Below are 288,358 nucleotides of genomic sequence, written 5' to 3'. Positions count from 1 at the left end.
ACTTGCACTGGTGTGCTTTTGAACTGCCAGGTTGGCAGGAGCTGGGACAGAGCAACGGGAGCTCACCCTATCACAGGGATTCGAACTGCCGACCTCCCAATCAGCAAGCCCAAGAGTCTCAGTGGTTTAGACCACAGTGCCACCCGCTCCCCAGAGTTTGCTATTAGTACTGTATATACTGAATAAGGGTAAGTACTGGATAAGATGGCAAATGTAGAATTGAAATAACTATGCAGGGATCTCAGAGTCCTTCAGTCCTATTATAATATGCTCTTGGGATTTGGGGTCCATTTCCAGAGCAAAGGGGAAACAGAATCCATAAAGGTTTTGGGTTGAACTTGGGGTGCTCTTTCATGATAGCTTCAAGGACTAACAGAGTGATCATTTCCCCCCCCCCACCTCACCCCAGATATCACCAAGTCCTCAGAAATCTTCGCACATTATGTAGACAGCTAACTGGCAATGCTCATTTGTTGATAAGACTTAGTTCTTGTTTAGTGTCAGTTGAGTTTTACCCTTTAAGTAAATCTATCAGGTTAATAAGTCAGGAAGCATCTTGTTCTAAACAAATGGAACAAATAATGAGGAAAGAAACTTCCATCTCATTTCCTCCACTGGCGCTTAACTTGATTCTCCATTTAATTTGATCAAATCTAAGGAACTAAATTATTTGTACCAAAGGTAACACAACTCACACTCCCCATCTCTTAATCTTAATCAATTTTAATGGCTTTAAGTAGCTACAGGAGAAACCATGCTGATAAGAAGGCAACATTTCTTAATTGCGTTATTCAGATATTATGGGGTCGATATTTTATAAAGGACAGATTTGGGGAGATGCATGTGTTCTAAACGGCATAGAGTGTGTTACTTACTGTTTCCATGAACAACGCAAATGTAGACTGTGTGTCTTAAATTTGCCCACTCTTCTGCCTCCAGTATTGCAGTCCCCTGGAGAAATGTGAAAAGGGATGCACTGATCAACTGTCATTGCCCCACAGCAGGCAGAGAAAAGGAATTTGTAAGAGATGATTTAACCTTTCCTAAACAGGATAAGCACCACAGTGCCCTATTCATTCCAGTAGGATGGTTTTTACAGCTACCTGCCCCTTACCTCTCACCCTCTCCATCTGCAAGGGCTCTACTGCTAGAGCGGTGACAAACCCGTTTTTCACACCATTACTCCTAAATTCTACTCCTATTATAACCTGGGCAGAAAGAGGGGGCATAGCTCATAACGGAACATATGCTAGACACATAGAAAGTCTTAAGTTCAGTTCCAGGCATGTTCTGTCAAAAGCAAACCCCCCAAGTGGCCATATTTTCCAGCAACAGTCCTGGATTTAAAGAAGCTGTCTCGGTTTATGATTTAATCCTGGAATGCCCCACTTTTCCTTAGGATGTTCCTATTTTCATTGGAGAAATGCTGGAGAGTATGCAGTTATGCGACCTCTCCCCCCCCAAGCCAATCAGATATGGAACTATACAACCTTTAGAAGACATCTGAAGGCAGCCCTGTATAGGGAAGGTTTTTATGTTTAGTGTGTGTGTGTGTGTGTGTGTGTGTGTGTGTAGCCAGCCAGAGTGGCTGGGGCAACCCAATCAGAATGGTGGGGTATTTATTATTATTATTATTAGTAGTAGTAGTAGTACAGTGGTACCTCGGGTTACATATGCTTCAGGTTACATATGCTTCAGGTTACAGACTCCGCTAACCCAGAAATATTACCTCGGGTTAAGAACTTTGCTTCAGGATGAGAACAGAAATCGTGCTCCAGCGGTACGGCGGCAGCGGGAGGCCCCATTAGCTAAAGCGGTGCTTCAGGTTAAGAACAGTTTCAGGTTAAGAATGGACCTCTGGAATGAATTAAGTACTTAACCCGAGGTACCACTGTAGTAGTAGTAAAAAAGACATCCCTATTTTTATTGGAGAAATGTTGGAGGGTATGCAAAAGGACATCAGATAATGGGACTGGGAAAGATATCAATCTATTGAACAGCCATTGTCAGAGTATAAGGTTGAATAAACCTATGCTTTGATTTATCAAAAGTCAGGTTCTTTTTGTTCATATTTTCAACCACAGAAGGCAGTGTCCAATAGCACAAGTCCCTGGCTAAAATGTTCCAGTGGAAACTTGCCCTCAACAGCCACAAAAATGATAATCTTAATGCCAAGCAGAATAGACAACATTACCCACAGGAGTAGAGCAGGTTATGAAAGTTTATTGGCTTAATCTTATCTCCACCCAGTACTCCTGGGCACCACAGTTCAAGAAGGACACTGACAAACTGGAACGTGTCCAGAGGAGGGCAACCAAAATGGTCAAAGGCCTGGAAACGATGCCTTATGAGGAACGGCTAAGGGAGCTGGGCATGTTTGGCCTGGAGAAGAGGAGGTTAAGGGGTGATATGATAGCCATGTTCAAATATATAAAAGGATGTCACATAGAGGAGGGAGAAAGGTTGTTTTCTGCTGCTCCAGAGAAGCGGACACGGAGCAATGGATCCAAACTACAAGAAAGAAGATTCCACCTAAACATTAGGAAGAACTTCCTGACAGTAAGAGCTGTTCGACAGTGGAATTTGCTGCCAAGGAGTGTGGTGGAGTCTCCTTCTTTGGAGGTCTTTAAGCAGAGGCTTGACAACCATATGTCAGGAGTACTCTGATGGTGTTTCCTGCTTGGCAGGGGGTTGGACTCGATGGCCCTTGTGGTCTCTTCCAACTCTATGATTCTATGATTCTATGATTCTATGATTCTCCTTCCCCCCCCCCCAGAAAAAAAGGTGTTGGAACTCACCATGAACACCACCCTTGTACTCTTATAAGGGCAACAGTGCCCACATGAGAGGTGCTGGAACTAAGTTCTGGCGAGTTCCAGCTGAAAAATAGCCCTGACTCCACCATTTGTCTCCCAGTCCACATGCATGCAGAAGGTCCCAGGTGCATCCTCAATGTCTTCAGGTAGGACAGTGCAAGTTTCCCTGTCTGAAACCTGGAGAACCTCTGCAAGTCAGTGCAGACACTACTGGGCAAGACACTACTGGACCAATAGATTGACTCAGTATAAGGTAGTCTCCTATAAGGGAGCGGGTGGCGCTGTGGTCTAAACCACTGAGCCTCTTGGGCTTGCTGATCAGAAGGTTGGTGGTTCGAATCCACGTGATGGGGTGAGCTCCCATTGCTCTGTCCCAGCTTCTACCAACCTAGCAGTTCAAAAGCACACCAGCACAAGTAGATGAATAGGTACCGCTGCAGCGGGAAGGTAAACGGTGTTTCCATGCGCTGTGACTTCCATCATGGTCCTCCGTGTTCCAGTAGCAGTTTAGTCATGCTGTCCACATGACCCAGAAAGCTGTTGTGGATAAACACCAGTTCCCTTGGCCTGAAAGCGAGATGAGCACCACACCCCATCATCGCCTTTGACTGGACTTAACTGCCCAGGGGTCCTTTACCATTTACTTAGTCTCCTATATTCCTATAGGCGGGGAGAAGACATGGATGCAGTATTCTCATCTCTTTATTGCATATTTCTTTTGAACAACCCTGCAATAGCTGCTTGGGTAATATCCTGCACTTTTAAATGCTGCCTGCAGGAGATATGAACCTTTACTACTTCTATTGGTATGGTTTTTAAGATATTCGTGGTTTCATGGGCATGGAAAAAACAGAATATTTCAAAGGATAGCCCTTGGCCCATTGCTGAATCCAATACATAGAAACTCTTCTCCTTTTCAGTGACACGTTAAGCAGTCAAACAGGCACAGCTAAATAAATAGACACTTTAAATAATGAATCAATGGGTGGGGAAGAGGGAATGAAAAAAGTGCACATTTCCCCCCACCCCCTTTGTGGGTTTTGTACGCATTAGTTAGCTAGCATTACAAATAAGTAATTTAACTTTTATTATTCTTCATTTACTTTGCCTGTCAAAGAATTTCACTGGGGATATCCATGTAACAATGGGTAAGATATACCCTTTATTAATGTATAAAGAGAGATGCAGCTCTTTGGAGATACCTGCCCCCATGTGATGATGTAAGAGATGGCAAAGTAATGTTTGAGTGAAGCATAATGATGAAGCCCAATCTAAGACGAGACGGGTGAATTTTACAGACACACAATATGTATGTCAAAGATAATTCAATTATCTGCATTACTTAGCAGCGTTATGCTTTTTGCATTGATCTTGCTTCAGGAGCCTTAAGGGGCTGAGAATTAACTGAGATGTATTTTTTACTCGTACTGATGTAGAAACATTTAAAAGGCTGTAAAAGTCATTTGGGTATTGTTTTAGGGGAACCATAATATCTTGGATGGAAACATATCTTCAGAGATATGGCAAGGCAGGGGTGGAGAGAGAGAAAATGGTACACAAGGGACGGCCAGAGCATAGCTGTCAACGTTTCCCTTTTCTTGCGAGGAATCCTATTCAGAATAAGGGAATTTCCCTTTAAAAAAGGGAAACGTTGACAGCTATGGGCCAGAGAAGCTTCCAAAGTGAGATGGAATGGGAATGTGGGTCCTCCATAGTCCAACACAGTACATTCTCACTAAAAATGAGTAGAAAGTTCTCAACCCCTCTCCTACCTTTGACTGAATTGGAGGGGGAGTAAAGGAAGCTAATTTTCAATGGCAGTCACCAGTGTGGGCCACGATCCCCCTCCATCAGAATGCTCCCCAAAGTGATGCTATGTCTTGGTATTGCATCGTTTGGAACATTCTGAGGAAAGCAAAATGGCAGCCACCAGGCACGCCGAGTTGCGCCTAACATTGGGGGGGGCACATCACATGTGCATGATGCCACATGCAGGACACCCCTCTCCAACTCAGCCAGACTCACTGAGCCCACCATCTACCGGGTGCATTTTCTGGAGGGGGTGACCAGGGACCCCACCAACAGGCTCCCATCGGAGCCTGGCTCCGGCATATGAAGGAACTGCCAAGGGAACTTCCTCAGAGTGGAGAGCTGGCAGCAGAGAGCTGCTGTCCCTCTCCTCAACTGGCCTGCACCATGTGCAGCTCCTCCACTGCAGAAAGAGGCTGCTAACCATGGCAGCTCTGTCCACAGGTCAAGTCTGATCCAAGGGGCAGAGAGAGGCTGCGGCGCACGAGGAATGTGGTGCATGGAGGGTGAAGTTCATGCTCACAGGTCCCGCCTGACTGCCGAGCACTCGCCTGGTGGTGGGGTGGGGGAATGGGGCCCAATGATGGGGCTGACAGCCCCCTCAATATTGGGGGAGGGCTGAGCCCCTTGCCCCAAATTATTGAGGGGGCCCCTTCCACCCAATATAATCGGCGCTGCTGGCAGTCACCAGCCAAAGGAGCAAGGAGAAATGTCCCCGACCCCCTTGAAATTTGCTTTTTGTTCCATAATGTTTGCCCAAAGACCTTCTCACTTTCATGAATGGGGCTATTTTAGGCTAGCACCATGAAGCAAGGCAATTTTCAGGGATATTATGGGAAAGTGTGCTAGTTAGAACAAAACGTACAGAGTTGCCACTTAATTTAATCCAGTTTCTGGCAGGGCTTTATGTACATTCACAAGCTCCTTTCAGAACTTTATACTAAAGTCTCCAACTCACTTTAGCCCTTAAGTGTCTAGCATAAATTCTGGCAGAGGTCTATTATCTCAAGTGGGTATGGGAGTGGTTAGCACATAATTAAATACTTTCCGCCTATTTTCCCAGGACAGAAGTTCAGCCAGCTGGCCCAAAATTTCCAAAATCTCACCCCTCAATGATCTCTTTTTAAAAATTGGTTTTATGTTGGCTAATTTCCCAGCCAATGATGAAGTTCTAATTTCTTAAAACTTCATCTCTTGCCCCTACTAGTAGGCCCAGAATGTCATTTCCCTTCTTTATTTTGGGATGTGGGAACATTACTCAAAAAATAATGACACCCTGGTATTAACAACATATTATCAATGTATGATTGTTTTAGCAGGTATTTATTTTTAAAATCTGGAGGTACAAAAAAGGAAACATCATTAATGAATAAAATGGAGGATTAGTCCCTTTTAATGTGCTGCAGTTGGAATCTGGAACATAATAGATATCTTCTGTTGTAGAACTCCTGTAGAGCTGTAGAAGTCAATGCAAATTTATTACATCAACAAGGCGCAGACCAGCAATGCAGCCTGGGATGAAAACACAATGTAAGTAGTATTGATAGATCAGCAAACCATTTTATTTTTTTTACTGATAGAACATGATCCCATACACTAAGCATTTACAGGAACTTCAGCATAGGAACAGGTTCTGAAGGAAACATATCTCATAAAATGCCGTGATTGCCATATAGCAAAGTATAGATTTTATTAGGAGCAGGATACAACTAATCAAAGCTAATGAGAGGTTTGAATTCATGCCAGATACTAGACTTTTGCTCGTCTCAACAAGGCAAGCCATAATGGAGATGGGATCTGTGCCAGGATATAAGGAGTCAATACCAGACTCTGAGAACAATAGGATGGCGACAGAGCACATCTTGCAATTGACATCTATAAATATAAAACTTCACTTACATTGGCTTCACTTGCATTGGTGGAACTCATTCGATTTTGTCTGTGGTGGATTTACATTGCTCAAACTGAAGTCAGGTGAGACATGTGGGTAGTGTTTTCCTTATTTAAGAGTGATTTAGAAATGGATGTGTCACAATTTCTAGGGACGTGTTGTTTTGCTGCTAAGCGTCTATTTGCAATGTGCTAATTTGATTCAGTCTTCTGCTTTGCTTGCATCTTTATTTTTCTAGCTTCTTTGTAGTCCTGTTTTCAGATTAAGTTGAGATTATTATCTTAAAAAATGAACTATGACTGAGTGGTTCTTAGTCTACAGCTGGAGTGGGGAAACTATGGCCCTCCATATGTTGTTTGAATCCAATTCCCATCAGCCCTAGCAACCACAACCAATGGCCAGGAATGATGGGAGTTGGAGACAAGCAATCTCTGGAGGGCCACAGATACCCTACACCTTGCTATGACTGCCTCTCAATCTCTTCTGGAGTTACAGAAAAGCATAAGGAAAAAAGTTATTTATTCTTCTTCTTTGGTGATCACTTGTAGCTGAGTAAGATTGTCTTCCATGAATATGGTCTTAGTGGTGTGTCCGTAAGTGACTGCAGAGGCCAATTCTGGATCCACACATCCTTCCACAGTGGGGACATAGGTTTCCTGGTGGGAGTTTATCACGGTGAGGTTTCCCAAGCATGCCTTCCTCTTAGCATGGTTTCCCCTTTCGTCCTGAGTTTGAGCATCTTCAAAGCCCATGACACCTTTGGTGAAGACTGTTCTCCAACTGGAGCGCTCGCAGGCCAGTGTTTTCCAGTTGTCGGTGTTTATACTACATTTTTTTAGATTTGCCTTGAGACAGTCTTTAAACCTCTTTTGTTGACCACCAGCATTACGCTTTCCATTTTTAAGTTCGGAATAGAGTAGTTGCTTTGGAAGACGATAACCAGGCATCCAAACAACATGACCAGTCCAACAAAGTTGATGTTGAAGAATCATTGCTTCAACACTGGTGATCTTTGCTTCTTCCAGTACCCTGGCATTAGTTCGCCTGTCTTCCCAAGTGATGTGTAAATTTTTTCAGAGACACCGTTGATGGAATATTTCGAGGAGTTGGAGGTGGCAAATACTAACATACAGGCAATATTTTTATTTCCTCCCCCCTCTCCAAACAGTGTGAGTTTAACAATAGGGTGAGCTGCCTTACATTTGGAATTTGGGGAAATGTACCAAGATGTGCACTCCTGCTGAAGAAAAGTTCTGCTTGTAGGTTTCTAATAGGCATCTGGTGGGAACAAGATGCTGGACTAGCCAGCCCTTTGGTCAACGGGACTTTTCTTACATGCTTGCTATCTATCTATCTATCTATCTATCTATCTATCTATCTATCATCTATCTATCATCTATCATCTATCTATCTATATCTATCTATCTATCATCTATCTATCTATCTATCTATCTATCTATCTATCTATCTATCTATCTGTCTATCATCTATCTATCTATCTATATTACATCATCTTAAGTTCTGGCCTCTAACTGAGTGTCTATTGTTGCAGATATTAAATACTGTGCAGTTTGAAGCAACTGGAAGCATAAAAACTGACTCCTTTGGAAATGAAACATTGTCCAGGTCCATGGAACTACCATTAAAGCTTTTACCAGCAGACCTTTCTTCAAAACAGAATTAAAACATCAAAAATATCCACACAATGTCTTGTGCTGTCTTGTGCACCTTAGAAAGTATGAAATAATTTAAACAGACCTATAAGCAAAGGTCTCTCTCTCTAGCCTGCTCTCCAGCCTCCAGGCTGTTTGCTCTTCCTTCAGGAGAGTCATTTACTTGCATTGTTCTTCCTGTAACATCCAGAGAGATGCCTCCATTTGCATCTTCACTCCAGTGAGGTTTGGGAGGCAAAGACTCAAAGGAAACTCCTTTCAAAATTGAGATTGCAACCCATTACCCATAACATGATCCCAGGTTTACAATCCTCACATTTTAGCTACCAGAGAACAACAGTTAGTTAGTCACTAACTCTGCAAGGAGCTCAGAGTCCTTTAGAAAAACTCTTGTGGAAAAATTCCAGGGTTGGCATTACATGTATCCATTTTCCATTTAAAACCATCATTAATACATATACTTTTTTATTTCTGTGTGAATTAAAACATTGTGCTTATCAATAATAATAATAATAATAATAATAATAATAATAATAATTATACCCCACCCATCTGGCTGGGTTTCCCAGCCACTCTGGGCAGCTTCCAACAAAGTACAATAATAAAATACAAATACAATAAAACAGAATACAATACAAATACAAATACAAAATAACATAATATTAAAATACAATAAAACACCAGACATTAAAAAATTCCCTAAACAGGGTTGCCTTCAGATGTCTTGTAAAAGTCAGATAGTTGTTTATTTCCTTGACATCTGATGGGAGGGCGTTCCACAGGGCAGGTGCCACTACCGAGAAGGCCCTCTGCCAGGTTCCCTGTAACTTCGCATCTCACAGTGAGGAAATCGCAGAAGAACCTGGGGGTGAACGATGGAGACACTCATTCAGATATACTGGGCCAAGGCTGTTTATCTATGTCATATTCTAGGTATAGCATAACCCTTATGCAGATTCCCCACCACCACCTCATTATTCTATTCAGTACCCTCATGCTCACATTTGGTTATACCTTGTCTAAACACTAGGATTGTGCATAGAAAATAAAATGGCTCTGGAACCCTCTTTGGATGGTGGGTTCAGTATTATGACTTTATCCGAAACAGATGCTCACTCCTTTTGAACAAGGCAGCAACAAAGATTGGGTCAGTAGGCTCAGCATCAGTTGAAATATGTTCTGTAACACAATCACTGCATTGTAAATAATATTAATGTAGATTTAAATACTGCAATTTGTATATCCTCTTTTTTCTGGATTATAAATGGCTTTACTGCATATATTTGCCTAATGGAGGTCTGTCACCTTGATGTGTTTGGTCAGATCCAAGCTGCTAACAAACTGCATATATTATTTCAGAGCACTGAGTGACTTAGAGTGATAAAAATTAAGGCTTGTGCAAGAGGAAAAATAACGCTGTATTTACACATTTTCCTCCCTAATAGAAATACTGGTTCTATTAATGTGATAATTTATATTGTAATTAATTCAAGGGTGTTTAGCCATCTGCAAGGATCATATTATCACCAGAGACAGGAACAGAAAATAAATTACATCAAATATCCCTAATGGCCAGTTTAATGAATGAAATCCCCAAATTCTTAGATTTAAGGCATATTGTTTTGTGACACAGTCTAGCCTCCAGCATCTCTGGGAAATGAGAGAAGAGCCAGCTTCTCTATAATTTTTCTTTGAACATGCAAATCAAACTTGTATATTCAACTTTTTTATATAAAAAAGATGAATAATTTGAGGGACTGGTTGATTTGGTGTCTTTTATTAGAACAAAAAAAGTCCTGAAAAATATCTACTGGAAATCAAGCAGAGAAGTATATTTTTTACATTAATGGAAAAATCTTTTCCAAATCATTCATCAGTGGTTAAAGGTTCTTACACATTACTCTTTCTTATATTCAATCTAACTTTTAAAAAGATACCAAGAGTGTATATTAATCTTAGCCCTTCCAACTACCATCAAATACATCATATAATCAGATATTATCCTGCCATCCTTTATAAAATGAAAGCCATTAGTTCTCAGAAAACCGCTAGAATCAAAATCTATATCACAGTGAGGAACTCAAGGTTGTCTTGCAGATGTGGTCTTAGACCACTTACTGGTTGGAAAAAAATCCATCCCCGCCAGTGAGAAGAGACTTGAAAATTTGAAGCAATTTTTTTTTTCAGGGGCAGCTTGTTGCCACAAAACCCTTGCAATTGTTGGGATTTGGTTTTATTCTGTTCTCTGTCTGGCATCCACAGTTATGGAGCCAGGCAGTTACAGGGAATAGAAGGCCTGTTCCTCTTTTCCCATCTAGCTTCCTACCTTTGAGATATATGATTGGCGATGTGGAATTTTACTAGTTGGGAGGTGGGGGGAGACACAAATGATCTAAAGAAACAAATGTGCGACAAACTGCCCCCACGTAGTGAACATTCGGTACAAAAATGTGGAAATAGAAGCTGTAAATCAGGGTCTTGTCCCAAACTTCAGCCGCTGCCCCAAAGGTCCAACATGCCAGGAGTCAGCTGCATGTAAGCTAATTTCCATGGTTGTGGGGCACGGGCTGTACATCACCATGCCAGCTTCACTATTGGCAACATTCAAGGCCAAGTGGAAAGATATATAAGGGCCAAAAAAGACACTTGGCTTGGTACACTCTCTCCGAGGCAGGGGAATGAGCTGGTCACAGTAATGAAGGGAACAGGGGAGCAAAACAAGGAAGTCCATCCAAGCAAAAACCATTTTAATTATAAAAAAAAAATCCTTCCAGTAGCACCTTAAGGTAAAGGGACCCCTGATCATTAGGTCCAGTCGTGACCGACTCTGGGGTTGCGGCGCTCATCTCGCTCTATAGGCCGAGGGAGCCAGTATTTGTCCGCAGACAGCTTCCGGGTCATGTGGCCAGCATGACTAAGCCGCTTCTGGTGAACCAGAGCAGCACACAGAAACGCCGTTTACCTTCCCGCCAGAGCCGTACCTATTTATCTACTTGCACTTTGACGTGCTTTCGAACTGCTAGGTGGGCAGGAGCTGGGACCGAGCAACGGGAGCTCACCCTGTGGCGGGGATTTGAACCGCCAACCTTCTGATCAGCAAGTCCTAGGCTCTGTGGTTTAACCCACAGCGCCAGACAAACTAAGTTTGTTATTGGCATGAGCTTTCATGCACACTTCTTCAGAAAACTCATACCAATAACAAACTTACTTGGTCTCTAAGGTGCTACTGGAAGGAATTTTGTTGTTTTTTTTGTTTCGACTACTGCAGACCAACACGGCTACCTACCTGTAACATTTTAATTATTTTATCTCTTGTGAGAAGAGACAGACGAATCTAACCATTTCAGTTTCTCATCCCACCCCCAATTTCAGTCCTCCACATCCCCACACCAGCATTCTTTCTTTCTTTTTCTGAAGGTTATCATGAAAATCCACTTTATTTTTTAAATCTGTTGTACAGGTAGAAGAAAGCTGCTGAATCAAATTTCTTTTCCATAACCTCAAGAAGACAGTAGTGTTAAGAGGCTTACCTCCCTTATAAGTAGCATTTATTGTGAATTTCTCCTAATATGCACTTGTGTTTTTTTTTTGAAAAGCAACTTTCCTCATATAATTTGTTTATTTTTATTTGTTAAAATTATACATCACCATCTGTTGATCTCACAGTGGTTCACAACATAAATTATTATTATGATGATTATTATTCATTGAATTTATATACCACCCTATACCTGGAGGTCTCAGGGTATAGAACAAAATCTAAATATAAAACCACAAAGTATATAATCAAATTAAAAAACAACAAACCAATACCCCCCCCACACACATTATGCATTTTATTTTTTTTACACTACCCATTGAAGTCGTTCCACTAGCACAGGGACTTTGGGCTGTGCAAAAGAACTCCTCCTCCCTCTCATCTCCTCCCACATGCCACTAAACTCTGTTCTGGATCCCCCTCCTGCAAAATTCAGTTTTGCAAGTGGAAATCCTTGTACTGTTGAGAGTCTTCATTGGATACTGCCCCCACAGTTGGAGAATCCACAGTCTTTGAATTTCTAAATTTGCTCTCTATTAAATGGTTATTGATACACTTTTATAAAACAGAATGAATATAGGATTGCCCAACTCTTAAAACTATAATACATACCCAGACTACAGATACTGCAAGTGGTATTATCTAGTAACCTACAGTGTTAAGGTTTTTATTTATTTATTTAAGAGATTATGCGTTTACTCAGCTCTTCCTTGTTTTTCTTAAACCACCTCATGATAGCATTTTAAATAACTAAAGGCAATTTTCTGAAATCACTGTTAGGCAGGTGAGGTGAAAATAAGGGCAGCCACACATCTAACAAGCTAGCATGTATTTCCAGCATTCTTTCCACTATGTAATAATAGTAATTTATATCAGACGGAACGGTTTTTAATTGAAAATCTTTCAAGCTGCTGTATTTGCCATGGTTTGGATTAATGTTAGTAAATTCAGGCAGCTTAAAGCTCGGTTTTCAGAGCATGCAATAACTTCCTGTTGGATCAACATGCCAGAGTGAAGCTTAAAGCATATTTGGAATATTTACATATTCATTTTAGAATTGTTACCGTGCAGTTGCTGCAATGTGACATTGCAGAGGCACAGCATAGGAAGACATAAAAAATGTGATCATAATAAGTTGATGCTCATAGCAGCTATTGCTTTTTTCATCTGTCTGAATTCAGACAGCAGTTCAGGTCAAAAGTGAATGCTGGAGTTACTAAATTTTATAAGAAAGCCTCTCTAATTCCTGGGATTAACCAAATGTCATTTCAAAGTTTCCATCCAGATCCTTAATTCCCCAAAGTTTACAACATGTATTCAGTAGATACTTTATTCTTTTTTGCCATGCTGAACTGAGACAATACAAAATGCAGGGAGCATATTATCTAGGACAGTATTCTTCAACCTTTGGGCCCTTAAATATAGGTGAACTACAACTACCTTCATCTCCAGCAAGGTGAGCCAATGGCCAGGGATTATGGGAGTTATAGTCCAACAACAGCAGTCACGAAATTAAAAGATGCCTGCTCCTTGGGAGAAAGGCGATGGCAAACCTTGACAGCATCTTAAAAAGCAGAGACATCACCTTGCCAACAAAGGTCCGTATAGTTAAAGCCATGGTTTTCCCAGTAGTGATGTATGGAAGTGAGAGCTGGACCATAAAGAAGGCTGATCGCCGAAGAATTGATGCTTTTGAATTATGGTGCTGGAGGAGACTCTTGAGAGTCCCATGCACTGCAAGAAGATCAAACGCATCCATTCTTAAGGAAATTAGCCCTGAGTGCTCACTGGAAGGACAGATCCTGAAGCTGAGGCTCCAATACTTTGGCCACCTCATGAGAAGAGAAGACTCCCTGGAGAAGACACTGATGTTGGGAAAGATGGAGGGCACAAGGAGAAGGGGACGACAGAGGATGAGATGGTTGGACAGTGTTCTCGAAGCTACAAACATGAGTCTGACCAAACTGCGGGAGGCAGTGGAAGACAGGAGTGCCTGGTGTGCTCTGGTCCATGGGGTCACGAAGAGTCGGACACGACTAAACGACTAAACAACAACAAAAGTCCAACAACAACTGGGGATCCAAAGTTGGAGGGCACCGATCTAGAGAAAATACATGGTAGAGATGCACTGTAAAATGTAAACCACTCTTCTTCATGATTGATGTGCAATCCCATAGGTGGTCCGTGTACCTATGCACAACAAAGTCTGCAGCCTTCTAGAGCTGGAGAATAAAGCTTTTTGAGGATGGAGCCATCTGACAGAAATAAATCAGGATGGCAGCCACCGCAGCCACTTTGCCCAGCCTTCTCCTCCCTGTGTCAGTCTCAGCACAGCAATGACCCATTTTTAATGGGGATGCTGGTGCTGTGTGTCAGCCACAGTAAGTTCCCCAGCATCCATGCACTCCACAATTCCCCCTGCACATGTCAAGGGGCTGTCAGGGGAATGCAGGTCACCCACAGGTCAGGAAAGGACTTTTGCCGCAAAAAAGTAAAAGCATGACAGAGATCCTGTGCCCCAGTCTGTCAGGAACTAGACTGAAGAGGAATGGTGGGGACCCCCACCCCTCTTCCTGAACCTTCCTGAGAAGAGGAGGACAGTATAGATTTAGAACAGTGGTTTGCAGAAGGTCATAGTTCAGAGGCTGCAGAGGGGAGAAGCTGGGAAGAAGACGCACCAGGGGAGAGATAGCTGACGGACAGTGTCTTTGGAGAGCATTCCTGAACCCCCTCTCCCAGGACCAGGCAAGCATTGAGGGTTGAAGAACAGAAAGCTCAGAGGCAGAAAGTGCAGATTAGCCATCACAAGGGTGACACAGAATAGGGGAGACATAGGAGGGTGAGACTTTACTTGTAGCAACGCCATTATCTGAGAGGCAGCACCATCCGTCTCTCTCTGTGAATATTGAATAAAGAATCATGGTAAGAACATCTTGTTTTCCCATTTCTGGCTGCCAGCCATGAGGGTGGAGGGTCGGATTCTCTGAAGCCTGACACCATCTCACTTAGTTGAAGATGTTGATGGAACTGGTGTCTGGTCCATCCTTTCCTCTCTAGCCCTCTCAGTCTCGACTCCTCCCAAGCAGCTGTAAACTGCGGTGAGGGGTAGGGCTTCCCCTTTGGGTCTGGCCCATTGCTCATCATAATCATCATCAATATATTCCCATCCATCTCCATCAATTCTCACACTTTCATTTCCCAATCATTTCACTTTTGGCGCCCCACAGGGTGGCATTGGAGGGCAGTGCTGGTAACCAGATGTAGAGTCATGTGTCATTTCATAATGCCATACAGCTGGAGGGGGGCCTTTTAGGTATATGCCATTATGTCGTCATTATCTGTTGTGTGTGGTTTTGTTTTATATAACAAATTATAAAATGGCCTTTCTGTCAGTCGCCAGTACAAAAGTGGCACCAACTTACACCCTATGAATGACTGAAATCCTTTACAACTGTGGGTATCTATCCATAGTTTGTTGGATCCCCAAGAAGTCTATTTCAATAGTTATGAGTGAGTTCACATTTCATAGAATCATAGAATTGTAGAGTTGGAATTTCATATCAGATATGCTCATGCTAGACAACCATTCCAGTTTCTCAAGAAACTGTATTGTTCGTCTCAGCAAAGTCCCAAATCTTTCAGTAATATTCTCTCTCTCTCTATGTGTGTGTGTGTGTGTGTGTGTGTCTATATATTCATATATTCTGCATAAAATTTCTTTTGACATCTTCCAAGAAGGTGCTAATGCACTCCGGAGCAATAGAAGCCTATTCTAAACAAATTCCAGGCCAGTACTTATTTAAACAAAATATTTCCATTCTCTCTCAACTAAAAAAATAAGAATATTCCACACTGACCCTGCTTTATATCTGTTGATTTTTTCAAATTGACACAAGTGATAGACAACAACTTATTGTGTTTTGGGATTCCTGCTGAAGGCTCTATACAGAAATATAATGTGAAGAATAAAGAGAACAAGAAAAAAAGAGGATGCAAATAACCCGATAAATATTTTAGAAGTGACCTGCCTATCTGTATTCATATTTCTCAAAGTTCTTTCCAAGTCTCTTTGATGTCTTTTCTCCTAATATGCAAGCCCTAAACTGCAGTATATATATCAGGCTAGCAAATGAATATGCCAAAGTCTGATTAACGTGTGGTATTGTGATCAGATCAAATTACATCAGAACAGACATGACCTAGTGCCAAATAATTCAAGTGTAACCTAATATGAAGCTCTGAAGTTCACTTCAGGTCCGGAGCTTGAACCTTCGAAACCAAAATAAATTTATTTTAACCGTTCGCCCCCTTTCCTATTAACACAGTTGTTCAGATCCTGCAGGATGACTGGCAAACCAAGAAAAAATGTGAATACAGTGGTACCTTGGTTTAAGAAGAGCTTAGTTTATGAACAACTTGGATTAAGAACGCTGCAAACCCAGAAGTAGGTGTTTTGGTTTGTGAACATTGCCTTGGAAGCAGAACATGTTCCATTTCCTGTTGAGTGTGTTCCTTTTGTAAATTGAGTCCGCCACTGCTATGGGAAAGCACACCTTGGTTTAAGAACACTTTGGTTTAAGAATGGACTTCCAGAATGTATTAAGTTTGTAAACCAAGGTACCACTGTATAGAAGTCCAGGGCAGGAAATGGTGGTGGGAACTCATTTGATATTAATTGATAAAAGCATCAATTGGGGGGGTGGCGGTGTTAGTATCGCCCTACTCTCGTGTAGGACCCTGGCAGAGACACGTGCCCAACTGGCATGTTCTCTCCCTCCTGGTCAATCATTTGGGAGCTTCAAAATCTTTCTTCAGCCTGAACATCACAGCAGCTGATACCAAGAAGCATCAGCACACTTAGGGATCCGCAGTTTCTGTAACAGAACTCAGTAGCACAGCATTTTGGCTAATCTACGATTATTTACATATGATACACCCAGAGCATTCTGCTTTAGCTCCTTCCTCTTTCTCATCAGACAGCAAAAAGAGAAAGAACAAAGGACAATAGTCCCACTTCACGAACACATTAATACCAAAACATCCTATCTCCGTCACTTCCGACACTGTGGAATGAAAACATACACCGTCATGTGATAGACCACAATCTCATGACTGCAAACACAGAGCAAGAATCCTAACAGGGGGGTGGGAATGACCTCACTTCATAATACTTCATAATAGCAGAGTTTAAAATGATTCCTTTGGGTGTAACCTAGGAAGTGAAAGAACTGCATGCATTTGTAGATGTGTGGCTTTGAGTGCAATAGCTTGTTGTCACTCTTTGTTCTCTGTTCACTCTGTTCACGTGGTTCACACCTCAGCAAGTGCTCTATATTACAGTGGAACCTCGGTTTTCAAACGTAATCCGTTCTGGAAGTCCATTCGACTTCCAAAACATTTAAAAACTGAAGATCAAAGGGCTGTCAGCAAGTTCAATGGGGAAAATTGAGAAACGCGCCTCAGAAGCCCTTCGACTTCTGAGGCGTGTTAGAAAACGGAAGCATTCACTTCTGGGTTTTCAGTGTTCGGGTTCCAAAACGTTCAGCAGCTAAGACATTGGAAAACCAAGGTTTGACTGTACAGTGGTACCTCGGGTTACATATGCTTCAGGTTACATACGCTTCAGGTTACAGACTCTGCTAACCCAGAAATAGTGCTTCAGGTTAAGAACTTTGCTTCAGGATGAGAACAGAAATCGTGCTCCGGCGGCACAGCAGCAGCAGGAGGCCCCATTAGCTAAAGTGGTGCTTCAGGTTAAGAACAGTTTCAGGTTAAGAACAGACATCCAGAACGAATTAAGTACTTAACCCGAGGTACCACTGTATTATGTAATGATTTTAAAAATATTTTATTGCATTAGCCAAATGCCATGGCAACGTCCAAAGAAGGAAGAAAAAACCAAACCAAACAAAACAGCAGTTGCTACGAATGAAAACTTGGTACAGCATACTTATTTGTATAACATTATTCTTGTTTATAAAACCCAGTAAACAACAACAACAACATACATAGTAAAACCATGGTCAAATCCTCCAAAATTTCATATTACACAGAATAAAAAGTAATTCTCAAATAAAATGTGCAGGTTAATTCTTGGAGTCCCTTTTGCAATTGACCGCTAGCCCAACCAGTTCTTTCTTCCTAATCTTCCTAGCTGCCAGGGCATAGAGAACCGCCATATAAGTCAGAGAGTCATCAGTATTACTCAGCAGCCATTTCACCCTCTTTGCCCTGGTTAGATATGCAAACCTGGAGTTATTTCAGACTGTTGCTTTTTCCATATATATATATATATATATATATATATATATATATATATACATACACATACACACAGTGGTACCTCGCAAGACGAATGCCTCGCAAGACGGAAAACTCGCAAGAAGAAAGAGTTTTCTGTTTTTCGAGGTGCTTCGCCAGACGAATTTCCCTATGGGCTTGCTTCGCAAGAAGAAAGCCCATAGGGAAATCTCCGGGGACCTCTTTTAAAATGCTGGCGGTCGGGAGCAAAGACTTTTGCCCACCGCCGGCCTTCAGAAGAGGTGAAGACCTCTTCTGAAGGCCGGCGGGGGGCAAAAGTCTTTGCTCCCGACCGCCTGCCTTCCCGGGATAGCGGAGAAGTGCAGCGCGTTTCTCCGCTATCCCGACGGCTTTTGAAGGCAGGCGGGGGGGGGGGGGAGCAAAGACTTTCGCCCACCGCCGGCCTTCAGAAGAGGTGCTGTTAATGCTATCAATTTTTGTATCTTTATTTTAGATCTTATTATATATGTAGAAGTTGTTTAATTTGGTTGTGTACTTTTTGATGTTTTATTTATTGATTATGGCTACGCTTGTTATGTTTTTTAATTATGCAATTTATTTCATGTTGTAAGCAGTCTTCATAATGGTTTTCTATGGAAAGGCGGCATACAAATAAATTGATGGATGGATTGACAGATGATGGAAATTCAGTTCTCCAAATTTTGCAGCAAATTAAGATTTAAAAAAAAATCCTCATGAAACCGGTAGGCATTTTAGTGTAAAATTTCTCCTAATTTTATATGCAGTTTTGACTGTACAGATTTTTACACAGTTTTCCCTACTGTATGTGATTTTCACCAATACCTTCATTTTTACGTACACTTTCCCCTACTATGTGCCTTTTAAAATCACCATGGGTTGGAAAACTGCACCACAAAATTCGGATAAGTGCAAATTTCAAAGAATAGTTTGTATACTGTTTTCGAAAGTGCTGATTTGATAGATTTGGCTTTATGTGAGTAATGAATCAAATGTCCCCTTGATACCTACCTTAAGCCTGTTGATATCTCTTGCATATATATGGTTTATACTGCTTTGACTACATAAGAGCAGGCATTCAAATAACAAATTCTCTCTCTGTACATGTGTAGATAGAGAAATAGATCCCCATCTTTCCAGCGAGTTTTGCCCATCTCTAAGAAAACAACAAGCCAGCAACAATTTTTGTTGTGACATTCATATTTAACATTAAAATCTAGGTTAATATGTTCTTCTTCCATCCTTGCACAAACGCTCCATCAGTATGACTAGTATTTGTAGAGGTGGACTCTCGCCAAATTCATTGGCATATTTAAAATTCACACGAAAGGGGACTCTTGGGGTGATTGTTGTTTTATTACCAGATTGCAATGGAGCACTGTTGTTGCCCTCTTACATTTTCATACCATTGCATGTCACTTCCAAGATTTCCAGAGTGTTCTGCATTGCCTGTGCAGGTATGTTTGCATGCTCTCGCGCGCGTGCGTACAGGAGCCTTGTTCCTTTGACTCTAACAAGCGTTGCAAAGCTTAATCCCTGTGCATTGCTCTGAAAATTTAGGAGCAGATGTCATGTAGCAAGGAGTGAGAAATAGCTGTCACATTGCTTAAGGAAATTTCATCAGTGCTGGAGGTGGTGACAACGCTAAATGTCTGTGGAGAGGATGACATTCTCTTTGCTTCTCTCTCTATTTTTATTTTTGTTTTGGTTACAGCTGCTATCAATTTGACAGGGCCATACCGTATACTATCTTTTGACATGTATTTTCACTGGGACCCAAAATATTGTTTACTTATGCATCTCTCATGGGTGCCACTTGACCCCCGTTCTTGTTTTTTATTATTATTATTATAAGAAAACAAGCAAGGTTAATTGGAGCCAGTCCACTGCTAATGTCTAGTCCAATATTTTTTCCAGTTGTGTTCTGATGCACCCTAGGGTGGCTTGCAGAAAATCAGGAATAGCTCAGTAAAAAGATCAGTAATAGCAGACAACCTTCCCTGAAATAACCAGGAATGTCCAAAGTCCATTTTGGGGGCCTAATCTAGCCCCCATGACAGTATATCTCCTGGGGTAAAATCCTAAGGAAAGCTCAATGACTTTGAGGTAAAATGGTAAAAAAACTCGTTCAGCCCTCATGCATGTTTACTTCATCAAATTCAGCCCTCTTTGGAAAAAGTATGGGCACCCCTGAAAATCCTACCTTTCTTAGTGAAGATTGCCTTTCATGGGGAAGGGCCAGAGCTCAGTGGTGTGGCACAAGCTTTTCATGCAAAGAGCTCGGCACCAGGGGGATGGAGAGCAGGTGGGGGCATGGCTGGCATGCGTCCTGGAGGGTTGGTGCATGTCCCGGGAGCATGGTGTGCCGCCCGCAGGGGTGTGGCACACATCCTGGGGGCGTGGTGCGCTGCCTGCGGGGGCATGGTGCCCAGCATGGGTGGGGCAGCCGCGATGGCATCCCACTGGGATCGTGGTGCTGGGGGCGGTGCTCTCCCCCACTCCCCTCTTCCTCCACCAGTGTCCCTGGGATGGCCCACAATCTATTAGCAGCTGTCCATGGAGGTGCAAGTCAATTCTGTGTCCAGGGGAGCTGTCTACCAGCTCCATCTGGTACACAGGCTGAGACCCTACCTGCCTGCGGACTGTCTCGCTAGAGTGGTGCATGCTCTGGTTATCTCCTGCTTGGATTACTGCAATGTGCTCTTCATGGGGCTACCTTTGAAGTTGACCCAGAAACTACAACTAAGACTGGTGACTGGGAGTGGCCGCCGAGACCATATTACACTGGTCCTTAAAGACCTACATTAGCTCCCAGTACGTTTCTGGGCACAATTCAAAGTGTTGGTGCTGACCTTTAAAGCGCTAAACAGCTTCGGTCCAGTATACCTGAAGGAGTGTCTCCACCCCCATCATTCTGCCCGGACACTGAGATCCAGCACTGAGGGCCTTCTGGTGGTTCCCTCACTGCGAGAAGCAAAGTTACAGGGAACCAGGCAGAGGGCCTTCTCAGTAGTGGCGCCTGCCCTGTGGAATGCCCTCCCTTCAGATGTCAAAGAAATAAACTACTATCAGACTTTTAGAAGACATCTAAAGGCAGCCCTGTTTGGGGAAGCTTTTAATATTTGATGAATCATTGTATTTTAATATTCTGCTGGAAGCCACCCAGAGTGGCTGGGGAAACCCAGCCAGATGGGCGGGGTAATAATAATAATAATAATAATAATAATAATAATAATAATACAATCTTATTTGCATTGCTATTTGCATCCTATATTCTCTTTACTCTGGACATACAGAATTCAATGATTCCCATGTGTTCCACATTTTATTCCTGTAATATTTTGCTCCAGGTGAGCCTATTTCCTGTTTAATAGAAGATATAACAGTGTGTGAGCGTGGGGTGGGGAGCTAATTTTATTTGTGTATATTGATTGCTACTGATCTGCCAACCCTATTATCCATATGCCTAAAATTATACACAGTGGGTGGGGGATAACATTCTATAATTTCATTGAAATCCCTAGTAATACCTTAAGCAGTAATGACCAAGGCACAGGCTTTTTCCTCACAATTAACGCCTAGTTGGGAAGGAAAGAAAGAAAGAAAGAAAGAAAGAAAGAAAGAAAGAAAGAAAGAAAGAAAGAAAGAAAGCCCAAGATACTACGGAGACCTCTTAGACTTAGTAAGCCATTTTCCAGAAAAAATAGAGCTGCAAAATAGAAACAGAAAAAAGATCCTGCTGATTTGTAAGGAATTTAATATTTGTACAATAGGTACAATGTTGGAATAATGGCATTCTATTTATTTTAAATGCTATGCTTTGGTTAGCTACTAGTTGATTAAAGAAAATTGTTGTTTTCTACTTAAAGATCCTTTGAAAAGGGTAGCTTGAATGCTTGATGTTATCTGTACAGAGGCTGTTGCAACAGAGGAGGGAGGAAAACACTCCCTCTAAATGAAATGTGAACTATTTATCTTTAATCTGACACCGTTTCCTATTCCTCTTTCTCATACAATACAGACAAGCATCACTGGATTGAAGAGCTTCTATGATAACTTTTTAATCAAAAATCCGAGACAGCTGAGAGGTAACTTTTTCTTTTCTTTCCACTCTGTTATGCAAAATTCCAATCAATTTATTTTGATAAGGCATCTTTGGTATGCCATAGCTCAAAATTTTATACAGAGAAAGGTAAAATAACGAGATGGAATGTGTAAAGGCAATTGCAGCTAGAACATATGGAATTTAAATCCTCTGACTAGATTGTGTGTGTGAACTAGGGTTGAACCCAATAGTCAGAAGATATCCACATCACCATCTGTAGGTGTGGATGAATAAATATATTAACTTTGACTTCTCTTTCTTTCTCCCAGTCTTAAATGCAACACACATCTCTCTCTCTCTCTCTCTCTCTCTCTCTCTCTCTCTCACACACACACACACACATTTGCATACAAATTTCCTACCATAACTCATTTTTGTAAGACATTTTGTATTCAATTACTACTACTGTTGTTGATGATGAAGAAGATGATGATGCTACATTTATTACCTGCTTTTTACCAGCAAGTCCCAGCAGGGCCAGCTCAGTCATTAGGCAGACTGAGGTGGCTGCTTCAGGTGGCAAAAGTCCCCAAGGCAGCGATCCCACAGGTATCATGCCTGCCCTGTTGCCTCCACCAAAAGTAGAAGTAGCACCAGTATCAATGCCTATCTTGGTCAAAATGGTGTCACATAAGATCTCACCAAAATGGACAGTTCCCATTTTACCTCATGTGAAATGGGACACACCACCCCTGGGTGCCATGAAAAATTCAGTCTTAAAAACAGTTAAAGCAAATTACAGTCACTGGAACATAGTGGATCCTGGAAACTTGCATATAAGATGTCAGAGACCAGAATAACTTTTGTGCTTTTTTGGGGGGGGGGCAGGGGCACAAAATTTGGACATGTGTGAATTTCGAAAAACAGCTGTGTTTTGGTCCATGTATTGTTTCAGAAAATGCAGATTACATTAGGTTGATTCCCAGTGAAATACATATTGAAACAAAATTCTCCATCCCCACTCCTAGACAACAAAATAATCCTAATTCTATCAAGTCCTGGGTAGGCCGAGATGAAACTGATGGGTAATTCTCATCATGGCGAGCCACCAGTTTTTCAGGCTTCTTTACACAACAGTAGGTGAAATGACTGGGTGATTTAAAAAAAAACAACATGTACTAATTCATATTCCGTTACTAAGGAAGTGACCACCAATAAGGATTTGCTCCTTTCGAAAAGACTTAACAATATGCCAGAATGCGAAAGTTGAGGCATATGCCCCTCTGCTCCTCCTTTTTATGCCTGTGTACTTGAAATATATTCTGTGTTATGTATGCACAGTGACAGTATAAAATACCACCATGATTATAAACAGGGAAGAGTCCTGCAGTTAAAAAGCATGGCTTCCTTCATGCCACTTTTTGTGGTTCATTGAACACATTCACACTTCTCATATGGTTCCTTGGAAGAGTTACAAAATAAAGGGTGCATGTGAATTCTTTAACAGGCCTTGCTTTTAAAAGGCTTCGCTGATTGATAGTAACTGACAGCCAGGTACTAAAAGGAAACTTAAATTGATTCACTGTAATAGCCATGTCTCGAGATCCATGTCCTTGGTGAAGCCAGCCAGCCGCTGTCCCTAACCCTTGCAATAAATCATGAATAAAATACGTTGATTAATTTTGCATCACGTTGAACAAAGCAACAATTACAGCCTGTGACTTGAAAAAAGAGAGCAAAATGACGTCAGCCGAGTATCAAAATGTGTGCAGTATCTACAGCCTTTGGCTTAGCCCTCTAATTCCCAAGTTCCATGTAATTAAACATGGTGAGACAACAGCACATTACTTTCCTGGACTGTAACCTGTTCATGGCAGAGACTTGTCCTCTTTAAAGTATTCCTTATACTGATAAATAAATCTGGTACTCTGCAAGCTTGGGCATCCTCTAGTGGGCAATCTAGAGTCATTAGATTCGACTCTGGGGGTTTTCAGTGAGAAGAACAATAGCAATGATGGACTGGATTCTCTGAAAGACTGCTGGTCCAGCACTATCTCTTCTTCATTGCAATGTAAAGCCATAGAAAAAATGTTAGTTGCACAGAGGTGCATCCCCAGACAGTTTAGCCAATGGTCAGGGAAGATGGGAGTTGTATTCTAACCTCATCTGGGGACCCAAGGTTGAAGGACACTGGTTTACATTGACTGCCAGTGGTGACCTGCTCTATTTTCAAAAGAGGTTTAAAGACTCTCTCAAGACAAATCTTAAAAATGTAGTATAAACACTGACAACTGGGAAACACTGGCCTGCGAGCGCTCCAATTGGAGAACAGCCTTTACCAAAGGTGTCATGGGATTTGAAGACACTTGAACTCAGGATGAAAGGGAGAAACGTGCTAAGAGGAAGGCATTCTTGGCAAACCCTCAACATGATCAACTCCCGCCCAGAAACCTATGTCCTCACTGTGGAAGGACATGTGGATCCAGAATTGGCCTCCACAGTCATTGTTAAAACCATGTTCATGGAAGACAATATTACTCGGCTACAAGTGATAGAAGAAGAAGAAGAAGAAGAAGAAGAAGAAGAAGAAGAAGAGGAGGAGGAGGAGGAGGAGGAGGAGGAGGAGTTTGGATTTGATATTGTGCTTTATCACTACCCAAAGGAGTCTCAAAGCGGCTAACATTCTCCTTTCCCTTCCTCCCCCACAACAAACACTCTGTGAGGTGAGTGGGGCTGAGAAACTTCAGAGAAGTGTGACTAGCCCAAGGTCACCCAGCAGCTGCATGTGGAGGAGTGGAGACGCGAACCCGGTTCCCCAGATTACGAGACTACTGCTCCTAACCACTACACCACACGAAGAAGAAGAAGAAGAAGAAGAAGAAGAAGAGAAGTAGAGAAAGAAGAAGAAGAAGAAGAAGAAGAAGAAGAAGACGAAGAAGAAGAAGAAGAAGAAGAAGAAGAAAAACAAGCTGTATTTTCAAATGCCAGAGGTTGCGCTGGACAAGGTAAGGTACTTCTTCTCATCGTGCACATGTTAAGAATGCACGTTATCGGACTCCTGGCATGAAGTTTGCAAAGATGCATTTAAATGCCTGGCTTTAAAAACAGTTGTGAAATTAAAAGCTCGTTGTTGTGTGCTAATGAACATTAAAAGACCTTTAAAAAGAATAGTTGCTCATTGTGGTGTGCTAATCTGAATTACAAGACTTTTTAAGCCCTGTTGCTGTATGCTGAAACATAATTGAATATGTATGTATGCATGTATGTACGTATGTATGTATAGACAGGGCTGTGTTCTTGCCCCAATTCTCTTTGGCACATTCTTCTCCCTGTTGCTATCATATGCCTTCAGCGTGCCTGAAGAAAGCATCAAAGAGAAATGGGGGTCTGTTCAAACTGGCATGTCTCCTAGCCAAGTCAAAAGTGTGGTGGGTTCTTACGCAAGAGATGTTGTTTGCAGATGATGCAGCCTTGACAGTGCACTCTGACAAAGCTCTGTGGAGACTCATCCACCATTTTTTCCAAGCATGCAGAAGATTGACCTTCCCATCAGCCTGACGAAGGCCAACATCCTGGGTCAAGACATCTCCAGCACTCCACTTGACGTGGTAGACAATTTTGTCTGCCTGGGCTCCACCTCATTCAGCAACCTCTCCATCGACCCTGAGCTGGACAAGCATATTGGAAAGGCAGCTATGACAATGGCTTGCCTCTCCAAAGGGGTATGAGAGAATGCGATGCTAATAACCAATACCAAAATAAAGGTCTACCAGGCTTTCAAGTTGAGCTTTTTGGTAGTGACTTGTGGGCAACTTATACCTACCAAGAAAGATGCTTTAATGCATGGGTAGGCAAACTAAGGCCCGGGGGCCAGATGTGGCCCAATCACCTTCTATGTCGGGCCTACAGATGGTTTTTACATGAGTAGAATGTGTCCTTTTATTTAAAATGCATCTCTGGGTTAATTGTCGGGCATAGGAATTCGTTCATTATTTTTTTTCAAAATATAGTCCAGCCCCCCACAAGGTCTGAAGGACAGTGGAGCGGCCCCCTGCTGAAAAAGTTTGCTGACCTCTGCTTTAATGTCTTCCACATGTGCATCATCAGGAATATTTTGCTCTTCACATGACAAGACAGAGTCTCAAACAAAGATGCGCTCTCCCAAGCCCATATTCCCAGCATGTTCACACCCCTGTCTCAGTGATGTTATCAATGGCTTGGTCATGTCCACAGAATGGAAAATGGTAGGATCTCCAAGGATTTGCTGTACAGGGAGCTGGCTTCAGGAACTAGGCCTTTTGGCAAACCAACTCTGCGTTCCAGATATGTCTGCAAACATGACATGAAGGCTGGCAACATTAACATGTGGGAATTCCTTGCAGCATCTGGAGACAATCAGGTCGTGTATCTACAGCTGTGACTAGAGGAGGGATGACCACTGGGAGGAGCACAGAAAGAAGAAACAGCATAGTACACCTGCGCCAGCATAACTGGAAGCCTTCATTTCCCCCAGCTATAACAAAAAGAAGTCTCTCACATATTGGTCTCTACAGCTACAGCAGGTGTGTTACTCTCCGACCGTTTGACTTCACCCTAAAGACACACACTTCCATTGTCTCCTGAGACAGACAGATGCAAACAATATACATACTGCAGGCATGGCCAAACTTGGCCCTCCAGATGTTTTGGGACTACAGTTCCCATCATCCCTGACCACTGGTCCTGTTAGCTAGGGATGATGGGAGTTGTAGTCCCAAAACATCTGGAGGGCCAAGTTTGGCAATGCCTCACATACTGTATACATTTCCTGGAATTCCCCGCCATCCCCAGCAAATATATTCCTACTGCAAAAAAATGTGGAAGGGTGCTGTTCATGGGATGAAAATAACATATTTGCAGATCTTGCCACTTGGTTCACTTCAACACCTGACTTCGCCCCTGAGCATACCCCAAAAACTTTTTGCAATGCGCAGGAGTTCATCAGCCCACAAATCTTTGTGGGCAGGGTTCCTCAAAGATAGGAGGCTTGGGAACCACTGCTGCAGCCAATTTTACACATAATACCAGCTCTGAATATTTCTGCAGTCACTTAAAGGGATCTAAAAGCAAGCATGCCTTTACACTTAAATCAATTTTTATGAGAGATACTACAACGCATCCATTGAAAATTACTTTCAGGTTAGAGTCAAAGTGCTGCTGTGTTTGCAGATTGCTTTGACCGGGACATTTTCTCTAACTAGCACAATAAGGCACCCTTTCATTCTAATGAACATTAGTGCAGAGAGCATTTACAGAACAGAAAATATGATTCAAGCTGCATTAAAGTGGATTCAGTATTTTTCCAAAGTAAACATTCACACAATAGCACTCAGATATGCACTGCAGCTTGATGTGGTACTTCAAAGGCCACACAAAAAAAAAAAGTAATAGAAGCCCTGTTGTAAATTTCTCTCCTTCACAAAACTGGTCAACATTTTTGCTCCATCTCTTTCTCCCCATCCCCCTCAATTTCTCTAAGGAATAAAAAAATACAGCTTCCTCTTCCATTATAGGAAAACCAAGAAACGTATTTTTAATTCAAAAGTGAACCAGACATAGTAGTGTTTCAGCTTTAAGCATGGCTTTGTCTTCTGCAAAAAACAGTGTCACATTTTGAATATTTGAGCTGGTCTGAAAAGCAAAGTTCACCCCATTAAGGTCTTGTTGGCATTCTATCATAGGTCAGTTCTGTCCTGTTTCCATGACTTTCTGTTCAAATTGAAAAAGAGCAATGGATTAGGATTTGGGAGACATCCCCATATACATCTGCCTCACCTAGTATTAAAGAGATAGTGTCAAAAATAATGCAAAAAATGGTATCTTACTCCAGTTAAACTTTCATAAATTCACAAAAAAATATGTTGGCAAGGCAGCAATGATAGGGGCAGTTATGGCCATATGTGGTGATCATGCCTCAAAATGTCAGCATTCTGGGAACATATAATTAAAGAAATTGGCAAAATTGCATGCCATCAAATTATGAAAGCCCCATGGACCTCATGGGCAGTCCTGCCTTGCCTATATAATTGTCAAGGAGCTGTTAAGCAAGCCCAGGTCAGCCATAAGGCAGGGAGGCACAGGAGGCATGGAATGCAATTAGCTTCTTATTAAATTGGGTCCTCCCTTAAAGAGGGCACGTGTTGCGGCGAGACCTGGAAAACCGACACCCTGTATTGTGGGTGGATAAGATTGGATAGCCACAACACCCGATTGGTAGGTCTCTTGATGCAGGCTTGAATCAGGCCAATGGGACGCAGGCTAAACGGATCAAGGGACCTATATATACCTATGCACGTGACCCAGAGCTTCCTCTTTTGGTGTGTGCATCAGAACACCCGTCCACCTCTCCCTACTTTTAGGGCTTGTGTGCTTGACCTTGCTATGCCATCTTGTGTTATCTGTCGTTGGGACAGGAGCACGGCAGGAATTTTCCCCACTTGGCTGATTGGCTGGTGCCATTTGGGTTTCGCCTGCCGCGTAGCAAATCATCACAACTTGTAAGGTTGCGAATAAGCTCTGGTTCAGGTGATAGGGATAGGAGAACGCTCTTGCCATCCCTATGTGAAGGGTATTCCGTTAAAGGAATCCAGGGACTTGATGGTTTGGTCAACCCCTGTGAGGGGGTTGTGCCCATGCCTGAGTCCAGGGGGGCATTTGGGTGGTGGAGATAGCCTGTTCCCGGCTTTCCGCTTATCCAGGTGTTCACCCTAGGCTGACCTATGCTGGTGCCCTGGGTCAGTGCTACCTGCAACAGTGCAGGGAGCTAGTCAAACCAGAGCCTATGCAACCACTTACTTGCTGTAATCCATAAAGCTGTGGCCTAAATTATGCCAAAAACCAAATCAAAATTTGAGTCTTGTCTGAATTTATTTAAGGGGGAGGTTTAAAGGTCTGAACACGCAACAGAAAATAACAACACAGCACAGTCCTCTGGTTTGTCTTAATCCAGCTGAGATGTTGCTGAAACTGACCACTAGCCCAACCCTTCCCCTTCCAGCCTCTTACTCTGGATCCCTCCCAAGCAGACGAAGAATGAATCAAGGGAGTGAGCACCTCCTCTGGGCCTGTCTGGTCCAATGCTCAGCAACATGCAGGACTCTCCTCATGAGGGGGAGGAGAGCCAGCAGGACTGGGACTGGCCTGCTGCTGGGTCACAAAGGCAGCCTATCACCCCTCTCTGTCTGAGTCTCCGCTCACACTGGGACTCTCAGCTTGGAAGGCCCTCCTTTACCTGGCTCCCTCTCTTGATCTCCAAACCCCACTGTTTTTAACCCCCCCAGCTCTTCCCTTCCCCAGACTGCTCTTCTGTCTCCCAGCCCCACTAGCTGGGATCTACGTCTTCATCTTCTGTGTCCACCCTGGGGGGCTCTTGGACGAGCAGCTGCCAACACTCTTCCTCATCTAGCCAGTCCCTGACAATGATGCTAATATATGGCTGTTTATTTTATATATTAATTGAAATGGCTGCCCTTATTGTGTGGGGATTATGATTACAAGCGTGGACATAAAAACAAAGAATAACGTAAATACATCTATCCAAAGCAACAGGCGATTTTTTACATATGTAGGCTCTCTTCACAGGTTTGGATGAAAGTATGTGTGGGCTGGATGGAGCCAACAGGTGCAATTCCACTTTCCCAATCTGCCCATTCATATCTCCATATACAATATGTGAAATATTTCATGCTTCCCCTGGCTTGTTACTGTGTATCTTGTCTGGCCGTGGCAGTCCAGGATCCCAGGCTAGGCCTTTTCCACCTGGGTATACAACATCTTTTAAAGTGGAGGTGCCAAGGATTGAAACTGGGGACCTTCTGCATGTAAAAGATGTGTTCTATCACTGATCCGTTGCCCCTAAAAATAGAAGAATCTCAAAGGCTGCCCTCACCATTCTTGCTGCTTGGAAGACAGCTTTGGGGCTTGAATACATTTTGGCCATAGCTGTGTGTTAACGTTGTGTTAGGTTAGAGCACTTCCTTTAGGAACTGGTGGAATGAATTTTTATAAAGCTATTTGCAGACTCACGCTGCAAATGGGCAAGAGTGCTCAAACGAACAGAGTGCTGACTTCATCCCAGAGCAGTAAACCTTGCTAGATGCTTTTAAAATAATTAATAATCTGAGTAAGTTCATTATCATTTAAGATCTATTTTAGCTCCACACTTTAATATTCTGTTTTTGTTGCACAGCTATTTAGATAACTTCCATTCATTGATAATAAGTCATTTATTCCTCATTAACTCTTAGGATGGATGTAGATATTCATTACTGCAAGACAACAGAGTCATTTAGCTGCATACAGTACTTGATTATGCACTTTGAGCATTGGCTTGAATGCAAATTTTATTCCACATAGGTCTCATTTTGCTTGTTACCCTCTCCAGCAGCTAAGTTATCCATGCCATTATCTGCTGTGTTATTCCACTGATCTATTGACATTAGAGGTTTGCTGAATCTGCAGGTCATGAAAAAGCTGTTTCCATACCTAAAGAATGCACATTGTGTATTTTTGATGTAGTCATGACAATACAATCTTATAAATGATGATTTTAGGCCAGTGATGGCCAAACTTGGCCCTCTAGCTGTTATGGGACTACAATTCCCATCGTCCCTGAACACTGGTCCTGTTAGCTAGGGATGATAGGAGTTGTAGTCCCAAAACAGCTGGAGGGCCAAGTTTGGCCATCAGTGATTTAGGGGAACGTGACAGGTTTGGTCACACTGGGCACAGAGCCTTGGGGGTGCCCTAGGAGACTCCACATTTATGATTTAGAATGGAGCAAGGATGTGTGTGCCAAATTTTGGCATCATACAGAGCACCACTGAAAGTTGAGACCACAAAGAATGCATAAGTGAGCCTATGCATTCTTCTCAGAAGTAAGCCCTATTGAATTGAGTGTTGCATACTCTAAGGTAACTGTCTACAAGAGTGCAGTCTTTAGCCATTCAAATGGTACGTTGATCAACAAAATCTTTTGTTAATGAATTAATGGGGTCCAATATTTAAATCCAGAAGGGTGTGGAAACAGGATGGAACTGGTTTATGAATGAAGAGAACCAGAGAAGCGAATTAAATTCTGCACGTTGCCAAGGCATGCACACACACACACACACACACACACACACACACACGGAACATCTGTGGAATAAAAAGCTATGGGTTTCTGCAGAAAAAAGCTATGGACCACACATTGATTGCTACAGATGTCATGTAAGCAACCAGAAAGTTTGGGGGCACAAATCATCCTGAACGTAAGGTGCACATATGACCATCCTGGTACCGTGAAGAACACAAATTATTCTGAATGCACACTAAAAGACCCACATAGAGGGGCTCTCATATGCTGAGATATGCAGTGCTATTTTTTCTAAATAAATAAATAAATTAGGGGTACTTTCATTTTCCTATTCATATTGAAATACTGCCCCTCAACAAGGCCAAACTTAGATTCACAAAATGTTTAGGGGTATGCGTCCCCCTGTGTTTCCCCAGAAAAAAAGCACTGGAGATATGTAACTGTAATAATATGCCATCACACTGAAATTCTCATTAAAGGGATTACCTGGATCAACCTATTATTGCCCATATGTTATTTTGCAAACTCTTTGTTCATAGGAATGTGCTAAACAGGTTTTTTTTGTTTTTTAAAAATAATTAGACCTTGTGTGTTTCATTTCAAATGTTTACATACTGTGTGTGTGTCTTTTTTAAAAAACCAGCATTTATTTCCTATAATGCCTGGGATTGCAAAGCAAGGAAATTACAATGATTGAAAGGAAACTTAAGCTTCGACACTCATGCCAAAACAGAGCATCTAATTGAAATAGCTTAATCTGTGCTAGATAACCTCAAATAAAAGCTAGAAGCCTCAGAAATATAATAATGGCTTTGACTTATGATAAAACAGCATAACTTGGATGAAAACTAGTTTGAACTTATCAGTCATATTTCATTTTCTTTGAATGATGATCTTTTCTTTTTTTTTGCTGACAAGAAAAAATATGCTTGCTTCAAACATTAAAGAACGTATTTTATTTATAGCCATGCAGGCTTGAAATTCTTCATCTTAAATCCACACTGAACTTTAGGGAAACCTTTAAAACTCAATTACATTTAGGAGAGCTGTTGCTCCTGCCTTTGGGGCCCAAACATTCTCATACTGTGGAATAAGAAACACTTGTTCTGAGAGCCTTATTATCCATTCTAAACCGATGCTTTCCCTTGGTTACTCAACGTTTACATGAGTCTCCTCATTTTCTGTCACAGCAAGTACCTGCTCTATTTCTCACAGAAGCATGGATAAAATTCCAGATCCACACCACCACTACACACAGGATGTGTGGTGTGATCCAACACCTGGACACAGACATCTATTCACACGCAAGCTCTACCCAAGCAGGCAGATATTCCAAGTGCCTCGATTTTCCAGAGACAGTCTTGGATTTACAGAAGCCATCCTGGTTTTTGATTTGATCCCAGAATGTCCCACTTAAGATGTCCCCATTTTGTTGGAGGGCATGGAGCTATGTGACCTCCCAGCCATCTAAATGCTGTATAAGGAAGTTATTGAATGTTTGATGTTTTATTATGTTTTTAATTGTATTGGAAGCCTCCCAGAGTGGCTGGGGCAACCAAGTCAGATGGGTGGGGTATAAATAGTACAATTATTATTATTATTATTATTATTGAAAAAGAGATGCCGGAACTCACCAAGGGTACCTCCCTTGTTCTCTTATAATAGCAATGGTGCCCTTAGAGGTACAGGAACTGAGTTCTGGTGTGTTCCAGCTGAAAAAAGCACTGATTATTATCATTGAATGGGATGTCTCTGTTTTCATCACAGAAATGTTGGATGATATGAGCAGGTATTCATGGAGTGCAGGGAAGTCAGGCTCCAGGTCTGAGAGGGTCTTTGTAAAATGGATCCTGTCTTTTTTGGTGGGTCGCCACTTTAAATGCCCTGCATTGCTTCAGAGCACTAACTGTAGCGTCTCTACAGGGCATTGTTGAATATTCAGAATGAGCGGGCACCCCGTCAAATCAGCCACTTGCTCCTCCTCCTAGTGGAGGAGAGGTGGAAGCCAATTGGCCCTACTAAGTGTCCTGGCAACCGCTGAAGGATACTGAGTACTGGAATCAGTCATGACAACCTGAGTCCTGTTCATTCTCTCACTTAATTGGCCAAAAGGAAAGATACTTTAAATTGCTTTGTCTGCAGCACAGGGTGCACTGGATCAGCACCTATGTCATTCTGTCAGGAGTCCAGTCCCCAGCTTGATAACACGGTGAGCGTAGTTAATTAAAAAGGATGGTTTATTGTCAAAACAAACGGATAGCTCCGGGCGGCTTAACACAGCCTCCACCATCATCAATCAAGATGACCCTTCTGAGGACTCCTTCCGGTTACAGAATATATTGAACTTTCTCACTTTGTGCCTCTTGCTTTGTTTCCAGTCTAACAACCCTCCCCTTAGCCTACTCTTAGGAGGGATTGTCTCAGCTCCAATCTTTTCCAATTCTGAGAAACTGCTTCCTTCTCTGTTCGCACCAATTGGCACATCCTGAGAGCATTGGCTGGGGTCCGGCTGGCTCTATGCCATTCCCTTTTCAGCCAAGAAATTACACAAAACAAAATAATTGCCGTGAAAATCCCTGAAACGAGAAGTAATCGACTATAGAGTTAAATTAAAAAACAAAAAAAATCAAAAAGTTTAAGGAAAAATTAACCTAGAATTAAACAAAGACTTAACGAGATGCCAGCTACAAAACTCGTTTCACTGAACTAATCAGTTTCCTCAGAAGGAAATAAAGAAATTATAAACCTTAAATGATTTTAAGTGCTATCAAACAAACTCAAGAGCAGGGTTGAAACGCTTCCTTGAGTTTACAAAAAAGGTATGAAAACCTCAATGACAATTTTTAAACATAGCCCTATTTAAGAGAACCAAGCAGTAGTAATAAGAAATTAAGGACTCAGTTGTAAAAACTTTAGTATTGCCTTTACAAAAAGGTTTTAATAAAAACTTACAAAGGAATGCGAGATAGGCTGTTTAGGTTTCAAACAAACTCAAAAACAGGGCAGAAACTTTTCAGCCGGCATTCCAAGGTGTGGTGGAGTTGGCACTAGCCGATGCTGCATGGCAGTTAACCCTCTCTGTTCCTGGCTGCTTTCTTCAGTTTGCTGTCAACCTTCCCTGGGAGCTGGCTGCAAATCTTCCCTGGGAACTGGCTCATTCTTTGTGAATGGAATTGGTTGATAGTTGGGTACAAGTAACATGGGACGCGGGTGGCGCTGTGGGTTAAACCACAGAGCCTAGGGCTTGCTGATCAGAAGGTCAGCGGTTCAAATCCCTGCGATGGGGTGAGCTCCCGTTGCTTGGTCCCAGCTCCTGCCCACCTAGCAGTTCAAAAGCACATCAAAGTGCCAGTAGATAAGTAGGTACCGCTCTGGCGGGAAGGTAAATGGTGTTTCCGTGTGCTGCTCTGGTTCGCCAGAAGCAGCTTAGTCATGCTGGCCACATGACCCGGAAGCTGTACGCCGGTTCCCTCGGCCAATAAAGCGAGATGAGCGCCGCAACCCCAGAGTCGGTCATGACTGGACCTAATGGTCAGGGGTCCCTTTACCTTTACCTTTACAAGTAACATGGAATGGTTGCTTCAGCTGCATGACTGTTGCAGAAACTCTATCTGTCTGTTCCAGTCAAGAAACAAATCTGGGATTTAGGTACACCCATCTCCCACTGACAGCCACCCAAGGTGGTTGTGAAGCCTGAACTAACCATGACATAGGATACCATATCATATCCATATTGTCAAAATAATGTATCTATTAAGGGTGTGCTTCTTAACAGTGGGAATTTTCCAGCAATTTTGGTGCCAGGGTGAACACAGAAAACCCTTGAAACAACACCTTAAACCAAACAGGTTTTTTGTTAATTAAATTTGGAGAAGGTTCTAGTGCAACACACTGATCAAGCAAACTTGAAAATGAAAATGAGAAACTCAATGGAAAAGGGGGGGAGGCAGGATTATTAATAAGAAACAGCACACTATTTATAACTGTAAGATGTCACATACAATTTATATTTTGTCTGTTGACTGGGTAGTTTCGTAAGTGAAAAATAAATAAAATATAAAGAATCTGAAGAAAGTATCAAAGGTGGTTCTGAAAAAGGCTTCTTCTTATGCCGATGGACCACAATCAGTTTGGTTAGTTGTGTAGGCCTTCTTTTGGAAATGAATAAAGGCATTTTATATTGAGGAAGACACACAAAATCACACATTAGCCAGAGGTATGAAATATATGACAGAACCACCGTTGTAACCATGCTATTATAGAAGGCCGCGGGCAAACGCTGTTGTATTTCACCCATTTTCCTCATAAAATACACATTTTTTAAAGATTGCCTTGAGGAACTGGGAAATATGACAATCAGGGGATAACTAAGTTCTGACCTGTACTCAAGTCAAGGAGGTCATGATCAGGTCATTTTGTATCTCAATTCCTAGCTTGGAACACCATAAATGCAGGGTGAGTCCCACCGTTTTACATTTTACCTGCCTTCTGCCTATGCTCAATAATACAGCATTCTTTCCCCCCCGTTAGGTCTCTCTCAATGAGTTTTTACAGTACTCATAAAACAGCACCTGCCATTGTGACTGAACAAACCTCTAGGCTGTATTATGAAATCCGTTGAGTATTCTCCTAAGTAATAGCAACCACAAACTCACAAGTTCATTTTATGCTCTCCATAAAAAATCTTTCAGATATCTTGGATATGAATCTGACAAATTGAATAATAAAGAAGGACACAAACAGATCACTTGGTAATAACACAAATCTCATGAGTAAATGGTGATTGTTGCCGTATTAGAATGAGAATATAAAACAAAAGAATTCACTTATTAGTCTGTTTTAAGTTTAAAAGATTATGTTAAGAGAAGGATTAGATAGGGAAGGGAATAAAAAGAAGAATACTGCCAAGCAGTGGTTTCAGGCCTTCCTGGTATATGTTTTAATAAGTGGTAGACTCAAATCATGCACAGGTCCCACTTATGATGATGCAATTTAGCAGGAACCATATGTCTCAAAAGAGCATGTAGCTTGGGCCTATGGATAAAAGTTTCGTGGACTTCCCACTGTGTGAGTGGGAGATGGGAATCATACTTGGCCACCCTAAAACAAGCTGTCTTCCGATCTGACCCATATTCAATAACCTTCTAAACTTCCAAAATTATCTGCAGACATACGCACACAAGCAGGGAATTTTCCCCAATCTAGATCTGAGCTATATCAAAGTACAGACTGTAGGTAATTGAACTTCTGCTGCTGGGCGGGCTTCCATTACCTTCCATTTCCTAACAATTGGCCTCCTCTTTGATGTTATGGGTGAGCTAGCTGGTATTATTTGATCTATAGAAGAGTTTAAAGGAAAGCACCTAGGGAAGAGTTTAAAGGAAAGAGATGTGGGTAACTCCTCTTTCCACACTAATATACTCTCAAATGCACTATATTGGATTTGTCTAGGGACCTGCAACTAGAGTGTAATGGTTCATGCTGATTATGAAAGGCACAGGCAAGAGATTAGGTGCTCTGCTCACTCCCAAAGCATACAGAATATATGTAATCCTAATGCCATCTCTCTCTGTGTTGCATTTTTTTTCCAATTCGAAATAAACAGATTAAATGATTTTTTAAAAATAAAATGCAGAATCACTGCTCTTTGTTCAATGTGAAATTTTAAGACTCCTCTGGATGACCTATTTATTGAGCATTCACCCTGACATGCTTGGACAAAGCTTACATGGAGGCTAGATTGTTCTTGATTTTATTGCAGGGAGGTAATGCAGCCATGAACATTCATCCTGGTTTGCTTAAGGACTGTTTATACATCTTCCACACATTTAATGCATTTCTCTATTACAGTGGTACCTCAGGTTAAGTACTTAATTTGTTCCGGAGGTCCATTCTTAACGTGAAACTGTTCTTAACCTGAAGCACCACTTTAGTTAATGGGGCCTCCTGCTGCTGCCACACCGCCAGAGCACGATTTCTGTTCTCATCCTGAAGCAAAATTCTTAACCCGAGGTACTATTTCTGGGTTAGCAGAGTTTGTAACCTGAAGCATATGTAACCTGAAGTGTATGTAACCCGAGGTACCACTGTACTTTATATACTGCAAGAGTACATTCTCACTTTTTTTTAAGTGAATATATTGTCCCAGGGTGACACAGCATTTTAATTATAGGTAGGTAGCCATGCTGGTCTGCTGTAGTAGAAACAAAATTAAAAAAATCCTTCCAGTAGCACCTAAGAGACCAACTAAATTAACTTAGTTGGTCTCTAAGGTGCTACTGGAAGGATTTTTTTTATTTTGTTTAGAGCATTTTAATCCACTTATACAAACCTAAATTCCCTGGCATGAGCTTGTATCCCTCCTGCACCATTGTTCTGAAAGTACGTTGCAACAATGCAACAAAATGTCCTTCAATCCATGCCACCCAACTGTCCTGTTTTGAGCAGGACATCCCGGATTATCAGAAGCTGCCCCGGCTTCCGCCCCCAATCCTGGGTGTCCTGTTTTGGTTACCTCTTCTGCCTCTTCTGTGGGCTCCTTTGTGGCTTCTGCTGCAGTTGCTGACAATGATGCTGTACTTCCAGACGCCTGTGCCACACTCCCGGAAGTACAGAACAGAGTGTCCAGAAGTACATTGTAGCAGTGACCAGGCGGGCAGTGAGGGGGGAGGTGTGTGGCAGTAGGATGGTGCAGGATGGGTGTCCCAATTTCTCCTACTGAGATGTTGGAGGTTATGCAAATCCATCAGGGTTTCTTGGGAGGGGGGGATTGAAACCATCGTTCAGCCCGGACACTGAGATCCAGTGCCGAGGGCCTTCTGGCGGTTCCCTCATTGCGAGAAGTGAGGTTACAGGGAACCAGACAGAGGGCCTTCTCAGTAGTGGCGCCCACCCTGTGGAACACCCTCCCTTCAGATGTGAAGGAAATAAGCAGCTATCCTATCTTTAAAAGACATCTGAAGGCAGCCCTGTTCAGGGAAGTTTTTAATATTTAATGCTGTACTGTTTTTAACATTTGATTGGGAGCCACCCAGAGTGGCTGGGGAAACTCAGCCAGATGGGTGGGGTATAAGTAATAATAATAATAATAATAATAATAATAACAACAACAACAACAACAACAACAACAACAACAACAACCTGCAGCAGGATGAGGGATGTGCACAAGACAGATTCAGCCGGGGCATCACCTCTCTACCTTGACCACGGAAAGGAACTGTTAGAGACCAGCCTATCAGCATGGAAATGTTAGACCAGAGCAATTCAAGACCACAAACGCTCTTGCTTTTTTCTTGCACCCCACTTAAAAGGAACCAGATTCAACAGGGGACAATTGCTAAGGAATGGTGCCTGAGAATGTCACAGAAGTGAAATGGTTAAAGGAAAATTAAAAACTTGCTGCAATTGAGGGTGAGTTTGTGGTATTTTTTCCAGAGTGAATAGTGTTCTATTAGTATGATAGAACTGATGATCCACTTCAAATAGATATATAGGTATCTATTTCTGATAGATATACATCCAAAATGTCTCACTCGTAGGCATATTTCATATTTTGGTTGTCTAAGAAGTAAACAGTTAATTAAATATACTTCTGAAAATATATTTTGGCATTGACAACATCTTGGTAATATGCATCAGTCATATTGAATGACAACATAAATGCTATGCCAAGAATCTTATAATTAAGGTGATCTTTCATAAAAGTCTTGGAATTAAAGTGAAAACTGACAGGTTTTCTCTGGAGGAAACTATAATGGAGATGCATTTGACCAAGCTTTGATTGTGGAGGGATGCAACATTCTGTTTGCTTCATGATTGATAGCTGCCTTCTTGACCAAATTAACTCAAGAGGCGCAAACAAGCATAGGACGAATTGGTGAAAGGGGATAATTACAAGGTATACCCAACTAATTATTGCAAGTCAACGCATAGCAATAATTGATACCTCCAACAAATGTGTTTCAAACCGCAAAATATTATGCCTTATTCACATACTTTGCAAATCAGGTAAATGGAGAAAGTGTTTTTTTGGTTGGCTTTGGACATGTGGCTATCTTTCAATCTAGCCTACTTCCCGGGGTTGTTCAGAGGCTACAGCAATGCTTTGGGCTTTTCTGAAGAAGGATTTTATGCAAAATAGTAAAATGTATGCAAAATAGTAAATAAGTTATCAGGTAAGGGGGGAATGATCTTGCTGCTTTATCTGGAGATGATGTCCTAAAACCACATGGAGGAACATAGCTCACTCACACACATCTAGAATTAGACCCCAGGGAAGAGAAAAGGGAAAGGGAAAGAGGGTTGTCAGGTGATCAGAGGGACTGGAGAGAAAGTGGATCAAAAATGTGAAAATATAAAGAGTAGGCTTGAAACAAAGTGTAAGTATATCGTAAATAACTAAGCAAAGTTTTGCATAAATAAGACAAATGAAAAGTAAGTAAATGCAATGTTTAAATTCAAAATAATGTTGTTTTAATTTATATATATATGTATATTTTAAAAAAGTGGTGGCAAGATGTAACCAGAGAAAAAAGTAGCAAAATATCCCACGGGTCTCCACTTTCAGGCCTACAAATGTTAACCAATAATTGACTGCATGTTGTGTCAATTTACATGTTTACATATACATAATTGACTGCATGTTGTGCCAATGATTTACAGACAAGAACTCTGTGTTAATGTGATTTCTAGAAAGCTGTCTTAATGGTGTATGAATGACAAAGGTTTTTCCCTGCTCACTTGGACTTCAGAATTAAATCTCCACTTAAAACCATCATGACCTCTCTCTCCTACACACAAACACACAACTACATCTTGAGTGGGCAACCTGAAGCCCTCCATATGTTGTTCAGTTCTGACCCTGACTCTCATTGTTGTAGTCTCTCTGCATGTAAAAGATCCATTCATTCCAGAAACAGAGAAGATTCAAGAAGCAGCAGAAAGCGGAGATTGCTTTGACTATGCAAGCATCTTTTCCTTGGGAACTGTTCTTTGGATATGCACAGTTTCTGCAGGAAGGACTGATAACAGCGTAACTTGTTCTTTAGCTTGTGACTTGTGGTGGAGAGAGAGATAGACTTGGACTCTAAGTATGCCTTTACCATGGCTGTGGTGAATGATTGTATATATTTGCTACCAATTATGCTTTTATAACCTGTCAAGTAAACCTCTATACTTGACTGAATCCTTATTGTGTCCACGAGTGTTTATTGTCTTCTTTGTGTAACTACAACCCAAAGATGCTTCTTTTGTGAGAAGGAGCTGTGCTAAGATGATGCTCTGCTGATTGGGATGCTGGCACACTGCACCCAGCGAAAGTGATGCTGGACTGTGTCCTTTATGGATCATCCAGCAATTTTATGGATCATCCGGCATTCATCCCTGACCATTCAACATGCTGGCTGCAGTGGCGGAGGAACCCTCTCTGGCACCTGGAGCGGGGCGAACCGCCCGGTGGCGCAAGCGCGATGTCCGTACAGACTGCGCACACAGCCCATAAGGGCTGTGTGCATGTGCAGCATCCCGTACAGAGTGCGCAAGTGCGGCAGCCTTTACAGTCGCCATGCAAGAGGCAGCCCCTACAGATGCCCGTATGGACAGCATGTAAGAGTGGCAGCCCATACGGCTGCCCTGAGAGATGCGCCCATACTGACTGAGCATGCCCTCGGCCGCTCTACTGCTGGGGGAAAGGCAGGGGCCATCTTGTCACCCCCCAAGTGGCACCCAGGGAGACCCACCCCCTCCACCCCCCACTTCGTACGCCCCTGGCTGGCTAGGACTGAGAGGCGTTGGAATCCAACAACAGAGGACAGTGCCAGCCAGTTCTGCCTCTTGCCCTACCTGTATTTTACTGCACAACTTGGGAGTGAGCTGTTCAGCCAAATGCTGCGCACTGGTCACGTACCTGACCCCCCCATTTTGCAATCCCAAGCACAGATACCATATATGGTTGATAGACTTTCTTGGATTGGCGTGTCACCAGCTGTTAAGGCCTCAGGACTTAGGCACTGATTTACTTGGCCTGGGAGAGCCAGTGTGCTTATCAGAGGTAACATAGAATGGTTTTGTTGTTATTATTTTAAAGTATTGATTTGACAAGAAGAAAATGCATGCTAAATAAAGAGTGTTTACATTTGCTAGGCCTCTGAAGCGGCAGAATGTAATGCAAGAGAATGATCCTGGTCATTAAGCCTTGCTTTGTTATACTAATTCCTCCTCTTCCTGCAAGTAATTAGCAGTAGATACAGAAATATAATGAGGGGAACATGCTCTAGGAAGGTTCCAAAGGGAAAACTTCTACCATATTCTTTACCCTCCATGGAATTAACCAACAGGTATCCTGGGACACCATGGTTGTAGCAGGAGGAAAGCCAACAAGAGCTGAGGAGAATCTAATTTAAAATGAATCTCCTCCCCCTGGGATAAAGATTTAAATGAGAGGCATAGAACTAGGCCGGGGCACTGGGTAGCAATTTAGAGAGACCCAAGCAATACAGACCAAAAGGCAAGTGCCAAAGACGCTTGAGGAGAGAGATTGCATAAAAGTGATTTTTTTATATATTAAAAATATGATTTTCAATTTTATACAATTCAATAATTTTATAATCATTTTAACATTTCAAAACTTGTCTTCCTTCCCCCTCTTTCTGCGGTTCCTTAAAATTATTTTTAATATTTTCCTGCATATCCAAATTAACTTGATTTGCTCATTTATTCATCTACTTTAAATATATACGCTTATAAAACTGCAGGTTATTACAATAATCCTGCCAATGCTCTTATCTGTTTACAATTTATTTGTAAATATTCAATAAACCATTTCCATTCTTTTATGAAAAGTTTGTTATCTTGATTTCTTTTTTTTTTTTTTTGAAAGTTTCACCATTTCTGCATATTCCGTAAGTTTTGGTATCCATTCTTCTTTCACTGGGACTTCTTCTTCTTTCCATTTTTTGGGCAAGTAACATTCTTGCCGCTGTAGTGGCATACATGAATAAATTTCTATACAGTTTGTGTAGTTCTGTCCCTATATTTCCCAAAAGGAATTGTACAAGTGTTTATATGCTATGCTAAAAACCTCTGGGCCAAATTGGTGAACTGGAGTGCTTGGTCTTAGAGGACAGCATTGATAACGAAAACCTGGTGGAACCGAGAGAACCATTGGGACATGGTTATCTTCAGATATAAAATTTATAGGAAGGGCAGGGAAGGACGCACTGGAGGGAAATTTGTGGGTATTGAGTGCAGCAAGCTAGAAATCCTCAAAGGGACAGATTTGTTGTGGGTGGTGATACTGGGCCGGAAGAGTAATTGATTAGTGGGGCTGTGTTATCGTTCCCCTGATCAAAGTGCTCAGCAAGTACATGAGATGAAGGATGAAATCAAAGACACATCCAAAAGAGGATATGTTGTAATAAAGGGTGACTTCAACTGCCTTCACATTGTCGGCATCCATCTGTCTTGAGAGAGAATGGAGTGCACCTCTGAGGGCAAAGTCAATCTGCTACATTAGCATCATCAACATGATCATCTCCCTGGACCACAAGCCTGGGTGGGCAGTGTGTATGGAGGTCCTGGGCTGCCCAGACAATAAGACACCCCTCTCACTGATGTGGTCCAAAGGAAAGCAGAGCAATAGGTTTGACATCAGAAGTTGCCGGAAGGAGGAGTACAAGGCAGCACCCAACCGTCTTAGGGACTCCACTCTGGATTTAAGTAGCCCTTTTTTCTCCTGAAGATATCCTTCAAGGCAGTGGAGGGTTAGGTTCAGAGTTTTCCTTCTCCACCCTCACATAGGCTGTGCCAGCCATGAGAGGGTAGAGTTGGAAAAGGTTCAGAAAAGGGCAACCAAGATGATCAAGCGGATGGAACAACTACCCAATAAGGAATAATGGTTGCAACTTTTGGGACTTCTTGGTTTAGAGAAAAGGTGAGTATTAGATGGCAAGATAGAAGTTTATACAAATTGTGCGCACCACTGAGAAAGTGTAAAACACATGCTAGAGGAGAACTTCTGTATATGATGCTAACATTTGGGTTTTTATTTTTATTTTTAAAAGCCTTCTCAGCCACAAGTTCAGCAAATACCCACCCAACCCTGGAAATATACTGCAGTATTTCGTTGCAGGACCTATTTGTGTATTTCTATTTTAATAGTCTGATAAATCCAGAATAAGCACATTCCAAGTGATGGGGGTGGGGGAGTACAGGAAGGCATAGCAACCATTATTTAAAGCGTAATGATATGAGTGCTGACAATTGAAACAAGTGGGCAGGATTTAATACTGGTCTGTTCTTAAGAACAACTGCCGTGATAACACATAATAATCAATATCGAAGGAGTTTAAATTGCAATCCAGCCTTCTTGTATGAAAATGAAACTTTTTCTTAGTTGCAGCATTCAGCTTAAATGAAGACTCATTGAAGACCCCTATTCAAAAGGGAACTGTTATTCCTAGTAATGAAAACATTTATGAGGAACAGCTTGATAGCTGTACAGTTCTTCTTCCTTTCTCATGCTAATTATTCTTATGAGGAAGCTACAAATAGTAACAGAGCCTGCATCCAGTCTCATGCACTACCAGTTTTAAAATTACTCTTTCAATGAACAAACATTTCCTCTGAAAGGCATGTCAGAGTTACTTACAGTTTTATATATATATATATATATATATATATATATATATATATATATATATATGAGAAAGAGAGAGCGAGAGAGAGAAAGGCCTGATCCTTAAAAACTTAAAAGCTTTCATTCAAAGATTCCCCCCTCAAAATCCAGCAAAACCCCCAAACAAAACAAAAAGAACCTGATTGATTGATTGATGGCCTGACATCAAAAATATGTGCCACATTATATTTAAAGCGAAACTGACCAATACAACTTGGCAAACGGTGCTGGATAGCTCAGTCGGTAAAGCACGAGACTCTTAATCTCAGGGTTGTCGGTTTGAGCCCCATGTTGGGCAAAAGATTCCTGCATTGCCGGGGGTTGGACTAGATGGCCCTTGGGGTCCCATCCAATTTGATCACAATTCCAACAGAAGTATAACTTGGATTTGGTCCTCCAAGTCCCCCCAGATTTTCTGTTTCTGCTTGTATCTCAGTGATGTAAGAAGGTTTGCAGGAGCACAATGCGTAGGGTGTTGGGTTGGGAAGCAGAAGCCAGGAGTTGGAGCTCCGCTGAGGGAGCCAAATATGCTCCAGTCAAGAGCATAAGCTTTGCATGCAAAAGGTCCCAGCTTCTTCTTTTTTTTTTTTAATAAATTTTTATTAATTTTCCAACACATATTAAAAGACAATACAAAACAATACAAAAACAAACAAACATATAAACACGTATAATTTCTTAACCTTCTTTTCCTTAAGCCTTCTTTCAACGACTTCCCCATACCTCCTTTTTCTGCATCCCTGTTTTAAATCTTTCCAGCAACCCCTAGTTTTAATTACTTATAGCACTTCCTTTAAATCCTTTTTCTCATGTCCAATTGTTTATCGCTGCAATTCTATTTTGCATTACTCAAAACATTTTAACACTCATTAATTTTACAACAGTTCTTAAGATAAACTTTAAATTTCTTCCAATCTTCTTCCACCGTCTCTTTCCCTTGGTCGCGGATTCTGCCGGTCATCTCAGCCAATCCCATGTAGTCAATCACCTTTGTCTGCCATTCTTCCAGTGTGGGTAGTTCTTGTGTCTTCCAGTACTTTGCTAAAAGTACTCTTGCTGCTGTTGTCGCATACATAAAAAACGTCCTATCTTTCTTTGACACCAATTGGCCTACCATGCCCAAGAGGAAGGCTTCTGGTTTCTTCACAAAAGTGCATTTAAGCACCTTTTTCATTTCATTATAAATCCTTTCCCAGAAAGCAAAAGGTCCCAGCTTCAATCCTCAGCATTTCCATGTAAGATCTATGAAAGACTCCTGTCTGAAACGCTGCAAAACTGGGGCTGGTCATTGTAGGGAATATGGGCCAACCGTCTGGCTCCAGATAAGGCAGATTCTTATGTGCCACACCAGCCAGGTAATCTAAATAGCCTACTCTTTGGGCTGGTTTATGATTCCTTGCCTTGCCTTGTGTGTTCTTACTCCTATTAACCGACAACTGAAGGAACCATGCTGCAGTGATGCCCAGGCTTTGAAGTGATGTAAATGAGATTTACTGGCAACTGTAAATACGTCATATGGCATTAATAACCCCTGCTATAAATAAGGTTGAGTTTTATTCTAGCCTTCTCATTTGCACCTGAATAAGAAAACTATATATATATATATTGACTGCCTTGCTTTCTGGACATTTGGCCTGTCCTCCAAGATGCTTGCTTTGTTATCCATGAAGTGTATTGAGTGAAATAATGGATATGAAGGCATGCCTTAAAGCAAAATAATGGATGGCAGTTGCAGCAACTGCCACTTATGTGCATCTCCCATTGTGTGTGCTCTCACACACAGATGCCATGCTCTGCCTCTTCTTGGATCTCAAATGGAATATTTCAGTCTCTGTGCCCAAGACAATTTAGTTTTCCTTACTAAAATTGCTGGCAAGAGCTTTGTTTGTGCCAATAGGTGTTTGTTTATGTTTGTTTGCTACCTGATTATCAGAACACCTGCTTACTTGGAAGACGTCCGTAGCACTGAGTCGTTTTGTGCAGGCATCTGAATATTTATCAACTGGTTTGTTTTGTTGTTGTTGTTTGTTGTTGTTGTTGTTGTTGTCCAGTTGTGCTGCACCTACATTAAAACTATGGATCTGATAAGTAATAATTATTGTGCACTTGCGCCTTGAAAGAAAAGTGCAAACACTGAAATGCCATTATTCCAAGAAAGATAAGAACTTAGAAAGAAATTGAACTTCTGATATATATCAGATTAGATTTTTAAGCTTCTGTCATTATTATTTTTTAATGTATTTCCGAGCAGCTTATAATGCCATATGGCCTAAATAAAATAATCTCTAGAAGACTAAATTACATTGGCCCTTCCTACCTTTAGAGCTTGTCACATTGCTGTACATGTATTCTGTTATGATAGTTGAGGATTGGTTCATTCGTTTGGTCCATGGTGGAACCCCAGGACTCTCCAGAAGAGATGGGAAGAGGGGTGTCTGACGTTGCACGTGACTTCACAATCTCATGCTTGGACATTGGACCTGACGACCCAATGTCGGATGCAATGCCTGGATATGATGCTGTTGCGTGTGATGTCCAGGCATCAAACAGCAGTTCAGCTTCCATGGCCGGCAGCTCCTCCTCTTCCTCCTGCTACCACCATGGGCTAGGGGCTGCTTCCCCTCCATGGCAGGAGGAGGAGCCGCTGCATTCCTGGCTTGCATGACCACTGTGAGCCACTGTGGCCAGACTTCCAGAAGCCGCTGACTGGAAAACCAGTGTGGTATAGTGGTTAAGAGCGGTAGACTCATAATCTGGTGAACCGGGTTTGCGTCTCCGGTCCTCCACATGCAGCTGCTGGGTGACCTTGGGCTAGTCACACTTCTCTGAAGTCTCTCAGCCCCACTCACCTCACAGAGTGTTTGTTGTGGGGGAGGAAGGGAAAGGAGAATGTTAGCCGCTTTGAGACTCCTTCGGGTAGTGATAAAGCGGGATATCAAATCCAAACTCTTCTTCTACTTCCAGAAGCACAGCTCCAGCACACCGGCTTCCAGATGGTGAAAGCAGCCTAGCAGGCCTGCTAGCAGCCTGCCAGTCTTTGTGGCATCATTGACATTCTAGTAGGCCTTGTGCTGGCACCAGCAGCCCCAAAATACCTCACGGCAGTGGCAGCAGTAGCTGCTCATCTACTGGGGGGGGGGGTGGCTCTGCCCTATCAAATATATTTTTGGGGGGGCTACAGTCACCTAGTAGTTGGCGTCCTGGTGTGGGATAACAGCATCACTGATTCACCCTGTAATGGGAAAAGTGTAGAAGCAGCTGCACCTTTCCATTAATATGGTATGAATCAGACCTGAAGTCTGCTGCAAGCGTCCATGTGATTATTAAACCAATGCCTGAAACAAGGGCATGCAGAGATTCTTTCTTCATGGCTGTTATTGAGCCAGTTATGGAGCCAGTGGCTGACTTTGGGGCTCAAATTTCAGCAGTGCCCTGTGTGATGCCAAAATTTGTCCCCCCACCTTCTGCTCCATTTTAAATCCTAGTTGTGGCATCTCCTGCACCATCCCTGAGGCTCCATGCCCCATATGAGTGAACTGGTCACGCTCCCTTAATGTCAGGATGCTGTCAGCAGCTCTCGGCTGCTCAGTCCCTGACAATTAGTTTTCTTTAACAGTGGAAGCAGGATTTCAGATTATACGCAGCTCTTCTTCAGGCTTTGAACATCCAATAGTCTAGAGAGAAACAACTGGGTAGTCAGGCTGATGGTTACTTGGTTGCAGAGCTTTAATGGGCATTGCTGTTGGCATGGAGATAGTCTAGGTTGAATGCAAACATGCCATTCTGATGTCATGTGTGATGTCATAAAGAGGATCTGCTTTAAGTCTTGGTAAAGCCAGAAACAGTTAATAGTCAGACTGCATCTCAGCCCTGTCAAGATGGATCTCCACAATAGGTGATGAATAGTTTTATTTGGGGGATATATTAACTTTTACTATTGGGAAAAAGTTTTAGATTGGTTTGCCAGTTTGTAACCTACCAAGCTGAGACCAATAGATATACATTAGCAAACCCTGTACCCATCAAATAATCAACTTTATGTGTGACTTTGGGATGGATTCATACAACCACATTTCCTTTCTCAAGAAAGGTTGGAAGGTAGGTAATTTGAATAGCTATTGCTCTCTGCTCTCTGCTGTCAGGGTGCTGTTAGTGGCTTCTGGCTGGTTGCCCAGAACAGTATAAAGACAAGGAAAAGTTTCATGCAGTCCTTTTTTATTTCAAACTTTACAGAGAGAGGCTATAGAACCCAACCTCTTGGATAATGGTGTTGTCCTGAGTGAATCTCCACCACCGCCTCTCCCACTTCCTCATTCGTCAACCTCATCACTTCCTCTATGCGTGCCACTAAGTGCCCTTTGTCTTTGAGCTCTTTGCTCTCCTACTTTTAAGGCTTGCTGGGTTCTGGGAGATGGTGGATTTGGAATGCTCTCCCATGATTTCCCAACTTTCCCCCTCATCTGCCTCTGAGCTGCTACCTCCCTCAAACCCCTGTTGTAAATCTATACTGTTTTCCTCTTCCTTCTCCCTGGAAGGGTCAGGATGGGGAGGTGGTCTCCACCGTTTCTCTTCTGACCAGTCCCTGACATCTAAGTCCACCTCTGACGGGACACTCTTGCCTCTGACTCATCACAGGCAATCATTAAACCTTTCTGGAAGTTTTGCAAGATTGTGTCTGGCCTGACTTGCAGTATCTGTATAGTTTCAGTTTTTAAGGGTTTATTTATAGGGCCAAACTAAATGTGAGGATGACCACACAGTGAGTGGTTGTGTAATTGTAACAAACAGCAGCTGGGCTGGGGTAGCAGGGAGAAGCCATTCACCCTTTGAACCCGCTATGTTCCCAATCAAATCTTCTTTGTGCTTCGGAGGAACACAGTTTCAAGAAACAGTTGCAGGGACCCCCTGCTGCAGTCCTAAAATTGATGGCATCTCCTCAGCTGCTTTTAACCTTTTGAAGACACATGACTGCTAGTTTTGCCCATAGTCTCCAGTTCTTGGTCAGCATCATGCTGAATGACTCATCATTAAGAAAATAAATCAATTGGTGATAGATTCTCTCTCTCTCTCTCTCTCTCTCTCTCTCTCTCTCTCTCTCTCTCCTTTCAAAACCTGAAATTCTTTCTGAGCTGCCTTCTGAAGTTATTCATTTTGATGAGGTACTGTGCAGGAAATGATACAATATAGAGAATGTTATTAATCAAAGCTATTCACTGAGGCCTTAACTGTGACCATTGTTGAGAAATGGAAAAGTGCAGTCTAAATCTGATTGGTTATTCCTGTCATCCTAGACTCTGCATATGGAACAGGTTCCTTCATTTCGCAGTGACAGATAAAATACATATGGGGAAAATTTATTCATTTTATGTGTGTGTGTCTGTGTTTTTTTAAAATAAGAAACATCAAGTCATTTGTATATTATTTCACATAGAGACTGTGGTTGTGACAGACCAAGTTTACGATTTGAGAGGATTTTCAGTATTTTGATAGGAAAACAGCAAGCTTGAGGACTATGAAAAATAGGAAGGGATTAATAAATTAGCAAGCATTTCCAAGCTACTCAATACACCCAATACTTGTTTGTATTTAGAAATATTTTAATTCAGAAGCCCATCTTCTCTGACAGCTGGGTCAGACTAAGAGAAGAGCTCTAACATAATATTTTCCAGAAATGAGGATGCTTGAAAATAAGCTTTTCTAATCTCCCTCTGTGCTCCCCAACCCTGCTAAATCTCTACTGTCTAGCAGGTCTCCATTATTCTCCTGCCCATTTCTAGGCTCTATGGTCATGAGCTGTTGCATTTGTCACGATTCCATCTTGGGTTTTTTAAGGTCTTTAAAGTGCTCCTAATCCACCCAAGGTTCTGTAATAATGGAGCATGAAATTGTTCATAAATTTACAAATTGATCGATATGGGAGGGAATGTAAAGTGAAATCTTCTAAGCTTGCTTTCAAAACACCAGGAAAACGGCTCATCACAGCGAGGACGAAAGGGATGATGGTGGATACGGAAAGCATCCATAGATGAAATATGCCTCAGATTGCTTGTAGTGTGCCACACTACAGCCATATAATGTTCCACCTATACACCACCACAGATTTTCCCCTAAGCACATCCAAATAACTTTATTGTACTAGCCATTGGCAGTGACAAATCTGAATCAAAACTAAATACAAGCAAAAGGGGTGCCACACCACAAATAACAGTCTCTATTTATATCTCTATGTCTCCCTTACAGTTCACTGTTGTATTGTCCAGGGTCTTCTTTCTGATCTTTTTGGCCGCCACAGCAAAAAGGGTGACTTTGTGAGTCATTGAAGTGTTTACATTGCTAAGAAGCCATAGGACCTTCTATGCCAGGGATAGACATCTTTCCTGTATGGATGGTAATGTAAGAAATTGCCTCCTAGGTCCAAAGTATAGTGGGCAAAATAGTAAATAGTGCAATATGTCTTCCAACTGTGGTTGCCAACATATACAGAATCTGTGTTTGTATGGTACCCTGTACCTTTGTATGGCATCGTCCGTCCAGGACGGTGGATGGTATAGCTTGAAAATGCAGTTCAGTAAAAGTGAATCTTAGTGAGACTGGCCGGAGATTCAACAGGTAACTGGCTCTAAAATGGACCATTTTTAGAAGGGGGAACCAAGGAGAGCATTAGTGTTTCAAGGAGCATTATACTGCTTTCAATGTATAGTGCAGATGCATGTTAGTCTGGATCCATCTCCTTTTTTCCAGTAGAGTCCATTCACACACTTAGCTGGAAGTTGTAAACTGCAGAATAACAGTGTGTGAAAAACTCAAGTGATGCACAACATGCATGTCTGAAATAGCTTTTAGACTCGATCAGCAATCCATGAATTGTTCTCCTGTTCCACTAAGGCAGTTCTTATTAGGCTGAACAGATAAACAGGAAGATTTGAGGCATTACAGAGATGAGGGAGGAAATAATTTTCCTACATGAAATAAGAAATGTCAATTCCAGTAAGTTGGAGTTAAAACAGAAAGCTGCTAGGTTAGTATTAGTACCAATAAGCAATCTGTCATTATGTAAAGGCTGCCATCTATCATTCAGTGTGCCCATATTTTTAGGATTACTGTGCCAATATTCAAATTACATTATTTTCTTCCCCTTGCATACACACAAAGAGAGAGAGAGAGAGATTTTGTGATAGAGCTCCCCCTTCATCAGTCAGATATGAGACCTCTGTATAGAAAATGCCCCTATCATTAAATGAATGGAATACACACCGTTGAGCAAGCAGGAGCCTTCCCTTTGATACCCAAGGACTCCATATGAAATAATCAAGGGACTCATTCTATTCTCTTTGAGCTTTGACGTATTCTCAGATCTGCTGTGAACTGAGCCACTCTACCTTCTGTTCCCCAACCCATCCTTTCTACGTGATTCCAATGCAGAGTGCATCTTCTTTGAAGAAAGGATTTCCTTTCCTTGTGTATTTACGGACTGTCTCACAAAAGTGTACCATCTTCATCTACCCTGTAGACATCAGGGAATATCAGAGTGCAAATTGTTAAATATATATCCAGAGGCAATATGGTTCCCATAGTCAAAATCTTTTCATAACACTCACAAATGAAACATCTACATTTCCCCTCAAGATAGAGTTACGGGCTCATCCAGACCGCACTTTTCAGACACAGGTCCACACTTAAAGCTCAGAGTCCGATAGTTTTTGTTTGTTTTTGTCCTGCTGCTTTCCCCAGGAAAACCTGTCTTTTTAGAGCAAGCACCAATCTGCAGAAAGGGTACAGTAAAGTTGATAGCACAATAGCTTTGTAAAAAGCATTTTGGTTTCCCTGTGAATGTCCTGGTCCTCAAACACTCTGCGCTTCAGCTGGGAGAAAGCTGCACTCGCAAAGCTCAGGTGATGCTGGATTTCGGCATCCATGTTGGACCTTGTGGAAAGATAGCTGCCCAGTAGGAGAGGTGATCAACAAGATTCCAAATGATGTTTTGCATTTCACACTTCTCCAAATTTTAGAATACCTTTCCTGCTTCAAAAATAATATCAAAACGCATATAAGTGTATGTTTTACCATGAATTTTTTTAAAAAAATGCATCCACTGAGATAAAATGCATATTTAAACATGTATTTTTGATAAACATTATCTGAGTATATATCTAAATACCAATAATAATAATAATAATAATAAATAAAAGAATGCTGAACTAAAATAATCTTACCCCTCCATCCCTACCTCCAGAACATTTTATGAAGTCACTTTTGATTATGGCCTGACACCTCATTTTGGGAGGGACAGATGCATTGTTTTCACATACCCAAAGCAAAACCTTGTGTACACCTTGTATGCTTTTGGTAGTGGGTTGATTGACTCCATTTGTCCAAGAAATTGCTATTTCAAGCTATACGTGTTGTTGATGTGCTATAAATTTACCAACCAAGAGTGACTTAAAAAAATAATACTGCCAATTTAAACACACAACTGTGGGATGCTGCCTTACTTCAAATTAGGAGCTGGCTGGCAGCAGCTCTAAAAGTTTTCAGCAAGGGTCTCTCCTGGACCTATCTGGAGAGATCAGAGATTGAACCTAGACCTTATTCCTGCCAAATCAGATGTTCTGCCACTGAGAAACGGCCCTTCTGTATGCAATTAGGCCAATGAACAAACGTTCCTGGAGCTAATTGATGGGGCAGCTGTTTTGTCTTCTATCAGACAATCTGCAGAAAAGGGTACAAAGAGATGGCAACAACTACAGGTTGTCATAGAGACAGAAACTATGTAGACAAAGAAAAGGAAAGAAAAAGACTTGGATCTGGAGAGGCTGAACACAATATTGAGCCAGTGTCTACTGAAGAAGACTGTAAAAGTGAAGGTGTTTGTAAAGAGTATTCTAAGCAAAGAGAATCTGTTTGGTAACTTTACTGGCTCCTGTCACCCCACTACCAGGATTCTAAAACTATTGTAAGAACAACAGGTTAGCCATCATTATTGCCACCAAAATTCTCAAATCGCTATAAAAAAAGCAAATTAATAATTATTTATCACTTAAATAACTTAACATGAGGCTGTTTTTCATCACAACAAGCTCTGTTATGCTAATTGCATCGTCAGCATCAATGACCACTTTACCAAACTCTCCCCCGACTCAGTAGACATTCTCAGGCTTCGTGCCTGTAACCACTGGCTTGAGAGTCAGTCCCATTGAACACATGAGGCTTGCTTTAAAGCAGTCATGTGTACAATTGTGTCACCAATACGCAAATTTGTGCAAATTAAGTTGAATCCCTAGCCGGAATTAAGATTGCCGGAAGAAATATCAACAACCTCAAATATGCAGATGACACAACCTTGATGGCAGAATGTGAGGAAGAATTAAAGAACCTTTTATTGAGGGTGAAAGAGGAGAGCACAAAATATGGTCTGAAACTCAACATCAAAAAACGAAGATCATGCCCACTGGGCCCATCACCTCCTGGCAAATAGAAGGGGAAGAAATGGAGGCAGTGAGAGATTTTACTTTCTTGGGCTCCATGATCACTGCAGATGGTGACAGCAGCCATGAAATTAAAAGACGCCTGCTTCTTGGGAGGAAAGCAATGACAAACCTAGACAGTATCTTAAAAAGTAGAGACATCACCTTGCCAACAAAGGTCCGTATAGTAAAAGCTATGGTTTTCCCAGTAGTGATGTATGGACGTGAAAGCTGGACCATAAAGAAGGCTGATCGCCGAAGAATTGATGCTTTTGAATTATGGTGCTGGAGGAGACTCTTGAGAGTCCCATGGACTGCAAGAAGATCAAACCTATCCATTCTTAAGGAAATCAGCCCTGAGTGCTCACTGGAAGGACAGATCCTGAAGCTGAGGCTCCAATACTTTGGCCACCTCATGAGAAGAGAAGACTCCCTGGAAAAGACCCTGATGTTGGGAAAGATGGAGGGCAGAAGAAGAAGCGGACGACAGAGGACGAGATGGTTGGATAGTGTTCTCGAAGCTACCAGCATGAGTTTGACCAAAATGTGGGAGGCAGTGGAAGACAGAAGTGCCTGGCGTGCTTTGGTCCATGGGGTCACGAAGAGTCAGACACGACTAAACGACTAAACAACAACAAAACTGAAGAACCGAAGAAGTGCTCCTGAGTTTACCACTGCCATACTTTAAGATCCCTTTAAGAGTGTTTTCCCTTATGTCTAAACTTATCTAAATAGATTTAAGCATAATCTCTTTTGAAGCAAAAAAATTTATCAAAAATCAATTCAATTTTCTGTTGCATGGGTTGTTTTCCCTACTGATCTTCATTTCCCCATAGTTGTTCCAATGCAGACATAGGCTTTCTGAGTGGGGTATTTCAATTAAGACAGTGCTGTCAAACAGTGATACATTATGTCAGATTCCTTCCCTCATGTAGCCCAGCGGCTGTAATCTTTCCCAATAATTAGCAGGAATGGCTAAAATGTGCTTGTAATTTTTATGTCAATGTCCCCTGTCTTCCTTTCCTACAGTTTCCTCAGACTCATTCCCAGCCTTTGGCTCCCTTTGGTTCAAAAATCATCTTTGCATTCGATTTTAAACCAACCCGTGTGTGTGTGTGTGTGTGTGTGTGTGTGTGTGTTTGTGTGCGCAAAGCAGTCTAATTCGCTCATCGTTACCAAGTTGTCTAAGCCATGCTGTTCCGTTAATTAAAATTGCTACATTCTTCTTTTCTGTGTTTATCTTTTGCCTCTCCAGCTCTTTGCTTCTCATTGTAATGCTCCTTGCTTGAGGATGACTACATTGTTCTCTGATACAGTGTAATGAGTTTTCTGGTGGTGGAAGGCTTACTGTGTTTTGGCAGTCCTGAAAGTAACAGGCATACAGTGCACCAGCTAATTTAGAGAAGAGAGATGCCTATAGGCCACATCTGAATTCGCAAATGCAAGCACACACAGAAAGCTCTCCTCTGGTGGATGTATTTTCACCCATCACAAGTCAATATATGAAAGAACGTACGTGAAGCCCCATTAAGTAACACACACACACACACACACACACACACACACACACACACTATTTACTTTTAAAGTATTCATGGAATCTTGGCAAGCATGAGCCCAGAATGGAGTTTGTAGGAAGTAGGTCAATAGGAAGTGGAGTAAATGATTAGAGCAAGGATCTGAAAGGCAGCACGTGTCCTGGCGTCATAGAATTGTAGAGTTGGGACACCAAGGGTCATCTAATCCAACTTCCTGCAATGCAGGAATCTCAGCATATGCTTCCACTTCTGATCTAAAACCATACTAGACCCTACTTAGCTTTGCCAATGTGCAAGCAGTTTGATCACACAAAGATCAAGAAGCAGAAATCTGAGAATGGCAAAAGGAGAGGACTGCAGCTCAGTGACAGAGCACCTGCTCTGCCTGCAGAAGGTCCAGGTTTGATCCCTGTCGACTCCAGGTTGGGTGGGGCAAGGACTTCCTTCCTAAGAGCCCAGGAAAATGAGGTTACTTTGTGTAGACAATACCAAGTGAGATGGACGAATGGCTTCCTATAATCTCACGCAGAACTAGTGCTGTGCACAATTTTGTCTGGATTTGTTGTGGGTGGGGGAACATTGTGGGGGTGAATTTCTTAGAAATTTTCAGGTTTGGGTTGAGGGTTGGCTTGCCTTAAAAAAAAGAATCAAGGAAGCTCAGCCCTCCAAGTGTCTTTATCTCTCCTCCCCTCCCCTCCCCCCAAAATTTCTCATTTGGCAACACCCCTCTCAGGCTGCACCCCTCACTCGCCATGTTCCAGTGCTCTTCAGATAAGAAGATCAAAGAAAGGAACACCTTAGCAGTTAGAAACTTTAATAATCACAGCGAGAGAACAAAGAACGTATCTCCTAGAAATGGCGGTGCTCCCAATTAAGGTGCACACCCCCTTCTGTCCCTATTAATCTATGTCACTCCTACACCTTGTAAAATGAACTTGTACCTTTTTGTGCTTTCTTTTTCTGACACTTTCTGAGCTCTTCTTGACCTTAGGCTGAGTGGAATTCTGTCCAGAGACTCTGAATCTGTTAACTCTCTCTCTCTCTTCCAGTGTTTCTTCTCCTAGCTGTTCCCTATCCAGTATTTCCCAGCTTCTGCCTTCAGAATATATGTGTGCCAGCCGCTACTACCTGTAGGGCTGTCCTGTTGTATTTGTTCATTCAGCTCTTTTTCTTTGGTCTCCAAATAACATTACCCCCAGGCCTCGTGATATTTATTGTGTGAAGCCTATACACAACAAATGAAGCAGCGCAGGGGATTTTAAAGGAGCGTTTTGCTGCTGCTGCTTCTTTACCAAATGGCAGCGAGTTCGGAGAAAGCCTTTCCAGGGTCAGAGCACAGAAAACCGGCTTCTAATGGTATTACAGGTCAGATGCTGGCAGCACTCTTGTCAAAGAGCTCGGAGGTTTTGATGTGCATGTGTCAGGGGGGGCTTTGTATGTGCAACCCAATGGCACACCGTGCCTGAGATAACTTTTTGTTTTCCAATTCTGTTGCAAGTGGGCATTCCTCATGGTACTTAGTGATCCAGAAGCCACGTGATCTTGCACATTAAACTACTTTAAGCAGTGATTTTGACTTGCTTAATTAGCTGTGCTAGGATTCCTAATCGTTGTGTGGCCTCCACTATGTACCATGTAATTATTGTGACATTAAATTCTCTCGCGGAGCTGTTTTGCTCTTGATGTCATCTTCTTTCCTGTTGGATATCTTGGCGGGTGAATTTACTACTGCAGAGAAATGAGCAACTCTAAAGAAATCTTTAGATATCATGTAGAATTTTGCATGGCCTCCCATGGGATGTGAATATTGTCTCCATAAGCCATAGCAGCTTGTGATAAGAGTGTGAAAATATAACAGCATTAAGTGCCAGCAGATTTTTTTTAAAAAAAGAATTAAATGCTGTTCAGTCACTGTGAGTGTTTTCGCTACCTCACAAAGAAAAAGCATGCTTTTTTAAAATAAATAAAATAAATAAATGGGAGGTTTAGATAGAAAACACCCAAAACTGCCTTAAACTGAGACAGCCCATGATTCCATCTAGGGTTTGGGATTGTGGAGGATGGTCAAATGCAAAGGTCTTTTCCAGGAAAGCCTTGTTAGCCAAGAACCTTTAAATTGAGATGTTAATCATTGAAAATTGAACCTTAATGAATGCAAAGTATGAGCTATGATGCAAAATCTAAAAAAGTCACTCCTTCCCCCATGGAAAACTTCATTGCTCACAATCCCATGGCAAGGAAGGTATAATAATAATAATAATAATAATAATAATAATAATAATAATAATAATATAATTTAATATACCATGCCCATCTGGCTGGGTTTCCCCAGCCACTCTGGGTAGCTCCTAACAGAATATTGAAGACACAGTGAAACATCAAACATTAAAAACTTCCCTGAACAGGGCTGCCTTCAGATGTCTTCTAAAAGTCAGATAGTTGTTTATCACCTTGACATCTGATAGGAGGGCATTCCATAGGGTGGGCACCACTACCGAGAAGGCCCTCTGTCTGGTTCCCTGTAGCTTCACTTCTTGCAATGAGGGAACTTTCAGAAGGTGCTTGGCGCTGGATCTCAGTGTCCGGGCAGAACGACGGGGGTGGAGATACCCTTTCAGGTATACTGGGCTGAGGCCATTTAGAGCTTTAAAGGTCAGCACCAATACTTTGAATTGTGCTCGGAAATGTGTGTGTGTGTATTCTATATAGGTGTGGCCTCTATATATACCCACCAAAAACCCTGAGGACATCTTTAGTGGCTTCTCCTCAGAGACCCCCACCAAATGAGATGTGGTGCTATTTTTTTCTAATAAAAAAAGGTGTGAGAATTCACCAGCATTTTAGTGCAAATATATCCTAATAAACACATTTCTGTCAGCAATTTTGTCTACGGTACATATTTTTTTGCAGAGCGCTTTCCTCAGGATAGTGCATTTCTGCATGTTATTTTCCACAGCTTAAGTATTTTTGGCATGTGTTACTTGGCAGAAGAGCTGCATTGCAGAATCCAGAGCCGTGAATTTTGAAGGATGGCTGCGTTTCAGTCCTCCTATTGTTCCAGAGTGTGAAAAGTTGGTAGGTTTGCTTTTACATGCAAACTTACTTGCATTTCTCCCCCCATTCCTATTCGAGAGAGGGCCTTTTTAATGTTCACACTCCAGTTACAGAATGTAACTCTTCAGAAAGGCTCATCAGACACTTAATAATGGTTCTTCGGGCACCCAAGCCTCCCTCCTCAATATTTTTTATTCACCATTTAGTCAGTGCTATTTTTCTAGAAAAAAAGGTGCTGGAAATCACCATGAATGCCTGCCTTGTTCTCTTATACTGGCAATGCCGCCCACCTAAGAGATTCTGAAACTAAGTTCAGGCGAGTTCCAGCTGAAAAAAAGCCCTGCCTTTAGACCTTTTTTTGTCATTTTATCTTACAGTAGTACCTCAGGTTAAGTACTTAATTCATTCCAGAGGTCCGTACTTAACCTGAAACTGTTCTTAACCTGAAGCAGCACTTTAGCCTATGGGGCCTCCTACTGCTGCTGTGCCACTGGAGCACGATTTCTGTTCTCATCCTGAAGCAAAGTTCTTAACCTGAAGCACTATTTCTGGGTTAGCGGAGTCTGTAACCTGAAGCGTATGTAACCCAAGGTACCACTGTATTTTCTGCTGCAACTTCCCCACCTTTTGTTGTAATTATTTGCTTACTGGTTTTGCTTGTATATTATTTTGCTGACTGCTCAGATAATGTTAAGTTATTGGGTGCTGTGAACCGACCTGAGATCTATGAAGGGTGGTATGCAAATTGATCAAATAAATAAATACGATGCACAAATGCTTAAATAAAAATAAAATAATCGAATAGACTGTACATCCAAATTCTGTGATGCACAGTGGTTTTTTACTGCAATGGTCTTTTCTTTCCCAAAACTAAAGACAGATAAAACCAATGCCTTGCATTCAGGGGATAACTAATCCCATATATATCCCGCCAGTGCTTATGGGATCGGTTCAGATACTTATTCTGCAACCCACCAAGGAACAGGTTGAATTGCTCTTGCAGCAGAATGTAGTTCCAATCTTGTGGATGCAATGATGTTCTTGATGGCAACCACATTGTTTCAGGTGCACATGAATTGATCTAGTGTCCTTGAACATTCATCGATTATTAATCCATTACATTCAGGTAGGTAGATGTGTTTGTATGATGCAGTAAAAATAAAAAATAAAAAAATTGTCCAGTGGCACCTTAGAGACCAACTAACATTTGTTTTGTGCATGCACACGAAAGCTTATACCCAGAACAAACTTAGTTGGTCTCTAAGGTGCCACTGGACATTTATTATTATTATTATTAATTATTATTATTTTTTATTATTATTATTATTATTATTATTATTATTATTATTATTATTATCCATGTTCATTCCAACTTTTTTCCCAAAATTGCTCAGGATGGTGTATCCAACGGTATCTTCTTAAGAACTCTGTAAGGTAGGTTAGGTTGAGAGATAGGCACTGGCACAAGGTCAACCAGCAAAAAATTGTGGCTGAATAGAACTGTTTGTATTTATGTCATATAGCATAAAGTGAAGGTCAGGGACATGAAAGATACAGAAGATTATGCCTGTTGAATTTCTACCACCTATTGAACACACACACACACACACACACACACACACACACACACATATATATATATTATCAGCAGCCATTTTTATAGAAATCTGATTTTATAGTTTAATGGATATGAATTGTTTAAATACAAATAATGATTACCTAGCATACCTACCAGTTATGTCAACTCCTCAGTCCAGTTAAGAACCAAAGTGCAGGTTTACTGCAGAAAGCCTTTGCAATTACAAATTCAATAGGAATTTTGCTACTGGCTTCCATTAGAGGGGATTATGCTATGAGGAGAAAAAACCAGTGTGATGCTGGTATCACAAACAAACAAACAAATTTCTTTCCAGTAGCACCTTAAAGACCAACTAAGTTAGTTCTTGGTATGAGCTTTCGTGTGCATGCACACTTCTTCAGATACACTGGCAGACCAACACGGCTACCTTTCTGTAGCTGGTATCACAATTGACAGTGTTGTTGCTGTTGATAGAATCCTCCAAATTTCTCATCTTCCAGCTTTGATGTTGCTTAGAATTGCTACAATGATTGCCAAATAGCCCTACAGACCTGGAGAAACAACATTCATATGCAGTATTATAGATTAAATGTGGCTGGCTTCAACCCTATCTGAAATTTAGCACAATATTTTCCAATGGACTTGCAGATTCCTGCAGATTCCATTTTGTGGGAATTTTGTACATCTGAAATTTGCTTCTTTGCTGCGGCCTTTCTCCTGAAATTTGCACTTCATATTTTTACTCCCTGGATACATTCCTCCTAGCTATATGTCAGCATGTAAGAAACAACGATGCAGAGCAGACTGTTGAGAGGTTCTCCGAGAGCGCATGATTGATTGCATTTAACCAACTTATCATTAGCCTTACAGCTTGTCTTTTTACCTTTATTCCTAAATAATACCATTAGGTGTTGCATGAATATGTGGGGCAGAATTGCACAATGCACACTACAAAACAGCAGCCCCCATATAATAAGCCAACAAAAGAAAATTATAGCTGTTATGTAGAACTCACCGAAACATGCAATTATCCAGTTGGGGGGAGAGAAAAAGCCATCAATGAATGATAGACATTAATGGTGTCAATTTGTTCGTCAATCAACAGACAATCTGAAGCCAAATCTTGGCAAATACAATGTTTTCCAAATTTCAGGAAGTACGTTTTCCATGTAACCTATCATTTGGGTGGTAAGGATCTATCTAATCTTGTGGACCGGTAGCATATTTTGAAAGTTATGTGCATCATATGTCAAAATCTGGCAGAGAAGCATGAATAAGGGCCATGAAAAGCACTCAGAAACATAGTATCTGGAGCTGTGGGGTATCTGTGGAAGCATGTTAGCATATTTCTGGGATATTTATTTTTTCTTCCTCCAAAGACCTCAGGGTTTCACCGAGAGACTGACCCGCTGACTTTATTGCTTACATTTTATTTTATATTACCAGGCAGACATAGCTTTTAACTGAGGATAATACTGCACACATCTGATGAAGTGGGCTCCAGTCCACAGGAGCTTATGTCATAACCCCTTTGTAAATATATAATGTAAAGGAAGATTCATTATTGCTTGGTCAAAGTCACCCTGTGAGTTTCATGGCAGAATGGGGATTTGAACCCTGGACTACACAGTGTAGATGTTGATTGTTGAGTACAGAGCACAGAGTGGGAAGACGACTTCTTCTTCTTCTTCTTCTTCTTCTTCTTCTTCTTCTTCTTCTTCTTCTTCTTCTTCAATTTATATACCACCATATACCCGGAGGTCTCAGGGCGGTTCACAGAAAATATCAACATAAAAACCACAGTATACATAATAAAAACAACAACAACAACCCATAAATCCCCCTCACCCAAGAGAGCCGCATTTTAAAAGGGTATGTTGTTGTTCTTTAGTCGTTTAGTCGTGTCCGACTCTTCGTGACACCATGGACCAGAGAACGCCAGGCACTTCTGTCTTCCACTGCCTCCTGCAGTTTAGTCAAACTCATGCTGGTAGCTTCGAGAACACTGTCCAACAATCTCATCCTCTGTCGTCCCCTTCTCCTTGTGCCCTCAATCTTTCCCAACATCAGGGTCTTTTCCAGGGAGTCTTCTCTTCTCATGAGGTGGCCAAAGTATTGGAACCTCAGCTTCAGGATCTGTCCATCCAGTGAGCACTCAGGGCTGATTTCCTTCGGAATGGATAGGTTTGATCTTCTTGTAGTCCATGGGACTCTCAAGAGTCTCCTCCAGCACCATAATTCAAAAGCATCAATTCTTTGGCGATCAGCCTTCTTTATGGTCCAGCTCTTAAATGATCTGGGTCTTTGAATTCTTGGGTTCAAATGTGGTTTCTTTGGCCGGGGGGGGGGAGGATGGTGTGTAGGGGAAACTAGGAACCCCTTTCCCCTTTCCAGAATCTTTTGTACCAACCTGCCAAACTGCTTTCTGAACTTGGAAGACTTCAAAGAGCAACTTGCAGGATCCAGGGATGAGCAGCATCTAAAATGGCAGCTCATGGAGAAACAAGAATTTTTATTCAGCCAGAATCATTATTATTTAATAGTAGTAGTAGTAGTAGTAGTAGTAGTAGTAGTAATATAATTCATCTGCAGGGCACTGATATCAGGAGTAGAAAAACAGTGGGTGCATGCTTGATTCTTTCACTTTCTCCTGCTTGTTCACTCAAAATCACCCTTAGCTGATTTCCCATTCATCGGGGAAAGTGCCAAGGACCCTTTAACTTTTCCCCCCACGGGGAAAAAAGCAGGTGGCGTGGGGCAGTTTTGAGTAGAGAAATGGAAGAAATCTGCTGGTCCCCCACGTCCAATTTTAGCTTTTATTTATTATTTGAAAACTATTGCAAATAATTCATTTGCATATCTGTATTTATGTGCAAAAGAAAGTCTAAGAGGCGGATCATAGCAGTGAACAACATCATATCATATCATATTGTAGATGGCCTACAACATTTGTCACATTTGCTAAAGCATCTACATGGCTTGCCCATATACTACCAGGCCAGATTCAAGGCTCTGTGTTGATATACAAAGTCCTGAATAACTTGGGTCCAGGATACCTTTAAGACTGCCTGAACCCTTATATCCCAGCCCAATTTTTGAGATCCTTGGGAGCAGCACTGTTCATTGTCTTCCATGTTACAGAGGACTAACTGGTCTCAGCCAGAGGAGATCACTAATGAAGATGTGGGAGAGGTATAAAGATTTAATAGAACAAAAAAACACCCTGGTGGTTATCACCAACTGAAGCTTGTTACTCAGACCGTTTGGCAAAAAGGGGAAGTGGCCTACATACAGAGATTTACTGAGAGATCAAGAAGGCAAATGGAAATTAAAAGACTATGAGGAAATTAAAGGCCATTTTCAGAGCTGGTTACATTACAGACAACTACATGAAATGTATAAGGAAGATGATAAGAAAGGATTCAGTTATACAACTTCCAGATTTCAAAAGGAAGTTATAGAAGAAGAAGTGAAGCTGCTGAAGAAAGCATATAGTATTCTGCTAGAATGGGAAACAAAAGACGAGGAGGTCAAATCAGTCATGATCAAATGGGCACAGATATAGGACATAATATACAATTTGAGGACTGGGACAAATTGTGGAAGGTAGATCTGAAATTTACAGAATGTCTCTTTTGAAAGAAAACTATATGAAAATGATGTACAGATGGTATATCACACCAGTACAAATAGCAAAAATGTACAAAACTGGGTCAAATATATGTTGGAAATGTAAAGATAAAGAAGGTACCGGTACTTTTTATCATATGTGGTGGGAATGCAGAGAAGTTAAAAAAAATTGGGAAATGATATATAATGAACTGAAAAAAAATATGTTTAAAATGACATTTGTAAAAAAAACCAGAAGCATTTTTGTTAGGGACTGTAGGATAAGACCTGCCAAGAAAAATAAAGAACTTATTTATGTATGCTACAACAGCAGCAAGAGTCTTGTTAAATGCACAAGGATGGAAGAATGAGGAAATCCCAACAAAAGAACAGTGGCAAGAAAAATTGATGAGCTATACGGAATTGGCCAAATTTGACATACAAACTGCGTGTTAAGGACAATTGTGACTTCAAGGAAGAATGGGAACTTTTTACAAATTACCTAAAAGGACAACAAAATGATCTGGACTCCTTGGCAGGTTTCGAATAAACATCCACAAATTTATGAGTTGAACACATGATTGATAAGGCAAGGGTAGGTACAATTTTATAACATGCAGAGAACAATATGTGCAAAGAAATCAGAGAGGGGAGCTGAGGGAAGTCCTGGGGGGGGGGAGGGATGTGGGGGAAGGGAAAAAAATAATGCAATTGATTATTTGAACTGAAAATTTGTTATGCTGAAATTGTTTAATAAAAATATATTTTTTAAAAAACTGGTCTCAGCCAGAAGACAGACATTTAGTTATGCTGGTTTCATGCTGTAGAGTACTCTTCCAGCAGAGATTTGGCAGGCATCTTTGCTTTTCAATTCAAGGCTTGTTTTCCATTCTGACAAGCCTATGCAGTTGTTTAAAAAATGTTTTGGAAAAACCAGTCATGTTAATGATTGTTCTGTGCTGCTTTTAAAGCTTTTAAAACTGCCCTGATGTTTTGTAAGACGGCGGTACGCAAATACTTTTACAAATTAATAAATGTATGTCTCAGTTCAGTGGATCGCATTAATTAATTGAACAAGGAAAGTATTGGTAGGCAGGTGACCTAAATGCCAAAACCGAAAATGCCTGCCTGAAGTTCATTGGGAGCACGTTCCAAAAGGCATATAATGCCACAGAAAGGATCCAGGCTTTTCTGGACATAAGATGAGCCCTGGGCACTGCTTACAGATAGGTAGAGTGTATGGAAGAAGACTTGTGGAACCACTCATCGTGTGCAGTTTTGACCTCCATTTTAGCTAGAACGGGTCCTCATGGATTGCCATGTTAATTTGGTACCATTCCCGAAACTTTCAGGGACAGTTCATGGCACCCTATACTAATGTTTTCCTTATAAACAATGCATATTAGCTGAACATGGTGTGCATAAGCAGCCAATCTCCTTATTTCTAAAGCTTGCTTTATGTAAATGCATATTGCTTGCATTTGGCCTGTTAAAACCTAATTTACAGTTTGTGCCCCAAGAGGATAAGAAGTTATGCCTATATGGTCTACTGTGTGTCCCTAAGAAACAATTCTCTCTGTAACTGTGATATTTTTTTTTTCTTCCCATGGCAAACTGGTTCTGAGATAGGAAAAATAAACACATTTGTTTTCATGAAATGCTATAGGGAAAGAAAAGTCATCATTTCTTTCCTCCTCCTCCTCCTCCTTCTTCTTCTTGAAATGTGCCATAATTTTTTTCTTTTGCACAAGGCATCCACTGGAGGTTTCACTATTTAACTGCAATGATTGCTTTTAAACACAGGGGGAAACCTTTTGCATGGATAATCACAAATTTCTCACATGTTTAAAACATTCGTGATTTGGGATTTTAGAAGGATGACTCAGCATCATTTCTGGATAATATCAGTTGGGGCCTCAGTACCCAGGAAGGGCCTAGCCCCACTGGCAACTGCTCTGGTTCCCCCTTACCAGGTGGCAAGCAACTATCATCCATGATTTTAATATCCCAAAATGGCCTACAGCATGAATTGGAAACCTTTGACCCTCCAGATGCAGTTCCATCATGCCTAAAAGTCTGATAGTTGTTCTTCTCTTTGACATCTGGTGGGAGGGCATTCCACAGGGCGGGTGCCACTACTGAGAAGGCCCTCTGCCTGTAACTTGGCTTCTCGCAGTGACGGAACCGCTAGAAGGCCCTCGGAACTGGACTTCAGTGTCCAGGCAGAATGATGGGGTGGAGACGCTCCTTCAGGTATACTGGACCAATGATGATGAAGAAGAGGAGGAGGAGGAGGGGGAGACTGAGAAATTTTAGGGTAGTTCAGGTCACTCCTTACCTGCCTCTTAATAGTAAGAAAAGACATTTAGACAATGGGTTTTTATTTTGCTTTTCATTTCTACTCTAGATTTTGCTGGTTGCCTTGTTTTCGTCTATCTAAAATGTTGCCGGGCCTTATTTGCTGTGGAATTTCACACTGAAGCAGCAGGTTGTTTTGCCATGGACCTCAGCAGCAACAACTAAAAGTAAACTCAGCTTCTCTCTAGGTTCATTATTTTATACCAAAATCCAGAAGTACTCCCAAATAGCTACAAGTCAAATTAAGGATATTTGAGGAATCAGATTTCGGTGGATTCCAAAGTGTGCTGACCTGATCTGCTTCTCCCAGATTAATGTGCAGGTAAGAATGTAAGCATCCTTCAGATTTTCCACAACTTTAAGTTTCGTGATATAGCTCTCAACTCAAAAAGCAGGTGGAAATGAGTTTACAAACGTGCAGTTTAGAATAAAACAAAATACATTAATCAACACATACATTGGGATGCAATACATAATTGATAAAATACATATTTAACAATATGTACTTTGTGATTAAAAATTATTTAAATGCATATTAATATGCAGATTGTCAAGGCGATTTTTATTCTATTTCTTACAAATTCCACTCACTAATGCAGAAATGGGATAGGATGGATTTGGCGATAAATGCAAAATTATCAAAGGCCAGAAGTAGAATGATACGTCCACTCCTAAGTCAAATACAGTTTGCAACATTTAGAGCTGCTCTATCTTCAATGCCTTCTAGTCTGTTTCCAGGTTCAATTCAAAGTGCTAATTTCAGATTTTTATACCTCTTCATGGCAGGGGAGACATGTATAAACAGTTGCTTTGTCCCTGTTGTCCAGTTCTGTTAGTTCAATAAAGGTTCTTGCTGTTATCACTGTGTCTTGTCTCGTGGGAACCTACTTATACTTCAGTTGGAACCCTTATGCTTGCCCTTCAAATGCCTTAGGTTTTTATTGAGGAACTGCCACCTCAAATTGCATACTGGACAATCACTTCAGCTCCAGTTCTACAACAGATTGTACTTCCTACTGTAGCCACTGGTTAAGGGCATATACTGTTCCCATTGCCCAGTCATCCACTAAAGTTCCCTACCCTCTAAATTCTGAAGCAAGATCAGTGTTCCTTCAGCAGAAGATTGCACTGGACTTTCATTGGTAACCATGGAAAGATATTTGCAAAATTAGGGGCTGGGGGTGGGAATTAAGGATGTTGCTAGAGAATTATTGTTGTTTCTGACCCGTGGTGCATTTATGGTTGTTGTTATTATAATTTTAAAAACTTACGGTAATTAAATACAGTATCCTTTCTAGATAATTTTTTTTAGGTAAAGGTAAAGGGACCCCTGACCATTAGGTCCAGTCGCGAACGACTCTGGGGCTGCGGCGCCTATCTCGCTTTATTGGCCGAGGGAGCTGGAGTACAGCTTCCAGGTCACGTGGCCAGCATGACGAAGCCACTTCTGGCAAACCAGAGCAGCACACGGAAGCGCCGTTTACCTTCCTGCTGGAGCGGTACCTATTTATCTACTTGCACTTTTTAAAATGAGCACTTATTTTCTATGTTTGAACTGAGCTATTTTAAAGCCCTAAATCCATTTAAGTTTTGCCATCACCTGCAACAAAGCATGGCAAAATTGTGTTCCAGTGTCTGAATTTCCCCTCTGTTCTGCATGTATAACTTGTAGCATTGCAAGCATCCAAACCTTTGTTCCATGTTATGGATTATTGGCACCATGATTTAGAGTCCACTTGGTTGCTATGCACTTTTGTGCCAACTTGTTCTCTGCTGCTCTTTCTCATATTTTGTGTTGCCTAATGGTTTATGTTGCTAGGTAACACACCTACTTTTCTCGGTTACCATAGTGCCCCCTTCAGAGGAAGACAGAGCAAGCAGAGACACATTCTCCTCCACACAGTGGGTGAATGTAGAGAGAAAAATAAGTTTTTACTCCAGGATTGACTTCAGATTTTTCAACACATTCTCTTCATAAGTGCATATTTGTTACTAGTTTGTGCAGTATACTCACACATCTTCCCTCGAGATTGTACCTTTCCCAGTTGACTTTTTTATTCTTTCATTTTATGTCTCTATGAGGTGAAAATGGACAAAAGTAATGTCAATTTCATGAAATCTACCCAGCAAGGATTTTCTGCCAGTATCCCAAAATATCAAAAACAGACAGCAGTTCTTTCCTTTTGTTCTGTTGATGTTGTTCTGTCCTTCTTTCACATTAGGGGAAAAACAGTGATACAGCAGCAACAGAACAGAAGGAATAACCTTCCACGTATATCCTGGATTCTTTGGGATATTGGTGCAAAACTGTGTCTGGGTAGATTTCATGAGAGTGAATTTCTCCCACACACTCATTTCTCATGCTTGTTTTGAAAAGACAGCCTAGCTAGTTGGAGACAAGTATAATCAGAGTTAACATCTGAGGGAGGAACGTAAACTTTGGAAAATGCTGCAGTATTAGGAGGTCAGCAGAGTGCAACCTTGGGAGCTCGCAGGCTGTCACTATTTTTGAGTAAGGTGCCCTCACATACCAGCACATGTAGGTTATGCAATTGAAGTTAAAATGGTGTTATTGCAGAAGAAACCCACTCCTCAGATTTCTTGCAATAAGGAAAATGACAAAAAAGTGCACTTGGAAGTTGCTTGATGCAACCTTGTCTTGCCTCCTCACAAACAAATTAGGACAAATGAGCTATAAACAGCTGGTGTCATCTACCTCCCTACAGCCTTTCTGCAAATCAGGATGAATGCTCAAGACACATGTCATCTGGAAGCAACTGCAGATATCCTGTTTATCCCTTTAATATTTCCTAGGCACAGTGGGGGGTTGTCTGGGGATACTCAAGCATATGCAGTGCTGGCTTTTTTTTGTTCCAGAAGAAAAGCTCTGGTTAAAAGTGTGGCACTTACTACAATAATTCATGGTGAGTTTCACACCTTTTTTTTTCTAGAAAAAAACAACCCATGGCCATATCTGTGTCCATGAATATTACCCTCTTCTTAAAATTCAGAATGCTAGCTTGCTTTTCCACAACAACGATTATATGTACAGTCCTACCTCGGGTTACAGATGCTTCGGGTTGCGTGATTTCGGGTTGCGCACCCACCGCGCCGAACCCAGAAGTACCGGAATGGGTTACATTCGGGTTTCGGTGCTTGCACATGTGCAGAAACACTAAATCGTGCTTTGCATATGCACAGAAGCGCCAAATCATGACCCGTGCATGTGCAGATGTGGCACTGCGGGTTGTAGATGCTGCAGGTTGCGGACAAGCTTCCTGCACGGATCCTGTTTGCAACCCGTGCGTCCACTGTACTATAAGAATTCATTGTGGCCAAAACTCAAATTATGCCAAAGTATTTCAAGAGATGATGTCTTTGCAGCCCTTGCAAATGGGCTCTTAGTTTCCATATCTAAGGTCCTCTTCTTCAGACAAGTGGACTTGATGTCTGTGACACCCATGGCCTTATGAACCACCCACTCTCATCTTGATGACCCCTTTCCATTATTATAACATCCGGCTGGCCACATTTTCAACATTATGTTTAAGAAGGTTCTACTCGTCACCTTGCTCCAGGTATGTGACATTTACCTGTCCACCAAAAATGCAATGAATAACCTCATGCATCTTTATAGTCTTTCATCATTCTAGCTCTGCAACTCTCATATCTTTCTATTTAGCTATAACCTCTTCCTCTCTGTCCGCCCCCCCAAACTCTGTCTCCTTGCCGACCTCTGAACTCCTGCCAGCTCTTATAATACACGTCAATTCTATACTTCTTTTCCAAGCTCCCTTCTTTCTTCCTCTCACCAGTGCTATCTGTTTCATTTCTGAATAGTTTCATATTCCTAGCATTACTTTTGAGCAGATGACATTTCTACCGCTAAGATAGTGTAAGCTAACCTGGTCTCAAATTGCTAACATATTAGGAAAACAACAGTGTGGCCTGCTTACTCCTGTGCCTTTAACAGCTGAAACCAGCAGGAGAAGGCTTTAAAGATATGGATAGGTATTGCACCTCTAATGTCTACAGATCAAATTGCTGTTCAAGGCACAGGAGAAGAGGCCAATTTTCAAAAATGAACATCCTTAATAAGGTCACCTCTCTCATTCTAACAAGGTGACTTATTTGCCAAACAATTTCCTGTCAGATCGAATTCCTTAATTAAGAGTGAATTCTGGATTAAATAATAATAATAATAACACCAGGGTTGTCCATTGATTAAAGATTTGTTAGTTGATTAATCATCTGCCATGTAACCAATGAATGAATGAATGAATTACATATTATTTCACCTTTCTAGAGCGTCTGTAGCAGCCAGACACCATTCATGATATTTATTTAAAAAACACAGGCACTTACAATCCAAGCAAATCCATTTGATAAGTACCAGCTCTTTAATATACTAAAGGAAAAGACAATGTAATTAATATAACAAACTGATTGTTCAAACATAGCAGCATAATTTCGACCCCTTTTTTCCCAGTTGTTCTAATGAAAACATCCCAGAAATGCAATGGCTTCTACATAAATGTATCTTAAATGATACACTTACATTGAGGTTATTTTTGTTTGGGCATGTTTCTCAGCTCCACTAATTAAAATGCCTACTGATTAATATTGCTTTTGATCAATTAATCACCTACAACTATAGTGGATACATTCACCAATTAAAACTTGCAGCCCTAAACTATTTTATTTTTGAGTGATCTAACTTCCTTTGTGTATTAAAAATTACCTAGACCAGCTTACTAACATCACTTCAGCCAACTACATGCTTTTTGGGACTGCATTATTTTGCTATTAGTTGTATCTCTTAAGTCAGTAGTAATGGGCATCTTCATTATGATAGGCTGCAATGGTGAGAGAGGGGGTAAAAATATTTCGCTTCAGTAAAATCCCTCCAGAAGAGCTCCATTAAGGCATTCTGCTGCATGTAGTGAGGATGCAAACTGTGACCTTGGGACACATTCCCTGGCCCTGATCCCACATCATACAGGTGTTGCTCACTCATCCACTTCTGATATTCATGCACTCAGAATGACAGTGAGGGGTGAAGAAGATGGCACCATTGGGAGGTTGCTGGTGCTGTTGTTTTCAATGAATTCATCACTTAATAAAAAATATCTCTATGTGACTTACATGCACAATCAAAAAACAACCATGAAGTTTCGCAATAAAACAACAGTACTCCAACAACTCAAAACATGCAACACATCAAGAAGTATGATAATCACATTCTTTCATGGGAGAATATGTTAATGCCAGTGCTTGGTGGGTCTTGTTTGGAAGAGCATTTTATAGACTAGGGGCTACAACTGCTTACCCTTCAACATTTCTCCAATGAAAATAGGGTTCTCCTATTCAATAATAATAATAATAATAATAATAATAATAATAATAATAATAAAATGATTTATATCCCACCCATCTGACTTGGTTGCCCCAGCCACTCTGGGAGGCTCCCAACATAAATAAAAACATAATAAAATAATAAACATTCAAAACTTCCCTATACGGTGGAACCGATCCCTCTCACTCTCCAGGCTTTAGCGAAACCTGCATTTGCCCCATAGGATGCACACGCATTTCCCCTTAATTTTTGGAGGGGAAAAAGTGTGTCCTATAGGGCGAAAAATACGGTAAGTTCGTAACTGGAGGTACCATCGTACAGGGTTGCCTTCAGATGGCTCTGGAGTCGGATAACTCCACACCCTCCAACATTTGTGTGATGAAAATAGGGGTGTCCTAAGGAAAAGTGGGACATTTCAGGATCAAATCAGAAACTGAGATGGCTTCTGTAAATCTGGGACAGTCCCCGGAAAATAGGGACACTTGGAGGGTCTGCAACTGTGAAGACCTTCTTTGAACAACTCTTACAAGAGGCACCCGGTGAAGGGACTCACATAATGAATGCAGGGTCTGGCATATTTAAGTCAGGAGAGGCTTGCATGTACAACTCCATACATTCTACACAGTTCTGTACCTATACATTCAGCCAAATGTCTGAATACTGCGAATCCAAAGTAATAAATGTTGGAAACATAAAGAAAAAAAGGATCTTTTTATCACATGTGGTGGGAATGTAAGAAAGTGAAAAGCTTCTGGGAAATGATATATAATGAGATGAAAAAAATGTTGAAATATACATTTATTATAAAAAACAACAGAACCATTTTTACTTGGCGTTGTAGGGGAGGATATTAACAGACAGGACAGTAAATTGTTTTTATATGCGCCAATGGCAGCAAGAATATTATTGGCACAGAAATGGAAACAAGAACTACCGCCGAAAGAAGAATGGCAGACGAAATTAATGGATTATGCAGAATTAGATAAGATGACAGGAAGGATTTGAAACCTGCGGGACCAGAGATTCTCAGAGGACTGGAGTAAATATTTGAACTATTTGAAAAGCAATTGTAATCAACAGATTACGCTAGTAGGACTGCAAGAAGTTTTGTAAGGAGGACTATGTGAAATATTGCAGAGAAGATTATGAAGAGAGTTATTAGTCAAGGACAATTAAAAGCAATCGAGAAATTAAGAAATGTAGATTAAGTGATAAAGACTGAAAAATCTTCAGATGTGGTTGATTGTATAAGATAAGAAAGTATGTTATATGATTTTTGGAAATTGTGTGTGTGTGTGTGTGTGCATGTATCCTGCTAATCCAGTTCAAAGTTCTGCTGCTGAAGTCCTACTGAAATGAGTAGGAGCTCCTCAACAACACTATAGTGGCAATATCCTTTGCTTGAAAAGTCCCAGGAAGTCTGACACTGATAATGAACACATCTTCTGAGCGACATAGTGTAGCATCAGAATGTCAGGATCTGGGATGCCCATTTCACTTTGCAGCTGCAGGCTGTTTGCCTTTGAGACAGGCTCCGATGCCTTGAGTCATAAAAGGAGCAATACCAGTGCAAGCTTCACAGAACTTTGTCACGACAGCTGCAAGTTTCCTGTGCAGCCATATATCTGGATCAGGAAAATGCAGCCATCAGCTTTTTTTGATGGCAGGAATGAACGTGCAGAGGGAGAAATAAGCGAGAGAGGAGAAATAAGCAAGTCTGCGAGGCATTTTGAAAGATAAAAGGACAAGAAATCATAAACAGTAATAAGCTTGAAAAGCGCTAAGGTCTATTAAATGCAGCCCATAGCACAAATAAACGAGATGCCCATGGTGGGTTTGGATGGTGGGAAGAGGAAGAAGGCCATAAAATTGACTGGTTGAAGGCATAAGCATGTCATTCAAGCTAGTATATCCACTTTAGAGATACGTAAGCTGGGTCCCTCACCTAGAGTCAGGTTCTTGACTCTAAGGGCCCTTCAACATGGTGCACAAATACATAAAGATGGCTATCACTACAGTGAACTTGCCAATACCAGGAGCATTTCCTGTTACAACCACAGAGCTGAATATGGAAAGAAGCCCTAACTACACACAAAGCTCACACATTTATATTCAGGTTGTGAACTGAAAGTGGCCTCTAAAGCATGGGTAGGCAAACGAAGGCCCCGGGACTGGATCCGGCCCAATCGCCTTCCAAATCCAGCCCGCGGAAGGAATCAGCATGTTTTTACATGAGTAGAATGTGTCCTTTTATTTAAAATGCATCACTGGGTTATTTGTGGAGCATAGGAGTTCGTTCATCCCCCCCAAAAAAATATAGTCTGTGCCCCCCCCCAAGATCTGAGGGACAGTGGACTGGCCCCCTGCTGAAAAAAGTTTGCTGACCCCTGCTCTAGAGCTTAAATCATCCCTTTAAGGGATGTGCCATTTATTGTGGAACGATGCTAAGTAATTTCACCCACAATCTGGATTACAGCACTTCTAATTAAATGTCCGCAATGACAAATCAAAGCACTCCATTTCCACTGGGCCACTTTCATGTGGCACCAAGAAACACTTTGACATTTGAGCGTCGGGAAAGTGCAACCTCTTGCAAACTCTTTTTGCCGCTCTCAAATTCTCTTGCCCTAACCACCCATTGAGCTGCTGGGACAGCTTCTTGCAATACATTCAGACCTAATTAAGATACCAATTAGTGACTGAAATCAAGAAAGAGAATATGACTATTTAGCATGGGCTGTAAATGGCTGCCTTGATCGCATAGCAAGAGCCACAGCCTTGCTGCCTAACTCCACAGGTAAGTAAAGAGTATCATAATCAATAGTTCAGTGTGCCAGGGCACAATCATACCATTCTTTATAAGCCAGTACAAGTATCTTTAAATCAATTCAGCCTTTGACAAGAAATCAGTGCTTACAATTTAGTACCTATTTGGTCTTTATAAAGGTTATGTTTACAGGGTGCTGTGGTAGTGGGGAATCTGTACAAACTGGAGTTTATGAACCAAAGCAAACATCTGGGGGAACTGGAAGTAAGATTCTTGAATTGCCTATGTCGTGTTGCTACAGGCAAAAGAAGAGAAAAGCAGTGTGACTTGGTTCATAGCATCTGTTTCACCTCTAGTATACTGTACTAAAATTTGATGGAATTCTGTTTTTTAAATTTTTAAAAAATATAGAGGGGAGATGCATCCATATTGCAGCATCCTTTGGTGTCTTCTCTGTTCCAAAAGTAGAAATTGACAAACTGATGCATTTTCCCATTTTTATTTTCAATTAATTAAAACAAAAAAACACTTCACTTGCTTAAAATGTACAACCCCTGTTGGTCCCACAATCTGCTACATTCCCACACCTAGGCAGGGACTGGGGAGCATCTGAAATCTTTGATGGGTGTATCCTGCAGAAATCAAATGCTGATGATTAGACATACCATTTTCATACCTGTCTTTATGGTCTCAAGGGGTTGGATGGTGATTGGCAATGCACTCCGCTGACTTTTGTTGAATGCTATATTGCAGGGATGGCGAACCTTTCAGAGACTGAGTGCCCAAACTGCAACCCCAAACCCACTTATTTATCACAAAGGGCCAACAAGGCAATTTAACCTGAATTGGTGCAGAATCTGCAGTAGCTGTTACTACTCTGACTCCTATTTAGCCCTTAAGAAAGAAGTACCTGGTTACCATATTGCATTGTATCTGAGGAATTTGTGTGAAGTCTAGGCAAGCTATCTCAGTGTTTGCATTGAAAGAGAAGATGCATATAGATCTTTTTGCGAACAGTTACCCATTCTCAGCACCGTCGTTTGCCTTCGTGAATGTAAGTGTAGTTAATATGTTCTGACATCACCACCAAGAGACTGGGTTTGTCTTCTCTATGAGATACTTATCTTCTCTGTTAGGATAACAAACTTGTTTCTGCAGCAGCTGGAGCTATTAGAGAAAATAAATTCCAACAGTGTTTTCCCCGTTCCCTCGCCCAGCACTGACCGGCTCGTATGCAGGGTGTCCGGCGTGGCCCCAGGTGCGCCCTCACTCGCTGCGCTTGGCTGTGTTGAGCCACAAGAAGTATGCCAGCAAGTGGGAGGTGGTCATGGTGTGGTGAGACCGGTGGGGCCCAGAGCCCCAGTGCCAGGTGAGGGGCGACAAGGACAGGGCAGAGTCGGCCCTACCTGGCTACCCAGCACTGGAACAAAGTGGCTTCTTGAAGCTCGCCAGCGATGCCATCCTCTCCTGCTGGCTCCTGCATGATGCGCCCTGCCCGGTGCCTCCCATTGGGCCCAGCCAGAGGGTGTGTAAAGCCTCAACCTTGCAGCAGCAGCAGGAGGAAGGAGGCTGCTCAGATGACCAAGTTGAGCTGAGGACTCGATGCGTCACCCTCGCCTTCCACCGGCTCTGTTTTGGGTGATGGCACGTGCACCCACAGAGAGGGCTCTGAGTGCCCCCTCTGGCACGCATGCCATAGGTTCACTCCACCACTGCTATATTGCCATAAGGAATGCTAATTTCTGTCTCTTCTCTCACACTGTAAAAGCAGATCCCTAAATTATTATTTTAAACCGTTCCAATTTGTGGGATTTTAGAACAGCCAGATCAGTTAAGTGTTGCTAAATTAGCTTCATTGCCCTTTTATTTCTACCAGGTAACATGTCAAAATGAATGATGGATATCTAAAGCCTCTGATGTAAGACTAGCTAAGACATTATCCAAACGAAATGTTTAAATAATAGAGGAAATTATAAATATGCTCAGCTTGCATGAACACTTTCAAATGGATGCTGCCATCTGTATTCTTCAAATTACAAGGACAGGCCTCAGGGATGGTTTTCATCTGATTTTGTAAGAGAGAAAACAGACCTGCCATTTACCTCTGTGAATAGAGCAAATTGAGATGCCCTCAGAATTCATGGATAATACATACAGTAGTAGAATTCTAAAACTGAGTCTCAAGGTCTGAGAGAAGCAATTTGCCCCTCTTCCATTAGCATCAGGTTTCCCCTGATTGCATTGTTTTCACTTTGTTCCATACAACTCGGTAGAGCGTACATTGATACTCTTATATAACAAAAAAGAAGAGCTATAGTCTGGAAAACAGTTCTATCCCAGGCCTACCACCGAGTTGCTCAGTCAGTGACTCGGTTGCTTGGCTGATGTCAAGGAGCTGTCAATGAACCAGGTCAACCACAGGGCAGGCACACACACGGAAGGCACAAAATGCCATTTGCTTTATTAACAGAAAATAACAACACAGCAGAGGCCTCTGGTTTGTCAGCAATGTGCAGGACTCTTCTCGAGTGGGGTGTCAGAGGGGTGGGGGGGAGAGCCAGCAGGACTGTGTCTGGCCTACTGCTGGGTAGCAAGGGCAACCTCTGTCTGAGTTTGCTCTCACACTCTGACTCTCAGCCTCTAAGCCTGTCTTGGAAGACCCTTTTTCTCCTGACCCACCTTGATCGCTCAAATCCCCTGCTTCTAGAACCTCACAGCTCATCCTTCGGCAGACTGCTCTTCCGTGTCCCACCATGAGGATCTAAGTCATCATCTTCTCTGCCTTCCTGGGGGGCTCTTGGGCGGGCGGTTCCCAACGCTCTTCCTCATCCAGTCAGTCCCTGACAGCTGAGTAGTTTAGGAAGACATTCCATTACCCATTCTTCAACCCAAGTTACGTTGCTCTTCCATGTATGTTGACAAACATACTAAGTTCTGAGCCAGCTTTTCTGTGCCAGCAGCCTTTCATTGGGCAGAATAGAGCCAGAGTCACAGTGAGAAGTATATCCCTCCCCCCAGTTATCCATTATCATTCTGGAATGATGTATCCCCTGAACATGGACAATTAGTTTGCAGATGTGTACAGAGACTCATGTCCAGAGAAAGCAAAGCTTCAGGGGACCATCCATGGCTCAGTGCTTACCGGCCCTATTGTGCTTCTAAGCATGTCCATATTACTTGTTTCCTTGAAGCTTGGGGGACTGGAGTCCATTTCTAACTTTGCCAGGCTTTGCCACAGCTGGAAACAGTTCCACATCAGCAAGGCAACTGTGTTCCTTGCCATCAGATGTGACTGATTCTGACGTCTTTGGATGCTTCCACACTGACACAATTTTCAGATTGGATTCAATCACAGACCAGCAAATCTTGGTTGTTCAATTAAAATTTGGAGCCCATCCCCAAAGGACTTTTTGAGATAAGGAGAGTGACATAAAAATGCACTGAAAAGTATGGGGCAACATAGGGTTGCTGCAATGTTGTCAGGATGAGTGCTCAATAAATAGCCCACATGGTTTAACCTCCCCCACAAATGCTCAGTGGCTGTGTTGGACTTCACTGCCATAAGCACAGTACAATAGGAAATACATTTAACTACTTTAAAACATGTCATTTGTAGCTGAAAACTTGTCAGTTCATTTGGCCATAATGAAACAATAGTCAACATTTAAGGAGGCAGTATTTCCCTGCTGGCTTTAGGTTTTGCACAAATTATGATGTCTGATTCTCATTACACATTCTTAATTTAATTTTTACGAGGAAAAAAGATCCACATGCACTAGTTCTCAAGAGTGCAATAGTAACAAGAAATCATTTTGATAATTTTAAAGTGATGGAGTGCCCTATTATAAACTCTGTATTAATTTCATATTAAAAATTAATTTGCTTTCTGCTTAATTTGAAATGTAGAGTAAATAAACAGATGGGAGGGGGATTTTTTTTTTTAGTAGCAAATGGCTTTTCAGATTTTCTGCTAGTGAGTTTATCCTAAGGTGAATAAACTGTGGTGCACTTAAAATGTGGAGTTGCATGCATATATATATATATATATATATATATATATATATATATATATATTCGGTATCTTCTCTATTTTTCTTCTGCCCAATTTTCCAGCCTAAAAGCCCTTATGTCAAAGCATCTTTTATGACACCTATATATGGGGATGCTAATGTCAAATTTTGGTTTCTCATCTTTAAGAAAATCTTAAATTCATTTCTCCACAGTTCCACATTGCTTTGTAATTATATTTTATTTCAGTCCTCATGAAAATTCATCAGAAATCTGGTGTGGATTTCTCCAAAAATTTTTTTTTTTTTTTGCAAAACAACTTTCCTCATATAATGCATATTATATGCTTTTTTCACCCACCAATATATGCATTTATATGCACACTTTATCCTAGTATATGCACTTTTATACACAAAATGACTGGAGAACTGCATTGCAACATCTGGAGATGTGTGAATTTTGAAGGATATCTGTGCTGAAGTTTGCATATTGCTTTGTAAAGCGCAAATTAGGTAAGATCACGTTTAAATGGGAACTGAAGTGAAATTGTCCCCTGTCCCACTATATCTATATTTAGAGAGACAGACAGACAGACATTTTCTTCTGGATCAGGATCTGTGATTTTTGTTCAAAAGGTGGAAAGAAAATCTTTTTTTTCTAGGTTGGGAGTAAGTAAAGGTAGATATATATATATTTATATAAATCTAGATCAATCTTTCCAAATCTGATATCCTCCAGATATCTTGTCCTAGTGTGTCCATCAGCACAAGCTAGCATGGCCAATGAACAGGTATGCTGGATATTGTTGCATCCCTCAAGAGCACCAGGTGTTGGAAGGTTGATCTAGATGAAGAGGCTTGGACATTAAGCAGAATGTGAACTGAGAAGCAAGAATATTTTATTTTAATTGTTTAGAAAATCATAGAAACATTTTCTTCTAAAATTAGACTTACCCAAATATCCGAAAGCAGGACTGGAACATTTTAACAAGGACCAATATTTTATGTCCAGTTATGTTTGAATACAGGAACCTATGAAGAACTTATACCATGTCAGACCATTGGTCTGCAGTGGACTCTATACTGACTGACAAATGACTCGCCAGGATTTCAGACATGGGTTTCTTCCATCCCTACCTGAAAATGCCAGGGACAGAATCTGCACACAAAGCAATTGATCTACCATGGAGCTACACGCCTTCTTACCCTTGCATAGTCATTTGGTTCAGGGTATATTCACACAGCTATATACCAAAGTATTCATATGGGGGATTTGTCACCATTTATTCTAGATGGGAGCCATTTTCATCATCCCTATGTGAAAATGGCTGCAGTTGCAGAAAGGCTTTCTCTGACATAATATCTTTAGACAATTTCAGGTAAACTGCTCTCCACATGAAAATGAAGAGACAAAATCATTGTGGTCCAGTTCACATGCTGATCCTCTCAGCAGGTTGCTGAAGTGTTAATCTGCATGGGATGTCATCATTCCTGCAATTGTAATACAGTGATACCTTGGGTTACATACGCTTCAGGTTACATATGCTTTTCCTGCTTGGCAGGGGGTTGGACCCGATGGCCCTTGTGGTCTCTACCAACTCTATGATTCTATGATTCTAGGTTACAGACTCCGCTAACCCAGAAATAGTACCTCGGGTTAAGAACTTTGCTTCAGGATGAGAACAGAAATCGTGCTCTGGCGGCGCAGCAGCAGCAGGAGGCCCCATTAGCTAAAGTGGTGCTTCAGGTTAAGAACAGTTTCAGGTTAAGTACGGACCTCTGGAATGAATTAAGTACTTAACCTGAGGTACCACTGTATGGCTCATGATCATTGTGTTTTGCAGAATGCCTCTGAACACTAACTGTTGGTCAACACAAGTAGGAAGAGTTCTGTGCCAGCCAGCCAGGATCCTGCTGCTTATTCCTGCATCTAACTGACTTGCCCTCTAGTTCACAGAGTAGATAAGGTTGCTCTAGTGTAGAACTTTTTGTATCTCTGACAAGGCATCACCCCCTTTAATTTTGTACTGTTGGATGCAAAGAGCAAAACCAACCCCTGTATATGCAGTTTATTGACCTGACTAAGGCTTTTGACACTTTAAATCATAAGGCCCTGTGGACTGTCCTTCTGAAAATTGGCTGCCCAGATAAATTTGTGAACATCATTCAACTCCTTCATGATAATATGACAGCAACAATTGCAGATAGCAATGGCTCTCAAAGTGAACCATTCACAGTGGGATCAGGTGTTAAACAGGGTTTTGTTATTGCCCCAACTCTATTCATTATTTTCATTGCCATGATCCTACACTTTGTCGAATGGAAACTCCCCACCAGAGTAGAAATCATATATTGAACAGATGGAAAGCTATTTAATCTGAGCAGGCTGAAAACAAAGAGTAAGGTTACTGTAACTTCCGTCATAGAGCTTCAGTATGCTGATGACAACATAGTGTGTGCACTTTCAGAAGATGGCCTAAATATCTTTGCAGAAGTTTATGAAAAGCTTGACCCATCACTCAACATCCAAAAAACAAACAAAAAACAAAAAAGTGCTGCACCAACAAGTACAAAATAACCCCTCTGCAGTGCCACAAATCCAACATTGGAAAATGTCGATCACTTCTCCTACCTGGGCAGTTATCTTTCCACAAGGGCTGACATTGAAATCCAGCATTGCCTTAGCTCTGCATGTGCGGCTTTCTACCGATTGAGGTGCAGAGTGTTTGAGGACTGGGACATTCACAGGGAAACCAAGATGCTTGTTTACAAAGCAATTGTACTACCAACCTTACTGTATGCTTGTGAAACATGGACAACTTATAAAATTATAAACGTCATCTCCAATTTCTCAAAAGATTCCATCAACAGTGTCTCCGCTGTACTGGAAGAAGCAAAGACCAGTCGTTGGACTGGTCATGTTGTTCGGATGCCTGATTATCATCTTCCAAAGCAACTACTCTATTTCAAACTTAAAAATGGAAAGTGCTATGCTGGTGGTCAACAAAAGAGGTTTAAAGACTCTCTCAAGGCAAATATAAAAAAATGTAGTATAAACACAAACAATTGGGAAACACTTGCCTGAGAGTGCTCCAATTGGAGAACAGCCTTTACCAAAGGTGTCATGGGCTTTGAAGACACTTGAACTCAGGATGCAAGGGAGAAACGTGCTAAGAGGAAGGCACACTTGGCAAATTCACACAGTGATCAATTCCCACCAGAAAGCCAATGTCCCCTCTGTGGAAGGATGTGTGGATCCAGAATTCACCTCCACAGTCACTTACGGACTCATTGTTAAAACCATGTTTATGGAAGGTAATCTTACTTGGCTACGAGTGATCGCCAAAGAAGAAGACACTCCTTCTTCACCCTTGAAATGTGCATAGTCATTTGGTTCAGGGTTTTTCCACACAGCTATCTGCTAAAGTATTCATATGGGGGATTTGTCACCATGTATTCTAGATGGGAGCCATTTTCATCATCCCATGTGAAAATGGCTGAAGTTGCTATGTCAGAGCAACTGCTGGTTTTGAAAGGCTTTCCTGGCATAATATCTTTAGACAATGGTGTTGTTTGTATGTTGTGGCTATGGCATTTGGATATCTGAGCCAATTACAAGTTCCAAGATACAATTCCAGCTCATCATGGTCTCAGCTGGGTGTTAGCCTTCCCCTCATTCACAGTGTTGTCTTAGACATGAGATTCTGCCAGAGGTGCATCCTAGATAGAAGAATCCATGGGTGATATCAGAAGGTTAGGGTTCATGAAAACTACCTTTTCCACAATGACCGTTCCCCGCTTAAAACGGGGGGAGCCCTTTGCATGGACGCATGCAGCCCCTAGATCTGGAGCGGCTCCAACAGCATAGGCTTGGTTTTGCCTTCCCTCAGGTGGGATACCTGGAGGTCTCTGACTATCCTTGAACGGTTGTATCAACCAATCTTTCAAAGCTTTGTAGTATCTGGAAGTCAATCCATCTGGTCCTGGAGATTTCCCCAATTTCATATTCTGAATGGCTCCCTCTATCTCTTGCTCAGATATTTTCTGGTTTAAAATCACTTTACTTTGTTCAGATATTTTTTGTAGTCCATATTTTTTTAAGAAATTCTTCTATCTCTTTTTCATCCACCGGCCCTTGTGCATAAAGTCTTCTGAAATAACTCTGAAAACAGTTTCTAATCTCATTTGGTCTAGAAATGTTCTTTCCTTCAACCTCTAAGCTTGTAACCATGTTCAATTTTTGTCTTTTCTTCAATTGCCATGCCAAAAGTTTCCCACATTTGTCTGCCGATTCAAATGTCTTTTGTCTCATTTGCCTTATTTTCCATTCTATCTCCTGGTTCATCAATTCCATATACTGTCTCTGGTAAAACTTTATTTCTCTTAGAATTTCATGAGACTTTGGCTTTGATCTCAATTTCTTTTCACCTTCTTTGATTTTTTCCAAAATCTTATCTTTCTTTTCATTCTGTCTCTTCTTTTTTAAAGTATTCTGCTGTATCAAAAATCCTTTCATAACGGCTTTGCTTGTGTCCCAAATTATTCTTTTCTCCACCTCTGTTTTCAGGTTTATCTCAAAATAGTCCTTCATAGTCTTCTGGGCCTTTCTGTACACCTCTTCATCTCTAAATAGGGAATCATTCATCCTCCATCTGAAGGAACCAGCTGTTGTTATGTTCATTTCCATCTTTACAGCGTTATGGTCGGAGCAAGTCTTTGGGCAGATTTCCACTTTTTTTATCTTAGGTGCCATCCCACTAGTTACCCAAATTTGGTCGATTCTGGTCCAGGTCATTTTTGCTTCTGAGAAGAAAGTTCCCTCTCTCTCCAGAGGGTTTCTTGTTCTCCAGATGTCAATCAAATCCATGTTCTCTGTCATTTCAAAAAAGGTCTTAGGTAGTCTCCCATCCTTAGAAACCACCTGTCTTAGTGCTTTGTCCATATTTGTAGAGACCACTCCATTCATATCTCCCATCATAATTACATTGTAGTCCAAATAGTCCATTAATGTCCCATGTAGTTTCTTAAAGAACTCTGACTTCCCTTCATTCGGAGCATAAATCCCAATTATCAATAGTTTTTCTCCTTGGACTTGTATTTCAATTGCCAAATATCTTCCTTGTTCATCTTTAAACATCATCTTAGGGGCCAATTTTTCCTTAGCATAAATCACCACTCCTCTTTTTTTCACTTTGTCTGATGATGTAAATTCCTGCCCCAGTCTTTTGTTAACAAGTAATTTTCTATGTACTCTAGTCACGTGGGTTTCTTGTAAACATACCATAAATGATGTTTCTGTACCATTTCTGCCCAGAGTGGCTGAAGCAACCCAGTCAGATGGGCAGGGTACAAATGATTTGTTGTTGTTGTTGTTGTTGTTGTTGTTGTTGTTGTTGTTGTTGTTGTTGTTGTTGTGTCCCTTGCTGATGATCCTTTCTCCTTCCTGGACTAAGACACATAGGCCAATCTGGCTATCCCAAGATCATACTTTAAATGCAAAAATGTCCCAATAATGAATGAGATTTGTGTTAATGGAACTGAGTGCAGTGAAGGCACTGCAAACAAATAAATGAATGTTTTTACAAGGATTCCCAAACCATCCTTTGAGGAGGAGTCATTTTTTTGACACTACTGAAAATGTTGACAAAGTTAAATCATGAGTGGTTTCAGCTCATACAACAACAATGTATTTCGGATCAGTATTATTACTAAAAAGAGTCAGGGACATGATGCTTCAGTTCTGTGGAATTTCTTTGTGCCTCTCAACAGCATGCTTCGGTGTCCCAAGAGTCTTGCATCATTGTCTTTATTTTCATTTGTGTCCATGAATCACGCTTATTAAAGACACATTGAAGAAGGTATCATTTTCTCCTTCCCCTCTTCTATTTTGAAGACTGTCCTTGTACAATAGAAAATTGCCCCATTGTTCAATGATTGAGCTATGCTTTAAGTACACTAATTTCATCTATCTGTAGATGATTAAAAACAAAAAGCCCCCCAACAGGAGGACATAATTTCTTGAGAAATGGCATCGTATGATCTACAGTTAGCAATAATAATAATAATAATAATAATAATAATAATAATAATAATTGGATGTTGGACAGTTTGGAGACATTGATATAAATAAAGGAGTTATTTGTTAACTGTAAACTTTTAGATTCCCCCAAAACAGAAACAAGGAATAAGTTCGTTCAAATAAGGTAAAAAGTGGGTCATCGTCCCCTTTGTCATGGGTATATATAAGAGGTAGAACCCAATTCAAGATATATGAGAAATTACTCAAGGAGTCTATGGCAATGAAATTCAAAAATTGGAAATATGGCAGAGATCTCTTTACAGAATTGTTGCTTGCTAAAAGTATAATTATATTGCTGACCTTTAGGATCATTTACAAATATATGAACTCCATGTTCTATTCCTTACTTTACAAAGACCTTAATAATCTCAGAGGTTTTTGCTCACATGAACCTTCCTGGTTATCGAGGACTTCTCAAGAGGCTTTGTTTTTATGTCTTGCTGTTGACAGGTCATGGAACTCACTTCCTGGAGGGCCCCCATTTACATTATCCTCTGGGTAGCGATGCGGGTGGCACTGTGGTCTAAACCACTGAGCCTCTTGGGCTTGCTGATCAGAAGGTTGGCGGTTCGAATCCCTGTGATGGAGGTGAGCTCCCGTTCTTCTGTCCCAGCTTCTGCCAACCTAGCAGTTCAAAAGCACACCAGTGCAAGTAGATAAATAGGTACTGTTGTGGCGGGAAGGTAAACAGCATTTCCGTGCACTCTGGTTTCTGTGACTGTGTTCTGTTGCGCCAGAAGCGGTTTAGTCATGACCCAGAAAGCTGTCTATAGATAAATGCTAGCTCCCTCGGCCTGAAAGCGAGGTGAGCGCCGCAACCCCATAGATGTCTTTGACTGGACTTAACTGTCCAGGGGTCCTTTACCCTTTTTTTTACCTTTTATCCTCTGGATGTAGGATCTGCTGCACTGTACACACCATGAAGACACTATCAGAAGCCCTGGAGCACATGGGATAAGACTGTGTTGCAGCTCTTGCCTGAGGCAATGTTGCACTCTCATAACTTGCATTGTTAGGGGGAAGACAAATGTAAGATGCTAATGTTGACTCTAAATAGTTGCTCAGAAAGAACTAAAAAAAGCATGGTGTTAGCACTACATGGACAATTATCTAAACAACAACAACAACTTTATTTATACCCTGCCCATCTGGGCAGCTTACAGCACATAAAAGATTGTAAAACATTAGACCTTAAAAGTTTCCCGATACAGGGTTGCCTTCAGATGTCTTTTAAAACCAGATAGTTGTTTATTTCATTGACATCTGATAGGAGGGTGTTCCACAGGGCGGGCACCACTATTGAGGAGCCTCTGCCTGGTTCCCTGTAGCTTCACTTCTCACAGTGAGGGAACTGCCAGAAGGCCCTCGGAGCTGGACCTCAGTATCTGGGGTTGAACGATGGGGATGCAGGGGCGGAGAGATGTTCCTTCAGGTATACAGAGCTGAAGCCCTTTAGGACTTTAAAGGCCAGCACCAACCAATTGTGCTTGGAAAGGTACAGGGATTATATGATTTGTATCCCTGAAAAATTCAGAATTAGGCTAAGAAACACTTCATTCTTAAATTCCCCAGATACTCTCAGATAGAGTCTGTGCTGCAAAAACACACATCTGCAAATTAATTCCTGCACTAAGGGTTTTTAAATGTTAATATTAACATTAAAGTCAGCACTGAAATTTCATCCAGATTTAAATTCAAAGTGAGAGCCTGGGTTCCTCCTCCCATGAAACTCCTGAGGAATTCTGAGGGAAGCCAGAAGGGTTTTGATAGCAAAATTTCTCAGGGGGTTCCATACAACCTTACAAAGGCACCGAATTCTACCCAAGCACCTTTGGATATTCTTCCTTTATACTAAGCAACTGAGGAATATTGTGGAAAGACAAAAGAGCTCTGATATAGCCAGTACATTACATCCTTCCCTCTTGACTGAAAATTCAGGCAGATTGCAGCTCGCATGCTCTCTACACTCCTTGATATCTGTATTAGTAATTTAAATTGATCACAGGAAAGGCAGATGTTGTAGGAAGCTATGGATGGGAGATTTATATGTGGGATTTGGTGTTTCCAACCTAGTAGACCTTTGCCCACATCAGATGTTATGAATGAACCAGCCCCCAGGGAAGGGTTGTAACCAGCTCCCAGTGAAGGAAGTAGCCAGGAAGATAGAGCGTTAACTGCCAGGCAAGATGAGCATAGCTTAGTGCCAACTCCCCCTCCCTTTGGAATGCCAGTTGAGAAGAGAATGAGGGTGAATAGAGAAGGAAGCAGTTCATCAGGTGGGAAAGAGCGAAGAGACAGTCCCTCAGAGAATGAGGAAGAGGCGGGAGCTGACCCTTTCAGTCCCAGGTCTTGGCGAATGGGAGGGTTACAGGGTAGGAGGCAGGGCAAAACACATCAGAGGAAAAAGGTCAGCTGCTTCTGGTCTTGCAGGACGTAGTTCTGGTCTTGCAGGAAGCAGTTGATGAGACTAGCGGCATGTTAGAGCCGTCTGGATAACTCTGTTTTTGAAATAAATCTTCCTTTTTAATTAACCATGCTTGCTGTGTTATCAAGTCAGAGACTGGGACTCCTGATATCAGACCACCACTTGTTCCATTGCTTCATGCACACCTGTAGTGTCTGCAGGGAGGACATGACAATGCGGGGGGGGGGGGCATCTTCTGTATCATGAAAACCACTGCTTATATAATGAAAACAAAGACTTAAGCCCCTGTCTCTTTCAGAAGTCATTTTAATATCATTGATTTGGCATGTCTCAAGCCCATAGATAGGGAATCTGGTTTGATCCTTGAAGAAAACATGTGAAATTATGGTCCAGAAAAGGAAACACAGGTAAGACATGATGGGAAAATGCCGCTCCAAACTTAAGGAGGGAATCTTTGCCACACCCTGGGCTCACCTAAAAAAGAAGACTCAGAAATATTTCCCAGGGGAGGAGTGGACAATGGCAGACAGGTCCTAATGGGCCAATCCTGAGTGAGAGCTAGTTGCATTTTATTAGGTAGCTCCTCCCCAGGAGTGCCTCACTTTTCTCCAATTTTTGCACCCAGCCTCCATATTCCAACCAAATTGAGCTTTGTCCACATCAGACCACCTCCTATTTCATGCATTCCTATAGTGACTGTGTGGAGGACATGACAAACTGGGATGGGGGCAGTTCACCTAACTTAGTCTACTTCCTACCAACAGCACCCCTCCAAAGAAGAAGAAGAAGAGTTTGGATTTGATATCCTGCTTTATCACTACCCGAAGGAGTCTCAAAGCGGCTAACATTCTCCTTTCCCTTCCTCCCCCACAACAAACACTCTGTGAGGTGAGTGGGCCTGAGAGACTTCAGAGAAGTGTGACTAGCCCAAGGTCACCCAGCAGCTGCATGTGGAGGAGCAGGGAAGTGAACCCGGTTCACCAGATTACGAGTCCACTGCTCTTAAACACTACACCACACTGGCTCTCTAAAGTCCTAGCTACAATGCTACCCATCTATTGTGGCCTGTCAAATGCTTAACAAACCCACATTCTAGGTGGGCAGCAAAATCCAGTAAGTTTATGGAGCCTCTGTTGAACCACCATCTCCAGCTAGCAGAATGCATTGTGTTCTGTCTCAGGTTGTGCAGTCCTTTTGTCCTTCGAATGTTGTATTTACAATTTGCTTTTGATTACATTTCCCCTTCCTATAGTCCCTGACTCTGTTTTACATAATGCACACCTGTGGTTGGTATTCTGTACTATTGTATATGCATTTGGGACCATGGAGAAATAGGTAAATGAACAAAGGAGCATTACTTTGTTTCCATAGGTATATATTTCAGTGGCACACTGTTTAAACAGCATAGGCTCACAAGCCCTCCTAAGGGAGCCTTTTGAGAAGTCTCTGCACTTATCCGTTCTTTTGAGGAAACCAGAGAATTGGTGAGTCATAATGATACATGGAGCTCATCTCTGTTGGAAAACATCTTTCATTTGTCTCCTGCTGAAAAATGTGCTCCATCCAAGTTTACTTTGATATCTGTTAGACATAAGGAGAGTTTCACCTTCTTATGAGCCACATTAAATGATCACAGAAGTATATCTTAGCTCTGTTTTTATGTCCCCTGATGCCAGGACATCATGTCTGTTGTTTTCCCCAAAGGGGTGTGTGTGTGTGTGTGTGTGTGTGTGTGTATCTCAAAGTAATTCTCAAAAAGAAACCTTTCGGAAGATTAAGGAATAGGAGAATTAAACACCTCCACTGATATTGAGGAACACCAACATGGAGCATTTAAGTATATGTGATGTGATTTTCAGAACACAGTGGCCAAAAGAAAAGAAAAAAATGTGGAACTGAAACAAACAAACAAAGAGTAGGAAAGCTTGAAACCCCTTTATAAAAACTGATTGTAAAATTTCAGCACAAGAATTTCTCAACAGTTCAGTTTGTAATTATACTAATATTAGCACTGTCTTTTGTACTGTAAAGTACACTTGCTGTACAGAAGCCTAAACTAGATGCCACAACCAGACTGCAGAACCCCTTTCATCCCATGGACCACATTCCCTCATTCAGAACCTTCCAGAGACCACATGCCCATAACAGTTGGGGCCAGAGATATAAGTGGGTGGGATAACTGGTGCGACTCTCACTTTTGTACAGTAGGTAACATTCCAGTCACATAAAAGTAAAAGCTTTTTATGCACCTACAAGTCACTCAATCATTCATCCAGGCAAGTAAGATGTGTTATTGTCATTTGTACAGTAGGTTACATTCCAGCCAGACAAAAGTGCTCAAGTAGGGTGTTGACTAGGAAAGGTGTGTGGCATAGAAAACATGTCAAGAGTCATACAGGCCTGGAGGACTGCATTTTGGCTGAGGTTCTATACAGACACCAGCTCTGGGAGACTCTGGGTGCCAGGGCACCCAAAAAAAATTGTGTGGGTGCTGGCTCCAATGTGACTTCTGGTTTCTACCGGAAGTCACATCGGAACCCCAACACAACCTGCCAGACACCATCCGAGGCCATGTGAAACCTCGGAACACGACTTCCAGTAGAAACCGGAAGTCGCATCAAGGTCTTGCAAAGTGTCGGATGTGACCTCTGAGACCCCACGAGGTCTCGGGAGAGCTGCTGTGCTGCCAATGCAATGTGACATCATGACATAACATTATGTCACGGGTGCCATTGGGCACTTATAACCTGGGGCACAAGTCAGCGCTCATGGTTCTATGCTCCTGGTTCTTGTATTGAATTGTATTTTAGTGTTTTGTTGGAGGCCGCCCAGAGTGGCTGGGGAGGCCCAGCCAGATGGGCAGGGTATAAATGGTAAATAATAATAATAATAATAATAATAATTATTATTATTATTATTATTATTATTATTATTATTATTATTACACCACTGTAGTACAGCATCTATTTGACAGCAGCATTGCCAATGCTCAGAGAAGATGGTAAATGCAGAGCATCATGTTGGCTACCATGGCCTAGTTTTCACTGAGATGGCAGCTGTACCAATTCATGCAATGTAGGGAGGAAGCTCCCATTACTGAATGTTCTCCCCCCTACTCCACAACAAAGCACATTGAGGAAGATGCTAGGATAAAACCTTTCTTCCCCGAATCTAGGGGTTTCTTGTGTGGAGGGAGTTTTTCTTTTTCTTTTTGAATGAAGACTATTCAGTGATGGTTCTCACTTGCAGTCTGAAATGATACCACTCAGACACAGGCAGTTCTATGACAAAAGTGAGAATGAAGCAATAGATGGAGCAATGTTGCCTTCCTTTCCCATAATAAATAGAGCAACTAGCTATATAACACTCAGCTATATAAAATGATTCCTGTAAGAAAGAAAAACAAACCCACATGGTTTACCCTGGATTATGACAGCTACAAAAACATCATTTTGTTCTTTCCCTTCCACTGCTCTTTGTTTTCCATTACCATCCTTGCCAGCATCCTTGAACTATTGTAACCATTGTGGTATGACAATAGCACCTTTATTGCTGCTGATCAATCCACCTGGAATATATATGCTGCTCTTTCATAACCAAAGTTTGCTAAGCAATTACTCAAACAATTTCTCTGATTATTATTTTTTATATGTGTATTCTGCAACCTAGTCCATATGCCAATAAAGATCTCATTCTCGAAATGTGGGTCCTAATGTAGTACCAACCTACATACAAGTGTGGGATATCAGCTGGTTTTTTTCATATTTGTAGAAATACGAAAAAAGGTGTGTGGGGGTGGGGGAACTCAATGAATAAATCCAAGATTTTTAACAAAGCCGTTAGGCAAAACTGAGTCCACCTCCAGCTCGCTCTGCAAAAACTGAAAGCCTGCAGCAAATAGAAGAGTTTCAGCTCTTTTAAACTCAGTTCTTATTTAATGTGAAAACTTTAAAAACTAGCTCTGCGTATACAAATTGTCAAGTAGATACAGTTCTCTATTCCTTTGTAGCAGGATAGAAGGGGCCGTGGCTCAGCAAGATGGCTTATGATAGCCTTGCAGTGTGGTTCATAATTAATATTGCAAATCAGGCACAGGTTGATTCAGAAAGAACCATGTTTGTCAGAACTGCCAGTTAGGGGTAGGGCTGAAGCTGAGAGAGTAGCTTGTAACTTTCAATTTGTCCTACCCTCTAGCCCAGGGGTTGTCAACCTGGTCCCTACCGCCCACTAGTGGGCATTTCAGGATTCTAGGTGGGCGGTAGGGTGTTCTACAGCACAAGGTGAATCCTCCTTCCATCAAGCACTGGTGGGAAGTAAGGAAATTTTACCATCAAGAAAGATGCACTATTGGGCGGTAGGTTTAAAAAGGTTGTCTACCCCTGATCTAGCCACAGGGTCAAGAAACACACACAACAGAAATACACCACAACATTTTTTTGCTGGGTTCCATTGGTATAATGAATATTAATAGTGAATTCATACTCAAGTGCTTATCCTTGTTTATAAGCACCAACCAACAGATTTGGAGGAATCCCAAGGTTTGCACAAATAGCCTTCCTTAAAAAAAGAAAACCTTCCAGAAAGAAGCTCTATGGCTGGGGAGAAGCCAAAAGGACCCCAGGGAGAACAGAGCATGAGGTATTGCCATATTACAGAAGACCATTGTGGTGCCCACAAACTGCACCTCTCATATCCACATAATGTCTCAAAATCTTGTGGCCCCTTTAAGTGGTTAATTCTTTCCCACTCCTAGTATTCCATAAGAGAATCCTTTCACCCAGACTTTGTGGGAATTGTGACCTTCTCGATAAGCTTCCACAGGGATCCTCTGATGACACCTGCTGTATGGAATTTCTGCTAGTCCCAGAGCTATCTATGGTGGCTGCTTGTCATATATTAATTAGTCATTTACTTTGGCAGGAATCCATACATTATGAGAAGGCCACTGACACATAAAAGCCACCAACAAATCAAAACCACTGACATAAATACTAGGCCTGGTTTATGTAACCCTAAGAGTGTATCTGTCCTGAGAACATCTCAGTTGGTTAGCTGAGATCCAGCTGAGGACTGAGAAGCATGAGATCCAGCTGAGGACTGGGAAGGATAAACACTCAATGCCTGATCCAAGGTCTCCCTACATCTGAAACTTAATAAAGTTGTGGCCAACATGTTGTCTTGAGTCATTATTCTGCTTGGGGGTCACCTGGGGTTGGGGGGACTCCGCCTGTCCATGCAAACAGCTTTCCATACAGAAATGTTGTGTCGCACAGCCCATTCATAGGTCTCTGTATTCTAGAATGTGTGAAAGTTATAAGCACATTACAAACTAGACAGAACTGCAATGCCTGGATGATTCTCTCCTTTTGTTGCTCATTAAGCATTTTGCCTTAGGGTTCAAGCTCAGCAGGGTTTAGGTCCTATTTCTGTATGTCGCATAAGGCTTGGATTCCAAAAAGCTCCTTAATCACTTCAATCCTTTTTGAGAGTGTGTGCGGTTTGCACAATACCCTTAGGATGCAAGCAAGCACATGAAATTCCCTGAGTCACATCAAGGAGCTGGCAGTGTTCCGAGAACCACTGTGTTTTTGTTTCTGTTGTAACACCAAACATTTCAATTTCATTGGACTCAAAATGTTGAGACAAGGAGAGTGAGCTGACTCTTCCAGATAAGGCTGTCTCTTTAAGAATTGTGTATTAAAACAAAACAAGCCCTGAGCCCCCGTTTATAACAGTCATAATCTTCTTGATGTGCTGCTGTGATAATGGTAATCCCTTTGATTTGCTCGTGTTAATGACCCTTAACTCCGCCTTGGGTTACTGTCACTACGTACTGGTCTTTAACTGCAGAACAGTAAGAAATGAAAAAGAGAATAGCAAACTGTTTGCCTAGCGTTATTGCTCTGGCAATGAAGACAATATCATTTTATCTCATATTATCACAGCTCTCTGAAAAATAGTGGAGACACGGTGGTCTACCAGCAGTTCCTAGAAGGCGCTAGCTACTTCACAGGAGTAGGGCGATTTGTATTCCCATTGGGATGAAAATAAAAGAAATATCAGTCCTGGCAAACACTTCCTCAACACTTCATAGAATATTCTTGGAATACCCAGGGTGGAGTGCAATGATTTCTGGCAAGCATTACTTATTGACCACTGCTGGTCAATTCACCAACCAGTGTGCAGAGTAGATGAAAAATAACTTTTCCAAATTTGCAACTCAATCCTATGCACATTTAGTGAGAAGGAACTCCTATTGTGTTCTATTGAACCTACCTCCTAATACGTGCATTTAAGGCTGCATTCTTATATTGCAACTAGGAATGTTGGGAAATTATGAAGGAAATGGTAAGGGGAGCAGAAATTGCTGGTGTTTGCTTATTTGACCCATGTCTATGTTGGAAGTGTCAGGGTGCAACTCAGCCTATGTGATCTGTGTTGATCTTCTTTCAGTGTTAGACTGCTACTTTTAGGGTTACTGGCCTCCTTCCCTCCCTCAAGTCTTCCTCTTGAGTGCAGACATATTTTGGATCTCTCTTCTCTTGAGATGCAAAAGCAAGCATGGCTCATTTCATCTCCACCATAGCCAGATAAACCGAAGCATCTTTCCAAACATCGAGAGCCAGTGTGGTGTCGAGAGCCAGTGTGGTGTAGTGGTTAAGAGCGGTAGTCTCGTAATCTGGGGAACCGGGTTTGTGTCTCTGCTCCTCCACATGCAGCTGCTGGGTGACCTTGGGCCAGTCACACTTCTTTGAAGTCTCTCAGCCCCACTCACCTCACAGAGTGTTTGTTGTGGGGGAGGAAGGGAAAGGAGAATGTTAGCCGCTTTGAGACTCCTGAAGGGGAGTGAAAGGCGGGGTATCAAATCCAAACTCTTCTTCTTCTTCCAAACATTGTGTATTTCCGATAATAAATATAAGCCTTCTTGTTTTCTTAAACCCAGAGTGTAAGTGAGATTGCGTCCAGGGGTAGTGTGCTCCTTCTCGGTAGTGGCACCCACCCTGTGGAACGCCCTCCCACCAGATGTCAAAGAGAAAAATAACTACCAAACTTTTAGAAGACATCTGAAGGCAGCCCTGTTTAGGGAAGCTTTTAATGTTTAATAGGTTATTGTATTTTAGTGTTTTGTTGGAAGCTGCCCAGAGTGGCTGGGGAAACCCAGCTGGATGGGAGGGGTATAAATAAATTATTATTATTATTATTATTATTATTATTATTATTATTATTATTATTATTATTATTATTATAACAGAGATTCAGTTTTAGTTAAGCCTTTGGAATGGAAACCAATGCAGTGAATATGATCAATATCCACTGTAGTTGTTGTTTTCAGTCCACAAACAAGTGATTGATGACTTTTCCATTGCATTGTGTTTCCAGTGCATGGAAACTTTTCCCACCAAAATGAATGGTGTATAACATAACTAACGCTGCAATTAGTTACATAAAATTCCACCATGGTGGGCTAACATGGTTTTTGTCAGAAGCTGAACTGCAGCAGAATGGCAACACTGGCATGCAACAAGCACAAGTCAAAATGGAAATCAATGCCTTCCTATATCTTCAACTCTCTGCACATTTAGGAGTATACTTCACTAAGTAAAATGGGACTGACTTCTTAGTAAGCATGCAGAGGATTACATTGTCTGAATTACCTTCACTTCCAAACATAGAACAGTTTATAGAAAATTAAACAATGTAGTTAAATGCAGCTAGTCTCCCACCTAGGTAGTTTAAAGGGACCAACCTGCTTAGTTTTAGTCATAAAACTGTCTCACAAATCCTAATACAATTTCTGGGCCATAAACCCTTTGGCTAACCTGCGAGTAAGCCCCATTGGGCACAACAGGACTTTCTTTTAGGTGAACACATGGAGTTGAGGTTGCTCTTATGAACTATTTCTGAAGTTGTAAAAACTTCTAGCTGAAAATATGTATCAAAAGACAAAGAGGGGGAGGAAAAAAAGGCTTCCATATTTTTGCTCTAAATGAGACGGTTCAGGTTTTTATTCAGTGAGGGATGCAAAATTGGCTCACGTTTGCCAGTTTGCACAGGTGCAGATGTGTTTGATCATATGGCATGCTTACTGACAGCCAAGGGCACAGCTCCAAATTGCAGACCCAGATGCTTGGATCTTTGCTGCCTTCTTCACTGCCGGAGATGGAGCCGGATGCATTCACCTACTTGCTCTCTCGCTAGACTGGGAAGCCAATCTCTTTTTATCAGACAAAATGTGCAAGGAGAATCAGGTGGTGTCTCCAGATTGTCATAGCCAGTGTTCCTTTAAAATGAAATAACCCTATTTTATGCTTGGTTTATCTACACCCCCGTGTCCTGGCCTAATCCCCCCTCCTGCTACAATTCTAGGAAGAAGGGAAAAAAGCTATCCCCTCCAGCAAAACTCCTTCCTCATGCTTCTCCTCTTTCTTGATCTCTGGTGGCTCTTGCATCTATTATGGCACACTGCATGAAACAAGCTCATGTCAATTCCCACTCTTTCATCTTCATTTTTAATTAAATTCACTTGTTTTGTTCATGGCAATATAAAAATCTGCCTGTCGCAGTTTATTAAACTCTGGCAGTATGAATATGTATTTTAGATGGAAAGCATTTCAATATTTTTATAGATAAATTGCTCCCGAGTTTAAAAATAAAACAGAGAGGAAACAAAAGAGGAAGGTGGGAAGGGTGCTTTTTCGTGCCTGCAATGCAGACCTCTTTAGTTGTTCAGTCTTGAAACGAGTGAAGAACATTTATTGCCGCAATTCAGCAAGAGGATTGAGTAAGCCTGCTTGAACTTGAAGACAGGAAGGACAATCCTATACACAAGAAGCTGGTGTAAAGTTAAGCCAAGCCAGGATAAATAAATCAGATCCAAACCCCATGTCAGTATCCCAGCGTAAGAGGCTGGGAGGAAAAAGGATTCCTGTTGAGAGCTGGGAGGGACTTCCTTTTGTGTGTGGAAGGGGCTGAGAATGGCCTTTAGGAGAAGACGCCTACCTTTAGTTGTTCCATTTGTAATTTTTGTAGTTATTATCTTGTATTGTCATGAACTTCAATAAAAGTCTTAAAAATACATTTTTCATTAATGCATTTATCCAAATAAAATAGCATACATCAAATTGTTGCCTCAGCTCCTTCATAGCTGATACAAATTCAGGATGTTGCTTATGTCAGTCACCCTATAATTACCCCTCTCCCTATTTTATCCTCAGTCCCTTTGTGGGATACTGCTATGGTGATCCTGTCAAATGTGGATGTCCTTATTTTACTGACCCCCAGAAGTGGTCAACAGGGCTGGCCACTTGGGGATAGCACTCTTTTTAGTGGTGCCAGTGGCAGCATCTAATAAACAATACAAAGAGGTACTACATCATGAGGATCAACAGCTTAACCTTCAAATCCTAGGGCCAGCTAGTCAAAGATATTTTGCTTCCCCTAGTGGCCGCACCTCATCATATGAGAGATACAGCCTTAGAGTGATGCAGCCATCTGCAATCACATATGCTTCCTCACTATGTTGGAAGGGAGTGTATTTGTAGCATAGTGCCATAAAACTGCTTGGGGCAGCAAAATGTCCCCAATGAATGACACGGCTCTGAATGCCTGCATAAAGCCACAGGCTATGATGATACAGTGATACAGTGGATGTTCGCCCTAGTTCTAAACACTTGCCTCATGGAATTAGGCTGTAACTTCTTGAAATATGCAATAAGGAGACTGCTGGGCCATACCTTGGCTATTTACTGACCATGCTTGTTCCCTGATGTCTGTCCCTGCTTGCAACTCCTTGACTCATTAATCAAGAGTGCTGAGCAAATGTCCATTTCCTGCACTGCAGCTCTGACCTGCTTTCACAGTTACTAGATTAGCACAACCCAACACACATATTCTTTAAACTGCGGCAAAGGCCAGGCTGGCTTCTTATCTTTTGTTTGCACAGGAGGCAAAACGAGCAATAATTATGTCTCAGGGCATGCTTGCAATTCTACTTTGCTTCAGCTGATTTATTCATAATGTATTTCAATACCGCCTTTCAGCTCTGGAAAAGAGCTCCCAGCAGCGTGATGCCTGTTCAGATGGACCGAGATACTCAGCATCCTTGCTAAACTACAGTCTGGTTAGCATCCGTCTGTCTCGGAAGACAATGGAAGAGTCTGCCTTTGGGGATGAAGTTGAATCATTGGAGAGTTGCAGCATCTGCTGTGGTTGCAGAGACTGAAATGGGAGAGACATGTTTTGTTGCAGCTGGGGCAGATGAAGGCTTCCAGTTGTGTTGATGCAGGTATACCATGATGTTTCTTCTTTCTGTGCTCCTCTCAGCAGACCAGACCGCCTCTGGTCACTGTTGTGCACACATGACCTGATTGTGTCCAGACACTGTGGTCGGCTGCAAGGGATTCCCACATGGTGGGGTTAATGTTGTCAGCCTTCATATCATCTTTTCAGACATCTTTGTAAGCAGACAACACCACTGGGCAGGAATGGATCCACCCTTCCCTGTATCTAGGAATGCCTACACCTGTTTTTATCTGTTTTCAAATGGACACACTACAGGGTAATGCAGAATCAAACAGCACCGAGCTTTTATTTTTGGAATTAAACCAGTTTCTCAAGAAGAGCTTGTCAGTGGCAAAAAATATGCAGTGGATCTAGATTGTGTGGGGACCACAAAACAAGCATTCAGTTTCCATTGTTTCTAGAGCAAAATGTCATGTATCCACAGTCCTAGTTTGTCCCCTCTGAGGACTGGGATGGACTGGATTTTAATGGGACCCTCCATCTCTAGTGGCAAGTGGAAAAAAGGCCTCACAGTGGTAGATTGCACTTCATCTGCTCATTGCTAACATACAATACATAAAAAATCCTATATAAAATAAGAATAAATGCCCTGCAAATTCAAATCACCACAAAGCGGATTATGCAGCAAGAATCATCTCAACTAATTCTGAATATCATATCTGGCATACTGTATCAATTTCTCCTAAAGCCTGAATGAATAAACACACTTCTAAACATGGTGGAAATGAAATACTGGAGCTACGAGTGGAGTGGGGGGTGAGTTGTTCATTTTTGGTACATCCTTATTCATTCTGCTACTTTTTACTGTTACAGTGATACTTTGGGTTACAGACGCTTCAGGTTACAGGCTCTGCTAACCCAGAAATAGTACCTCGGGTTAAGAACTTTGCTTCAGGATGAGAACAGAAATTGTGCGCTGGCAGAGGGAGGCCCCATTAGCTAAAGCGGTACCTCAGGTTAAGAACAGTTTCAGGTTAAGAACAGACCTCCAGAATGAATTAAGTTCTTAACCCGAGGTACCACTGTATTAGTCACATTCGCTCCTTTCTTGTAGACCACTTTAAATGCTTTTCGTAGACAACTGTCATATAAATGTTTTAAACAGATAAATAAGGGCATGAAAGTAGACAGAACATGTTCATGGAGGCAAACATGTCCTCAAAATACATACCACTGTGTGTGCCATGACACTCCTAAGTTATCAATAATTTCTGCTGCCTAGCTTACATATTGAAACTGCATTGTCAATTATTTTTCTTCTTCAGTGGTAAATACATTTTGGAATTTCAATAAACACATTTGCACCCTCTGGGCAAACAAGAAGACTCCCAAAGTGCTACACCATATGGCCATTTGGATGCAAGCCATGCTTCATGCTGTTGCACTAATTAAAACAACTGTGACTTTAAAGACATCACATGGGTCCCCCCCAATGGGTTAATAAGTTCATATCATTAGTAATGCTAGTGTGCTGTTTCAGGGGGATGCAGTTTAAAATTCCCGAAGATATGTTTTGGGAGACCATTATGAAAGAGTTAGTTATAAAAGAACATTTTGGCAATGAGAATAAGGTCTGATATGCATACAAAGCAATATGGCACGGTGGAATACTGAAATTATAACATTGATGAACTCACTCAGTGTTCCAGCATGGGATCACATTTTTCTTGTTCTCCCCAGTATTAAAATTCCTGAAAAACAGAAAAACAGTGCATAGGGTCTAGGGTTGAGCATCTCCCTCTCCCTTTCTCTCTCTGGTAGAATTGTGACATTTTCTGCTTGTATGTGTGAGAGAGAGGTGGGAGGGCTCATGAATGGTATGTCTAAATCTACCACCACATTCTGCCCCATATGTAGCTCTAGCCTAAGCAAGGTCAAAATGCTGACCATGGAATCCTAGACTAGAATGCTACCTCAGCTGCAATCTTTTGCAAACTTATTTGTAAGTGAGTCCCAATGAGTTTACAGTGGTACCTCAGGTTACAGACGCTTCAGGTCACAGACACTTCAGGTTACAGACTCCGCTAACCCAGTAATAGTACCTCGGGTTAAGAACTTTACTTCAGGATGAGAACAGAAATCATGCGGTGGTGGCGTGGCAGCAGCGGGAGGCCCCATTAGCTAAAGTGGTACCTCAGTTTAAGAGCAGTTTCAGGTTAAGAATGAACCTCCAGAACGAATTAAGTACTTAACCCGAGGTACCACTGTGTAAACACATTTAGAATTGCACCGTTAAAGATACGAGGAGTTAATTTTGAGTCATTCAGTGGCCTACTTAGACCAGCACTGAATTCAGCACTAGTACGAGGCCATATGGAGTATGGAGATCCAGTTCTGTGCATTGCATTTTTAAAGATATAGATCCAGAGGCAGGAATCTGGTATCCTCCTGTCAGGCTGCTGCCAGCGACTCCCACGGCTGGCTGCCCAGGAATGTACAAAGATAAGGAAATGTTTCTTACAGCCCACTTTTTATTCAGTATTTACAGAGGGAGGCTATAGAACCAGCATCTTGGATAATGGCATTGTCCCGAGTGAATTTCCACCCCCCCCGTCTCTCCCACTTCCTCATCCATCAATCTCATTGTCTCTTCTACGCATGCTGTTAAGTGCCCTCTGTCTTTGAGCTCTTTGCTCTTCTACTTTCAAGGCTTGCCGGGTTCTGGGAGATGGAGGGTCTGGAATCTTTTCTAAAGACACTGTCGCCCCTCTGGTGCTTCTTCTTCCTCCTCTTCCTCTCCCATTATTTCCCAACTTCCCCCCTCATCTGCCTCTGAGCTGTGACCTCCCTCAAACAGTGGACAAAGTTGATGCGTAACTTATGAATAAATGTGTAATAATAATAATAATAATAATAACCTGAAATGTGTGAGGCATTGCCTCCAAAGCTGAGTCATTAAATCACTGAGTAGGTGAAAAATATTTATGCTCTTAATTTTTTTAAAAAAGATTTAAGCCCCCTAAAATGGATGGGAGATATGAAAGGGTTTTTGTTAAATAAATGTTATTACAAGAAACACTACAGTAATGCTTCAAGGTTTGGCTATCTTATACTTGATATATACCCTATCAGTCATGGATTATATTTTCCCTAGGAAGGAAGATATATTGCCCTTGGAGTTACCATATCAGCAGAATATAAAGAGAAAGCAGCTGCTGGGGGGAAAAATACCTAATATTACTAAAGAGCTTTTTGGAATTGGGAAAAAATCCCCTAAGTTGTTGATTGACCATCTGGTCCAGTTGACATATAGCAGGACAACATTATTTCGCACTGTGTGAATAAGCCCTGAGTTCATAACCTGTTCTGGTCCTCTCAGAGAAAATCTCAATGGGTTTGTTTTTCTTCCCTCAAGCAAAATTTGAGAAGAAATTTGAAGAGTTTGTTTTTGTGGCAATGGGAGATGGGAGAAATTCCTTCCTGGAAGGCATTTTGTGGGGAAAGACTATCCATGACTAGTGAAATCTCAGGGAGGGTTATTCCCACATATCCCTATGTTGAAATGCTTGGGAAAAAGACATGCTTGAATGAGCAAAATATGAGACTACTTAAAATCTGAATGGAATAGAATTCTAACATGGAAGTGATCAGCTCTTGATGAAAAATACAAGGGTGCTCAATGTGTTCTTTAAAAGGAGAGAAAATGGATAAAAGGGAGGGGGTGAGACCATAATATTTTCAAGACTCCTGTGGAGTTCTATATAAAACTAAGCTTCAGGCACAGCCAGAGGAAAGAGATGAGTTTTTGACAGTCTGCCTTTGTCCGCATTAGATGTAGCACTGGAGGAAAAAAAGAAACCTATTTGGATTAGGACATGACAAAGGATCTGATCACCAGAGTAATTTCTAAACTTAAAAGTTAACAAGCCTGCTAAAGAAATGAATGGGGCCTTGGCAGAATTCCATAAAGCATGTACAACAGGATGTCACTCCATATGGCGTTGGAGATTTATAATGAAGCTCATCTCCTTTTGCCTTGAGAAAAAAAACTTCTATATTGCTTATATCAGCAAGCTAGCGTGCATTAATTTAAGGCTAAAAACTGAATAGTGCTAGACAAATCATCTACATGCCAAGACCTGTTCTCAGCCCCCTGCGACTCATGTCATTAAAAGTAATGCCCTCTGGTAGTGTGAGGGGTATGGATGGGACCTTTTAGCAAAATCCCCAAATGCCTGCAAGTATGCTAATATGGTGTATTGCAGCAACATGGTCACAATACATTATTTGAATTTGCTCCTTTTGTATTCTTATACAAGGGGTAGGGAACTGGATCTATCTAGCAGGCCAGATCCTGACCTCCACCACCACCTGTGAGCCATTTTCATAGGTGGGTCAGGTTGAAATCAAACCATGCTAGAAGAGGAGTGAGGTTTTCCAGGAGCCACCCAAACAGTTGATTGGCAGCATATTCAAACCCTGCTTTCAATAGGTAAAGGAAAAGGTAAAGGGACCCCTGACCATTAGGTCTGGTCACGGATGATTCTGGGGTTGCAGCACTCATTTCGCTTTATTGGCCAAGGGAGCCGGCGTACAGCTTCCGGGTCATGTGGCCAGCATGACTAAGCCACTTCTGGCGAACCAGAGCAGTGCACAGAAATGCTGTTTACCTTCCTGCTGGAGCGGTACCTATTTATCTACTTGCACTTTGATGTGCTTTCGAACTGCTAGGTTGGCAGGAGCAGGGACCGAGCAATGGGAGCTCACCCCATTGCGGGGATTTGAACCGCTGACCTGATTGGCAAGCCCCAGGCTCTGTGGTTTAACCCACAGTGCCACCCGCGTGGCTTTCAATAGGTATCTGCTGCAATTGCGAGGTCCAATCGGATGCTCCTGATTGGACCCAATCCCAGCAGAGCTTCTGTTTTATGCCAAATTAAAAGGCACCCAGTACAAGTCCTGCTTGCCAAGGAACAATCAGGAATGCACTTTAAAGTTCCCAGTTGTTCATTTGCAGCTGCAACGTCACCAATTCCACCTCTGATATCATATATGAGTGGAACAAGTTGGGGTGGCTTCAGTAAAAGATCCTGACAGGCCAAATTAGGACTCTTGTAAAGGTAAAGGGACCCCTGACCATTAAGTCCAGTTGTGACCGACTCTGGGGTTGCGGTTCTCGTCTTGCTATATTGGCCGAGGGAGCCGGGGTACAGCTTCCGAGTCATCTGGCCAGCAAGACTAAGCCGCTTCTGGCGAACCAGAGCAGTGCACGGAAACGCCGTTTACCTTCCCGCCGGAGTGGTACCTATTTATCTACTTGCACTTTGACATGCTTTCGAACTGCTAGGTGGGCAGGAGCAGGGACCAAGCAACAGGAGCTCACCCCGTCACGGGGATTCAAACCGCCGACCTTCTGATTAGCAAGTCCTAGGCTCTGTTGTTTAACCCACAGTGCCACCCGTGTCCCTAATTAGGACTCTGAATGGGCATAATTTAGACCTATGGACTTGAGGCTCCCCACTGCTGCCTTGATTTTTTTTGCTGCCTTGATTTTTTTTGCTGCATTGATGCTTTTGAATTATGGTGCTGGAGGAGACTCTTGAGAGTCCCATGGACTGCAAGAAGATCAAACCTCTCCATTCTGAAGGAAATCAGCCCTGAGTGCTCACTGGAAGGACAGATCGTGAAACTGAGGCTCCAATACTTTGGCCACCTCATGAGAAGAGAAGACTCCCTGGAAAAGACCCTGATGTTGGGAAAGATGGAGGGCACAAGGAGAAGGGGACGACAGAGGACGAGATGGTTGGATAGTGTCTTCAAAGCTACAAACATGAGTCTGAACAAACTGCGGGAGGCAGTGGAAGACAGGAGTGCCTGGCGTGCTCTGGTCCATGGGGTCACGAAGAGTCGGACACGACTAAACAACTAAACAACAACAACAACTGCTGCCTTATACCCATTTTTCCATTTCACTATGGTAGCCCTGAGCTCCGAGAGATTAACTAAGCCAAATGCAACCTACTAGTCATGTACTGGCAATCCCCTCCCCTATTCATTCATTCATTCATTCATTCATTCATTCACTTTTAAAATTCTCTCTCAAGCAGCAAAATCAGCATGATTATTAAGCTGGTGATCCAAGTCTGGCAAGGTGAATCACAAGTTATGAATGGTAGAATGAGCATGGAAGTCCCATTGCATAACTTTTAAACGCAACTTCCATTTCTAAAGATTCCATTTCTAAAGATTGATTGGAATCAATCTTGGGTTTCAGGGCAAATGACAGCCACCGAGCCTTCATGGAAATGAACAGCTGGGTTGAGACTCAGTGCAACCAGTGGGCCCTTGTAGCATCCCAGCGACTCATCGAACACAGCTGCAAACTCGTTGGTTAGTTTCCAACTTTTTTGGCCTATGGGGTACCTCAGATTGAGACAGGCTTGTCAGGGTCTACACCATATCTTGCAGTTGGTGTACACCTCTGCTTGAAAGCCCTTTGGTTACATAACCACATCTACATATCAGCTAGAAAGTTCTAGCATACCTCAATGCAGTTTCTATATTTCCCCTCACTTCAATCAATTTTCACAAAAATAGTTTAGCAGCAGAGGCCCATTGTCTAATGGCAAGAAACATTCAATTATGACAGAAATCTAGGACGAAACACTGATTCACACTTGCATGACCTACACTTTCTTGTCACTTCTTGGCTGGAAACTGACTGGCATTTGCAATTTACAAGAAAACGAATCTCTAGTCTGAAAAACAGCATCAACCTAGTCATTCCTAGCTCTGTGCTAAGGGTTTTGTTCAACCAGACATTTGCTATTCTAGAGGGAGACAATATGCTACAAAGCACTTTGCTAAAAGTCTTTTCAATTGAGCACACACAGCAATTACATATATCCAGAGGATAAGATCCAGATCAGCTTCAACAGGATGTCAGAATTAAATGGTGCCCATTTGAGACATAACAATAACTGAGGATTAAGATAAAAGCAAGGGACTTCCATTATCTAAAATTGGTCATGTACCATTACTTTACAGAAAAATGAATGTTCTTGTCTCACCCTTTGATGGTGATACCAAGCATGAACTGTTGGGGAAAGGAAGGATGTGCAATGCTTTTACAGATTTAATAGAATTAATCCTTCTTAGTTTTTAGAAGTTCAGTTATAGACTAAGAACCTTCGGCATTTTAGGCTGAATGCCAATCTTTTGTCTCACCCTGCAACACTTTCAATTTTTGTTTCATAAACAGCCTTCTCTTTCCCACAATGCCTTTGCCTGTTTCTGTCTCTTGAGCATTCTTTCCCCCATTATTTTTTTCTAAATTTCTTTCTGTTTAGAGAACTTAACAACAACAAAATGATGGTGTCATTGGAGCATACCTCCGGAGGTATGTCCCATCAGCTTGATTTGGAATTTGCTAGGAGGTGTGTGAGAGCTTGCTTTGAGAAGCATCACCAACACACACACAGACACAGACACACATACACAGACACACACAGACACACAATAAGCTTCCATATTTTCCAAGAGTTATTTTCTGGCTCTCCATTAAAGAAAAGAACCATATTTGTTTTCAACACAGGTCATCACAGTTCTAACAGAGTCTAACAAAAGCCAACAGATACTGCTTTTCTAAGGAATCGTGCACTTTCTGAGGAGTTAGACTACAGAATACAGCCTGAGCTGTATGCACTGGAGCAATGCAAAGATCAGGGAAACTCCCAGATCCAAATGAGGTTAAGCTTCAAGCAGGCTCTCTACCATATCTCCCATTTAGCTCGTAATCTGACTATAGTTCGAGCTGAGGGTGGTGCTATGGCATAGTGCTCAGATTTTTTCCCCAATAATAGATAGAACGCATTGACTTGGAACTAAGTAGAACCTAATTCTCACCCATGGGGCTGCAGTAGGGAGGAGAGGATAAAGAATTCCCATTGCAGATTCAGAAGAAGGCCACTTGTACTATATTGGATCTCACTCTATCAATGTAAGGTTAAGATGTATGTATAAAATTCATATTTGGTTGTATTGCGTGACCAGGCGGTGACAGCCCCAGCCCCGAGGGATCATAAGGAAGGAATAAAGACTCTGACAATGTTATATGGAATTAAAATTAGGCCACAACTTTATTAAACTTCCGAATGTAGGAAGATCTTGGCTTAGGGATATGGGGGTGCTCTGTGAGACTTAAGTGTAGCAGGCAGCCAAGCCCATATCCCCACATGGAGGGTAGTTCACTGACAACCTTTCAGTGTATGGCCGGTGACACCCATAACCCCCCCCCCATTATAGGGAAGAAAAGTCTAAAGGATTCTACCCAAGGCCATAACCACCCAAGTTGTGACAAATTGCTATGGGGAAGACAAAACCTGCCAATGCAGGAAAATTTCTTCCCGGTCCTTCAACAGCAACCAGTCAAAGACCGTAGCAACGCCTGCTAAGCAGGAAGAAAAAGTTAACCTGCAAACAAAAAAACATTAAACAAAGGGAGGGTAGGGAGAGTGAATCTCCAGAGCCGACTGCCTGGCTATTGTTGACTCCACCCCCTATTTATAAATGGGTCTGGCCCCACCTCCCACAATGAAACTTGATTACTGAGGCTGGGCGTGAACCTCCAAAAATTAACACTGAGAGGTGAGCCAGCCCCTGTTTGCCAGTAAGCTCCCTGGGAACTGTAGCACCACACATGATCCCGCAAAGGGCACCCAAAATGTAAAGTGTGAGTGCTTATTATTATTATTATTATTATTAGTAGTAGTAGTAGTAGTAGTATTAAATATGTACTGAGTGGAATTCAATGTTATGCTATTATAACTGACCTGCTGCACAGACATTTCTGTTTGCCATATGCAACTATTTCATCTCTCTTCCCCCTGTTCTGTGCAGGTTCTCCTCAGCCCCAGAGCCAATTTGGGGGGCACATTGGCGGTGAAGAAGGAGGAAAGCCATACTTGTGCTAGTAGACCTCATTGCATTTGCTCCTGCTGGTATAAGTATTTAGTTGAATCTGGCCCTCTGAATATAACTTAATTTCATCCCATTTTTAAATGTGTATTTTTATCCATTCTTCTGCTTTCACAATTCTTACACCTCACTGATCTAGAGAATTTCCTGGAGAACCATTCAGGGTATGGCTGGTCAACATCACTTAATCTTCCCTGAGATATGAAAGGCCACAGATTCAGAAAATGAGATTATTGCACCCTTCCCTCTTTGCCTCGCCACCATCTGCTGTGAATAGGAGGCTATTTCTAGGCTATCTCAAGTACTGAGGACTCTGCCAGAGGAGATAAGCACCTTCCAAAATCTTGCATCTAAACAGCTCAAATCTTTCACAAAAGGCTCCAATTTTTGCAGTTCGTTCTTTGTCTCTTTTTCTCTTGATTAGGAATGTGCTCGAAAAGAAAATCTTGCCTTGAAACATCAAAAAGCAGAAAATGCTGAAACAGCTTTCAAATTTATGCATATTCAATACAATGTGGTTCTTAGCAGAGGGAAGAGGGAGTGTCATCTGTCCCGAATAAAACCATATATTCTGCAATTACAATCTCCCGGCAACAAAATGCACAGATGCTTTTTGTGTGCAGATGAAAAACAAAACACTTTAGATTAACAACAATTTAGCTAAACTGAAGTCTGTTTAAAGTTGGCGTCATTGTAGCACCATAGGGAAGAAGGTCTACTTTGTTCATTTCAAAAAGTTAGTTAATTTTAACCAGGAGAGAACCAGCAACTTATTCAGTAGAATGCTAATTGTCCAGTTATTACACCAAGATGTTTACGCTGCCTTTTACTGTTATTGCCACACAATCAGAAACACACTTAGTGCCTACCTATAGAAAGGAAGTCCCATTGAACTTTCTCCCAGATTAATCGCTCTAGGACTGTGACCTTAGGGGACAATCCAAACTCTAAATTATCCTGGAATGATCAAATCAATAACTGGCAGACCTCCGGTATAAATCCCCAAACCTGGATCAGGTAGACATACGCTGGCACAGTCAGCTCAGTTTATGAGGGATTCTAACTCTATTCAGCTTAGCCATATGACCAGGCACCCAAACGAATTTACACCAGCAAAGCGGTGTAAAAAAAAAGCTCGTCTTTTCTCTGCCAAATGTGAACCAGCTCACCTGACAGTAGTGATGCTCCTGAATGGCGTTTGGATTTGGTGTACTTTATGCCATTTGAACATACATTTTCACCTGTGGGAGGGGTGATACCTGTTCCCCCATTGGGGTTTATTTTTTCTTATTTGTGTATGTGTGTGTGATAAAATTCACCTCCATTGTGTTTTGGCGCTACTCTTCACAGTAGCAGCTTCTTCCATCTTTTATATATACCGGTATATACTTTATTTTGTTGCTGCTCCAGGTAGCAGGATAAGAACTCCTCTTTCAGTGATCCACCTACCATTTTCTTTTCCTAATTGTGCTCTGGACATAACATTGTTGCAAGGAATTGTGAGGGGAGGTGCACTGCTAAGCCAGCTTAAATGCATTTGCTGAATTTTTTTTTTCATTCTGACTTGTGATTAAAATGTTTTTGTTTCTCACCCTGGGACTCTTGAGTGAAGAACGTAAAAGGTAAAGGTCAAGGTCCCGTGGACGGTTAAGTCCAGTCAAAGGCGACTATGGGGTACAGACTATAAATACCTCAAATAAGCAAGCAAACTTTGAATAAAACCATATATATCCATGTGCATCCTAGATGCCAGCAGAAATATGGTGAGGAAAATCATGGCCAGCCCATTTGCACAGCTGGTGTACCGCCAGTGCTTTTTCTTCTTCTAAGAAAAATGTTTAGGGGTTCTCTCATTTTCCTGCTCATATTGAAATACTGCTCCTCAATGAGGCCAAACTTAGATTCATAAAATGTTTAGGGATATGTGTACCCCATGTACCCCCAGAAAAAAAGAACCGTGTACCACTACTGAGAAGGCACCAACAGGGTTAGAAACTGAAAAATGTGATTTTTTAATGGAAAGTGTAATTTCTGTATTTGGACCTGTCATGTGAAAAGTCATGTGTTGGTCCACAAAACATGCCTGGAATCCAAACATTGACAAAGACTGCTGCCCCTGCCTAAGAAACCCACATTCTGAGTTTAGCAGCAGTATCTCAAGAGGAGGCCAAACCTATGAAAATAAACAGGAAAAGTCATGCTAAAGTTATGTTTTGCTTCACCATCTTGATTCAGAATGGTACCTGGCATCTAAAAAGCAATGAAGACCACCGTTTCCACTCCAGGAGCCCTTATTCCAGCTCTGGTGAAAACATCTCAAGAAATGGCTAGACCTATGCCCCAAAGTGGTTGAAGTCACACACAAGTCACATTTTAATATGCCACCTTGATTCAATATAGCGTCTCTGTCAGGATGCTGTCAGCGGCTCCTGGCTGGTTGTCCAGGAAAGTATAAAGACAAGGAAAGGTTTCTGACAGTCAAAAGTTACTGGCCATTGCTGTTGGCGTGGAGATAGTCTAGGTTGAATGCAAACATGCCATTCTGATGTCATGTGTGAAATCACAAAGAGGATATGCTTTAAGTCTTGTGAAAGCCAAAAGCAGTTAACAGTCATGCTGGATCTCAACCCTGTCAAGATGGATTTCCATAATAGGTGGTGAATATTGGGGAAAAGTTTTAGATTAGTTTGCCAGTTTGTAACCCATCAAATTGAGGCCAATAGATATCCGTTCACAACCCTGTACCCATCAAATAATCAACTTTATGTGTGACTTTGGGATGGATTCATACGACCACATTTCCTTTCTCAAGAATGGTTGGAAGGTATGTAATTTGAATGGCTATTGCTCCCTGCTGTCAGGGTGCTGCCCCGGATCCCAGCTAGTTGCCCAGGAAATATAAAGACAAGGACAAGTTTCATACAGTCCTTTTTTATTTCAGACTTTACAGAGAGAGGCTATAGAACCCAGCCTCTTGGGTAATGGCATTGACCCAACTGAATCTCCACCTTACTCATACGTCAACCTCATCACCTCCTCTATGCGTGCCACTAAGTGCCCTCTGTCTTCAAGCTCTTTGCTCTCCTACTTTTAAGACTTGCCAGGTTCTGGGAGATGGTGGGTTTGGATGATTTCCAGTGACAACATGTCAGCCAGCTGCTCTGGCTCTCCCATGATTTCCAAGATTTCCCCCTCATCTGCCTCTGAGTTGTGACCTCCCTCAACCCCCTGTTGTAAATCTATACTATCTTCCTCTTCCTCCTCCCTGGAAGGGTCAGGATGGGGAGGCAGTCTCCACCACTCCTCCTCTGCCCAGCCCCTGAGATCCTGGCATCCAAATGTCAACAAAGAGCACCAACCTCCCCTCAGAAACCCTTGTGCCAAATTTGGTGGCAATGTATCAAGCGGCATCCAAGTATACATATGGACAGAAAAACTTCTTTCCAAAATAGAAAGTAGATTATATAAGGGGCGGGGAGCTGGATCTGTCTAATGGGTTGGATCTTTATTTCCCCCACCTCCACTGTCAAACTTTGACAGGGATTCTCATTTGTCACTAACCTGATACCACAATGCCAACAGCTGGTCCATATTCCTTTATCCATGCAGTTTGAAATCCAAATAATGTGAGCAAAGACTTTGCAAGCACTGGTAATCACAACCAGTGAGGAAACCTGATGGAACAGAGTTACCCCATTGTTTCACTTGATCTTACAACCATCAACCCCATTTATGATGGTGGAAGCACCCAGAACAATCCTAATGCGATCTAAATGCACATGGCAGAATCTATGGCCGGGGGAAGGGTGTTCCTGCAAGCACACCTCCATGGGGTTATGCTAGGGATTTGAAGATCAATGGGAGATTTTGAAAAGGGCCCAGAAACAAAGAGGCCATCAACCCAGACATTTGGGGGTCTAGTAATAAACACTCGGCTGTTGAAGTCACAATCAAAGCCTTCTCACTTCACTTAGCTGTTTCATTTTGCAGCAGCAGTTTGCAATACTTGGCTGAGGAGACAATCATAATGGCTGAGGTCAAGTTTGACCTTTTGCCCATGCTGCAGCAATTTCTTCACATCGTTCGTACCGATCTTGTACAATCTTCCAACACTTTCCTGCGAATCTATCTGCCTCTTGGGGTTATCTATATATTGAATGCTCTGGCGCACTGTTTCCTTTAAAAAATAAAATAAAAATCTAATTCTACCCTCAAGTCGTAGTTTTAACATTTTTTGAAAGAATGCAGTATTCCTCATTTTCTGTTTTCACTTTATTTAACAGGAGTGGTAATTTTGAGAGTGTTAAAAATATATATATTCGTGCATATTAATGGGCACCTTCCAGGCTTAAGCTGATTTATATATTTGGTGTAGTTTACAGATTATACAGATTTTGGGTTATGAAGATTTTAATCAAGAAGTATGTCTTTTTAATCTTTATGCTCAGCCTCGTTTTGCTTCAGTATTAGCTTGGCAATTAAGGTAATGAATTTTACTGAGGAAGGCTGAAGGAAGGGAGTGCTTTCTAAACAGACACCTGGCATGCACTGGTTGTCATGGTGATTTCCCAGATGCTCAAACAAGTGGAGAAAAGCAGCAATTCAATATTCCCATAACAGAAGAAGTAGAAACACTAATTGATATCTGTTTCAGAGAAACATGGGCTAGACTGTGGGATTTCAAGCTGCAGATGTTCGTAGGAAGATACATTAAGAGCTACAGTGCCCTAGAAGCACAGGAAGAAGGCACTATTTGAATACTGCATTAATCTGTGCGCAGCTAATAGGCTGCACTATCCCTTTGATTAGATGGTCATGAAGAACACACAATTTTTGCCATGCCAAGATCTGCCCTCCAGTTTTGTGAAAGTTCTTCCCACCCACCCCCTGTTGAAGAAGCTTCCATTTTTCTGTCTCACTGAGAATTTGGGCAAAATGGTATTTCGAGCTTACCTTATTGTGAGGTGACCAAGGGTGGTAGCATGCAAAGGCAGGGTGTATAGGCTTTTTTCGTGTAAAAAGGGGTGCCAACTTGACTAAAATATTACCTGGGGGGCCCAGGTAAGCTGCCGCCCCACATAATCAACAACAAAACACAGCACACACATACTATTTGAATGGAAATGCTCATCAATGCTCAGCCCCCTCAAATATTTTATGGGTTGGGGGCAAAGGGACCTCAACCCCTAGGAGTTGGCGCCTATGTGTGTAAATATTTATCCTTTGAAGGTGACTACAACTAATGCAGAATGTGGCAGCTAGACTGGTGGCTGGGAGCGGCCGCCGAGACCACATAACACCGGTCTTGAAAAATCTACATTGGCTCCCAATACATTTTGGAGCACAATTCAAATTGTGGACCTAAATGGCCCTAAATGGCCTTGGCCCAGTATACCTGAAGGAGCGTCTCCACCCCCATTGTTCAACCCAGATACTGAGGTTCAGTGCCAAGGGCCTTCTGGTGGTTCCCTCACTGCGAGAAGTGAGGTTACAGTGAACCAGGCAGAGGGCCTTCTTGGTAGTGGCATCCGCCATGTGGAATGCCTTCCCATCAGATGTCAAAGAAATAAACAACTATCTGATGTTTAGGAGACATCTGAAGGCAGCCCTGTTTAGGGAAGTTTTTAATGATTGATGCTTTAATGTATTTTTAATCTTTTGTAGGAAGCCGCCCAGAGTGACTTTGGAAACCCAGACAGATGGGCGGGGTATGAATAAATTATTATTATTATTATTATTATTATTATTATTATTATTATTATTATCCTGCCACTCAGCCTCTCTGGATGGCTATGCCTCCGGATCTGAAAAAGCTCCATAGGAGAAGTTATCTCATGATGTTTCCTCAGGGCCTTAACTGGGCCCTCTGGGAAGGCTGCAGAGTCCCAGTCCCAGACAACATGATTCGCCTAATGGAAGGAAGGACACTTGTGAACATCGTCAGCCACTTCAGGAGTCAGATACATAAGTGGGACAAAAACCCTGTACCCCACCCATGAGTATTTCACAGGAATTTTCTGCCCCCAGTATGTATGGCACTTTACAGAACACAATTCTAAAATTTGTGGCAGGAGAGAAAAGCAGAGGAAGAGGGACCAAAGGGGAGGCTGGAGTAAACAAGGCAAGAGTTTGCTGTTGTTCCAGATACATGTGATTTTAGCAGTGCTTTTTTCGGGGGGGGGGGAATGCAAGGATATGCATACCCCTAAACATTTTCTGAATCTAAGTTTGGCCTCATTGAGGGGCAGTATTTCAAAATGAGTAGGAAAAAGAGAGAACCCCTAAACATTTTTTTTATAAAAAAAAAGCACTGGATTTTAGGCTTAGCTGTAGGCTAAATATGTCAGCTAATGATCCACTGGCTCTTAGCTCACCCATCCTATTAGATGGTGGGTTTGGATTGCTCTCTAAGCCAGGACTGCACAGAGCCTACTTGAGTAGAGCACACTCCCCACCACAGATATCCACCCCACAGCTCATTGGCTGATGGGAGAGCAGAAACCATAATGACATATAAGTCAGAACGAGTGGGACCGTTCCCCTTTTCCCCCTTGCATATGTTATGTGTGTGTGTGAAGAATATGTCGCACTGTGCACTCTTTGTAAGTGCTTGAGGAGCCCTTTGAACTTGTGAGCATCAGAAGGAATGTTCACATATCTCCAACAGCTTCACCCCAAACTCACCAGAACTCATTTCTGGCCCCTCTCAGGTGGTCACCAGTGACATTATAAGAGAACAAGGGAGCTGTTCATGGTGAGTTCCGGCACCTATTTTTATGGGAAAATAGCAATGAGCCTTAATCTTTAAGGTTGTTTTCCAATTCAGGTATGACTTCAGGTTTCATGGTGGAAAGGATTTGAACGAAGGTTCAAATGCCTTCTCTTGATCAGGTTAAAATTAAGTGATTAAAATCAGTATGCATTAATGATACATGCAGTACTTACTTTCTTATAACTTAAACTAATTAGAAGTAATGGTGCTCCTGATAAATAATCATATGTGGTCATTTTCAGAAGCACATTCAATGGTGCCACTACTGACAAGATCCCACAAACTCCTGTATTTCCTTCACATAGTCATCTGAACATGTTATTCAGCAAAAAGCCCAGGTTTGCTACTCACCATATGTTTTTGAACACCTTCTTGCCATATTTACACTCTCCTTTTTCTAAAACGCACATGACTAACGATATGAAGTGTGAAGAGACCTCAAGCTGTCAATGTAAAGGCACTAATTTACGCTCTGCCTGGCTCTATTTTTTCAGGAAATTCATACAGCTGCACTTTTTGTTTTGTTTTGTTTTTATAGAGAGAGCGGAGTTTTAGTATATTTGTTTCATCATAATGATACAAATTAGTTAAGAAGTGGGTGGTGGTGGCATTGAACATTATATTATTTGATATAGCTGGTTCTTTTATTTTATTTTTTGTAATGAAGTATTTTTCTACTCTTGTGATTCAAGTATGTAACAATCTCATAAAGTAATTAACCGCATTTCTCAGATTGCCCGCTGAAGTGCATAGCAAAATAAAATGGCCAATAATAATAATTTAAGATGCACAAGACATCTGTGCACCTCGTTTGTGAAGTTGTTAGCAACACGGCACAGCCTCCTACATCTGTACATTTCATGGACTTTATCCAGCTTCATCGCAAACCCAAACAATGTAATTGTCTTAACATTGTAATGAAGCTTAATGGTTTATATAGTAGCTGGGAAAGCATTATTGGAACAAGTACGTATTCAAGTCTCAATTGTGCACCTTAGACTTGAGAAGAAACCAGAAAGCATTCCACCTCATCCACCAATCTTTTTATTATGGTATGGGGATTCTAAATAAATAATAGGGTGATGGTTCAAGTTGCCGGCTTTTATGCTGTACCCACTCCCGTGCTTGTGACTACAAACTGATGAGATGGTGAAGCTTTTCCAATCTCTCCAGCTCTATGCCACTTGGGTCAAAAGTTGTGTAGGTGGCAGAGAAAATCAGAATATAAAGGCATGGAAAGACTTTGTACATAAAACCAATAGGAAGCAACAGTACGCTACCTTGGACTGTTATAGAAAGCCACATTCACTTCCTCTGCCTCTCACTAAGGCCATAGAACGTTTCCTGAGGTGCAGTGTTGGAGTAAGTTCCTTGTTATGTCCAAGCTCAGGGGAACTGTGAGCCTTTTAAACCAGGTGCGGAAACATTTTTCCATCCAAAGTCTACATTTCCTCATGGATAACTTTTTGATGGACACATGCCAGAGAAGGGTACGGCCAGAGGCAAAAAATGACAAGGCAATTACTTTTGCTCCTACTTTTGAACTAAGCATAAGTTAAAGTAACCAGGATTGGACGTAACAAGGAACTCTGGTTTGCTTCAAAGCAGAAGCTTTCCATTTCGTTTTTACAGCCATTCTAGTGCCATGTCCGAGGAAAAGTGAAGTAGAAGTAACAAGCTCTTTGGCACTAGATGGTGAGTCTCCACAAATGGTGAAAAAATTGTCCCATGCAGAGGACACACTTGCAGACTGAAGTTCCACCAAATGTCAACTACAGTGAAACCTGAGATGAATTTAAAAGTTCCTCCTTAGCATAAACAACTGATGAATTTTCAGGCTGCAAAGAGAATTTCAGAAAGATGGCTGAAACATCTGGGTTCTTCTAGTGGGAATTATATTGTAATTCCCACTTTGTGGAGTATGTTGTGGGTGCAGTTTTCTGTGTTCCTTCACAGGGCGAATGCTTAAATGAAGAAGAAAAATAGGTCTCCACGACTACCTCTGCACCACCTCCTACATCTAACAAATATTCTTTCATCTCTTGTATAGCCATGCATAAAATGTTCTCCATCTAATGCATTATAGATTTGCCAGATGTAATTTAAAGCATAAGGAAGTGTTCAATAAAAAATTAATGACATTTTAAACATTTTTCAAGCTCTGAATAGGCATTTGCACTCAAGCTAAATGTTTTCTTCAAAAGCAACATTAGAAGGGGAAAAAAGAATTCATTAGGTTCCCACTTTCATTTCTTAAAAGTCTTTTTTTCATGAATGAGGCACCCTTGTACGGTATGTGGTATGTGACTATGCAAAACTAATTATTACCTTTCAAGAACAATATATGTATATCCCTGCAGGCTATTATCATTGAAAGCAAATCGTGTGGAGTCGAACAAACAGCCTTGAGGGCTTTCATAATTACTGACAGGGATATTAAAAGTGACAGATATGAGATGTATGCTTCAAAATAATAATAATAAAAAATTATTATGAGCACAGCTACCAATTTGTCATTTGTATTTACTCCTGTTTGACAAACCAGACACCCACTGTGTGGCCACAAATGATCTATTTTTGCTGCATTTGGGGTAGAAATGAATGGTTCAAGCAGGCTATATTCCCCTTTCTAACAGAAGGATTCCTTCACTTCATGCAGAGATAAAACTGTGAGTCTTTAAGTAAAAATAAATCAAATCTGCTAAAAGGCTTCCAGGCTACTTTCTGAGGCATGTATTTTACGCAGCATATTTCAATTAAGGATTATAAATGTTTTTTAGATGTAATTAAAACTATTCATTTAAGTTCTGCAATTGATGGGGAACAGAGTTAATGTTCCATGACCCCACAAAAACTCCATATTTGCCTTTTATATTTTAGGATCCACAGAACTGAAGAGTAGTTCTCTTTGTATCCATCGCAGGCACAGCAACCATCCCTCATGCTGGGAGGTAGATTGCCATAATCATCATCATTATAATCATTTTATATGTATGCCGCCTTTCCATAGTTAAAACAATGCTCAAGGTGGCTTACATCATGACAAGATTTACATAATTACCAACATAACAATAAACAATAAATAAAAAGGTAAACATAAAGGACCCATGACAGTTAAGTCCAGTCGCGAACGAATCTGGGGTTGCGGCGCTCATCTCGCTTTACTTGCCGAGGGAGCCGGCGTTTGTCTACAGACAGTTTTTCTGGGTCATGTGGCCAGCATGACTAAGCGGCTTCTGGCAAAACCAGAGCAGCACACGGAAATGCCGTTTACCTTCCCACCGGAGTGGTACCTATTTATCTACTTTCACTTTGATGTGCTTTCGAGCTGCTAGGTTGGCAGGAGCTGGGGCTGAGCAACAGGAGCTCACCCTGTTGTGGGGATTCGAACCACTGACCTTCCGATCGGCAAGCCCTAGGCTCAGTGGTTTAGACCACAGCGCCACACATCAAAAAGTACCCAACCAAATGGAAAACCATTTTACACATAAATCATAAAATCTAAAACTAAGAATACAGCATTAATATCAGTCACAATTTAAAATGAGATAGATCGAAACTAAAATCAATATAGAAAAACAAAACAAAAACGGAGCCCTCTCTGCCCAGCAACGCAGGGCCCTTCAGGCTCCCAGCAGGTCAGTCCTGGGCAGCAGCGGCGATGGCAGCACTCCTTTATGGAGCCTGTCACGCACTTTGTGTGGGTCTCCTGTTGGTGACTGTATTGGTGTTTCAACTGGCATGGTAGCCAGCCTGATAACAAGGGTGAGATCTATGAGCACCAGTATTCCAACATCAGTACTAGTTCTGGAGTGTCTTGTAAGCAAAATTCACTTCTGCACTTTTGAACTGTGGAACACTAAATGGCTTTACCCTAGAACATCTAAGAGCATGCTTCTTCTCCCATAGCCTCTTAGAAGATGGCCACTAACAGGAAATTGCAGCTTCATTGCATGACAGCTTCATGTCATTGCATGACAGTTGCAGAGCCTCCATGTATCTGTTCCATGACTGAGACGAATCTGGGTTTACTCCTCTGTCTCTGACAGTCATTCAGCTTGAACTAACCACAACATAGGATACCATACCATTTCTGTATTGCTTAAATGACAGGTCTGTTAATGGTGTGACCATTAACAGGGGGAATTTCCTGGCATTTTATAGCACAGAAGTCCTTAAGACAACAAATTAAACCAAAGAAGTTTTTTGTTAATCAAATATGATACATTTTCAGAAGGCTATCCCTTCAACTAAAGATGGAGGAGAAACTTCACATTTAAAGTTGGAGTTCACATTCAGCTCAAATTAAAAGACACTATTCAAAACAAGATATGGACCCAAACACAGCCATCCTTTGAGATTTGCATTTCCCCCCTGAATTTTGTAGTGCAGTTCTTGAGCCAAATAATATGTACAAAAATGCATCTAAAGGGTGAAGTGTGCAAGGAAAACACATTTATTGGTGGGAAAATACATACGGGAATGTATTATATGCTTGGCAAAAAGTGCATATTGGACCAAAAATTATCTTCTGCCACTTTTTTCTCCTTAAAAAAATTGAGCAGCCTTGCATATTTCACAGGCAGCTGACCATTCTCATGTAAGATTGCACTTCAAATTTTAAGGGGAGGAGAGTAATTTTTCCGTCAAACACCTTGTGCAAATTTGATCTTGTTACATGCCATTGCTTCCTCTATCTGCCTCTACTTTGGCACCACGCCATTTCCAGTGGCACCCCTACTGGAAACTCTTTATTTCTTCTTTCTGATTTAATCATGAAAATTAAATCAGTCAAATAGGGATTATACCATTAACAGGGTGAAATGCTCCGTTTTATGCCGTACAGACGGAAGAGAAATCCTGTGTTTTGTATAAGCCTCATGCTCCAGAACTTTTTGTCGCATTCAGCGCAGACATACGGATTGGAAAAGCTGCAGAAGTAATATCTGTTATAGGGCTTTTACTCTAACCTTGGCCTCCATATCTGGTCAAGATACCACACCAGCAGTTGTCAGTCAATGCAAGTTTTTGTACTTAATTGCATGGTGATTTCTCATTTTAAAATCAGACACCAAGCAAGCACCCTGCTTTTGTCACCCCGTTATATTAACGTCACCATAAAGAAAGTGTGGGGAAAGTTTTTATTTCCTTAGTTTGTAAATAATTAAGAGAGAACTTTGGAAAAAGGTTTGATAAATTGAATAGTGGTTTTTGACATAGCTGTATTTCCATTCTTACTGCTTTATCCCAACCTAAAGCTGTGATATTTTTTGTTGAGCATTTTTTCCAGCTTTTAAACAGCACTCCAAATGAATGTGCTTATATATACAGTGATACCTCAGGTTAGAAACACCTTGGGTTACAAACACTTTGGGTTACAGACTCTGCTAACCCGAAAGTAGTACCTTGGGTTAAGAACTTTACCACAGGATGAGAACAGAAATTGTGCACCGGTAGTGCGGTGGCAGCGGGAGGTCCCATTAGCTAATGTGGTACCTCAGGTTAAGAACAGACCTCTGGAATGAAATAAGTTCATAACCAGAGGTGCCACTGTATATATCTCTCTAGATCTATCTATCTATCTATCTATCTATCTATCTATCTATCTATCATCTATCATCTATCTATCTTATATTAACAGGGTGATGCCATGATGCTACATAACCAATCAGATTTGGCTACTTAGTGATTTCACTGGGGGCAAATAAAATGAGTTCAGAGAGATGTAAATAAACATGTAAACACTTTCTCAAGTGGAGCAAAAAGAGAGAATTATACAATGAGAAACACTACACAGAACCTTCCTGAAAATGTTAAATAACTTTGGCCATTGCTAACACAAGATATATTAGTAACTAATAATTAAGAGGACATTGTTCAGTCCTTTGTGGATGAAAACAATGTGGTATGGCATCCACTGTTACATTTTTGCACAGGATGGAGAAGAGCATGTGAATCTTCTGGACTCCTTTCCCATCTTTTCCAATGCTGAAAGCAAAGCTCTGATTTTGAAAGCTTTAAAGCTCAGCAAGCAGGGGACCAAATGCCACCAGAACACAGTGAAGAGAGAATTAAGGGGGTCTAAGAAAACTGGGCAAGAAATACAAAGCATAGGAAAAGTTCTCTTGACTCCAACATGGTGTTTGGGAGGAATATAAATGGATAAAGACACTCGCCGGAGGTCAGAAATCTTCCTTCCGTCTCCTGCTCTTTCTTTTATGGAGCTATGGATTATTCATGTTCTTTTTGCAATGTGAGGGATGGACAAAGCATAGCCAACTAGCTGGCCCATGGCTAGCTGACATTGTTGAATATAAATAGAAATAACACACGGCTCACTCAGTCCTAATTAAACCATGCAATCAATTTTTATGCTTCATTTGAACAGGGATCCAGTATTGGATATATGTAGTTGGTGCTTGCTTTTAATATAAGGGATGCTTTCTACAAGTTAGGTGAAATTCTTAAAGCTTTATTCTAGGATGGAACAGAAGACACATTGAAATCATTGGTGTTTATTTCCATGTGCCTCTCTATAAACCGTCAAACCTATCCCTACCCCAAAATTTCTCATTTTAAGAGTCAAGTGCAACTCAGCTGACTCACCTGAAATACAAGGAATTTTGTAAGCCTATATGCCTATACCATATGATAAGCTAGTGCTGCTTAACATTACAGTTTTACCCAGATGCTGTAAAAATGTAGTGCTCCTGCAATGATAATCTGTATTGCAGACTGTGTGTTCTCCTGCTCCTCATAACCATTCTGTCTTTTACATCACGGGCTGTAGTTCCTGCTCAGTCTCTCGCCCAGGGATAGAAAATCCATAGCTTTCCTTCCAACTCCCAGAGGTCCCAGGAAGTATGGACGGATGGTCAGGGATGATGAGAATTGGAGTCCAGCAATATTTGGAGAGCCCTAGACCCTGGGTAGGGAAACTAAGCCCCGGGGGTTGGATCTGGCCCAATCATCTTCTAAATCCGGCCTGCAGACAGTCCAGGTATCAGCGTGTTTTTACATGAGTAGAATGTGTCCTTTTATTTAAAATGCATCTCTGGGTTATTTGTGCAGCATAGGAATTCGTTCTCCACCCCCCAAAAAAAATAGTCCACTCCCCACAAGATCGGAGGGACAGTGGACCAGCTCCCTGATGATAAAGTTTGCTGATACCTACCCTAGAACATAAGGGACACGGGTGGCGCTGTGGGTTAAACCACAGTGCCTAGGACTTGCCGATCAGAAGGTCGGCGGTTCGAATCCCTGCAACGGGGTGAGCTCCTGTTGCTCGGTCCCTGTTCCTGCGAACCTAGCAGTTCGAAAGCACATCGAAGTGCAAGTAGATAAATAGGCACCATTCCTGCGGGAAGGTAAATGGCGTTTCCGTGTGCTGCTCTGGTTCTCCACAAGTGGCTTAGTCATGCTGGCCACATGACCCGGAAGCTGTACGCTGGCTCCCTCGGCCAATAAAGCGAGATGAGCGCAGCAACCCCAGAGTCGGCCACGACTGGACCTAATGGTCAGGGGTCCCTTTACCTTTACCTTACCCTAGACCATCTGTCAGCTTCCAGTGTCAGAGCACAGCTTCCACCTATGTAAATCCACTCACTCACTTTTTCTCTTACCTTTCGCCAGCTTTGTGGGTCTCTTCTTCACCACAGTTTTCTCCTTCTTATCATTTTAACTGCACTCCCTTTCTCCACACATTGACTTCCACCCTCCTTTCCTCCAAAATCCCATTCTCAATGATAACAGATGCATGGAGCTACACACCCACACACCCCACCCCCCACACACCCCTGTTCTGACCCCAATTTTCCATCATTCCATCCAAGTGTACCTTCCTCCATCTGCCACAACTGGATCAAATGAGATTGAAGAGGAGAAATCAATGTCAGTAAGTTGCCCCAGTTGGCATGCAGTTCAGTTCAACACGCTTGTTTCTCTAATATACGTTCAAAAACTGTCCTTCTAATTATTTAGCATAGCTAGAAAGCCTAATCATCTGTTTAATATATCTGTTTATAGATGGCACTAATTGGTTGACTTCTCTTAGAAACCCATCTCAGTTATAGCATCATCATCATCATCATTATTATTATTATTATTATTATTATTATTATTATTATTATTATTATTTTAAAAAACATATTTGCAAAAAGGACTACTGATGCCCAGGTGTGTGTTTTTTCTCCTTGTGTCTTACATTTGTGTACTTATTAATTATGGTGAGAGAAGGAAACACCAACTCCTATATAAACAGGGAGACAGAGTAACTTCCAATTATGCTTTAGCACATTTGCTGTCTGAGCTTGCACAATAACATTTTACCTAAATGAATCTCTAATTCAGCGTATGTGGAAAAGGTAATGCTTTGAGCTATATTCCCTTCTGCCAGTGTATCGCTTATTGGACCTCATATTTGTAAGAAACACTCCAGAGTGAAGCATGTATCTCATTCTTTATCTCCCTTGCTGGTTTTTAGCCATCGGAGGTTCATGATTTTAGCAGATGTTGCTGGGTTTGTGGGTGGAATTTTTTTCATGTTTTTGTTTGTTTCAAGGCAAGTTAATGAATTGCATCCTTCCCTGCTTTCTCACTTTGGTAGTGCAGGGGGACGATGACAAATGCATTCATGAGTAAGTTCCTTGCAATAGTTGGCGAATCAATTTTGCATGTTTTCCTCAATGTTTCCAGTGCAGTTGTACAGCGGAACTTGTAGTTTCACTTTATTATTGATGAGGGCATTTTGAATAATTAAAAAAAACCACACTCTGTAAAGTTGGAGTAGTGCAGACAGTAAAAGGAACCATCTTTTCTCTTAGCTTATGATCAGAGGCACTTCATGGAATAGACGTTATATGAATCAGAAAACAGAATTTTTGATCGGTATCACTGGGAGGCCCACTTCAATCATTACTTAATTGAGTTATCTTTGGGAGAAGAAAAGGCTAAGGAGGAAACCCTACACAAATCCAGAGTGGAGTCTCTAAGATGGTTGGATGGCACCTTGTACACCTCCTTCCAGCAACTCCTGCAGCCAAGCTGGTCCCAAACGTGTTGCTCCACTTTCCTTTTGACATCACCAAAACAGAGAGGAGGGTCCAGTTATCTGGGCAGCTCAGGACCTCCATATACACTGCCCAGGCTTGCACCTCAAAAGGTCCCTTGGAGGCTGCTTATACAACAATGTGACTTTACCCCCAGAGGTGCACTCCATTCTCGCTCAAAACAGACGAATCTCAACAAGACATGTGAGGGGGGTGTCAGAGATAAGCACACTTGCATCTGTGTATAACCCAGGTTCTAAAATGTGTTGGGAGCCTCGAAAGATCAAAAAGCATTCCTGCTTCAGTCTGTTGCCTTCTATATGATCAAAGCAGGCAAAAAGGTCCTCATCTTCACTGCCTTCTCCTATGCTTACTGTCACCTTATGCTGTTGTTGTTTAGTTGTTTAGTTGTTTAGTCGTGTCTGACTCTTCGTGACCCCATGGACCAGAGCACGCCAGGCACTTCTGTCTTCCACTGTCTCCCGCAGTTTGGTCAAACTCATGCTGGTAGCTTCGAGAACACTATCCAACCATCTCGTCCTCTGTCGTCCCCTTCTCCTTGTGTCCTCCATCTTTCCCAACATCAGGGTCTTTTCCAGGGAGTCCTCTTCTCATGAGGTGGCCAAAGTATTGGAGCCTCAGCTTCATGATATAGCAGCACCTAAACAGGACTGGATTGCCTTAGAGATGTGTGAACTTCCTCAATGACTGTGGGAAAGTACTGGATTGATATGAGACTACCCTGTACATCGCTGCTTAATGCACATTACATCGAACAGTGCGGGTTCAAGCTATAAAGAATCAGGTCACTTGAGGGATTGGATTTTTGTAGATTCCAGTGCCAATTAACTGATTCAAACCTCCTGGATTAACATGTGGATCATATTTCAGAAAGTGAGAGTCCGGACACAAAAGTTGTTGAGGTTTATTTGGGGGGAGGGGCGAAGGTTTTCCAGATTTCTGGGGACATTTCAGTGATTTCTGCCCACACGTATGGCAACCTTACATTTCCCATTGGTGCAACTCAATATCTCAAAATACAGTTCTAGACTGGTGTACTTTGAGGTGTGTGTGTGTGTGTGTGTGTGTATGCAAATTCTGAAGGTTACCCACTGCAATAAGTGAAGTTACAGTAAACCAGACATAGGGCCTTCTCAGTAGTGAAACTCACCCTGTGAAGCACTTCCATCAAATGTAAAAGAGATGAACAGTTATATGATTTTCCATAGACATCTGAAGGTAGCTCTGTATCAGGAAGATTTTAATGTCTGATGTTTCATTGTGTTCCATTATATTCTGTTGAAAGCCTCCCAAAGTGGCTGGGAGAACCCAGTCAGATGGGTGTGTAACAAGTAAATCATCATCATCATCATCATCATCATCATCACTGATTCATGTCGCTATTTGGAAAAAATAAGTTATGAATGAACACGTACAAAAGTGATGCATACCACACACTCATTTGTCTATCCTTAGTACAGAAGCTTCTCCCACTTAGCTATTCATCCATGTTAAAGAAACCACAGCAAATGGCTTACCATGTATTGGCAGCACACTCTGACAAGCCACACTTGAGTTAATGGCTTTCTCTGTTGGCCATTGGCATAAAACATAGGGGAGATGGGGTAGTGTGTTTGCCTAAAACTTATTTGTAAATGATATCAATAATATCTGGATACCAAGTTCTCCAGTTTCAATGGTGCAAGGTCGGACGCGGGTGGCGCTGTGGTCTAAACCACCAGGCCTCTTGGGCTTGCTGATCGGAAGGTCAGTGGTTTGAATCTGCATGATGGGTTCTGAATCCGAGACCAGGGAGAAGAGTCGGTGGAAGAAGACTGGAAAAAGTTTAAAGACTATTTACAGAAATACTGTAAAATTAATGAATGTTAGAAAAAGGTGGAAATGAAGTTATATGGCTTTAGTAGAAATGTGATAAGGAACTAAGTATAACTAGATTATTAGAGTATTAAAGGAAAAAATAAGGTTAGAAATGTTAAGATAATTATAGGATAGAAAACAGAGGAAGATGGAAAGGAATTGCTGAAACAATTAATAGAAGTGGAATACAAAAAGGGAGGTGTGAGGAGGTCGCTGAAATAAGTGAATGAAAGATAAGATATTGAAATTGTTTGGTGTGCTTTAAATTGTTTTTATTTTGTTCTGTTAGTTTAATGCGTTAGTGTTATGTAGTGTTCTTATGTTATATTATGTAGTGTTTTTGTATTGTATTGTATTGTCTATTTTGTTTTGTTTAAATTGTTGGAAAAGCAATAAATATATATTTATTTTTTTAAAAAAAGAATCTGCATGACGGGGTGAGCTCCTGTTGCTCTGTCCCAGCTTCTGCCAACCTAGCAGTTCAAAAGCACACCAGCGCAAGTAGATATATAGGGACCACTGCGATGGGAAGGTAAACAGCATTTTTGTGCGCTCTGCTTTCCATCATGGTGTTCCGTTGTGCCAGAAGCAGTTTAGTCACGCTGACCACATGACCCGGAAAGCTGTCTGTGGACAAACACCAGCTCCCCCGGCCTGAAGTGAGATGTGTGCTGCACCCCATAGTCACCTTTGAATGGACTTTACTGTCCAGGGGTCCTTTACCCTTTTTTATTTTATTAAGGTTAACACTAGGATGGAGAAGAGGTGGCAAAAAGACCACAATCTGTGCATTCACTGAGACTGATAAATGTGGACACCTCAAGAGCTTAACAAAATGTACAAACTTCAAGTCAAATTTTCCAGACACTAGAATTCAAACAAACCACTGCTGGTTCTCAGGTGCAGTTCAAATGTAAAACAGGACCCTGGGGATACCTCTGTGGTTCATGTTGAACATCTTTACTTGCACTTTTGGAGACTCTGTCTGTGCTAAGAATACCAGGGATGTTTCGTACTATCCATCTTGCAACATTTCATGCTGTGATTGTTTGACTTTTTAGTATGGGTGCTTTCCACAGCTGCACCCTAGGTCTAGGACTAGGTATGCATAGATGAATGAATCTGTCAATTTCAATTTCTATCAGTTTTTCCTCTTTCCAGTGTTCAGTAAGCCCCATTTCTGCATTAGTTTGGAAGATTTTTTTTAAAAAAAGAGGTCCACAAAAAAAAAATATATACATTTTTTTCTGATGCAAAGATTTATAATGCATTTTTGCCCAATATACACATTTTTTTGCAAGCATTTTCTCCTAATATAATGCATTTTGTGCATTATTTGCACTTTCCCCTAAAATACACATATGGGGGGGCTGGACAATTGAATCCCACAAAAACAGAGAAGTGTGAATTTTGAAGGATAGCTGCATTTCAGATCACATATCAGCTTGGGAAGGGGGATTTGCTCTGATTCAGCACTAAACAATGGATTTTCCTGGGGAAAGCAGTGGAACAATGAGAAAACTGCTTGGATCTGTGCTTAGAAAGCACAGGACAAGTAGAAAACTGCTTGGAACAGTGCTTTCTAGATATGGAACAAGTAGAAGTCTGGAAAAGCCCAGGACCAGTGTGACCTGGGGAGAGGGGGTGTGGTTGGGGGAAGTAAGGCTTTTGACACTGTAAATCGTAATGCCCTGTGGACTGGTCTTCTGAAAATTGGCTGCCCAGATAAATTTGTACACATCATTCGGCTCCTCCATGATAATATGACAGCAACAATCACAGATAACAATGGCTCTCAAGGTGAACCATTCACAGTGGGATCAGATGTTAAACAGGGTTGTGTTATTGCCCCAACTCTATAATAAATTATTAAATTATAAATTATTATCATTCATTATTTTCAGTGCCATGACCCTACACTTTGTCGAAGGGAAACTCCCCACTGGAGTAGAAATCATATATCGAACAGATGGAAATCTCTTCAATCTGAGCAAGCTGAAAGCAAAGAGTAAGGTTACCGTAACTTCCGTCATAGAGCTTCAGTATGCTGATGACAATGTAGTGTGTGCACACTCAGAGGATGACCTCCAAACCATCCTAAAAATCTTTGCAGAAGCTTAGAAAAAGCTTGGCCTGTCACTCAATATCCAAAAAACCAAAGTGCTGCACCAACAAGTACAAAATAACCCCTCTGCAGTGCCACAAATCCAACTCAATGGTGTAATGTTGGAAAATGTTATCACTTCTCCTACTTAGGCAGTTATCTTTCCACAAGGGCCAACATCCAGCATTGCCTGAGCTCTGTGAGTGTGGCTTTCTCCCGATTGAAGTGCAGAGTGTTTGAGGACCAGGACATTCGCAGGGAAACAAAAATGCTTGTTTACAAAGCTATAGTACTACCAACCTTACTGTATGCTTGTGAAACATGGACCACTTATAAATGCCATCTCCAACTCCTCAAAAGATTCCATCAACTGTGTCTCTGAAAAATTTAACACATCACTTGGGAAGACAGGCAAACTAATATCAGTGTACTGGAAGAAGCAAAGATCACCAGTGTTGAAGCAATAATTCTTCAACATCAACTTCGTTGGACTGGTCATGTTGTGCGGATGCCTGATTATCGTCTTCCAAAGCAACTACTCTATTCCGAACTTAAAAATGGAAAGCATAATGCTGGTGGTCAGCAAAAGAGGTTTAAAGACTGTTTCAAGGCAAATCTTTAAAAAATGTAGTATAAACACCGACACTGGGAAACACTGGCCTGCGAGTGCTATAATTGGAAGAAGAAGAAGAAGAAGAGTTTGGATTTGATATCCCGCCTTTCACTCCCTTTAAGGAGTCTCAAAGCGGCTAACATTCTCCTTTCCCTTCCTCCCCCACAACAAACACTCTGTGAGGTGAGTGGGGCTGAGAGACTTCAGAGAAGTGTGACTGGCCCAAGGTCACCCAGCAGCTGCATGTGGAGGAGTGGAGACGCGAACCCGGTTCCCCAGATTAGGAGTCTACCGCTCTTAACCACTATACCACACTGGCTCTCAGTGAACCGCCTTTACCATAGGTGTTAGGGGCTTGGAAGACACTTGAACTCAGCACACTCTAAGAGGAAGGCATGCTTGGCAAATCCACACCGTGATCAACTCCCGCCTGGAAACCAATGTCCCCACTGTGGAAGGACGTGTTGAGATTCCATTCCACCTTTTGTTGCAGATGTGTGGGATTGTTACATGTCTGTTTACATTCCAGCACAGATTGCTGGGTCCCGTGAGCAGAACTTCCACTGTGTTGCTTTTGTTTAGACTCTCTCTCTGAGAAGATGGCAAGGAGAGACATGTTTCATTGTCCTGATTTATGTATAATAAACCCGTAGTTTTAGTATGTATCTACATCCTTAAGCCTCTTCTGTTGTGCAGTTTACTCTGCTAAGTAAAGTGTGCTCAAGTCAGCAAGCTTGAGTCGCTGATTTACGTCGGAGCCAGAGGTCGATGAATCTCCGCAGTGAGAAGACTGAGAGGGAGACGCTCCAGCTGGGGCTGAGCCAGCTGGCCTATCGACTCCCAGATGCCAACAGGACGTGTGGTTCCAGAACTAGCCTCCACAGTCACTTAAGGTCTCATTGTTAAAACTGTGTTTATGGAAGACAATCTTACTTGGCTACGCGTGATCGCCAAAGATGATGAAGAAGAAGAATTTGGGGAAAGAGTTCAAATGTCCAGACATGGAAGCTTTGGGGGCCACATTTGGCTCCAGGAACTGAGGTTCCCTATCCCTGTTTTACATGCTCAGGTACATTCCTGATCATAACTTCCATGTGGTGCTTTACTGTTACATTCTTTTGAACACTGGTAAAACCATGAAACACAAGTATATGGTACAAGTATCCAATCAATCCCAGCAAGATTTCTGTATCTGGAAATGCACATAAGTGCCCATTCAGTCTGGTCAAACAACACACTAATAAGAATCCTTTAGAATTAATTTAAAAGCTTTTCTTGTTCGAGTGGAATTCAGGAGGGGCCGAATGAAAGTGAGAGGGGTTGCTGAAGTATGAATTCTGTCCTTTATTTTCAGATACATGAATAACAATCTGAAGATTGCACTTCTGTAGCTTTGAACCCCTGGTCTCTCTGACACCCCACTCGCTCAGGCATTGAGTGTGTGGCAGGTTATGCTACTGACCTATAAGAGCTGCCCTGTGTTTGACTCGTGTTTTGTCCTTTCTCATCCAGATATATGTGACTCAGTGGCAAAGAAAGCCTCACACATCTCTCATTTTGTGTCAAAAGATTCTTAAATAATGGCCACATGGAGAAGAATATAGAATAAAGTTATAGAGGCAAGAAATACCAATCATTATTCACTATCCTCCATATACCCACAATCCAGATTACTGGCATTTCAAAGTGTTGCAAATGTATTCTGAGAATATTTTTCTTGCTCTTAAATATTTATTGCAAAAGGGATTCAACACACTTCAAGTATGTGATTATATTCTTTACTCCTTGTTGTCTCATCTCTTCAAGGTTTTCAGAATTTTTGCAGCAGCAATCTCACCCAGTATACTGCAAATCGTCAGCAAAACGACCGTTTCATTCCCAATTCCTGAATGGCCCCTTCAGCAGCTTCATGTAGATGTTAAACAGCACCAGCCTGAATAGCATGGTTGGTTTGAGCATAATGCTAATAACACCAAGGTTGCAGGTTCAATCCCTCAATGGGACAGCTGCAAATCCCTGCATTGCAGGGGGATGGACATGATTATCAGGGTATCTTCCAACTCAACAATTCTATGATTCTATGGGGGACAACATGAGATCCCTTGGGATGCCAAATCAGAAGAGTACAGAATTAAATTTAGTATATCCACTTATCACACAATTACCTGTTTGAAATTTGGACAACAGTTTCCCCCCACCTGATACTCGAACCTATACTGATTGACATGGGGAATTTAAAAGATGAAATGTACATTTCAATACAGTGGTACCTTGGGTAACATACGCTTCAGGTTACATACGCTTCAGGTTACAGACTCCGCTAACCCAGAAATAGTACCTTGGGTTAAGAACTTTGCTATAGGAGAAGAACAGAAATCGTGCTCCGGCGGTGCGGCGTCAGCAGGAGGCCCCATTAGCTAAAGTGGTGCTTCAGGTTAAGAACAGTTTCAGGTTAAGAACGGACCTCCAGAATGAATTAAGTACTTAACCCAAGGTACCTCTGCATATCTGAGGCAAGAATTCTCTAAAATTACATCCTGTTACATTTATATAACATAAGGCTCTACAAATAATATATTTGTGCCTGCTCAGAAATACACATCATGGAATTCAATGGGTCTCACTTCAGGTAAGTGCATATATTGTTATGAGTTTGTGGGTGCTAGGCAAAAGGGGGGGAGGTAAAGGACCCTGGGTGGTTAAATCCAGTCAAAGGAGATTATGGGGTGCGGCACTCATCTCTCTTTACGTCGAGGGAGCTGATGTTTGTCCACAGACAGCTCTCCGGGTCATGTGGCCAGCATGACTAAACCCCTTCTGGAGCACGGAGGACTGTGATGAGTGCCAGAGCACACAGAAACACCATTGACCTTCCTGCCGCAGTGGTACTTATTTATCTACTTGCACTGGCGTGCTTTTGAACTGCTAGGTTGGCAAGAGCTGGGACAGAGCAACAGGAGCGCACCCTGCCGCGGGGATTCGAACCGCTGACCTTCTGATTGGCAAGTCCTAGGCTCTGTGGTTTAGACCACAGTGCCACCCATGTCCCAGCGTGCTAGACACCTGGGTCCAGTAGCTGTTAGAATTTAAGCAATGCTTGGAGTGTTAAAACTGGGTTGAGAGACTAGTGTGTGTTAAGCCAGACCATGTGTATTAGGCTGTGTACTACACACTTCTAAATCTCCTGGAATCAGCATATGTGAAGAGCCAATTGAAGAATGCTAAGCTTCCTGTGTCCAAGAAATAGCCTGGGATGATGAGCCATTAGGAAAGCCAAAGGATCAAATGAACTCTTTGTGTGATGGCAAATAGATGGGGACTCTTCCTCCTCCAGGTCTGAGATAGTGAGAAGAATATAAGCCAGAGTTTAGGGAAGCAAGGGGAGCCAGAAGATGAAGGAGAAACGGCAGTTAGGAAAGGCAAATTCACGGCTGATGTCTGTTTGAATCCAGGGGTGAATCAATGAAGGAAGTAAGACCCTACTGAAGTGCTAATGCTGTGAACCCTCGGTCATAGACTCAAGTTGTATATATGTGTAAAGAAAGCATATCCCATATAGACATCACAGTATCTGCTAACATGGACCCTGGGTGAACATGCCTGGAACCCCTGGGATATTGCACTGCTCAGAGATTGGTCTGGCATGCAACAATATGTATGGGATTACAGTTAAAAGTCTAGTTGAGAATGTGGTTGTGTCACCAAGGGGAATCAAATGAGCACTGGTTGCCTTAGAGACACGGTGAATTTTAGCTACAAGTGTGTGTTGGGGAGAGAAAGTAAGACCTTACAACAATGAGCTAAAAGGAAATGTTACTTTAATTAAGTGTTTGGGGACAGCTGAGTCAATTGCAAAATCTCATACATGGCAGTAGAAGCAGAAGCGTGATTATAGCCTTAAAAGCACATGTTAATACACCGTTGTGAGACCAAGATTGCTGACAATATTAAGAATTGTCAATTGCGATTAATTGCTAGATTTATTGTTAATTGCAATTCTTGAATATATCGGATGAATGGTCAGTGGCTCTAGACATGTAAAAAGAAAGAACCTAATATTGGATTAAACATTTAAATGGTGAGTCTTTCTATCATGTAGTGAACAATCAGAATAAAAAAAAACCTTTAATAATCTGCTGCAAGAGATTTGAATTTAGATTACCACAATTTTTCAGGCGTCATGGTCTTAAAAGGAGGATAATATCGAAACTTTTTGCCTATGCCTTTCATTATTTTCTATACCTCGCTTGCACTAGCAACTGTCACTTTCCTGGGGCTTATTTCCATTCTCAACATTTTTATAGCTCACACCTCGACTCGCAGTGCTTGCATTGCAATCCAAGGGTGCGACTGATTTAAGTAGAAGCTGAAATATGCAATAATTATATGCTTCAGTTTTGTCACTCATTTATTTACATATAATTTTCTTATGTGACTGACTGCATCATGCTAGACTTCAGATCTTACCTGAGCAGAGTGCAGCTGTATCTGGTAGCTTATTGACATTTCAGGAGTAGCCAATCAGGTGCCCTCTTGGTGATACTGGATTCCAACTCCTATCAGCCCCAGACAAAATGGCTAGTGGTCAAGTATGAAGGATGCTGTAGTCCAATCACTGTACTATGTAAACATTCCATTCCTCCTGTTTCCCACCCATCTCCCTTTGATGAGTATCCTATTTCCTTTTCATTTTATAATAAATAAATTATTTACGCAAGAGATAAACACAAACAGGAACAACAAACATAAAAATGCAAAAAATAAATCAGAAATGACAAAGGGGCTTGGTATCCATTATCTTAATTGGTTCTTGTTGTAAATATCTCATTTCCCATATTATTTGCTAAAGGAACAGCTAGATTCTCAGATTTTGTATGTATGCCTAAGGATGCTGTTGTTTAGTTGTGTCCGACTCTTCATGACCCCATGGAGATCATGCCAGGCACTCCTGTCTTCCACTGCCTCCCACAGCTTGATCAAACTCATGTTGGTAGCTTCGAGAACACTGTACAATCAGCTCGTCCTCTGTCGTCCCCTTCTCCTTGTGCCCTCAATCTTTCCCAACATCAGGGAGTCTCCTCTTCTCATGAGGTGGCCAAAGTATTGGAGCCTCAGCTTCAGGATCTGTCCTTCCAGTGAACACTCAGGGCTGATTTCCTTCAGAATGGATAGGTTTGATCTTCTTGCAGTCCATGGTAAGGTTACCAGATATTTTTTTTCAATGAATCCAGGGTCACTTATTGTTTGCTATGTACATGTGAATGCTGAGAAAGCTGTAAATCCGGGGACTGTCCTCGGGAAACGGGGACATCTGGTAACCTTAGCCATGGGACTCTCAAGAGTCTCCTCCAGCACCATAACTCAAAAGTATCAATTCTTTGGCAATCAGCCTTCTTTATGGTCCAGCTCTCACTTCCATACATCACTACTGGGAAAACCATAGCTTTAACTGTACAGCCCTTTGTTGGCAAGGTGATGTCTCTGCTTTTTCAGATGCTGTCTAGGTTTGTCATCGCTTTTCTCCCAAGAAGCAGGCGTCTTCTAATTTCGTGACTGCTGTCACCATCTGCAGTGATCATGGAGCCCAAGAAAGTAAAATCTCTCACTGCCTCCATTTCTTCCCCTTCTATTTGCTAGGAGGTGATGTATGAAAATGTAATGTTAGACAGATTACAAACATGGTTAATTAACCCATTTGATCAGAGGTGTAGCCGCTGTAGTTGATGCAACCCAATTGCCCTTTCACGGTCCATTTCTATGCCTGCCTATTCAGATATAAGCATCTTGGAGTTGTGTGGGCCTTCATTCCCAAGTAAAGGTGCTAAAGACCCCTGGAAGAACTTAAAAAATAGCACAGGAGGGTCTAAATAGAATGCATGGCTTTGGACCAATTTGTTGCATTAACTATATCCAAAAGCTGTTAATGATTTGTAAGATGCTTCTGTTGGAGAAAATAATAACTTTGTAGAACTGCATAATTCTGATTATTCCATTTTCTTTTCAGCCTATGTCCTAGTTAAATTGAAAAGGCCTGTGCCTGACTACTTTTCACAGAACAGAACTAGCTACTTTTAGGTCCTGTACGCAGTGAATATCCATTCTAGAACAATGAAAAGAATAAACTGTTAGAATCTATTGAGGGCACTGTATGCATAAAAAGAGAATCGGCTACGCATGGCAATTGTGATTAATCTTCAATTGCTTTGTTAGACAGATGGAAGAGGATTGTAATGGGAATTGGGGGTTGCTCGTGCGTAAGTTACCGCCACTCTCGGCGAGGTTGTCTGGATAAACCTTTCCCTGGCTGGACAGTCCTGATTCCGCGTCTGTCTCAGTCACTGGCAGAATCCGTCAGTGGGCGTTTCCTGAACTTCTTCCAACATAAAAATTCCTTGACGGATAGTCTCCGCCTAGCCTCCCTGCGTGGAAGTCTTCTGCGCAGGGTGGGTGTGGGCAGTGGAGGACCTGTGCTCTCCCCGCTGGTCTCTGGCGAAGAGTCCTGGAGCCATCTCTCCGAAGCCCGCCTCTGCCCGCCTTTCTCCCTGGTGTAACGCTGATTTCCTTCCCCAGCCGCTGAGTCCCCTCTTTCCCTGCTGGGCCCTTCTCCGGCATCGCTTGGGAGCCCTTCCTCCACTCCTGGCTGCGATGGCAGACATTTAATGAGTAGGAAAATTAGTCAAAGAAAGTCAAAGACAGACACTGAAAAATATAATCACGTGATGTGGGCTGATCTGAAAAGCCAAATGATTTTGGTTGATTCAGAATGATGACTTTGGGTTGCATCTATTAAGTTTGCAGTGATCCTTTGATTGGTAAATAGAAATCTGGAAGTGTATGAAAAAACATTGCTTTGGATGTGATTTTTTGCAGCCTCCTCATTTTGGAGGCTGTCCCTATGCACATTTGCATTTCAATAAAGGTCTATATTTTCCCCCTTGGAGCTTGCATCCTTTCCTTTTGGGTTTCTGGGAGGAATACCTCCAGTCTAGGAACCCCTTTACAAATTTCTCCTACACTCCAACCCTACGTGAGTTAGGTGATTTCTCTTCCATGAGAGGTGATTGACTCTGCTTCCTTGGAGGTTTTTAAGCAGAGGTTTGATGGCCTTCTATCATGGATGTTTTAGTTGAGATTCCTGCATTGTAGGGGGTTGGACTAGATGACTCTTGTGGTCCCTTCCAACTCTACAATGCTGTGATTCTTGCAGTGTGCAGATTCTACCTAGCACATACTGTACACCCACACCTGTTACTGAGACCTAGTTTACTCCTGGATTTGCTCTAAACATTACTGTTCTACCAAGGTTCATGGTGAACATGCTTGTTTGTTCTTCTCTCTAGCTTCTGTTTTTACAATGAGCCAGTTTGAAAGCTGTGCATTATGATGCTGAACTGTTTTAAATTTTATATTCATACATACAAAAGCTTGAACTGTGTTGATCCTTGAATTTCATTAAAGATGTGACTAATGGTCACCCCTGTGAAAAAATATTGCTCATCTTATCAAACAATGTTTAGCCCCTCTTGAATTTTCTTTGTGATTTTGCCAGTGGAGGACCTCTCTTATAATGTTGCTTTTATTTGTCCAAAACTACCATAAATGTCTAGGGACACGGGTGGCGCTGTGGGTTAAACCACAGAGCCTAGGACTTGCTGATCAGAAGGTCAGCGGTTCGAATCCCTGTGACGGGGTAAGCTCCCATTGCTCGGTCCCTGCTCCTGCCAACCTAGAAGTTCAAAAGCACATCAAAGTGCAAGTAGATAAATAGGTACCGCTCCGGCGGGAAGGTAAATGACGTTTCCATGTGCTGCTCTGGTTCGCTAGAAGCAGCTTAGTCATGCTGGCCACATGACCCAGAAGCTGTACGCCGGCTTCCTCGGCCAATAAAGCGAGTTGAGCACCGCAACCCCAGAGTCGGTCACGACTGGACCTAATGGTCAGGGGTCCCTTTACCTTTACCTTTACCATAAATGTCTATATACTAAGAACACAAAACCATAAGAAAAGCCCCAATGGATCTGATCAAAGGTTTATCTAATCCAGCATCCTGTTCACAGACTGGCCAACCAGAGGCCTATGAGAAGCCCATAAGCTGGACTCTGATCCCCTGTGTCCCATCCAAACCTGTGATCCTGTTTTTGTAAGGGTAGAATGTGTAAGAGGAAGCTTGCCAAACCAGTTCCTTTGTCAAGGTAATGGCTTTAGCTGGCTAGTTAAGTACCATGATTTAACATATCCAGAGAAGTTGTTTTGTTGTCATAGAGGCAAATGGGTGGCCCTTTTCACAGCTGAAAAACAATAAGCCGGAAGGATTAAGAGAGTTGTGTGTGAAAGTTGGGTTGACACTGGAAACTAGAGATATATAAATGTGTTCCTCTGTGCTAAACTTAGGTGCTATGTCTTAGAACTTCCCTGGAACCCTAAAAGGGATAGGTGTTTGAGTGTTAATGCTCTCGTTCATAAAATTACACAGTTGGAAGGGACCCTGATGTTCATCTGGTCCAACCCCTTGCAATGAAGGAATCTTAACTAAAGCATACATGACAGATGGCCACCCAACTTCTGCTGAAAACCTTCAAGGGAGAAGAGTCCACTACCTTCCACAAGAGTTTGTTCCACAGCCAAATGCTCTGACTGTCAGTTCTTCCTGATGTTTAGTCAGAATCTCATTTCTTGTCACTTGAATCCATTCATTTGGGTCCTATGCTCCAGAGCAGGAGAAAACAAGCTTGCTCCACCTTCCACATGACACCCCTTTAGATATTTGAAGATGACTATCGTATCTGCTCTCCCTTTTCTCATATCCAGGCTAAACATACCCAGCTTCCTCAACCGTCCCTCATAAGGCTTGATTTCCATACCCTTTATCATATGGGTACTGGGTCTCCAACCACATTCCAGCTTGCCAATGTCCTTCTTAAATTATGGCACCCAGAACTGGACACAGTACAATGGTACCTCGGGTTACAGACGCTTCAGGTTACAGACTCCGCTAACCCAGAAATAGTACCTCGGGTTAAGAACTTTACTTCAGGATGAGAACAGAAATCGTGCTCCAGCGGCCTGGCAGCAGTGGGAAGCCCCATTAGCTAAAGTGGTACCTCAGGTTAAGAACAGTTTCAGGTTAAGAACAGACCTCCAGAATGAATTAAGTTCTTAACCCGAGGTACCACTGTACTACAATTGTGGTCTCACCAAGACCACAGAATAGAGCAGAACTATTCCGTCCCTTGATCTGGACACTATACTTCTGTTCAGTGCTATTTTTTCTAGAAAAAGAGGTTTCCCACCCAACAAGGCCAGATTGACCAGGATTCATATTTTGGGGTGCAGCAAAGCCCACCTAACCAAACAGCTGGCCAGGGGATTCCCCAAAAGCCCAGTGTTGCTTCCTGGGGGTACAGAGCCTGCTGCAACAGGTGCCACAACAGCAGACCCTGCAAGTGTCCCTATTTTCCAGGGACAGTCCTAAATTTTACAGGACCCACCCCAGTTTCTGATTTGCTCTCTGAATGTCCCACTTTTACTTAGGTCATCCATATTTTCATTGGAGAAATGTTGGAGGGTACAGTAGGACGTTCCCATTTTCATCAGAGAAATGTTGGAGGGCATGGAGTTAGGCCACCCCTGAGCCAAGGAGATAAGTAACATACAACCTTTAGAAGTCATCTAAAGGCAGCACTGTATAGGAAAGTTTTTTTAAAAAAAATTAATGTTTTATTATGTTTTTTATATATGTTGGAAGCTGCCCATAGTGGCTGGGTTGCCCAGTCAGAGAGGTGGAGTATAATAATAATAATAATAATAATAATAATAATAATAATAGAAGAAGAAGAAGAAGAAGAAGAAGAAGAAGAAGAAGAAAATGTCCCAATTTTCATTCGAGAAATTTTGCAGGGTATGCAACAGCCATCCACTCTGAGACTGGGTAAGCAGCTATTATTATTCTGTGTTTAATGATAGATTTCTTCCCCTTAAAAGGGGATGCACATTAAAAAAAAACAACTGAGGGAAAGAATCAATCAATGGGTGAGAGTGCTTTAAAGAGCTTGTGTAGCAACAGAGGCTGTTTCTGCAGTTTTGTTTTTCCTCTTGGTAATCCTGCTGTGCCAGTTGTTCTAAACCAATGTGCTCCCGCTGTAACAGCAGATCCAGCCTCCATGCCTGACTAGGCTACTTGAGTAATCATGGTATTATATTGTTAAATCTTAATGAGCTGTGTAGGGCCCATGAGGCCTTAAATCAAGGAACCAACAATTCAAAGGGGGGAGCCTGGGAAGGAGGGTTCCATTCTTCCAACGAGCTGTAATTCCACATCCCATCTGTTATCCTCTCGACCAAATTGTTTACACTGTATTTACATTTGGGATATATCGTGTTTCTTAGTGCAGTGCTGGTAGATAGGGTGAAAACTAGCCATGGTATGAAGAGCTCTATCTGAGAAAGATAATGAATGCCTCGGGGCTCTCTTGGGATTTGTCGGCCGTAGCAAAATGCTTCAGCCATTTTCAAGCCAGAAATGGTCATTATTTTTTAGAAAAGTGCAATGGGGGACTCGCTCATAATTTTCAGTCAGCCTGCTCACACTTAACCCCTTTTGTCAGAACTAACCCTGCCTTAATTCTCGATTCCTCAAGAATCTGGGGCCTCGGTCTGAGACCTTTTGTGATCCTGTGAGAAAATGCACATGAATTAAAAGTTGCCCAGCGCAGCGTTAGCTTTGGTACCAACTGATTCAGGAGGGGAGTAGTTATTCCTAGCACATGCAGTGAATCCAAAACAAAAGTGTGAAAAGGGAGAATGTGCTGGATATCTTCTGTAAGGTAGCTACTGCCACAAACAACAGGTAGACAGGTGTGTGTTCCTTACCCTGCAACAACCAAAGCAACAGCAGCAGTATATGTGGCAGAGAGTGTACACTTTCATTATAAAAAAGTACAATGCACTACATCAAAAGTTTTGATCAGCTGCCAGCATTTGAACTCTGGTAATGTTTACACCAGGGGTCAGCAAACTTTTTCAGCAGGGGGACGGTCCACTGTCCCTCAGACCTTGTGGGGGGACAGAAATTTTTTTTTGGGGGGGGAATGAACAAATTCCTATGCCCCACAAATAACCCAGAGATGCATTTGAAATAAAAGGACACATTCTACTCATGTAAAAACACGCTGATTCCCAGACCGTCAGTGGGCCAGATTTAGAAGGCGATTGGGCCGGATCTGGCCCCCGGGCCCTTAGTTTGCCTACCCATGGTTTACATGAAGGGCAGAACTCTCTCTCTCTCTCTCTTAAGGGTTCAGTTTTAAAAGCATAACTAAACCACAAATGAGTGAACCAACAACACAATGATATTGTGTTTTTGAAGTGCTTTACATACATTAGCTCAGCATCCCTTAAAACCACACTGTAAAGCCAGTGGGCCATAACCAGCCCCCCCCATTTTTTGTAGTTCCAAAGACCCACCCACAATTTACAATTTTTGACTTGTAGCCCCTGAAGTATTGGCCATGTGTCTCTGTGCCTCTCAGACTGAACAGGGTTAGCCTTTAAAGTACGTTTCAGCAAGGCATTTGATTTCAGCAAGGCATTTGACAAGGTGCCCCATGATATTCTTGTAAAGAAGTTGGTAAAATGCGGTCTTGACTATGCTACCACTCAGTGGATTTGTAACTGGCTGACTGACCGAACCCAAAGGGTGCTCATCAATGGTTCCTCTTCATCCTGGAGAAGAGTGACTAGTGGGGTGCCACAGGGTTCTGTCTTGGGCCCGGTCTTATTCAACATCTTTATCAATGACTTGGATGATGGACTCAAGGGCATCCTGATCAAATTTGCAGATGACACCAAAGTGGGAGGGGTGGCTAACACCCCAGAGGACAGGATCACACTTCAAAACGACCTTGACAGATTAGAGAACTGGGCCAAAACAAACAAGATGACTTTTAACAGGGAGAAATGTAAAGTATTGCACTTGGGCAAAAAAAATGAGAGGCACAAATACAAGATGGGTGACACCTGACTTGAGAGCACTACATGTGAAAAGGATCTAGGAGTCTTGGTTGACCACAAACTAGACATGAGCCAACAGTGTGATGCGGCAGCTAAAAAAGCCAATGCAATTCTGGGCTGCATCAATAGGAGTATAGCATCTAGATCAAGGGAAGTAATAGTGCCACTGTATTCTGCTCTGGTCAGACCTCACCTGGAGTACTGTGTCCAGTTCTGGGCACCACAGTTCAAGAAGGACACTGACAAACTGGAACGTGTCCAGGGGAGGGCAACCAAAATGGTCAACGGCCTGGAAACGATGCCTTATGAGGAACGGCTAAGGGAGCTGGCATGTTTAGCTTGGAGAAGAGGAGGTTAAGGGGTGATATAATAGCCATGTTCAAATATATAAAAGGATGTCTCATAGAGGAGGGAGAAAGGTTGTTTTCTGCTGCTCCAGAGAAGCGGACACGGAGCAATGGATCCAAACTACAAGAAAGAAGATTCCACCTAAACATTAGGAAGAACTTCCTGACAGTAAGAGCTGTTCGACAGTGGAATTTGCTGCCAAGGAGTGTGGTGGAGTCTCCTTCTTTGGAGGTCTTTAAGCAAAGGCTTGACAACCATATGTCAGGAGTGCTCTGATGGTGTTTCCTGCTTGGCAGGGGGTTGAACTCGATGGCCCTTGTGGTCTCTTCCAACTCTATGATTCTATGATTCTACGTCACTTTAGGTACATAGAATCATAGAATTGTTAGGTTGGAAGGGACCTTAAGAATCATCTAGTTCAATTTCTTCATTGCAGGAACATGCAACATACAGGGATCGAACCTGCAACCTTGGCATTATCAGGACCACACTCTTGCCAGCACCACACTGAGCTGTCCATCAACAACCCTGGGGAATGCAGTTTACAGGGTGTAATGCCCATACTAAGGATGTAAGTATCCTCGGGTCCCTGACATTTGAGGTGCTACCATATTAGTGTCATAAGCACTGGGAGGAAAATGAAGGAGAGACCAAGAGGTCTACCTCTCAGCAGAAGAAGTAGATGAGGAAGCTGGGTGGGTGAGAGGCATTCTTCTATGGCATGCATGACAATCTGAATTGGAGAAGATGTGTTTGAGAACAGATGCCCAGAATACAGGCATGTTCAAAAGTGCATAATTCTAACTGGGATATTTCTGAATTTCAGACACATCATTCCTTTGAATCACAGCCATGATTGCTGCTCTTTCCTTCTGGGTAGCCAAATTTCTGTCTGCCACACCCTCTTTGTTTCTTCCCCTCTTTATAGAATCTAAGCCCACAGCTCTTTGACTCATATAAACAAAGACTGATTGTCCGTGTGAGTAATGTTGTAATATCAACAATGATTAAGGGATCCCTTTCAATCCCTGCCGTATTATAATTAAAACTAAACCTTTTTCTTTCTTTTCTTTTCTTTTTTTTGCATGAGTAATATAGGGGAGGTAGTCCCCTGGAACCTGAGTCCAGATTGCAAAGCAGTTTGTTTTGAGGTTTAATTTTCTATTTTCTTTTTATTTAACCTTTCAGAAATGCATAGAATGGTGTACCGTTGAAATGTGAGTAAAAGTTGCCGCAAAGGTCTCTGTGTCAAGAATGCACCTGACCTTAACAATTAGTTTGTAGGAATCAGGAAATGCCCTTTGATTCCTTTAAGAAAATAACAATTTCTTTCCTGGGCAGGACCATCTGTAACTTTCAAACAATAATTGATATCACTGAGCAGTAAGCATCTCCTCTGCCACTGTGATTTAATGAAAGATAAAATGGATATCTGTGATCAAAGGCTGTCGCAGAAGATGACACCAATGTCAGAAAGAAGAGGGAGAGTGCTGGGTATTTGTGTTTTGTTTTTCAACTACTTTTGTTGGAATTAACTTTTTAAAAAATAAAATAATAATAAACCAAAAGTCATCTCTATAGAAACCTTTGAATAGCAGCATTGATGGTTTATAGATTAACAATAAGGCAAGTCACTTTCTTTTAGACCATTTCTCTATATAACCTAGTTTCCGAATAAATGTATAGAATTTTTTTAAAAAAAAATATTTAGAATAATATAAGCACTTGTCTGCACAATGCAGTAAGTGCACTAATTAAAATAATCAAAACTGTGAGCCATTATTACAGGCCTAAAATGGACAATTTAATGGACTGGATTTTATGCAGTTTCTAATGAAAGTTGACCTCTTTGGTTAATCAGAATTCAGGGTAATTCAGCACTGCTTGAGTACTGCATAAGACTGCAGTTAACGCTGGGGTGGGAGAGGGTGGGGGAAGCAATAAAAAAATTATGTATTCTTCACCCTCATAAAGCACTATCATACACATTTATCCAGGTCAGTTATGCAATACAACTTGCTGTGTTAAAAAAAAAGGAAAGCATTTCTTCAAGAAGAGATGAGACTGCAAATATTGCCTTATATTATTATGATTACTATACAGCAAAAGTGCTGGGGCCCATCGGTTCCTGATTCACAACAGTCTATCCACTTAAAATCTTCAACAAAAGGCTCGTTCTCATGTTGCCATTCTTTGGACTAGTACTTGTGGAAGGGGCAATTGAAGAAGGGCCTCAGATGATGATTGCAGGGTCTAGGTTGGCTTACATGGGGAGAGGCTCTCCTTGAGGTGTTGCTGTCCTAAGCCATTGAAGGCTTTATAGGTCAAAGTCAGCACTTTGAATTGGGCCTGGAAACTAATTGACAACCTGTGCAGTGTAATATGCTCAAACCGTCTTGTCCTGATGAGCAACCTGGCTGCCAAATTCGACAACAAACATTCTTCAGAGGCAGCCCTACATATAATGTGTTGCAGTAATCTAATCCAGAGACTACCAGATCATAGATAACAGTACAGTGGTACCTTGGTTCTCAAACATAATCCGTTCCAGAAGTCTGTTCCAAAACCAAAGCGTTTCAAAACCAAGGCGCGCTTTCCCATAGAAAGTAATGCAAAATGGATTAATCCATTCCAGACTTTTAAAAACAACCCCTAAAACAGCAATTTAACATGAATTTTACAATCTAACGAGACCATTGCTCCATAAAATGAAAGCAATAAACAATGTACTGCAGTCACGCATCCAATCAATCAGTAGATGAAATGGGTTCCACACAGTCACACACACACACACACAAAAAAGAGCCACGAAAAGAAAAACACAAAATAAATAGCAAAAACAGACATACCTCAGCGTAACACTCAAAATGGAAGTGTGGCACTCAAAATGGAAGTGTAACATTCAAATCGGAAGCGTAACACTCAAAACGGAGCACATTCAGCTTCCAAAAAAAGTTCGCAAACTGGAACACTTACTTCTGGCTTTGCAATGTTTGGGTTTCAAGTTGTTTGAGTACCAAGGCGTTTGAGAACCAAGGTACTACTGTAGTTAGTCTATCCCTGTCCAGCTGAAGCTGATGGAAGGCACTCAAGGCTGCTGAGGCCACCTGAGCTTCAAGCAACATCAAAGGATACAGAAGTACCCCCAAGCTAAGTACCTGCTCCTTCATAGGGAGTATAACCCCCTCAAGAGCAGGCAAACTCCCATCCATCCAGTCAAAGGTACCACCCACCAAGAAACTTATCTTCAGTTTGTTCAAGTCCACTACCAATCCAAAGTCAATCCAAAACATTTGGGAGGGCACTTGATTGGCAAAATCTAGTTTATACTAACCCAAATGAACTATGACTGAAGCAGGAAGTCTCGGAAGAGTTTTAGTCAAGAGGTGAATTTTCCTCTTCACAATCATTGTGACTATGGACTTAGAAATCTTAATTCATAAGAAATGAGGGCTAGAAAATACCCCCTATACATAAAAAATATTTTGACTTCCTGTAGCAGGCATGTCCGACCGGTCGATCACTATCTACCGGTCGATCGCGGGGCGTCTCTGGTCATTCCTGGTTGATCGCGTGATCCTGATCTATTGCCAAAACAAAACAAAACAAAGCTCAACAACTTTGCGAAGCCTCCCCAGAAAAAGCTCAACAACTTTCTCCCACCCAAAAAAACTTTGGGAGTAGATCACAGTCCCTTGGGAGTTGGACATGCCTGTCATATAACATTCATTTTGTGTAAAGCAAAGCAAAGAGCCAGGCTCACTAATTTAAATTTGGAAATGAAGACTTTAAAAGAAAGCAATAATAATAATAATAATAATAATAATAATAATAATAATAATACAGGGGCTGAGGGTGGTTAGGCCGGTGTGCAGCTTCTGAGCTTGGATCCACTGTTAATATGACATCCCACAGCACGTCTTGCTTCATCGGAGCCAATCCAAACTCGGCATGGAGTAACGGAGGTAAAGCCCTGACCTGCTTTTCTTCAAACTCCAAAGCCACAGTAAGTTGTACAACGAAACTCTCCTCTCACTAACCAGTTGTGCTGTGACTGCAGAGTGCTTCAATAGCTCCCTATAGCTCCTGGAGGCCTATAATTGTCAAGTGACTTATGGTAAATGTTTGAACTCTTCCCTCCTCCCCCTGCTCCTTGCTATCTTCCTGAAGATGCTCATAATAGCTGCAAAAGACAAAAGGCAAATGCCTAGAGTGGCAGGGGATTCATTTCAGCAGTGCTCCTTGATGTTGGTTTGCTTTCATTTACTTCTGAGAAACAGTCCTTAAAAAAATAATAATGAAATCCTTGCTTTTAATTATTTTTAAGGAGCCATGTTTGGCACATCATGCCTCATTTCAGACCAAGGCCAACTACAGGCACCCGGGAGAAAATAAGATCTCTGATTGCTCCTTTGCTACCCTTTAGTGCCTCCCTTTGATGCAGTAAAGCTATTAACGACTCAGAGCGGCGCATTGGGGAAGCAAGAGGGAGAGAAGGCTTGTTGCAATAGCTCAGTGGAAAATATGCTATGGAATTCCTATAATTTCTCTTCCAAGGGATAGAAATAAATTCTGACTTTCACGCCAAGAGCTGGTAATAATTTAGCTATTATTATTATTATTATTATTATTATTATTATTATTATTATCGTTGTTGTTGTTGTTTTCATTGTTGCCCTTGTCGAACTCAGTAAGGAGGAGGCTGGAGATAAAAGTAGAATAGTTGGCTCTGTCTGTCATTGGCTATATCTCCATCTGTTGTTGATTGCCCTATCTTTTGCTCTGTCAGCCCTAAGGGCACTGGTGCCAACTTGAAATAGTAATAGTAACAACAACAACAACAACAACAACATTTGTACCTTGCCCACCTGGCTGGGTTGCCCCGGCCGCTCTGGACTGCTTCCAACAAATATAAAAGCATAATAAAACAAACAAACATCAAACATCACCTATACAGGGCTGCCTTCAGATGTCTTCTAAAAGTTATTTGGTTATTTATCTCCTTGACATCTGATGGGAGGGCATTCCTTAGGGTGGATGCCACTGCCGAGAAGGCCCTATGCCTGGTTCGCTGTAACTTCACTTCTCGCAATGAGTCAATTGCCAGGAGGTCCTTGGAGCTGAAAGATGGTGGTAGAGACGCTCCTTCAGGTATACAGAGTTCTTAGGACTGATTCGTTTTGAGGATGAGCTATCTGAGAGGGACACTGCCAGTGGCTGTAGTGACTTACGTGTGGCATGCAGATACAGAGATGGATGGACTGGAACATGAGTGTCATGCTGACAGGCAAGGGGGGTGCCGTGGGGTGCACCACAGTTGTGTAAAAGCCAAGCAGTGGACATCACAGTGAAAGGAGGGGCTAGCACAGAGTGCTATAGCATATCCTCCAACATTTCTCTGTAGCAAACAGGGACATCCTATTCCATCATCACCATCATCTTATTATTTCTACCCCACCCATCTGGCTGGGTTGCCCCAGCCACTCTGGAAAGCTTCCAACATATATAAAAACATAATGAAACATTAAACTCACCCTGCCCCCCCCCAAAAAAAAACCATTTCCCTATACAGAGCTGCCTTCAGATGTATTCTAAAAGTTGTACAGTTACTTATCTTCTTGGCTAGGGCATTGCATAGCTCCATACCGTCCAACATTTATCCAATGAAAATAGGGACATACGTACTAAGGGAAAGCAGGACATTCTGGGATCAAATCAGAAAGCGGGACGGATTCTGTTAATCTGGGAGTGTCCTTGGAAAACAGGGACACTTGGAGGGTCTGCAGTAGCTGCTAACTGTGATAGAAACAGAGCAAACAAAAGCAAGGAGAAGAGAAGGGGTGCTGCGATGAGATATGATAAATTTGTAGTGAGCAGTCTCAAAGAAGGGTGAAAAAGAGATTGGAGCATCATGGGGGACGAGAGTGGCTACAGGACTGCGGGCAGAAGGAGGTTTGTTTGCCCAACAGATCACCTTAACCGAAAGCTTGATGGCCAGCCAGGATGTTTGAATCAAAGCTAACCCAAGAAGTTCAACGATGAAAGGGGCCCGAATGTCCTTGGAGTGTCTGGGATCCAGTAGATGAACCCTGAAGTAATGGTACATTCTGTGGCTCTGAGACCTTCACCTTGCAAAGTGATAAACAGTCCCCTTTCACGGCCATGCCCTTGTAAACTGCTGCACATGATATTGAAGAGACATCGCTAAAAAAAGAAAAGGAAAAAGGCAGACACATTTTCCATGGTTTTGTAGTAACTGATTCTTACAAAAAGAGACAGGTTTTGCCTCCAAAAACATTTTTTTTACATTAATAATAAGTTTGGCCCATTTTAATCTCATATATATCAGAGTAACAAGAGGAATGGAACTACATTATTGTTGCTTCAGATTTTTTTTGGATTATATTAATTTAGAAAATGGACATATTATTGTTAGTGTCTCTTTCCTTTTCCTTCATTATTTTCACACTGTGCTTGCTGACAGAAGTTCTTTTATTCATTTCTCTCTTCTTTTCTTGCCACAAATTCTCCCTGCTTGTTTAACTTTGAATTCTTAGTCATTCTCCATAGAGGAAACCTGTATAGATCTTTATAAAATGTATCCATTCTTTCCCATTCATTTGCTTCTTGAGAGTTTCAACAGTCTAGAGAAAATAATAATCACTTGTATCAAATAGATGAGTGAGCATGCCACAACACACCCAGTTGTATGAAATACATCCTTACTTCCAGCAGGCTATAATAACAAAATTGTGTGTGTGTGTGTGTGTGTGTGTGTGTGTGTCCCTGTCCCTGTGTGTATCTACCAACATCTTATTTGATAGCATCTCATTGTGCACAATATAATGAAATCTAAATTTATTGAGCTTTCAAAAAGAATAATGCTGCTATTATGCACAAAAAGCCCTCCTCAATTTTGTTAAGTATTACCGAACAGTCCATCTATTATGCAGAGAAACAAATAAATTTCATGAGTCCATTTTCATACTGAAAGAAAATTTGTACTAGTTTTGACAAAACCCTGCAACAATTGGATTATGTGGTACCTTTATCGTAGGGTGTTGTCATTGCATTTTAGGGTCAATTGCTTAGACTTGTTGACGTATACAAGTAAGGTTGGAAGGATGCAAGCTCATCCAGTGGCCTGAATCACTGTTGCAAGAGTGGACTCCCCATCATACTAGACCTTTCACATATTGGTTGGTGTGATCTAAGACACAATGTACCTCAGCCTGAAAGCAGGTTCATGGTGTTGGGTAGGAGGCTGCAATCTGAAACTCATTTTCCTGGGATTAAGACTCATGGGATTCGATAGGACTGCTGAGTCCATTGTTAGGATTGTGCTGTATGAGTACTAAGCCAAGAAGGTCAGTAGAGCACAAGACTCTTGATCTCGGGGCTGTGGGTTAAAGCCCAGCTTTGGGCAAAAAGATTCCTGCATTGCAGGGAGTGCTTCCTTCTAACGCTTCAATTCTATGATTTTATAATCCCTTGTTGTAATAGTCACAAACTCCGTAGATGTCCCTAAACAAGCCATTATTTTATGACCATTTTTGAAACCCTTATTCAAGCATTTCTCTGCCCAGACATGGAAAGTGATATGCAAATCCCATCCCCAGTGTACCCAGATACATGGCCTCCTCTCAAGCATTTTTGAGGTTGAGCATAATTGTATGAAGGGGCTTCTGAAGACTTTCAACTGGTCATGCTTAGAAGCCCCTGTGCACTCAGGAATCCTGATAGGCAGGGTTCCTAGATTGCTAAATAGTCATTCCTGTGCTGGATAACATCTTTTCCACTTGAGTAAAGTAAAGGTAAAGGTACCCCTGCCCGTACGGGCCAGTCTTAACAGACTCTAGGGTTGTGCGCCCATCTCACTCAAGAGGCCGGGGGCCAGCGCTGTCCGGAGACACTTCCGGGTCACGTGGCCAGCGTGACAAAGCTGCATCTGGTGAGCCAGCGCAGCACATGGAAACGCCGCTTACCTTCCCGCCAGTAAGCGGCCCCTATTTATCTACTTGCACCCAGGGGTGCTTTCGAACTGCTAGGTTGGCAGGCGCTGGGACCAAGCAACGGGAGCGCACCCCGCTGCGGGGATTCGAACCGCTGACCTTTCAATCGGCAAGCCCTAGGCGCTGAGGTTTTTACCCACAGCGCCACCTGCGTCCACTTGAGTATGGATGGGCAAATCAATTTAGGTTTCTCATCTTTCCAATCTTAAATTGAGCTCAACACATTTCCACAATTTTTAGACTTTTTCCTCCAAAAAAGGTCTCATGAAATTTGTCAACATTTTAGTGTGCATTTTAAATACCGTGGCACATTTTTGCAAGCAATTTCCCTTCATATAATGCATATTTTATGTTACTACACAGCTGTATTTATTTTTATGCATACTTCTGCCTAATATATTCATTTCTGGATTGTTGTTGTTGCTTTAATTGGAGAACTGCATCACAAAATTGGGAGAAGGGCAGATTTTGAAGGATGGCTGCATCTATATAGCTTTGGGAAGTGTAAATGGATTGAATTTATCCACCATGTGTACACCTGAGCATTTCAAAATTCAGTAACATTACAGGTCAACTCAGAAGTAAGTCCCACTGAGTTCAATGGGACTTATTTCCAGGTAAGTGTGTACAGGATTGCAGTCTAAAAGTACTGACTAGATTGCTGAAATGTGTGGAGACCAGGGAGTTTGTCAAGTAGACATGAATCAACAAAGCTAGACCAGCTGCAAGTTTCTTGCCAATAGCATCTAAGTTGTAGGTGATCAGAAAACCAGACACTCAGGAGATCTAATATTTCTTCCATCCCTCTGAGTCAATCACACGATGCTGTACAAATAAGAAATGGGGGGGACTCATATCTGCCTCACCAAATGAAATTGTGCCATTTAATTTGGCAGTTGCTGGGCCTCAGGTGGTGAAATTGCACCTGCATTTTCAGTTCCTTGTGCCCAGTAATGCTAGAGAGGATTCACAGACTAAAAAAAGGATTCGGGCATCAAAAGGATGTTGTGTAAGGAAATGGTTAAACTTCAAAGAGAGCAGGCTAAAGTGAGATACCATTACAACTATGTAAAATGTTGTTGGAAGCAATGGGGAACAGTTCCCAGTTATGGCCACAGAGAGTGAAGGGGAGTGGGGGAGTCAATGGTCTTTAATTAAGAAGTGAGGAAAATGCAGATCGAATATCAGGAAGGCTTTAATAACTATAAAAATAGTCAGGTAATGGAAGAGATTACCAAGGGAGGTTTTATGAAAGTACTAAAATAGGTTATGAAGGCTGCAATCTACAGGCCACTTACTTGCAGTTAAACCACCTGAGCCAATTAGGAGAAAGCAGGCTTGCTTAAGTGGTTTGTAGAAAGGAACTATAAACATCTGTCAGAAGTGAATTATGAATAATTGGTCCTGCTTAAATGATGGAGGGTAGCCTTTAAAGGATTACTTTCTAAGTGTCTCCTTTTTCCTAAGGTTGTAACGAAACTGGGGTTGACTTTTACAACCCAGCTCCCCATCAAGCGATTTAGAATCCCTTGAGGTCCACTTTTGTTCAGAAATACAAATGGAGGCTACAACCAGGAAGGAGGAAGTAAGGCAGTTTTATTGGAACAGTTGCAACAGAGTCTCTCACTCACCCCTTGCAAGGAGGTGAGGAATTTTTAAGCCCTCAGGGTGTGACCCCCCCCGTCACAGAAAGCCCACCCCACAAATATCACAAAATGGGTTGTACCTGTAAATCAGATCATGCTCAGTGTTCATGTTTTTCCAACATTTTCACAAGTCTGTCAATCAAGATGCCTGACAATACCTTGACTCCAGAATCCATTGTCCCCATTCATACACAGAAGGTACCCTTTTGGTAGGTCGGCTTGGCAGATACCTGTCTAACCAGTTTGTAGAGGGGCTGCCTATCAGGAATTTCTGCTATGTGACCTGAGAGGGTCTCTGAGGTTGACTAGGGGCCAAATGGCCTTAGTATTGCTGTCTGTATTATTTTGGCCCAAGTTTAATTAAGTAAACTGATATTTCATTGAACAATTTGTGTCTTTCATTGGTAAAAATAAAAAAGAGGCTGATAGAAAGTATCAGTAAGCAATAGCAGTGACTGACAGATAAAGAGTTACACTGTATTCCTTCAGGTTTTTTTGCAAAAGGGATCCTGAACAATAGCCTGCAGTACCTAATGGTTCAGAAAAGATCAGAAAAGAGAAGGGCTTCTTTGTCTTGATGAGGAGATGATAGTTTAACTCAAATTAGATCTAAAATAAATTACTTCATGCATCAAAAACAAGCTCACACTTTTCATAGAGTTTGTATACATACTTAAGGTAGGTGTGTAAGAGGCCTGTTCATACAGTCGTACCTTGGATCCCAAACACCTTGCAACTCAAATGTTTTGGCTCCTGAACGCTGCAAACCCAGAAGTGAGTGTTCCGGTTTGTGAACTTTTTTTGGAAACCAAACAACACAGCTTCCACAGTTTCCGATTGCATACAGGAAGCTCCTGCAGCCAATCGGAAGCCACACCTTGGTTGTCAAATGTTTTTCGAAGTCAAACAGACTTCCGGAATGAATTCTGTTCAACAAACAAGGTACGACTGTAATTATATTTTGGGAAGGATTCATGTAGCTGCATTGTTTTATACTTTGTGGGTGTCCCATGATCATATCATAAAGTTGTTGTGTTCTGCATTACAAATCAAGCACTGCTAGGAGTTGTTGCTTTTTGTTTTTCTAAAGTATTTCTTATCAATAAAAAAATTGGTGTGATGCAATACGCCCTAGTGTGTGTTTTATATGAATACATACACATACCTTTATATACACAAATGGTCACTCAGGTTCAGGAAGATTCCGGATGACTGGAGGCAGAAGGACATTTCTTCCATTTTCTTTTAATACGTGGCTTTGGTTTGCATTTTTACTGCATTGTTTTTTATTTATTGTTAGCTGCTTCTAGAGACCATTTGAACAGCAGGCAAAATATGGCAAAAAAACAAATAATTTGATTTGTAGAGTTGTCACTTGCTTTGATGGACATTCAATTGCTTCTGAAGACACTTGTCTGCTACAGCCACTGAAGTGCTGAGGAGAATTTTAACAGCTTTCTAGCTTACCAGATTTCTGATTGGCTCTCTATCTAGAGCAGGAAGTTACATTTCTAATGGCTATTGATCCACAGTGAAGTATAGGTAATCCCTGAACTCTTTGGAGGAGCTAAGTGATTTATAAATTAATATTCAAATCAATGAATTGCCCTTCCCAAGGCAACTCATGGATATCATGGGGGCAAATGTATGCTCAGAAGTGCTCTCTTGGAAGGTTTCATTCACGTAAATTCAATGCTGTTAGCTAAACAGTCTCTCTCTCTCTAAAAAGTGTGTCATTTCATCTAAAAGGGATAAAGTTCATTCTCTCTCTGGCTTGAATTCTGCTATGCCACTGAGTTATCTCTTATCTCCTATCTCCATCTGATCTTAGTTCAGCTTTAATGAAAAAATAATAATCAAACACTTTAAAAAGTTGCTGAGCATGTACAAAGAGGTTCTCCAGAGAATTGCCAATGTATCTACTTCTTAGACATCATATCTTAGACATTGTGAACACTGAACTGCCATCCTGGGACAACAGAGAAACTTTTAAAACAAACAAATCTTCCTTTTCCTCAATCTGCCAGCAGCTGTGGAAAAGCCCTCCGTGGATTATCGGTCTGTCCCATTAAATATACATGATGATTCTTTGAACGAGTACCAAGCCAAGCCTAGAATTAAAATGCTCAACCTGCTCTGAAGTGTATATTTTTTATTTCTTATGAGTGCTTTTCTCCTTAAGTAATTAAATCTGTGAATGCTAGCTAGGTCAGACACTTCTAAGTAAAGCAGCTTTCCAGTGAAGATCTAGAATTCTCTGCAATATATATGAGAATGTTAACCAATTATTCTTCCTGTCTCTGTTCTTCTTTTCCTTTCCTTGTTAAAAATAACTATATTGAGGCCATATTGGCAATGACACCAGTTCTGATTAATTAAAGTGGTGACAGGAGGAATTCAGTTGGGGAGGGGTATTATTAACTAATTAATTGATTAATTAAAATTGTGTACCACCCTTCATCCACAGCTCTCAGGGCGTTTCACAACATAAAAATACAATATAAAAACACAAAGTACATGATAAAAACTTGGGGGGGGGCACAAACCAATAATCCCCACCCAGTGCCACAAACACATTTAAAAGATGTATAAATAGTGCTTTTTTCTGGGGGTATGCAGGGGTATGCATACCCCTAAACATTTTGTGAATCTTTGTCCATTTACTGTATTTATTTTTTCCTGATTTGAACTATAAAATTGTGATTTTCTTGAGTCAAAATGAGAGTACCCCTAAACTTTTTTTATATATAGAAAAATATCACTGGGCATAAACATGTGAATCAGTCAAAGCCCTGGTTGAAGAGGAACATTTTTGCGTCTCACCCTGGGGAGAGCATTCCACAGACAGGGAGCCACTGAGTTGCCATTCTTGTACATAACAAATCAAAGTTTGTTTCTGTTTCTGTGCAAAGGAAGCAAATCATGTATAAATTTTCTCCACCAACCAACTAATCTACACAAATTTTTGCCCGAGAGTGTGTTGCTTTGCTATTCTTAAGATTAATGAAGCAAAACCTCTGAAACTCAAAATCTCTGAAATTCAACATTAGCTAGTTCATAGGTCAAATCTGCTATAATTGTGATTATCAAATGAATTACAAAACCAAGTTTCAATTGAATGAAGTTTTCCTTTCAGAGGTGCCGGTTTCAGAAGTCCCTGGTAAGGTTTATTGACTGTTTGACCACTCTGGGAATTGTAGTGCTGAGCCACTGAAAAATTCTGAGTAGGGTCAGGCAGCTCACCCATGAGGTTACGTGAGACTACTGCCTCAGACAGCAAGACCCCAGGGGCAGAAAATCCTGATGTTAATCCTTCTTTCCTGCCTTGTTTCTGGTGTAGATCCTCACTCACCCCTTCTTCCTTGGTAGCAAGGGAGACATCATTTGCTGGGTTTGCCTCAGGTGCCAAAACGTCTTGGGCCGGCCCTGACTCTGGGCACCCTTAACAAGCTACCATTCCCAGGATTAGTTACTGGGAAGCCATGACTGTTTAAAGTGGTATGATACTACTTTAAATGTTATAGTACAGAGATGGCCTTCATTCCCTGATGGCCAGTGTTCACTGTATGAAATAGCCTGCAGAGGATGCAATCCTCTTCACGGTCTCCGATCCAAAGTCAAAGCAGCAGGAAAAAAACAAGGTAAGAAAACAGCAGCCAGTCTGAACTGGCAGCATGTCCTGAGGCCGGATCTGAAGGGCAACAGTTATTGAGTGATAAAATTAATTAACTGAACTATGTGGGAAATAAACAGAGCAAGCAGAGAATCCAGGAAACTCAGCGGGTGATCAACGTCTCTCAGGCATTAAAAGCATATCCTGGACAAAGGACCAGGAAATGCACTGGGGACAGTGCTAATTGATGTCACCTGCCATGCATTTTTTATTACAGCATCTAAACACACACACACACACACACACACACATACACACAGTGGTACCTCGGGTTACAGATGCTTCAGGTTACAAACTCCATTAACCAGGAAGTGGTTGCTCCAGGTTAAGAACTTTGCCCCAGGATAAGAATGGAAATTGCATGCCAGCGGCACCAAAGGCCCCATTAGCAAAAGTAAGCTTCAGGTTAAGAATGGACCTCTGGAATGAATTAAGTTCTTAACCCGAGGTACCACTGTATATGGGAAATGCTGTTTAGTAAAAGGGTGACAGTGTTTTGCTTTGCATAAGTATACACCCACTTTTTGAAATTAACTTGATTTTTTCTGCTGTTCTTCTCCATTGTAACATATGGGGCACAGGTTAAGTGACAAAGTGTGCCTAGCTGAACTACATGTGATGTCACTGACATGTGTAGCATGTAGTTATAGGTTACATAGCATGCACCTGCAATTTCCTAATTGTAGGGATGGGGGTGATCCTTATGTGGAAAGCAGTGCCTGGGGAGGGAAGGCTTCTATCTCCCATTGTCGGTGCATTTGGAACAATCCTCCCTCCTGGAACACACATGTAACGTGGAGCCTATGGGGAGTGTCTGCATTGGGAGTGGAGGAGATGCAAGATTCCCTTCCCTGAATCCTGCCTTCCCAACAGCATCACTTATCCCTTATTCCTGTAATGAAGTGGCGGGCTTCATGCAATGTATCTAGAAAACACCTTGTTTGCCCCCGAGGGCTTATTCTGACATTGTCTGTGAGGCATGTGAGTAACAGCAGGACAGGACTTTCTTCTGCCCCTTGGGTAGCTTCAGAGGTTCAGAAGCCCAGGAGTGTGTGGGCAGATGATTTGGATGCTTCCGATGACAGCGCTGCAGCCAGACCTTTTTTAAATCACAGAATTAAAAATAACAACAGTGTCATGAAACTCATAAATAGGTGAGTCGAAGTGAAGAGCAGGAGTGAAGGACATTTTTCAAGAAAGCACCACATTCCCTTCTGTGCGGCGTTCTGAGAGTCACAGGCCAGCAGAGGGCAGAACAGGAGGACAAGGTTGGTGGGGCAGTTAATGTAAATGTTTTGTTTTGTGGTTTGTTTGTTTTTCATGCATAATATTTCTATATGCCGCTTTTCACTCAAAAGCATAGCAAAGCGGCTTACAAACAATAAATGAACATCACAGATGCAACACAAATCAAGTAGAATAATCAACAAATCATCATGAAAACAATTGCAAGTCATCAATGAAACAACCACCTTCTATAAAAGACTATTAGCAAAGCAACTAGGAGGAAAAAAGAGAAACAGCACAACCCAAGCAAACATCATATTATAAGATTCACAAAGCATTACAGTTCTCATACTCCACAAAACAATATTAGCAACATCTGCTGGATCTACACTGACTTTTTAAATGTTGTTAGAACAATATTAGATATATCATTCTAAAACATCACAGGGCATACTGGTAACATGAAAATGTTCCTTACCTGTTTCTTCTGTTGTTGCTGTTTTCATTTAGTCGTGTCCGACTCTTTGTGACCCCATGGACCAGAGCATGCCAGGCACTCCTGTCTTCCACTGCCTCCCACAGCTTCGTCAAACTCATGTTGGTAGCTTCGAGAACACTGTCCAACCATCTCATCCTCTGTTGTCCCCTTCTCCTTGTGCCCTCCATCTTTCCTAACATCAGGGTCTTTTCCAGGGAGTCTTCTCTTCTCATGAGGTGGCCAAAGTATTGGAGCCTAAGCTTCAGGATCTGTCCTTCCAGTGAGCACTCAGGGCTGATTTCCTTCAGAATGAATAGGTTTGATCTTCTTGCAGTCCATGGGACTCTCAAGAGTCTCCTCCAGCACCTTAATTCAAAAGAATCAATTCTTCGGTGATCAGCCTTCTTTATGTTCCAGCTCTCACTTCCATACATCACTACTGGGAAAACCATAGCTTTAACTATACGGACCTTTGTTGGCAAGGTGATGTCTCTGCTTTTTAAGGTGCTGTCTAGGTTTGTCATCACTTTTCTCCCAAGAAGCTGGGGTCTTTTAATTTTGTGACTGCTGTCACCATCTGCAGTGATCATGGAGCCCAAGAAAGTAAAATCTCTCACTGCCTCTATTTCCCCCCCTTCTATTTGCCAGGAGGTGATGGGACCAATGGCCATGATCTTAGTTTGTAGGTCCTATAAAAAAGCAGTTTCTGTACTGCCTGGTTCCTCATTGCTCTGTAGCACCCTCTGGTATCACACTTTAACAACACATTATTAATGCTACAAGCAAATGTCATGTGTCCAAATACATTATGAGAACCATTCCTTAACTCTTCCTTAACATTATAAACAATGAGTGTAGATCTTCCGGTTAACAATGTAAATATGTACTGTTGAAATTTACACACACTCTCTTCCCATCATAGTTTCCCCCTCAGTTCATCAAAAGACACATACACAATAATGGCCATGGCAGCAACTCTATTCTGAAGGCTCTTAGGACTCCTAGGTCTGGAGGGTGGGGCAAGGCAGGTAGAAAAGGCCATGGCCTGGTGGTCAGCATAAAGTCTCATTCCCCTCGCAGTTCTTCCCCTGGAAACAGCTCCCTTATGTAGCTTAAAAGGACTGTCCACTAGGTGCTGCAGACGCTCTCGTGGGCCCTTCCCAAGAGACATTGTCAGAGAAAAGGAGGTTGTGGAGAAAGGTCAACGAGGTTACCTGTGGAAATTGGAAGGGGGAGCAGCTCCAATGCAACTCTCATTTCTGATACTGAGTCCCACCTCTGAGAAATTTATCCTCGCCCTGGAATATGTTGGTGAAATAGCCCCCACCCTGATTTATTTGTTGTCAGCAAATAGGAAGGAGGATTTTGAGAGGCCATTTACACACAGCTGTGGACTGTTTATCCCATATTGCTTCACTACACTTTGTAGGGACCGCAGAATATTCTCATATGGACTCCAGGACTTGAAGGAGACAAACCAGACTTAAGGACAATGGGTAATGTATATACTGAATGGCAAAAGATAACTGTGCAGGTTATGTGTGTTGTCCGACAGATTGCTACACATATTAAATAGACAAGGGACATAGGGGCAGGTGTCAAATAGTGGCATGGACGAAACACCATGGTGACCTTGCCCACCTACTGCTATGTGCCAGCTGGTTGTTCAACTACAGTCATATCTCGGGTTGAATATGCTTCATGTTGAGCGCATCTGAGTTGTGCTCCGCGGCAACCTGGAAGTAACGGAGCGTGTTACTTCCGGGTTCCGCCGCTCACACATGCGCAAATGCTCAAAATGACGTCACGCGCATGCACAGAAACGATGAAAACCGACGTGCGTGTGCGCAGATGAGCCATCGCTAGTTACCTTTGCTTCTGGATGCGATTCCCGTTTGCATCCCGAGGTACCACTGTATTCAGCTGTGATAAGGGGCCCTACACATACACCAACATATGTATGTATAGCTCCTTCTCACAAAGGGACTATTTTAACACATTTGTTTGTTTGCACTCGTTTTCAGACAAGGTTATGGCCAGCAACTCCATTTCATAGAATCATAGAGTTGTAGAGTTGGAAAGGACTATGAGGGTCATCCAACCCCCTGCAATGCAAAATCTTTTGCCCAATGTGGGCCTTGAACCCACAACCTTGCGATTAAGAGTCTCATGCTCTACCAAACGGAGCTACCCCCATATCATATTGCGTGTTTGTTTTGAAAATGAGCATCATGAAAAGCTTAACTTTGTAGATAAATAGCCACTGTGAGCATGAGAACAGTAGCCAAGAAGCTGGTTCTGGTGTTTAATTCAGACCTAAATCTCCCTTTCCGGGGCTGACTTCTAAATAGTGGCTACAGGAAGTGGCTGTGGATTGTCCAGAGGCTGACATGATCCTTCCTACTCCCCAGGCTCTATCTACGGCACATTCAGTTGAAACAAGATTTGCCCCCATACCTTCACTGTGTCATTATATTTGCATTTTTATTTGCTTGTATGTCGGCCTGCAATGGAAATTTCACAGCTAGGCATGCACTGTGGGGTGAAGAACTCATTGCAATTTAATATTATGTCTATCTTCACTTTTCAAGATTGTCTGGATCTTACCTTCTTAAAAAAAAAGGCTTTGAAATATGAATCTCTTTTTCTCTTGGCAGCAGGTGTCATAAATACAACAGTGTGGAGCCCCGAAGAGTGGCAAACTGCCCCACAGTGGGAGCCCATCAATATCTATTACATGACCAGCATGTGAGTCTGATATGGATGGCACACCCTGATTCATATCTATTTCCTCTGTCGCCTTCTCTCCAGGACCGATGTCAGTTTGGCTCAGTGAGAGAAAAGAATAGACTCACTCTGACTTGAATCTTTTTCAACAAGGCCGTGGAGAATATTCTCTGAATTACGAGTAGGCAGCCAGTTATTAATTCAACAAGGACCATGTTGTTGCAAGAGGACAATGAGCAATGCTGCTATGCTTTTCACATGCTGGAAAATGAAGTGTGGTGGTCAAGGTGTCATTAGGGCTGGAATAGGCTTCTAAATTACTCAAATGGTGGGCTTTCCTTTATGGAAAGCACCATGCAACCTAATCTGTTATGCTGCCTAATCACACCTAGGGAAAGAAAGCTGATATGTATTGCATTATAATTGGCACACCCCAAACACCATCAACAGTCCAAAGTAGTACAGTCTATTCTACTATTTCTGGGCTTTACCACTTCACTTGGCTGCATATGTAGAGCCAAATTACTCCTATCATTGTGAGATACAGATAGTGAGAAATGTTTTGGAAGTCTTCACAAAGTTATTCTCCGGCTTATAGGCTACGGGCCCATTTCTCCCATCTTGGGTGGGGTGAAGACAACAGGTACGCCTTGGGTACTTGTACAGCTACTGGGGAGGGTCTGGATGGTTTCTTTTTAGATCTGTCTTCCTCAGCAGTGTTTTTGTCCTAAAGGAAGCTTCTCACACCCAAGGTGCCAACTCCTGAGGGCCAAGCCATTCCCTCCCCCAATATTTTTGGGAGGGGGCCAACCCCCCCAATGCATGAAAAAATCAGGGGGTGGAGTAGGCCAAGCATAGATCCTAGCACATTGGGGTTTCAATGGCCTGGCCTGCTCTTTCTCCTCCTCCTGTTGACTCTGCCCTGGGCTTCTCCCAATGCCCTGACATGACGCCAACCTCCCACCAACTTCCCTCACAAGTTGGCAACTCTGCCTCACATAATATAGCACTTTTGGTCAGCCAACCAATCCTAGGAGCTGAACAGGAATTTTCAGAATGGCTCCCACAATTGGCCATGGGGAAATGCCTATTTTTCACTGATTCCACACTCCTGGGGATTCAGATAAGAAGAAGAAGAGTTTGGATTTGATATCTCACTTTATCACTACCCGAAGGAGTCTCAAAGTGGCTAACATTCTTCTTTCCCTTCCTCCTCCACAACAAACACTCTGTGAGGTGAGTGAGGCTGAGAGATTTCAAAGAAGTGTGACTAGCCCAAGGTCACCCAGCAGCTACATGTGCAGGAGCGGAGATGCAAACCCGGTTCACCAGATTACGAGTCTTCGTAACCGCTCTTAACCACTACACCACACTGGCTCTCATTTTACAGCTGGCCTCCCCAGCTTTTGTACATGCTGTCCACAGCAAGAAGCTTCAGAGCTTTTTGGATCAGGGAGTTTAAACTGTGGCCTTCTGGATGTTGCTTGACTCCAATGCCCATCACTCTTAACCAGCATGTCCAAGGGTCAGAGGTGATGGGGATTGGTTCCATCAACATCTGGAGGGCAGGGGTAACCCCACTCCTGCTTTAGATTGCTCCTTATTTAATAGCATGAACAGAATACAGCATACATACATACATACAATAGCCATTTTGAGAGGCTTGCATCCAGCTCCAGCTCCCTTAAACTCCTCAGAAAGGAAAAACATGCTCAGAAGTGTGTAGAGGATGCTTCTTCCTAGCCCCCTTCTGCTTTCCTCACGTGGTGCATCAGACTGCAGTGTCCTATAATGTCTCTGAGCCAGTGGGCTATCTATGCCTTTTATGCCTACTCTGCTGTCAGGAACTGGGCAGAGGAGGAGCAATGGTGGATATCCTGAGCCTTCCAGGGAGGAGGAAGAGGAGGACAGTATGGATTTACAACAGGGGTTTGCAGGAAGTCACAACACAGAGGCAGATGAGGGGGAAAGTTGGGAAATAATGTAAAAGCCAGAGCAACAGGTGGGAAAAACAGATCTGTGGCTCTAGTAAGAGATACGGAAAGAGGGGAGTTATTCCTACAGCAAGTGAGAGAAGAAAATAGAATACTGTCACAGAAAACACAGAGAGTGGAACCTCGAGTTGCGGACGTAATCCGTCCCGGAGACACACCCGCAATTTGAAGCATTCACATCCAGAAGCACTGTGTCTGTGCATGTGTGCGGTGCGATTTAGCACTTCTGCACATGTGTGAAGCATGATTTAGTGCTTCTACCCATGCGCGAGTGGCAAAACCCAGAAGTAAACATTCTGGTACTACCGGGTTGCTGTGGGACGCAACTTGAAAAGATGTAACCTGAAGCGGACACAACATGAGGTATGACTGTAGTGACTTACTACATCTTGTTCCAACAGGATCATATGTCCTTATACTGTCCTTCATTTGAATAGGTATTCCATCCATAGAAGGGGAGTCTCCCAATAGATTCTAGTAACTTTTTTCAGATACCTTCTACCACTACTCCCAGGCAACAGGCTCACCCCCTGCATTACTGTTTATTTGTTTTTAGAAGGCCTTGCAGAATATGTTTAAGCCACAACAGGAAGAGGGGCTTTAGGATCTTATACTGCTGAATTTATTAACTTTGTCATACACAGTTTGGAAATTAAATTGCTCTTTGGAAGTTACAGCTAATGTACTCTTAATACGTAAGCTACCTCAGATGAATTTTTATTTGGAAAACCAGTACACCCACATACAAACTAATAATAATAATAATATGAGCAGAATTGTGCATTGGATGTTATTCCAGAGTAGGCTTCTTCTTTGTGGAATAGGAATTCAATATGTAATATGAAGCACCCATCATTCCTATGCTGGACCACAAAGCAATCTTCCTAGCCCCCTCACTTGTCAAGCTTAGATCTTCACCATACTCATCCAGATCGTATTCCTGGTTCCTTATCTTCTCCTTCTTGGTTATCTTTCCAAATACAGAGAAAAAGCTGCTATAGAGTTGAGAAAGGAAATGTGGTTATATGAATCAGTCCCAAAGTCACACATAAAGTTGATTATTTGATGGGTGAAGGGTTGTGAATGTATATCTATTGGCCTCAACAGAATGGATTACAAACTGGCAAACCAATCTAAAACTTTCCCCCAATAGTAAAAGTTAATATATCCCCCAAATAAAACTATTCATCACCTATTATGGAGATCCATCTTGATAGAGCTGAGATGCAGTCTGTCTGTTAACTGTTTATGGCTTTACCAAGACTTCAAGCATATCCTCTTTGTGACATCACACATGACATCAGAATGGCATATTTGCATTCAACCTGGACTATCTCCATGCCAACAGCAATGGCCAGTAAACTTCTGCAACCAAGTAACCATCAGCCTGACTACCCAATTGTTTCTATCTAGACTATTGGATGGGACGCGGGTGGCGCTGTGGGTTAAAGCCTCAGTGCCTAGGACTTGCCGATTGAAAGGTCGGCGGTTCAAATCCCCGTGGCGGGGTGTGCTCCTGTCGTTCGGTCCCAGTGCCTGCCAACCTAGCAGTTCGAAAGCACTTCGGGTGCAAGTAGATAAATAGGGACCGCTTACCAGCGGGAAGGTAAACGGCGTTCCGTGTGCTGCGCTGGCTCGCCAGATGCAGCTTGTCACGCTGGCCACGTGACCCGGAAGTGTCTGTGGACAGCGCTGGCTCCCGGCCTATAGAGTGAGATGAGCGCACAACCCTAGAGTCTGGCAAGACTGGCCCATACGGGCAGGGGTACCTTTACCTTAGACTATTGGATGTTTATTTTTTGCTCTCATAATCAAAGCCTGAAACAGAGCTGTGTATAATCTGAAAACCTGCTTCCACTGTTAAAGAAAACTAATTGTCAGAGACTGGGCAGAGGAGGAACATTGGAGACCGTCTCCCCATCCCTATCTCAGGATCCCTATCTCAGGATCACAATTCCAGTTGAAAGGTTCACAATCTCCTACTTCATATATTACTAGATCACTAAACTAACAAAGTAGGAGATAATTGACTGGTATCTAATCTAAAAACCCAAAAGGTCAGGTCAGAAAAGCTTTTATCCCTGTTGTCCTGATGCACTCAATTAGTCATGTAACAGTAGGCTTGCAACTTGAACAGGAATGGAGGGGGGGGGGTTGACAGCATTCCATTCATTAGTAATTATTGCATTCCCATGTCTGAAAAGCAATGTGCATTTGACCCCCCACACACACCTAACCTCAGAGAAAGAAAAGGGGAAAGGCTGAAAACATTTCTAGCATCATGGATTCAAATTTCTTCATCGCCACATTACATTCTGATAGCATCTTCTTCATAGAAACCTTTGGCCCTCTGAGATCAAAAACTTTTATCTCTTTAAAACGATTCTCACTTGCTCATTTGGTCAAGGTTACAATCAAGCTTGGCATAAATGGGGAATAAATGAGGAAAGAAATCGGGAAAGTGTTGCACTTCCTCACAGCATCTTTGAAGGAGGATGCAGCGGGAGAGATAATTTTGCTTTAAGTGGGCTTAATCATAGTTAAATAATGCTGGACCACCCAAATATTTGTTAAATTGAACAGAGACATAAGATGTAACAGAGGTAATTTGTCAGGCTAAGGAAATTCAGATGTGATTTAATTTCCCTCACACACAAATTCCACCCTCCTGCTTCCTTAGAAGAATGCTAAGCACATTATTTATCCTCCTGGCATCCCTATTAGCTGTATTTCCATGAGAGCAAAGTCAATAATATGCAATAGTTTCTCATTGCTTTGCACAGATGTGCAAGCACTATGGTTCCTAGGCCCAATTCAGACACTTACTGGAGCTGAGGATTCTCTTCTGGTTGTGGATGAGAGGGTGGATATACCAGCCATGTAGTTAAATACTTAAGAGGTAGTCTAAGTGGGGAGAAATTCCATACAGGTGAGTGAGGGGTAGCAGAAGAAGGATGGGCCACTCCATCTTTTCTTTATTCCCACTGTAATGGAAGTGGGGCAAGTAATATTTTTACTCCCTCTATTCCATGACTAGGTGGGTCAGTCATGTCAAACTCTAGGTAGGCTCCAACCATACTCCTCTTAAGATCCCAATAGCCCTGGATGAGAGTGCTTTCAGGCATGTTCTTGTAGCTTGCTTTTTCCCATCAAACCTCACTCATACACACTGCAAAGGTAAAGGTAAAGGACCCCTGACAGTTAAGTCCAGCCATGAATGACTCTGCGGTTGCGGCGCTCATCTCGCTTTACTGTCCGAGGGAGCTGGCGTACAGCTTCCAGGTCATGTGGCCAGCATGACTAAGCCGCTTCTGGTGAACCAGAGCAGCACATGGAAATGCCATTTACCTTCCCGCCAGAGCGGTACCTATTTATCTACTTGCACTTTGATGTGCTTTTGAACTGCTAGGTTGGCAGGAGCTGGGACCGAGCAACGGGAGCTCACCCCGTCGTGGGGATTTGAACCGCCGACCTTCCGATCGACAAGCCCTAGGCTCAGTGGTTTAGACCACAGCACCACCTGTTTCCCACATACACACTGTAGCATTAACCAAATGACTGGGCACATGAGGGGTTGGAATAACCCTCAGTGTTTTGGCACCAGTGCACCCAAGTCTCCAACAACCAATTTTTGTGACATTTATTAAGAATTTAACTACCCAAACTATGTAGAGTTTTATTCATGTATGCAACTGCAGCGGCAAGAATGTTACTTGCCCAAAAATGAAAATAAGTCCCAGTGAAAGAAGAATGGATACAAAAAAATGGAATATGAAGAAATTGTGACACTTACCAGAAAAAGAAGAAATCAAGATAACGAGCTTTTATAAAAGAATGGAAATGGTTTATTGAATATTTACAAATAAACTATAAACAGATAAGAACATTGGCAGGATTATTGTAACAACCTGCAGGATTTGGGTTTTTTTATAAGAGTATATATTTAAAGTAGATGAATAAATGAGTAAATTAAGTTAATTTGGAATATGCAGAAAATATTAAAAATAAATTTAAGGCATCACAGAAGGAGGAAGAAGGAAGTAGAGTTTTGAAATGTTAAAATGATTGTAAAATTATTGAAATGCATAAAACTAAAAATCATAAACAAAATAATAGTAATATTAATAAATTAACAAAGAAGAGGACAAAGGAAAGAAGCAGACTATTGCTTCAAGAAAAAAACAGAAGGAAACTTTTAGTCTATCTATGCTGTTATAGCTGTTTAAAAGCAGGCTTTTCCTCACATGCAAAGTGGCAACATTTGCAGTCAGATGAGAGGAGGAATACAGAAGGATGAAATGGCAAGCATCCACTTTTAAGAGTTTAGATCCTGATGGGTCTTGATTGACAGCCGACTGTGTCTTGTCAGTCATGTCTGTCGGGAAGCGCTGTGACACCATTTGGAATCTGGAGGAGATGGCTATCGCAGTGTTCATTGCCAGCAGATTTCTCCATCCTTCTGCCAGACCTCACCTAAAGGGTACTTGGTGTATTAAAGGCAAGAGATGTCTTCTCTGCTAAGGCTGAAGGGAAAGCAAGAAATTAGGGCCCTTCTCTACACCCAGCACAGAAACCAAGCAGGTCCCCAGGGTAAGGAATTCCCTTCTTTTATGTCTGGCATGAAAATTAAACTGGCTGCAGAAGGGGGGGAGGCATAGTTCTCAATCTTTCTGCTAATAGCCCTCACCCAGCTTTTATTATTGCTGCTGCTACTGCTGTTATTTGTATTATTACAAGATAGCTTGGCTATTATTACAAGATATCTTGGCTTATTTACATGTCTGGAATATACTCTTTTACCACAGTCATAAAGTGATATGCACATATAGAAATACACACAGGACCGAACTGGTTTCCCCCCCTCCAGATTCTAAAAGTTTTATTCAGGCAGATGGTCTTCTCGGCAGTGGCGCCTGCCCTGTGGAACGCCCCTCCCTCCGCCCCCATCAGATGTCAAGGAAATAAACAACTATCTGCAGTGCTTTCCCCCCCCCTTAAAAAATGTTATGGGGCACTCATTTTGACTCATGAAAATCACCAATTTATAGTTCAAATCAGGAAAAATAAATACAGCAAACAGACAAAAGTACAAAGATTCACAAAATGTTTAGGGGTATGTGTACCCCTGCGTACCCAAAGAAAAAAGAAAGCACTGACGATCTGACTTTTAGAAGACATCTGAAGGCAACCCTGTATCGAGAAATGTTTAATGTTTTTCAATTTTTTATGTGCTGCAAGCTGCCCAGAGTGGCTGAGGAAATCCAGCCAGATGGGCAGGGTATAAATGTTGTTGTTGTTGTTGTTGTTGTTGTTGTTGTTGTTGTTCTCTATTCCAGTACTGACTGTGTGTCTACTCAGAGGCAAGTCCCATTGATTTCCATAGAACTTAGTCCCACGTAATTAGGTTTACAGTCGAACCTGCTTGACTTCTCTCTATATATCATACAGAGAATGGATGGGGGATAATAGCTAGAAAAGGCACACGTGAGCCAGCCTTGCACACATGACTCACAACTACATATTTTGTGTTGCATTTTAATGGAACATTCAATCAAGTTTGTACAATATTTGAGTACTTTTATACAGCGATGGAGCAAGCCGATCGGGCGCCTAGGGTGGTGTGCATGTCCTGCGCCCAGGGGTGGGTTCAGCCACCCACGGGGCAGGGCAAGCTGGGGCAGGACGCTCCGCGGGGCCTCTGAGGAGTTTTCCTGCCTCCTCCCATTCAGCCACCCCACAGCTGAGTGGGAGGCGGCGGACACCCAAGCCACCGTGTCACTCCCAAGAGAGACATGTGGCTTGGGCATCCTTCAGGCTCCGCGGTGAGTGCCACCCAGCATTTTGTCACACACACCCCAGCGGTGACACCCGGGGCGAACCACCCCCACCACACACCCCTTCCTCCGCCCCTGCTTTTGTATCAGACATAGGCAAACTCTGGCCCTCCAGATGTTTTGACACTACAATTCCCATCATCATCTAGCACTGGTCCTGTTAGCTAGGGATGATGGGAATTGTAGTTCCAAAACATCTGAAGGGCCGGAGTTTGCCTATGCCTGTTTTATATAATGCTGGAGTTTGAAATATACTTTGGATGCCTCTGTGTGTAAACACTTACATGCCTGTTGAATTCTTGTAGACATCTATAGCTTTTGTCTCCTTCTACTGATTTCTCTTTTGTGGTCACCATGATTTTTGTTCTGCAAGGCAACAAACTGACTTTGAACTTCTTTTGAAAGCCTGCAGCATTCTGCACCCAACCACCCTCCTTTGTAACTTTTGTTCATTTTCCATAAAAGCTTACAAATGTGTTCGGCTTCACATTGTTGAGAATGCCTGCCCCCCATGTACTACAACGGTGACATGCTTTTTCAGCAGTTGTTTCCTTTGTCTATTTAATACGAAATGTGTAAGGGGGAAAATCTGAGCACAACAATTGGATGGGGTTTTACTCCTTCATAGTAGTTTATTAGAATTTTGCCACTTAAAGAGGCATGGAAAATGGAATGGTTAGATTTTAGCTCAAGAGTTCTCATGTGTAAGACGTACTCACTTTAAAAAAATAAATAGAGACATGGACAATGTTTGCTTATTCTCTTTCTCCCCCCCCCATCTCCCCTGGAAATCTTTTGTGGAGGGAAGCATTGTGGGAAGTGGGGTGGGGTCTGCAGGGGAAAGAGAAAATGGTGGAGAAATATCTCCCCTTCCTCCACTGGATTTTCTTTAAATGTTTACAAATAATGAAAATCCAGTGGGGGGGGGAATGCTGGCAAATATCCCAAATAAATTACAAAATATATTATAAAATCAAAATATAATATACAATAGAATGCTAATAAAGATCTGACTATAAGAAATATATTATAAGAAGCCCATCATTTAAAGTAGCAAGACAGCAAGAGGGACTATCTATTTTGGGAAGTGGTTTGTCCAACCAAGATAAATTGGGAGGTGGGGGTTATTGTTTTGCTAGTTACATTACATATTTTTTATATTTGCTTTGTAAACCAATCTGTGATCCTCAGTTGAAGGGCAGTATGCAAATTTAATTAATAGTATAATACTAATACTAATACTACTAATCCTATAATAATATCTCCAGTATCCAGATCTGTCTGGATAAGCAGCTGAGATTTTAGGAGATGTTTCAACCGTCCAATGGATGGAGCTTTCCAAATTCCTTTTGGGAGAGTTTTCCAGAGGGCTTGTGCTACAACTGAAAAGGCACAATCTAGAAAAGGAGTAGTCAATATGGTGCCTTCCAGATGGACTACAACTCCCATCAGGCTCGCCCAGCATAGTGATAATGTAGCAGGGTCTCAGTCAAGAACGACAGACACGGGTTCTTTCCAAGGAAGGTTGCTTTATTCAAGCTGCACAGCTGGCTCCAGTGAGATAAAATCTCAAGGCTGGGGACCTGTTTGCTAGTTGGGGTTGTTATTTAAAATGAGCAGGAAACAGCTTCTTACAGGAATACTCAAGCAAAAGGGGGAACTATATTTGTTATGTACTGAAGTTCTCACCCTGGGCCAGCAGGGGGATACTGTAGATAGTTTTCACTCAGGTCCACATATGCAAATAAGGGATTGAAAGTGACGTTCAGTGATTGGATAGTTACAGAAAATGGTTACTGTTGCGTTCTAGTGGAGCTGTATATAAGCAGGCTGGCTGAACCCTTCAGTTCAGTTCTGTTCTGGCCTGTGAATAAACAAGAGCTGTTTGAAGAATCGCTGTGTCGTCTGATATGTTCACCCACAACTTAACAATACTGGAACACGAAAGCAGGATCTGGCTGGAACATGGAAGCAGAACTTGACTGGAAATGTTGCAGATTCTTCCCTTCCCACCGCATGTCTTGGCTGCCCCAAATTGTGAGCATGTGCAGATTTCTTGCCCAAACTGCAAACGTGTGAGTCTAAAAACAGACACTAGTTAGATCATCCCTTGTGGCAGACGCATGTCAGACTTTCTGCTAATCTCCAGGGTGGGGGCTGTTGAAGATAGATAGATTCCATTCGGAACCTGCCTCAATAATAGGAGCCATAGTCTATAACAGCTGGGGGGGGACCACATTGTCTATCAGAGCTTTGCAAACCAAACCAGTGTTTTCTGTTATGTGACAAAAAACATGAAAATGTTACTACTTCATTATCCCTGCTGGAGACCCATCCCTTTCGATCAGCTACAAGCACATTTGCATTCTCTCTCTCCAGTTCAATTTTGTTTTATTTTGCTGGCTTTCACTTCCCACTACTAGGGCCCTGAGCAAAAGGGAAAAAGGTGTTTATTATTATTAGCCCACGCAAATGCATGGACTTGCATTGCATAATGTTATACATTTCATTAGGAATCTGAGCCTTTCGTCCCACCGTTTCTAATTTTATTCATGCTGTGAGTCTGAATGGTGCTGATTGCACAGGCGTACTGTAATTTAGCCTCTAAAAGTGTCACAGCAAGCAAAAAAAAATTGTGATGTCAGCATGCATATATATATATATATATATATATATATATATATATATATATATATAAACCACCTCAGCCAACCTTTGTAAAATATTGAGTATTTATCTCACAATCTCATTCAGGTAGATTTAGTTCCAAAATCAAAATGGGGATTTCATGAGATGTGAAATTAACAATTCAATATTTGTGTGAGCACTTTCTTTCTATCAGTCCAGCACAGATGAAACTACACAATCTCATCATGGTCATGTTATGCTTGAAACCCAACTGCCCTGACCTCAGAAGTACCAGGCAACTTTCAAGCAGTGGTAGGGTGACGCCTCCCCCCTCTATATTTTATTGGGTCCTGAAAGTCCTACAATGGCTCCCAGTATGTTTCAGAGCACAATTCAAAGTGTTGGTGCTGACCTTTAAAGCCCTAAATGGCCTCAGCCCAGTATACCTGAAGGAGTGTCTCCACCCACATCGTTCAGCCTGGATACTGAGGTCTAGCTCTGAGGGCCTTCTGGCGGTTCCCTCCCTGAGAGAACTGAGGTTACAGGGAACCAGACGGAGGGCCTTCCCAGTAGTGGTAACCGCCCTGTGAATCACCCTCCCATCAGATATCAAGGAAATAAACAACTATCTGACTTTTAGAAGACATCTGAAGGCATTCCTGTTTAGGGAAGTTTTTAATGTGTAATGTTTTATTATATTTTTATATTATGTTGGAAGCTGCCCAAAGTGGCTGGGGTAACCCAGTAAGGTGGGTGGGGTACAAATATTTTTTTATTTATATTTATATTTAATTTCAAGTTGGCACCAGTGCCCTTTGGACTGACAGAGCAAAAGATAGGGAGATTGACAACGGATAGAGTTAGGGCCAATGACAGACAGAGCCAACTAATTCTACTTTTATCACCATCCTCCTCTTTGCTGAGCTCTACAAGGGCAACACTGAAACTAAAGAGGAGGAATCTGAAAGCCAGTGTTATCCCCCTAAATGTTTGTCAGTAAGGAGGGAAGGTAGTTGAGGGCTGACTAAGGTTGGCGGAGCAGCGCCCCATTTGCCATAATGGACCAGCCTCCACTGCTCAACACGCCTTGAACTTTGTGGGAATCTCCTTCTGAAACATATACTGGCCTTGTTTCAGCCAGCTTCAGTTCAGTTGGCTGAGCCCCAGCTGAGATGGGAAGAACAAGTTACATCGGCGTATCACCTGAGGTGGCATTGGGGTCTTAACTCTGGCTGAGCCAGGAGTCAGGTGGCTAAGCCGGAGATCTGCTGCATCCCAAACTGCTCATCCTGGAAGATCTTGCCATAGGGTTACCCTCAACAGCTCCAGTCTGGTGTAGGTAATAGGTCCAATCTTAGGGCCTCTCAGAGGGGTTTGGGATCTAGCAATTCCTAGACTTCTCTACTCCCCTCCAGAAGAACAGTGACTACCACTGTTGGATACAGAGGTAACAGAAGATCTATATTTGTGGCCACAGCAAGGATCTTTACAATAGATGGCAAGTCTCCTCTTTACCTCATCTTCATCCATTCCGTCTAGCTGATCTGGGAGGTTAGGATCATAATGTAACAAACTAAAAATAGTGGATCCTTATAAGAAGGATTTTGTTCCCTTCTGCTTGCGCTCTATCAGCCCAAGAGAGAAAATATATCAGGGACGCTTCTTGCTGTAGATGGAAGTCTATGATCAGAGAAGTACATTTGTTACTGTGAGGAAATGTGTGCCAAGCAAGCAAAACAAGAAGAAGCAGTCGTCTTTGGGTGGACAATAATGCTTCCATTAAATGCTCTATTTCATGTCTGAAATTCTTTGAGGGATATTTGTAATAGACTGCCACTGTGACAGCTCGTTGCGATCAAAATAAGTTGTCTTCAAAAGAAGCTTTAAAAGAGCCCCAAATGTCTTGTCTTTATATTCCCATTTGCTTTGCAATCTGGGGAGAGAGACCTAACCTTCATCTGTGCTGTTTGCTGCAGGATGACATAAGGCCATTCATGTTTCAAAGAAAATCAGAGCTGTCTGAAAACAAATTGAGGCCCATTACCCTTCATTAATTGCATGGCTGAGCAAGCCATGCACCATTTAAAGGATCTTTATCCAAATGTGTGCACTAAGAGCTTGGTGTGTGAAGTGGATTGATCAGGGAATTTTACAGTTGATCATTACCGTTGAAATAGATTTCCCTCCTCAGACTTCTCATAGAAGAACCCAAGTAAAATAAAATATGACAAGAACTATGAAAAGAGGAGGCTAGGGATATACTAGTTTATTTCTAGCCTGTGTCAGTTTGAACTGTGTTCATTCATAAATCCATTCCATCTTGTTTTTTCATCAGTTTGTGAATGTGTGTGTGTGTGCAATATTTAAATATATTTAAATACTTAAAGCATTTTAAAATATATTTTATCACAAAGACATATTTAAATACATATTTTATCATACTGTATGTATTTCTAAAGTATTTTATCCTCAAATATGTATTTTTCTGCATTTTTATATATCTTTTGAACCAAGATGAGTTTTGCACATTTTGGAAAAGTGCACAATCTGGATAAGACCATCCCATTGAATTCTAGAATATTCCACTGGAATCCATATTAATAAAATTATTGAGTCTTCCATAGGATAGGGTTGGAACTGAAATATTTTGAAGACTCATTTCTTTTGACAGTGGCTCAGATTCAAAACCATGCTCTAAGCACTGGTGATTAAACTGCTTCAGTCTACAGGATACACCTGCTTTTAAGATAGTTGTCTTTTAAAAATGCACCCATCATCAGGCAAGTCAAATAAGCAGCCTACATTCCAAAAAAATTGTGAGCCCCCCACCCTGCCTGTGTGCAACTTATGTCCTGACTCTCTCTTGTAAACTGTGCTTCAAAGATATTGCAGAACCTAGGGGAGAAGTGCCATGATCCATGTATGGACAACAGTTGTGCACTAGGAATCAATCCATCACTGACTGTAATACACCTGACTAATCAGGAAAACCCCAGGGAGTGAGACCAATCATCACCGTATCCTCCCTCACAATATTTCCTTTCTTATCATACTTCTGAGTCAGCACAGCCGACTCTGTTCCATTGAGAAATTCCACTTTTTACCTGTTAACGTCAAATGCGGTTAGTCCAGCTTCACTTGGTGATACTTTCTCTTCAAGCAAGGCAACCAGCTTGCATGTGCTTCGGGTTTAATTTTGCATGTTCTCAGGCAGGAAGAGACTTTTGTTTCTCAAGTCATGGAGAATCACGGTCTCTGCTGTGGTTGCAGAGACTTGTAACTGCTGCCTCCCATGGTATTTTGGCTGTGTTAGCAGCACGGGTGACCTCCCCAAGGTGCGAGCCTGGACACTGTGTATGGAGCTCCTGGGCTGCCCAGACAACAACCCACCCACCCCTCTTAACCTCACTGATGTGGTCCAAAGGAAGCAGAGCAAAACTTTTGGCACCAGTTTGGCTGCAGGAGGTCTCAGAAGGAAGCATACAAGATGCCATCTAACCGTCTTAGGAACTTGACTCCAGATTCATGTAGGGTTTATTCCTTAGCCATTTCTTGTCCTTAGCCATTTTTTCTCTGGGGGACTCACAGGGTGCTGGTTTCAGGCCAGGGCCACTGGAGGGGAGGCGAGGGGAGGACAGAGGGTGCCCTGGGAGAGATGGAGGTGTGTGGGCAATTGAGTGCCTTATCTGCACTCTCATGCAGTGGTGCAGAAGGAGGCTCAGATGGCTCAGCACAGTCATTTTTTGGAGGGGGGAGCTGCTTCCCCAATATTTTGGGGGGAGGCGAAGGGGTCTGGGGTGTAAGGAATAATAAAATTGTTGCTTTAAGAATAATGGAACTGTCGCTTTTTCAGAAATACAATGCTGCAACTTGCTGAAGCTACAACTGATAGGTAATCACAAATGCCTCCAGGCTGGCTTATACTCATATTTAGAAGAGCCTGGGGCTAGAATGCTCTTAAGTAGAATAGCTTGTGGTTGGAATCTTGTTTATTCATAGACACCAGTAGACACAGGACCCGCTCACACCAGTGACTGAAACAACTATTGGTGGTCAGGATGTGGCTCTGTCCTCTCGGCTTCAAAAGATATAGAATTCACTTAGGCTTGTAACTGGAACAATTAGTGGTTAACACATGAAACTAGAACAACTGGTGGTTGTTGTTGTTTAGTCGTTTAGTCATGTCTGACTCTTCGTGACTCCATGGACCACAGCACGTCTGGCTCTGGTGGTTAGAATATGGCTATACTGCTTACATCAATAGACAAATGCATGAGGGCTTTGACCAAATAAGGACAATGGTAAACATGGATGGTAGATGTCGGAATTCAGAGTGATGGGAGATGTCAACAAGGGCGGAGATTATAGTATTTTTATTAGGCGGTCATGATAGGCTGTAGCCCTTGCACACCTCCTGCCAATGGGGGCAGGGGAGGGAACCTGTGCTTGGAGATAGGTAATATAAGCTTGTGTTTTGCTGAATTGGGGTGTGCCTACTTTTGACACCCATGCTTGCAAGGACATATCTGTATTCCATAAACGTTTGCTGCTTCACCAATTTTTTTCAGATTTTATTTTGAGGGCCCCAGGAACCAGAGTCTTGGGACCGGCATTTGCAGTTTTGGAAAGGGAAATCAAATGCAGAATATGAGAAGCTGTCATACAGACATGTCCTATGAAACCATTCACACACACACATATTTTTTCAGGTTGTTTCATCGCATCTTATCACATATAGGCTGACATTTGAAGTGAATGGAATCAGGAATCAATGCATACTCAAAACTGACCATGTGTCTTGTAAACATAATCTTACCACATATAAAAGTAATTTAATTTACAATTTCTGTGTGCATGATCTCCTAGTTGCCCTTGTTTCTTTCAGAGGACCTGCAATAACCATTGCAATGGAATAATAAAAAAGGAGTTTAAAAAATTAACTCAAGGTGAAAAGTAGCTGATAGTACTTCAGTATGGAAAAGCAATTTCTTGTAAGGCAAAGAGATTAAAAACTTTTTTGTACTGTTCTCCCTGTGTATAGACTTCTTTTCGAATATTACACAGGATTTTACATTCACTTACTAAAGGTAATACAAGTGCTATTAACTTTTTTTGTTCATTTCTTAAAGATGTGAATATATATATATATATATATATATATATATATATACATACATAAATTCTATGTGTCTTAACTCTCCTTTTCATCTTAGTTTCTTTGATGTCTGTGCATGAATTAAATGCAAAGCCCAGATCTATAAGGAAACTTCACTCAGCTTAATGTTCTATCTATCTATGATGCCTTTACATTAGTAATCTGGAGAAGTAGACAACTTTGAAGAATTTAATTATTTCCTGACACTAGGATCCTGGGAACCTGTTGAGTACCCTCCATGGTGATTTGATAAGCATGAGCATTCATATCCAGATCTAGAGGAAGACCAGTCTAGCTGAACGTTCCACCTAAGGTGCTTGACTTCTGATAGTCCTCTATTTGGGGAATGCTCTCCCTAGCCAGTCTCCCTCACTATTAACTTTTAGGAGAAGTTATTAACTATTTTTAGAAGGCTGTATTAAACTGCTTTAGAAATTTTAATTGTATTGGCACTGATATGTTTTCTGCCCTTGACAGGGAAGAAGGAGGAGGAGGAAGAGGAGGAGGGGTGGGTAGGTGGGACACAAGCCACAACCAAGGAATGGTCATGTCTGATTCTCACATGTTACTTGAAGTCCCTCAAGGGGCCTTGAAGAGATGAGGATCACAGTTCAACTCACCTCTGGAGGTGTCTAAATCTCTGCAGGTCCCAAATGGTGCTCCCCACAGATTGTACACATCATTTGCCATCTTAGGAGCCCATTCCGCTCCAGTTCTCCAGACTGGAGCTTTGTGGTGAAGAGGCATGCTGATGGATGCATTGGAATATGAATATGATTTCCCAGACCACAGAAACCTTTCCCCCCTCTTTTTTGCAGTGGTTCTGTGAATTCCACGTGGATTCAAATGACTGAAACTTCACTACAGTGGTACCTCAGGTTAAGTACTTAATTTGTTCCGGAGGTCCGTTCTTAACCTGAAACTGTTCTTAACCTGAAGCACCACTTTAGCTAATGGGGCTTCCTGCTGCCGCTGTGCTGCCGGAGCATGATTTCTGTTCTCATCCTAAAGCAAAGTTCTTAACCTGAAGCATTATTTCTGAGTTAGCGGAGTCTGTAACCTGAAGCGTATGTAACCTGAGGTACCACTGTACAAGTTACTGATATAAAATATGGTCCTTATGCTTTTGTGTAAGAGCTATAATGCACGTTCAGGGGACCCACATGGCAGTTTCCCCTGGATTCTTTATCAATATTGAACCATATTGAAATCCCACGCTGAATGGGTATAAAGTACTCTAGTCCACAGCTGCAAACCAGTCACAGCTGCAGATCATGAAACACTCCAAGGCTGTGAAGCTAATGGACCGGTGTGTAGATGATAGCCTTTTATCCATCACTCTCCCTCAGATAAGTCCAAAGAGGCCTACTAATGATGATCAGACAGGCAGCTTACAGGGACAAAATGAAGGGGAAAAGTGAGACAGGAGAACCACATATGCTGTCTTGAACTCCTTGAAATAAAGAAATATACCTTTGGACAATTTTAGCAAAATGTGGCTGTTCAGCAGTTGCTATACAACAGCTGTCATCCTCACTGACCATTGACCATGTTGGCTGGGTTAATGTGAGTTGGAGTCCAACAACATATGGAGGGCTGTAGGTTCCCCTCCTTTGTTCCATGCAGCGGCAGACCTTGGTAACATAGCACTCTGTGTGAGGCCAAAATCTAATGCCCCTCCACCCTCATGTCACCTCCCTCAAGCTGGTTAAGCGAGGTGCTGGGCTTTGAGAAGGAGGCGTGAGGGCTCTGGCAAGGTCCTAGATCTCTCCCGTCTCCTTTGTAAAGCTGGACAAGTGCCAACTAGGCTTTGGGAAGGAGGCAGGAGGACTCTAGGAACCCATCAGAGACCTCACACCTCCTTCTCGAAGCAAGTGCATACTTTGCTTTGGGAAGCAGCGGGAAATGCGCCCCCTCTGCTCAGTTGCCTTTGTGGATGAAGTGGTTGTGCTGCCTTAAATCCACCTCTGCTCCAGGCTCTTATGAGCTAACATGATACCTTGTTTCAAATTGCATATCCTTTTAACCAATATAATCTTTGGATTCTGTCCCCATTTGCTTGTCTGTATCCATCTTGCAGCGGGGCGGGTGGGAGAGCAAATTCTTTATATGAGATCCCCGAAAGACTCCCCCGCCCCCAATATTAGCAAGAAAACTTTTCCTTTGCATCAAACACAGTTATCTATAAAAACCCAGTTTATCTTTGACCTAGAAATAAAATTAGCTGGTGTGATGTACTACATAGAGTGTATAATGGCGGAATAACTGAGGAGAACCGCTTTTGTAAAATATCATCTGAAGAGAAGAATTACTGTAAATATACTGTCTGTCTCTTCTGCCTGCCTATACCAAGGCTAATGGGGAGTGAAATTTGTTTCTTTAGGTAATTTTCAGTGAACTGATCGCTATCATCAAGTTAATCTCTGTGAGCCCATCTTTTCTTTTCTTTTTTCCCCATTTGATACCAAGAGAAGTGCAAAGCTTTGTTCAGAATAATCTCCCAGGTGTAATGTGTGCCACGTCACACTGGATTGTTAAACTTCAAGTAGGCCTCAGCATGCAGAGAGATACCTCTTTATATGTCAAAAAGCAAAATCTCGCCCTGAGCTTGCAGGGAGAGAATCGAATGGAAAATACTGAGAACAGCCTACAAACTGCCAAGAAGAAAGGAGTGTTAAGAAGTTTTTGAGTAACCCCTAGGGTAAGCAATTTCTTACATTACAGTAATCATAATGCTACAGTGGAAGCTATTTAAAAAGTGTGAACCTGTTAATATTACTAAGGTTGAATCAATAAATTCAAGAATAGAGTCTTTGGAAAATCAAAGTTTTGCTGGAAATCCTAAATGGAAAATTTTTTAATGGAGTACCATAACTGAAATATAATGATAGAAAAACCATAAGACAGGCTTCTTTAGGCTTCTTGTTAGACGGAGGTGTACCTATGTATCATCTATCTATCTATCTATCTATCTATCTATCTATCTATCTATCATCTATCTATCTATCTATCTATCTATCATCTATCTATCATCTATCTATCTATCTATCTATCATCTATCTATCATCTATCTATCTATCTATCATCATCATCTATCTATCTATCTATCTATATCTATCTATCTATATCTATCTATCTATCTATCATCTATCTATCTATCTATCTATCTATCTATCATCTATCCATCGGTCTGTCATCTACCTATCATCTATCTGGTTGGTTGGTTTGGATTACAAATGAATTTCTCCATGTGATCATATGTGTAGGGACACGTCACAATTCTCAAATCACAAAACTTTCTCTCTACCACCCCCATGACACATTGTAGAAGATTCTTCTTTGGCCGCTGTATCCATTTACTGTGCTTAGTGCTGTACCCAGAACTGTAGGGTAACAAGCCTCACATAGCCATCATGCTTGAGTCTAATTAATACATGAATGGGTTAATGCCACAGAGTAAACTGTCCTGCCAGGCTTAACCTATGTCACTTCCCCTCAGCTTGGGAGCAAATGAGCAACTAAGCCTTTTGTCGTAATCAGTCTGCGTGTGAATTCAGTGTGTGAAGAGCTCTGAGCTGCTCTCTCCAGCTGCATGGCTGCAACCAACCTCTTTTGTTTCAGACAAGAATGGAGTCTGAAGCTAACGTTTTGCTATACTAATACTTTAGGAACTTTTACCATTTTGTTAACAAGCAATCTTTTACTGCCTGTGCATCTTTTTTTTCTTTTTTAATGTTGTATGGAAGAGCACATTAATCTGACCTTTGAAGAGTTTTGTAAGTAAACCACTTTATAACTTACCAAACATTTTTTCTATCTGTGTGCTAGGGAAGTGGGATATTTTGGAATTCACTGGAAAGTTACCTTTAAAGGTTTTATAGCCTATATTTCCACATTTTTCTTTGCTGCCTGTTTTGTCGTGCTAACTCTCAGCTGGGGTTCTCTCACCAAAGAGTACTTGTCCCAAACTGGGGTCTTGGCTTCCAGGATTTCCAACAAACAATTCTTCTACTTTTCCTTCTACTGTTCTCCAATAATTAATGAGAAAAGAAATTGCATTTGTAAACTATCAAAGGGAAAGAAAATTCTGTCGAAATTTTCAAGGGGAAGGTGCTTCATCCTGATTACAGTTTCGCCCCAAGGCTAATGTGACATAATCCCATTGGAAAATCACACATGCATAAACATACACACAGAGAGAGAGGGGATGAGGGAGAGGGAAGCTATTAACTACTTAAAAAATCAAAGATGCAAATGATAAGAGAAAGGGTCATGAGAAGTGATTTCTGTGATTATCACTGCCGGAAAAAGCTTTGAGCTGTCAGCTGGCTCACTGCATGTACTGCCCACTTCAAAATATATTTTCCAATGACTGGAGACTAAATGATCCAGGAGGATTTGGAAATCTTAGCTTTAAATGTCTAGTTATTTCTTGTTTCTGTTATTTGGGTTTTCCTTCCACAATACATCTAATTTGTTTCGACATTCCTTTTGCTAGCATAATGCAACTTAGTTGTATAATTAATAGATAGATGAATAGAGAGATACTATAGATAGATTGTCATATATTTTGGTTCTCAAAAAGTCAGAAAAAGGAGTCATCACCAAGAGACATCTTTAAGAATGCAAAGAGAATAATGCTTTCAAAACTGTAGTGCTTGGTGTTACAAATTAATAACCTCACCCCAAACCTTCAGTGATGACCTCCTTTCATCAACTTTAGCATAACACACAACACTTCAAACCCTTTCTTCCCAAGTGACAAAGGCATGCACACAATTTTGTGTGTGTTGAAGCTGGCGTTCTACAGGATCACGTTGGCAGGATTCACAAGAACTACTCAAAATGCCAGCTATTCTCTTCGTGTTTTTTCTCCAACTGTTACATTACTTCTTCTTTTTTCACTCTTTCCCCAGAATCAACTTTACCTTTGTTAGTCATTAATTGGTATTCTGGTTGAGCATACATTTCCCAAATATCTCCCATCACTCTCTGTCTCCCTATTAGCATATTCCATTCTTAAATTTCCACTGGGTAGGAGATGCGCATAATAGAATTTTTTCTGCACAATTACCAAGGGTGAGCAGAGTTCATCCATGGCACTCTAATTCATTTTGGTAGCATGGTGTGTGAGTTTACATGTTCCATTAGATCGAAGGAAGCACGTGATAAGCTTATCACCTCTGAGCTTGCTTCCTATAGATGAGCAATTGCCTGATGTGATAATAGATTATTTATTTAAATTTGTAAGGCTTGGGGCCCTACATTCAGAATAAAGATTATATATACACTAAAATCTGATAAAAAGTATAACACATGTTCAGAACTTTGTATCAACCACCTTAACTTCAGCCACTCATATCCAGCCTAAATATAATGGGAGGAATTCAATGTAGTGTTAAGCAGATCCCTCAATCAGCACAAGCAATTCTGCTTGCATGATGGAAATATGTTCCCCCATGGGCTTTTCCAGGGGATCTCCTGGCCCCATCAGAGACAATCTAGGCACATGCTCAGGGGGTGCACATGGGGAGGAAAGGGGGAAGTTCCATTGTGCTAGTGCAAGTTCTTGTGTGGGCTTCAATTGGTGCTGCTCATTAGCTGAATCCCACCCAATAATCCAGTGTTTTCCAAATCTCCAGCTGTTTTTGTACTGCGATTCCCATCATCCCTGACCCCCACTAGCTGGTCCTGCTAGCTTGGGATGATGGGAGTTGTAGTCCAAAAACATCTGGAGACCCATGTATGGGAAACACTGCGATAATCCTACAATCAAGATGGGCTGAAACTCATTTAACAGCCATTAATTACCGTGAGAAAGATGTCTGTTAGAGGGATAGCTATACCGTACATGTTTATGAAGTTCATAACCCTTTAACTATCCCATCTTCTCCCTGAGAAGCCTAGGAACTTTAATTAGTTAAAGCAGGAGTGGAGATCCTTTGGACTGCCAGATGTTAAAAAGGTAAAGGGACCCCTGACCATTAGGTCCGGTCGTGGCCGACTCTGGGGTTGAGGCGCTCATCTCGCTTTATTGGCTGAGGGAGCCAGCGTACAGCTTCCGTGTCATGTGGCCAGCATAACTAAGCCGCTTCTGGCGAACCAGAGCAGCTCATGGAAACGCCGTTTACCTTCCTGCCGGAGCGGTACCTATTTATCTACTTGCACTCTGATGTGCTTTCGAACTGCTAGGTTGGCAGGAGCAGGGGCCGAGCAACAGGAGCTCACCCCATCGTGGGGATTCGAACCACTGAGCTTCTGATTGACAAGTCTTAGGCTCTGCAGTTTAACCCACAGCGCCACCCGCGTACAACTCCCATCAGCCCTAACATGCATGGACAGTGGTCAAGGATGTTGGGAGTTACAATTCAGCAACATCTAGAGAACCAAAGGTTCTCCACACGTGAGTTTAAAGTACAAGAATTCTTTATTAACCTCCCACCACACAACAGCAGCTCCCAGGAGCCCTATGAAAGTTCCAATGGGAAAGTGTGGGAATGCCATGTACACCAGCTATGCCTTCCCTGCCATCATTATGAAAGAGCCCACTTATATGTATGTAGGGTTTCCAATGTAGTTGTGATGGCCTGAGATTCGGACTCGGAGGCTGAACCTGAGGAATCCCAGCCTGCACAGGAGTCCCCACCTCCAGAACCAGCTGAGCCGGGGCTGGGGCTTGAGCCTGAAGGGTCCTCACCTGTGCTGGATCCTCAGGTGCAGGCACCAGCTGAGTCTGCTCTGGCTCCTGAGGTAATGGAGGACCCATTGCCTGCAGGTGCTCCACTCTCAGCCCCATCAGGGGAAGCTGAGGTTGCCTCTGGTCCGGTAACCCTCCAGCCTCTCCTGAGCTGCAGAGGCTCAGGGCAGAGAGGCAGAGGGAACTAAGTTCCCACAGGAGGAGTGCTCGCCTCCAGGCCAGGAGAGGCGAGGCACCTGTGGACCGGGGCCGCCCTATTCCTCGGGGCAGATAAAGGCCAGCCAGCCCCGGTCCCAGGTTGCAGGAGCAACATTGTTGGTAGCCTGTTCCTGCCTGCACCCTGTCCTGCTCTTCTGCCAGAGTTCCCGACCTCACCCAACTCCCTGCCTTGGACCCCACTTCAGTTTTGATGGACAGCCTCCATATTGCACCCTCAACCTCGGACTGGTCTCGGACCTCGCCGCACGGTTAACCCTCGGGACCAGCACAGTAGTGACAGGAATCAGGCCAAACCAACCTCCTCATTCCACCCTTTTTCTGTACCAGTATGCAGCATCAACTCAGATGCAGCAACTGTTCTTGTTGGTTGTTGGTACCCATCTGTCTTGAGAGACAATGGAGTGTGCCTCTGGGGGTGAAGTCACACCACTGTGTTAGCAACACCAAAGTGACCTCCCTGGGGCACAAACCTGGTCAATGTGTGTGGAAGTCCTGAGCTGCCCTGGTAACAAGACCCCACCTCTTGGCCTCACTGATGTGGTCCAAAGGAAAGCAGAACAATGCTTTTGACACCAGCTTCCTGCAGGAGTTGCCAGAGGGAGGAATACAAGGCATCATCCAACCACCTTAAGGACTCCACTTCAGATTTGTGTAGGGTTTACTCCTTAGCTTTTTCTCCTCCCCTGAAGATATCCCACAAGGCAGGGGAGGTTTAGGATCAGAGTTTTCCTTCTTCTAGATGGGCTACCTTCACAGGTTGATGGGCCACTTTCCTCTACAGCAGATGCAGAAACTGCCTTCTTGACCATTGGACCCGCAATTGGTCCTTTCCGGCAACCCACTGGAGCCTGTCTTCGCATGCAGGGGAAGTCCCTAACTCACTGAGGGTTTGAGACCCATTGGGTACCCTCACCTGCCTTAGCTAGCCAGCCAAAAGCCATTTCCCAAGGTGTGGCCGTTGTCACATGAACAGCTTCTAGGAGCCACAGGTGAGAACTGAGTGCAGGGTGGCGGCCAACGGTGAACAAACTACCCCCAAAGGAGCATGATGTTTCCACCTCCAGAGGTACTACCCCTCCCCTAACACCCCATACCATCTGCTACTGCTTGGTGTAAGGAAGCTTCCTCTGTTCTTACATTCCTAGTTCTATACTGTGTGACTTTTTCTCTTTATATAGTAGGTACACACACTGTGTTTGCAAACCTAAGTACAAGGCTAACATGAGGATTTAATCTCAAAGAACCCTTTTGAGTGCAATGGGACAAGAGGGTAAAGGAGCTCTCTTGCTCACTCTTTTTTGTATGTCGGATCCACGATAACTTATTCCTGTTTTTGACTTCTTCAGGAGATTGTATGGCACCTGAGTACCATGTAGGAAAACTAAAATGGGGGTTCATCTTATGTGTTACTTTCAGATGAAAAAATGGAGATGGAAAGGGGGGAAACCCAATTTCACGCTTGCTCATTCTGTCGAGCACACAATTTCAGCAATGGAACAAGTGAGTTTCCATTAAAGCTGTTTACTGCCCTTAGTTTTGACAATGCAATCAGCATATTAAAAAGCGTAAACACTGTTTTCCTGTCATTAAGCTGTGGTGACTTTTTTTTTTCATTTGGAAGCTTTACATCAAATCACTTTTCAAGTATCTTAATAATTTACTGCAGAATACTAAACCACCAGGATTATCAAGGACATTAATCTTTAATAGAAGGATAATGTAGTTGTCTTTCCAGAAAATTTTAATTAGAACGTACTCTTCAACTGCTTGATGCCAGATAGAATTCATCATCTTAATGTTCAATTTATCATATTTTGGTGTGTTTTTTGAAGTAGCAAATGAAATGCAAAAGAAGTGTCTTACCCTTGAATTTTTTATTAGAAAATGTGTTTAAAATAACTGTTTTTATTATTATTGCTGAAATGCTTTATGATAACATTTTCCACTTTCCATTTGTAAGGAAGCAGTTTCTTTATTTAGTAGACCCCGACATTTTCTGGAATAATTTCTGCCAGCTGTACTCCTATTGTCTGTTCCCAATCTAGGTAAAGTTAGTAATGATTATGTCCCACTTAAAGTAATGCAATAAGTTATTTACATCTAACCTTAATGCAATTGCTTTCATTGAGAATTAAGTTCCACTATTTCCAGTAGGGCCCACTTCCAGCTAAGTCAGCATGAAATTGCAACCATAGTCATGACTCTGAGCTGTGTTGAGGCCTTTATTTCCCTCCCCCCCAAACCTGCCATTTTGAAGATCTATCAAGCTTGGAACAGTTATTTTTGACAGACTGGTTGGTGAAAAGCTGGTAAGCTCATTACCTCAAGGATAGGAAGGTGACATGGGACTAGGCCTAAAGTCTGGCTATTTGTACTTCTAGCCCTGTATTAAATATGACCTTGCAGGGAGACAACATAAATGTTTCATTTAAGTACACTGCATCGTTCAAGTATCCCTCCTCCTTTTGTTCTCTTGGGTTTTGCCTGTAATTTTCATTACAGTTGTATGTGGGGAAAATATGTTCTCAAGGACAACATTATTTATTTCTTTTAGTAGTGCAGAATTAAGATCATGACAAACATCCCAGTCAGGCTGTGGCAGCCCAAGGTCTAAAGCAGAGGTTTTCCATGTCATTGTTGAGTCCATAAGTCTTTTAACTGGATTGAACCTGGAACCAGCTGTACAAAAAACATGAGCTGTACCACTGAGTAAGGAGGCAGCAATTTCTGTCCTTTCCTATGTTCATCAAAATCAGCACTGTTTTCATTCTGCTGCAGTTCAGCTTCCACTAGAACCCACATTGTTCATCTCACTATCTGCTATGGCCGAAACTAATGTAATTCATTTCAGTGAATTTCAATGGAAGGGAAACACCAAAATAATGCAGAAAACAATGTAACTATATGCAAAGAATTTTAAAACTTAAAAACCATTGATAGTGAACGATGCTCTTATGAGCTTGCGCAATTTCTGTTTCTGACTGCCAATGAACATGTGAGTTATGTCAAATTTTGCTCCTATTTCCATTTCTGATGGAATTCTCCAACATCCCTACCTCTGAGATATGGACCTACCCCACAGTTACTTTTTGTTTCTCAGCTGCCAATTTGCGGGGCGAAGGTGAAAACAAGAATATCCTACAAGAGGTATGAGTGCTGAAGCTGTTAACAATTTTGTGTTCATGCGCAATGCATATGTACACTCATATGATCTGCATACCCAATTAGCTTCTGCTGAGTTTCCCACTCCATGACCCATAATATTCTATCTGATGCTTGCCGTGATCTAAATTCTGTAAAGCTATGCTACTAAAAGAAATAAATAACATTGTCCTTGAGAACATATTTTCACCACATACAAGTGTAATGAAAATTTCAGGCAAAACCCAAGAGAACGAAAGGAGGAGGGATACTTGAACCATGCAGTGTACTTAAATGAAACATTTATGTTGTCTGTCTGCAAGGTCATATTTAATGTGAGATCAGCACCATTAAGCACACCAGAACTTACATTTTCCCTATATAAGGGCCTCTCCAGACTGGTGTTTTATTGCAGGTGCATTCTGTAACATGTTCATGACCCAGTAAGAGTGCATTAATGGTGGATATATTGGGCTTCTGTTTGTTCTGCAAGGCTTCCCCAATGCTACCACATTAACTGGTGTCCACAGGGGCTCCAGCACAATGAAAGTGGGACAAAAATATACCAGAACATTGGTAGTATAAAACGTTGCAGAAAGTTATGGGATGGACACCAGTATGACCACCCCCAAAGTTCTGCAAGTTCAAAGGGTATTGAAAGTGGGATCGCATATGACTAACCATAGTATTGCGAGCACAAATTATCATGAATGTGCAATAAAAAATGTCTGCATGGGCCCTTAGAGTACCAGTGCTTGCTTGCTTTTTGTTTGTTTGTTTTATATACCGCCCTTTGTTATAAGATATCAGAATAAAATACAGGATAAAAACAAGTAAATGATTAAAAACAAAACAGGAAAACTATACCTTCCCACAGACAGATTTAAAAGCGTGTAGGATATTAATCAGCTAAAGGCCAGGTTGAAGAGCAACATTTTTGCCTGGTGCCTAAAAATATATAATGAAGGTTCCAGGTGACCCTCCCTGGGGAGCGCATTGCACAAATGGGGAGCCACTACAGAAAAGGCCTGTTCTTGTGTTGCCATCCTCTGGACCTCACTTGGAGGATGCACACAAAGGGCCTCAGAGGATGAATGCAGAGTCTAGGACAGTTTATATGGGGAGAGGCGGGTCTTCAAGTATTGTGGTCCAGAAACGTTCAAGATTTGTAGGTCAAAACCAGCACTTTGAACTGGGTCCAGAAACTAATTGGTATCCAGTGCAGTTGGGCCAGGATCAGAGTAATATGTTCAAACCGTCTTCTGCCACTGATCAACCTGGCTGTTGAATTCTCCACCCGCTGAAGCTTCTGAACCATCTTCAGAGGCAGCCCTACATATAATGTGTTGCAATAATCCAACCTAGAGGTTACCAGAGAAACCATGCATATGCTAATGTTTATTGTTTGTTAACCAAGAGGCTTTAGTACAGCAACAAGGTAAGGGCTACTGTATTCGGTGTTACATGTTCTTCTCAGTGGGAAAAATCATGTTGGGATATAATCTGGGAACTGCATATAAACACATGTCTGCTCCATTACATGCCAAACATATCTGCTTCACCATTATGCCTGACCAGCAGGAATACAAATAAAAAGCACAGGGCCCCCAGTGTCGCATCTTGACCTCCCTGTACTGAATAAGAAGGTCTGAAGGGGCCTTCATAACACTTTTGACTGAACACACTTAGAAGCCCCCTAGCCTTTGCAAATCTAGATACTGCAGGGTTCTCAATCATGGAGAAGCTTCTGAGTGTGTTCAGCTGGACATGGGAGGCCATAGGTGGCAAAGACAGGGATGTGGACTGTGGGCAAGGGTCAAGACTGGTGTGCACAACTCTTTTGACCCTAAACATGTTGCCATTCCATGTTAAGGAATGATACCTCAACAGGACTTAAGTGTAGGTGTGCACAGATATCACACATGTTGAATGTTACTTGTGAATAACTGTGCTTGTAAGTAGTCACACATGCGCACAGATTATACTTGCATTGAATGCAGTGCTTTTTTGCAGCTGGAACTCACCGGAACTCAGTTCTGGCGCCTCTCAGGTGGGCGCCATTGCCATTCTAAGAGAGCAAGGTGAGGTTCATGGCGAGTTCCAGCACCTCTTTTTCTAGAAAAACAGTACTGATTGAATGTAATCTGTGAACATCCCTATCGTTTAGTCACAAGGTAGCACTGGACTCAGTTTTATCCTGTCAAGAATTTCCTGTGTCCTGTACAGTGGTACCTCGGGTTAAGTACTTAATTTGTTCCGGAGGTCTGTACTTAACCTGAAACTGTTCTTAACCTGAAGCATCACTTTAGCTAATGGGGCCTCCTGCTGCTGCTGTGCCGCCGGAGCACAATTTCTGTTCTCATCCTGAAGCAAAGTTCTTAACCTGAAGCACTATTTCTGGGTGAGCGGAGCCTGTAACCTGAAGCGTAAGTAACCTGAAGCGTATGTAACCTGAGGTACCACTGTACTTGTCAGAGAGTGAGACAATGAAGTTCTTGTCTACATTCCTGACTGTTGTGTCCTCTAAGCCTTGAAGCTAAGCTAGAACTTTAACCTGGGTATCCCTAGTTCGGACTTGGCACTCTGGGAAAGCACTGGCCTGCATTGCTGGTCTGTCACATTCCTCTCAATGTCTCAAGCATGCTCATGACTTTAGCATCCTTTGCTGGGAATCATGTGGATAGTTCCAAATTACTGCTTCATGACTTCTTTCCTTTCTGGCAGATGTGTACAGAGCTGTGCAGATCCCTCCCAGCCGTTCAGCCCATTTGAGATTGTCATGCAGTCAAGAAGCATTATGTTTTGATATATAAACACAGTAATAGCCTGTTTCAAGATAGCGGAAACAAATTAAGCAAAGTAGTGGGAGATTAGGGGTTATTTACTTGTCTTTTCTTTCCAAAAGCATGGTTGTTGAAATGTGCTGCATCTGACAATATACTGTGTTTCTGGGGAGATTCCTCCCCCCTCTTGTTGTTGACAAAACGGAGACAGTGTTCAGGCTGGTGACAGATATATATTTGAAATCTATTTGGAAATGAAAAGGTTCCAATGGATTTTTCTCAAGTCCTTCCATTTTGGACGGTGGGGAGGAGTACAACTTATTCATGTCTAAGTATTATTAAACCCATTTGGTATTATCCCCACTCTTTAACAGTAACAATTTGAGATGAAAAGATACCATATTTATTTTTCTTTCTTTGCTGGAGATGGTGAGCTTGGAGCAGGCCTACACAACCTCTCACATGGTGAACCCACAGACCAGTTACAGCCACCATCAATGTGTAGGTCACTCATGAAATATACTCGGAGTCGAGAGTGGATTTCATGCTCTTTATTCAGCTCATAGTGGTGAGGAGGTATGGAAGTCCCCCCAGAATGTCTGCTATATATACATTATTTAAACAATGGGCCCCACGTGATTGGCTAATTCCAGGATTCACCTTAGGCCAATCTAGTTGCGGATTCACTTCCACCTGGAGCTGGATTGGGTGGCTCCTGTGGACCAATCAGACTGCTGCATTCTGGACCCTATTGTTCTAGGACCAATCAGACTGCTGCCTTTTGGATCCTATTCAACTCAGTACATAACATTCATCTAGAGCTTGATATGGTTTGTGTCTCTGTGTATGCGTTTGAGTTTTGTTCTGCCTGCGTGGGACTGCAAATAACAGCTGGATTGCCATACATCTGGCAGAAGACACAATATACATAGCAAGTGGGCTGCAACTGGCTTGGTACATTTGAAGTTGTACAGGGGTGAATTCAGGGCTTCCTGAGCCAGAAGAACCAATTCTTCACCCTCCTCCCAAGTCTTAAGGTAAATCTGATGTAACAGTTAAGGACCTTCAGATGAGTCTGTTTGGCAGGGACAAGCATCCTGACATCCTGATTTTGAAATAATATGTCCCGTTCGGCTTTATTCATGAAACTCCTTATGGAGTCAATGGAGTATTATTGCATAAGATTCCAATGCCTCTATATGTGGAATCACACAAGCAACAGCAATCACATGCATATTTATGCATGTTAAGCTGTGGCATGAGCCTGGCAATATTATCATCTGTTATTATGACAACAGTACACATGGAAAATGAACAAAGCCAAGTATTAACAACTTAATGCAGAGGAACTTCACAAAAGGAAAAGCAGAATTTTCTAAAATGGGATTTAATCTTTATTTGCAAGTTCCCACAGTGCAAGCTGATTTTTTTTTATCTTGAAAATTAACCACCTTAAAAAGAAACACTAAATGGCCACATACATTTCTGTTCTCCAGAGTTAAAGATGGTTACTAAGATTTTCTTCTTGCAAAATGAAGCTTACAAGAAATGGTGCCTGCAATTTCAACAATTCCCACAGTGCCTCCAAAATCCTTCCACTTCTCTAACCTTCACAATGCCCTGGAAATAAGGCCCAATTTAAACTGCAATTTTCTCATTACAAGGATTTCATTTTCTGAAGCTGTTGTTGAAAATGTCCTCATTGGCCAAAACCATTTGTGAGATTTCAGTAGAGCCTAGCCTCTGCAGTGCGTTAAAAGAGTTGTAGCAGAAGTAGTGGCTCTTTGCTGGACTTTGCTGGACTTTAATCGCATGAAAAGCCAATTAAATAACCATTCAAGGAGGGGGGAGTTGATGCCAGTGGAAAGAACAGGTCCTTAATATTTAGTTTTGATTTTTTTAAAAAATGACATTAATACAAATGTGTCTATCTGTGAGCTTTATTTTATCGACAAGGGTGACATCAATTGCTGAATCTTTCCTCAATGCCATCACTGTACATTATACATCTGTTGACACTGGCTCTTGCTTGTGGACGCTCTCAATAAATGTCCTAGTCTTAACGTGCCACGGTTCATTTTATTGTTGCTTTTGCCACAGCAGGCAAACATGGCTACTCAATTTACCAATGAAAATATCAGCCAGTGAAAATATACCACATGCTGTAATGTGGAAGCACAGATTAAGAAGAGGAGCTGATGGCAAAACCAAGAATGAAGTGGGTGGTGGCAGGAAAAGCACTAAAAAAAGAACATAGAACAGAGGAAGGTTTCATCTTTTTTTGTGTCAGTATAGAAGTAGGGAAAGCAAACAGGCATCTGTCCCTTTCTGCCATTTCACAAGTCATTAAAGGAACTAGCATCAAAAGAAGATAGTTCCACAAATTGTTGATAATTATGCTTTTTATTATTCCTCTGACCAAAAAGATGTAGAAGAAGCTGGATTAGCTGAACTGCACCCAATCCATTGTATGCAATCTGCCATTTGTTTCTTCTTTCTTCAATATTAAAGCATGAAGATCAAGATGGATATCTCCAATTTCCGCACCAACGCCACCTTGTATTTTTCTACAATTTTACTACTGTTGAAGACTATTTGACATGTGAAATCATAGCGAGATGGATAATGACACACCAGTTTCATGCTGAAATCCACAAATAATTCCACTGACATCTGCCTTTCGCAGCAAACAAATCAGTAAGGAGGCTGACCAACCGTCAACACTTTTGGTTTCTTTTCTGATAGACATTCCAATCCAGGATCACTCTCCTTCAAGCTTGACTCCGCATATGACCTTGTGACAAAGTTTGAGAAGAAATAAAAGTTCCTTCTTTTGTCACACGTCTAGTGAAACATGATGTGAAATTATATCCTTGCAACGAGTGGTTCCCAACCATTACCAGTTATGAAAGGTGAGGTCAGTAAAATGAAGAGCATTGTTCCTTCTAATTCATTCTCTGAGGACCATTTGGAAAATAGTACAGAGGAGGTCCTCCCTCAACACTTAAAAGCTGTGGGCAAGGGGATGGAGACTGTCTCTGATCTTAGGGTCATCTTACACCCACCTTCAGTTGAGGAGATGACAGACACATGCATCCAAGCAATTTTTTTTTAAAACAGCAAAAACAAATTTCGGTTCTAAATTCTGAAGAGAACACCAAGAGGAAAATGGATTGGGGCAAATTAAATGCCTGAAAATTCAATTTCCTTGGAAAACAAAACAGAGCACTTCTCATTAGAGCAGTGTCAGCAAAAGCCACCTCAGTAAAAATTTTAATTAGAAAGGGTTGGGGCTGCTCTCAGAGGGTACATATGGCAGTTCATATGCTCCGAATGTTTGTCTAAAATTTAGTTTAGTAATTTCTGCACAAGGACATGCATGATATAGAAAAGAAATTGCAGAACCATGATTATTACCTCAATTCTGAAAGCAGGTAAAGGTCAAAATCATGCAGAAGGAAAAAGCCTTTTTTGATGTCATTCTGGAAATCAATAATGCCAGTTTCTGAAGGAATAATATGCCCAACATAGTTCATGATTCATAGTCTTAGGTCTGGGTCAGACACTTCTTGCCCTCACCTGTTACACTGTACGCCATCAAGTGTGGAAGGCTTTTGGTGATCTTGCAACCTAGCCCCTCAGTATGTGAAATAAATGGCTTCTTTCAGCCAATCATATGGGTTGAGTGAAAATAAAATGCCCCTGAAGAGTGGTGATGGGTGTATTTCTGTAATGCTTGCTGTGTGTGTATGACTCGCCTTACTTTACCATTAACAAGGTGGGCAATGATTTCCTCTCCTTCTCTCCGTTTAGTGGATACTTTTAGAAAAAGATATGGTTACCATTTTCGATGCACCAAAAACAAACACTGGTAATTATGGATGTATAAAGTATGATTTAACTACAGGTTTACTTATGCTTGTTGTGCATTATGGAACTGAGAACAAGCTCAGACCCGGGGAACAGGTGCAGAACGGCAAACTCAATCACCCACCTGAATCTGTTATTGAGCTGAGCATACAAAATTTGTGTCCAGGGCACAATGAGCTCCCATTGACAGTTTGTCTTTTACGTAGAGTAGGAAGGGGGAACAGCAGTGGGGAGATATGACAGGCAACGGCCCAGGCTTTGTAGACATCACCTTCAAAGCATGGACCCATTTTTTATTTTTATTTTATTTTTTTGCTCCTAAGAGACAGTTTGGTGAACTGGGTCTACACCAGTGGGCTGTCCGGCCCATGAGGCTTAGTGAGGCAGTTGCCTCAGGCAGCAGCCTGCGAACAGCTGGAGGGGTGGCAGGGGTTCACCCCTCGCTGCATCTTGTGCTTGTCGCCCACCCCCACTACCACCTCTTCCTCTGCCCTTGCTTCTTCCCTGGCCACCTGCTCCTCTCCAGCCTCCTTTATTCTCCCCTGCTGCCTTCAGTGTTCTGCAGCTTCACCAAACCATCTCCAGTTGCCTCAGGTAGCGTCAGATGGTGGCAGAGGAGGAAGTGGGAGCAGTGTCAGTAGGTGCCATTTTCTGTTTTTCCTCAGGAAGCAAAACATCCTGGGCCAGCCCTTGTCTCCACCATCACCATTTAGTTCTTCCTGCTCATTTGCAGAAGCTTGTTTGTTAAAGTCAATTTCGGTTTGATGAGGCCCTAAGCTACTGAAGGTAATGGGGCCCTTTATATGTCCAACAGTCCTTTGTCGACAACAAATTGTCACTGTTTTTTTGTGTTGAATATATGTTGTATGATAATTTATGGACCTAATAGGTATCTAAAGCCACTTGTACATAACAAAATATGCATTTTATCAAAGTAAATGATATAGAAATGAGCAAACCAGTGATATTTTAGGGAGCAGGCTAGCAGGCGGGGCCCATAACTTACGTCACAGGAGCCTACACAACACAAAACACAGTTGCTGTATGTAGGTTTTATTTCATCCATTTTTTATCATATATTTTGAAAATATACATCCAGGTTTTTTCCCTTTAATTTTTTTTGGGGGCCCCAAGAGAGTGGGGCCCTAAGCTATAGCTTGTTTAGCTTATATGTAAATCCGGCACTGGTTAAAGTGCGTGGAGTGAAGCACTCCTATATGTGCCAATATTTTCAGATTTCTCTGAGAGATCTCAGTGAAATAACTTGTCTCAAGAGTTTTCTTAGAAAGTTTTGAGAAACTGAGCTAATTATAAGGCAAGATGATTTGCTCACCCATAATCTTACCTTAAGGTGGAAATTGATCTTTACTCTTTGCAGAATAAAAAAAGATGGCACTTTTGATTTGAGAAGCAATATTATTTTGATGTCAGGCTTTAATTCTTTAAATAGCTCAAGGAAGTAATTCTGTAAACAATGTTCCCCCGTTCTCCGGGGTATTAAAAAGAACCTTCTTCAGTTATTAATCGTTTAAGTGTTTAAACTGAATCAGGCTGGAAAAACATGTACCATTGATATTATTTATATTGCATCCAGCAATATAAATTGCTACTCATGCTGCCTTATAATTAGCTTTTACATGTGCATAAGATAGTTTACAGTAATTGAATTGACCAAGTTTGCTCTCACATGCTTCTTTATGAGATGCAAACAGCTTTATCTTGAACAGCGCATAGAAAATTATGTAATCCCTGAGATCTCTTTAAAATAAATCATTATGAAAGATACATAAAGAGGGCTCTGATTAGAAAAAAAAGTCCATTAGAAAATCTGAGAGGTTGCTTTATCTCCATTAGAGCTTCACTAATGTTTAACTTGAAGAGATTTTGATGATGAAACCATTGTTTTGCACACTGCAATGCATAACATCAGGGCAAAGATAATAACTAATTTTGAGTGTATTTATATTGAAAGAAATGAATACAGACTGACCATTTTCATCTCTGGTGGTTCAGCCCAACTGTGTCACCACCAATAAGTTATGGTTGTTTTAGATGAAGCAGTATTAAATGTTTTCATTTAATTGCTGTTTTCAAGGATGTTTAACTCATTAAGTCCCCCCCCCCATTGAACTGGAGGATAGCAAAGCACTTTCATCAAAAGATATTACTTTCGTATTATCATCACAGAGCATCATCCAGACCTCTTTTTGTACTTGCTCAGGGAAGGGTAGGAAAGCCACCATATGCACAAACAGATTATTGTCCCCTGCCCCACCCCAGGAGTAGGGCTGTATAAACCTATAATGATAACTGGCTTTACAATATTCTAGTAAAATTGGAAGTCACATTAAATATCACAGAAGACATTTTTTCCTGAGAAAATTTCTGAGATTATTCTTTTTCTCACAACAACAACAACAACAACATTTTATTTATACCCCGCCCTCCCCGGCCAGAACCGGGCTCAGGGTAGCTAACACCAATAAAATTACAATAAAACATCAGTTTTAAATATATACATACAAACACACACACACACACTACACCATTTCATGGTAGTAGCCACCATTTCTCTTTTACAATGCCCTGGACTAACACGAGATCTGGAGCACTGTGGGCAATGCAAAATGGTGGCCATTCTGTCAAAGCACAAACACACACACAGAGGGAGGGAGGGAGGGAGACCTTAAGAAAATAAGAAAGAAGCTGTGCTATTGGCATTGCTAATGGGAAATCCTACCCCCAATAAATTGTTAGAGAATTTCTCTTTCTGCTGGAGAAATTAACTGAAGTTGTTTTCCCAACTTGGTTCTGCCAATTTAGATGCCTGCAAATAGAATAGAAAATTTTGAAATGCCATTCCTGCACAGCTCTGATTGTGGGGTCTTCTATGTGAGCCATCAGGAGATAGCAATGCATGAACACAAGGCAATAAATGAAAGGATGTATGGATGGGTGACTCCAGTCGGCCACTGAATCTGAAAGAAGGTCTTGAACAAAAGCGTTCTATTAGCAGTTCCCCTCAGTTTAGGTCGGGGAACCTGTAGCTCTCAATATGTTATTGAACTTCAACACTGGTTGAGATAAAAAGAGTTGTGATTCAGCAATATCCTCAGGGTGACAACTTCACAATCCTCTCTCTAAGGAAACCCTTGGAGACCCGAAGTATATCTTCATGACAAATACGTCTTCAAAAGGCAGCACATATGGGAAAATAAATGGTGACATTGGAAAAGAAGGTGGTAAGAACAGAGTTGTGTGCTGATGAAATTGCTAGATTTTTGTAACACCAGGTGAATACCTTCAGAGTCATGCATTTGTAAAGGACCAGGGCTGTTTCACCCTAAGAAAGACTTTAAATGTTGTGTCTTCCTGACACAATAGTCATGGAACCTGATGGATTCATTTCCACAAGAGTAAAAGAATTGATCAAAACGGCACCTGTATCACTAAAGGTATTGATCACTGGACCACCTTTGAGAGCCCTGCAAGGAAGCTTCTAAGCATGTTCAGTTAAATCATGGGCAGGCAAACTAAGGCCTGGGGGCCGGATCCGGCCCAATCACCTTCTAAATCTGGCCTGCAGATGGTCCGGGAATAAGTGTGTTTTTACATGAGTAGAATGTGTGCTTTTATTTAAAATGCATCTCTAGGTTATTTGTGGGGCATAGGAATTCATTCATTTCCCCCCCCCCAAAAAAATATAGTCCAGCCCCCCACAAGGTCTGAAAAAGTTTGTTGACCCCTGATTAAATCATGCTAGAAGCCTTCTTCAGTCCTTCCTACTCAATTCAAGAATATAAAGGCGGTTGGGGCATGTCCCTCTACGCCTTCCTCCTTTTTGCCTTCGTGTTTCCAGTATGAATTCCTGAATATAGATTAAGGGGTGAAACACGTGTGTGAACTGACCACCTTTCATTCCACATCACCTCGAACGCAATGCTCTGCGCTGGAATCAATCCACATGTATGGCAGCCAGTCATCATATATCCTGTGGAGAAATTAAATGACAGACATGCATGAGTGAATGAGTCCCTGACCTGATCATTTTACCAGAGTAATCTTGACAAGTAGCTTTCTGTGGGACATATGGCTGAACAGGCTAACCCTCCCCCTGCTGCTACACCTGCTGGCACCAGATCCTCCAAATTTCGCATGGAGGAACTCTGTATGCCTTCATTAGTCTATGCATTGGACCTTTTCTCACAGTCTCTGAATGTGTGGCCACTGAGGTATGTTGCTTGTAGGCTTGGGGGCAGTTATCCCACAACCCCCTTATTTGATCTTGTAACACATAAGGGTGTTCATCTGAAGTGACTGAGTTTTCAGATGGAATAAAGGGTGAAGTCTTAGCCTTACACCAGACGTAGGAGATACAGGCAGCAAATGATAAGCAAAGCTAGGATAAGAAAATTTATCGGGCTCTTCACTTAGCAGAAATTAACTGGTAGGAAATTTGTTCATCTCATGCTTGTGACAGTATTTATGTTTAGGGCAACTTATAATTTGCACATTACTTCAGCTGTGTCACAGGCTTTTGCTGTGCGAGCCTATTTTTTGATGCTCACGGGGGGAAAGAAAAAGTATTTTGCACTGTCAACAATTTGGCTTGCTGTTTATTAAAGGATTATAACTAAAAAATGTAACGAAGTATCAAACACAAATAATGCTTCAGAGCAGCTTAAACGGATGGAAATGATTTTGTGCAAATGATGCTGCTGCAATTCAAACCTGCTCCTCCTCAGCAAGCAATTATTTTTCGTAGGCCCGCCTATGTAAAATTCTGATGACCAAGCATTCCTTCCAGGGATGGGCGCTCTTTCTGCCTTCCCTAGGGATCCACAAACCATAACTTGCGACAATAGGGAGTAGGAAGCATCTCATTCTGATTTCATTTGCAGTTGACCTCAGCTAGGGCCAGGCCACCCAAGGCATTTTGAGTCCTGAGGCAAGCCACAAAATGGCGCCCTCACTACCAGGGAGGAAGTGGTGTGAGTGATGATCTACATCAGGAACAGTGCAGGACTGGAGATCTATATTGGGAACAAGGGGAATTAAGTCAACCTTACCTGGTGATTGAAGTGGGAATCAAAGGCCATCATGGGGAGGGGCTCTGTATCATACCAGGTGGGTGCAGAGCCCAGGAGACCTCAGAGGGCAGCCCCCAATTTCCTCCCTAGGGAGGAGAGCAGCAATGCCTTCTGTTCACTGAGGGGCCTTTGTAGAGATGACATGGGACAGGGCTGCCAAGGAGGCAGCAGTCAACCTCAAAAAAGCACGCCACTGTCATGAACACACCAGCTCCAAGTGTAATCATGCAGCTGGCTGCAGAATGCAGTCAGGAACAGGGAGGCTGGGCTTTCACGCCAGCACAAGAGAGCCCCCAGTGGCCAGCATCGACTCCCCCTGACCTTGGATGGCCGGCTGATAATGAAGAGCAGGCTGGAACACAGCCAAAGCTCCCCGGAAGCCCAAACAGGTGCAGAAAGCTACAGAGACAGCTTTTCAGAACAGGAAGGTGCTGCAGCTGACTGAATAAGTCCAAGGCGTAGGAGTATAGGAAGGCTGCTAGACAGGAAGCAAAATAAGAAACGTAAGGGTTGAAGGTTCCATCTCTTCTGTTGACACAGGAAAACACCTCAGTAGGGTCAACTGAGTGATGGGGGCCAGAGACTTGCTAGAGCCGTCTGGAGATAATTGCTTGGGTTTGGTTTTGTGGGTTTTTTTGCAACAAATCCTCCTTTTTAATTATGTATGCTTAGTGTGTTATCAAGCCATGAACCTTCAATCCTAACAGCCACAGCCATCACTGTCATTGTGGCAGTGGAAACAGCAGTGGGCAATGCATTCCTCGGAGGCCAGATCAGCTGGCCCTTTGGATCCTGCTGCCTGGAGTGGTTGCTTCACCTTGCCTTATGGGTGAGCCTGCCCTGCTTTAAGCCAATTAAATTGATCCTCAGTTGATGATGATGATGATCCTTCATATGTTCCTGTCTGCTTTCTAGGGCAGGCCCTGCAGATGTTGTTCAACTCCAGCCTCTGCCATCATGAGCTCATGTTCAGCAGCTTCTGGAGGGTCGTGGGTAGGGCTGCCATCAGCAAAAATGACACTACTGACATGGCTTGCCATACAACCAGATTTCCCCAGACATTTTTGCCGACTTTCACCCAGACACTGCTTCCAACTACAGTATTCTGGGTATGTCTGGGAAGTTCTGCACATATGGCAACCCTAGCATGGGTTCCTCACTCCTGTTGTAAGGTGTTATTCTCCACAAACTCACCAATATTTTAAGTCAATAGAAATCTATATGTGAGTGCCTTTGTGTTTATTGAGATACCAATGAAAGTCCTGGTGTCTGTTAGAGTTCCCAGTTAACTATGGAGAGGGAGACCTGGCCAGGGGTGTGTGTATGAAGGAGCAGTTGCCAGAATTTGCAGGGTAAAGAGCAAAAAGAAGCTTAAATCCATTATTACTCAGTAAATGGGTTTAAACTGGATACCCATCACACATGCACTAGTTCCCAGTTGCTGAACTTTTCCCCAGCGCATCATTTCACAAGCTGCTTTCATTAAGGATACATGTGCGCTAACTGCCCAGATTTCGCCTTGCCATGTTACAACCAAAAACATGTATAGAAATTCCTATGTTAGGGTACAATGCAAATGCGATTGTATTGCATATAAATCCATATATTGACGAAAATAATGTACAAACATGCGTTATGTCCATGAAAATAAAATGCAAAAATAATCTGCATCCAAAAATCTGTAAATTAGCAGAAATGCACAAAAAATGCTGACAAATTCTCATGAGGACTTTTGTATGTTTTAAAACTTTGATTTTCCAAACAAAGGATGATTGCATTTCAATTCACATATTAGTCTGGGAAGGATCTATCAGTTCAGTTTGCATTAGGCTGCACAGAAATCAAATCTCTCAAGCTTTGCCTGCTCCCAGATGTGTGGAACATTGTTACTGAAGATCTTTCAGAGAACTGCTGTGGTGATTATTTGAGTGACGCGGAAATCTTCTGAGGAGCCCAGATGTTTTGTCAGCACGTCACTGGCAGAAACTCATAAAAAGTGGGATAAAAAATAGAGAGAATAAAATAAAGACATATTTCAGATTCTTGAGGAAAGGGGCATGCATTTAAAGATGACAGAAGAGGTGCTAAAGTGCCCCAGAAAAAACTACCTCCATTTGCTATAAGAAAAGGTACAGCTTCCTACAGCAGCAGATCCATCAAAACAGCTGAAAAACACAATTTGAAAGCAAAGAATTTTTTAGAAAGCTGAAGTAATGTCATGCAGCTATTACCATCAATCTCACCTAGAAAAGTCATCCAGTTAAATAATAGCAAACTTCAGCCTCTAACTCTTTTCTGTTCCCCTGACAGGTGCTTAGCATCTTCCTGAGGAGAACATGGTATTAAAAAAAGCAAACTTTTTGACAAGATGATTTAAAACAGACAACATCATTTCAGGAGAAGAGAAACACAACCATTTATAGAAGTGACCAGAGCTTCGTTTGAGCCAGGGTCTAGCCCTGGATCAGTTCTCACAACCAGTTTTCACAGCCAGTCTGGAGTAAGAAGTCTACTTGCACTGGATGCAACCAGTACTGAGGACCCAAAGTGGGCATCAAAGATCATGGAATATGTTCATCATTATCAAAATAACATTAATTAGTATAATCTTATGTACATTTACTCTGAAGTAATTCCCACTGGAGATTATTTTCTAGTAAGTCTGTAGGATTGCAGGGCCTTCTGGCGGTTCCCTCATTGCAAAAAGTGAGGTTACAGGGAACTGAGCAGAGGGCCTTCTCGGTAGTCACACCAACCCTTTCTTATCCTCAGCATATCGTAGCACTGATGTAGAATTTCTAATATGCCACCTAATAAGAAGACAGAAGCCCCGATTAACTGATACACCTGAAGTGGTGTGGAATAAAAAGCCCCCCACCATCTTCCATTCAGTTCTGCACATTTCTGCATCCATCTACGTTTTTTTTATTTTATGTCCTCATGAAAATTCAACAGCACGTCAAAGTGCAAGTAGATAAATAGGTACCGCTCTGGTGGGAAGGTAAACGGCATTTCCGTGCGCTGCTCTGGTTCGCCAGAAGTGGCTTAGTCATGCTGGCCACATGACCAGCTGTACACCGGCTCCCTTGGCCAATAAAGCGAGATGAGCACTGCAACCCCAGAGTCGGCCACGACTGGACCTAATGTTCAGGGGTCCCTTTACCTTTATCTTAATATTTACATTTTTGCTCGAAATATTGCCCAATATACTCAATTTTGCAAGGCAATTTCTCCTGATGTAATGTGTTTTTGTACATATTCCTTGGCTGGAGAATTGCATTTCAAAATTCGGGGAACACCGAATTTCAGAGAAGGGGTGTGTTTCAGTTCATGCATTGTTTTGGAAATGCAGATTTAGGTAATTTTGCCTCTAAACACTAACTGAATCTTTGTTCTCTCCCATCCCTCATTCCAATACAGCTCGTTGAAGGACTCCACTTACTGAACTTTGGGGAAAATATCCATTTCCCCCTATTCTCTGCTTCTTGTTTAGCCAGCTACTGATCCATAAGAGGACCTTTTTCTTTATCACAAGAGTGCTAAAATCACTCAGGTTTTATGTTTAAGATTAAATAACTGTATATACATTTTTAAAAAATGAATACTAAGGAATCCCAGTGTGGTGGAGCAGTAGTATGGGCTTCTTCATTCCTCCATGCACTCAAAACTAAAATCAGGCATCCCTTTTATATATTTTATTTATGATTTTCAGTTTTATACATTTCAATAATTTTATAATCATTTTAACATTTCAAAACTTGACTTCCTTTCCCCTCTTTTGCGGTTCCTTAAATTTATTTTTAATATTTTCTGCATATTCAAATTAACTTAATTTGTTCATTTATTCATCTGCTTTAAATATATACTCTTATAAAATTGTAGGTTATTACAATAATCCTGCCAATGTTCTTATCTGTTTACAGTTTGTTTGTAAATATTCAATAAACCATTTTCATTCTTTTATAAAAAGCTTGTCATCATGATTTCTCATATTTCTGGTAAGTTTCACCATTTCTGCATGTTCCATAAGTTTTTGTATCCATTCTTCTTTTGCTGGGACTTCTCCTTCTTTCCATTTTTGGGCAAGTAACATTCTTGCCACTGTAGTTGCACGAATGAATAAATTTCCATACAGTTTGGGTAGTTGTGTCCCTATAATTCCCAAAAGGAAAGTTTCTATTTGTTTGTTTGTTTTATTTTTTATTTTTACAAACGTTATTTTAAACATCTTTTTCATTTTATTATACAGTGGTACCTTGGTTTGCAAACAGTCTGGTTTGCATACATTTTGGATTACATACACGTCAAACCCGGAAATGTGTGTACTGGTTTGCAAACTTTTTTTTTATTACGAACAATTTTTGGGGGGAGGCCACATTGGCGAAAGTGCGCCTTGGGTTACAACCTGTTTTGGTTTACAAATGGACCTCTGGAATGGATTATGGTTGTAAACCAAGGTACAACTGTATATCATTTCCCAGTAAGCTTTAACCTTACTACAAGATCACCACATATGATAAAAAGAACCTTTTTTCTCTTTACAGGTTATCTGATTGATTCAAATCTCAGGTAAACAACCCAGTTCATTCTAGAGGTCACCCTTACAGTCATATGGAAGAACTCATTCCACCCCTCTGCTATGCAATCTCAGCATCTAAGGTCAGACGAAGAAATATTTTCATCTGAGGCAGAGTAGGAAATGCTCCCCGCCCCCCATCAAGATCCATTGGACACAAAACTGGCCATTTTATTCTGGCAACTCCAGAAGTACAGTGGTACCTCGGGTTACAGACGCTTCAGGTTACAGACGCCGCTAACCCAGAAATAGTACCTCGGGTTAAGAAATTTGCTTCAGGATGAGAACAGAAATTGCACGGAGGTGGCGCGGCGGCAGCGGGAGGCCCCATTAGCTAAAGTGGTACCTCAGGTTAAGAACAGACCTGCAGAACGAATTAAGTTCTTAACCCGAGGTACCACTGTAGATTATACAAGTGCTTCTGAAATGACAAACCTGTTAAATTAAATATCTAAAAATCTTCTGCCCTTCACCTGCCAGAAGTAGTTGCCTCTCTTTACCTAGCAGTTGTCACATGTATGACCTGGGTAGGAATCTTTCTGAATCTGACAAAGCTTTCGATGAATGCTCTGTTGTCTACTCCATGGGCTTATAAGAAAGATTTCCCCCTCTATCCATATAAACTATGGGTGAATATTCTTTGAGGGGAGGGAGAAGGGAAAAAACACACCCTGATTGGTTATATAAATTTGCTCACTGTGAAACTCGTCAGCTCTGGCAGACTGTTATCAAAGTTTCACAGAGCCTAAAATCAATCTAGATAAGCTTTTGAAACACCAAGAAAAATATACATTACCTCCCTACCCCACCCTTGCCTGTCAGTTCGTTTCTAAAGGAGATAAAGCTGGAGGGGTGGGGGAGGTGAGAGGAAGTATCTTTAAAATCTGATGGCCTCCTATGATTTATTTCTAAAATTACATTTCCCATTGGATAGCTCATTGTATCAGAACAAGAGGAAAGCTTGCGCTGTCGTGTTTGACAGCTGTACATGCACTTCACACACCTTGTTCAGAGGGTTATCGTCTTTCAACTACTCCTCAATCGCTCCCCTGCTCTCTCCATGGGGGCTATTCAGAAGTAGATCGTTACCAGTGATAGCGGTGGAAACATTCAAAGCAACTTTCCCCCCCTTTTTGGGGAGAGGGCATTGTCCCTCATTCTCTGAGTCCCCATTGTCTACTTTAGGTGTGTGTGTGTGTGTTGGAGGACGACAACTCTGAAGTAAGGCTTCTCAAAGGGGAACCCCCCCCAAAAAAAAACCAAGTTTAATAAAGTGCCTTTGAGGATTAATGTGGGGAATTAGAAATTTTTCCACTTCTCCGGTGAAAATTCTAATTGAGTTCCTGATTCAGGGCTGGATTGTACTGTTTGACATAAATAAGGAGGGAAAGCTAACAAGGCCTCTTTTCTCCAGTGCATGTACGTGAGGGCTTATTGAGGATAGTCAACCCCTTCATGTCTAGAAGCACAGCCTTTACTATTAGCCTGCTAGTGAAAAGCAGGAGCATTGACGCCTTCTCTTTTTAACTTCATGCTGTTTAATTTGCTGTAAGGTATAGTTCAGGCAAACTAAATTTTTGTGAAAGGGAATTTGTCTGAACTGAGCTGAAAGGCTGGTGCTGCAGACAGAGTGCACAGGATTATTTTCTCAACCCCACAGTGACACATTACACCATTTTCCCAGTTCAGATTTATCTTTACTGCCTGCCGTTTCAATGTGGATCATGAAAGGTATGGAACCACCTCTGTACTACTCTCAAATGAGGAGACTGGAGCATTTCTGGGGCCTTGAAGGAAAGTATATACTTCATATTCTCTATGTTAGAGTTGCTGCAAGTGGAATCCCTGATCCGGACCTTTTGCAGAGTAGAAATGAATGAGCTCTCCATCACAACAAATGAGTTTCAAAGCTTTACTGGAAAAAGTCTTAATATAGTTACAAAGAAACATTGTTGTTGTTGTTGTTTAGTCATTTAGTCGTGTCCGACTCTTCGTGACCCCATGGGCCGGAGCACGCCAGGCACTTCTGTCTTCCACTGCCTCCCGCAGTTTGGTCAAACTCACGCTGGTAGCTTCGAGAACACTGTCCAACCATCTCGTCCTCTGTCGTCCCCTTCTCCTTGTGCCCTCCATCTTTCCCAACATCAGGGTCTTTTCCAGGGAGTCTTCTCTTCTCATGAGGTGGCCAAAGTATTGGAGCCTAAGCTTCAGGATCTGTCCTTCCAGTGAGCACTCAGGGCTGATTTCCTTCAGAATGGAGAGGTTTGATCTTCTTGCAGTCCATGGGACTCTCAAGAGTCTCCTCAAGCACCATAATCCAAAAGCATCAATTCTTCAGCGATCAGCCTTCTTTATGGTCCAGCTCTCACTTCCATACATCACTACTGGGAAAACCATAGCATTAACTATACAGACCTTTGCTGGCAAGGTGATGTCTCTACTTTTTAAGATGCTGTCTAGGTTTGTCATTGCTTTTCTCCCAAGAAGCAGGCGTCTTTTAATTTCGTGGCTGCTGTCACCATCTGCAGTGATCATGGAGCCCAAGAAAGTAAAATCTATCACTGCCTCCATTTCTTCCCCTTCTATTTGCCAGGAGGTGATGGGACCAGTGGCCATGATCTTCGTTTTTTTGATGTTGAGCTTCAGACCATATTTTGCGCTCTCCTCTTTCACCCTCAGTAAAAGGTTCTTTAATTCCTCCTCACTTTCTGCCATCTACTGAGGAAGAGTGGAGGACAAGTACAAGTAGATTCAGAGCTGATGAAGTGGCTGGGCCAAAGCCGAAAGGACGCTCAGTTGCGGATATGCCTGGAAGCGAAAGGAAAGTCCAATGCTGTAAAGAAAGGAACATTACAAAATACAAAATCATTCTCCTGTTGTGAGATTGTAGCTTCATGTGCAGCCTGAATAATTACTTTATTTTTTCCACAAGTTCTAGTGGCACAAGAAAGGGAGGTAAAGTTTTCTCTTACGTCTCTCATAGGGGAGTTATTCCACTCCCTTGATCATTTTGGTTTCCCTTTTCACCACCTTTCCCAATCTTCTCCTCTTCTATTTTGACCCCCCCCTTTTAAAGTAAAAGTAATGGGCCTTGCATGATTATGTCATGAAGACCAGTCTCAATTTATGTGAATAACCTTAAAGGAGGAAAATAATGCACTTATAAACCTGAAGAGAAATGGCTGATAGATTTTATATTACTTTGCTGGTCGGGCCCGTGCTTCCCCAGAGAAAAAAAGTGTTTGGGCAGTATTTAGCTTCATGCAACAGGATTTCCATCCTCCTGTGCAGTCCCCAAATTTTCTCCACAAGGTTGGGGAACCCCCAAAACAGATTGGTAGGGGTGGGGGAAGGGGAGAGGGGAGAACATTCCATTGCACTGGCAAAACATTTCGTTTAGCACCATGTTGAATACAAATGTAGTTACATGCAGGTCCCACCTTCTGAACACAGCATGTTCCCAGGAAATCGTTTGTTAGGGTAGTGTTTGCTTAACAAGCCGACAATTTCCATTATCTCATATGGGAACATTTTTAATCTTTGATTTGTCCAGTCTCTTCCCTATTTCCCTCTATGGTTTCTGCCCTAAACTGTTGCATCCAACAAGCAAAAGACAAACCAAGTGAGGAGATTTGTCTGATGTCTCCTGCTTCCTGATTCTCTCCCTCCTTCCATATTTTCTGCCTGAAGAAGAAGAGTTTGGATTTGATATCCCGCTGTATCACTACCCTAAGGAGTCTCAAAGTGGCTAACAATCTCCTTTCTCTTCCTCCCCCACAACAAATACTCTGTGGGGTGAGTGAGGCTGAGAGACTTCAGAGTTTTGTTATGTTCTGTTATGTTGTCTCAGACACGACAGAAACATGCATGCACACTGAACTATCTGCATCCAGATCTAGCTCTGCCATGAGGCAAGGACAAAATGGTCATAATTCTTCTTCTCCCTGCTAAAGCATCTACTGATTTTACAAGAGTCACTTGCTTTGATGAATAAACATGCACTGAATTGGTTCATTAGGATGATACTATCACTCTTTTGAAACAAAAATAAAGGGGGGACTTTGTCATTTTTATATTTGCTTGTTACAATGGGGATGCTGCAATGCAAAATACAAGTGTGTGATAAAAAAAATTATGCCACTGCTGGTGCTGAAGAACACCACAAAAAATGAGAAAGGAAAAACCTGATGCAGATTGAAGGCTTTATCTTGCTGATTGCCAAGTATATTGACTTATGAGTGGCATTCTTTTGTGTGCTCTAAATAGCTTTGTTCAGCAGCTTGATAATGAATTGTTGAATGCCATTTTCTATTCCAAATCGCAGCTCAGCAATTACATATTTTATGGGGAACGAGATGATGAAAAACATCTGTTGTCTTGTGAAATTAGAGAAAGTAATAATGAAATAATAAATGATAATAACTAATGAGTCTCATTTGTTTTGTTTTGTTTTGTTTAAAATCTAAATCTTGGCTTAATAGCATTAGAGAGATTGTCAGCTTTGGCAGGACATCAGTAAGCAACAAGTCACGCGGACAATTATCTTGCCACCATTACTTAGCTCTGTCCTCAGGTGTAAAGCAGCTAGTGGTGGCCATTCATTAAAGTTGTGACGACTTTTGTGTCAGTGGTCCCACCCTGAAAATATATATACCAGTATACACACACACACACACACACACACACACACACAGACAGTGGTACCTCGGGTTAAGTACATAGTTCGTTCCCGAGGTCCATTCTTAACCTGAAACTGTTCTTAACCTGAAGCACCACTTTAGCTAATGGAGCCTCCTGCTGCCGCCGCGCCGCCAGAGCACGATTTCTGTTCTCATCCTGAAGCAAAGTTCTTAACCTGAAGCACTATTTCTGGGTTAGCGGAGTCTGTAACCTGAAGCGTATGTAACCTGAGGTACCACTGTGTGTGTGTATGTGTGTGTGTGTATAATTTAACCTCTGTCACTTCCTTTACTGCCACTTAACTACATCCCTTCCTCAAGGCTCATCATCTGAGCTGTTCTTCCTCACTGACAATCCTGTGTGCATGTTACCAAAAGGATTTTGTTGTACGTCCTTTCTTACTTTCTACACCTTTCAGGGAAAAGCCCTCATAAGGCAGCTTCCAATAAAAAAAATCAAAACAATTGAACAAATAGCTAATCACCATAATCATCACAAGATAAAACCATATGTTGGGAGCCCAGCAATGGAATCCATAAAGACAAAGGCCATAAAAGATGCGACTGGATCTCTCACATTTACAATACGATCAATGTTAGTGGCCAGCCAGAGGGCAGGATGTCTGAGTGAGGCTGATCACAGGGCCCAGATGCCTTCATACAGTAAAGGTAAAGGGACCCCTGACCATTAGGTCCAGTCGTGACCGACTCTGGGGTTGCAGCGCTCATCTCGCTTTATTGGCCGAGGGAGCCGGCGTTTGTCTGCAGACAGCTTCCGGGTCATATGGCCAGCATGACTAAGCCGCTTCTGGCGAACCAGAGCAGCGCACGGAAACGTTGTTTACCTTCCCGCTAGAGCGGTACCTATTTATCTACTTGCACTTTGACGTGCTTTTGAACTGCTAGGTTGGCAGGAGCAGGGACCGAGGAACGGGAGCTCACCCCGTCGCAGGGATTCAAACTGCCGACCTTCTGATCAGCAAGTCCTAGGCTCTGTGGTTTAACCCACAGCATCACCTGGGTCCCTCTTCATACAGTAGGCAGTTCTAAAAATAATTTAATTCCAAGACATTCCAAATATTAAAAGTTAGTACTAGCACTTGCAATGAATCTGGAAATGAGTGGGTTTGACTAATACAAAATTTGTGTGTTCCCTGGCTCCCACGAACATCTTGGCCATGGGTAGGCAAACTAAGGCCCGGGGGCCGGATCCGGCTCAATCACCTTCTAAATCCGGCCCACGGACGGTCCGGGAATCAGCATGTTTTTACATGAGTAGAATGTGCCCTTTAATTTAAAATGCATCTCTGGGTTATTTGTGGGGCATAGGAATTCATTCATTTTTTTTCCTTCCAAAATACAGTCCGGCCCCCCACAAGGTCTGAGGGACAGTGGACCAGCCCCCTGCTGAAACTAATCCATCCCAGGGCTGCCTTCAAAAACATTTTAAAGAGATCAACAAATTTCACAATCTGTTTGCGCATGTAGGTCTCCAAGCCACCCCTCAAAATAATTCACACATCACACGTAATTTAAGTTTAAGGTTTTTGGGCACTATTTTGGCCACAACTTTATTAAAATACAAAATCTGTGAGTGGTTCCTTAGACATTGGTTATGACTATCTGTCCCCCCGCCTGGGACAGAACTGACATTCCGAACTCCATCAGAAGCCAGTGAAGAGAAAGACAATGTTGGGGATCAGTTGAGCTGAGCGTCAGTCTCTCACCACTCACCCAACCAGCTCCCCAAGGCTTGCCGGCCCTGGTCCCATTTCAGGGAATGGATGAAATCGTGGCAAGCCCCAGGATTCCTTTAATGGAATTCCCTTCCAGCACCATTGGAGGGGCAGGCACAGCCTATCCTGACCCCTCCACCACCAGCTTTTTATAACCAATGCCTAACCGCAACCTTACAAGTTGTGACAAATTGCTAAGTAGTAGGCAAAAACCAAGTGGCACCAGCCAATCAGCCAAATGGCAAAATTCCTACTAGGCCCCTGCACCAAGGCAGATGACCCCATGACAGGCAAAGCAAGGTCAACCGGAACACAGGGCGGGTGGGCAGGTGATCCGATGCACTCTGCTAAAGAGAAAGCAAAAGGCAGAGTGCCCCAATATTTAAAGACTATGGTCCCACCCACCAATTTGGTACATGCAATTTGCCCCAGCAACCCGGTCAGCCAATCGTTGCACCAGGCAATAACCATTAACCTGCCTGGCAACAGAGGGCTGGCCTGGCGGCCCACACCGCAACCCGTGCTCTTATTTTAGGGAGAACACGCTTTGTCAATTTGTTTTGACCCTAGAGTGTGCAAAAGTAAAACTAAGAAACTAGATTTTCAAACATGTTCCAAGTGTTAAGTTTAATGATAACCAAATCTGCCATGCTTTTTTTGATATGTTTATCATAGATCAGAAGTTTTCATTAGTCTTGCTTGTATTAATGAGCACTACGTTCTTCCATGCTGTCTGCTTCCTGTTTTATCTGTTGCATCAATTTATTGCAGCATATATCAGCTAATTATCACATGAGAGTTATTGACAAGCAGTTTGCTCTTTTCTTCTACACAGATGGGGTGAACAACATTACCAGCCTAGGCACATCTTGCAAATATTCAATTGCCCCCACCCCCCTTTTTTAAGACAAACTAACGGAAAAAGAAAACCTTGTTAAGCTCTCCAAAAGAAAATATTTTATTCAAAGAAGAAGCAACATTTTTCTCCAGGATGATGAGCCCTGAGATATGGTAAAGCACATTCAAATGCAACTGTCTTTTCCCAGAGATATGAAGTGTGCTCTTGACAATGGGAAGTACTTTGGTTAGCTTTAAAGAAGGAGATATCTGGATGAAATATCTACTGAACTTGCGTTAACGGTAGTGCAACAAATAACTAGTCTGTCCTTGGGAGCCAGAGAGGAGAAGAAGCAATTTTAAAGATAATAAGCATGAAGTGAGAACAAATGTGTTCCAGGAGTTATCAAGTAAGAGGCAAGTATTTGGCCTGAAGTTTATATATTTGTCAAATCTGTCCCTACAAACAATGCTGTCAAAACGCTTTAGACAGGGTATGTTCTTTGGGTGAAAGTGCATGATGGTGGGGGCCTTGCAAAGTAGGTGCACAGACATGCCTTAATTGCTCAATGCCAGTGTGGTGTAGTGGTTAAGAGTGGTAGATTCGTAATCTGGGGAACTGGGTTCGCGTCTCCGCTCCTCCACATGCAGCTGCTGGGTGACCTTGGGCTAGTCATACTTCTCTGAAGTCTCTCAGCCCCACTCACCTCACTGAGTGTTTGTTGTGGGGGAGGAAGGGAAAGGAGAATGTTAGCCACTTTGAGACTCCTTCGAGTAGTGATAAAGTGGGATATCAAATCCAAACTCTTCTTCTTCTTCATCATCATCATCATCATCATCATAACAAGTCAAGTACTGTGGCTCCTCAGTTCTTTGGACTCTAATCCAAAATACAGGGACAGTATTATGGCAAAATTCACCACCACGAGCAGTTTAGGATCCATCAAATCTTTGGATCAGCTGATGTAAAGTTCTCAGCCTTGGCTTAGCCAAATATATGCCAGTATAATTTGATCATCTAGCCTCAGCGGGTGGAGGTAGGGAGGTCATTTGCCCTATGTAATACAGAATTGTCCCATATTTCAATGTAAAATACCACATCCTGAATGGACAATTTTGTCGTGTATTTCAGGCCTTGTTTGTTTGTTTGTTTGTTTGTTTGTTGTTTCTTCTCTCTCTCTGCTAAGTTAGGGATCCTCTCCAAATGTACATTTTGAAAGGGTGTGTGAAAGGTCATATATTTAAGCTCTGGTTAGTCAAGCACAGACAGATTTCCAAATTCGTGTGTGTGTGTGTCTGTGTGTGAAAATTCCATAGAGGCCCTCCTGTTAAGCTGCTATAGATTGTAATGGAATGCTCTGAAGTCACCTCAGCACCAGATTAAAAGAAAAACAAAAAAGCCCACCGCCCACCCTGTATTTTGCCAGAATAAAGGTGGCAACCCTAGATGTAAATCCCCCAAAAGTGGCATTCTGGATGTGGGGGGGGTGGCCAGAGAGGGGAGACATAGGATAAATTCTAAAGCTATCCAGTTCAGTCACATGACATAGGAGCCCAGTGTAGTACACTATTTTAAAAGCTTGCTTTCCCTCCTGCAGGCTTAGGCAGAGCAGCTGAAGCAGCCCCATATCTGTATGGAGTTTAGATCTGGTGTAACTTTACACTAGCTTAATTTACAGCAATTTGCTTTAAGCTAGCTTCTTGTGCATAGGGTTGCTCCCCATGAAGTGTTCTGTCCTTCGCGCTAGGGATGGAGGAGTCTCTTCATTTGAGTTTCTATTCCATTTCTCTTTTTTCCCCTAGTCTTCAGTTCATCCTCTTTTTGCCTAGAGATGTGGGAGAAAATCTTTTTTTTTTTTTGCATTATAATGAGGAACTACTTATTTGGCACTTCTCGAACCAAAATAGGATTGGAAAGATGGTTAGAATTCAAAATGAGTACTTCAAATTTGATGGTGCAGCTCTCCAACCCAAAAATGTATACAAACGTGTATATTGGGCCAAATAAATGCATTTTTACATATACTGCAGCCACCAGCATCACTCCTACATGTTGTGGAGGGTCTCCTAATTTTTTGGAACAGTGAAGAAGATGGCGTTAAGGGCTTAAATGGGTCTGGGGAATTAGCACAGATCTCTCCCCCCCTCCACCACTGGAAGCCTTCCCTGAGAAGCAATCAGTCAGAGCAACACCTGGATACAACCAACTGGAAGGAACAAATTATATGCATTGCTGGCCAGATTATCTATGGAACAGAACTATGAAACCAGCTTTCAAGGTCACAGAGCCCCCTGAATTCCAGAATGCTGTGTTCATCCTTGAGTCGCACAATGCAATGCATTCCGCATTTCTCACTGCGTATAGAAACGGATGTTTAGAGGAATTAATAAGGGTGAAAAGGGGGGAAACTGACTCCAATTCACGAACCTTAATTAATTCACAGGGAAGAAAGCCACTTTCTGTTTGGTAAGAGGTAAAAAGATGAAGGCAGCACATCAGAACAATGCACAAGGTCATAGGAAATACAACACATTCATCTGAAAGATTTACTAAGAGGGCTAAAATGATACAGTCGCTGTAGCAGCAACCCCACCGACTTTTGACCTGCCGACAATGATTAATGTGATATGAGCTGAAAAGCAGACTAGCTGTCCCACCCCCCACCCCACTACAAACTCTCTGAGCCAATCCCTTCAAAGGCAGGGCTGGCATATTTGAGGCTGTATAATAATTTCCAATACTTTGGCCACCTCATGAGAAGAGAAGACTCCCTGGAAAAGACCCTGATGTTGGGAAAGATGGAGGGCACAAGGAGAAGGGGACGACAGAGGACGAGATGGTTGGACAGTGTTCTCGAAGCTACCAGCATGAGTTTGACCAAACTGCGGGAGGCAGTGGAAGACAGGAGTGCCTGGCGTGCTCTGGTCCATGGGGTCATGAAGAGTCGGACACGACTAAATGACTAAACAACAACAATAATTTCACCCAGAAAGGGTCAGTGGTGGAGCTTCATGCGGTGGCAGGGCTGGCGTGCGTCCTGGGGGTGTGACATGCATCCTGGGGGCGTGGCACACTGCCTGCGAGGGCGTGGCGTCCAGTGCAGGTGGGGGGCAGCTGCAATGGCACCCCACCGGGATTGCGCTGCCAAGGCTGGTGCGCTCCCCTCACACTCTTCCTCTGCCAGTCGTTCCATTAGGCTGCTGAGGACCCTTTCTTCTGTCTAAAGCCAAGGGGGAAAAGTAAGGTCATACACAGTGGGCAGGAATACATTAAGGATGACTTTCTTGGCTCACAAAAAGAGTAGTCTGGAGCTGCCGTTTAATCAAGCAACCCAAAAGCATACAAGATTTTCAAAAAACCCCACAGTCTTGGCTTTATTATTGACATCAACTTAACATAATTAGCACCATGTGCCAGGCAGTGATGTATCGTATTGAAATTTGGATGCATCATTTGAAGTTGGCTTTAGCTTGGGTGGCCTGTACTGTTTGCTGGGAGCTCGCTTTGCAGTTCTGAATGGTAATAGCACGGAAAGTTCTTGCCAGATTGGCCCTGCTTTCAAATGTATAACGAAAATGTCATTCATCACCATTAATCCAACGGATTTAGATATGAAAGTTATGGTTCTCCATTCTCAGGTTTGGGAGAGAGGGAAAACGCCAATTAAGAAGTGTAATTAGGTAATAAACAATATGCCCTTCCATACGCAAAATTAGTGAGAATATATGTTATAATAGTTGCTAGGTGAAACTATTCCAATCACAGTGCTGTCAAACTTAATTCCATCGTTTTGATTTTGTTACAGTGTTCAGTGCCCCAACTTCTGAATTAGTTATATGAAAATAAATTAATTCTTAGCCATTGTAAAGAGCTTTAGTGTGTTCAAAATATTTCACATACATCATCTCACTAATCCTTAGAAAAGCACTGTAAAGCAGGTCAGTGTAATGATGGTATTATTAATGCATTGTATCCTGTCCTTCATTTACTATACTCAGGGAAGGATGAAGGAAGTGGGGTATATTATCCGCATAAGTGCCCCGAAAGGAGATTCCCAGACTTTTAACCAGAAGGAGTATAGCTAGGACCATGCCAATATTAACTGGTTGTCTCCAGCTAAGTTTTACTCAAAAATGACCCACTGAAATTAATCAAGTCCAGTTGATCTGTTCTGAGCAGGATTAACACTATATATAAACCAGGGCCAAGGATAGCTTGATGTTTCTATTATGTTATGTATCAGTTTTGCATGTGTTCAATTATATGTTCATTCCAGCACATTTCATCTTAATCTTTTGTAAAGGTCTGCATAAAAACAGCATTAAGTTCCATGCTTTCTCACCTTAAATATATACTCTTGTATGCTTTTTTTTTTAAAAAAAAAGTAGCTGAGAACTGCATCCCAAAGTCTGGAGGATCATTCAAAGGATAACAGTATTCTAATCTGTGATTTTTTTCCAGGAAGCCACAGTCTTTACTGTTTCACATATGCTTCCATAATCCATTACTTTTGGCTGGGTTCCAGTCCATACTTTATAACTGAATGCTTAAGTGGGGAAGGAATACATGCTCTCAGTGCAGCTGGTAGAACAATTTAGAGACCAATTAATATCAATGACAGAGACCATGAAGCATGTGCCTTTTTTTCTTGTTGTTTTCTCTTTCTTTGCAAGTCTTAAATCAATTCACTTGCAGGCAGGGCCCGCCCAATACATTTTGGCACCTGAGGTGAATCATAACATAGAACACACACAACCCTGCCAGGGAAGAAGAGGAGGGGGAAGATCCACATCAGGAACAAGGGGAGAATAAAGATTTACATGGAGAACAGATTGCGGGAATCAAATCAACACCGACAGTCAAAGTAGGAATCAAAGGCCATTGTGAGGAGGGAAATGGGGTCACTTTGAATCATGGCTGGTGCAGGACACCCCTGAGAGCAATTCCTGCCATTTTGTCCCTAGGGGTGGGACAAGACCAGCAGTACCTCCTATTCGCTGAGAGGTCACTATATAGGTGGCATTGCACAGCCACCTCTTCACAAATAAGATTATTTGGTTATTTAATTTCTATACCACTTAATATATTTTTAAAAAAATCACTAAACAGTGTGCAAGCAACTACAGTCATACCTCGGGTTACAGACACTACAGGTTGCGTTTTTTTGGGTTACGGATGTGCCGAAACCCGGAAGTACCGAGACGGGTTATTTCCGGGTTTTGGCGGTTGCGCATGCGCAGAAGCGCTGAATCGCAACCCGTGTGTGCGCAGACACAGTGCTGCGAGTTGTGAACGTGCCTCCCGCACGGATCACGTTCGCAACCCGAGCGTCCACTGTAAGCCAACAACAGACAATATTACAAAAAAAAACAGTTCCATATGAAAATGTTACATTAGTACAATGTTACTAATATATGTAAACCAATTCATTTCCCTTCTGTTTTTTTTTAAAAAAATGATATTTATTACTTTCCCAGCAATTTAAACACTACAAAAGAAAAAAAAAGTTAAACAAAACAATACAATACAATACAAAAACCAAAACACTACATAACACTAACACTAGGACATTAAACCAACAAAACAAAACAAAAACAATTTAAAACACAGCAAACAATTTCCATATCTTATCTTTCATTCACTTGTTTCAACGACCTCCTCGCACCTCCCTTTTTGTATTCCACTTCAGTTAATTGTTTCAGCAATTCCTTTCCATCTTCCTCTGTTTCCTGTCCTGTAATTATCTTAACATATTCTAACCTTATTTTCCCCTTTAATACACAAATAATCTATTTGTACTTAGTTCCTTATAACATTTCTACTAAAGCCATATAACTTCATTCCAACATTTTTCTAACATTCATTAATTTTACAATATTTCTGTAAATAGTCTTTAAACTTTTTCCAGTCTTCTTCCACTGACTCTTCTCCCTGGTCTCGGATTCTGCCAGTCATTTCCGCCAGTTCCATATATCCATCTTGTTCCAGAATTTCCCAATATTTCGGCCATTTGGCCTCCATATTGAGCTTTTTCTGCGCCTTCGTGTCCATTGGTGACAACAAAAGATTTTATTCCTTCTCAGCAGGGCAACCAAATCTCCGTAGTTGGGCCTAAGATCCAATAGGTATTTCGGGACGTCTTTAAAAATTTCCACTCTTGACTGTTGTGCTTCTAAGTTCTTCTGGTAGTGCTAACCCAGTATTCTGTCTCTCTCTTCTTTGGTTCGAAGGGTGATCAAACAATCTCTTATTCTATTCTTCTCTTTTTTCCCTCCTCTTCCAAGTCTGAAGGCCCTCACAATTCTAAGCTCTTCTCGACCCAAGTCCAAGTCCCAAAAATTAGCAAGTTCCTGCGTGAGAAAGTCTATCAAACTTTCCTTCTCCAATTCAGGTAAGGCTCTGTTCCTCAGATTCATCTGTTTTTCTTTAAATTCAATCATAGCAAACATCAACTTATGGTCATCAAGTTGCCTCTGTAGGGCTGGGAGTTTCTCTTTCTCCAGTTGTGTTACTTTACATTCAGCAGCAACGGCTTTTTCCCTGGCTTCCTCCGCGGTCTGCCGTATCAAAGTAGATTCCTGTATCAACAATTCATTTCCCTTCTGAAACACCCTCCATCTCAGCTTCGGGTTCCAAACAAACTCTCAACTCACCGACAAAAGTCTCACAAAGAGAAGAGTTCCTGGAAACAGCAGATTTCACTCTAGTCTCTCACTCGAGACTTGCTTTTTATGGGCAGGAACATGGGGGATGGTACTGTTACGAAAAAGGAGCAATGCAGCTGGGTGCTCCAGATGGCTGGAAAGCCAAACAGGAAGCTGATGTATTGGGACTGTACCGTGGGAACAAGGGCAGTCTATTCAGTGCACTGAGCACCGGATGTTAGCTCAGAGTGTCACATGACCCTGTACTGGAAGTACATGGGAGGAGTTATTCTCTCTCTGCTGTTGGTGATGAGAGAGTACAGACACGATTCTCTGTACTTCTGGAAAGAGACAGGAATAAAAGCATGTAGATACATTTCTGTCTGTCTCTTTCCCCTCCCTGGGAATGGGAGGGGTGAAGTGGTGTGTTCTTCTTCACGTTGGGACGGATCGCCGATAAAGACCTGCCTTGTCTTGCCGGGAGTCGCTGACAGGGAGGTCAACAAGGATTCAAGCCGGGCACCTGGAGGGTGGCCAATTCCTCTGACTTTACTGGCTTGAATTCAACAGGTACTTCCTCAGGCTGCCCACCATTGGGTCCCATTCAGCTGCACTCTCCACACCCACTTCCAGGTACAGCAGGCTTGTTGAGTTTCCCAGGAGGTCCAAAGGATGGGAAAGCCCCTCCCCCACGCACAGCTCTTCCTTCACCCTGTGGAGTAGGGTCCTGGGGTGGGAGGAGGAGCCAGGGGTGGGAAGAACGCAGCAGCGCCTCCTATTCATGAGGCCGCTGTGGTGACAGCACTAGGGGTGCTGCCAAGGAAGAGGGAGATCTGGCCTCTAAGTAGCGCACCACGGCTGTTGCTGCTACTGTGGCAGCAGCAACAGCAACGGACGATGCATTCCTTGTAGGCCAGATTTGGTGCACCTATGGATCCTGTCGCCTAAGGCAGGCATCCCCAAACTCGGCCCTCCAGCTGTTTTGGGGCTACAATTCCCATCATCTCTGACCAATGGTCCTGTTAGCTAGGGATGATGGGAGTTGTAATCCCAAAACAGTTGGAGGACCGAGTTTGGGAATGCCTGGCCTAAGGTGATTGCCTCACCTTTTCTCATTGGTGGGCTGGTCTATTTCTGCAGGCCAAGTAAATCTTTACATATGTCGGACTTCAAGCTCGATTCAGTACCATCTCTTTGGCTTGTTGCATTTTGTTTATTAACATGGATGAATTTCAGGATTCCGTTATGATTTTTCTCAATTTTTGCAGTAGTATACCTTTTTTGAGGGATCCAATAACTGAAAGAACGCCCTCCTTTCACATTGATTTCTATGTATTTCTCCCTCCCTGTGGGAAAACCATCTCGCACATCTTCATGCAGATGACATGATCAGCATGCATCAACACACAGGGCTTAGTTTGTGCAAAATGAGGGGCACCTTCATTTGGCATGAGAGAATGAGTGGTTTGAAATAAAACAAGAAAACACATGAATGATGCTGGCCCTGCGTAACAAATGAAGGACTTGAAATAGCAAGCTAGAATAGCAAGCAAGGTGGAGTAGCAAGACATTGAAGGCAAGCTCATGTTGCCTGATGAATTTTACCTGAAGATGATAATCAGAATCAACTCCGAAGAAAGCCCTAGGCAGGACTTCTCAAATGATTTCTACTGTCCAGAGGTGCCCACAAAGTTGTTTGGACTTTGACTAAAATATAATTTTTGGATGCTCAAAGGAGAGGTAAGCATTCTGTTGCATGTGTAGACAAGGTAGAAATGTTAGAAGAATTAATTGAAAACGGACTATTGAACAGATTTCTGTCTGCTCTTATGCTTTTCTCCTTAGTTCTCTGCAATAACAGGGTGTTTATTTTAACATGTGCACATTATGCATAAATAGATATGCAAATTGCTTTGCAATGCACATTATTTACACATTCATTGATGTATAATTGCCACTGTTCAGACAAATGCCTCATTGCATTTCTTTTTCTGAAGGGTTGTTTGTTGACTTTGTGCAAGTTGTTTCATTGCTAGAAGCAGCCTATATGCATTAAGGCTGAAAGCCTAGCCCATATCTTATAAGATAACCTGACAAGCTACGCTCAAAACCCTGCACTCGCTGAAATTTTAAAGAAATTCTAAAGTGTCCTGAGAATGAAAGAGAAAAAGGGAAACCTCTTTCGGGGAGAAGATTTTTTAAAAAGAAATTGGAGAACAGGTTTTGCTCCAGCACTGTTTGGAAACATAGGGACCTTGTGAATTTAAAACTGTATACTCTGTGTATATTGGGATCAATAATGCCAGTCTTCTTAACTGGGGCAACAGTCAAAGGTACATATCTGGAAAAGAGTCAGATTGTTGAGCATCATCTTGCAGGTGGGGAAATCTGCTTTACATGCATTCATCATCCAGGTTTGATCTCAGCAACTAATTCACTCGAATTACAAAATATTGAATGACAAACCAATGAAAATAAAGAGATAAGTATGACGGAAATATGTGTGGTTCCACCTTGACTTCCTTTGTATTTAATGGCGTACCTGTCACGACAAATGCAAATCATGTTGGTGAGAGCACGCTCTCCCCGCCCTTCCTGGAATCCATTTATTATAACACAATAAACAGAACATTGCAATCCATTACTTCTGTCTTGCTAAACAACCCTCTTGAAAACAGCGAGGTAACGCTCCCACGCTATAATGATGTGGCATCAGAGAACATATTGTGATTTTTATTCAATACAAGGAGACACGGGTAATTTCATATTTTGTGTACACAGAGGCTTTTTGTCAAGGATCTGATTGACCCTTTGAGAAAGGCACTGCAAAGACTGAAGTAGGTGAATTCAGCTGCGCTGCTTTCTCTTCCAGGGAGCATTCTTTCTGAAGGAAATTTCTTTCAGGGACAGTATTGTGCGGCATTGCTCTGAATATTGTGGTAGAAAGCAATCAATGCCTCCACAAAAAGCTTAAGAAACATACAGCTTTTGTGAATTAAGATGCCCTTTGAATACTCTTGGCTTCCTTTAGCAATGCCTTTCGAATCTTCGTCTTGACATTCCTCTCAAAAGAACAGGTTCTTGTACAGAGCTGAGTCCCAACTGTGTACCTCATGTCATGTTTGTTTTTGAGGATATCAAAAGGTGCCTTGTGTTTCTTGGCAACTTCATGCATACATATTGGTTTGTAGGGTGGTTTTTTTGGGGGGGGTCTTGTCTTTATTATGCATTTTGAGTTTCTATATTGTATTTTTATGTTGCGAACCATCCTGAGATCTATGGCTAAGGAGTGGTATACAGATTAAACAAGCAAGCAAACAAACAAATAAAATGTCGTTTCACTGGGCACCCTTTCTCTTCTTCTTTGTCCTCACTTTGTGGATCGAGGGCCCGACCCCCGCTATGTGAAATAAACACACAAGGACACGTGATATAAGGTTAATGGGCAAGAAAAGGCCACAACTTTATTGATTACAGCAGTGAAAAGGTATTGGCTTAGGCATTGGATGACTATAGGAGGTGGGTTTATTCAACAGTAGGTGGAGCCTGTTAATGCTAATCCAACTATAGGCTCACCCCTGATGTCACCGAGGGTCGTGCCATGGCCTCCCACCAAGCAGGCATCGGACAGAATACACGACCGCCAGATTCTTTTAACGGAATAACCCATGGTAGATAGCATAGGCGATGGCCACACCTAGCCCTTGACACACATGAATCCAATGCCTAACCTACCCACCAATACCACAAAAGTTGTGATGATTGCTACGAGGTAGGCGAAAAAACCAAAAAGCCTAATGCCAAATGGAAAAATTCCTACCAGGCCCCCCAGACAACCGGGGCGACCAACCTAAGGTCCATAGCAAAGCCAAAAAACCTAGACCCTGAGCTAAATGGGAGTGGAGGGTGGGTGACTCGCTGCGAGACGACGACGACTGAGGAGGAGGCGGAGCTGGAGCCGCAGCATTAAGCTGCTAAACACGCCCCCCAGAGACACCTGGTTGGCTGCCTCCGGTGGGCGTGGGCGCCAGCCAGGTGAGGAGGGGCGGGGGCTAAGGCCCCCAGCCAGGGGCGGAGCTCGGGCTCCCGCCCACAACCACTCCCCTCTCTTCCAGGGAGGAGAGTCTTTCTCCTACTCATTCACTTATACTGAATCCTTGTACAGTAGCACCTTGGTTCTTAATCCATTCCGGAAGTACCTTCCAAAACCAAAGCGTTCCAAAACCAGGGTGCACTTTCCAATAAAAAGTAATGCAAAATGGATTAATCCATTCCAGACTTTTAAAAACAACCCCTAAAACAGCAATTTGACATGAATTTTACTGTGATACATAAATTGAAAGCAATAGTCAATGTACTGTACTATAAAATAAATAAGACACTATTGTAGATGATAATAAAAAAAATTCTTACCTGCACTGATGATGGTCATTGTTTGGATGGGGGGCTTTTATCCAGTCACACAATCAATCAATCAATCAATCTCTCAATCAATCAATCAATCAGTAGCTGAACTGGGTTCCACATGGACACAAAAACAAATTAACCGAAAAAGCCTCAAAAACAAAAAAAGTAAAATAGATAGCAAAAACAAAAGTGCCAAACTTAGCCCGTTCTGGAAGTCCATTTGACTTTCAAAATGTTCAAAAACCAGGGCACAGCTTCTGATTGGTGCAGGCAACCCAGAAACAACAGCCAACAACCGCATCAGACATTCAGCTTCTGATAACCATTTGAAAACCGTAACACTTACTTCTGGGTTTTCGGCATTTAGGAACCAAGGTGTTTGAGTACCAAGGCGTCTGGGAACCAAGGCGTCTGGGAACCAAGGCCTCTGGGAACCAAGGCACCACTGTATAAGCAGTAGAGTCACAAGGGTTTGGTCGATGATGATTTAGGAATCAACCAGATCGGGATCAGCTAAGGCAGGTCTATGAACTTCATTCCACATGTGTCAGATGAGATTCAGCCTCATTCTCTTAGGACCAATATCACTACTTCAACATCTAGGCAAGTGGGGTTATAATAAAACATGCAAACTACTCCAGTTTAGAGCATATAAAAATCTTTTTCTAAAAACCCCCACTTTTGACAGAGAGAGGTTAAAAACATCAACAGCTGCAGGCAATTTAGAAAAGAAACCAAAATAGAAATATCATTTTAGCTTCCCTAGCCTGGCATGGTTGGAACGGAGGTGATTTTGCTGAGCAGACCCTAAGATTTACTTGTTAAATGTCCTTATCTTTGTACTCCCATCTGGATTGAAACCATGGCAGACAAACAACAATTCCCCTGGATGAGTGAATTCTAAAATGCAGCCACCTCCATTGTCATTCATTTTCTTTCTGATAAATAATCACTGCTGTCAGCGCTGCCCAAGGTCCCAGCTCACACAAGACCAACGCTGCTTCTTCCTCAATGTAAAAAAGTCTTTATTGAAGTTCAGTTTCATTTCCAGACGCGCAGCGCGCAACGCTACGTCTATGCCCTAGACCGTAAAAGTCCCATCTGAATCTCCTCCCCCCTGACACCAGCTTAAGATTCTAGCCTTACTCCACCTCTTCCTCTGTTCCTTCTTTCTCTGGGTCCTCCTGCTAGTCGGAGTTTCAGCCCTCCTAGATTCTTCTGACGCTGAGTCCGCCGACTCTTCTCCCCCCCTCCTTCGGGCTTTAGGACCTGGCTCCCAATCCGGGTTTTCTGCTGTCCCGCGCTCCTCCACATTTGAACTTGGCGCGCGCGCGCAGCCTCCCACTTTCCTTCTGACCGTTACACTTGTGTCACTGCTCCCTCTTTCGGGGAGGCTAGCTGGACCTGGCCTTCCCTCCGTTTCCCCACTCCCCGATGGGGGCGTGGTTACCCCTGACTCATCTTCTCTCCCCGCTGGAGGAGAAGCTGGTCCTGACTCATGTGACTCTTCCCCCCCACTGTGCTCTGGTGGGGGAACTGGTCCTGATCCTCCGCTACTCCTTTGGGACTCCCCTCTGGTTCCTTGTTTATGGAACGTCCCCCCTGGGACTCCCCTCGCCCTTACCATAGGCACCCCCTCCTGGGAATCTTCTGATTCGCTGGAGAAGCTCATGGAATCTCTCGGGCCACTGTCATATTCCCCTACGCTCCCCTCTGATTCCTCTCCTCCGCTCTCTATTTGCTCTCTCCCCTGCTCTTCTGCTCCTGAGCCTCTGACATCCGCGTAGTGGGGATTGGTATTTGAATTTCAATCTGAAATTAGCACGTTCCAAGTTCCACTAAAACTCTAGCCTGAACTCATCTCAACAGCCATTGAGACAACCTCCGACATTCCAAAGAAAAGGAGTGGAAGAAATCAAAGGCGCAAATATTTCTGTTACAGTAATGGCTTCCACATTTAAACCACACCAAACTGTTCATAAATGTACAACTTTTATACAAAATATACATATTTTTATTTTACTTTGAGAGCTGATTGAGGTTCAACAAAACAATATTCAAGTTTGTTTTAAAATGTATTTGTGAGATTCTGGATGCATTATGCTGAGGGTTTTATATGAGCTCTCTGTTAAGTCTTCATTAAGCATATTATAAGGCCCAGAAAACAGTAGTCTTCTACGTGCAAAACAGCAATGATCTATTTGTTGAAATTAATATTTTTTTAATCAGATTGACATGGAACAGAAGGAACTTTTTTTGTGTCTGCTTGTTAAGAAGTTGGCTGGTGTGATAAAGAAGTGAATTTGTTTGCCATAAGGCCTATCAAATATGTGCACAGCTGCAGATGATTTTGCAATTAGCAGTGTCCAAAACATCTAACTCCATCAAATGCTTCAGATGGTGCTAATTTTAAATTGGACCAAAAAGAATCTTGCATGCAAAAGAATGCTTCAGATCCAGCAAAATGTATTAAGATAATCCCAGCCTATGAAATTGGTGATTAGAAAATGAAATGCATATGGGGAAGATGAACAGGCAAAAAATATATGCAGTGAGCAGGAAAACAAATAGGTCCATTAACCCTTTGTTAGTGGCCCTCCCAAATTGGAGGCAGGGTATTGCTAGATTTCATGGGGGGCGGGAAATAGGTATTAGAAATTTAATGATTATACATCACACAACAGCTGTTCAAGGGCTGAAAATCTATCCTGGAGACAGCCATTCCGAAATGGCCACTGAGGAACAAGGGGGTGTCAACTAACTCATCCCCTTCAACATTTTTTTGATGAAAATAGGGCTGTTCTATTCTATTATTATTATTATTATTATTATTATTATTATCCCACCCATTATCCCATTTGGGCAGCTTCCACCCCCATCGTTCTGCCCGGAAACTGAGATCCAGCGCCGAGGGCCTTCTGGCGGTTCCCTCACTGCGAGAAGCCAAGTTACAGGGAACCAGGCAGAGGGCCTTCTCGGTAGTGGCGCCCTCCCTGTGGAACGCCCTCCCACCAGATGTCAAAGAGAACAACAACTATCAGACTTTTAGAAGACATCTGAAGGCAGCCCTATTTAGGGAAGCTTTTAATGTTTGATGTATTAGAGGATTTTAATATTTTTTTGGAAGCCGCCCAGAGTGGCTGGGGAAGCCCAGCCAGATGGGCGGGGTACAAATAATAAATTATTATTATTATTATTATTCCAATATATATAAAAACATAAAACATTTAACATTTAAAAACTTCCCTATACAGGGCTGTCTTCAGATGTTTTCTAAAGGTTGTATAGTGACCTATTTCCTTGGCTCGGGGGTCACATACTGTAGCTCCAAACCCTCCAACATTTCTCTGATGAAAATAGGGACATCCTAAGGAAAGGCAGGGCATTCTCGGATCAAATCAGAAACCTTTGTAAATCCGGGACTGTCCCTGGAAAATAGGGACATTTGTGGGGGTCCACTAACTCACCGACCACTGCATAGACCTCAATTAACAATTACTCTCGATACCCAGGAGTGAAAACCATGTTGGAGATGCATGAAAGGAATTGGAACATACATGCATATGTGGTGGGATTGCGAAAAGATTAAAAGTTTCTGGGACAGCATCTATAATGAGTTAAAGAAAATGTTTAAGATCCCATTCACTAAAAGACCCGAGGCATTTTTATTAGGAATAATGACATCAGAAATCAAGAATAAAATTAGACTGTTATTCATGTATTCAACAACTGCAGCAAGGATTCTAATAGCAAGAAATTGGAAAAGCAATACCATCCCTTCAAAGACTGAATGGCAAGGCAAATTAATAGAGTATTTACGGCTAGCAAGGAGAACTGGGACAGTGAGACGAAACTCAACACAAGATGTTAATAAGGAATGAATAATAATTAAGGAATATCTCAAAGGATACTGTGATAATAAATGTTTCCTGGCAGATATCGAATGAGTCTTGTGATATAAGGAAGGGTTAGAAAAAAGTTTAAACTAAAATATAGAAAAATATTAATAAGAAACTGTAAAAAAAAAAATGAATGCAAAATAGTACAATGGGTTTAGTCAGAAGTTTCTTTTCTTTTACTATTTTTTATTCTACATATAATTAAATTCTTTTTTCTTTTTTATAGAATGTACTGTATGTTTGCTTTGTGTGTATTTTATGATGTTTTCTTGTTTAATAAAGTGTGTGTGTGTGTGTGTATTTGAGTGAAAACCATGCATATCAAATTACTGGAGTTAATTAAATCTCTTTTTCCTAAAATGCTCTTAGAAACTGGGGTAGGACATGCATCACACACACTTTTACACTGAATTAATTTGGAAAAAAGACAGCTCATCACATATGGATGCCTAGGGCAGAACTCACAATCCCTCTAATGTTCAGTAGAATAAGCTCCATCACTGGCACATCATTGTTTTCTGCTTGCACTCCAAAGAGTGTCACCTGAGGCGTGCCACCTCTTCCTGTGTAACAGCAAAGCTGGGCCTGAACTGGAAGAAAAGTGAACTCCCCGGCTTCTGAATTCAACATCTCTAAAATGCAAGCATTAAATGAGTGGGAAATGCCCCCTTTTTTACTTTCCCACCTGTGAGCACCGTGGAGTCAAGTGACAACTAAATGACTTTGAACTATCTCATGCATAGCTCCTGAGGAGATTATATTTTAGACAAATTGGGCTTAAAAACAAAACAAACCAGGTTTCAGTCTTCACATTTCCCCTCATTGTTAGCTCAGGTGTGATTCGCTTTAGTAGTTTGGAGAAGAGAATGTAATAATTTAAAAGGAGAGAGATTTAAACATACAGCTCCTCTCCAGCTTCAGCCTCACACATCCCTTTCAAACACCTTATACAGGGGCTCAAAGTTGAACAGTCACAGTTATTGAGGGACATGGCTCTGAATTAAGCAGTTGGTAATAATGCTAATAGTCAGTGCTTTTTTTCTAGAAAAGCAGGTGCCAGTACACAACATGAAGTTGTTACAGTAAGTGCCACACTTTTTAACAACAAAAAAAGAGGTGCTGATACAGTGGTACCTCGGGTTAAGAACTTAATTCGTTCTGGAGGTCTGTTCTTAACCTGGAACTGTTCTTAACCTGACGTACCACTTTAGCTAATGGGGCCTCCCATTGCCGCCGTGCCACTGCCACACAATTTCTGTTCTCATCCTGAAGCAAAGTTCTTAACCCAAGGTACTATTTCTGGGTTAGCGAAGTCTGTAACCTAAAACATCTGTAACCTGAAGCATCTGTAACCCGAGGTACCACTGTACTGTGTACACTTTGAAATGGGTGGCGCTGTGGTCTAAGCCACTGAGTTTCCTGAGATTGGCTATCGGAAGGTCGGCGGTTCGAATCTGCATGACAGGGTGAGCTCCCATTGCTCTGTCCCAGCTTCTGCCAACCTAGCAGTTCAAAAGCACACCGGTGCAAGTAGATAAATGGATACCACTGCAGTGGGAAGGTAAACAGCGTTTCCGTGCGCTCTGGCTTCTGTCGCATTGTTCCGTTGCACCAGAAATGGTTTAGTCATGCTGACCACATGACCCGGAAAGCTGTCTGTGGACAAATACCAGCTCCGTCACCCTGAAGCAAGATGAGCGCTGCACCCCATAGTCGCCTTTGACTGGATTTAACCGTCCAAGAGTCCTTTACCTTTTACCTTACCCATGGGAACCCTGTGAAAAGAAAGCACTGCTAATAATACATGCACATAATTTTTGCCCACACAAAGAGACCACTCTTAACATAGGTCTCTTGGGCTCAAGTCTGCATTATCTTTGTAATAGTGAACATACTTCAGTATGGGTTGTCAAGGAGGGGGTTGTTTTCCCAAGTCCTCCCTCCAAGCTACTAATCAATCACAAGCAGGCACCGAATGGGTTATCAGGCTTTATGGGCTTCTTCTCTGGCACCAGCTACAGAACATCAACAGCAAGTCTAATACAAGGCTTGTTCTCTTTCTCCCCTTGTAAGTTAACTCAAAGATTTATAGGGGCTGGGGGATGCTGGCAACCATCCACCCGATCACATGCTCCCATTTTGGGGACAAATACTTACCACCTGCCTGGGGGTGCCCCACCCAGCGATACTTGCTCACAGGATCACTACTTCATGACATGGGTGACAGGATGAAGGGCTACCTCATAGACCTGAAGGAGCATCTCAGCCCCCATCGTTCAGCCCAGACACTGAGGTCCAGCTCCAAGGGTCTTCTGGCAGTTCCCTCGTTGCGAGAAGTGAAGCTACAGGGAACCAGGCAGAGGGCCTTCTCGGTAGTGGTGCCTGCCCTGTGGAACACCCTCCCATCAGATGTCAAGGAAATAGGCAACTATCTGACTTTTAGAAGACATCTGAAGGCAACCTTGTTTAGGGAAGTTTAATGTTTGATGTTTTATCAGGCTTTAATATTCTGTTGAGAGCCACCCAAAGTGGCTGGGGAAACCTAGCCAGATGGGCTGGATATAAATAAATAAACAAATTATTATTATTATTATTATTATTATTATTATTATTATTATTATTATTATTTTATTGCAGTAAGGCAGTCAGATTATCCCCACAGGAATCTCTGTGAGGTATAAGACGGCACATAAAATACACTTATTTATTTTGATTTAAAATAAAGGGTTTGCACTCTTACCTGGGAGGAAACATGGATTCTGCTAATTTGCACAGGGCAAGTCATGATTATATACAGGAGCTATCCCTGAAGCCTTTCAGTGAATATTGCCCCACTCACACATGATTTCAGCATGTTGTGGGGCAGGCTCTCCAGTTATAGCAGTTTTCATATGGTTACCACATGAGAACATACTTGCAGCGCTTCAGGTAAATCAAATTTAATCCAGAGGTCTAGGCAAGGGAAGCAGAGGTAACTGCCAAGCAATTGCAGCAGGATTAAATTAATTTCTTTTATATGGACAGCCCTGGTTCTTTACATACTGTAGTGAGTATACAAGAAATGCAGGTGGAGATCCCTTACCCAAGTAACTCAGCTTTCTCCACATGACAAAACCTCAACAATTGTAAAATACCCATTTTGGCATAATCAACTTGGCCACAACAGAGACAGGAGCTCCCTCACGGTATGAACTTTTAAATGATAAATGTCTCTTGTCAAAACAAAAAGCAAGCCTTAGCACTTTAGGTCCACTGCAATGCTTACTTGACTCATAGAAACATAGATCTGGAAGGGACCCGGAGGAACATCTAGTCCAACCCCTTGCAGTGCAGGAATAGGCAGCTGTCTCATACAGGGATCGAACCTACAGCCTTGGCATTATCAACATCACACTCAAACCAACTGATCTAACACACCTTGCCTCTGGTAGTAACTATTCAATCTTTGAAATGTATCATTTCCAGTTCCTTTCTGTTATGACTCATTGTCCATTGGGCCTGGTTATGCTGCTTCTTGATGGCTTCCTGCTGAGGACAAACCACAGTTATAAAATTAAGATAAGGCAGAAGGCTAATTAACCCAACCCCTAATGATAAAGATATAAAGCATGATTTATCTGAGCCGAGAAAAACTGGCAATACACTGAATCTCTTATTATATGAAAATTGGCTTCATGACCCTCTTGGCATTGCAGTTGGCTCTTTTGAGTTAACACTTCAGCATTTGGGGGGGGGTGTGAGCTAGAGTAAATTTAATGTTCCTAACAGAATGCTTAAGTCAGACATTTTAGTGCAAAGGCTTCTTTTTCATTATTACAATAGTCTGTCAAATGATAAGAGTTCCAGAATAATCATTATTGTTTAAGGTCACATATATAAAGTTAGTCAATCACACATAAAATCACTTTTCTATGTATTTATTTTGGTTGCCTCATGTTGGAAAAATGGCTAAAGGTACAGGTAAAGGGAACCCTGACCAATAGGTCCAGTCGTGACCGACTCTGGGGTTGCGGCGCTCATCTCGCTTTATTGGCCAAGGGAGCTGGCATACAGCTTCCGGGTCATGGGGCCAGCATGACTAAGCCGCTTCTGGCGAACCAGAGCAGTGCACAGAAATGCCGTTTACCTTCCCGCCTATTTATCTACTTGCACTTTGATGTTCTTTCAAACTGCTAGGTTGGCAGGAGCAGGGACCGAGCAACGGGAGCTCACTCTGTTGCGGGTATTCGAACCGCCGACCGTCTGATCAGCAAGTCCTAGGCTCTGTGGTTTAACCCGCAGCGCCACCCGCGTCCCTGGAAATATGGCTAGTGTAACCTTAAAGGTATGTTTAACTCACCCTTTCACTGATATTCATTCAGTGGCATAGACTATGTTGATTTCCAACACTGGCTAAAACCCGGTGTATAATATGATAAATGTAAGAGGTGGCTAATATATGGAGATAGAAAAGCAACTCTTTTGTTTTATTTTTTAAAAAAGATTGATATCCTACCTTTTGGGGAAACTGTTGTCACAAGACAGTGTCCCAAACTCATCACAGAGCACATAAACACCATGATTTAAAATAATTATACCCCTCTAAGATGAGGAGCAGAACAGTAAGACACAGTTCTTGATAAGAATTAATTGAAAAATGTCTTGAGAGTCTTTTTCAATATCATGACTGTGTAGTTCCTGGGGGGTCACATTCCAGAAGGATGTGGCCACCACTGAAAAGTTATCTTTGGTACCTGTCACCCTATCAGGGACTGAGCAGATGAGGAGGAATGGTAGATTTACAACAGGGGTTTGTGGAAGGTCACAGCTCAGAGGCAGATGATGGGGGAAATTGGGAAATCATGGGAGAGCCAGAACAACACCCGGCTGACACATCATTAGAAAGCATTCCAGACCCTCCATCTCCCAGAACCCAGCGTTCTTTAAAATTATGAGAGCAAGAACTCAAATACTTCTTTGTGGTTTCTTCTTTGTGAAACAGGAATTCAATAATACAAAGCACTCATCATCCCTATGCTCAGGGATCAGCAAACTTTTTCAGCAGGGGGCCGGTCCACTATCCCTCAGACCTTGTGGGGGGCTGGACTATATTGGGGGGGGGAATGAACGAATTCCTATGCACCCAAAATAACCCAGAGATGCATTTTAAATAAAAGGGCACATTCTACTCATGTAAAAACATGCTGATTCCCGGACCATCCGCGGGCCAGACTTAGAAGGCAATTGGGCCAGTTTGCTTACCCATGACTATGCTGGACCACAAAGCCATCTTCCTAGCCCCCTCACTTGTAAAACTTAGATCCTTACCATACTCATTCAGATCTTATTCCTGGTTCCTTATCTTCTCCTTCTTGGTTGTTTTTTTCAAATACAGAAATAAAGCTGCTATAGAGTGGAGAAAGGAAATGTGGTGGTATGAATCACTCCCAAAGTCACACATAAAGTTGATTATTTGATGGGTACAGGGTTGTGAATGTATATCTATTGGCTTCAACTTGATGTGTTACAAGCTGGCAAACCAATCTAAAACTTTTCACCAATAGTAAAAGTTAATATATCCCCCCAAATAAAACTATTCATCACTTATTATGGAGATTCATCTTGACAGTGCTGAGATGCTGTCTAACTGTTAACTGCTTTTGGCTTTACCAAGACTTAAAGCATATCCTCTTTGTGACATCACACATGACATTAGAATGGCATGTTTGCATTCAACCTAGACTATCTCCATGCCAAGAGCAATGACCAGTAAACTTCTGCAACCAAGTAACCATCAGACAGACTACCCAGTAGTTTCTATCTAGACTATTGGATGTTTATTTTTTGCTCTCATAATCAAAGCCTGAAGAAGACCTGCGTCTAATCCGAAAACCTGCTTCCACTGTTAAAGAAAACTAATTGTCAGGGACTGGGCAGAGGAGGAATGGTGGAGACCCCCTCCCCATCCTGACCCTTCCAGGGAAGAGGAAGACAGTATAGATTTACAACAAGGGTTTGAGCAGCCCAGAGGGAGATGAAGGGAAAAGTTGGGAAATCATGGGAGAGCTAGAACAACACCCAGCTGACACGCTGTCATTAGAAAGCATTCCAGACTCTCCATCTCCCAGAACCTGACGAGCCTTAAAAGTAGGAGAGCAAAGAGCTCAAAGAGCAGCACCCATAGAGGAGATGACGACGACAATGAATTAGGAAGTGGGAGAGAAGTGGAGTGAAGATTCACTCGGGACAACACCATTATCCAAGAGGCTGGGTTCTATAGCCTCTCTCTGTAAAGACTGAAATAAAAAAGGAAGGTAAGAAAATTTTCCTTGTCTTTATACTTTCCTGGGCAACCAGCCGGGAGCTGCTGACAGTATCCTGTCACACCCTAACCTATCTTATTGACCGATTATTGATGATAAGAAATAAGAATAAGAGTGTTTACTCACAAAGGTTTTCCTACATCACACAGCTGTTTAAGACCTTTGCATTGGTGACCAAGAAGGAAAAGCCTCCCCTGGTTTTATTAGCGGGTGTTGCTTCCTGGCTGCAAAGGCAGCAATGGGCTGGGGCTACCTGATGCAGGTGCCATTGTGCAGATACAATGACGTCACCATTCTGCACCACTTCTGGGTGCTGTTAACCCCTATCCAAGCATAGTCCCTGCATTGCAGAAGTGGGCAACCTGTGGCCTTCCAGATGTTGTTGCACTCCAGCTCCCATCATCCCTGACCTTTGGTCATATGGGTTAGGGCCAATGAGAGATGGAGCCCAATAACACTTCCCACTTGTTGAATCATTTAGTCTTCTGTATCCTCTGAAAGTGACCGCCTCTGTTAATTGTAGGGACCCTCCATTCCTCTTCCTGATCACCACCCGGTGGATTGGCTGAATAATGCATTCATCGTTCATACGCTGTCACTTCTTCAGTTACAATGTGCTTGTGATTTATAAATTCACCAGGAGATACAAGGCTTCTTATGATACAAATTACATGGCTTTCACAATATAGAGACTATCAGCTAAACCTGCCTCAGCTGAGCTAGGACATTTTTTGAAAACATCGGCCATTGTTCCTCCTGCCCATCCCTCTGCTTTTCAGATCTAAAAATGTTTTCTTACCCATTGTCTGTTCAAGTTGAACAAATCCACCATTCTGAACCAAGCCTTTCGCATGCTTCACAAAATGAAATAATTTTATTTTCTCATCAAACAAGCTTAGCAATTACAGTGGTTTACAGCTATCTGTATCAAACAATGAGCGTATTAATTGCCGAGGGTTGGGCTACACGACGGAGCATGTCAGCAAAATTTTTATGAACGTGATTACATTGTTCAAAATGTAATGAACGGGAATGGCATTTCTGGAGACAATGAGCCCTTCTTTCCAGGACGAAAATGAAAGTGTTCTGATTTTCATTATAGATAAAGAGTTGTTTGTCCTCAAGGGAGATATTCCTTTGCTCTATCTCCCAGTTTCTCTTTTAGATTCAAACAGCCTCGATTCTCGTCTCCTGCATTAGTTTACACCAGTGCCACTCAACTTCCAGTGGGTATTATCCTGGTTTTCTGCATTATAGTGGAAGATCTCTGAAAGGTTGAGCACACAGCCAGTCATTGCTTTTCACCCCAGAGTGGAAGGTTCCCTTCCAACTCTCTTCCATGCCATTTCCTGATCAAGTATAAGAGAAAATGCACACATCATAATAACATTAATAAAATGAACAGTGCGATCTTGTATATGCCTATTCAGATGTATGCCCAATAAGTTAAATGGAACCCTGCTTATGTTTATTAAGAAGCTGTTAAAGCTATCTTACTGTCATTAGTGTCTCAAGGTATTTGGCATGGATTTAGCATATGTTGGGCTACAGTACAAAAATAGCTCTCAGTTAATTAAATCAAGAGGGATACGTTGTAATTTTAATCATACTAGTTTGCCCAAGGAACTGAACTATGCAAGACCCAGTATGGCATACGTGGTGGAGAGTTTATGTGGATCAGGGAGTCCTGTTTCAAATCCCTGCTCAGTCTACAAAACAACAGCAACAGCAACACCTTTGTTCAGTCATGAAGTTCACTGGCTGTTCTGGGGGTGGCATACATTCTTTAAAGGCTAAACAACTTTACAATGCATGATCAGATACCTGTAACCGCCTCACAGACACTATCATTCTGCAATCTCTATCTTCAGCTTGGGTCTGAAAGCAGACTTGAAGGCTTCACCATCCATCCTAATTTTTGTATACAGTGGTATCTTGGTTGTCAAAAAGCTTGGCTCCCGAACAAATTGGCTCCCAAACGCCGCAAACCTGGAAGTGAGTGTTCCAGTTTGTGAATGTTTTTTGGAAGCTGAATGTCTGATGTGGCTTCTGCAGCGTCTGCAACTTCTGATTGAGTGCAGGAAGCTCCTGCAGCCAATCAGAAGCCGCACCTTGGTTTTCGAATGGTCCTGGGAGTCAAATGGACTCCTGGAATGGATTATGTTTGACAGCCAAGGTACTTCTGTACCTCTCTCTCATACCTGCCAGCCCCTAATATCTAGCCTGATGGCAAGTTCTGGAGAAGCTGAAACCTTGCACATTGTTTTGTGATAATTTTCTTAATATATTGTCCAGCTGTGAATTTTGGAGTGGTTATTATTATTATTATTAACAACAGCAGCAGCAGCAACAACAACAACAACAATAACAAAATATGGCTTCCATGTGATAGTTCCAAGTTAGTACAGTAGATGCTAACACTAGAGTTTCAAACTTTTGGGCAGAAAAATGAACACCAGAACATTTAAAACTAGACTAAACTAACTAAAATCATGATAACAAGCGTTTGGAATGCTGACAGCCAAAAACTTTCAAACTTGCTGTCTTTTTACTGTGCTGAAACTCTTTCATTTCATTAAAAGCTTTTGTGAAGAGGAACAATTATATTTTTCAAAAGTGAATTTCTTAATTAAGAGCATTAGGGTATTATTATTTTTAAGACATTACCAGTCATTTCCTCCTGCATCTTTTATAATAATCCAAATCTTTTACATCTCCATTATATCCAAAATTCACCATTAAACTATGTGTTATTCCAATCCAGTAACGATTTTAACTGTTTACAATGATTTTTAAGATAAATTATAAATTTTCCCCATTCCTTATTAAAATTTTGGTCTTCCTGATTTCTGATTCTTCTGGTCATTTTTGCCATTTCGGCATAATCCATCAACTTAATCAGCCATTCTTCTCTGGTTGGGACTTTTTCTTCTTTCCATCATTACACTGATCACAAGACAAAGATGGGAAATAGCAAGCTCCAGGAGCCTCTGTCGACATTAAATGGAGGTGCCAAGATCTCACTTGTCAAGCTGTATGCCTGCTACAGGCATGGAAATGGCTGGCTGGAGAATAGGCAGGGACTCTCATCAGTACAGGACCATTTACCTGCCAACAGAGCTAGGCTAGATGAAGGGGAAAGGGTGTGTGGAAAAGATGGAGGAGGAGGAAGCTAAAGTTGGGGGTGAGTGGGAATAGAGAGCAAAGGCGGAACAGATAGGGGGAAAAAGCACTTTTATAGAAGAAGCTGGTTGGCAGCATAGGCCGTGGCATAGCAGGGGGGGGCGGCAGGGGTGGTTGCCCTGGGCACAAAATTTAGGGGCATAAAATTTCAACACCCACTGCTGCCTCAATACAGGTGCATGCTTCCATTGCTGGGTTCCATCAAAAACAGCTTCTCTATGTGAATCAAGAAGTGGTATCTCCAGACAACAGGGCAACTTTTCTTTTCTTATATCTGCAACTATGATCTCCTGGGTGACACACACACAGTTAGGCAGTTGAATATGCATGAGTATTCTGTCTGTTTCCCTCCTACCCATCCCCCTTCACAGGGTCCCAGGTGCTGGCAACCCATGCTATGCCACTCAACATAGAGCAAGGCCAAAGGGCGCTTGTTTGCCCTTTTGGGTGTGCAACCATTTTGTTCCAAAAGGTGCAGGAGGGGACCTGGTAAATATAGGGAACCCAGGGCTGAAAGAACTGGCAGCAGCCCAGAAAAGTTGTCCTGACATCTGTAAGCCTACAAGTCAAACCCTGCTATGAGGAGAAACGGCTTGCTGTACAAATTACATCCATCATTGCATCTCTTGTGCAATGAGGCAAAGATAGCATCTGGGACCCAGAAGGCCCAGGGAGAGAGATGATCTCATGAACTGGCTACAGAAACATGGAAGAGAGTCCACTGTGAAAGAACTGATCCTGACCTCACATTAGTATTGCCAGCGGTATGTGTGTTTATCAGCTGCTTCCTCCCTAATGGTCAGAAACCAAGCAAGACCCTTTAACTTGAGCCTGTTTGTGAGTCAGAGGTATCAACAAGGCTACTCAATGATGCAGCTAGGGGACAAATGAAAGCTGTATGTGTATGCCTCCTATTCTGGGGAGAGAAGACAGAGTTTTTGACATTGACCTGCTGCAAGACCCCACAACAACTTTCTATTGCAATAACCTTATTCTGCATAGAGCGAAAGCAGTGTGACATTCTAGAAGGGAGTCTCCTGTAAGTACTCCCTGCAAAAATGATTAAAATTGATTGTCTTCCATTAGCCGAGATTTAATACCACATTCATACACTAGCTTATCACATTTATCCAGTAAATCTGTAATAAAACGAGACGTTAATATACAATTTCAGGAATCAGAACGTCTGTCAATAGAATAGAAAATGTTTCTACAATTAGTGAAATATTATACACTTTCAATAAATGCCTGCGACACAGTCATCTGGTTCTGAAGATGTTTGAGATACTTGGAGGCGCAGGAAACAGAGTACAAATGCTTGCCTGTCCATCATAGAGGCTGAAAGGGGAGTATTATTGTCTGCTGACCTGTCTTCAGATTGCAGGAAAAAAATCTTGGTCTCTAGATACTTCAATAAATGAGACCGTTGCTTCTTGATTAGATGTATGAAAAATAAAGGAAATCCAAAAATGGAATGAGTGGGCCACTCCATGTGCCAATGCCACATCACTCCAAAATGAGAATAAAGGAACCCATGCTGAACGTTGAGATGAGAAAAGTTCCTTCTCTACCATGGGGTACCATAAGTGTGATGGGATGATGAGCTGCTTGTGCGTAAAATTCCTAATCCCTCAGAGTTTGGCTAAGTCCACAAACCTCTGTCTGTGACGGAGCTCCTTAAGCATGGCTCCATCAGTCGCTTGTAGAATCAGACAGTGGGCGTTTACGGAACTTCTTCCAGCATAAAAGTTCCTTAACGGAAACGCGTCTTCTGGACTCTCGGCGTGACAGTTTCCGGCGAGGAGTGGGTGTCCCTATGGGAGGTCCTGAAACCTCCCCACTGTTTTCGCTGGAAGTGTCTCTGAGCCCTCCCTCCGACTCACTTTCCCTTGGAGCTCCTCCTCTCCCCCTGCTGGTTCCCTCCTCAGCTGATAAGTCTCTCTCAGCCTCTGTGAGCCCTTTCACCTCCTGTTTCTCCGATGGCAGTTCCCTGACATCCACCTCCCCTCCAGGGCCCCCTTCACCACCTCCCCTCCCCTCCTCTGCGGGCGGCGAGGGAGCAAAACCCCTGAAAGAACCTCCCTCATCTTCCGAAGTCTCGAACACTTCCCTCCACCGGTTGCTGTTTCTGGTTTCTAAGTACTCCTCCTCATCGGAGTCTATTCCTTCTTCCAACTCCGATTCCCTGAATCCTTCCAGTTCCTCCTCCTCGTCGGTGGTGCCAAAGTACTCCCTCCGGAACCTCGCTACTGACTGAGGTTTCCTGGGGAACCTTTGGTGGAACGTTTCCATCAAGATCTCGTCATTGACCTCCTCTGCCGTCACCCAGGCGTTTTCCGACTCCGGTTCCCCTTCCCACGCGACCAAATACTCCACCTGATTACCCTTCCACCTGGAGTCGATGATTTCCGCCACATGGTTGCTGCTTTCCCTTTCTTCTAAGACTGGCCCCCGTGTGGAGACCCCTTCACCTTCCCCCCTATACGGTGACAGTAATGACCTGTGGAATACTGGGTGCAGTTTCATGTGGTTCGGTAACCGGAGTCTGAAAGCCACTGGGTTGACCTGTTGAATGACCTCAAATGGTCCCAATCTTTTGGGTCTCAATTTCTTGCAACCCCCCTTGAACGGCAACCCTTGGGTTGACAGCCACACCTGACTCCCCACCCTAATGGTTTCACCTTCCCTTCTGCTCTTGTCTGCCTGCCTCTTATATTCTTCTTTGGCCCTTTCTAAGTTGAGTTGGAGTTGACGATGGATCGCTTCCATTTCTTCTACAAAATGTTCGGCGGCCGGGACACTCCATCTCTCCCCTCCTTCCCCTGGAAACGCCCTGGGGTGGCACCCATAATTAGCCAAAAAGGGGCTCATCCCGGTGGACACATTCTCCGCATTATTGTAGGCAAATTCCGCTAGCGCCAACTTTTCGACCCAATCGTTCTCTCTGTCATTGACATAACACCTCAGGTATTGTTGGAGGATACCGTTTGCTCTCTCCGCCTGCCCGTTGGTTTCAGGGTGCCTGGCAGTCGAAAAATTGACCTCTACGTGCAGTAAGCTCATGAGCTTCCTCCAGAACCTGGACGTGAACTGTTTCCCTCTGTCTGAGACCACCCTCAAGGGGGCGCCATGCAACCTAAAAATATGTTCTACAAACAATTTCGCTGTCTCTTCCGCCGTGACTGCATGTGAGCAAGCTACAAAGTGGCCCATCTTAGTTAACAGGTCTACTACGACCAGTATGGCGGTTTGCCCTTGGATTTAGGCAGATCAGTCATAAAATCTATCGATACCGCCTCCCACGGTCGTTCTGGTGTGGGTAACGGTTCTAATAACCCCGCCGGCGCCTGCCTTTCTCCTTTGGCTCTCTGGCATTGGTCACACCCTCTTACATACTCCCGTACATCCTCCCTCACCTTGGGCCACCAAAATTCCCTGGTAACCAACCACATGGTCTTGTGTTGCCCAAAATGCCCCGCTGTGGGTTGTCGTGCAGCTGTTTGAGTACTCTCCCTCTCAATTCCCCTTCGGGTATATATAGTGCCCCTTTGTAATACAATACCCCGTTTCTTTCTTCAAAACCTCCGGGGTTTTCTCCCTCCCTCCTTAAACCTCTGAGCTTATTCTGGGCGTATTCATCATTCACCATTCCCTCTACCAGTTCCCTTTGCCCCACCAAGGCCGCCCCACACACCCAGCGGTCCTCTGGGATGATATGTCTCTCTTCGGGTGCTCCCCCCTCCAAATATTCAGGTTTGCGTGAGAGAGCGTCCGCTCTGACGTTTTCTGGACCTGGCACATAGCAAATTTCAAAATGGAATTTGGAGAACTCCTGGGCCAACCTCATTTGTCGTTGGTTGAGCACTCGTGCCGTTCTCCAATACTCTAAATTCTTGTGGTCCGTGCACACTTGCACCTTATGTTGTGCACCAATTAGTAAGTGTCTCCATCTCCAGAACGCTTCGTGAATGGCGAGTAGTTCTCGGTCATATACCGTGTAGTTCCTCTCGGATTTGTTTAGCTTCCGCGAGAAGAAGGCACACGGTCTCCACTCCGACTTATTCTTCCCCGGCTGAAGAAGCACCGCCCCCACCGCCCGGTCTGATGCATCAGTTTCCACTCTCATTGGTTTTTGTAAATCCACATGCAGGAACTGTTCTTCCGAAGCGAATGCCCTTTTCAATTCCTCAAATGCTTGCTCCGCCTCCGCCGTCCAAACAAATTTCTTCTTGCTGCTGAGACAGTCCGTGATGGGAGCCGTTAAGTGGGCAAAGTTCTTGATGAACTTACGGTAAAAGTTCCCAAACCCTAAGAATCTTTGCACATCCTTTTTCGTTTTCGGCGTCTTCCATTCCAGCACCGCCTGGACCTTGCCTGGATCCATGGCTAATCCCTTGTCTGACAAGCGGTACCCCAGGAATTCCACCTCCTTGGTGTGAAACTGACACTTCTCCAATTTCACCCACAGCTGGTTTGCTTGCAGTTGGCTCAGCACTTCCCTGACATCCTTTACATGCTGCTCCTCATTCTCTGAATATATTAACACGTCATCTAGGAAGGCCACGCAATTCTTGTAGAGCAGAGGTCCCAGGACGTGGTTCATGAACGATTGAAAACATGCTGAGCCTCCTTGTAATCCGAAGGGCATAACGAGATATTCAAAAGCCCCCAAAGGGGTGAACATGGTGGTTTTCCATTCATCCCCCTTCCTTATCCGTATCAGGTTGTATGCCCCCCTCAGGTCCAGTTTAGTGAATATCTTTCCCTTCCTCACCCTGGTCAAAATGTCATCAATTCTGGGCATGGGGAAAGCCACTGGTTCCGACACTGCATTTAGGGCCCTGAAGTCCACTACAAGTCTCGGTTTATCCGTGTGTTTTTTGTCCACAAAAAACACTGGGCTGCCCCCCACCGCTCTGGACTCTCTGATGAAACCTCTCTTCAGGTTTTTATCAATAAACTCCCTTAACTCCTGCATTTCCCTGTCTGACATGGTGTACAGCTTGCCCACCGGGAGCTGGGCCCCAGGGACTAGATTGATTTGGCAGTCAAAGGCTCTATGCGGTGGTAGTTTGTCTGCTTCCCTTTCACTGAAGACCTTGCTCAGGTCAGCGTATTGTTTGGGCACCTTCCCTTTGTCCGTTACTTCCGTCCCTGCTAGAAAGGCTTTTGCCCCTTCCGGAGCCTTCCCCTCTTTGCAGTGTTCCAGGCAATGTGCTGACCCAAAGGAGACCACTCTCTGATGCCAGCCCACTAGCGGATCATGCAACGCTAGCCAGCTCATTCCCAAAATAATGGGAGCCCCTCCCAAGGTGGCCACATTGAACGCTATTCTTTCGGTGTGCCTGGCAACCCTCATAACCATTGGGACGGTCTGTAGGCTAACTTCTCCTCCCAACAGCTCCCTCCCATCGATCGTGGTCACCTGCAGGGGGTTACTTAAAGGGAGTGTCTGTATCTGGTGTTCAGCTGCAAACTCCTTACTCATAAAATTACAGGAGCTGCCTGAGTCCAATAGTGCCTTTGTCTTTAGTGGGTGTCCGTTTGCCAGCTCTAGCAACACCTCTATCACTAGGGCTGGTCTTGGAGGTTCCGGCGTGGGCACTTTTACTGCTCCTTGGCCTGGCTGCTGTGCCCTGACGGTGTCAGCCAGGCGTTGGCTTTTACTTGCTCCTGGACTTCCTCCTCTTTTCCCCCAACAGCTCCCGCCATCCCTTGCCATTCCTTTCTTTGCGGGCAGACTCTGGCAAAGTGACCTGGCTGCTGGCAGAGATAACATTTCTTGGCGCTCTTCCCCTCCTTCTTCCGCCCTTCACTGGGATTTGAAACTGCGCGCGCGCGCGCTGTTCCAATTTCCATCGGCTCTCCTGGCGGGAAAGTTGGCTCCGGAATCTCTGGAATGCGGAAATCCCTCCAACGCTCTCCTTTCCCTTCCCGCTTCTCCAAGGCTCTCGCCTCCTGGCGCGCTCCAATGGTCAGCGCTGATTTAGTCAGCTGGTCCATAGACTCCGCCCTGGGCGCCCGGGAAAGTTCGTCTTTCACCGCCGAAGAAAGCCCCTCTTCGAAAAGCATTTGAATGGGTTCAGCCGATAGATCCCACCCCAATTTATGTATCAACATGGTAAACTCAGTCCAGTACTCCCGGACAGATCGGCTCCCCTGTTTACAAGCCATCAACTGTCTGCGCACCACTCCCTGCTCAATCTCGCTGGAAAACATCAGGTCCATGGCGCAAAAAAACTTCCTCGTGTCCTTCAGGATTTCATTATTCCCTGCCATCAGGGGTCTAACCCAGTCTCTCGCCCCCCCTTCGAGATGGCCAACCACAAACGCCACTCGTGATTCCTCGTCGGGAAAGTCGTCAAACTGCAGATTGAGAGCATACTGCATCTCTGTCCTAAAGGCTTGATAGTTCCTGGGGTCCCCCCCAAACTTCTGCACCAATCCTGGCATCTTTCTTGCTAGTGGGGCGCCTTTTGCCTTTTCTGCATCCTGCGCCCTCCTCTCCTCTAGCCTCGCCGTTTGCAGTGCTAGCTGGACCTCCAACACCCGGTACCTTTCTTCCAGGCTTGGACCCTCTCCAGCTCCTCCCGCTCCTCCGGTTCCGGCTGGGTTGCTCATGATGCCTCTCTGCACAAGCTGCTTTCAGGGTCTGTCTGATTGCTGTGATGGGATGATGAGCTGCTTGTGCGTAAAATTCCTAATCCCTCAGAGTTTGGCTAAGTCCACAAACCTCTGTCTGTGACGGAGCTCCTTAAGCATGGCTCCATCAGTCGCTTGTAGAATCAGACAGTGGGCGTTTACGGAACTTCTTCCAGCATAAAAGTTCCTTAACGGAAACGCGTCTTCTGGACTCTCGGCGTGACAGTTTCCAGCGAGGAGTGGGTGTCCCTATGGGAGGTCCTGAAACCTCCCCACTGTTTTCGCTGGAAGTGTCTCTGAGCCATCCCTCCGACTCACTTTCCCTTGGAGCTCCTCCTCTCCCCCTGCTGGTTCCCTCCTCAGCTGATAAGTCTCTCTCAGCCTCTGTGAGCCCTTTCACCTCCTGTTTCTCCGATGGCAGTTCCCTGACAATAAGTATGAGGGCTGTAAAGTGCAACCCCAATTGTAAGTAAACACAACTGAGATGGAATGAGTGGGGACCTTCCAGCGATGAATGGTCCCTGTCCTAAAAAAAAGGGCCCACGCTTCAGAGGAGGAAGAGCATAATGAGGAGAGAGAAATATATTGTAGCAGGAACAAGTAGCTTCTGGACCTCAGCCTCAACTACAGCTGTGCCCTTCCCCAGCAGAAGCAGGGCAACACCTCCAGCACTAGCAACCACAGTGCACATTGAAGACACTAGAGGGAGGATGTTTCACAAGGTGTGAGGCAGTCCACAGTGTCACACCCTTCAACCCTTCTTCATGCACCAGCTATGCTACACATCTGCCATGCATCGAGAAGCTGTGTGAAACACCCTATGCAAGTATCAATATATGTGTATAGAGGAGATTGATACGTGGCACATCTGTACATGCCTAGGGCCAGTTCACACAACTGCTGAATCCACAGCATCTTGTTTGGCCAGCAGGATTGTGAGAACAGTGGGGGAGGGAGATGCATTATCTCCCCACAACAAAAATGTAAATGGATTTACTCATCTTATTTGTTGTTGTTTAGTCGTCTTAGTCACCTTTGACTCTCCGTGACCCCATGAACCAGAGCATGCCTTGGAAATTCTCACTTTCTTTTCAAAGCTTCTTCTTTTTATGTCCATGGGGATTTCTTGGCAAAATACTGGAGTGGTTTGCCAGTTCCTTCTCCAGGTGGATCACATTTAGTCTAAACTCTCGGCTATGACCTGTCTGTCTTGGGTGGCCCTGCACGGCATAGCTCAGAGCTTCTCAGAGTTATTCAAGCCCCTTCGCCACGACAAGACAGTGATCCATGAAGGGGACTCATCTTATAGAGGTATACAAAATGGTCAGTTCTTACCGATGGGCTTAAGTTTTCAGAAAAATCATGACAGACAAAGGAAAGGAAAGGATTACTTAGTGGGGTTAGCCAGGTACTTAGTTGAAGTTGTGTTGCAACACATAAGAGTGCAGTCTCCTCTCCTGATGATGTCCTTGGTTTCAGCAATGATGCCAGCTTGGGGGACTGGGCAGAAATGGCATTAGGAGCCACCATGGCTACAACCAAGGGTTTTCAAGCCTGAGCTTTCTTGCCTCTAGTTGTGAGCCAGACAGGACTGGCAAACTCAGTGACATCCTTGACTGTTCATGTGCCACTGACATTTTAATCAGCTGGCTAGCTGAGCAAGTTACTTGCAGTGCCAACTTGAAAGCACTCTTGGCAAATCTGAGTACTGAGTAGCGCATGGAGTACAATGAACCAAGATAGCACAGTCTAGTCCCCCCCCTTTAATACACACACAAAAAACACCTTTTACACAGTATGTCAGCACTGACAGGTTTGATTTATTCTCAGCGGTATTCACAATGTGACAGTTACTATATCTTGAAACAGAATCAAATTACAGCAGTATTTCTACACTTGAAAGTGTGATGAAAACCTTGTTCTTTTGTGTGTGTGTGTGTGTGTGTGTGTGTGTGTGTGTGTGTCTTACAGCACTGTCCATTTGGATCTGAACCAGGTTCAATGATATTATCTCTAAGCTTGTAGAAGAAACTTGTCACGATTTCGAGCCAATAGAGAAGATGAGTGAATGTATTGATCCAATCTGCCCTAGATGCTTCCCTCTCCTTTTAAAAGGTACATCTAAGTGGAATTTAGCATATGCATCAGTACTTAGCATTCAAAGGATATCCTTCCACACTGGAAACCCAGAGAACCACAGTGACCTCTACCACCAAAGGAACCTCTACTTACCTCATTCTTCTACTGCATTGTGTACGTCTGGCATAGATTTCTTGCTTTTAAGGAATTTTCCAAAATAAAAAGGGCATTTTGCTCATTTGGAAACAGTTGCTGTCCCAGGATACATATTGTGATCTAACTGAAAGCCATTGCATGATGAAAAAACCTCTCTTGGAGTAAAATCTTCATTCTGCTCAACAAATTACAAAGGATGTGTATCACCAGGAAGTCTGCTACCTCGGATCTCAGAGAAATATTGTTGCCCAATGCCCGCATCGAGCTATTTGTAAAGATTTTCTGAGCTTTTCCTGGAAATGTCAACAAATCTGTATTTATGGTAAAATTGTGATAATGTCACTGAGATAAAAATGGGAGGAGGTGAGTGGAAAGAATATGCTGTAATAGTAATTCCACAACCCATGCTACAGAATGCCGTATATACAATGGACAAGTAACATTTCTGCAACATATTTATCATACGGAAAACTAAATTATATGGGAATAAAACACAGTCTCAAGAACAGACCCTTGCCTAAGTGGGGGGGGGGGCATTACAAAGCTATCATCTAGTCCAGGAGTGGGGAACCTCAGGAATGGAGGTCTAATGTGGCCCTCAACATCTTTTGAGCTGGCCCTCAGTCAAGACATTTCCCAGGCCACCCCCCCAAGCTTCATACATCCTTAGCCCTATTTCACAGCCTTCTTCAGTGCTATTGCATGGTGGGAATGTCTCCTTGAACTCTTCTATTATCTTCTATCCAGGCAAGCAAGGGGCACAGAGTTTTGGGTGTATGTGTAGAAACTACAAAGGTTAAATCTAAGTTGTTGCTTGCTTTTGCCTCTGAACATTCCTACAATTGGCTTGTGGACCCCAGAAGGTTGCACAGAAAGAAATGTGGCTCTGGAGCAGATTTAGTTCATATACTGCTCAGTGTGGCTGCAATACTCAATCTTAAGTGTTACCTAACACTCCTGGTGAAGGTGAGTAGACCAGCCCAAGGCAGTCACTTCTGCTGTAGAACAGCTCTCACAAAAGATGGGGGGAGAAATTTGATTCAGTTCACAGTTAAAAATCCAACTCTATCAAAGTCACACTTTCTGAAACAATATGAGGACTGAAACACATTCAGCCTCTGAAATTCATGCTTATCTAAATTTTGTGAAGCACTTCTCCAACCAATGTTTACAAAAAAGGGAAAGTGTGCACAAAAATTAATGTGTAAATGAAAATAGGACACACAAATTAGGAGAAATTCCTTGCAAAAAATATACTTATTATAAGGAATCTACACTTAAAATGATGATGAATTTTCACAAAAATTACTTTTGTTTAAAGCAAATTGCTGATGGAAGCTCTAGAACTGAATTTAAGATTGGGAAAATGAGAAACTCAGAGAACAAAAACTGACATATTCTTCCACCCCCAGCTCTTATCATTATGCACTTTTTCCAAATATTTCCCAGAAATTTCCACCCACTGGTTTTAGTCCAGACCTATGAAACAATGGAGAATAAATCTGCATGAAAACCCTTAATATATTTGAAGACTGATGTTGTGCCTTCCCTTGATTTTTGCTTCTCCAGCCTACACCCCCCCCCCAGCACTTTCAACTTGATTTCCAGATCCTTCGTCATCCTGGTCACCTTCTTCTTGGACGGCCCTTTAAAAGTGGCAGTCAGAACTTGAAAGAAAATTAAAATCAAAATTGGTTCATTAAAATTGTTGGTTGGTAAAATAAAAAAATGTATTAGGAGATAATTAGCAATACACCCCCCCCCCAAGTTTTTAATCAGACTGCCTAGGGGCCTCTACAAGGGACGCGGGTGGCACTGTGGGTTAAACCACAGAGCCTAGCACTTGCCGATCAGAAGGTTGGTGGTTCGAATCCCCGCGACGGGGTGAGCTCCCGTTGCTCGGTCCCTGCTCCTGCTAACCTAGCAGTTTGAAAGCACATCAAAGTGCAAGTAGATAAATAGGTACCACTCCAGCAGGAAGGTAAACGGTGTTTCTGTGCGCTGCTCTGGTTCACCAGAAGCGGCTTAGTCATGCTGGCCACATGACCCAGAAGATGTACGCCGGCTCCCTCGGCCAATAAAGCGAGATGAGCGCCGCAACCCCAGAGTTGGCCACGACTGGACCTAATGGTCAGGGGTCCCTTTACCTTTAGGGGCCTCCACAGGGTGTAATTCTGCAATGCTCCTCAGGTGCTTTGTAGAGCAGAAAGAAGTGGAAGGAACTGTGAAAAAGAGGGATGAAGGGAGAGGTTAGCCTCCTGTTCACCAACTCACCCCAAACAGCCCTGGTTATAGTCACTTCTTTCTCAGAGTGACGGGAGAAGTATTCAACTAGCCAGAAAACTACCACCAATGAATAATTGCTGGCTGTAAACAGATACACTGACTCAAATGCTGTTGCTCCATGTATCTCAAGGAATATGCACTTCACACAAAGGAAGCAGCACATACCTAAATTATTCTGATTTCTAGTCTTCAGCAGCTCTCTTATGATGAATTTATGTGACTCGGCACCTCACTCCCAACCCACACAATGAATCCTGTCACTGGTGCTATCAAGGTAGAACTAAAGGTAAAAGGTAAAGGACCCCTGGATGGTTAAGTCCAATCAAAGGCAACCATGGGGTGTGGCATTCATCTCACTTTCAGGACGAGGGAGCCAGCATTTGTCCACAGACAGTTTTCCGGGTCATGTGGCCAGCATGACTAAACCGCTTCTGGTGCAGTGGAACACCATGACGGAAACCAGAGTGCACGGAAACACCGTTTACCTTCCCGCCACAGTGGTACCTATTTATTTACTGGCACTGGTGTTCTTTCAAACTGCTAGGTTGGCAGGAGCTGGGACAGAGCAACAGGAGCTCACCCCATTGTGTGGATTCAAACTGCCAACCTTCCAATCGGCAAGGCTGAGGCTCAGTGGTTTTTTGTTTTTTTTATATGATATTTATTCAAAGTTTCAAAAATACATAAGTATAAAAAAGAACAGAAAAATACAACAGAAAAATATATCAAAAAGAAAGTACAAAAAGAAAAAACAAGAAAAAAGAATACAAATCCCATATTGCATCTTTTCATTTGCTTGTTTCTTGGACCTCCTCACACCTTCCTTTTTGTATTCTAACTTAATTCATTGTTTCAGCAAATTCTTCCCATATTTCTCAATTTTTGTTTAAATAATTTATCTTAAGAGTCTATCTTATTTATTAACTCAACATATCCTTTCCATCTTTTGCTATGTTCTATTGTTCAATTTACATTAATTTCTTTAACCTTATCTTGCCTTAAAAATCTTAAAATTCAAATTTTAAACCATATTTCTACATAACTCCTTAAATCCTTTTTACTAAAGTCAATTGGTTCCATTCCAGCATAATCCCTGATATTTCATTAGTGTTACACTAATTCCAAAAATAGAAAGAATTTTTTCTTTTTATAGACTTTTTCTTTTTCTCTAGTTTTTATCCAACGTCCCTTCTTCCTGGTCTCGGGTTATGTCAGTCCTTTCTAACCATTGCATCCAGTCTATCAATCTGGTGATCTTATGTCCGAGGCCCTTAAGTTTCTTCTATGCCCCTTCTGCAAATTTTCTTGTTCTTGTTTGTGCTTACGCTCTTCTTTGTCTTTTGTTGGTTTCTTTTGTAGTTTCTTTCCTTTCTCCTTGGGGAGTGGGTCTCTGGGGAATTCCAGCCGGTAATAATCTCCATTTTCCTTCATCAAGCTAACCCATTCCCCGCAGTCCCACTCCCCGTCATCGTCATTGTAATCCAAAAAGTAGTTATCCAAAAGATAATTGTCAACCTGTTTCATAGTCCCACCAGAATTAAGAGCTTCCTTGACTCCAGACGCTTCCAGCCACACTCCAAGTTCAATCTTCCAAAGCAACGGCTTTTGCTCCTGCAGGACTTTGGGTCTCACCATTTGTGTTGCTTGGGGTGCAGTCACAACCTCTTCCGTCTTCATCTGCCCTTGGACTTGCCCTGTCAAACCAGTTTCCTGAATTGGTCTCTGTATAGTTTCTTTATCCTTGTTTCTTGTTAAATCATATTCACTGGCTACAGCAGTCATCAAGTCCAACTTTTCATTCATCAAGTTCATCTCCTCATGCAACTGCTCCAGCAATGCATTTGTCCTGCCAAGGGCAGACACCAAAACTTCCTCCCAGCACATTTCTGTTCACGGTCAAATGACTGGTCCCACAATCTCAATCTCGCAGCTGTAAAGTCTCCGAATAAACTGCAACAGCAAACTGACAGGCTCCCTCTAGGGGACAATATTTCTATTTGTATCCATCTTTAAAAACGTATCCAACTAAGGAAAATTACTTTCGATTTTCAAATACTTTGTTTCTTTAAAATGCAGAAATGCAGAAAGCAGCGTTGAAGTTAGTTTGTTTCTCTTTTTTTGACTATCTGTCAAAGTGCTCCACTTTTAATCAATGGACGTCTCCAACGATTTCTGTCCTGACACTCCGTTCCCAGGTTTGGGACGATGGAAACTTATATTCCTTTACTCTCTCTCCTGCAGGCTTAAACAGTCAATCCCCCCCCCCTTTTCTCCTGCTTCCAAGGGGGTTTTATTGGTAGTAGATGCAGGAAATTTCAATCTTTAAGACAACTTTCCAGGCTATTAGATTGCAAGGTTTTTGCTTCAGTCTGTTTACAAAAAGCGGAAGGCGGACTTCCTGTTTAAACCTTCCCGCTTCGGAGCCTAATTCACAAATTTCTTAATCCAATTTTCTGTTTTTACTCACGGATACTTTGTTTAGAGTCCAATTGTCATCAGGAAAAAGTCAGCGCTCTCTGGCGATGGCTGTGCGGCTTCCCTCCGTGAAAGTAGCAATCGGTTCGCTGCACCGCGCTGCTCACCCCACTTCGCTCCGGAGCCCCAAAGAGGGGGTTTCCCTGCGAGTAGGGGAGGTGCTCTTGGTGCTCTGCTGAACCCCACATTCCCAGGCTCCTCCGCCTGGGATTTCTAGCGGGTCCCCGCCTTCGCCGCGGCAGGAAGACCCAATTTCCATGGAGCCTGTTCCTCCGGTCGGAGGAACTCCGCCATTCATCGATGGCGCTGACCCGGAAGTCCTGAGGCTCAGTGGTTTAGACCACAGCACCAAGCGTGTACCCAAGGTAGAAGTATGAGGCAGGCAGCCATGGCCCTACCCAGCACAATGAGTAAAGCCCCCCCCCCCCAAGAAAAACAACCTAGGACTGGATTACCACATTTTGAAGATTACCATCTGAAGAGGATCTCCCTGTAAGACCGTCTAAATTTGCCTACCTGCACCAATCCAGTATAATATTACTGAACTACCCCAATGAATCTACTGACCTTTTTGGGGCAGTATGTAGAGTGCAAAGCAGAGAAACTAAAGCGTATCTGCTAGGATATATTTGTAGTGTATGAACTTATTTTCTTCAACAGCTCTTCCCAAATGCAAAAGGTACAACAGCAGATGTAGTACATTTAGTAAAGTGGATGCAAAACTGTCTGGCTGTTTATGGCTTTGTTTTCCAAGAGAGCCATCTGCCTGCTAACGGTGGCTGGAAAGTAGAATCTGCTGCAGCTATTCTGAAATGGCTTCCTGGGACAGAGTGGTCAAAGCTCTCTGCCCTACTTGTATAACTAATACAAAACCACTCTGGTTCTTGAAACCTGGCCTATGTCCTTCCTGAGTAGTTGGAGAACAGTCTAAAGAACAGAAAGTCAGAGGTCAACATGGGTAATTGGCAGCACAGCAAGATGGGAGGCAGGAAGAAACTAGATAAACTGAGGGGGAGAAGGGCTGTTCAGAGGCTGATCAGCCAAACTAAGGTGGAATCTTTAAAGGTCTTCTGTCATGTCTGAAGAGGTCAGATCCCATGGACAACTGACTTGAGTAGGGAACTGGAAGGAAAATTTAATGGTTGTTTTTTTAAACCACCTATAGCAATGGAATGGCGGAAGATGGAGTTTTATCTATGTATGGACTACCTTTCTCATTTGTGGTGCCTAGCACCAGGGTGTAGCAAACTTATAAAGGGAGAAAGAATCGGAATGGTTCAAGCTGTAAAGAACAGTGGTAAAACTGCTTTGGGAAATGTGAAGTGCTAGTAATCATTCTGCAGAGGAAACCATAAACGTGTGCTTTTAACAAGATAACAAATCATAATACAATTGCAATTCATAGATTTATCAATGGAAGTTTAAAGGTTTACTTACTGTTACAGCTAACAGGTGTTCTTGTTAACTACCTTGTTGGCTGCAGTGTGTGATTCCTATCAAAATCAATAGCAAAAGAGCCAGGATACGAAATGTGCCCACTTTTATGGGAATGATATCACACTCCAAAGGAGGCAAACATTTTCGTTAGCTTTCCTGGGGAACTAAATCACCAAGAGAGATAAATCTCTGAACGATTGAACATGTGGTAGACATATTCTTCTCCAGCTTTCCCTGACATCCTTAACTTAGGTGCATTTTTATTTATTTATTTGCCTTCTGTAAGCAGTGACTCCTGAGGTTCCTGTCCATTTTCCTTTCTATCATTTACTGATCAATCTTTGGCAGATCCCCAGAAAGCAGCACTATAAAGAACTCCAATGGCCATACCCACACTGTACATTTAATGCCCTCTTATACCACTCGAATAGTCCTGGATTAAGACTATTAAAGTTAGTAATAGTAATAGTTAGAAGTGGTACCCAGCAGTTACCCCTTTTGATGCCCTCTAAGGTGCTCAAAGAACAGTTCTGGACTTGCTGGTAGTTATGATTTTGCAGCTTTGTAGGCTAGAGTTCTGTAAAAGTTAATCACAGTAAGCTATAATCAACACTGATTATGAAAAGGGCACTTGACAGATGGTGTGGACATGTGTCCCCTAAAGATAGGGTCACCTGGGTACCAGCCTGAATCCCAAGACACCGACTCAGCACTTTAAGTGTTGTGTAGACCAGTATGGGAACATCTCAACATTCACAGCTCTTTGTAGTTGGCCTCTTGTTATGACTACTCTGCTGACCTGTCCAGATGTAAACAGGGTCAAGGTACGGTAATTTGACCCCAAACACATGATGTTGTCAGCACCACCACACAGTAGATAACACTTAAGCCCACCTTAAGTCTAATGAAAACATCAGGGCAGACCTTTCTATTCACACCAGATGCTGCACTCCTTGTCTGTGAGGAGTTAGGATTCATTGCCTGCCAAAGAAGGGAAAGGATTCTCTAGCAAAACTAAGGGCCGTAAGATTATATCTGCTTCTTCTGGTTTTGTTCTTTATTTTTCTCAGCTTTTAAATTAAGCCTGTAAAAGCCGCTTTGGTAGTCTTTATGCACTCTCTGAATCCAGAAGAACAAAAGCCACAATTGTCATGACTCTGCATCAACTTGCACATCCACTTCTATTTTTCTCATGCATCTGATGGCAATGTTCACAGGTTTGCTGTCTCTTTCAGACACTCATCTGCAACAGAAAATCCTCACTTTTCACAGAAGAAGTAGAAAATTGCAGATATCCCTACATCAACTGTTATTTAGATTAATGTGTTCAGTGTGTAATGCAAAGCTACACAAAAGGATGGGCTTGGAACAGATTGCTTGGCACATCAAGAATCTTTAGAAAATAAACAAAAGGAATCGATAGGAGGGGAAAGTTACATGGTAATTATGAACTGTGGATTCTGTTGGGGGCTGCAATCTTGGTAAATTAGGCATTTCTCTTGCTCCTGGCCTACTTTGAAGTGCACAAGCTGTGCAAAGCCTGCTTCTGGAGAAGGAGAGTGAAGAATAAGAATGAAACACAATACATATTTTGGTGAAGGTTCTGGCAGATGTATTATTAACAAAACCCATTACAGTGGTACCTCGGGTTAAGTACTTCATTCGTTCCGGAGGTCCGTACTTAACATGAAACCATTCTTAACCTGAAGCACCACTTTAGCTAATGGGGCCTCCTGCTGCTGCCGCGCTGCCGGAGCATGATTTCTGTTCTCATCCTGAAGCAAAGTTCTTAACCCGAGGTGTAATTTCTGGGTTAGTGGAGTCTGTAAGCTGAAGCGTATGTAACCTGAAGCATATGTAACCCGAGGTACCACTGGGTATAGAAGCCCTATACTGGGGCTTAGGTAAACATTCCAGGAGGGGATGGTATGCATGTCCACACAAGCTCCTCGTGCAAGTTCAGAGGTGATGGGCAGCTTCGAGGCCTGTGGAGCCATTCACAACTTCTGGGACTGTGAGCTGTAGCCCTGCAAGATTTAAAGATACAAACCAGCACTTTGAATTAGATCCAGAAACAAATGGGTACTTGTTGTAGATGTCTCATGAAAGGTGCTTCATAAGAGTATTGCTGCATATAGGTGTCCTGCCCAATCTTCCGGTACAGTACATTAATCAGCAAGTCACCAAATCAAAAGCAGCAGAGTAAGAAGTCTCCTGTGGGCACCACTTGAAGTTTGCTTATATAAGATAGATAAGACAGGAAAGCATTTGAGTGCTTGAATCTAGGAGAGAGTGATTCTGGTACTGAAGCATTGTTCAGTACAATTGTACCTTGGTTCTCGAACGCCTTGGTACCCATACATTTTGGCTCCCGAACACCAAAAACCTGGAAGTAAGTGTTCCAGTTTTTGAACTTTTTTTGGAAGCTGAATGTCTGACACGGCTTCCACTTGAGTGCAGGAAGCTCCTGCAGCCAATCGGAAGCCACACCTTGGTTTTTGAATGGTTTCAGGAGTCAAACGGACTCCCAGAATGGATTAAGTTTGAGAACCAAGATTCCACTGTACTTATAAACTGTTTGGTCTAAGGAAAGCTAGATTTTCTGGAAAATATTGCAGCCTTCCTCAAGCTGATGCCTCTATTGGTTTTTCTACACCTCCCATTGGATGGGGAAGGATAATGCACGGACTTACTTCACATAGATAAGTTCAATATCTACACACAGAGAGACGCCCATCGTGCACAATTCTCTAGTGCCAATAGATGCAGGACCTACACAAGGCAATCTGCTCTCTGAGGCAGCAAAGTAAATGTCACACACAAACTAAAATGCCCAAGATTCAAGGTTGCTCAAGTTACTTTAGTACATGAGGCAGAAAATCCTATAAGCACCTCTCCTACCTACCCTTTGACAGTAACAACAACAACAACAAATGTCCTTCATGACAACCCATACCAGCTAGATGATCTGGCTACTTCACTCTGTCTAACAGTAGGGCCGGCCTTGCAATAGCGATGAAAGAAGAAGATGGGTAGAGTTAACCAATGGCACTGGAACATATGATTGAGAAGTGAATGCAGGCCTTAAGGAGTGTTGCTGTATTAATAGTTCTTTCATGTCTCTCCACTTCTTCAGATGGCAGTTTTGTCAGTACAAAAGGCAATTCTTTTCCTCAGCTTCTCTCTCTTCCTCAGCAGCTTTAAGTCCTGCTTCTGCCCAAACATAAATTCAGCTATCATAACCCCCTGAAGTTTCCATAACTGTGAGTAAGTCTTCAACTGCTGAAGTTATTTCTTACAAATCTTGGTGTTCATAGGGGTCAAAAAAACACCCACAACAAAGGTGACCAATTTCCAAACCTTCTCTAAAAGACACCTTTTGGAGTGAGGAGGAAAAAGCCGAGGGAAGTTGGAAATTGCTAACGGCTCCTTTAAACCCAGGGTTGAACAGTCAGATGTGGTAACAGCACACAGTTTTTTAATGTATTCCTGATGGAGGGGAAGAGAAAGATTTTATTGGATGCAAACTGTGGCCAAGGGGAAAAACTTTAAAGCGAATAATTTTGCTAAAAATATACTATATTCTTGAGCATACAGTCAGCATGATGTAAACTGACAAGATTTCAGAGCTGCGAACTTGAATTTCTCCTGAAAAGAACTGGTCTGATCTTGTCATTAAACACCCAAGGGGTTCAATCCAATCCCCAGTATCCCTTATATTAATCTGCATTCCCAACATCACCCTTTATTATGTACCTCAATGGTTACCAAGAGGCCTTTGTCAGTGTCTTAGAGCAAGTGGTTGAACGGCATAAAGGGACGTGTCTATAAATGCCTCAGATGCTATTCACAATGAGAAGGAAAGGATAAGACAATCTGTAACGCTTGTTTGATGTTGTAATTAAAGTTATATCTTTACAACCCATTCTACTTTGGCTCAAAGCAGCTCATAATAATCTTAAAGGATACAAATAAAATGCAATGATAGACATAGATAGATAGATGATAGATAGATAGATAGATAGATAGATAGATGATAGATAGATAGATAGACAGACAGATATAGATAATACGGCAGCAGTAAAAATCATCTTACAATTAAATTGCAGTCAGCAGAACTAGGGTTGCCATATGTTCGGAATTTCCCAGATATGTCTGGGATTCAAATGGCAAAATTAGCAACTGGGGGGGGGGATCTTGAAAAATCAGCAAAATGTCCTGAGTATCACTCTTTGCCTTTTTGGGGGTGAATTCCCAAATCAACTTTTAGGTTCAGCAACTTTTTGGGGCGATTCCACAAAAGAAGCTCAACAATTTTTGTGTCAGGATTTTTACTTCTTGAAGTATGGCAACCCAAAGCAGAACCAATGAAAACATCAGCAACATGAAATTAGTTTAAAGCAGTGCTTTTTCTGGAAAAAAAAATTTAGGGGTACTCTCATTTTGATGAAAGAAAATCACAATTTTATAGTTTAGATCGGGAAAAATAAATACAGTAAATTCAACAAAACTGACCAATCACCATGCTAGATTCCAACTCCTACTTCACACATTAAATGCGCGCTTCCATCTGAGACTCATTGTGACAGGAAATGAGGCTGCCATTGGGGGTAGCAACAGAACTGATGATTCACCATGCTAGATAAGAAACTAAAAAAGTTAATGTTTTAGTTTCCTCTCCCGTTAGATTCACAAAATGTTTAGGGGGATGCGTACCCCAAGAAAAAAAGCACTGGTTAAAAGGTTCAAAAAATGTATAAAAACCTATTAAAAAGCATGAGATAATAAGATGGACTTGGCTTGATGCTGAAAAACATAGACACTAAATGTGTCGGGTACAGTACAGAGCTTAGCTGCTACCACTGAAAAGGCCTTCTCTTCTGTAGCCTCTTCAGAAAATGGGGAGCATCTGAAAATGATTAAATGGTTGACAGTTTCACCTGGCACATGGCGTTAGTAGCAGATAGTGTGGTGGAGCGTTAGCACTCACAAGATCTCCAAAATGTGGGGAGAGGATGGGCAAGGCGGCAGTAAGGGTGCACACTCATGGGGTTTTCGGATTGGCTCAGCTGGTATGCTTGCACTCCACCAGTCTTGTCATTTCAATGACACAAGCAATCAGAGGTCAGGTGAGTGCTGTCACTCAGGGGCGTAGGAAAGGGTGGGTGGGAGGTGGTCCGTCCCATGTGCCACCTTGGAGGGGGGTGACAAATTATCAAGGAACAATTACTGTCCTACTAGGGTGGTTCATAAAAACCTTTTTTTAAAAAATGCCTGCTCCAAATGTCTTATCTTACTACACTAGGGATTATATAGCTACATACGAAATTTCCTGCATATCAGTTAATATCTTGACCCTCCTCCACGAAAATAGCTGTTTACTTGGCCGTTTCCCTATGTCATGAAGGCTGAAATTTCAACAAAGCACGTGCCTTTGCTAGACTCTTTTCGGGCACCTGTTAAAAGCATTCTTCTTTAGGCAAGCATACCTAGATGCTTAGGAAGTTGAAGTAATTTTAATCTTAATACTTTAGCTTTTGCATGCTTTAAAGTAGGATTGTTAATTTTTCTTGATTTTACTGTTGTGGGTTTTTTGTTTTTTGTTTCGGTAAACCACTTTGCAGGTTTTTTAAAAAAATAAATTTTATTAAATAAATAAACAATAAATATAAATAAAATAAAATAACACAAACCAAAACACAATCTATCCTGTAGATTTAAGTATCTGTCCATAGTCGCCTACTTGTTATCAGAAGCTCAGAATCCACATTTCTTTGTAAGAAAATATAAAATAACGTAAAACCATTTTTGCAGGCAAAAAAATAAATCAATGTGTGTGTGTGTGTGGGGGGGTGACAAGAAATTTTCCACACCAGGTACCACCTGTCCTTCCTACGCCTCTGCTGTCACTCCATCATTTGCTACAAAATGACAGTCCTTTGCGTACCTGATTGTCAAATCATTTCATATTTAAAGGTTAAAACACTATGAATTGAGCCTGGAAACCGAGATGGTAATCAATGAAACTTTCGTAATACTGGCCTGATACACTCTCTCTGTTCCTTCTAATGAGTTAAGAGCAGTGCTCCCCCCCCTTAAAAATGTTTAGGGGTACTCTCATTTTGCCTCAAGAAAATCACCATTTTATAGTTCAAATTGGAAAAATAAATACAGCAAATGGACAAAAGTACAAAGATTCACAAAATGTTTAGGGGTATGTGTACACCTACTTACCCCCAGGAAAAAAACCACAAAAACACTGGTTAAGAGTGTTGTATCAATTTCTTACTGCTTAATTGTATCTTTGCTAATTCCTCCTCTAAGGAAGTTCAGCTGTTCATGTAGCACACTGTGATTCTTGTTTAAAATCGTAACATGTGTTACTTAAGAGGGGGAAGTTGGGTACACTTGCCCTAGGCCTTGGTCGGGGGGCACCAGGGGCCTGCTGGATTTACTGTGTCATGTCAAGTGTTTATAACTTTATTCTAACAAGACTCCTGCCCAGGGCCACAGGTGAGCTCTGTAAGGGCCTGCCTATAACAATTAGAATGTGTAGAATAGGGTACACGACACCAAGATACTCAGTAGGAGTGCAACATTTTCTATGTGGGAATAATCCCTACATTTGTGTAACCTTGACAGGCAACAGACACTGGTTTGTATTATGTTGATAATGGCACAGACTATGTCAGGGACTGTGCTGAGGAGGGCTGCACTGAGGAGGAAGGTGGGAACCTCCCCCTCCTCCTGATCCAGATCCTGAATCTTCCCAGGAGCAGGAGAACAGTATAGATTTGGAACAGTGGTTTGCAGATGGACATAGTTCAGAAGGCAGAAGATGGGAGATACTGGATGGGGAACAGCTAGAAGAAGAAACACTGGAAGAGAGAGGGTTAACAGATTCAGTGTCTCCGGAAAGCATTCCTTCGCTCTCCCCATGGTCAAGAAGAGATCGGAAAGTGGCAGAACAGATAGCACACAAAGCACAGAGGGTACAAACTTAGATTACAAGATGTAGAAGTGACATAGATTAATAGGGATGTAAGGGGGTGGAGTCCTTAACTGGGAGCACCGCCATTCTAGGAGATGGGTTCTTTGTTTTCTTGCTGTGGTTATTAAAGTTTCTAACTGATAAGAAGACTCCTTTTCCTTTGTTCTACTTATCTGCTGCAACAGGGGGAAGAAGCAAATTCCCTGAAGCTTGACAGATTATTTCTCACTGCAGGGATGTGACTCTGCTGAATCTAAGCAGATCTTGGTCTGGTCTTTGGCTGGATGGGAGACCTGGGAACATGCGTATGCCACCTTGGGTTTCAGGAGGGAAGAAAGGCAGGATAAAAATATAAGAAAATAAATAAATGTTCAGCCTAAGTTCATAACTAAAGAGCAGCAATCCTTACCCCCACATGACTGGTGTTAGGCAGTGAAGGTAGTGGCTTATGTTGCCACTGGCATTCCATGCCGCTGACTTCACTTATGACATATATGATGATGGTCATAATCCAGAACAAAGTTGGCAAGCTTCAGACTATTGTCTTCCATTGGATTAATGAGGTAGAATATAGCATTCTAGAGATATAAAAGAATTTTTTTTGTTTGTAATTCCCTCCCAGGAGGTGTTATTAACTCTGAGAGACAGCAGTCCACAGCCATGAAACTTAGGCTCAATCTGCTAACAATGTGTCTAGGCAAGAGCTGTAGCCTCAGACTTGGAATGCTTCTCTGAATAGGAACCAGACATATGGTGGTGTTATAGGTTTGTCAGGACATTAATTTAATAAAAAGGAAATCTAAATCCCAATGCAAAAATATATGAATGCCATCATTTAAAAGCTGGATGAGACTAATAACAGTCTCATCCAGCTCACAAGAGGCTATTTAAATGGTTAAATGACAAGGCTCCAAGTCCCATCCTTTGATCAATTCAATTTTAAACGCCCCCAAAGCGATGTACTGTATTTGAAGGACATTTGTTCTGCTCACTTTCTTATGCCTCGTAATAACTTGTGATTTAAGCACATGGGAGAAAGAATCATATGTGACCTGAAATATAGAAGAGGGCAAGTCCTTCCCAAATTTCCTTAAGCACCACCTCTAATTTTCATGCTTCACAGTGAAAAAAAACCCTCATACCTCCTTCAAAGCCCTTCCATTTGTCCCAACTAGAGTGGAAGCATGTCTGGAGGTGACAAGAGTTAGGGTCTGTTCAATGGCCAACAACTTCCAAGTTGCATTAAGAAGTGGCCACTCAGGCAAGAGACTTGATAACACAAGGATGGAAGAATGAGGAAATCCCGACAAAAGAACAGTGGCAAGAGAAATTGATGAATTATGTAGAACTGGCCAAATTGACTTACAAACTGCGAGACAAGGACAACTGTGACTTCAAGGAGGAATGCAAACTTTTTCCAAACTATCTAAAAAGACAGCAAAATGAACTGGACTCCTTGGCAGGTTTTGAATAAACATACAGAAATTTATTGGTTGCTAACATGATGGATAGATATGTAAGGATATGTACAATTTTATAATATGCAGAGAAAATATGTGAAGAGAAATCAGGGAGAGGAGCTGAGGGAAGTCCTTGGTGGGGGTGAAAGGGGGGGAAATAATGTATATGGTTTGATAATTTGTTATGTGGAAATTGAGCAATAATTTTTTAAAAAAAGATGTGGCCACTCATACAGGATTTTCACCACCTGAAAGAGTGTGCTGCTTTCAGAAGAGTCTTCTCACACATTCCTTTAAGTTTAAAGGAAAGAAGTGACATGTGTGTATATGTGAGCCAGGTTTTTAAGATCACTTCAGTACAACAGATATCCAATAATCAACTTTATTTGTGGCCATGTTTAACTTTTTAGCTTGAGGACGTTCTCAGTTTGATGGATATATGTATGCCATCCAGAGACAGCCATTACATGTACGAATGGGTTAATTCACACCACCTTCCCTTTTCATGCTGAATATCTTGCCTCTAGCTTTGGAAGCAGTCAGTCCTGGCATTGCTCTACAGGTTTCGGAAAAGGTACACCTTTTAAAAATCACCTTTCTTCAACGTCCCCTTCTCTGCCCCCTCAGGTTAAGCTTCTCAGGAAAGAAATGGTTTACAAAACACATGCTGTTGTAAAGGTTAACCTTCTGCCATCGCTATCTGATTTCGAAGGCCAGCTAAAAGCAGATGGGATTAACGTATAAGGGAAGCTATTAGAGAGAGGAAAGGGGGTAAAATCCGATACGCAGAAACTGTGTGAACATATCTAAAATATTTAAGACTCCTGCTAAGAACAGAAAGTGCAGTTAGTTCCACTATGGCTATTGTTTTACTGTCAAAAGTGGCCAACAATAATGAAGGTGGTCAGCTGTCAACCCAAACATCATGCTTGCTTCTTGAAAATTTCTGAAACAGTGCACGCCCTACCGTTAGGCAGAGTGATGTTCCCACCTCAGGCAGCAGCTGTTGGTGGGGAGGCCACAGCAAGCTTCCAAATGGTTCCTTTTTCAAAATATTGCAGACTTGTGCAGGACCACTGGTGCAGAAAGGCAGAATTTTTAAAAAAGAACTTAGACCAAAAAACTGGATATGGAACAACTGATTGGTTCAAAATTGGGAAAGGAGTACGACAAGGCTGCATATTGTCTCCCTGCTTATTTAACTTATATGCAGAATTCATCATGCGAAAGGCTGGGTTGGGTGAATCCCTAGCCGGAATTAAGATTGCCGGAAGAAATATCAACAACCTCAGATATGCAGATGACACAACCTTGATGGCAGAAAGTGGGGAGGAATTAAAGAACCTTTTAATGAGGGTGAAAGAGGAGAGCGCAACATATGGTCTGAAGCTCAACATCAAAAAAACGAAGATCATGGCAACTGGTCCCATCACCTCCTGGCAAATAGAAGGGGAAGAAATGGAGGCAGTGAGAGATTTTACTTTCTTGGGCTCCATGATCACTGCAGATGGTGACAGCAGCCATGAAATTAAAAGACGCCTGCTTCTTGGGAGGAAAGCAATGACAAACCTAGACAGCATCTTAAAAAGTAGAGACATCACCTTGCCAACAAAGGTCCGTATAGTAAAAGCTATGGTTCTCCCAGTAGTAATGTATGGAAGTGAAAGCTGTACTATAAGGAAGGCTGATCACTGAAGAATTGATGCTTTTGAATTATGGTGCTGGAGGAGACTCTTGAGAGTCCCATGGACTGCAAGAAGATCAAACCTCTTCATTCTGAAGGAAATCAGCCCTGAGTGCTCACTGGAAGGACAGATCGTGAAGCTGAGACTCCAATACTTTGGCCACCTCGTGAGAAGAGAAGACTCCCTGGAAAAGACCCTGATGTTGGGAAAGATTGAGTGCACAAGGAGAAGGAGATGACAGAGGATGAGATGATTGGACAGTGTTCTCAAAGCTACCAGCATGAGTTTGACCAAACAGCGGGAGGCAGTGGAAGACAGAAGTGCTTGGCGTGCTCTAGTCCATGGGGTCATGAAGAGTCAGACACGACTAAACGACTAAACAACAACAACAACAAGACCAAAAAAAAATGGGTGTGTGTATACTGAAGGGGGTTTGGTTGGTTGGTTGGCTGGTTGGCACATGCACAAAATCCATTATCACTAGCATTCTGAAATCCTACCAGTGGAACCCAGAGCATAGCAAAAGGAACTTGGACTCCATTATCTCCTTCCTAGTATGTTCTATGGTGCCTCTAACCAACATTCACTCTTTCAGAAAGGATGCTGGCATTCCTTTCCCATTCCCTGAATATTTGATGGAATTGGGAAAATTTCCTTTTGACTGAGGGCTTATCCACAATTACTTTTACCCCACTTTATCCAGGCAGAGGTCCATGTCAGAGTTTGGGATTTATTTATTTGTTTTGCCCCAATCTTTCTCCGCAAAAACCTGCTCGTTAAAGCTGAATTGGAGCAAATGTCCATTTGAGTTTTCCATGGATTGATGCTTGCTCTGGTTGAGGTTTAAAGAGTGGGATTTTGCAGGGAAAGCTCTGCAGCAAAACCAAAACCAACCAACCAAACAAAAAAACCACAGTGCTTCAATGTGGAGCTTTAAATCAGAGGAAGGGTAAGTGTGGAGAAACCCTGAGGCATTAAGCCATCTGTTTGTGTCTGAGGTTTACACAACTGGATTCCTTCTACAGTCCATATTTATCTGTGCAAAAGACACATGTATATCTTATTTCTTCTTCATACAGGCACATAAATCCTGACCTGACGAGGGTATTCATTTAAAGGTGATAACTTCTGCCTTTTGGGGGGTATGGCATGGTTAATGGAGTCACATAATAAAAGCAACCCCCCATTTATGAGCTCACATAAAGAGGCTTGGGCTGCTTCAGACCAGCATAGTGGTAAATGGTAAATGAAATTTTATGGCACCATTTTTCACTGGCTCATGTTAACCAGCCTAGTACCAAGGCTGTAAATTCCTCAGTCGCATTACAATCTATATACACTGTTATGCTCCTCAGTAAGCAGTTATTTATTTATTTATTTTAAAAGGAAGACACACAATATAAATTATTAACATTTTAGTTTACGATGGCAATGAAACCATTAAAAGAATGGACAAACTATGATACTTATTTATGCTTATGCCTTCCTTCCTAACCTATTAAAAAGTTCCTTGATTTACTTTTCAAATTAAAAAAAAAAGTATTTCTTAATAGTCTGATGTATAAGCGGTTCTGCAGGCTCAGCATTGTGTGTGGTGTTTATATGTGTCTGAATTTACAGTGGCCTTTGAAATGAGCATTAATAGAGTTCCATTTGCGGACATCAGGATGAATAATCGTAAAAAAGTGCCTGCAAAATCTAGCAAGTGTACATGAGGATGAGTGTTTGGCAAGAGCAGGGAAACTACTTAAATATAATTGAACTCACTTAACAGATTTTATGTATCAATCAAATGGCTTTGTTGTTGAAGAAAACCCCAGTGTTAGAGAAGATTGCTAGCTTGCTTCTCCTTCTTACTTATAATGGGCTCCATCTTTTCCATCTTTTCTGGAACAGCATTTAAGTTCCCCAAACACCTTTTCATGAGGCTACAAAGGGAGTACAGAAGGGTAAGAACACTCTGTTTTTACTTCCTCCTGTTCCCCATGCTTTTCCATCTCCTCCAGTATTTTTTTTTTTTTAGAAGAAGAGTTTGGATTTATCACTACCCGAAGGAGTCTCAAAGGGGCTAACATTCTCCTTTTCCTTCCTCCCCCACAACAAACACTCTGTGAGGTGAGTGGGGCTGAGAGACTTCAAAGAAGTGTGACTAGCCCAAGGTCACCCAGCAGCTGCATGTGGAGGAGCGGAGACGCGAACCTGGTTCCCCAGATTACGAGTCCACTGCTCTTAACCACTACACCACACTGGCTCTCGAGTACTGTTCTTCCATATCTCACCTGAAGGAAAGATACACAATCTTCCTGTGATGTAGACAAATAAATTTAACTCACAAACTGGAAGGAATTATAAATCTGCTCAGGAGAACAAGAGGTAGACGTCAATCATGTTCTATCTCCATTCTCCCACTTATCACCTCATCTGAAATGATTCTCTTGGATATTGACCTATGAGCTCTGAGATCCTAGGACCTCTGCCATTGGGAGTTCAGAGAAGATGCACATTGATTTTGCGATTGTATGTAAGATTAAACTGCATCAGGAATATTTGTATGATCTGCATAGACTTTCATATTATAGAGAATATCCCCTTAAAACAAAGGCAACCAGAAGAAGTAAGAAGAAATATTCAGATCTCAATGTGGGACCAAAGGATTATCCTGGACACAAGCAATAATGCATTGCTATATTCTTTTTGGGTAAGTGAACTGATGGTTGAGTATTAATACCCACAAGAAGAGAAATTACATTGTAGCATCAAGGAATAGTTTCAGAAAAAAAGCTTTATTTCTACCATCCATGAACTGGTAGAAGGAGCAAGTGTGATAGTTCACAAAAAGCATGCACGAGTTCACAGTCATGTGCACAAGCATATATACCCCTTCCAGATCCCTCCCCCTTTCTCCTCCTTTTCCCAGAGTCCTGCCCCATGAGTTCCTCTGAGCATGAACAGAAAGCTGTCTTGGGACCATTTTTGGATTCTTCCCAGAAAGGGGGTGAGAGGGTTTCAGAGTGTTCCAAGTTATGTTTCAATCTCTTGTTCTGGCATGGTTCCTGGACAGAAAAGTTGCAATCTGGTTAACAAGGCCAACTAGCCTAAGAAATGAAAAAAGCACTGTTCTATTCAGCTACCTTTGTTACAGCAGAGCGGAATATGCTTAGCTAATGCTTTTTGTCTTAGAGGAAATGCAGTTTTAATGCTTGAGGCGAGGCCTGGCCGGGGGGGGGATTCATGAACAGTTTTAGTGTTTTTGGGGTGATCCTAACTGTTCCCCTACATTCCCCCTCTTTGTTTTTGGACAGCCGCCAGGCCTGTCCCAAATGGACCACTATCCTTTCTTGAGGCCACTGATGCTTGCCCCAAGTTTGGGAGCTGGGAGCTGCCTGTAATTTTTGCTAGGTCAGCTGAGCGTCTCCTTTGACGGGGTGCAGAGGTATCGGGTCAGGAAGCAAACCCCATGCTTGCCACATGTTCTCGTTCTTGAGCAGATACCTCCCCTTCTGAAGCCCACATTGCAGCCAGAAAAAGTTTCTGGCATGGACTCAGGTGTAACGGTTTGGGCTGGGAAGGTACATGTCAGATTGTCACTGGCACTCTTTGATTTATTGACACAAAGCCAGCCAGTAGTTCGGTGAACCTAGCCTTATCTGTGCCATTCATGCACAGGGTTATTACAAAGTCGGTGCTGTGGTTCAAAGGGGCTTCAGTTAAGTTCTGGAGGCTCTGGGTGGAGCTCTGCCAGGTGGAAGCGAGCTGGGGCATAATTTCCCTGATTGAATGTCCCACACAAATACCCTTCTCTGCAGGGGTGGTGTAAAGCTATCCAGGGGCCCAGCAACCTTCTATAAAAACTGTATATGCAAAAGGAAAGGAAAGAAAATGAGAAAACGTCCTCTTTCAATCCATGCTGGATTCTTCAGCCGTGCAAAACGCCAGCGTCCAGGAGTGACATGAGCAGGGCTGTAGTCTCGCGGGTGTCGGGTCGTCTGGTGGGCGTTGGGCGACTTGGGTCCCTTCCAACAATGCTGGAGCAATCTCTGGGCATCTGGGTCCAATGTGGGTCCTCATCAGCTGGTTCATAGGGATGCAGAGGCTCGACCAAGGCACAAGGCATTCTGGCAAAAGCTCACCTGTTAAGAGAAGAGATAACAAAGATGGCAGCGATTGCACAGAACAAATTGATAGATAACATTTGCACATAAGGTATATTAACTCAAAAGGGTATGCTTGGCAGGAAACTTCACAAGGGGTTAACAGTCCTTCATGGAACTTTGAAGTGTCAAGCATAGCTCTAATGGCTTTAACCCAAACGTAGCAGAGTTTTCCTGCACAGCGAAGAAGCTAGTTGAGGTGGAAATGACTAGTCAGCTAGACTCAGAATAACTATTTACAGATTTTATTAAAAGGAAAAATGAAACCAGCAGAGTTTCTGCATACAAAACAAAGCAAAATAAATCCTTTCTTTCTCTCTCTCTCTCTTAACCATACACAGCACTCCTACTCCTAACTCCTAACACACCTAACCTAAACTGTGCTAGCATTCCTAGATAACAGAGTTGAGTGCTGGTCGTTAACCAATCAGAGTAAGTAGTTTCTAGGTCAAGCAGACCTTGGCTTTCTGCCAAGAGTAAATTGACACTGCCTTGAGTTAATTGTGTGAAGCCAGAATCTGTAAGTTTTCATGAGAATCAATTAACAGAAACTGAACAGTTCTGTTCCTTGGGTTAAGTTTTGCCAGCTGACATTTTTTAAAAAAGTATTTTCCTGTGCTCTATTTTTTTTCTCAGAGATTTTGCGGCCTGTAAGCCATGTTGCAAATTTGCAGTTCATGTGCCAAATCATTGCCAGTGTCCGTAACGATGTGTTCCTTGCTTCTGGCAAAGTTTCAAAGTTTCAAAATTCCTATGTTATGCTGCGGCTCCTTTTTCAGAGTAAAATTGCACCTTAAAAAGAAAAACTTGACAAAGTTCACAGAAAGCATTCACTTGCTTTTTTAAGAAAGTCATTTCTTCAGGTTAGTGCTTTGGGCAAGGGGGGTGGGTAACCTTTGGCCTTCTGGGTTTATGTCGCTTGACTGTAAATCCAGACAGTGTGGGGTTCAGGGAAGCTGGCTGGGGAGAATACAGCAATGTCCTTCTGAGATAGCTGCCAAGAGATAACGCTCTGAAGCTACCTCCAAGCACCTGGCACAAGGGGGGAAAAAGCTGATGTCCTGTTACTTGCATGATTTTTAAAAAAACAGTCTGTTCACATGCTTTCTGCAACAGTCTTTGAGCAAGAACAGAGATGAGAAGAAATCATTTTTGAGAAATCGTATTGTTCCCAGCCTGTGGGGGTGGGGTGTGTCGGGCCTGTGGGCATTCCATTTTCCAGTGACCCTCTTGCCTGCAGATGGCACACTGGCTTCTTCCCTAGGCATCCTGCCCCTCCCATGGACACCCTCCAGGATTAAGTCTTTGTCTCTGGCCTTCTGGCTACTTGCCAGCTCTAAGTGCCATCCTCCTCTCTGGCTGTTTCAAGACAAACCCCTAATTATTTTGGCTGGGTCCTCTTCGAAAGAAGGATTCTGATTTAGGGTGCTTGGAGGTCTGTGGTCCTGGGCATCGGATGACTCCAGGGGGTCATACACTCAGTGGGGTGGGGCCATCAAAGTGGAGTTTTAGCTGCCTCAATTGCAACATCAGTATTGTCCACTGCCCTGAGGGCATTTATCTTGCGGATTTCCTCAATGGTCAGTATTGTAATCCTAGGGCTTTTAATCCCTCGGGTTTAATTGTCTCTTTTTTTAACAATTCTGTCCCATGCGGCTCTCAAAGCCTTCCCTTCTGTTTCTTTCTGTCAATGCTCATCCTTGCATTGTGCTGCTTCTAGCCAGCTCTGCTTTATGTGGTTCTACATACTGAAACACTCTTTTGGACTGTCTGCTTGTCCATTTTCTAATTCCTTCTGAATTTCACCATTCTCAACTTCCTCTTCTCTTTCTTCCTCAGTCTCTTTGCTTTGGGGGTTGGGTAGGGGGAACCTCATTTAGCCCTGGTGCAGTTGCTGCATAGGGTGGAGGGGGGCTAATTATTCCTCCTCTTCTGGGACTGGCAAGACTGCTGTTTTTAAACTTGTACTTGCTGCCATAGGGACGCGGGTGGCGCTGTGGGTAAAAGCCTCAGCGCCTAGGGCTTGCCAATCGAAAGGTCGGCAGTTCGAATCCCCACGGCGGGGTGCGCTCCCGTTGCTCTGTCCCAGCGCCTGCCAACCTAGCAGTTCGAAAGCACCCCCTGGTGCAAGTAGATAAATAGGGACCGCTTACTGGCGGGAAGGTAAACGGCGTTTCCGAGTACTGCGCTGGCTCGCCAGATGCAGCTTTGTCACGCTCGCCACGTGACCTGGAAGTGTCTTCGGACAGCGCTGGCCCCCGGCCTCTTAAGTGAGATGGGCACACAACCCTAGAGTCTGTGAAGGCTGGCCCGTACGGGCAGGGGTACCTTTACCTTTTTACTTGCTGCCATACTGGGCACAGTTTGGCATGGCAGGGGTAATCACAGTTCTACTTTTCCTAAGCCATGGGGAACAGTCAGGAACTTCACATAAGTGTTTGGAGTCTATTTTTTCTTCAGGTTTTTAAAATCCCCAATCTTCTCCCTTTGTGGCGTCTTTCCAATTTTTTTTTCAGGAAACATTGCGGGAGGGGGGGTCATGGGAGTTGTTTTACTGCTTTTTCTCCATGACCCTGGGACCCTGGAACACTGGGACACCGGGATACTGGGATACTGGGACACTCCCTCCTCCTAACGTCATTTCTCTCACTCAGTCACAGATCACACGTTGCTTCCAACATTTCACACACTCAAAACATTCACTGGAGTGTCCCCACACGCACATTCAGAAAAACCCATGCACCTCCCCCAATCCCCTTTTTTACCAACACCAATACCACAACCGACAGTGCTTAGACTTCGACCGGGGCCCAGCAGCACCCTTTTTGCTGCTTTTCTGGGCAAAACCAAAACCAGTGGCACCTTTTACTGCCCTACTGGTGGAGCTGATCAAACTCTTTGCTCCCACCTATACCCTGTGGAGCTTACCTTGTTCCTCGAGGTACCTTCTTTTGGCCGTTGCTTTTTCTCCGGTCCTTGCAGTGTCTCCACTCAGGAACAGGTGGCAATTCCTCCCACGAACTTGGCAGGATGTGCACTGGAATCCTAGCTGTTCACCGCAGGGACGCCTTGAACCCACATCCCTTATCCTCAGGGAATCTGTTTTTTCCGGCCAGTGCACCAAGAAATGTAGCCTTATGAGCAGGGGTTGAGCACATTGCCTGGAAGTAATGGTAGAAGGGATCTGGGAAAAATTATTAGAATCAAATTGGAGACTCCCCTTCTATGGATGGAATACCTATTCAAATGAAGGACATTATAAGGACATATGATCCTGTTGAACAAGATGTAGTAAGTCACTATGGGGTTTTTTTTTCTGCAACAGTATCCATTTTCTTCTCTCGCTTGCTGTAGGAATAACTTCCCTCTTTCCTTATCTCTTACCAGAACCACATATCTGTTTTCCCCACCTGTAGAATCTAGGATCAGATGATATCTGCCTCCTAGCCCGTTCTGAAATTACTCGGCACGCCATGAGTACCAACAAATCTGCACTGGTCCTAAAGACAGTTAGCAGCTATCAACAGGATTTCTGTGAGGCACAATTATTTTCAAACATTTAATCCCATATGTGATTTTCTCTCATATACTGGGCAACGCTGGATTTTTGAAGCACCACAATACCTTGGGTGAAACTTAGATGAATATTATTATGACATCAAAGTATTTGCTGTAGAAGTGGGATTAGAGTTAGAGTGGCTTAGCAGGAATGGGGAAGTTTGATGGTACAGGGGAGTAATGTGAGGTCTTGACCAGCAGAAAAGAAAGTCAGCCCTATCATCCGGCGAGTCTTGGTACGCTTCAGGAGCCTTCTCTTAAAATCATTGATGTAATGGTTTGTGAGTGTATCTCTAAATTCCAGGAAGTGGCAAACTATTATTTTATTCAGCTCTCTCTTCCCTTGTTAATATCATTCATTACATACATAATCCAAGTCATCCAACCATGTCCTCTGGACAGTAAAATCATAGCTGTCAACCTTTGCCTTTTCTTAGAGGAATCCTATTTGGAATAAGGGAATAAGGGGAAATGTTGACAGCTATGAGTAAAATACAAAGGGGAAAGGGGTGGGGAAGTTTTAAGAAAGATAAAATAAACAAAGACAGCAAAAATCCCCCTCCTCCAACCCCCCCCCCACATAAAACACATAATCTGAAACCACTTTAAAATCAGCATGAAACCCAGCAAAGAGGAAACTGGTGTAAACAAAACCCCCTAAAGTGACGGATGGATTCTGATTAAAAACTTGAGAAACGGAGATTTAACTCAGGCCCCTAAAAATTATATTGTGAGTGCTAGGTGAGCTTCTCTGGGGAAGCCATTTCGTGAGCACAGCACGGCCAATGAAAAGGTCCCTTTTTAAGAAGTCACCAGTCTCACAGTGATTTGTATCCTGTGCAGCATTTATTAAGCATCCTATCAGCACAAAGATTTCTTCTTGTTCAACAGGAGTTTCCTCCATCTCCTCTCCCTGTGAACCCCCTAAATCTGTTCTACGTTTTCCTCCAACACTCTGGAGCATGGGGAGGGCATGGGGCACGTACCAGATGCGAAAGGGGAAAGAGAATCCTGCTGTCCAAATGGGAATCCTTTCATTGACAAAGCACTTACTTAGCACTACACTGGATACAAAGCTTTACTTCTAAATATTTTGTTTCAAACCTAATATTGGTTATTTTAGCAAGTAACCATCTTGGAAATCCATTTGTACATCCAGACTGTAACCCCCTGTACATAGGTAAGAGCTACCTTTGTTGCCCCATCCCAGAAGGTTGTCCACCACTGAATGCAGTCATTGGACTAGACTGTTGTTGTTGTTTAGTCGTTTAGTCGTGTCCAACTCTTCGTGAACCCCTGGACCAGAGCATGCCAGGCACTTCTGTCTTCCACTGCCTCCTGCAGTTTAGTCAAACTCATGCTGGTATCTTCGAGAACACTACCCAACCATCTCGTCCTCTGTCGTCCCCTTCTCCTTGTGCCCTCCATCTTTCCCAACATCAGGGTCTTTTCCAGGGAGTCTTCTCTTCTCATGAGGTGGCCAAAATATTGGAGTCTCAGCTTCAGGATCTGTCCTTCCAGTGAGCACTCAGGGCTGATTTCCTTAAGAATGGATAGGTTTGATCTTCTTGCAGTCTATGGGACTCTCAAGAGGCTCCTCCAGCACCATAATTGAAAAGCATCAATTTTTCGGCGATCAGCCTTTTTTATGGTCCAGCTCTCACTTCCATACATCACTACTGGGAAAACCATAGCTTTAACTATACGGACTAGACTAGAGGGATGGAAAAACAGTTCTCCATCCCTGTTATGCAATGAGATGCTTGATTTTTTTCCCCAACAGCTTCAACGGTTTGGAGCAAAACCCCTGCTCTACCTCTCTGACAAGGTTTCCTCTTTCAAGAATTCAGAGAAGAGGAAAAGGCTTTGAGGAAACATCCCCTGCCGAAGGTCAGTGGAAGCCGCCTGATGTAGTTGGCAGGCAAGTTCAACACGTTGGGTGGAATGAGAGAAAACTGTGCAGGTTTTCAAAGCCTTAGTTCTCACTGAGGTGGTAGACCTGTGCCAAGTCAGATTACAGGGGGGAGCTCACATGAGTGAATGCTGCTCTTTCTCTGGAGATACTCCATGACTTTCTTGGCAGAGGTTAAGCCCAGTAAGAGAAACAAGAACTTTATTTATTAGTTTGACACTACTAGGTTAAAAGCATTGAAGCAGTACATAATACAGAGATTCTCCTTCAGAAATCCTCTTGACAGACACCGCTAGGAATCATATAACTCTTTTTTCCTGCCAATTCCTATATAGCCAGACAATGTAACCAAGGACTCATCTACATTTCTTCTTGACCTGTGTCTAGAAAGCAGTTTTCTCTTTGTCCTACCACTTTCCTCGAGAAAAAAAACTCTTTAGCACTGAATCGGAGCAAATGCCCATCTGCAGAAAAGCCAATTGACATTCGCTCCAATTCTACAATAAAGATTGGGTTTTCCTGGAGGAGAGAGGTAGGACAAGTGGAAGTCTGGATGAGCTCCTACTCTCAACTCCTGGCTGAAAGAAGGAAGCACCATTTTTAATGCAATGAGTGCAGCCTCTCAGATGGCCATAAAAGCAGTTGAATCTTTAGGCAGTTATGATGTCAGGCTGATGCCATCTTAGATGCTACTCACGATACAACACTAGGTCAGGTTTTCCATAAAGCATGATAAAACCAGGGATATCAGAAGCCATTTCCTATACTGCCTTGCAGTCATCAAATGCAGTGCAGTTTCCATCCCACTGCAGTTTGTCTTCCTTCAAAAAACATGTTTTTCGTCTCCCTGTCCTCTGTGGCAAAACTTAGGCAATTAATTCTGTAATTGACACTGTCCTTGCCTTATTCCACCCTGTTCATGTCACTGCAAAGGAAACATAATACAATTGCAGAGGAATGTAGTGAATTGCTTTATGTATAATTTGTGGACGGAAAGCAACAACAGTGAATACCAATCATATTTATTGGATTGATTTCCATTTTGGGCATGGGACAAATAAGCAAACAATGGCAACTTCTGCTCCCTTTTTTTTGGTCAGAATTCTCTGACATTCTTTAGATAGAACATGCAACTTTGGGCAACAGTTTTCTGTATTTCTTTCTTTCTTTTTGTAAAGGCTCTTTAGTTAAGAGTGGCAGTGGGGTGTATTTTGCTTTTTCACTTCACAAGAGTGGACAAGCACAAATGCAGCATGATTCTATTCTGACACTAGTGGCTGGACTAAATAGGTTGTTTTCCAAAGCTACAAATGAATACATCTACACAGTCATCTTCTGCCAGCTTAGTTTTATGAGTTTACAAATCTACTATCCTCATATGTTGGGAATTTTATGAAAACTTGGAATAAATATCAAATAAGAAATTCCCTCCCAGAACACCTGTGTGATTTCACCTCTCTTATTTTCTTCAGATTTTTATAGTGTTGCATGCATTGCTGCACTATCTGTTTAAGTGCTGGTTACTTTAGGAAATCTGTATATAAAATAGTCCTGTAATATGCGTACAGTGGTACCTTGGTTTAAGAACTTAATCTGTTCTGGAAGTCTGTTCTTAAACCAAAGCATTCTTAAACCAAGACGTGGTTTCCCATAGCAGCGGGGACTCAATTTACAAATGGACCACACTCAACAGGAAGCGAAACATGTTCTTATTCCAAGGCAAAGTTCACGAACCAAAACACCTATTTCCGGATTTGCAGTTTTCTTAATCCAAGTTGTTCATAAACTAAGCTGTTCTTAAACCAAGGTACCACTGTATAAGAATGTGTACACAAATGCCGATAATATGCAAGATTTGTTCATATTTTTAGTAGAACTGGCTGAAGAAAAATAACTACCTTTTCAGGATCAAGGGGTGAGAGAGAAATTACAGAAAAAATCCATGTGAATAAGCTTGACATCAAGATTTTCTGAACAGAACATCTCTAGTTGCCTCCTCAGTGGCAAAATATAGTTTGTCTCTTGGCAAGAACCTGTTATCAATAATGCCATCCAACTTGCCTCAGGGCAAAATCTCATGAGATCATTCAGTCTACATGTGTGTGTTTTCTCTTCCAATAAATTGATTTTATTTTTTTTTACTTTTTTACCATTCTTCTTTTTGCAGCTGTTCCTCATTCAATGTTTCAGGGCAATAATTTGTGCTTTGGACAATCTGTTGCTGGTGGAAGAATGCCTGGGCAAGCTCCTCCAACCATCTGACAGAGCAGACCATCTGACAGAGAGGTAAGAAAGTTGTCAGGTTTGGAACCAGGATACTTTTGTATATATATTTTTAATTAAATAGGTATTTGATTATGAGCAGCAATGCTAATAATTGTTTCATTTTCATATATTACAAACTTACAAATCTCTGCATTTGGGGCTTCTTGAATTCCACGCTGATGTAATGAAAAGGTCATAAAACAGCTCAGAGTGTTGCTACAAGGACCTACTGTGTGTTAAGTATAGTAATTTAATTCACTGAAATTGTAAATGCTTGTATGCATTACTATGTGTTTAAATTTGACTGGTTGGTAAGTGAATTCTAGAGAGTTCTCTAGTCATTCTCATTTGATTGACTAATGTTGGTCACATGGGAGGTACTTCATGAAGGAGAGATTCTATTCTATGTGAAGCAGGATGGCTGTGTTTTGAAATCCACTGTGAACACTGCTAAGTTGAATAGAGTGTTGGAGTGTATTTTCTTTGCTTAAAGAAAGAGATTAAAGCTTCAGGAGAAGGTAAAAGTGGAAATCTCTAATAGGAGTTGCAAGGCATGGACAACTGAGATACAGACGACTGAGTGCTGAGTTCTCAGAAGAGGAAAATACAGTTGTTTGGAAGTTAGAACAAGGACTGTAAGCCCATGCTTCGAGAAACACATGACTGTAAACATTATGTTTTAATTCATCTGTAAGTTTCTGCAAGTAAAGTTTTTGAATGTTCAAGTCTGAACATTGGCTTAATTTCCAAAGAAGGGTGTCAGTCATATATATGATTTGAGCTTCTTAGCTGTGCTTTCGCTATTCTTATTTCAACACTCTGTGTATGCATGTAGCAGGAAGGAATTTAAATCATATGAGATTCCCACTCCCCTTAAGCAGTACAGTGGTACCTTGGGTTAAGTACTTAATTCGTTCAGGAGGTCCGTTCTTAACCTGAAACTGTTCTTAACCTGAAGCACCACTTTAGCTAATGGGGCCTCCCGCTGCTGCCGCGCCGCCTGAGCATGATTTCTGTTCTCATCCTGAAGCAAAGTTCTTAACCCAAGGTACTATTTCTGGGTTAGAGGAGTCTGTAACCTGAAGCATATGTAACCTGAAGCATATGTAACCCAAGGTACCACTGTATATCAGTGGGTAAGAACAGGCATTACAATGCTCTTCTCAATTAAATGTTCCTCCTCCTCAATCACAGTAGATTTCCATTGCAGAGCTAGATACTAAACAAGCTTCCTATCTCTGCGACAATGACCATATACTCTCTGAGCGTACCATGGATAGGACTTGGAGAGAGAACCACTTTCCCCTCATATTTTTGAGAAAATAATTTCTTGGAACTATGCACACACACATATAGTAGTATGTCTTCAGCATATCAAGGAAGAACAGAGCAATTGAACATTCCATGCTTCTTTCTAGAGTATTGCTTTTACAATTGGACTGGTTGCATCTCACCACATTGAGTGCCCCCCCACCCAAGAAAAGTGCTGAGGGACTTTATTGAGAAATGTACAGAGGACAACCCTTTCAACAGAGCCTTTTCAGGCATAATATCAGAAATGTAAAGCATTCAGGAAGAATTATGGGTCACATTTAGCATGTGTGGCAGGCTCTAATTTCTCACCACTAGATGAGAACAGTTGGAGATTTCCAACTTTACTAAGCCCAGCACAAAACACTAGCAGAGTATTATGGTTTGTGTGGTACTTGTTTTTGCAATCTCAAGTGAAGGGCAAAAACTAGATGTTTATTCATCCTATTCTGGGAAGCTATACATGGTTGGATGAGCTGAACTTGGCTTGGTTGAACACAGGTTGTGTAGGTGTGCAGTTAGTAGACTCTAGTAAGAAGCTCATATTTGAGCTGATGTGAAAGAAGAATTTCTGTTTGTGATAGTTGATTCTGTTGGCTCATTCATACATGCATGCCACCCTTGCTGCCACAGGTCGCATCATGTGTGAACCAACCCTTAGTCTGGTTTAAAATAATCCAAGAAATTCATGCACATAATTCTCAGGAAATGTTTTTTCCCCAATAGAATTCTGTGCATGATTTTCTTGATTCCTTTTAAACCTCCTGCACAGTTTATTACTTTCAGAGTGGAATAGGACAAAATGGAGCTTTTGTGTGTCCACAAAATAAAGCATTTCATAAACTTAGATTCCAAAGTCCATTTCTATCCCTTAAATTTACTGATGTGATGGCAAATAATGCTGAGGAGTACTGAAGATATGGATTGAAAATATTCCTAATCTATCTGATTTTTTTGATAAGATTGATCTTTTTCTTATGCCCATCCAAATTTTACATAGTTGCAGAGAATAACTTCTGCATAAGATTATCATGCGATAAACCAGACTTTCACACCTTATGGTCTACAAAGGCAAACATAGCCTACCGGACAAATTATTGCCTAACAGTCTATAAAATACTCAGGCTCAGTTTTGATCCGCAGCCTGCCAAACCATAGTTAGGCACACTCCCTCCCCGCTCCTTGTCTCCCCCTTCCTCCTTCCTTACATACTGGTTTAATGAAACCACAGTTAGTCGTTATGTCCAAAATGGGAATTTATACTTCATCACCAGTTTATTTTTTGAATGGTAGGACTATGATCTTGTTGCTTAGTCGTTTAGTCATGTCCAAGTCTTCATGACCCCATGGACCAGAGCACACCAAGCTGTGTGCTCCTGTCTTCCACTGCCTCCTGCAGTTTGGTCAAACTCATGTTGGTAGCTTTGAGAACACTGTCCAACCATCTTGTCCTCTGTCATCCCCTTCTCCTTGTGCCCTCCATCTTTCCCAGCATCAGGGTCTTTTCCAGGGAGTCTTCTCTTCTCATGAGGTGGCCAAAGTATTGGAGCCTCAGCTTCACGATCTGTCCTTCCAGTGAGCACTCAGAGCTGATTTCCTTCAGAATGGATAGGAAATCATCTTAGTTCCCTTCATGAAAACAATTCACTGGCCCGAGTATGTGCTCATAGACCCCTTTGTTCTTAATTCTAAGTGTACGTGGTCCTGCTACTCTGTACCTAGTCCAAGCTGGTAGACCTCATGGTTCAAGTGAAATGAGAAGCATATGGCAGAAACCTCAGTCTTGTCACCCCTGGAATAGTTTAGATAGAATCTTTCTCTGCTTAAATCGGCTAAGGATGTTAGTTAGGATTAAGGCAAAATCTTCCTCCACAATGGTGAGTTTTGGGGTGGGTTTTGTAAATGGGTGTGTGTGTGTTGATAGGTAGCACTTCCTGCTGTTGGTGTTTATCCCTTTGAGTCTTAACTATAAACAGAATTTTTGCTGCTCCCTGGAGTCCTAGTAGCAGGGGAGCTGTTTTGACAGATGTCATCTCCCCACTCCATAAGAATTCCTCTTGGGGGGTGATGTCTTGTGATGCAACACTGCATATACATTTGGGAGAGGGGTGGCTCAAAATAATAATAATATTTTTTAAAAAATAAAAATATAGGGTAGAGATTTTTGTAAAAAGATAATTGTTATTAAAGATTTTCTTAGGTTACAAAAGTACGTGCATTGTCTTCTTCTTTTTCAGGTTCTAGAGTCTTGCGAACAAGACTTGTTTTCCCAGTATTAGTTCACTTTTATCAATTAAACCTCTAATGTTTCCATGCTACAGAAGTCAAGCAATTTTCTTAGTAAATCTAGCAGATGTTTAAAGATAACTTCTGCCTTTCCTCTCTCAGCATAACATCCAGAGCACTACCCTGTTGTGTTACCAACACATTGTGATAAGAATTAATGAGGAAGTTCTCTCCAGGGCACTACAGATTGTGTCCAGAATTATCAAGGTTTCTGGAGACTAATCCAATGGTACTAAGAATTTTTATTTTATTTGGAATGGGCCATTGTGAATAGTCAGTCCTTTGCATCTGAGGTACTGTCATGGGCCAGCTGTGAGGTGTTTCAGCTGCTTGGAATCTGACGAGTATCATGAGAGGTCATGGTTTCCTGAGAGGAGGACAAGGAGTGGAGAATTATGTGAAAATGTTAAGGTCAAGGCATGCTCAGTACAATCCACTTGAGAACTAAAAGCATTATTCACCTGGGGAAATCTTGCTCTAGAATTCATGCTTAATGAAATTAACTTCATCCCTGAATTAACCTTATCCCTTTTATCACAGGAAAGTGGTTGTTGAGGAGAAGGCCCACTGCAGAAAACAGCCCTAGGTCAGGAAGGAGCAGAATCAAAAGGCCTTGTTGCAGACATGGGGCTGCTGGAGCCCAGGTGTTCCTCTTACTGAGAACTGCCTCACTTTGCTAAATTCTCCAGAATGTGGGCACATAGGAAGCTGCTTTATACTGAGCCAGATCAATGGACCATCTAGATTAGTATTGTCTACACAGATTGGCAGAAGCTCTCAAGAGTTTCAGGCAGCACATCTGTGGCGTTTGCCCTCCTAGGTGGGTCATAAGGAAAGGGTTAAATGAGTGTGAAGTGATTGGCCAGTGGGAACCCAAGGGGAGGAGTTAGAGTTAGAGTTGGAGTTGTTGGGAAGTCAGTTGGGAGTTGGAGAAGGAAGAGGGAGGATAAGTCTGTGGGTTGGTCGAGTTGTGTTGTGAGAGAATGAGAGAAACTGATAGGAGTCAGATAGACAGTTGGGATAATCAGTTAGCAGTTATTTAGGAAAGGTATAAGCCGGTATAGAAACTAAGATTAAGAAACTGACAAGAAAAATTATCTGAAACCATAAACTTGTTAAGGCTTATAAAATAAACTTGCTTATTTGATTTAATGTTAACAACTGTCTGGACTCTGTGTGTACCTGAGAGAACCGGGTTGGTGGCAGCGGGAAAGCAATCACAGTGGTGGCACAGAGATCAATAGACTGTCAAACATCCAGGGACCCTGTGTGATCACCACAACATCTTTCCCAGTTCTGCCTGAAGGTGTCGGGGAATGCACCTGGAACCTTCAGCATGAAAAGCAGATTCTCTACCACTGTCATTTCAATTTGCTTTTCCACTTTGAAAGCTCTGCTGCCATGAGACAGGATACTGTGGCAAACTCCACAAACTGGCTCTTTTGGCTTAAGACAATCCTTGAATGCCTGGTCACAGGGCACCTTCACAGGGCTCTTGAACACCTCCGGGCACACCGGGCAGGTGAAGTAGGACAGCGGGTCTAGCCACTCAGTAGCAGCGGCAGCAGCCATTGCCCCCTCCATGTTCCCAGGAGCTCACCTCAGCCAGTGCCATCTTCTCCACAAGTCACTTCCAAGAGCCTCTGCTGGCAGCGCGACAGCGACGCTCACCAACAAACCGGGAGGGAGGGAGCTTCCTTTCCCACTGAGCTACAACCCTTCCTCATTATCTTTATGTGTATTATCTTAATACTTTAAGAGTATTATCCTCTTAAAGTTAGACGATCATGGCACTCTAGCCTTGACTTAAAACTAAGGCACATAACCCCCAGCTCAGACAGCAGATGGGGAATTATTATTGTTTTTCCTCATATGAAACTTCTGCTCCTGGTTTAACTCCTAGACATCACCAGGTAAAAGGGATGGTGAGGCCTTAATTCAGAGCAAGCAGTCACCTGACCATCTCAAACTGGGCCAGCAAGGAGACTGAGGTAGGGTCCAAGGCCCTATAAAAGGAGCAGGTGCTGGTGGTAGCTGTTCAGCGACATCGGGAGCAGAGGCAGTTTTAGGGTAGCACTGGGCACCATGCTTCAGGGGGCACCAAAACAATGCTGTAAAATGGAGCCCAAGATGTGAGGAGGCACTAATTTTTTGTGTCGCACAGGGTGCCACTGATACTTGAGAGCTCAAAGTCTGCTACTTTCTGGAGGGTCATAGATGGGCTGCCTCTGTTCTAAAACACCCCATGTTTATATTTATCAATAGGTCTCTTTACGTGAGTAGGACAATTGTAAGGAAAATGTGTATTTAAGTGTGCTACACAATCCAGATGCCCACAAGCTTCCTCACAGAGAAAGATGGGCAACGCTCTCATAAGCTACATGCGATGATGCTGTGGGCAACGCTCAAAGTGTGTCCCCAGCCAACTCCTGATTGTCCTAAACCCACCCACCCACACACTTAACTCAGGCATAAGACTAGACACACATGTAACTCAGTCACAGACTTTCATGCATAGATTTCACATGTATGCAGCCACATGAATATATCTATACAAGTGCATATCTCCCTCTGTCATACATATGACTTAGACAAGCAAATCAGTATATGATAAGCCCATTTAGGCACATTTAGGTTGTGCACATTTAACTTTACATGCTTGGCAATTTTGTAAAAAATAAAATAAAAGGGGGGTGGAAAGGGGGCAGACATCTAGGAAAAAGACTTTGGCAGTCCTACTCACCATTGCATCTCAGGTGCTTTGACTATAAGGGATTTTGGCTTTAGGCACCATCTCTGGAATGTAAGTCCCACGTAAGCTATAGGCTTACTGTGTAGGACTGCAGCCTGAGAGAACCTCGGTCTTGCAACTTCGCCAAACTACTGAATGAGATAGTATCTTAACCACATGAGTTTTCCACATAATGTGGGGAGTCTCCACGCCTTCACTCGAAATTCTTGCTGGCAACTTGTAATGCAATCATGATTACTCTTTCTTTACTAGATAGAAGCAAAAGATATTGTATTATTATTATTATTATTATTATTATTATTATTATTATTATTATTTGCACTTTAAAATCTTTTCTTTTAGAAAACGTAGCCCAAAGCTACTATCTCACATTCTGCAAAAAACAGTGCATGCCAGATCCACAGCATAAAAAAGATGCCCTATGGAAGATGAGTCAGTGAGGCATCTCTCCATTGTGAAGAACACCCCTCAAGAGTTTTTTGTTTGCTTGCTTTTTTGAATCAGTCAAACAAATTGTTCTGGCAGCTGCTTCCTCCCCCCACCCCCAGCATCGAAAGATCAGAAGCAGGATACTTTGTTGTTGTTGTTGTTTAGTCGTTTAGTCATGTCCGACTCTTTGTGACCCCATGGACCAGAACACGCCAGGCACTCCTGTCTTCCACTGCCTTCCGCAGTTTGGTCAAACTCATGCTGGTAGCTTCGAGAACACTGTCCATTCATCTCGTCCTCTGTCGTCCCCTTCTCCTTGTGCTCTAATTGATACAAATTCTCAATAATATTCTAAAAATATGTATCTCAGATCAAGGGGCATTCAGCGTACAGTTCCTGCCACTCAGTTATTGATCTAGCTGTTCATTGTACTGTGGGCCTGAGAAGAAAAACTCATTTGGGTTGGAGGGATTGTATGCCACCTCTCTCACTTGTCCTCTCTGTTCTACCCAATAAATCACTTTCTTTCTGTATAGGCATTGCAAGCACAGGCCAAACGGGTTGCCTTCTACCTTTGAAGGTGGCTTGGAAGCTACGGTTAGAAGCTGTGGCCTTCCTCCAGACAGAGACAAGTCTCAAAGAGCATACAATTCCTATTTTAGCTCAAGCTCTCTGACTTTGCTTCTAGGCTCAATTTAAAGTGCTGGTTCTGACTTTTTCAGACTTATCTGAGGCCTGCGGACTTCGGGGAGCATCTCTGATACGCACTTTCCTCTTTCCTTGCATCCTGCCCTTTTGGGAGGTGAAGACTGCAGGGGTTTCATAGCCTGGCTTCTTCTGCCGAGACAACCACATAATAGAATGCTCTTGCTAGTGGGGCTTCCATCGGCCCTCATGCTGATGGCTTTCTAAAGTCAAGTTATTATTAGATGGCTTTTTTCAAATGGGTTTCCTAATGGAAAACTGAATGTGTGTTTAACTGCTGTGTTTGTTTTGAATTTGCTTTATTCTCTTCTATTCTGTTCTGACTGTGGCTGCTTATGGGTGATTTTGTATTTCTGCCCTTTTATGCATCTTTCACGGTTTGCAATTGTTTCTTTGTTTTAACCGGAGTGCCGTTTTTGGATTCTGCACTGGGGACCGAGAATGTAGCTAATAAATGCTTAAACAAAGCAAAATAAACCTGGTTCCCCCATGCTCTGAGGCAGTGCGCTGTAATGGTTAAAGTGCTGAATGGGTTCAACTCCCTGCTCAGCCATGAAACACAATCGATGATCTTGGGTCGGTAACTATTGCTCAGCCTAAGCTTATATTTGTGAAGATAACATTGTTTCACAGGAACAAAGGAAGTTGTCTTATACTGAGCCAGACCAGTGGTCCATCAAGATCAGGATCATCTACCCTGAATGGCAGTAGCTCTCTGGGATTTCAGACAGGATTCTCTCCCATCTCTACCTGGGATTTGACCTGGGCCCCTTTGCATCCGAAACAAATTGTTAAACAAAACTCTATAGTTAGTTCATATTAGTTCATAGTTCATATTAGTTAGTACATATTAGAAGAGCTGAGAGAGGGTGACTAGATAGAGTAAAGGCTAAGCCTATTGCTTCCTCCTAAAATCTTCTTTGGCAATCACTTGTAGCCGAGTAAGATTGTCTTCCATGAACATGATCTTAACAGTGAGTCCGTAAGTGACTGTGGAGGCCAATTCTGAATCCACACGTCCTTCCACAGTGGGGACATAGGTTTCTGGGTGGAAATTGATGACGGTGAGGGTTTGCCAAGCATGCCTTCCTCTTAGCACATTTCCCCCTTTCATCCTGAATTTGAGCATCTTCAAAGCCCATGACACCTTTGGTAAAGGCTGTTCTGAACCTGGGGTTAATGATCCTTTAGCATCAAAGAACCAGGTGTGAGAATGCAGATGAGTGGGGCTTCTCTGTGTTACAAATGACCAGAGCTTAGGTTAGCAAGGTTAGAACAGGTGGGATGTGACCATTCTTGGGGACAGGCACATTGCAGGGCAGGGATGCTGCTTCCTTTGGAAGAAGCTGGCACTGATTCGGATGTGATGCTCAGAGCCCCCTCCAGAGTAGGCACAGGTTGTATATAAACCATACAGCATAAAAACACCACAGTCTCCACTGTATCTCATTGTCCGAAAGGGAGCATAAACCCTGGTATGCACACCTGGTACCCCTGGAATCTCACACTGCTCGAAGCCTGGAGTGGTGCATAACAATATTACAAAACAATATTAAAACTGGATCCACAGTTACATCTAAAAATCATGGATGGTGCAAATGGTGAGGCCATTTTGCTGAGTATTTTTCCAGGGGGTGACTGAAATTCTCCAGCAGTTCAGTAGCTAAAAATATATATTTAAAAATAGAATATTATTTTCCACGAAATAAAGGCTCAACTCTCATCTTAGCATGGCCATTCTGTGTTGTTGGAGTCTGTTTCTGTTCATTTCCATATGAGCAAAACACATAAAAGAAATGAATTGGCAACTTTTTAGTGACTGAAATGTACCTGGGATCCAGACTCGAGCTTATAAAAGGACAGCAATGCTATTATTATATGCCACCGCAGGAGAGGGTATTTTGCATTTAATGATTATTTACAGCACAGGTTGATGGACGATGATTCCTAGTTTCAGACCCTGGGATATTGCGCTTCCATATGAAATTTTTACATACCCTGAAATATTGTGCCATGAGTGACACTTTTCATGTGTTGTGCAAGTTGTCATTTTGGAATGAAGTCTTGCAGCAGGGGGTAAATAAGGAATGCTTCTTCAGGCTGCACATTTGAGTGCTTCAGCTCGCCTCTCCAAAAACTGCACATTTGAATCTAGGCATCAGGAAAAGAGGTTGCTTTTGCTATTATTTCCAATGACAGCCTGCATTGTTCTGCCTTTGTTGCTTCTTTGCTAAGGGGCTACATGAAGGGCTGACTGCTTATCTGAAGAAACTTCAAAATGGAGATAATTGACATTGATGGCATGGTATCTAGTAATAGCTCTGTCCTTTTCCATTGAAAACACCCATGTCAACAACAGAAGGCTTAACCTGAAGTGGGCACCCAGTTGCAGGACACTTAGTTCAGGTCTCCCATGGAAATGGAACTTAAAAGTTTTGGCTACATCATGCTATTTTAAAATTACTTTTTTGCGAGGAACGTCCACAGTTGTGAAGATACCAGTAACATAGATGGCTGTAAAATCCTGTTTATCTGAATTATGTTTTAATGGGCATTGTGTAATGTGTCCTGACGTTTGTATTGTAATGTATTTGATGTGGAAAGTTTTCTGTCTGTTCCGGTGAAAGTTAGTTTAACTGCTGTGTGAGGACTTAACTGATGGCTGTGAGTCAGAATTCTCAGTATGCGAAAGCACCGAAGGTTTGCATGTTTCAGTTGGTGGTGCAGGCTTATGAAGAAGAAGAAGAAGAAGAGGAAGAAGAGGAAGAAGAAGAAGAAGAAGAAGAAGAAGAAGAAGAAGAAGAAGAAGAAGAAGAAGAAGAAGTTGTTGAAGTTATACCCCGCCCATCTGGCTGAGTTTCCCCAGCCACTCTGGGTGGCTCCCAATCAAGTATTAAAAACAATACAGCGTTAAATGTTAAAAGCTTCCCTGAACAGGGCTGCTTTCAGATGTCTTTTGAAGATAGGATAGCTACTTATTTCCTTCACATCTGAAGGGAGGGTGTTCCACAGGGTGGGCGCCACTACCGAGAAGGCCCTCTGTCTGGTTCCCTGTAACCTTAGAAGAAGATGACAATAACAGCAGAGGAAGAGGGTCAGAGAGAAAGAGTTGCTTAAGAGCTGACCATGGTGGCAGCAGCGGATCTTTTCTTCTCCTGCTCCACCTTCCTTTGTAAAAATGCTGTTTCTGGTGATATTCTCTCATTTCTTAAATAATAACAATTTCTGCATGATCCTGCCTGTAGTGGCAGTAATGGTCAGAGAAGAGCTCCTGCTGTCACTTCACCTCCACAACGCCGTGACAACCTAAGGAATTATACCACATGCCTACCAAGCATGCATTTCTGGGAAAATATGGAAGCCAGCATCTCTCTCTCTCTCTCTCTCTCTCTCTCTCTCTCTCTCTCTCTCCCCCTCCCTCCCTCCCTCCCTCCCTCCCTCCCTCTTTATGCTCAGAAGGAGACAGTCATACTCAGTGCTATTTTTCTAGAAAAAGAGGTGCCACAACTCACCAGGTGTGCCTCCCTTGTTCTCTTATAATGGTAGTGGTACCCAATTGAAAGATGCCAGAAGTGAGTTCCAGTGTATTCTGGCTGAAAAAAAGCCCTGGTCATATTACATTCTATTATTAACATTGAAGGCAAAAAAACAAACAAAAACCCAGCACCTTATTTCACCTATTACACCCCACCACCTCTGAAAAATAGCCAGAAAAAAGGTTCTCTTTGTCTTGCCACTCACAGTAGAGGTAGATATTTTTTGGTAAAATATTGGACACTGTCCCACCAGCCTCTGTCTGCCCCCCATTGCCTGCCTTCTTTCTTACACCAGTCTAGGGGTGACACTGCCTGTTCCAGGAGGTGGCAATGTCTGTCAGCACTGTGTCTAGGCAGAGGAGGAGGAATGGTGGACCACTTCCCCATTCTGCCCTTCCAGGGAGGAGAAAGAAAGGGTTACAAAGTGGCAGACCAATCTAAAACTTTCCCCCAATAGTAAAAGTTAATATACCCCTCAAATAAAACTATTCATCACCTATTATGGAAATCCATCTTGACAATGCTGAGATGCAGTCTGACTGTTAACTGTTTTTGGCTTTACCAAGACTTAAAGCATATCCTCTTTGTGACATCACACATGACATCAGAATGGCATGTTTGTATTCAACCTAGACTATCTCCATGCCAACAGGAATGGCCAGTAAACTTCTGCAACCAACTAACCATCACCCTGACTACCCAGTTGTTTCTATCTAGACTATTGGATGTTTATTTTTTGCTCTCATAATCAAAACCTGAAGAAGAGCTGTGTATAATCTGAAAACCTGCTGAGAACATCCTGACACACTGTCTTTGTGCTACCATGGTAGAACTCAGCAGGGAGGAGGAAGGGAGCAATATGAGAATTAGTTGGCTCCACCTCCTGATGGACTTTCTCAGGACTTTTTCCCCAAGCTGGAACTCACAGGAACTTAGTTTCAGCACCTCTCTGGTGGGTGCCATTGCCGTTATAAGAGTACAAGGGTGGGTTCCGGCACCTCTTTTTCTAGAAAAAATAGCCACCACTGATCAATCCCATAGGGTGGCAAAACAGAGGGACATTTTGGTTTTTCCTTTCTGAAGACATGCTGACAAATTAGCTAATATTGATTTGCACATCGATAAACACAGTTAGAATAGTAGTAGTAGTAGTAGTAGTAATAATAATAATAATAATAATAATATATTTGTATGCCGCCCATCTGGCTGCGTTTCCCCATCCACTCTTTCAACAAAGATTAAAAATACATTAAAATGTCACACATTAAAAGCTTCCCTAAACAGTGCTGCCTTCAGATGTCTTCTAAATGTCAGGTAGTTGTTTATCTCTTTGACATCTGATGCGAGGGCGTTCCACAGGGTGGGTGCTACTACTGAGAAGGCCCTCTGCCTGGTTCCCTGTAGCTTTGCTTCTCGCAGTGAGGGAACCGCCAGAAGGCCCTCGGCACTGGACCTCAGTGTCTGGGCAGAATGATTGGGGTGGAGATGCTCCTTCAGGTATACTGGGCCGAGGCCATTTAGGGCTTTAAAGGTCAGCACCAACACTCTGAATTGTGCTCAGAAACACAGGATCAAAACTGAGGATCTTAGTGTGGCTTCAGCCAAGACTTTTGAAGTTTTTCAAAGAGGTTTATTTTTTCTAGGGGACAGTGAGGTCGAAAAGGAACCATTAGCAGAAGTGGGAGTGGGGGAGATTTTGGACTGTTGTGAGTACTAATGTGTCCAAGGATGTCCTTCTCTAATGTCCTGGAAGGATAAGCATTTAGTGCAGTAGGGAAGTTCACACGATGCAGCCTTAACCTTAGCATTCAGATTGCTGACTAGGGTACCCTTTACTGACCACTCTGGAGGAAAATGCTGCCCGTTAAGTCCATAGGCTAAAAGCACTGATCTCCTTTGCAAAGGTCACTAACCATCTGCCTGCAGAAAATTAGTTTGCCCGCTGCCAGCCTGACCCTCATGTGAACTGCAGACCTGAAGATAAAAGGTGCCCTAGTCTATGAGAAAACCCCATGCCACTTGGGTCCCACAGTATATAAAATTTGTCTGCTTCCAACCTGTCATTTCTCACTTCCATCCCTTTATAGGTCATGCAAGGGAACTGAAAAACAGCCTGGTTGGGGTTTTTTTCCAAGTTAAGTAGAGGTTTTCAGGAAATGTTTCTCCCCTTAGGATTTCACAAGCAGAGGCTTCACATTTTGATAAATTAACAATGCTGAAACATTTAGGTTCTGTGGCCACATTCCAACATTCTGTATCCACGGAGTATAGAAAAGTGGTTACTAAAAAAATGTACCATTTGCAATGCAGTTCTCCTTTTAACTGCATGGTGTTTCCCCCCATGTTCTGAATATACGCTTGTAGCATACATGCAGTGAATGACACAGAAAGAAGATCTCCTACATACTACATATAGTTTTAGGTTTTCTTCTTCTTGGACTTCCACATAGCTGCCCACCCCAGCCAGTTTTAAAACAACCAAGCTGTCATATCTGCAATTTGAAGTTGCAGGACACCCCCCTCTTTATTTTTATTTTTTTTAAATCAAAATTTCAAAACGAAAACAATTTTCTGCACACACACACACTTGTTTACATTAATACCATAATATTTGGCTTCCAAAAATTTCCTTCCTTTTTCTGTATCTAATTGCATTTACCTAAATTATTACATTTCCATTTTTCTCCTTTGTCGTTATAAATTACAAGTGCTATGTCAACCCTGCTAACGTTTTTAATTGTTTACAGTGATCTTTGATGTACTCTATAAAGTTATGCCATTCTTTACTAAATTTATTGTCCTCTCGGTGCGTGATTTTCCCGGTCAGCTTCGCCATTTCTGCATAGTCCATCAATTTCATTATCCATTCTTCTTTTGATGGGGTTTTTCATAAGACCCTCTTTCACACAGCTGTCTTTGCGTGTTCAGACCCAGAGATCTCCCCCTCAATAAAAACACATTTGACTCAAATTTTAGTTGGGTTTTGGGCAGAATTTAGGCCACAACTTTATTGATTACAGAAAGTGAATGGTTGCATAGGCTCTGGTTCGACTAGCTCCCTGCACCCTTGCAGGTAGCGCTGATTCAGAGCTCTTTCATAGGTCAGCCAAGGGTGAACACCTGAGTTAGGTAGAAAGCCCAGGTACAGGCTATGTCCACTCCCCGGATGCTCCCCTGGACTCAGGCATGGGCACAACCCCCGCTTGGGAGTTGACCAAACCAAGTTGAGTCCCTGGATTCCTTTAACGGAATACCCTGCACATAGGGATGGCAAGACCATTCTCCCATCCCTATCACCTGAACCAGTGCCTATCCGCAACCTTACATGTTGTGAAGATTTGCTACGCGGCAGGCAAAACCCAAATGGCAACAGTCAATCAACCAAGTGGGTAAAATTCCTGCCGTGCCCCTGTCCCAATGACAGATGACACACGATGGCATAATAAGATCAAGCACACAGCCCTAAACATAGGGAGAGGTGGGCGGGTGTTTCGATGCACGAACCAAAAGAGGAAGCTCTGGGTCATGTGCATAGGTATTTATAGGTCCCTCAATCCGTTGAGACAGCACTCCATTGACCAGATTAAACCCAGCAACAAGGGACCTACTAGTTGGGTGTTGTGGCTGTCCAATATACCCACCCACAACAAGAAGGTCAGTCTTCAGGTCTCACCGCATCACGTGCCCTCTTTTAGGGAGGACACGCTTTATCGGCTCTGCAGATAAAAGCTGCTTCAGGAAGGCTGGCCCAAGACATTTTGCTACTTAGGACATTTTTGTTGCTCTTTCCCCATAAGTTAAGGTGCATAATTCTTAAAGCTGGTCAAGGTAGTTTGGTGGCTGAGGCCGAAAACCCAAGAAGCGCCCTCTGGTCCAACTGCTGCACCCCCTTTTCAAAGTTTACACTGACTCAAGAAAGCCAGCGTGGTGTAGTGGTTAAGAGCGATGGACTCATAATCTGGTGAACCGGGTTCACTTCCCTGCTCCTCCACATGCAGCTGCTGGGTGACCTTGAACTAGTCACACTTCTCTGAAGTCTCTCAGCCTCACTCACCTCACAGAGTGTTTGTTGTGGGGGAGGAAGGGAAAGGAGATTGTTAACCGCTTTGAGACTCCTTAAGGGGAGTGAAAGGTGGGATATCAAGTCCAAACTCTTCTTCTTCTTCTTCTTCTTCTTCTTCTTCTTCTTCTTCTTCTTCTTCAACGACTGGGATGGGCTCAGCTGGCTGGGTCCAGCCTGAGACAGGTGAGGGAAATAACACTAGTGTATCTCTGAATGATCTGAGGGTGGGGAATTTTGGCAACATAGCCCACCCATGCCAGAAACCTCCCTACTCAGCCAGAGATCTGCTGGATCCCAAACCCACTCAGCCCAGAGGATCTTACTGCAGGATTTCTCCCTGTGTTCAGTGGGCTCTTTCATTCTCCCCATCCCACCCCACCTTTCCTAATTGAAAACTGTGGGGATGATTAGGGAGGTAGGAGAGGATATATTATTTAATCATATCCTTCCTAACTTGTGCTAGCAAGTTCCATATCCTAGCAGAGTTCCAAACATCCCCCTTTTTAAATTACACAGCAGTTAGTTTGTTGCTGGCTCGTCTGAGCCTCACTACTTAAGATTCCTGGTAAGATGCCTTCTAATCCCTCTTAAAAAGAATAGACATGAGAATCTGATTAAACTTAATATAAAATAAGTTTACTCACAGATTCATTCAGGTTCACAGATAGATCCCTGAAGGCAGGCTTAGGTTACATATCTATATATCTACATGAACTGCCCCATAAGGGAAATAGTCTCAAGTGACTGCGACTCAGCAGTCACTTCTCCTAACTCTTAGGAACACAAAATGGAGAATACACACTGATTAGAACATGGAGGCCATGTGCTCCTCCATGCTAGTACAACAGACCACACCCTCTTCAAGTCACATGTAGTGGAAGTCTTTCCCAGCTCAGGAGGAAACAGGAAGTCTTCCCCTGAGTGGTACAAAATATCCCCTAACATGTCCATTGTAGGAATGTTGTACTTGGCTGCAGCTTTAAATCCCACAAAAATATACTATTCCATACCTCTTGGAAGCTCAGATCATTGTCAGGCTGTTTCAAAAGGTTCCCCCACTTCCTCACTTTTGATTTTCATTTATAAACTTGCTCTGTGAGTATGCAGAAGCCACTACCTTATTTTTTTTTGGGGGGGGGCGTGGAATCCTGCCAGTGTGGTGTAGTGGTTAAGAGCGGCAGACTTGTAATCTGGGGAACCGGGTTCGCATCTCCACTCCTCCACATGCAGCTGCTGGGTGACCTTGGGCTAGTCACACTTCTTTGAAAGTCTCTCAGCCCCACTCATCTCACAGAGTGTTTGTTGTGGGGGAGGAAGGGAAAGGAGAATGTTAGCCGCTTGGAGACTCCTTCAGGTAGTGATAAAGCAGGATATCAAATCCAAACTCTTCTTCTTCTCTTGTGAGGTGATAGACCCTATTAGAGGGAATTGCCAACAATGGAATAAACTCTCATGAGAGGTGGTGGACTCTCCCTCATTGGAGGTTTTCAAGCAAATGTTGAGTGGTCATCTGCCACAGATGCTTCAGTTGAGATTCCTGCATTACATGGGGTTGGACTAGATGACCCTCAGGATTCCTTCCAACTCTACAATTCTACCATTCTAATTAAACTCTCAAAATTCTTGACACAGCGTACAGTGCTAAGATCTCTCTCTTTCTCTTTGCCTCTCACAGGTGCTTAATAAGCATTGATGGAATCCCAGTGAGGGACTAAAATTCAGCCCATTATTATAGTTCTTGGCCTGCTGTTCTTATGTGTTCATTAAGACTTCCCTGGGATTTGTATAGGTAATTTCAGTATTTTCTTTCTTCCCAAGATAAAGAAAGAAATGTTTCTAGTCAGTTTGGAAATTCATGCGAGATTGTCAGCTTTATTAATATGTATTCACTTCCAGGGCTGCCATCTCTTCGCCTTCACTCATATTGCAAGTCAACCACTGGAAACAGATTTTAGATTGCTCTCACAGGGACTGGATGAGAAATAAAGGAAGTCTGCTGCTGTGGAATGTTCCTGCACCAAGTGGCAATAAAAGAAGGAGAAGAAGAAGAAGAAGAAGAAGAAGAAGAAGAAGAAGAAGAAGAGTTTGCTTCTCTTCCTTAAGAAATTAATATTCCATGAGCCCATACATTCAACTGTTAAAGTCGACTGAATTTATTTATGTTGTTTCTCACATTGACCAATATGCAATCCTAGTCATATTCAGAGTAGACTAACTTTGATCCACTAATAAATTTCAGTGGATCTACTCTGAGTAAAATTTAGTTGGCTACAAACCAGGATTTTCAGAGGATGGGGTGTGTGAGAGAGAATCTAAACCAGGGGTTGTCAACCTGGTCCCTACAACCCACTAGGGGGCATGTCAGGATTCTAGGTGGGCGGTAGGGTGTTCTACGGCACAAGCTGAATCATCCTTCCATTGAGCACTGGTGAGTGGTAGGGAAATTTTACCATCAAGAAAGATGCATTAGTGGGCGGTAGGTATAAAAGGGTTGACTACTCTTGATCTAAACAAACAAGAGAGACTGTGTCTCATGTTTTGTAAGAACTAAGAACTAGATTCCTCAGGCTGGATTTTGGATTTTCTTAAAACAACTTTAAAATCAGATGGCAATCTTCCAAATCATAGCCAAAATTTGGAATTTGTGGGAAGTTCTGTTTCAGTGCCACAACTAAAATGAAAACTCCTGCAACTCAGCCCCAGACAGGCAGCACATATACCATACATTTCAAGCACATTTGCTTACCCCAAAGAATCTCGGAAATTGTAGTTTACCCCTCACAGAGCTATAATTCCCAGCGCCCTTAACAAACTATAGTTAAGTCAGCCCACTATAGTTAGTCTGGCACAACATACAAGGAACATCAAGCGTTTCACCAAGAAGTGGGAAGGGAGCTTCATAGGCTATGGTGGTAAAGAAGCTAGGATGATAAAACAGTGGTGCCTCGCAAGACGAAATTAATTCATTCTGCGAGTTTTTCGTCTAGCGAATTTTTTGTCTTGCGAAGCACAAAATCCCATAGGAATGCATTGAAATTCAATTAATGCGTTCCTATGGTCAAAAAAAGTCCAAACAAAGCCAAATTTGGTACAACAAGAGTTTATTAAGTGCTCTTTAAAGTCACACATACTGTAAAGAGCATTTCAAAAATTGAAGGAACAATAAATTAAGTTTCTAAACATGACAGAAAAACATTTAAAAATCAACAAAGTGTACAGTACATTTTCTAAGACTCTGGGGGACAACTCGAAGAAGGTTCCTCTTCCACTCTTTGCTTCTTGCTGAAGAACCTGTCCATGGTCTGCTGCTTCATCCGCCTTTTCAGCACCTCCCTGAAAGGCGACATGACCCTCGTATCAAAAGTGTTCACAAGGTCATGTGCCAGGTCCTTGTCAGGGTGGTGCCACTGTACAAAAGCCTGCACATCCTTCCACTTCAGGCAAATGTCCCTCAGTTCTTTGGAGGACAGCCGTTCCTCAGTTGCTTCCTCCTCTTCCAGCGAGGCCTGCTCCTGCGCAGCCTCTGCCTGCAGTTCGACCAGCTCCTGGGTGGTCAGCTCGTGGTCGTGCTCCTCCACCAGCTCGCTGATGTCCTCCTCTGTGACCTCCAGGCCCATGGTCCTCCCCAAGGAAACAATGTCCTGCACCACTGTTGACTCTGGTGCATCAGAGTCACTTGGTGCCACACAGTCCAGCCACAGGCTGCGCCAAGCGCAATTCAAATTTCTCTGGCTGATCCCGTTCCAGGCCGTGGTGATCACCTTCAAGCAGGTGACGATGTCGAAGTGGTCCTTCCAGAATTCCCGCAGGGTGATGGTGGTGCAATCAGTCACCTCGAAGCATCGCCTGAAAAGCTCCTTGGTGTAGAGTTTTTTGAAATTGGCGATGAGCTGCTGATCCATCGGCTGGAGCAGTGGCATGGTGTTAGGCGGCAGGAACATGATGCTGATGAAGCTGAACTCCTCCAACAAGTCCTCCTCAAGGCCTTTAGGATGAGCAGGAGCATTGTCCATCAGAAGCAAAGCTTTCAGCGGCAGGTCGTTGTCCAACAGGTACTGTTTGACAGCAGGGCCAAAAGCAAGATTGACCCGGTCCACAAACAGCACACGTGTGACCCAAGCCTTACTGTTGGATCGCCACATGACACTCAGCTGCTCCTTGTCGACCTTGTGTTTCTTGAAGGCCCGTGGGTTCTCCGAGTGGTACACCAGCAGGGGCTTGATCTTCAGGTCGCCGCTTGCATTGGCACAGAAGAGCAGGGTCAGACGGTCCTTCATGGGCTTGTGGCCAGGCAACTTGGCCTCCTCCTGTGTGATGAAAGTCCTTTTGGGCATCCTCTTCCAAAACAGCCCGGTCTCGTCGCAGTTGAAGACCTGCTGTGGAACGTAGCCCTCTGTCTTCACAACCTCCAGGAACTCCGCTGCAAAGTTTTCAGCCGCAGGAACATCAGAACTGGCAGCCTCTCCATGCCTGACCACGCTGTGGATTCCAGATCTTGTCTTGAACCAGTCAAACCAGCCTCTGCTTGCCTTGAAGACTTCTGGCTCGCCTGAGGTTCCTGTCTGTTCCCGGACAAGGTCTGCGTGCAAGGCCTTGGCCTTCTCACAAATGACGGCCTCAGTCACTGTGTCCCCTGCACGCTGCTTCTCTTCTAACCAGATGAGCAGCAACTTCTCCACCTCCTCCAGAACAGCTGGGCGGTTCTTCACGATCCTGGTGACTCCCTTGGCTGCATCAGTCGCAAGGATCTTCTCCCTCATCTTCAGGATGGTCCCGATGGTCGATGGATTCCTCCCATACTCCCTGGCGAGGTCTGTCACACGCATTCCACCGTCGTGCTTCCGGATGATCTCCTTCTTCATTTCCAGCGCAACCTTCTCCTTCTTCCTCTCGCCGGCCTCTGCAGCAGCAGTCTTCTTGGGTCCCATGGCAGCACAGCTCCTACCTTCGCAACCCCCCCCCAAAAAAAATCAGTCTTCACATCCAAAAAATTCAAAAGCACCCAGCCACCCACCACACAGAAATTCAAACCCAGAACCAAGTCCTTGAATTCCAAACACCCCAACCCAAAATCCAAAACCCCCCAAACAAGTTTTAAAAGTTTAACTTACCAAATGGCTGCAAAAGAAGTTTTGGAAAAGCTTCAAAAATCACCAAAGTCTTCAAAAACCTCAACTATTCCCCCAGCCACCCACCACACAAAAATTGCAAACCCCTCCCCAACTGTTGCAAACCCCTCCCCAAATGTTCCCCCAGCCCCTCCCCAACTCTTGCAAACCCCTCCCCAACTGTTCCCCCAGCCACCCACCACACAGAAATTCAAACCCAGAATTTTTTTTTTAAAAAAACAGCAGAGTGGCACAATGGTCACAGAAAATCATAAAAATGCAGAAAAAAACCACACAAGCTTCCAGATTCTTGCAAACCCCTCCTAAACTGTTCCCCCAGCCACCCACCACACAGAAATTCAAACCCAGAATTTTTTTTAAAAAAACAGCAGAGTGGCCCAATGGTCACAAAAAATCATAAAAATGCAGAAAAAAACCACACAAGCTTCCAGATTCTTGCAAACCCCTCCCCAACACCAAGTCCTTGAATTCCAAACACCCCAACCCAAAATCCAAAAACCCCCAAAAAAGTTTTAAAAGTTTAACTTACCAAATGGCTGCAAAAGAAGTTTTGGAAAAGCTTCAAAAATCACCAAAGTCTTCAAAAACCTCAAAAAAGGCTACCACACCGCGTGCTATGAGTTGCTCCTCAAAGTCAAGTCGCAACTGCACCTCTTCAAGCAATGCACCCTGGGTATTAACGGTTTTACGAAAAAGGAAACAAACTTGCAAGACGTTTTCGTCTTGCGAAGCAAGCCCATAGGGAAATTCGTCTTGCGAAGCACCTCAAAAAACGAAAAACTCTTTCGTCTAGCGAGTTTTTTGTCTTACGAGGCATTCATCTTGCGAGGTACCACTGTATCTAATTGGTTCATGATGGACACCAACACTGATTGCACTTTAAATACTTACAAGCAGATACTTTGTGTAGCTTCTGTTCCTGCCAAGCTTTTTCTTTCAGGCTTGCTGTGCCATAGTGACAGTCTTGAGGAGTGCTTGAACCATGGCCAGGAAGTCTATCTTTAGGTTCATGTCCTATGTAGGAAACATAATCCTGTAGACACAACAACTAATACTTATGCAAGGCCAAATATTCCAAAGAGGTGGTTTGCAGCGAGCCCTGATCTGAGAAACTGAAGCATGACAATTAGGGATTTAGGAACATAAGAGCAGTCCTGCTAGATTGGACTAGATTGGGCCCATCAAGTCCACCCTCCTGTTCCCAGCCAGCAACCTGTTGGAAGCCCACATGTAGTAGGAGTCAGTCCATATGCCCCAGGCCTGCTAAAGAAGAAAACTATGGTCAGATCAACCAGGCCAGCAAAGAAGCCTCTTAAAATATAGACTTAGGGGGCAAGGCTGAATGAGATGAGCAGCTTAGGATGCAGCAAAACTTCATTTCAGCCAGCATTAAGTCCTCAAACCCAGCTCAACTGAAGATACACCAGCATAACTTGCTCATTCCAGCTCAGCTGGATGAGATGAGGCTAGCGTAAGCCCCACAAAAGAGGCATTATGAAGGCAAGACTTGAGGGATGGGGGCTTAGGCTGGCTCAGTCACGTGACCTG

At 42.4% G+C, this 288,358-nt stretch overlaps 1 protein-coding gene and 1 long non-coding RNA gene across 5 annotated transcripts; one reads left to right on the top strand and one right to left on the bottom strand.

Annotated features, from left to right (window-relative positions):
- The first annotated feature begins 47,690 nt into the window (after positions 1-47,690).
- LOC128417884 (uncharacterized) lies at positions 47,691-283,731 on the top strand. 4 transcript variants are annotated; one of them, XR_008331590.1, is made up of 4 exons: positions 47,691-47,734; positions 264,206-264,312; positions 266,502-266,620; positions 283,578-283,731. It is a non-coding gene; the product is annotated as an uncharacterized LOC128417884 (long non-coding RNA). The 4 variants fall into 4 exon arrangements; XR_008331589.1 differs by lacking the exon at positions 283,578-283,731 and adding an exon at positions 270,148-271,357; XR_008331591.1 differs by lacking the exons at positions 47,691-47,734; positions 264,206-264,312; positions 266,502-266,620 and adding exons at positions 159,153-159,196; positions 283,357-283,470.
- A 768-nt stretch (positions 283,732-284,499) lies between these two features.
- On the bottom strand, positions 284,500-286,850 carry LOC128418110 (tigger transposable element-derived protein 1-like). The gene is made up of 3 exons (XM_053397574.1): positions 286,793-286,850; positions 285,749-286,626; positions 284,500-284,523 (listed from the first exon to the last, which is right to left on the bottom strand). Exons 2-3 carry the CDS (start codon positions 286,607-286,609, stop codon positions 284,500-284,502), a joined length of 885 nt encoding a protein of 294 aa, XP_053253549.1. The 5' UTR covers positions 286,610-286,626; positions 286,793-286,850.
- Between the last annotated feature and the right edge of the window lie 1,508 nt (positions 286,851-288,358).

The sequence above is a fragment of the Podarcis raffonei genome, chromosome 7 (genome assembly GCF_027172205.1).
Source record: "Podarcis raffonei isolate rPodRaf1 chromosome 7, rPodRaf1.pri, whole genome shotgun sequence".
In the NCBI taxonomy this organism is placed as follows: domain Eukaryota; kingdom Metazoa; phylum Chordata; class Lepidosauria; order Squamata; family Lacertidae; genus Podarcis; species Podarcis raffonei.
Note: the sequence above shows the minus strand (reverse complement) of the source record. Positions and strands in the feature narration are given on the sequence as shown.

Bases quoted from the DNA above. Each gene is read 5' to 3' on its own strand.
- LOC128418110 (XM_053397574.1), bottom strand. From the start codon at position 286,609: ATGGGACCCAAGAAGACTGCTGCTGCAGAGGCCGGCGAGAGGAAGAAG. The intron at 284,524-285,748 runs GCTGTCAAACAG...ATGTTGTGCCAG, and splicing joins TCAATCTTGCTTTTGGCCCT to ACTAACTATAGTGGGCTGAC.